This window comes from Thunnus albacares, chromosome 1 (assembly GCF_914725855.1).
Source record: "Thunnus albacares chromosome 1, fThuAlb1.1, whole genome shotgun sequence".
Taxonomy (NCBI): Eukaryota; Metazoa; Chordata; class Actinopteri; order Scombriformes; family Scombridae; genus Thunnus; species Thunnus albacares.
In genome coordinates this window covers 29,561,724-29,838,099 of record NC_058106.1, presented here as the reverse complement: position 1 = coordinate 29,838,099, position 276,376 = coordinate 29,561,724, and the positions used below count along the sequence as shown (strand labels likewise).

The 276,376-nt window shown below is 38.9% G+C and overlaps 16 protein-coding genes across 24 annotated transcripts; 7 read left to right on the top strand and 9 right to left on the bottom strand.

The window, feature by feature from the left end:
* Positions 1-21,060: 21,060 nt before the first annotated feature.
* Positions 21,061-51,286, bottom strand: LOC122984006 (mothers against decapentaplegic homolog 3). Its single transcript, XM_044354245.1, has 8 exons — positions 50,550-51,286; positions 29,780-29,973; positions 29,303-29,437; positions 28,397-28,522; positions 27,363-27,575; positions 27,022-27,159; positions 25,802-25,946; positions 21,061-23,860 (listed from the first exon to the last, which is right to left on the bottom strand). Exons 1-8 carry the CDS (start codon positions 50,750-50,752, stop codon positions 23,737-23,739), a joined length of 1,278 nt encoding a protein of 425 aa, XP_044210180.1. The 5' UTR covers positions 50,753-51,286; the 3' UTR covers positions 21,061-23,736.
* A 27,987-nt stretch (positions 51,287-79,273) lies between these two features.
* Positions 79,274-101,177, bottom strand: LOC122983997 (mothers against decapentaplegic homolog 6-like). The gene is made up of 4 exons (XM_044354231.1): positions 99,695-101,177; positions 98,230-98,283; positions 97,640-97,717; positions 79,274-80,271 (listed from the first exon to the last, which is right to left on the bottom strand). The coding sequence occupies exons 1-4, from the start codon at positions 100,434-100,436 to the stop codon at positions 79,631-79,633; spliced, it is 1,515 nt and encodes a 504-aa protein (XP_044210166.1). The 5' UTR covers positions 100,437-101,177; the 3' UTR covers positions 79,274-79,630.
* Positions 101,178-119,173: 17,996 nt separating this feature from the next.
* tmem208 (transmembrane protein 208) lies at positions 119,174-128,286 on the bottom strand. Of its 2 annotated transcripts, none has more exons than XM_044354213.1 (7): positions 128,158-128,286; positions 127,435-127,533; positions 123,647-123,742; positions 123,259-123,318; positions 123,012-123,148; positions 120,695-120,779; positions 119,174-120,552 (listed from the first exon to the last, which is right to left on the bottom strand). In XM_044354213.1, exons 2-7 carry the CDS (start codon positions 127,438-127,440, stop codon positions 120,415-120,417), a joined length of 522 nt encoding a protein of 173 aa, XP_044210148.1. In that variant the 5' UTR covers positions 127,441-127,533; positions 128,158-128,286; the 3' UTR covers positions 119,174-120,414. The 2 variants fall into 2 exon arrangements, with proteins under 2 accessions (XP_044210148.1, XP_044210157.1); XM_044354222.1 differs by having other exon boundaries at positions 128,162-128,286.
* A 1,170-nt stretch (positions 128,287-129,456) lies between these two features.
* Positions 129,457-134,770, top strand: slc39a1 (solute carrier family 39 member 1). The gene is made up of 4 exons (XM_044354202.1): positions 129,457-129,738; positions 131,013-131,143; positions 131,559-131,873; positions 133,528-134,770. The coding sequence occupies exons 1-4, from the start codon at positions 129,624-129,626 to the stop codon at positions 133,879-133,881; spliced, it is 915 nt and encodes a 304-aa protein (XP_044210137.1). The 5' UTR covers positions 129,457-129,623; the 3' UTR covers positions 133,882-134,770.
* A 6,313-nt stretch (positions 134,771-141,083) lies between these two features.
* Positions 141,084-146,200, top strand: rlbp1a (retinaldehyde binding protein 1a). 2 transcript variants are annotated; one of them, XM_044354182.1, is made up of 8 exons: positions 141,084-141,227; positions 142,129-142,169; positions 142,670-142,798; positions 142,934-143,138; positions 144,492-144,670; positions 144,813-144,971; positions 145,080-145,190; positions 145,331-146,200. In XM_044354182.1, the coding sequence occupies exons 2-8, from the start codon at positions 142,161-142,163 to the stop codon at positions 145,475-145,477; spliced, it is 939 nt and encodes a 312-aa protein (XP_044210117.1). In that variant the 5' UTR covers positions 141,084-141,227; positions 142,129-142,160; the 3' UTR covers positions 145,478-146,200. The 2 variants fall into 2 exon arrangements, with proteins under 2 accessions (XP_044210117.1, XP_044210125.1); XM_044354190.1 differs by lacking the exon at positions 141,084-141,227 and adding an exon at positions 141,274-141,411.
* A 1,072-nt stretch (positions 146,201-147,272) lies between these two features.
* Positions 147,273-166,391, bottom strand: LOC122983955 (monoacylglycerol lipase ABHD2). Its single transcript, XM_044354170.1, has 12 exons — positions 166,116-166,391; positions 163,982-164,057; positions 163,426-163,467; positions 162,929-163,144; positions 159,290-159,465; positions 158,251-158,418; positions 157,474-157,657; positions 156,037-156,129; positions 155,240-155,341; positions 154,887-154,956; positions 154,685-154,769; positions 147,273-151,391 (listed from the first exon to the last, which is right to left on the bottom strand). Exons 4-12 carry the CDS (start codon positions 163,135-163,137, stop codon positions 151,183-151,185), a joined length of 1,296 nt encoding a protein of 431 aa, XP_044210105.1. The 5' UTR covers positions 163,138-163,144; positions 163,426-163,467; positions 163,982-164,057; positions 166,116-166,391; the 3' UTR covers positions 147,273-151,182.
* Positions 166,392-168,308: 1,917 nt separating this feature from the next.
* On the top strand, positions 168,309-182,437 carry LOC122983940 (EGF-like repeat and discoidin I-like domain-containing protein 3). 2 transcript variants are annotated; one of them, XM_044354156.1, is made up of 10 exons: positions 168,309-168,727; positions 172,705-172,830; positions 172,933-173,064; positions 177,820-177,933; positions 178,511-178,692; positions 178,798-178,953; positions 179,101-179,245; positions 179,992-180,176; positions 180,303-180,458; positions 181,393-182,437. In XM_044354156.1, the coding sequence occupies exons 1-10, from the start codon at positions 168,652-168,654 to the stop codon at positions 181,534-181,536; spliced, it is 1,416 nt and encodes a 471-aa protein (XP_044210091.1). In that variant the 5' UTR covers positions 168,309-168,651; the 3' UTR covers positions 181,537-182,437. The 2 variants fall into 2 exon arrangements, with proteins under 2 accessions (XP_044210091.1, XP_044210083.1); XM_044354148.1 differs by having other exon boundaries at positions 168,310-168,727; positions 179,974-180,176.
* A 1,455-nt stretch (positions 182,438-183,892) lies between these two features.
* On the top strand, positions 183,893-189,656 carry LOC122983932 (hyaluronan and proteoglycan link protein 3-like). Its single transcript, XM_044354137.1, has 6 exons — positions 183,893-184,321; positions 184,979-185,168; positions 185,316-185,538; positions 185,637-185,782; positions 186,870-187,172; positions 188,027-189,656. The coding sequence occupies exons 2-6, from the start codon at positions 185,036-185,038 to the stop codon at positions 188,311-188,313; spliced, it is 1,092 nt and encodes a 363-aa protein (XP_044210072.1). The 5' UTR covers positions 183,893-184,321; positions 184,979-185,035; the 3' UTR covers positions 188,314-189,656.
* On the bottom strand, positions 189,564-193,084 carry LOC122986446. The gene is made up of 4 exons (XM_044357739.1): positions 192,917-193,084; positions 191,715-191,892; positions 191,360-191,607; positions 189,564-190,405 (listed from the first exon to the last, which is right to left on the bottom strand). Exons 1-4 carry the CDS (start codon positions 193,082-193,084, stop codon positions 190,097-190,099), a joined length of 903 nt encoding a protein of 300 aa, XP_044213674.1. The 3' UTR covers positions 189,564-190,096.
* A 9,350-nt stretch (positions 193,085-202,434) lies between these two features.
* mibp2 (muscle-specific beta 1 integrin binding protein 2) lies at positions 202,435-205,065 on the top strand. Of its 2 annotated transcripts, XM_044354089.1 has the most exons (8): positions 202,435-202,723; positions 203,320-203,410; positions 203,636-203,681; positions 203,925-204,111; positions 204,236-204,307; positions 204,403-204,509; positions 204,627-204,717; positions 204,810-205,065. In XM_044354089.1, the coding sequence occupies exons 1-7, from the start codon at positions 202,698-202,700 to the stop codon at positions 204,710-204,712; spliced, it is 615 nt and encodes a 204-aa protein (XP_044210024.1). In that variant the 5' UTR covers positions 202,435-202,697; the 3' UTR covers positions 204,713-204,717; positions 204,810-205,065. The 2 variants fall into 2 exon arrangements, with proteins under 2 accessions (XP_044210024.1, XP_044210033.1); XM_044354098.1 differs by lacking the exons at positions 202,435-202,723; positions 203,636-203,681.
* A 9,221-nt stretch (positions 205,066-214,286) lies between these two features.
* On the bottom strand, positions 214,287-220,839 carry bloc1s6 (biogenesis of lysosomal organelles complex-1, subunit 6, pallidin). Of its 3 annotated transcripts, XM_044354116.1 has the most exons (8): positions 220,707-220,839; positions 220,415-220,503; positions 217,695-217,854; positions 216,735-216,822; positions 216,546-216,632; positions 216,361-216,421; positions 214,582-214,724; positions 214,287-214,380 (listed from the first exon to the last, which is right to left on the bottom strand). In XM_044354116.1, the coding sequence occupies exons 2-7, from the start codon at positions 220,476-220,478 to the stop codon at positions 214,627-214,629; spliced, it is 558 nt and encodes a 185-aa protein (XP_044210051.1). In that variant the 5' UTR covers positions 220,479-220,503; positions 220,707-220,839; the 3' UTR covers positions 214,287-214,380; positions 214,582-214,626. The 3 variants fall into 3 exon arrangements, with proteins under 3 accessions (XP_044210051.1, XP_044210044.1, XP_044210059.1); XM_044354109.1 differs by having other exon boundaries at positions 214,287-214,724; XM_044354124.1 differs by lacking the exons at positions 214,287-214,380; positions 214,582-214,724 and having other exon boundaries at positions 214,930-216,421; positions 220,707-220,837.
* Positions 220,840-220,896: 57 nt separating this feature from the next.
* slc30a4 (solute carrier family 30 member 4) lies at positions 220,897-232,318 on the top strand. The gene is made up of 8 exons (XM_044354078.1): positions 220,897-221,022; positions 221,337-221,856; positions 225,493-225,639; positions 227,071-227,224; positions 227,710-227,926; positions 229,661-229,766; positions 229,912-230,046; positions 231,029-232,318. Exons 2-8 carry the CDS (start codon positions 221,457-221,459, stop codon positions 231,181-231,183), a joined length of 1,314 nt encoding a protein of 437 aa, XP_044210013.1. The 5' UTR covers positions 220,897-221,022; positions 221,337-221,456; the 3' UTR covers positions 231,184-232,318.
* A 3,957-nt stretch (positions 232,319-236,275) lies between these two features.
* c1h15orf48 (chromosome 1 C15orf48 homolog) lies at positions 236,276-237,988 on the bottom strand. Its single transcript, XM_044361083.1, has 5 exons — positions 237,879-237,988; positions 237,691-237,752; positions 237,470-237,558; positions 237,217-237,277; positions 236,276-236,931 (listed from the first exon to the last, which is right to left on the bottom strand). Exons 2-5 carry the CDS (start codon positions 237,730-237,732, stop codon positions 236,863-236,865), a joined length of 261 nt encoding a protein of 86 aa, XP_044217018.1. The 5' UTR covers positions 237,733-237,752; positions 237,879-237,988; the 3' UTR covers positions 236,276-236,862.
* A 224-nt stretch (positions 237,989-238,212) lies between these two features.
* Positions 238,213-243,110, bottom strand: spata5l1 (spermatogenesis associated 5-like 1). The gene is made up of 11 exons (XM_044354066.1): positions 242,947-243,110; positions 241,991-242,615; positions 241,705-241,890; positions 240,675-240,959; positions 240,401-240,586; positions 239,680-239,838; positions 239,392-239,601; positions 239,075-239,302; positions 238,811-238,945; positions 238,564-238,689; positions 238,213-238,431 (listed from the first exon to the last, which is right to left on the bottom strand). The coding sequence occupies exons 2-11, from the start codon at positions 242,585-242,587 to the stop codon at positions 238,294-238,296; spliced, it is 2,250 nt and encodes a 749-aa protein (XP_044210001.1). The 5' UTR covers positions 242,588-242,615; positions 242,947-243,110; the 3' UTR covers positions 238,213-238,293.
* A 3,606-nt stretch (positions 243,111-246,716) lies between these two features.
* LOC122983856 (NAD(P) transhydrogenase, mitochondrial-like) lies at positions 246,717-260,900 on the top strand. 3 transcript variants are annotated; one of them, XM_044354038.1, is made up of 22 exons: positions 246,717-246,825; positions 247,535-247,694; positions 248,494-248,723; positions 248,865-249,064; positions 249,180-249,267; positions 249,502-249,590; positions 249,698-249,885; positions 250,493-250,626; positions 250,725-250,916; positions 251,464-251,617; positions 252,316-252,477; positions 252,583-252,693; positions 252,786-252,931; positions 253,512-253,707; positions 254,618-254,851; positions 255,358-255,518; positions 256,013-256,192; positions 256,308-256,467; positions 258,432-258,513; positions 259,444-259,562; positions 260,307-260,422; positions 260,528-260,900. In XM_044354038.1, the coding sequence occupies exons 2-22, from the start codon at positions 247,565-247,567 to the stop codon at positions 260,672-260,674; spliced, it is 3,219 nt and encodes a 1,072-aa protein (XP_044209973.1). In that variant the 5' UTR covers positions 246,717-246,825; positions 247,535-247,564; the 3' UTR covers positions 260,675-260,900. The 3 variants fall into 3 exon arrangements, with proteins under 3 accessions (XP_044209973.1, XP_044209964.1, XP_044209981.1); XM_044354029.1 differs by having other exon boundaries at positions 247,531-247,694; XM_044354046.1 differs by lacking the exon at positions 246,717-246,825 and adding an exon at positions 247,327-247,400 and having other exon boundaries at positions 247,531-247,694.
* A 308-nt stretch (positions 260,901-261,208) lies between these two features.
* Positions 261,209-265,993, bottom strand: dtwd1 (DTW domain containing 1). The gene is made up of 5 exons (XM_044354057.1): positions 265,722-265,993; positions 263,534-263,849; positions 263,208-263,345; positions 261,749-262,037; positions 261,209-261,598 (listed from the first exon to the last, which is right to left on the bottom strand). Exons 2-5 carry the CDS (start codon positions 263,789-263,791, stop codon positions 261,369-261,371), a joined length of 915 nt encoding a protein of 304 aa, XP_044209992.1. The 5' UTR covers positions 263,792-263,849; positions 265,722-265,993; the 3' UTR covers positions 261,209-261,368.
* Positions 265,994-276,376: the final 10,383 nt, after the last annotated feature.

Genomic DNA, 276,376 nt, shown 5'->3' with positions numbered 1-276,376 from the left:
ATCATGGTCAGTGCTCACATGTCATATAGCCCAACACAATGAGCAGTGAAAGTAACAAAGAAAAAAATGATATAATTAAAGAAATAAGTAAAAAAAAAAAAGGTTGGCACGCTGATTGATTACTCATACTTTCCTGTGTGTTTGTTCTCTGTAAACCTTTGTTTTTAATGTTTTTAAACTGCATTACTTAACAAAATTATTACTTCAAAAAAGCAACAACAAAATGTTTGACTTGAAGCTGCATTATCAAAACAATTGATAATATTGTGTGAAGACATTTCACACTGTTTGTACCCATAAAATGTCTATTTAATTATCTATCAGCTCCAAAATTCAATTTAAATATCAGTAAAGTCATGTTAAAGTACATGACCTGCTCTGTATTAGCATGCTAACAACCAAACAAGTTTAAACAGTATCTATTTAAAATCTTTTCTATGCTTTAATTACATTTTAATGATTAATAAATCAAGATAACATTAAATATTGCAAATATTGTGTTTGCATCAGCACATTCAGCGTCCTAAATCTTGGCAATATTTCCTCTAAATTTCCATAAACCAAAAAGCATCAATTATCCTTAAGTCTCCTTTAAATAGACACTTCCTGTCAGCTCTACTGGCTGTGACCTCTGACCTCACTGGAGGGAAAAATGTCTCCTATTAAAAGTCAATACAATTTCATATTATTATGTTATTTTGATCAGTAGATGAGGATTATTTACAGGTTTTGGTTAATCGAGTAGGTCATTAGCACGTACGCACATTTGGTCTAATTTATGGCTGACAACATACTTGATACTGTGGTGAGTCAGTGGAAAGTCGTGGTGGGGTTGGTGTGTGCTGGTCCTTCCTGTCAGATGAGATTCTCCTGACTGCCAACACACTCAAATATTTAACCCTCTGCCTGTTCTGCTCACAACAACCAGTAGTGTCTGAACAGCGATTTTATGGTCCCAATTACCTCTGTAGCATCTGCGGTAGATAGAGTATTTAAACTTTAAGTGATGCACTAATATGGGGGTTACTTAGCAAATATTTGTTGTTGGTGTACTAAAAAAATGAAAAAATATTATAGTTGTAACAATAAAAAAATAACAGCTCAGACAGCTGAAACTGCTGATTGGTTAATTCATATTAATAATAATATTTGACTCTAACTAGAGGAAGAAAAGGCCGCACTAGCATATTGAGAGTACCAAACACACTTGTGCATGTCTGCTGTGAACATTTTGGAGTATTTTAATTAGCATGATTCACACAGCCCTTATGAGAAGCCTTTGTGATATAACTTACAAACTAAAAGTAAGATAAATAAGTTATTTTTTATGTTTTTTTTTTCATTTTATGAAGTTTGATACCTCCAAAGCTGGCTTTAATAAACTACTATCATTCTGTTGTTATGAGATCATGGTTTGTGCGTCCAGTGAGGGGATTAACAGCTGCTTGGAGTCAAGAGTGCAGATTTTTGCTTCATTTATTACACAACGCAAGAGGGAGCAGGCAACTTCTGCACTTGCCAGGTTAATTTGCAGTTTTGGAACTTCTGAGCAGGCCAATTCAAGCCACCAGGGTTTGTTGTCCTGTCAGTGTATTTAGATGGCACGCAGTACAGATTCTAAACTGCTGAGCAAACAATTTTGCTCTGGACAGTCAGCTGTCCCATTTTGAGATTAATGGTGTGATTGGAAATTATTTTGTGACATGAGTGAGATGTTTTTCTTGCAGTGTAGGTGAGTATATGATATAATCAGCATTTCTGGGACTATATAGTTGACTCATGAGCCCTCTGAAGGTGTTTTGGGTAAAACTCAGTGAAATGTACCCACAGGATACCTCTGATAATTCCTATACAGTGTACGGGTCAATTTTTGTTAATCACTTGGACAAATGCATCATGTTAAATATAATGAAAACAAGATGTCAGTGGAAATGGTAACAGTAATAAATGCAGGTTGATTAAGTTTTAATTCAAAAGCTCAGAGGCATTTAAAAATGTTTTTATTTTCTCTATTCTTATTTTGCACCCTTTAATGATTTACACATTACTAATAAAATCCTAAAATCAGTCGTATAATCTAGTGGGTTGTGAGGGTGATCTGTTATCACCACTTACCTCTATTGAAGGCCTGCAGTTGCTGCTGATACAACATTAGTCATAAATAAGAAAAATACTGACAAGCTGCATTCGGGTAAGAGATTTATAAAATTTGGAGGCATTTCAACTGACAGCACCAATACTGAACAAATCCAGCCTTGAACCTTGTAACAAGCCCACAAAGAACTCCAAAATGTCTGGCAGCCTGTTTTATATTAATTATTAATTATTACCAAAAATACTAAGATTTTCTTCCATTTCCAAAGTTGCATTTGGTGTGCATTTAACCTCAGGTGTTTCCTGATATACTTGTTGGAAGTTTCGAGATGTTTAATAATGCCTATTTTTCATGATTCTTTCAGGTTATCAAGGATACGTCCAACATTTGATTTTTACTTTTACATGTGTGTATTATCAAACATTACTGTAGCTATCATTGTCTGGTTAAATCTGTGTGTGTGTGTGTGTGTATGTGTGTGTTTGTATGTGTGTGTGTGTGTGTGTGTCCGTGCATGTGCATGAGTGCACACTGCCTCATTGTGGGATATAACAAAGCCCTGGAAATACAACCTCCAGGGGTCTTACCTGGATGTTGCGGCCCCCACTTTTTCATTAAAAGCTGCAATCCTGCAGCTGAGGCTCCGTTACACCACAATGTGACAGAACTATACAAGGGCAAACATATGCCATCTGGACCCAACCTTCAAATATGCCTCAATAGATAGATCTTTTGCTCTTCTCTATTTTACAACAAGTTTGAATGCAAATTGATGCAGACCATTTCCAAAGACTGTGTGTCAGGCATTGTTGTTGGCCTTGCTGTGCTGTTTTCTCAAGCTTCCCTTGTTTAAGTATTGAAATGTCTGCATATTGAGATGGGATGGGAGGCTTTTTATAAGAATTTACAAGCTTGTCTGTGAGGTTGCATGAGGATTTTCAGGTTTTAGGTTTTCTTCTACCTAGAAAGATTATACCTATTGTTAAGTATGCTGATAATATAATAATGATACTTCAGGGAAAGACATCTGCTTTTATGTTGATATATAGGTTTTTTTTCTTTTAACGTTTTCTGTACTGGCTTTCTATTGGCAACGTTCGTTGTTGCACATGAAGAAAATTTTGAATCAGTCCCTTCCCTGGACTATCATTATGATTTTGTTGGGCATGTGAGAGCAACAGAGGTATTGAAGTGAGGTAATTGAAGTGTCTCAGACCAGCGTGCTCCGGTGAGATGTGAGAGTACAGTAGCAATGTAATTACAGGTCATAAGTTGACCACCTCAGAACCACAGCAGGCGCAGAGAGAGCTGAGCCTGTCAAGCACTCTGACATGCACACACACACACACACACACACACACACACACACACACACAAACACCTACCTGCACATACAAACAGACACAAAAAAGCCATATTTTTTTTTTTTTTTTGCAATAAACCCTCAGAATCAAGTACCATTTACCCCGTCTTGAAGCTGAACATTGTAAGTCCGTCCTCAGAGTTGTGAATGTTTGTCAACAACATATTTGATCATAGCTGAATAGTTCTGTGTCAGGAAGTCAGAGTCTCATTGAGAGCAATGTTTAAGTCAGTCCGTATAATACTACCCCCTAGTGGCAAAATAATGAACTACTGAGTCAAGGAGTGTAATGCAGTTGAATTGGAAGGAAGATTTATTCTCCTTACTCTACAAAATTAATAATAATATGTATACAAAATGCTTTAGTATTCAAATTATATTCATTATTCAAAATGATAATAAAAATAAGAACTAATAACAATTGATTCTCTACTTGTAGGGCTATTTCTTTTTGATTTGTACACAACCTCTACCTGGTTAAGTGGTGTAACTGGTTCAGCACCCGCACCCCCCCGACCCCCGTTCCCCCCCTCAGTCAAGTCATTTGTTATCACCTCATGGCTCTTCCAATGCACTGCAATTGGCTGAGCTCCTCCAGGGTGAGGGGTCAAGCCTTTAAAAGGGAATTACTTCATTGACACAATAAGAGATGACAGTTTATTTGACGTCTTACCACCACTTCACTCCCCTCTTATATCCAGGCCTGCCCTGCATCCTAACTGCTCCCCAGGGAGCACTGGATCTGTGTTTGTGTGTGTGAGTGTGTGTGTATGTGCGTAGGTTGGTGGGTGCATCCATCCATGTGCGTTCCTGTGTGTGTGTATGTGTGCGTGTGTGTCTGTGTGCTATAATTTTATCTGTCTTCAGGTGTTTATCCATGTTCCAATGTGACATTTCTTTTTCTTTTCATATACTAATATAATCTAACCAGAAAGACATTACATAACACATTGGCAATTTGTTGTTGCAAAATGACTGATGCATTGAAATTGAATGTAATTACATGTGTGTTGCTAGTGTTAAAGTACAGTATCTGTGTACTTACAGCGTACGTAAGTGTGTATTTATTACTGCATCAGTGTCAGGTGAATTTAGAATGAATAGACTGCAGATGTTACTTAGAATTCAAGCTCAGTCCTGGGGCCTCTGTGTATGTGTGTGTGTGTGTGTGTGTGTGTGTGTGTGTGTGTGTGAGAGAGAGAGAGAGAGAGAAGGAGACAGCGAGTGAGTGAGTGATTGACACCAGACGTGTGTGTCACACCCAGGGGGATTGGGAGAGGCCACGCAGTCAGTCTGGCAGGTCATTATCAGTGTGTCACACAGCAGCGTGACGGCTACATCCTTTGAGACAAAACACACTACACACAACACACACCGACTCCTTCACTGAGTCATTGAGGAATGCCTATCCAAGCCAATCAATTGGGCGATCAATTGGGGACCAACTGGCAATCCCCTGCAATCAATACACCCCTTGTTGTATGGTTGCAGAAGTGCCACAATGGCTGTGGCACTTAATTAAGTTGTTAATTGCTGTGTTAAGCTTTCTCAGGTACCCTCCCTAGACGGTAATTGAGAGTGGCTGGACAATTCGGCTATCGGCAGCACTTTGCTAAATTTAATCACAAATCCAAGTAATGGCAAAGGCTGTAATACAACGAGTCAAACAGCAGCTTTAGTGTCAGTTTACATGGAGGAGAGACAGTGCAGACTGTTGCTGAATGACTCCTGAAAAGTGGACATCATGCAACATTTTGCTTCTGTTGTGCATCCTAATTATTACACCACGCAGCACATTGGATGACACCATGCAGCTGTGACACCCAATCTAAGTGTGCAGTGGGCAAAGAGGAAGTCACTCAACAGGATACTCACAAAATATATCACGTTGATGATCTCAAGATTTCCTCAAAGCTCACTGCTGAATCTCAGAAACTCACCTGTGAACTTTGTTTAGCCTTAAAACATCAGCAGTGGAGCTGTGGTGAAGGTTTCATGATTTGAGAGTGCTTATTGATGCTATAACAAAATAGTTTACCCTCATTATGAATGAGCGATTGTCACTGGTTCCCAACCTGGGGGTCCCGATGCCCACCAGGGGTCACCAAAGTCCAAAGGCCTTCTTGGTTTTAAGGGGTGTAAGAAAACTATATATATATATATATATATATATATATATATATATATACATACAGTATATCTCGGCATTTCATTAATTTTGTGAGGAAAAGAATTAAATGTAGTTTTATTTTTAAAGTTTAGATGTTTTTTAATGGCGAAGACATCAACACAAGCTATCACTTTCTGCTCAACAGCCTCGTCCTGCGTAAGAAAAGTACACAGTTAAAACAACCAAAGAACTAACAGAACAATGGCTGAGTGTCAGGGAGAAGAAAACACTGAATTTGTCCAAAATAAGCATAATAAGTATGTATAATAGTTCAAAATAAATAATACAGAGAAATGTATAAAACTAATCTCTAATGCAATATTCACATAATCTGCTCAACATTCATTCAAATTGCTTGTTTTACATAAACTCCTATCAGTTATTGCATTCACTATTTAGCTTAATTGTACAATTATCAGTTGTTCTGTGGTGTTATTGTTATGCATTGAATATATAATATGAAATATCCATAAAATATGTCACTTGGTCAGGGGTCGTGTGTTTACTCAGTGATAGAACAGGGGTTCCTTAAGGAAAAAGGTTGTGAACCACTGGTTTAAGTGATGGCTCTTGGTTGACAGTTGTTATTGAAAAAGATAATGTTAAAATGATGTTATAATATAATAACCTACTTCTGTTTGTTGTTGGCGTAATATAATTGGTATCAGCATCAAAACACAGTTATTAAAGTTTTTCTCAATTGCTTTGGCATAATTGTTGAGATGAAATCATTATTCTGAACACACTGTGTGCCATTTACAAGTCAATGAAAGTGGGTTACATTGCTTTTTTAATGGTTTATATTACTCTCAAGCACATTTATCAACATGCTCATTGTAAATCATGACATGTAAAATACATCACCCAACCATCATATCCTTTCATAAATGTTTCATATTTTTATGCAAAGGGTAAGATGTGAAAGTACACTGTATGTGTGGACACAGAGGAAGGACAGAGCCAACATGCTGCATGTGAGGATGTCACAACAGAGACATTTAGAGGACAGTCATAGATTTTTGAGCAGTGTGAATAGTATAGTGTATAGTTAATATCAGATGAAATTATGTGATCATAAACAGAAGTGTTTGGATGGTCGTTGGGGTGTTGGAGGAGGTTTTCTGTTTATTTTTTATTTCTAAATAATTCCTTTACATTGATTTATTGTAGTGAGACATTTGTTTTCACTATACTTTCACTTTTGTATTTTCTATTTTACATTACTGTGACATAAAAACTGTACAGACAAGGTGAATACTGACAGTGAGAAACTGTTGAAACTGGTGTTTGTATGAGTTTATTCTGTTGGCTATGGATGATATTTGACTAGACAATCCGTCCAACATACATTTCACTAAAACTACAAATATCAACCTCATGGTGGCACTAGAGATAAAAGCCAGAAGATGGTCAAAGTCACTGGGATTCATCCTCTGGGGAACATGAATGTCTGTGCAGAATTTCATTGCAATCCATCCAATAGTTGTTAAGATATTTCAGTCTGTACCGACTGATAAATGTATCACGGCTAAGAAATGATCAGTGCCTCACCAATAGCTTTGAAGTTCTTTGGGGTATTTTTTTCTTTAAATATAAATCATATTCTATTTCTATAATCTTAATCTAATTTGTCTGGAGTTACTTACATGATAAAGTCTCTCAAGAGTTCACAAAATCAACACAATACTCAGTCCGGCGGAGCATGGTTGTTGATGACTCATGGCCAATCGGGAGAAAAGAGAGAAAGTTTCATCAATATAAAATCGCTTCACCGATCAGTTGTGGTTTTCTAGATTCCAGTGTTGCGAAACCTAATATGCAGTATGTGCACATAGTTACCCAAGATCATGGCAAACAACATGAAACAGTCAATATGCTGACTGCTGTTCTGTTGATATGTTGTCTGAGATGTTGCTCATATAAGAAAACATTAAAATCAAAACAGCAGGTGCTCCATTTTAAACAGGTGGCCGTTCCCTGTTGTGTGTTCCCTAAAAAGAAAAAGGGGGGGTCTAATTTAATGAAATATCGATGTTCTTGCAAGAGTTCTGTGATAAAAATCAAACACAACCTCCCACATAGCCTTTTTTTTTTTTCTCACTCCTCTACGTGGTGCTCGGTCTGAGGGGGGTGATTACCAGCTCTGCCTCCAACCAGGGTGGGGTTAGAAGGGAGTCAGACTGCTGGCTGGCACTTTTATGGTGTTATTAGCACGAGTCCCGGCGTCTCGGTGTTAACACGCCTTTTGTAGCCTAATCCCATTACTTTCAACACTCAAATGGAATTCAGATGGAATGGTATCCTCCATTTTAAGAAACGACTCCAAACACAGCAGGCATCTACATTCTTATCCCTGCTTTACTGGGGAATTAGAGCAGCGCAGGCAGGAGCCAAAGGCGTATCAAATCATCATTACAAAATAGGAGCTTTTACCTCTAACATAATGCAAACGTTTTCACCGCAGCACATCCGCTTCTCCGGCTTCTAGAGAGACCCGAAAGTGCTGAACAGCTCTTCAGAGATTTGGTAAGAAGTGTTGGGGTATAGTGGAGCAGGAAAAGTGGAAGTAGCAGTGAGACAATGAGAAACAACAACTGCTGCTCTAGGCTCTGTGAACAGGCTTGCCATTGATTAAAACAGCAAGGTGTGCAATAAAGCGCAAGGCAAAGTGTTGCCTTCCATATGGACCCCCGGACCCTTAGGCTCTGGCCACCAATTGGGGCCTTTCTGTCTGCCGCTGTTCCCCTTTTTCTCCTTTCTGCTTCCCCTTCGCTCTCCCTCGGTCCCCAGATGGTAAAAACAATTTTGCAGCCCTCTGTCTCTCTCCGCTGCTGCCCGCCACTCTGCAACCACAAAGGGCCCTGGCCGTGATTCAACCGTTTACTCCAGTAATTAACAGCACCCATACCACAACAATTACAGTCACAGTACACTCCAAACACACACACACACACAAACACACACACACACATAGTATTAACGGTGTCACAGTGTGAATTAGAGGGGAAGGTAATAGCCGGAAGCTGTAAAAATAAAATTAAAATAGTATTAACAAAAAAGGTGAGAACAACATGCTGGCACTACAGCAATGATTACCTCATAATTAGACGAGACAAAGCTCTCTCCCTATCTAGTGGCAAAACACTGTAATTACTGCCGTGACAGAAAATCAAAGGCTACTTTGTAAGCAGCAGGAAAAATTAACATTTCAGGCCCTGAAGCTGTATGTCCTGATTAGAAACATATTAAATCAATGCATTGCTAACTGCTAGGCATAAATACGTCCCCTCCTGAAGGGGTCTATAATTGCGAGAGCAAAAAAAAAAAAGTGGGTTTCAATTTCACAAGGATGTGGCATTAATCGTAATGGCAGTATTATGTAGCAAATGTACACTCCTTTTGTTATAAGATGATGCACTTAAAGCAGTGTGGGTTTTTTTTCAAATGCGTTTTTAGTCAGAGCCAAGATCAAAGCATGTTTTACATAAATTGTTGGAGGCCCCTAACCTAATGTGCCTCTCAGAAGCAACAGCAGCTGTTGTAAACTCTATCTATACAGCATCATCTGCATACTGTACTTTGCTTAATTCATGTTAAGGGTGAATGGCTGCTGCGAAATGATGAGATGGGTGCCGTGCAATCAAAGAAAAATATAGTCCATATGTTTCTGTCCAGCTTTTCTTGTGCTAGCTTGCAGCCTTTTGTTATGTTTTTTTTTATTATCCTTTCTATGAGTTTCACTAATTAACTAATTGCCTTTTGTCGTTTGCCGTGCAGGATGACATTGAAAATAAGAATTTGCTCTCAGGTTGGTTGAATCAAGGTTAAATAAAAAGGAAATTAATTACGTGATAGCTGCCACTTACAAAAATGCAATTATGTCGACCAAAAAGCTGCCGTTGATCTGTCCCCCAGTCATTGCTGGAAAACAATGTAAAACCAGTTTTAGCATTACAGTTGTTACAGTAGAGGAACATGAACTCTACTCATATATTTTCATACGTGTTTATTTTAGAGTTCAGTATTTGCTTGATTTCACAAATTTGTAAGCGTCTGTGAAAAAAAGATGCCAAGCTGTTAATTATCACAAAGTTATGCTCCTATTTAAATCCTCAAGTGATACACTTGACATATCACCTTGTAAAATTTCCAGGCCCCAACATCGGGACATGTGACTCATCTTAAAACCACATGGGTTGTGACTCACCTAGTATCTGTTTAAATTGATAAAAGCTGCTAGTGGGAAAGCCAGCTGATCCCTAGCATCTTTAACATGCCCACAATAGGCTCCTTGGGAATACAACTAATTACTTCACATCTGTATTTATTTGATCCGCGTGGAATTCTCCCTTCTGTCACCAGTGCAGAGCTATGCCAGCTTGGACTAACAGTGATTTATCTAAGTGACACTTCTGGCGCAGATTCACATCAAAGCAGCGCCAAAATCAATAGGGGAAACATGGGGAAGACGGGGAGGAGGAACTTTTTTTTTTTTCCCCTCAGCAAAACTGTCATGCATAAAATCCACCAGCATAAATAAAGCACGCCTGCGCTTGCAGGTTTGCTGAATCAGATGGAGTGGAAATAAGATACAAGCTGTTTGTTAATCGTAGCTTAGAGAAAGACTTTCACAACTACAGCATATTTTGGGAACTTTAGTCAACAGCACTGGTGTAGACTATCTGCCAACTTCATGCAAGAGCAGCTTCTAGTGACCTCTGTTGTACACTGAGTGAACTGCAAACAACTTAAACTGTTATGAACTGGTGGTGCCCTGTGTAATGAACCAGCTTGTTGGCAGGACTGGAGGACTGAGCTGCATAAACAAGAAATTGAGATGTTTAGAAGACATTCAGTGCACTAAATATTTCTACAAAGCTGTGTTCACGTTTGTATCTGATCCCTACCTCACACACACACACACACACACACACACACACGCACATATCATCCAAATTAAAGCTGAAAAATAACCCTGGCAGTTTTGATTTAGAGTATAAAGGCCACTAGCGAACCTCTAGATGCTGCAATGTTCATTTCACCTCACAACATTAAATTATTGGACAGAATAAACAAACATACTGATGATTTATTTATTCCGAGACGCTTGGAGATGACATTGGAAGGAAAGGTCATGAATAAAAATCATAAATTCAGTGAATGTCCTGGAAATCTGCAGACTAAATTTTGGAGATTTTGCCAGTTTGCCAATAAAAGTTAGATCCCTGGACTGACAGCACATATGTGGGTGCCCTTGAGCAAGGCACCTAATCCCCAACTGCTCCAGTGGAGGTGCTAAGTGGCTCTTGAATATTAAAATGTTGAAAAAAACATGATACTTTTTGAAAAATCTTTCTTTTCAATCTTGTAAAAGTGTTTTTTTTTTTAAAGGTTGTTTGACCGTGGTACCGGTACTGTGCGACTCACTTGATGAGTTACTTTCTTTCTCCCAAATTAGCCCTCAGGTAACAAGAAACATCTCAGCATGAGGCATCACAGCCTTTACACGCTGTTTCCCTCCAGAAAACAAACAAAATGAAGTCTTGATACATGAAAAAAAAAAAACAGAATAAAAAACCACTTGGTATCTTCACAATCTCAAGCCTTGAAGGTGATAGCTGCTTCCAGCAAAGCATTCATATAGCCATACAGTTAATTTAAAACAAATTTACATCGTAGTGTTGATTATTTAAACACAACTTGGAAAAAAAGCAAGACTTTAACTTCTTAATTATTCTTGTTCACACTGCATTTCCCATGCACACAGTTGCCTTAAGTGCAAATAAAGCCTCCCATCTGTTTGTAATTACAACTACATAATTTCAGTCATTGTGGCTAATCATTTTGACTGCACATTCGATTAAAACTATTGCAGCTATGGTGCATGTTGGAATTTCTGTGTAAAACCTTTTGTGCTACATACAGATGTGAGCAAAAAATGTAGCGGATTTAGTCTGGCTGCAAAGGGGAGACTGAAAATGTACAAAAGCTCATCGTAGGCCAACTGGCTCAACACCAAATCCTTTACAGCCCATTTTCCATGAGAGCTTAAAATTACACCACTGCTAGAAAGCTTTTCCTGCTAGCTTATGTGATGCTTTTTATTTGCCTAATCCTCAAAATTAAATGATGTTTGACACAAGAAATTTTAAACCTCATGTCATCAAGCCTGTGCTCTCATCATGTCTTATTTCCCTGTGGTGTCCATGGAATAGGACGAGCAGGCTGCATGGCAGGCTACTTCAATAAAAGGAGTTGAGAAACGTCATGTAACATCACTTTACTGCGTCTCTATGTAAGCTAATGACATTATGAACCCCAAGGCAATGGTGAAAGCTAATGATGGGAGGATGATAGCAACGCAATGTTGCCTTAGAAGCCAATTTCCAGTGGCTTGCCAGATGTTAAAACATCTAAATGTGCATTGATCAGTGACAGGATAGCCCATAGAGATTTCTTCATTTGCCCAAAAAGAAAACAGGGTTTGACTCTTCAGTTTAACAGGAACTGAGCAAAGCATAAATGATATGATTTAAATTAATTACATATGTAAAAACATCTAGTCTCAATTAATTCAGTTAGCCTGCAACATGACTCCATTGGCAAGGGGTAGATTAAATGTTGTAATTAACAAGAAAATGTATCATAACACACACACACACACACACAAACACACACACACACACACACACACATACACACATACACTGAACGCTAATTAAAAAGTGATCAGCATCCTCAGACAGATGATAGTTTTGACTTAAGAACTATTGGCCTTGTCTTAATAAAGACAATGTAGTTTAAAGTAATGCTGAAATGATTGAAACATAAAATTAACTGACAACAATTTTGATTATAGATTGATCATTTTCATTAATTTATGTAGAAAAATACCAAACATTGTCTTTTCTAGCTTCTCAGGTGTGAAGATTTGGTACTTTTGATTACTTTGGGGTTTGGACTGCAATTTAAAGACTTCACCTTGGGATCTGGTAAATTGTTTAAAGGCATTTTCCACAGTTATCTGACATTTTATAGAGTGTTGATGATTAATCAATCAATTGAAAAAAATGGCAAATTAATTGATAGTTTTAATATAATCATTTGTAGTTAAAAGAACAACACATTATTTTCCTTTTGACTAAATACTATGTGGTCATCGGTTTATACATCGGTTTAAACACTGGTGTATAAATGTGTCTAGTTTATGTGCATACTTCTATCTTGTGTGTACAAGTTAATAACTTGTTTGACCAAAATTATAACTTGTTTGAACAAGATAATAACTTGTTTGAACAAGATAATAACTTGTTTGATCAAGATAATAACTTGTTTGACCAAAATTATAACTTGTTTGAACAAGATAATAACTTGTTTGATCAAGATAATAACTTGTTTGACCAAGATAATAACTTGTTTGATCAAGATAATAACTTGTTTGATCAAGATAATAACTTGTTTGAACAAGATAATAACTTGTTTGAACAAGGTAATAACTTGTGCGCACAAGATAAAAAAGTATCACCTATCAGAACTTATATAACAGGTGTCCTGATAGACAGTAACTTACGAAAAGTAAACTCTCAAAAATGGCGTTTCTTTGGCCCAGTCTATGTGCTTGATTGTGCTTCAGACAGTTTAGTGTTACTTACCTCGGCAAAAAATAAATAAATAAATACATACCGTCTTCAAATCATCATCTAAGTTTGTTTGTTGTCACTTAGCGTTATCTCAAGGCTATCCGTTGTGGCAGTTAGCTTATGCATATCAAAAACATTTGATTTTTTCAAGTGTGCTGTATCGTCCCAAAATGCAAAACAAAGACGGAAAGAAAGAAAACATTAGTGGATGGTAGAAGGCAGCTCCAGAAAGATCTCAGAAAGTCAAAAAATAGCTGTGTTTTTGTGAAGTAGCATTAGCAGTAGCATTTTGAAGGTGCAGTTTGATATCCAACTCTGTATTGTATAATTCCCTGTTAGTGCAATTTCAAGTGTATCATGATTTAATGGACACATTTCATATGCTAACCGATACACAATACTCTGTAACAGATGTTTTCTAGAATTTGGACAAGTATTCCTGTTAAAATTGTAAAAAAGAAAAATACTAAGCTATTATATATTCAAATCATCTTCAAATATACTCATAAGTAGTTCAGGAACTCTAAAAAGCTTCTTTATTACAGTAACATGAGTAACTGAAATCCCTTATTTCACCCTCCTTGACAGCCACATACTGTAAAGTATGTCTCCATTAACATCACACTGTGATTTTGTTCCTCTCACCAAGAGAAGAGGTAGCCTAAGAGTTTTCACCAGTGGTCACTTTTGCACTGTGAGGAACCATCATGTGACATGAAGTAAAGTCAGCAGCTCTGATTTATAACAACAGTTTTAGTGCTGAAGAGATGCTACTGAATCTTCCAGCTCTGTAAAGTTGGCTGGTTCAGCAGCTAGTGATAAGCGCTGAGTCACACACATCATGCTCCTCATGGTATCCTGCATCATCTAACATCTTGCATTCATTTGGTTTGGCAGAGTCTAACCTGCTTTGAGGAATCATGATGACAATTTGCATGTCATCCTTCATCATCCATCAAACAACATCCACAATGACAGCCACCATGATCTTTGAAAATAAATCAATAGCAGCATCTTTATGTGCACCCAACTGACTCCAGACCAGTGAGAATGACAAGAGCAGCACTGTTTTTCTCGGCTACACAAAAGATGACAACCAAGTGACAGGGCCTTGCCCAATAAACACGAAACAAGCAATTAACCAAATCGACTGTGGAGTTAGCTAGTTCCCACTTTGCTAGCAGTCATCCTCATTTTGGCAGCAGACTCTTTTGGAGGGAAAACATGGAACATCTGGTGGAAGCAGACAGGGGCTGGCGCTACACGACAAGAGAACAAGTGCCTGAAAGCTTCATTATGTCCCAGCTGTTGGGCTTGCTGTTGCCCTCAGCAAAAACAACCGTGGCAGGATGATGTTCCTGGCAAATACACTGCAGATTTGTTGAAGCAAGACCCCCTTTTTTTGTTGTGTTTTGCAGGGAAACGTGACCAGGAGCTACTGGTGAATGTATTGTGTTTTCTTTTAGGGTGAGGTGACCTGTACACATGAAAGAATCGAGCATAAGGAGGTAATACCAACATGTAGCTCCACAACACAAGTGTGAGCAGCGTGAATTTCTACAGACTGTTAAACTTGTTATGTGTGTGTGTTTTTTTGTATACATATGGCTTAAATTGCTCACTCCGAGGAGGGTGATCTTCAGATCATTGATTGAAGTTTTGCTCGCAAGGTTTCTTTCATGTTTTGTCTTATGTGACATACAACAAAAGTTCCCAGCCAGGAATTGAATCAAGAATTCTGTGTTCACAGTATACAGTGCACATCCTAACCATTTTTTGTTCTTCTTGGAGAGCTTGAGACAGGTCAGGAACTATACGGTATTATGTTATGTTGGACTACAATAATCCTGACTTGACTTAAAGAACTCTAACTCCTTTTTAGACCTGCAGAAATAGCCATATTGAGTTGTAGCTTTGCTAGATTTCCAAATGTATTTTGACAGTTTTAAAATACATCTTTATTAGACACAGACCCCCATTAGACACCATTATTAAGACCCCCTGTAAATAAAAAAAAAAACTCATCACTCATTATGTATGTATGTAGGTAGCCATGAAGATAGTTTTGGTTTTACTTGTTCATGCACATGATGGTCAATGTAATTTTGTTTGTGGTACTCACAGAAATTAAAAGATTATACTTAAAAAATCCAAAACAGTGTGTATCTCCATGTCCTGCTTATTCCACAAACTCTCTATGAATAGTTTTTTTACTGGAACTACTTTCAACCAAAGAAATAGCATGTACTGTGGATTATCTTGAATAACTGGTGCTCAAGACTATTCAAACTGCTATTCTTCATATGTTTTTAATGCTGTGAGCACCACAAACAAAATCCCATTCACCTCCATTTTATTGAAGTAGAGGCTGTGAAGTAAAACCAAAACTACTTGCATGACTAGATATCACAATTGTGTGAACCAACCTTTTAATATCGCTAGTGCAACTAGCTTAAATAATATGAGCTTTGTCTGAATTCAATACCTGGTGCATTATATTTACTTTCCACTGTTAAATTAAGTGTAAATTGTATGTGCTATATGTGGTTCTCTGCTAAAAGGTAGTAATAGCATGCTACTTTTTGCTTAATATCTCACCAGGATCAGTCCCCCAATATAACTCTAATATTTACTCTCCTTTTAGCTTCGTTTTTGGTCTCCACCGACCTGTGAGGGAAATATCTGGCTCTTTAGCCGTTAAAATGCTCCATGTTGTTCACCATTCAATTGCTAACTTTGTTTGTGTGCTGTCTGGTGTTGGGCATGTAAAGCACAGTGAAATTCTTCACTTCTTTCACTGAAAAAAAGCTGTGTCTGGAAAGTGAAATTTGTGGGCACTGAAATCAAAACTATGCAAATGCTCCGTAGAGTTGAAAGGAACCGCAGAGTTGGATGGTAATTCTCTGTACGATTTACCACCATGAGAGACCTTTCATATTGTTGATATGAAAGTATTATTAGTGCAACTTTAAAATCCCCACATACCAAAAAACAATGCAGAGGATGTGCCATTTGTCTCCTCAGTTTTAGCAATGGCTCTGAATCCCATAATGCAATGCTTCACCTATAAAGGATCTGTAAATTACAGTTACGGAACATCACAATGCTAGCGGTTAAGTGTCTGAAATCTACATTTATTGCTCACTACTAGAGAAAACTATTGCTTGTGTATTTATATGGAGACTAGTAAATAGAGAATAGATTTTGGACACAGCCTTGAATTCAGACCAGATGTCCGAAGTTTAAAGGTTGTGCTGTGAACCTGTCTACCTTGTTTCCCGTTTCTAACTTTTCTTATTTCCCCTTCTTTCCAGCCCGGTGCTGTACCGGCAGCAGTAGAGCTCACTCTCTCAGGTTGGACAGCTTGTTCAAGTCAAATGCTATTAGTTCTGGGTCAGCGCCTGGGCTTTCTCTACACCCCAACAACACCTTTTCACCAGGCATGGATTCCAACCACCATTAATCAGAGTGGTGACAGCCCATGGATGTCAGTAAATATGTTTCCCTCACTGCCACGTCTTTCCCACCACTCTCCTTTCCCACTCTTTTTATTGCTCTTGTGATTGTACTGTTTTACCTCTTCTTCAGGGTTTCAGGTTGATCTGCTTCCTGAACTGCTCTTGCTTTGATCTTTATTACTTTATTTTTTTATCAGAATTCAACAACAGGATTCAAATATAAGTTAGATGAGTGAAGGTGCAGCGATTCAGTTTGAAAGGGAGTGAAACTATGAACATATTGACAGAAAAAAAAATGCACCAAGCAGCAGAAAATTGCTTCAAGGGGTAAAATTAAACTCTTTTGCTTGTTCCAAGCTACACAAAACATTCTCTCACAACCAATTTGCATCTGAGCATTTCATATGCATGCTTTTTTGCACTGAACATAAGTGTTGGCCAGGTGCTTATGAATGATGTTGAACAAAATATCTACTCAGTTGAGGCAGGGTGACAGTTTTTTCTCCTGCACGGGTGATACAGCTGACAAGGGGGATGAGTGTTGGCATGCACAGTAGCTGCTGCTGCTGCTGCTGCTGCTGCTGGTGTGTGTGTTTGTGGGTGACATGCAGGCAGTGGGCCAACGGCAGCCAGTTGGAGAAGTGGGTGCTCATCTCGGGTTGGCATGCAGGGCCGAGTACCTGCTGCTGTCCAGAGACAGCTGTAACGTAGCCACCCATGGATGTGAAATCAGGTTGGAGGCTACTGAATGCTGATAACGCTGCAGTCTGCACTTTTTTTCCCACCTGGCAGACGGAGGAACCAATGACAGGCATTCCTCATGAAAATAAACTGGAGCCAGAGAAGTAAACAGAGAGCAGGAAAGAGCAGGAAGAGTGTGGAGACATGACAAAGACAGAGGGAGAAGAAGAGATAAACGGAGAGAATGCCACCAAACAAATGGTGACCTTTGTAAAAATGGATTTGTTTTCCCACAAAATGTTCTCGCTGTCAACACCTGCTCCAGAATGACCTTCATGTGGAGTCAGAGCTGACGGCACTCATCTGTTCATCTTTGTGCTCACTCGTCAACACTAAGTCGTGTCAATTTAACAGACAACATGAGCCATGTTTCCACTAACTCTGTCGATGCATGGAGCCCTTTCTTTCTGCCGTGTACAGTCATGTTCATTTAATCACTATTAGCTGTAATCATGTGGGTTAACAGTCTAACAGGCTCGTGATGATAATCAATTTATGCTTTGTGGATGCTGCAGAAGGCTGTTCTTTGATCCTAAATTCTCTGTATCGTTTTAGAAGTATGTGAACCTTTGCTCTTTGATGATTTCTGCACTCAAAAATGAGTCAAATATTTGTGCTCTTATTGAATCTTCACCTTTATATTATGTTATTTGCAATCTCAGATCAAATATCTTATGTAAAGCCTCTGTGTTTGCAAGGTGCCTCGCCTCACAGAGGCTTTATTAAGAATAAAGACTACTTAAAAACATAAATTAACTTTATTAACATAACATACGTAGACATGGTCTGAATAATTATACTGATGTTTATGTGTATCTGTATCTGGACATTTGTTAAATATCTTCAGCTGTCCTTCTTTTGTCACTTTGAAGACTTTGAAGACACACATATTATATGTACAAACAGCTCATTTCATTTTTCAGCATTAGTGAATCTTCTCTCTGTGAAAACTGACAAAATGTAAATAAAACTTTTACAAACATTAGTCATACATTAAAAGTGGGTGTTCTGGTGGCCTAGGGGTCTGAGATGCTGACCATGTAGTTGTGTGTGTGTGTGTGTGTGTGTGTGTGCATGTGGACAGGCAGTACTGGCCTTACACTCTCCCAGACAATTGATTTAAAATCCACACTATCCCAGCTTAGAATAGAATAGACTTACAGTGGCCCTAAAAGCTCAACACATTGCAAAATAAGAAAACACAAGCAAATGAAGAAAACATCATCACTGAAATGTTTGGTGTATTTGTTTGTGATTTCTCACTTCGCAGCATTTCTTGTATTTAAAGATCATTTTTGCCTTTATTGGACAGTCTATAGTGAAGCGGCAGACAGGAAACAAGGAGAGAGAGATGGGTATGATATGCAACACAGGTCCTTGGGTTGGACAGACCCAGACACGTTGTAGTTATGTGGCCTGTGCTGTAACCATTCAACTACCAAGTTGCTCTTAAATACTGTGCATGTGTTCTCAAATTGACAGAGAGGTTTTCTTCATTTGCTTGTGTTTTGTCTTTTTAGCAGTGTGTTGAGCTTTCTGGGACACCATACTTATTTCCTCTCACTATCAAATACAGGTAAAGATGCTTGATAAAATACACTAAATAAATACGAGTTTGAAGCTTAAACTTGCTGTTCCTGCTGTTTACAGAACTCATTTCGTGTCAGGGCCCGGCAGTAATCCTTACTGCCAGCAGATGGCAGTGTTGAGCTAAAACAGATCATTCATCTTCAGTTTATTAACAGGCTTGCTGTGTGATACTACCAACATAGTATCAAGAGTGCACACAACCCAAACTGACACTGAAGATGATATTTAAAAATGTTTAAAATTAGACCGAGAATCAGTTAAATAAATTACATTGTGTATGAGTGAGTATGGAAACATTTATATTAAACTGAATGTGTTAAAGACATAAAAAGACCATTTTATTTTTTGACATTAACAGTGTATGTTCACATATTAATGTCAGTATGGCTTTATTCAGATATGTTAGTATATGAGGTTAAAAGGATTTTAATAGACAAAATTATGAGTGAAAATACCCAAAAGCTAAAATGATTATAGAGCATAGAGTCTTAACCAGAATACACTCCAGCTGTCTTCTCTTTTATGCATTTAAAGGGCTGGTGTCTGCTTCTTGTCTGTGTGGAATAAATCATAGCAGGCCATAATTTATAAATGATTCAGTGCCCCTCACTCAGACAGGACCACTCCTCAGTTTCTCTGTCTGCTATCTGATAGCACTTTCCTTGTGAGTGTGATTTATTGGACAGAATTCATCCAGCCTTTTGCACTTTGACTTGAAACTTTAATACCTAGAGTGATGACTTCCCAAAGAGAAACTTTTACCACATAAAACTGTCATTTCGTGTCAACTATGTGTCCAAAAAGCTTCAGTAACTAAAGATGTCTTATATATCTGCCCAATGCTGTCAGATTATTTTATATACAGTATGTTTTTCTGTAAGAAAGAAAGGGCCAGTCTGTTCGAAACATACTGAAACTGCTTATTAATGCTTTTTTTCTGAAAATATAATTCAAATGTGTTGTATATTTTTGTAAAGATCATTGTAAACGTCATATATCCTCAGACAATTACAGTACAGATCTCCCTCCTATCTATTTTTACATATGCACATCCTTCAAGCACGTATGCACATGCACACGTCTCAATCAATGATTCATATTTGCCCTGTCTTTGACTCTCCAGCAAACCACAGAGTTAAGTGCTAAATGCTTTTATTGTCTGGAGAGAGGCGCAGGCAGAACTAGACTCTGACAAAAAGAGACTGTGGTGGAGATTTAATGTAAAGTTGCTGCTTCAGCTTTGGATTTTATCACTCTGAATCTTTGTAGACTGTATAAAATCGTAATATGGAGACTCTTGCTAGTGCGTTAACCGCTTTTTAATGCATTCAGATTCCATAAATCAAAGAAGAGTGAACAAGCAGGATGAAAACTCCGCTTGGCTCAGGCCCAGCCTAACCTCTTGCTTCAACAATTGATTTTCTCATGCAACCAAACTATTTGTCACCACAGTGAAGTGGTTTCTGAAGTGCCTGGCAAGTTGCCCCCTTTTACCTTAAGGGCATCGAACAAACAAAGCCTGCCTTCATATTCAAACCCTTGCCGTGCCTCTGTGACAGCAGAGATGGTTATGGTCTGCATTAGCTTGTAATGTAGCAATAAGTGGAGAAACAACAGAGTGTCTGCTTTGGGCCTGTAATTACTGTTTCTGTCTGCTTCTGAGGACAGCCACAGACTAGGAAATCCCCAAACTACAGACGGAAACAGACAGAGGGACTAAAACCTGAGATGTCTCCAGACAGAGCATGTAAAAACTGCCTCTAAGTATATTTCATGCTACCAAAACTTGCCGAGCTATAAAATCAAGTTAGTACTTGGTAATTGTGATTTCTAATGTTGTTATTCCATAACCTTGAAATCCGATGGAAAGGTCACTGAAATAAAGATGCGGTTTGACATTTAAGATTCTTACTAACCAGTCTCCCTCGTACTTGGCACGTCGGCCCCGGTATCACCACAAGATATAGATTTTATTCATACACCAACAATAATAAACAAAAATATAAAGCATCACATCAACTTTTTATAGGCAGAGAAAAATAAAGGATATAATTTTATACAAGACATCTAAAAAGACCAATTCAGAGCACAAAAGCATAAATCACAACTAATAACGATTGCAGTGAACAATTTAAACAAAGGGGGAAAAACACACACAAGCACTATTACTTGAAGAGTGTATAAAAATGACAATTTGCTTGTAAAATATTCCCTATTGGGTAATTACATTGACCATGGGGTTAAAGAGCCCATTAGGATTAGGACTGCTGCATTCAAGGACACTAGAAGCTCCACACAGAGCTTTCTTGTCTCAGATTGATAGATGCTACTGTTTCTGAAACAATCGTAATTTGACAGTTTAAAAGTCATCATCATTTGAAGAGATCAAAATCTGTCAGCTTTAAGAGTAAAATCACATGGCTTTGCAGTTCTCATGAGTCCCAACAAATGTTAAATATTAGCACCACCGGGCTGGTATTAACATCAAACGCTGAGTTAATGTAAATAAGTACTGTAAAAGGATTCAAATGTTGTCCATGTTCACCCACTGTGTCTTTGTCTAGTGTTTTGGAACCAGAAGGAAATCCAACCACCTGCAACACAGCAGGTGACTGAGAGGAAACGGGACCAAAGCTAAGACTATGCTTCTCTATTTCAGCATTAGCTCTTCCCCAAATTTAACTCACGTTTTGTTTTTTTTACTTCTCCTGCTGGCAAAACCATCAACATTATAAAGGTTAATGGTCACATAATAACACATGTATATACTACATGTACTTTAACCTAAAAACATAGGGACATCAGATTCTGAGGAGCTACTGTTATTTACATGCCTCTATCTATCTAAACATTTCCCTTTGTAAAAAGCTGTGCTTTGTACTGAAACTGCCTCATCTTTACAGGTAGAAAAATACAAGGTTGTTAATCCACAAACCTGCCAGCAGTATTTCTGTCTTGTCATGCAAAAACACTTGGAGCGGAAAAAAAAAAAAAAAACATTTATCACCTTATTGTCCTACAAAAATAATTGGTAGCAAAATAGACTTTAAAGTCTCAAGAGTCATGCATCTGTCCTTTTCACTGTTTCTGTACATAATTCTGCTGCATTTTTTTACAGTCCTGAGTGTGCAAAAAGTCAATATCACTGATGGCTAAAGATGAGACCAATGTTATGGGCTGCTGAGAGAGAAAATGAAAATAACAAAAAGCATCTTCCTGCTCTCTTCACACTTCAAAGCCTTCGGCAGAGTGCTCGTATCAGTCACAAGTATGCAAACTGCTGTATGTTGTCTCCTCAGTTTGTAAATTTGTAGAAATGTGCAGAATAGCGTGTGAGATGTTTTCAAGTTCTGAGAATACGCTGCCTTTTACACAACACAAAGTTGAAAAAGTATTTTGCAAATTGGCAAAGCTTTCCTGTACATGGTGCAGGATATAAATTTCACTCTGAGTAGCAGACTAACTGCGGTTGAATGTACTTTCTCAACATCGCTTTACTAGAATATTATTTAACAAAAGTGCATTTGATGTATGCCAATGTCTTTAAGTACTAATTTACGGGTTTTTAATATTTGTTACTCCTTTCTGCTCTACTCTGAAGCATCAGACGGCTTGTCAGTGAGTCAAATCTACTGCCCAAACACAGCTACATGCAGGCAGGAGATTTGGACTGATTACAACAAGACGGACCACATTTAGGAAGGGGGAATGACCACTGATTATTTTAGTAATTATACAAAGAGTTGGCTGACAAGTTGTGTCACATACGACTTCTAGAAGAGACTCAGCTGCTGTTGACTCTGCTCTGTATACAGTTTACAGCTCTCAGATGGGGCAAAAGTTTAATTTGAAGACTAACCCGCTGCTTTCTTTATAATTTGTTTCCTTCCAAACAAGCACATGCAGTTAAACACCATGTCATAACAAAAGCTGTGTAAGTTGACAGTATGAAGCCCTAAACCAGTATCATTACTAGGCTTACAGTATATTTCTTCACACAGTGTTTACAAATGCTGGTTGAACATTTCCATGAAATTATGTGTTTTCAATCCATCTCACTGGGTCACATTTGTAAATGTCTTCATAACCTATCAAATGCCCAAATACAGAAACAAAGTCAAGTGAAATGCATTTAACATGATCTTACACATGCTTTACAAAATTGTTATTAATGCTTAAAAAATTAAATTCTTTTTTTTTTAAAAATTCCACTGTTCACTTTAACGTCTGTACAAAAACATGAAAATCATGAAAAATGAGTTTTTCAACAAAATAATGAAGAAAATAAGAATCTCTTAATTGAAAAAAAAAAACCCTCCTCCCATTGTTACAGCCTTTCTGGCACTTACTGTGGTTGCCAAACATATCAAAGGTAAAAATTTCCATCAAAATAATTATGGACAAAAAGTGGAGATCATACTAACGTTGTACTGCATTAATGCACTTGTCCCCTTTTGCCACAAACAACATGTATATAAAAAGTGCTACTGACAGCTGGTGGGGAGGAAGGACAAAGTAATAGATTGAGGATTGGCTGAAAGAAGGGGAAGGGTGGGGTGGGGGGGCTCGTCATCGTTCTGTACTTGTGTAACCGTTCTCATCTGCGTGCAGTCTGTGTTTTTAGTCACTGACAGAAGATGTGGTGTACAGGATGTGGCTGGATGAATGAAGGGTTTTCCCTAGGAGACGCTGGAGCAGCGGATGCTGGGGGAGCCCATTTGCGTGAGCACCTTGTCGAGCCACTGCAGGGGGCCGTTCAGGTGCAGCTCGATCCAGCAGGGGGTGCTGGTCACCGTCTGTCGCCTGGGAGAGACACAAGGAGAGCAGAAACAGATGTGAAGAACTCAAGACGGCAGGATTTTGTGTGAATAAATGTACAAAGTTTAGTTTAATCAAAGCAAAACTACTCTTCTTTTATTTCAAGCCTTGGAAAACAAAAAAAAGCCAAACCGCAAAACTGGATGAGTGCAGGTTTATGTGAGTTTTAATGCCAGTAAAAATAAATTTAAGATAAATTTCATCTCAAATAAGCCTGAGTAGTAATAAAAAATCATCTCTTATATGTGATTCTTTCCCTTTCCTAAAGTGCAAATTAAATTGGGAAGTTGTGTTTCGTAAAACTTTGTTACCTTTGCTCTATAAACCTTTAAAAAAGCTTAGACTGTCCTAAGTTTTTTCAAGGTTGCTCCTCTGATAGCTTCTTTAAGAAATATGTTTTAAAAGGCTGTTGAAAAACAAAAAACAGAGAAGATAAAGTATACATTCTTTCTCCAGACATTCGAGTTCGTGATCTCCATATCCTTTGGCTCTTGCTTGATTCCCTGCAGCTTTTATATGAAAACCCGTATTGCTTTCCCCACAGAGAGGAGAGCAGAGGAAAGGCAAAAGTGTTCCAAGCGATATGTACGAAGGCGGGTGGAGTTAAGTGACAGCTCTTGTGCCTCAAGAGTCCAATAAAAGATCAACATCAGCTGCAGAAAACACAGCACAGACTGTAGTCCAAAATGCAGGCTGTGTGCTCTGAAAGGAAGGGTCAGATTTCCAAAAAAGTTTCTATTTCCAGTATGCCTGACAAAGTGATAACTAAGTGTAATTTTTTCCTCTCTGCTCTGCCACTGGTTGACTCGCCTCGATGTTGAACTGTTTTCTGACTCAATCACATTTTGACAACCGTGTAGTCAGCCAGACAGTTGTGTGGAGTGGACGCTGCAGATGAACCAAAGCTCATGTACTGCAGCAGTTTGAATGAGCTACTTTAAGTTAAAAAAAAACAACTAATAACATAAACCCCCCCGTCAATGCCAGCAACAACAGCAGACAGAATGTATCTGTACATCATCTAACATCGTCTGATTTATGATTTGGCGAACCAGATGAACTGAGACAGTTGCATGACTTTGCCTCTAGATTACAATGATAGGAAGCTTCTATCTGAATAAATCAGGTGCGACAATTATAGTTCAATTTTTTCAAGATCGTACATTCATCTTTACATTTGTTCATGTGCATTTTGATGTCTATTTTCCAGTAAATTTAAAAAAAAAAAAAAAGAGGAGCTCATGGGACAAAAGATTTAAAACAACAACCAGCGGTCAGCTTGGGAAAAGACAGAGAGAGAGTGAGGTGTGGGTGGAGAGGGAGGAGGGCATGGCTGGTCCAGTAACCTGAATCCTGTTTTTAAGTGTCTCCACATGTCAGCATTCGGTCTGAACAGGACTGGTGAGCAGCTGCTCACAGCACAAAGGTTTCTCCCTTGTGGAAACCTCCTGTTGCAGAGCCAACTTTTAGCCAATCATCAGCTCCCCTTTTTCATTCCGTCTCTTTTCTTACTATCAGTGAGTCAGACTGTGTGGAAAACAGGGAGGGAATGGAAGAGGGAAAGTCTGACATCTCTTTTTGACACAGCACATGTGTGTTTGTTTAAAAATAGTCTGGCGTGCCAACTGGGGCCTGTTTCTATTGATGAGGGTTTGGCTACGTCATACACCGGATTCACCAGAGTGTGAGCAGATGCCTGGAAGCGGGGGCGGCTGGATTGTGGGATGTGATTCACTGTCTGTTTGTTTGTATTGTCTGCATTTACATAGGACATTTGCTAAGGATTTGATCTTCACACAACAGAGCTGATAATGTTGCTGACAGGTTGTTTGTGAGATTTGTCACCATTTAAGCAGTTAAGCTGTGTTGTGGTTGGTTTTACTGATTAGAAACTAAACAAGCTGCTGATAGGTCACAGCGGCTTACCTGTACTCGGCTCCCCAACCCTTGACGAAGCTCATGCGGATGGTGCACATCCTGGTGAGTTGGTAGACGGCCTCGAACCCCTGGTTGACTGACTGGGCCAGAAGGGCCGCAAACTCCTGGTTGTTGAAGATCTTTAGGTTACAGCCTGGGAGGAAAAAACCGAGCAACAGAACATTAGACAACTAAGACTCAACCAAAAATCAGGTTTCGCTCAACTTGGTCTCACAGGGACACACTGCGAAAACAGCCAGATCTCCCCAACAGCTGTTAGGGAGATCTGGCTTACACATGGGTGGGAACTCTGAGTTTAACTGTCTGAAGCTCAAAAACCAGTTCAATACCTTGCAAAGGCTCAGACAACAAAGTGCAATGAATGTTTTCGACATTGTTCTTCTAGTCAACGAGCCTCCTTTACGACTTATAGATGTAACATTCTTAAATTTAAAAATCATATGTTAATAGTTTTCTACAGAACACTGTGGAGAGGAAGACTTTTTATTTATTACACTTTGGTTAGAGAAGACATAACCAGACTGATGGTGAAATGATGTTCACAGCGGCAAAAATACAACCACAGTAAATCTTTTCTGAATCATCAATTTAAAATAATTGACTTAACTTAAATTGGCTAACTAGCGAGGTCTTCCAATGTTAAGTCAGTTTTGCCACAGACACAGAAAGTGCTCAGAGAAGTGCTGAAGTATATTCGACCCACAGAGAATACACTCACCCATGAAACAACAGGTTTCAACAACAACTTCATACTGGGCTTTTCTTATGAACATGTGGAAAAAGCTAATTTGTTTTTGTATATGTTGACCTCTGCCTGTTTGGTAAATGGACTGCATTTACATAACACTTTTATTCAAAGTGCTTTACAATTGGCCTCTCATTTACTGGTTCAAGCTTCCATGCAATGTGCTGGTCTGACCATCGGGAACAATTTGGAGTTCATTGTCTTGTTCAAGGACCTTTTGACATGTGGACAGGAGGAACTGTGATTGAACAGCCAACGCTGCAATTTTTTGGCGATTACCTCCTGAGCCACAGCTGCTCACATTACTCATTATTTCCAGTTTTTTCCTTTCAATTTTTCTTTCTACCAACCTCCCTCGCTCCCAACTCTATTTCTCCCCTCTTTTTCTGTCTTCGATTCTCTCTCCCCCGTTTCTGTCTCTCTCTTTCCCAAAACTTTCTATCTCTGTCTGCTGGACACATACCTGGAGGGATCTTGCAGACTGTGGCGGGGTGCCAGCCGTAGCGCTGGTTACAGTTGGGGCTCTGGACAAAAATGGCGCTGTCACTGAGACACTCAGCGAACACTTCTCCTCCAATGTAGTACAGTCGCACACCGCGTCCTTAAAGGAAGCAAAGACAGAACAACAAACTCCTCAGATAAAACTCATACTGCACTGAAGAAGTGAACAGTAATTGCAAACGTAGAGTAATATATTTTTTACTATCGGTATACTCTAAGTGAAATACAAGTGTGATTGTGAGAAGGTGAAGACGCATTGTGAGATTATGAAAGAATCATTATCTCAGCCGAGGCAGCACCTACCAATGTGTCTGCGTGTTAACTCGACAGCTGCATTGCGGTTGACGTTGGACAACAAGCCCAGGCAGAAACGCTCTGAGTTGGAGGGGTCCGTAAAACCGTCCACTGTCAGCGAGGGCTGCGAGGCGTGGAAGGTCTCTCCTACCCGCTGATTCAGCTCGTAGTAGGAAATAGAGCACCAAAAAGCCGGCTCACAGTATGTCACTGGCTGAAGATCTGATACAAAGATGGAGAAAGTGACAGTTTGCTTGCATTGAATCAAATATGAAAACGAAGAATACGAAACAGAGAAAAAGAGGCAAGATATAATTAATATGACAGAAAATCCAAATGAAGGGCAACAATGGTGAGGAAGAGTGAAAAAGGGTGAATGTGGGGAGAGAATGGGGTAGCGGTAGATGTAGCGGGGAAGAAAACACTACCAAACCAAAGAAAACATTAGATTGAGCTTGCGTCACAAAATGTCAAACCCATACGCTGTTTCCCAGAAGCTTTAACGAGACAAAATGTGGAAACTCAACCCTCACTGGTGGAACGCTGGAGCCAAAATGGTCAAATTACAGGCTTATCCATGATAGTTTTCAGTAACTTCATCTGGTTCTGGTAATTTGCTCTTTTTCCCCTCAACATGGCGACTCTCTAACAACTTCAACATTTTGTCCTTGGCTTTGAAGTACAGAACGGAGCTGGACGGCATTGCCAAATGAAACTGCTGTGATTTTGTTATTTCACCAGTAGCTCGCCGGCCAAGACCCCTGGCGTTTTTCCGTCCTGATAGAATAAACATAGGATATTGTCATTGATGTTAGTGTGGGCTGAATAGTGTCTTGGCCTGTTTAACAGCTCACACGGTGAAGGGAAGACAAAGGCTTCTTTCATCACCTGGTTTCCTCTTACAAAAATGGAGTCAAATCAAACGGAGAATTCCCACTTGGGAAATGCACTATGGAAACATTTGTCTACAAGCAAAGGCAGGCAGACAGAAAAGTACACAAGCACACACTTACGCACACATACACAGACACACAGTCCTTTACCTAAGTTGCTGTGTGTGGGTGAAACAGGGTTTGGTGACAGGTTTGGGGAGCCTGTGTCCATGCTGTGGGTCATCTGGTGATCGCTGGTCTCGCCATCCTCACTGAGGTAGCCTGGTGGTGGCGTTTCTGAGACACACACAGACCAAAACAAGACCAAAAAAAAAAACATAATTATGGAAACATTTCCTAAGATAGATATCTCTGGTGCATATCTGTGTTCTAAGTAGGTAAAGATTTATTTATACAGACCTTTTCAAAACAAGAAATTACATATCCAACAGGCAAGATTGTCACAAACACAAGAGCAACAAAATATAATTTACATATCAAAAATAATATCAACAAAAAAAGTGAAACATTAGTTAAGAAAAGGGAGGGAATATGAGTCTTTAGAGGTTTATTTTTTAATATCAATTTAACTGGATGTTCTTGTAGTAGCTCTCTAAACTCTCTGCTGTTTGAATATTATTTACAAATTTGAAATTTGTAGGATACAGCTACAGAACACTTATGAACACAGGGACACTTCAGCTCATTGTAGCCCTTATGTGGGTAACCCACATTAGGGTCCCGACTTTTTCAACAACTACTGGTCCACATGAAATATCTTACAAAAGAACATTGAAGGACTTTCATACCCCTTCAACACCAAACTCTCAGAAAGGGGAAGTGTAAAGGCGTCGTCTAGTGTCCAAGAACTAAAGATGAGTGATTAGCTGACTAACCAGAGCAGACAACAACATGGATCACTACATTACCCATGACCCAGGTACAATGTTAACAGCTTGACAAAGGGGTAATGTGAATGAATCCCATACGCGTCAGCCCTGTGTCGCAGGTGCAGGAGAAACACGTGTCCTTGCTATAGAGACTTAGTGTGAGTGGTGTTAGACAGCATGATGGTACCTGGTATGTAGTTGCTCTGGGGCTCAATGCCAGCGGGGAAGTTGGTGTTTTCTGGGATTGAATGGCTGTAGTCATCCAGAGGTGGGAACTCGCTGGGAATTTCTGTGTGTCTGGGCACCAGCACTGGAGGGAGTACTGTATGATGGACAAACAGGCAGACAGAGACACACAGACACACACACAAAACAGTATTTAGTAAAAAAATATGCTTTATTATAAATCAAAGTAAAATGTGAAACAACTGAATAACAGAAGAATGAAGTGATGCAATGACACAACAGAAAAGGAGAGAAAAAGCAAAAAGTGGATACAACTTTCTAGATAAAAACAAGTCTATAAAGTCCATCTTGAAAAACAAGATCTGTACAAACAATAAAACTTTATCCTTTGAATTCTTGGAAAAAGTTGTTTTTTTAAAACATGTTAGAACCATAAAACTGTCTACAGAGAAGATAAGCCCACTCCATAATATCATACCTGGCGTCTCTACCCTCTGGTAGTGATAGGGGTTGACGCACACCTCGTCCTTCTTTGTGTGGAAGGCGTACTCGCACAGCTCCACCGCCCGCAGCTCATGGTGGGACTGCAGGTCTGGCCAGCGCCATAGACGACAATAGATAACGTGGGGCAGACCTTTTCTGTGGGAAACTTGCAGGCGGCCATCCAGAGACCTTGAGATGGAAGGAAATCAAGAGAGGTCTGTCAGTAAACGGTGAGCTTTAGTTTGAAATTAACTGTTTTTCAAGCGTTTTCATTCAAGAGGAATTAAAATTAAACTGGTGTCTTCGTATTCTGTCCTCCAAAACATATCAAACATTGACATTGTTGTTAAGTCGGGGCTTCTGTGAAGGGTCCCAGCTGTGCTCTCGCTGGTTATGAGGTGATGTCTAATAATAAACCAGCAGCAACCGACGGGAATTTCATTGTGTTTTATAACATCTGCACTCATGTGGTATGCAATAATGCTGGCAGGATGATGATTTAGGCTGTCAGATAGTAATGAGTGCTAGTTTTATGCTTCTGATTGACATAATGGGGTAGTAGCTCATAATCTCTGAGGACAATGACCCTTGAAAGAGGGAAAAAAAAAAAAACACGCTCATCATCTTATGCAAGAGGCAACGACCACATATGCCCCCTCTATCTCTCTGTCTCACCCACTCACTCTCACACACAAATACAGAGTAAGGGTCAAAGGCTTAAGCTAAAGCCCTTTAGAAGGACAAATGTCAGTCTCCAAATAAAAACAAGGCTGTGTACTGTCCAACGACTGAAAGCTCAGTGGTGCCCCATCTGGGTCAACCATTGTACGAGCGACAAGCGAAGAATGGTGTTTTAATTTTTCATGGCAAAAGCTTTTATTCACTGCTTCTGTACTTTAAAAGGGGGCTGGGGTGAGTGTGTGTGTTGGGTGGGGGGGAGGGGAGGGGAAGGGTGTCTAGAAACTGTAAAATGGTGTCTGAGTACTTTATGTGCAAGCAAGCATACAGAAGCATACAATTCAAGACGCACGCTATCACTGGATGAAAGCTGGTGAAGTTCAGAATCTAAAAAACCTCTTTAAAAGCCTCAGAGTGAGACCTGGAGAGTTTGTGTCACTTGGGGGTCAATGCCAAGATTATTCACACTTAATCATGAATCATGAATAAGAGCTGTCAAACCTCATATGATAAGATTCCCCTTTACAGGCGTCCAATGGCTGAAAAGCCGTTGCCAAAATAGCCTGCCAGAAGATCTAAATCTTTTCTAAAAACGTGCTTTTATAGATGTGCTTTTATGTGATGTTGTCTTTTATCTTTTAGCACTCCCTACTGATCTCCTTTTCTTTTCATTTACTTTATTCCTACGGGCATCACTGTATTTTGTTTTAAACATTTATATGTGCTTTTGTTTCATAAATGTGCAGACAATGTTAAGCACTTTGTAAACAATGTTTTTAAAAAGTGCTATATACATTAAATTATTATTGTTATTAAAAATTTCTACAGTTTGTAAAAAAAAAATCAGCAATTTCTTGGCACTTAACACCTCAGTGGTCCAGTAGTCAACATTAGAGAACTGAAAGTTGATATCAAAGCTTCGTTAACCATACAAGATGAAATGACACATACTTAGTAAATCAATAATACATCAAATATAAGGTTTTGAAACAGAAATGTCATCTTGCTTGTGGTACAATGTTTTTTAAGTGACAGTGTATTATTATATTATCTCTGTTAAGCCTTGTCCTCAGTGACAGTGAATCTAACACATTCAGAAGTTCTCAGAGTGAGCAACAACTCGTTATCACTGCTGACACATCAAAAAGGGAAGTGAGCAAACATAATAATAATTATAACCTGTTATATCGTGACTAAGAATATAAAAATAAATGTTGTCCTTGTTGTAATAAAGTGAGCGATAGCTCATGAAAAACAAGTGTTTGGTGTCTGATCAAAGAGCGCCTGAAGGCAAACAGTGTTTAGTCCACTATGCAGCTTTTGATCTGTCCAGAGTGGACAAACAAAACAGGAACACCTTGTGTTATTATGTAGTGACATACAAAACCTTGCAGTAAATGCTGTCTTTGTGAAGCCCTCGGTCTTCAGTTTTTGAGGTCATAGCACAGTGTTTATTCTGTTAAGTGTCTTTTTGGAGTGTTCGTGAGGGTCTACTTGAGTCATTGTTTCTCTATGCTGTTGCAGTTTTCATGTGCTTGGCATATTAGTGCATATTTTGTGACTGACACATGAGCAATTCAGGCCTCTTTGAATCTAAGTTGCCTTTAAAAGTCACTTAAGATGTTGTCACACTGTTTAATATTTAACCTAATGACACAACTTGCAACATTTATTTACAGGAAATGGATTTTAAAAAAAAAAGAGAACATGAGGAAAGTTATCAGTTTTGAAATAACTAAATCACAAAACCAGCTAAAAAAAAAGTGAACCATAATAAACTATCCAAAACTCATGATAACACGAGGTAAACACATGAAAAGTGCTTTTGCAAAGAGGAACAGTGATCACATGTAGACATTGCACATTCTGTGCAATCAAAAATAACAATGCCTCAAAGTATCCACAAAAAAATTGCACAATATAAGCTTTAAAGAGGGAATATTTTATGTAGAGCTATTGCACTTCTTGTGTTAAGTATTCCCTTGCTCTTTGGAGCTGAAAAAGTCTTTTGACTGTACTGTAGATGTGTTAAATGGTCAGGCGGGACTGATCTGATGTCAGTGGTATGTGTTTTATGCCCCTGCAGAGTGGGTGTTTGGTGGGGCTAGACTCCGCGTGGGCTGACACAGACATACACAAACTGCAGTGACATTACTGGCTATTTGGCGTCCGGGTTAGTGTCCTTTTCTTTGTAAAGCCCCTTCCAGTCAGTATTTATGAAGAGAAGGGTTACAGTAAAGTTATGGTTTGAGTCACACTAATAATACTAGTAACACTTTCTTCTTTATAGGAGTAAGGACGACCGACATGACCAATCCTCAGACAGACAGTAATGTCAAAAACACAAAACGCGATTCAAGGCCAAGCTACAGTATATCCCCCGTTTGACCATTATGACTCATTTTCAAGGTATCTTATAAATCTCCAAACTTCCAACTGAGCCTCAGACTTCACATTTATTTCTGTTACGGGAATTTCTGCAAATGTATTTTTGTATATTATTATTGTTATTACTGGCTAACTTGCTGCTAACTTGTCCCATGTCATCTGCCTGTTGCCTTACGGTCAGCTCTGCATGACCTGGGTATGTAAGACTGATCTACTACTTTATTAACAAAGTGGTACGATCCTCTACAGTTGTGTCTTACAACTCTGCATGGCTCATGTGTTAGGTGTAACTGCATTTTTTAACATTTAATCAAGATTCACATTGTGATGATCATATTTCATTTATGTCTAATTGCTTTTTGTTGCTCTGCACGTCTACACACATCCATCAGTATTGTTTTGTTTCATTGTCTTGTCTTGCTTGCGTGGCTACATGTAGAAATAGTGGATACTGTTGATGTGTTAGTGTACTAATGTTTTGCTGTTTCCTGTTGCTCTGCACGGCTTCTGCGCTGTCTTGGCAATGCTTATATTGTTGCTATTGTCATTATGGTGTCTTGTTATCTCCTGTTTGTAATTTTTAACCATCAATTCACTGGTTTCAGAACATCTTGCCAAAGGACTGAGGTTGAAAATTAGTCAGCTGGCTAACATTGGCACATTTACAGAAATGTTGATTCATGTGAAATGTCCTTATAAATAAGTAAATGAACTTAAATCTTAGGTTTGAACTAATTTTACGTGTGACATGTGATGCAGTGAGTATGTTCGGTGAGGATTTAAGAGTCTTGTAGTTTGTATTTTGGCTTAAACCTAAATTTTTTTTTTTGTTTTCTGGAAGACAAACAAGAATTATGTTTACATTCAGTGATTCTTACCAAAACACACAGTGTGAGGTCTAACAAACATGTTGACTGCATTTCCTTTCTTGTAAAACATTTAGAAAAACTGATTTTGAAACTATTTTAATTGATTTAATTGTTTATATCATGTTTACTTGCCTCTGTAAGCAGATATTTCCGCAAATGTTGATCATTGGAATTCTGTGAAACCGGCCCACAGGAATGTGTATCACGTTGCCCGTGCGCTCTCGTTCATGTTTGATACGTGCAATACGTGCTACCAGTACTCAGAAACTATCTCCGCAGGTACAGGTTAAATGGTACAGTATGTTCTGCAATGTTCACAGGCCATGTCAGTTCACTCTCTTATACGGTACTTTGATTTATTTCTGTTTACCTACAGAAAACAAGAAGGCAAAACAAACAGCAACAGACAAAACACTGTGAACACGACATGTCCAGACATGCACTTTACCCTTCTCTATCTGAATGGCTCATTTTATTGAAGAGATTTATGACGGCATGTTCAATGAGACTTTGATGAGAAACACCTCCGGGACAGTAAAAAAAACCACTCCTGCGCCGCCGTCAAGCCTCAGCCTGTTGTTTAGAGGACGAGCCAGTAGCACTGTCTAAACAGGCAACCTCAAACCCTGAAAAACACTTTAAAATGATTTGGAGCTCAGAGTGCTTCAGCTATGTGGCAGGGGGAGGCAGAGGGGGGAAGAACCATGACCCCAAATTCCCTGCTGGGCTCCTGTGTCTGTGTTTGTGTGTGTTAGCTCCAGACTGAAGATTTGAAGGACATGGGTGGGATCCGAGGGCTTCCAAGAATCCAGGCCAGCAGTTTTCAACCTTCAGCTCCTCCCTACGGCAGCAGAAACTGGCCTACACAACTCACCACAGACTTTAAGTTTACGGCTCAACTCACACTAAAATATATGGATAGATAGGAATGATACAGGAATACCTTGATTTTGTTTTGCAATACTGACAAATTTAGCTTTTAAAAATGCCAACTGCTTCAAATCCATGAAAATGAACAATGTATAATTTAACGCTGATTTAAGGAGAGGGCTGATTTCAGCATGTGTTACTAGATAATTGTGTGGTATGTACTGGATATATCTAGTATGTGTATGGGCTGCAACTAACTGTTACTTCCTTTATGAAAAAATCTGCAGATTATTTTCTTAATTAACTGGTTGTTCATTTTGTCTGTAAAATTTCATCACAGTTTCTCAAAATCCAAGGTGGCTTCTTCAAATGTCTTGATTTGTCCAACTGTTCAAGACCCAAAGGTAATAAAAGGTAATTGTGATAAAAAAAAAAGAGTATGAGGGCTGTAAAATAACATTTGTTCTAATTATCGGTTCATGTTCAGATTATGTTCTTATATCATCAATGAATAATTTGGTCTATAAAATGACAGAAAACTGAAAAATTTGTGAAAACATCAAAATTCTTATAACTCGAGGTGATGACATCAAACAACTAAACAAAACTCCGGTACTGGAGGATATTTAACTTTCTATCACTTAAGACTGTGAAAGAACCAACAGATTCTGCATATTTTCACTTGTACTCACTTTATTTATTTGATCCTGTCCGTAGGACTTTCCAGGGTGCAAGGACTTTATAGCAACTATCACAAGACAAGTAAAAGCAGCAAATGCTCAAGATCGAGTGGCTGAAACTAAGAGATGTTTGGCATTTTTGCTTGAAAAACGACCTTAATGATTAATTGATAACTAAAATAATTGTTTCAGCGCCTTCCATTTCAACATTACCACATGAGACAAAAACATGCCTGAAAAAAATCAGCAAATTCAATCAATCATGAAGTCCCGATACAAGTAGAATTGTGCAAGAAATGACTAAATACCCCAAAGAACAAAATACTGAACTGAAATACCCAAACCTCCCTTCACTTTTCTGACCTGCATTGATTCTTATTTCCATCTGTCGAGACAACATGTAAGGCTAGTTAAAACTCATTGGATCAGATGCCTGTTTATCTCTAGGGCTCCTTTATTCTCTTTCTGATTGAGAACGAGAGGAGAAGCAATGACGTTCTTCTGTCGAGAGATAAAGTGAAACTGATGTACAAAAATGAAAGGCACAAATTGGTATAGATTTTTTTCCACAGGGGAAACTGTGTCAACATCATTGTGTTTCATGACCCGAAGCCGAGGCTGAACCTGACCTTTAAGCCCAACCAGCATGTCAGTTTGTGTGAATGGTAGGGGGTGCAATCTGTGCGCGCACGTACACACACACACACACACACACACACACACGCACACACACACACACGCACACACACACACACACACACACACACACCTACACATACCAAAATAACTACACTTCACACATTTAGTAATAATCAGTGTAAAAGGGGGTGTCCAAATGGGAAAAATAAGGATGTTATTTGAGAGTGGTTAGACAAAATTTAGATGTGTGTCTATGTATGTGTGTGTGTGTGTGTGTGTGTGTGTGTGTGGGTGTGTGTGCGTGTTAGACATAAAACCAACTCAGACAGAGCAGATTGAGCTTCACAGAGATGGGGAGGAGGGGGGCAAAACAAACACTCTGAGGCATGCTCAGTTACTCTCAGAGACACAAACATATACATAGTGTGTGTTCAGGCTGGCGATGGTGCTAAAGAAACACACACAAGCGCACACACACACTCTCTCTCCCTGTGGGCTCAGACCTTTTGACACAGACTTTTTACAACTCGCTGCCAAGCTTCAAACTCAAATTTAAGTCTAAGCTCACTAAAAAGATGCCAGAAGTCGCTGTGAGAAGCTAAACACCTTTTACGTTCTGCTTTTGTTGTTTTCTGATGTTGGTCATTAGGCTGCAGTATGAGAAGATTTATGAGAAGTTGAACTGTAATGTTCAAGCCAAATAAAAACCATTAAAAAGATTTTTTGGGGCAATTTTACATGCCTGCAGCAGACAAGTGCATGTAAACATCAGAACCTCCAGCGACAATCTGCTCTATAAGTGCACAGAGGGGGGAAGATGAAGTGGGTGATGGATAAAGAAAGGAGGGTGCTGCTGGACAATAGGACTGACAGACTGTCTCAACAGCTCAGGGCAGCTCAGAGTGTCTGTGGCTGGGCCCCCTAAAACGCCCCCCCCCCTTCCCTCTCCTCCGTCTGTCCCACTGTCCCGACCGCCAGGAGAAGGGTGGTGGTGGTGGTGGTGGTGGTGGGGGCGGTGTAGGGCTGAAATGACCTTTGTGCCTTTCATAAAGTCTGCAGCCAGTCTGTCGAGCCATGACCAACAGAGCTGGAGTCCAGTGCCATTTAGCAGAGGGCTGCTGTCGTCCAATAACAACATGTGAAGAGACAAATCATTCATTAATTCTGGAAAGGGAGGCTTCAATAAACCTTTGGTTCTGAAATTCGACACACTGCTACTTTACCAAACTGTGTTGAAAACATGTCAGTAGTTTGACAAAATAATCTTAACTTAAGCGATGTAATTACAAAATGAAGTTAGCTATAGTTTCAGTTCTCTCTTTCTCTTGATCTCCTACTTGAGCTGGCTGGAGGGAGTTGGTTAAATGTTATTTTAACATTAATAACACTTAATTTAACTCCCAAACCCTTTGTTCATCTGTACAGCGAAGCGGGGCAGCGTACGACTTGGTTGGGAGTTGGATCACAAAGCCAGGTCGGATGGTGTAAATTTCCCCTTCATGTTTAATCCATGTCGAACCCAATTATGACTTTCTACAATTCCAAGAATGCTTTTTGACAATTTCTAGAGATTTTGAGAAAAAAAAAAACTTGTTGCTTCATCAGTTTGGTAGAAATGTAGGTGAGGACAGTAACCTACACAACCACACAACCTAAATCTAGGGCTGGTCAGTAAAATCACTGTAGTAAAATAAAATCTTCTTCATAATAGCAATATCATTACATATTACATTTTTTTGAAATTTAACATTTTTAGATAGAATAACCAGTTGCGAATGTCTATCTTTTGTGCCTCATCATACTGATTAGTCAATTAATCACTTAGTCAATCAACATACAGTTCATTACAGAGCATTTTCATAATTGATTTATCATTTAAGACATCTATCAAATGAAAACGCCAAACCTTTAATGGCTCCAGCAGCCAATAGTCTCATATAACCTGATACAACAGAGGGACATCAGCAGCAGTAAAGTGAAATCTGCACTGCTTAACAAATTTCTATCGTCTTACTTTATGTATCATCATCTCAACCCCACTTAAAACATAGCATGTCATTCTGGTCTACTCAGACAACTGTCAGTGGATAAATTATCATCTCAGTTTGTGAACCAGATCAACATCATGAGACTAGAAGTCTCCCTCGCTATTTGATTCTTCAGGGTAGATGGTAAAACCTTTGGTCATTTTCTTAAAAATCAAACCTTTTTATTATTTCTTTGAATCTTTGGTCTACACATATATTTCATCATTGTGAGCCAGCAGCGATAAACGTGATTACAGAAAAAAAAAAAAAAATGCTCAAAACGCACAATTTTTGGCTTGTGAGGACATTCCAGCAGTGGTGCAACTCACACAGAGGAACATATTCCACATACACCTCCCACTCTCTCTGGAAAAGCTATCAGACTTCTCTTTTCCTTAGTAAAGAAGGGAGGGAGGGGGGGGGGGGGGGGGGAGAGAACCAAGAATAGAGTGTGAGAGAAAAGCAAGTCTGACTGTGGCCCACAGGTGATATCATAGGGCTTGAGTGTGCTGGGACCAGTGAAGGAGGGCCTAATGTGAAATAAGAAACCAGCAGACAGACGACTGGCAAGGCTAGACTGCAAATAACAGAGTCTGGACACGAAAAACTGGGGAGACGATGGAGGACTGGGAACCATTAGTTTTACTGCTAATAGTCAATGAGCTGAGCAGCCTGTCTCTCTCTCTGAAAATGATGAATGACTGAAAATATTCCAGATGCAAGACATCAATAAATTCTCTCCACAGTCCAGTTAATTTTTTCCTACAGTAGGGCAGATTGTAGCCAGGTTTATTCATTCTTTTAAACAGGAATCCCACACCATACCATCCACCATCTGTAGAAGATATCCTACAACAAGAAGTGACATTTATACAATCACAGTAGAGTTGACTGGGGTTTGTTAAATAGCTGATATGAACTCGCTATGAGACATTAATTACTACTTGGGACTCAGTACCTAAAATCAACTGAGCTTCACGGACCACTTAAATTTAAGTTTTTAAGTATACATTGGTCATTTAAAATGGCTTTTCCATGCTTGGTGACCAACTATTTGTTCATTTTGAAGTCTAGTTTTTAGTTTGTACTATTTTTGTCCACAGTTGATTGATTCTTTTAATAGCGAATGGTCAGAGATTTGAAATATAGGCCAATATAATTTCAAGCTTACTTACACTGAAGTTTAAGGCTCAAAATACTTATTGTACATCATCCAAAAACATTAAACAAAAATGATCATATGACAAAAATATTATCCGAGTCCACTACTGTCAACAAGTCAGCAAAAAATAATTTGATATAATGATATACTTCCCAGTCTTACCAAATCACTTTCTGTGGAGAAGCACAAACTTTTTCGATTCCACTTCATTAAATCAATCCTTTCAAATCCCTTATTGAATCATAACTATATTTAAGCACATGCACGTAACCGAAGGCTGAAATAACTGTACGAGGTTGCACTTCCTCACAATAACTACAACTGAAATTGAAAGTCTAATCACCTCTTGCTGGCTGACAATGTAGATGAGCAGCTTAATATATGAAATTTTAATTAAATGTATCTGACGCTTTTAATTAACAGCTACGACCGACTGTGCTTTACAAACTACTTACTCCAAATACTGAAGGTCATGATTCAGAACTGTTAAACTGACCCAGATTAAAATGCTGATAAGATACAAACCAAAGATTAACTGGGAGATTCATGAATTGACATTAGGTGATCGTTTCTCTAGAGAAGAGTCACTTGCAGTCTAACAGTGATGTTAACTCACAAACAATCTGTCCAAATACAGACACCAGCTGCAAAGAGCACATTAACTAAAGAACAGCCAAAGTTTTTTTGTATTTTAGCCATTACAAAATTAACATGAAGCTGCCATGATGTTTGTCATTTTAACCAGCAACAGCAACGGTCTGCTGCAACTGTGGAGTCTGCTACCTGTATGGTTTTTATTGCTCTTTGCAAAATGACAAAGAGTGAGGAGAGATAGAAGATTTGATAAGAGATTTCAGAGCTTCACAAATCTGGATATTTTCATACACATTTCCAAAATAGAGCCCGCTGTTGGAACACATCCCTACATTCATCCATCTATAGCCTAAATTGCCTATTCTATTCAGTGTTGTGGGACACTGGAGCCTATCCCAGTATGCATGAGAGGCATGGTTCCCCTCAGACAGGTAAGCAGTCTAGTACAGGGACCAACACACACAGATAAATTCACCCTCACATTCACACTTAGAGACAATTTTGAGTTTCTTATTCATATATTCTGCATATATTTGGAATGTGAGAGGAAACCAGAGGTTCCCTGCAGTTCAAGCAAAATAAATCATAGTCAAATTTCGGTAGAAGTTCACAACCTCATCATAGTGAGCTCATTGAGAGGGAGTATGAGTATTTTGATTGCAGGGTTAGCACTACAACAGTGAAATTTTATACCAAATGAAAACAAACAACAAAAGTGCTTTCAGATAAGCAGTTCCTCAAGTCAAATCTTATCAGACTGGGGTCCACGCCCGGGCTCTTTAGTTGCTATATTTGAGGTTATTGACGGAAAAGTGTCTGGGGACCTTTTAGCTAGACTTAAGATTTTGTTTTTCCAACTTTTGCTGAAATGGTGCTCTCATCTTCAGCGCAGATTCAAGAACGAATGCTTCAGAAAACCTAATAAAACAAAAAATCAGCAGATTATTGTTTTTTCAACCGATGTCCTCCAGTGATTCTTGTCCTTGACTCATCTGCTTTCCACAACTTTGGCTAACATGTACTAACCCCCTTAGTTGTCTATCACTTTCTTTCTGTATTTCAAAATGTTAACTTGTACTCATGGCTTAGATGTAATCTCTCTGTCTCTTCTTAAACCCTGCTCCTTCATGTCAAGTTGTTTTCCCACACACATCCAGCTGTAGTCCAGCACCCGTAGCAGCAGTGGTGGTAGTGGCCAGTGGAGCACAAAGGCAGGCTTGTTGTCTGGTGAACGTGTCTGTGTGTACGTAAGTGTGTATGTGTGTGTGTCTGTGTGTGTGTGTGTTTTTCTGCGTGCACACGCACTCCCCCGCAGATAGTGAGACGGCCAAGTCGAGGCAGAGCTGTCTCTCTAACCCCCTCCACTCCTGGTGCAAGCCGCAAACCAAACAGCAGCCCACGCCCTCCTCAAGGACCCGGCAGGCAGAGAGAGCATTCCTCTGAGCTGACTAACCACACACACACACACACACTCACAAATACAGAAATATGTAATGATGATATAAAATTCATATGATATTACTTTCACTGTTCCCCTTAGTGAAGCGGCCTCAATGCGGATATCCCTTTTTATTTATTAGTATATATAATGGTGAACATATAATACTGAACTACATAAACTGTTTTAAGCTTCATTTTGTCAAGTTTTTAAGTAAAATGTTTTTCATTGAAACATCAGAAGTGTCCTCAATAAAAAACATATTTTCACAACATCATCATATCATTACTAGTTAACGCTCTGAAAGACAGTAAATATTCAAATTGAGGTATTATCAAGCAGCAGCAAGCAGGTGAAGCCACTGAGCTTTGACTTATTATTTTAACAATTTTATCCAACAAGGTAAACATGATAATACATGTATTATAATCTTCAAAAAACACACACACACACACACACACACACACACACACACACACTAATCTGTCTGGAGTCACTGCACTATCCCTTTTCTGTCAAGTAAATCAAAGAATGACAGGAATCCTGAACCCGACTGAAGAGAGCAACTTATTATCGTCATTAGAGCAGCCGACCGCACACAGACAGACAACACACATAAACTCTGTGTGACCTGTCTTGTATCCGAGTCGAACAATGCTGTCTCGGATGACTCAGGTGTACAACTTGACATGAAAGCGGCCTGAGAGGGTGAGAGACTGTGTGTGCGTGTTTGTAAAAAAAGGTGATGGAAGACTTTTAACCACAATGACACGTAAATAAGATATAGGTGAGAAAAAAACTATGAGAACGAAAAAGCAAAGACCTCCCAGCGCTTCTGATGGATACTGTCAAATGGGGCTGCAACTAGCCATTATTTTCATTATCATCAACAGTCCAAAACCCAAAAATATTCAGTTCACTGCAGAAAATCTCACAATGGATAAGCAGAGACCAGAGAAAAAGACGACAATGATTAATTCATTATCAAAATAGTTGCAGATAAATTTCCCATTGATCAACTAATCAATTAATCGACTAATTATTTCAACTCTACTGTCAATCACTTTCCATTATCTTAAGTAAGTTGTTTAAAAAGAAACGTCCGCAGCTGTCCTAATGACACAGAGGTTAAGGACTTTGTTGCATGTATTCCACATCACTCTCTCTCTCTCTCTCTCCTCATCTCCGATCATCTCTCTACTGTCTGTTCTCTAATAAAGGCATAAAGATGTCCAAAACATCATTAGATAAAAACAAGGGAGGCCCTGTCTCTTCAACATTTTCAGTGTTACTGTAGCTTGTATCTGAATAATTGAAACAAAACTTTTTGGATATACTAGCGATTGCTTTCATTATCAGTCAATCTGACGATTATTTTCTTGATATAATGATGAGCTGTTTGGTTCATAAAATGTAACAAAATTGTAAAAAAATGTCAATCATTGTATCACAGAGCCCAAGATGACGTCCTCATGTCTTCTTTTGTCCCAACCAAGAGTCCACAGCCCAAGTTTATTCAGTTTACTATTATAAATGACTAAAGAAACCAGAATTAGAAGAAGAAGATTATCAAAATAGTTGTTTTCTGTCCATCGATTAATCGATGAATCATTGCAGCTTTAGCAGCGTTAACCATCAGCTTTTAAAATCAAGCTTCAGTTCCCCTTTAAAAATTGCACCAAACCTGGTTTCGATCTGACCAACTTTGACCAACTTTGAAAGCACACATCCAATACGAAGGTTAAAAATACCGATTCAAGAGACATAAGCAGACAATTAAGACAATATGCACACAGGATGCACAGACTTCTGCTGCTGCAGCTCTATTATGCTTAACAACAGGATGTATTGTATTGTAAGTGTCTATGCAGCATTGTGAAGCAGTGCAGGTATACACAGCATTTTCAGGACAGAGTAGCTGCAGTGTGTGTGTGTGTGTGTGTGTGTGTCTGGTGTATTTAATGAAGTCTGCCATCCAGGCGCATGCAGACACACTTCTTTTGAAGTTGAATTGCTGTCACGCTAAAAAACAAACCAGTTCTATCTCCGCTATTAGCCTGTTTGGTTTTTTTTGCATGCAAACCACACTAACCGCAGTCTCCTCCTGATAAGCTGGAGAATCCAGCACACTGGCGCTTGCCAAATATTCTGTCTCCCTCTCTTCCTTCATCTAAACCCCTCGGCTTTCTGGTTTACCTTTCTCTCTAACATTCTGATCCCCTCAAATTTCATCCCTGCACTAATCTAACATTGTTTTCATCTCTTTTCTTTCTCTGTGGTCGTCTGCCTATTATTTATCAGTCATCCTCCCTAATTAAACCGCATTCTCCCACTATCATGACACTCCCTCGCTTCCAGCACCAGACACAACAGCGGGAATCCCCAGCTTCTTCGGCACTCTGTATTCCCTCCTTATCAACCCGCACACTTTCTCTCTCCCTCTCTCATGGTCCTGACACTACAGTATGAGCCCATCTGATGAATCGCATCAACCGAGCAGGCCTGAGTAGCGTTTGAAAATTTTAAAAACTAGTGCCAATGTTATGTCTCAGTTTCCGTTCTCATAAAATGATGGTTATTTTAAGAAATGTAAATATGTTTTCCTATAAAAACATGTTTTTATTTAACAGAAGATGCCTGGATTATCAAGTGCTGAACACAAGCAGTCATACAAGGACACAGCCTAAATAAAACAACGTACAAAACTCTCTAAATCAAGAACTATCTGATCAAAGAATAAGTCAACAAGATTACATATCTTAACAGACATTTTCGCCAGTTTTTGCTTCTTGACAATTTTTTATTCTACGTGCCACGGACACATTTATGCCAAAAAAAAAACTATTAAGGTTCAATACTGCAAGTTTTCTGCTTTGGCTCTCAGTCTTGGGTCCATCAAATTTTACTTCAAGTTTGTAACGGCTCTGCTTTGGTGTGAAATGGTAACCACACATTTTATTTAGAGGATTACCACATTGCTAAAGTAAACAAATGGTGGTTTTGACTTCTAGCCCTGTCCATCACAAATTGTGCTCTTGTTGATCACAAAGACACCAAATCAATAAAAGAAGTCCTATAAACTCTTATATGAATAGCAACATTTGCATGGGAAAAGTGTACTGCTTCTTCCTTTCCTTCCAATCTCCCTCTTTTTAACGCAGTTCCTCTCAGTCTTTGCCTTAATTTTCTTTATCCATATTCCTTCTACTCCCTGTCTTTGTTGTTTTATCCTATCTTTATTTCTATGCTCGTGTCTCCTTCTTTCCCTCTCTCTTGCCCTGACATGCAGCAGTGTGAATCAGACTGTAGTCTTGCTGCCAGGAGGGATGTGTGTGAACAAGACGAAAGCACTCCCCAGCACTGGCCCATACCCAGAGTAGGTAGAGGTAGGTAGGAGTGAGGAATCCACTCCCCCAGGCTCTGTGAAAAGAGACGCACATACCACCAACACACACCGTTGATAATTTCTTCCATTATACCACCAGTGTTCCCCCACTGAACTGGAATCCTACTGCTTTATTAATGGGTTGGTGTCTGTGTTAAAGTAAGGGCTGTTTCATACATAGTTGAGTGTGTTCAAACATGACAGGGCCAATAAAGATGGGGCTACAATGTTCCTGTCAGGGTTTCCTTAATTAATTAACTAACTGTGGCTCTCTGGCATTGTGCATATGATTATCCTTTGGATAAACATAAGAGTGTGTCTGTGTCTATATAAACTTGAGAAGACAGGCTTGTGTATCCTGTGTCAGAAGTGTCTATTCCTGTGTGAAATCAATTCAAAGAAAAGACAAAGTATTGTATAGTGAGGAAGTGACCAATTTAGAAACTTGCAGTGTGCAGTGGTTGCACCATAGGTAACGGCAAGTGTGGACTACGTGAAAGACTAAAGGTAAATATATATATTGCTGTAGGAAGTGAGTTGATGCGTTACCAAATTATCAACAACTCCTCCAAATTAAATAATACAATGTTTTGTTGGTAATTATTGATACCCTTAACAGCAAGATGACATTATATGTACTGCATGTGTCCTGCACAACAGTTACAAATCACTGTTGCAAAAAAACCCTTTCTTAATCTGATCTTTCTAAGGTTTGGTTAGGTTAAGCATAAAATCGACTAGGTTTCATTTAGGGAAAGGTCGTGGTTTAGGTTAAAATAACTCATTGGTTACGGTTAGGGAAACACTGTGGTTTGGGTAAAAAAAAAAACTACTTCCTTAAGGTTAGCAGACCTCCTTGGTCATGGTTAAGGTTGAGGAACTATCATGGCTATGGTTAAAAAAAAAAAAAAACTGACTATCCGTTGGACAGGAACTGAATCTCCTGTGTCAAAGTCTGACATTCTGTTGTTGACATCCAACCAACATGACCTCCTCCCTCTATCCATCCCCCTTTGCTCCGGACGGACGATGGTCAAAATTCATACAGCCGCCTGAGGGCTTTGTCATTTCAATGTAAAAATAGTTAAGTTGATGGTCATTTGCAGAAACTAATGATGCTGTTGTTTTCTTGGGAGATCTATCCTATAAACAGTGAGACTTTATTCTCTGCGCTCAAATAATAAAATATTTTTGAAAGGGGACGGACGTATTATGCACATTTCCGGGTCCTTTTTTCTTTATTCTGGGGCTTTACTGGTATATCTGCATGAATTACAGTTCAAAAAACTCCCTTTTTTATCTTATACTGGCTTTTTATGTCTATTTATGTCTGAAACAGGCCGTTTTAGCTCCTGTCTCTTTAAGGGCCCCCCATCCGATGAGCCCACTCTGTTCTGATTGGTTAGCTCCCGGAAACTGCATCTTGGCCAACTTCTGGCGGTTCTGGAGGCAACGTAAACAAACAGTAGTAGGAGGATTTCACTTCTTTTTCTCCTTCTTTAATCGAAGTTTCCATTTCTTCCGTTTCCGTTTCCACTCCTTCTTTAATCGAAATGGAAACTTCGATTAACGAAGGACAAACAAACAACAAACAACCCATGGAACAATCTAAGCACCAAAGGCTATGGAACGGATGGCTGTTTGTGGGCATGCGTGAACAACCTGACGTCATCATGGGTAGGAAGTAGAAGTAAAATTACTAACAAAGCAATCAGAGCAGGCTGAAGCCCTGGCTTTTGACTTTCAGGGAGCATTCTACATATGTTCACCTCAAGTTCTGGGACTGTTACCAAATTTAACATAGACATCCGACATCTAAACAATATAAAAACAACAGAAAATAACCAAATGCATAATATGTCCCCTTTAAAGACAGCTTTGACCACTTATATTTACCATCCCAGCGTTACAACTGAAACAACTCTGACACTTATTTGTAAATGCACTTACACAACAGAGGGAAATTAATTTGTTAGTCATCTTGACACACGCAAACAGTGCAGCCTACAACATTTCACATTCACCAACTGACCATCGGAAACCGGTAGATTTTCATGTCTTGACGCACTTTACACACCAATGTTTGTGACTAACCCACGTTTACAGCTCATGCAAAGAGAGAATTTTAAAAAAAGAAACAGGGAGAAACGAGGGAGGAGGGTAGGTCAATACCATAATACCACAATTGCTCCTTGTTGAGTGACTAAGGCTTGAAATTGGACAGAAGCCTCAACATTCACTTTGCTTATTGCTCTTCACAAAAGTAAAAACAGCATATTGTCAAAACCACAGTGACCTAAAAGGCAAGTGAAGCAGTAGCCCTGCCCAGGCGATAGGCAAACCTGATATACAGTAAAAGTCCTTTGTTTCCAACTTCAAATGGGAATTTAAGTCCAAGTGAGTGTGACTAATGTTTTTTTTTCATGGGATGTGGGCTTTATCTCTAGTGTAAACATATTGGGACATGCACACACACTCAGCCCCACCGCCCACATCAACCACCCACACACAAAAATAACTGTGACTCGCACAAACTTACCGTGTTTCACAAGTTCTTGTGATACCATATCTAACCAGAGTCCGCTGCTGTAATTTTCAATGTTATCTAGCAGTTCACTTTAAAATCAGACGGACGGGTTTTCCAAAGTTCCTGAGAAGTTAAGTTTTACCATCTGCCCAGCGCTGAACAGTGGTAAATTTGTTTTGACAGACAAAACTTTCAAACTTCATCAGCTTTGTTCAACACAACTGGAAAACATTAGCCTTGAGATTTTAAAATCAGCTAGTGGCACTTGGCCCTCGAACATACAGTATTATATCTGAATCAGCTGTGATGAGTTTCTGTGTCTGTTTCCTACTTTTTCAAAGCCAATAATCCTACCTTAAATTACCCAAACTGATACCTAATTTGGTTGGCAGGATGTTCCCCCAAAACCTGGTTCTGAATTGGAACCAGTTCTAACATACATCAGTAAGTGAACGCTGCAACATTCATACTTATTTACTTTCCTCAGGTCAGTAATATGGTTGATCTGTTATGTAAAGCTCTGTATAAGGTTAACAACTCAGCCACAAACAACTTGCAACAGAGTTATCATATCGTGACTACTTCTGCGGTTTTCACGGTCTTATAATAAGCTTTCATTAAAGGAGGAATTGTGTATCTGTGAGCTGACATCGTTGCTCTCAGTCACCAGTATGTGGAGCTTGACTGCTAAAAGCTACTCATTCAGTCAGTGACATAGGTGATTCGGTTTCGTAAGTTCAGCTGGAAGATTCCGTTAAAGATTATTTTGTACATGTACTGAACATGCTTACTGCAGAGCAGAAAGTGAAACTGTGTGGGGTCAAATATAACATTTTCCACAACCACACCTATGTTCGTTATTTTAAGTGCGGTAAAAGTTTGCAAGTAAAAAGCCAATCTGTCTAGAGCTGCAATGATAAGTCGATTCATCAGTTAGTTGCCAACTCTTTTGATAATCATGTTGAGTCATTTATTAAAGAAAAAATACTTAACTTATCTTGTTCCAGTTTCGTAAATGTGATTATTTTGTGGTTTCTTTAGGCTTCTATGATAGTTAACTGAATATTGAGAAAATCAAGAAAATAATCATTAGTTGCAGCCCTTCATTTTACACAGACACACAGCTGTAGTTAAATTATGTTCTTATGAACAAGCTAAATTGAAAGCAGAGTATATGTAACTGTTTAGTCTACAAGAATTCTGGCAAATTCTTGTAGACCGATGGCTGACACGGCAGCGCCTCCTCCCTCTACCAGCTGTACCAGTCCAGCAATGAATTCACATTAGCAGCAAGAGGGAGGATGACAGAGGAGAGGGGGAATAAGGGATGATTGATAGTGACTGACATCTATGTTCTAGGGTACTAGTCTATGGTCTAGGCCCCCATCATCTACATCTTTTGAGTGGATTGCATTAATAAATGACTCTTGTTGGCTTTTCACTCGCACTTACAGTAACATAAAGAGAGAATCAATAAAGAACCAGACTGATAGCGAGTACTGAAAAGTGCAGAAATATATCTAAAATCCAAATGACACACATCCCTATCTGCTATTACACCACCAGATACAACTCCTGGCTCATCTGATGAGCAGAGCCTGCTTCCATCAGCACTCAGCATCAAGGCAAACCGTCATCAAGAGGGGTAGCGATGAGCCTCATCAGGGAGTTCATGTGTCAGAGAGATAGGAGCTGACCTCCCCGTGGACAGGCCTGAACATGCAGGCAGCTGCTGTCAGCAAGCCAGAACATAGGGGAATTAATAGAAACAGCAGCTCTCCGGGGACACTGTTAGCCCACACTGACAGCCAGTTCTGATCTGGGGTCATCTTAATGCACTCTGCTTCTTCCCCTCTGCATTAGTGGTGGGAAATATGAAACCAGGATCATGGCAAACATTATTTAACTTTCCGGGTAGGCTTAAGTCTGAACGCCAGCCCAGGCCTGTGCAAGCTGTGATATGCACACTTGTGGCAATCAAGAATGTGGGAGTGCCCTGTGTGGATTTCAATTTCATCTAACACACAGTATGCTATTAAGTCTAGTTTAAATTGCCAGCACATGCAAGTGAGATTTTGCATTTTTATGGACACAAGCTGGAATCTTGGGCCATTTTTTGTAACTTACTACAACTCCCAAAACAGTAGAGATTATAAACTGCTGCAAGTGTGTGAACATACACTCAGTTGAAAGTTTAAGAGTTACACCTAGCTGAAACTAAAACAACAGCCCTGCAATAAATCCTACTTTTATGAAGGTTATAATGTTCAGTTTTTTTGTTGTTTTGAAGAGGTAATGAGTTCACTTTATGGTCAATTGAGGATCTGAGGACAGAGGATGTTGTATTGTTGTGCAGACTGTAAAGCCCCCTGAGGCAAATTTGATATTTGAGATAGTGGGCTATACAAATAAATACTGACTATGACTATTTTGGAGTCTGGAGTTTGTGGTGCTGTTGAATTGTCATGTATTATACTGAAAAATGTTAATATTTTGTGTACCCTCACTAATATAAATGAAGTGGACACAATTAAGCAAGGTGTATCTAATAAAATAGTAACTGAGTGTACATAATGGATGCTGTGGACTTTTCACAGTACTACATACTGATTTTATTCTCACATTTGTATGACTTGAGATGAGCGAGGGAACAGTCTTTTTGACAGACATGGCCAGTGTTTACAAACAGCACCTCAGCAGGCTCTTACCTGTCAAAATCTTTCACCAAAGCAGGAGAGTGACCGCTAATAACAGAATTAAATCTCTTTTAACTACGTGCAGGTAATTTAATGTCGAGTGCCAGTGCTGATTATTGGCTCTAAAACGATGTGTTGATAGACAAATGCCTTCACAGAGCATTGAAAGCAGAGAGAGAGGAGGCCAGCTCCACAGGCTCGCCTACGCACAGAGCTACAAAGCGTCCCAGATTAAGGCCAAGTTATATAACTTGGACTCCATTTGTGCTTTTGCATTGCATGTGCGCTGCTGGCTAGTCAATGCACACACTATATCCCCTCTTCAGCAAAATTACTCCACTTATACGTCAGTCTGATCACAAGAAACGGCTGAAATAGTTTTACAGTCTCAGGTCACCTAAAGTTAAAGCGCACATATGATGGTATGGCAGCTCGCTGAGCAGATATTTGTGCAATGATTTGCTAGCTTTCCTTGTGGACTTATGTTAGCTTGTTAAGCATTACCTTTAGCCACCATATTGCTGTTTTATAAACGTAAAGGAAGATAAGCAGAGTTTGAAATATTGACGCGAGATAGGAAGTGGAAATGACAACTTCAGGGTCAAGTAAGGATGCCATAAAATGTGTACGGTGAGCATGCTACAGTTAGCAAAACACTGGGATATATTTGAGTGTTTGGTTTTGTGTAATAACGGTGTAATTAAACGTCTGTTTTATTAAAAAAAAAAATCCGTCCACCTCAGCTAGCTAGGATGCAGACTCGTCGCTGCCGCCACGGTCAACATCAACAAAGCGCTCCAACTGTCCCTCACCTCGGTATAGTGATGCATTTTGTGTTGATATTCTGGGTGGTGATGGCTTTCTCCAGTTCGTCCAGTTGTCCCGTCTTCTTCAGCTTCTTCACCAGACTTTTCACCGCTTTTTCACACCATTTCTCCTCCTGGCCGTTCTGCTCTCCCTTCTTCCAGCCCAAAAGTCTTTTGACAATGGGGGGAGTGAAAGGCAGAATTGACATCTTTTGGAGTTCAGTTAAGTCCTTCCAGTGTCGAGAAGTCCGACCGTTGGGCCACAAACACACAAAAAAAACCCAAAAAACACGGAGGGACAGCTGCTCTTCAAACGGCTCAATTGGCAATGATGGTGAACACGTTTAGTTTAGCAAAACAGAAATAGTAGTTAGTTTATTAAAGTGACACAGAAGCATCCCGGAGTTTAACGCTGCAGTTCTAGTGCACTCTCTGTGCCTGGCTCGAGCTCAGCAGTGAACTGTGTGCACCGGTAGTCCGTTGCGCTGTGGGTCTACTCCGCCGAGAAAACTAGTCCCGTCTACACTTCTTCAAACCGCAGCTATTTTAAATAAAACCGACGCATGTCACACCAGGCTATGCGTCTAACTCAAACTACGATCTAACAGAAAACTGATGCTACTTTATTAATGTTTCTCTCCGGATGCACTAAACCCTCGATCAGCAAAGTTTTGTTAAGTTCAGAGTCATCCGCGGTGCTGCCTTGGTCCGCCGACTGAAGTCTGCATCAAATGCAAATGCAGGAGCTGCTGCTGAGAGTCTCCATTCAAGACTTCAGGCTGCACAGCAGACCTCTGAAAGGCCAGTCTGAGAAGCTGGCCAAATGTGCAGCCTTAATATTGCACAATCCCTCGCTGATAAAAGTGCATGCTGCTGTGCCTAAATGAGCTGTCACAATCACACACAGATCACTTGTTTCAGTCATGCAACACTTAGCTGAACATGTGAGTGCCAATAAGCACCTAAAATTTTTAATGAAATGAAGTATCTGTTCTCCTGGTGTTGATCTTTTCAGTGGGGCATAAAAATATATATGGTCTACTATGTGAAAAAAAACACACATAGGCTTAAACTGAAGGAAAACTACATTTCCAGAAATATTAATGTTTCGTTTATTCTTTGTATGTCACCTTTAAATCCACCCAAATGAAATCATCCATCTGTTTCAGTTTATCTGCGTAACACAATTATAGTCCACAAAGGGCCATGATGTTCTTGCCTCTTAATTTGTCTCCACAGGGTAATAGAATTTAGGTTTTTTAACTTTAATAGGAAAATACACTGATTTTTCCTTCCAATTTTCCATTTTATTCTTGGATATTCACAAATTCTTAATTATCTGAGTGCATTCACGCAACTGCTATTACATAAGGTTACAATCTCGTGTGTGCTTATTGGACAAATATGTATGGGTTCACATTCAGTGTCTCCAGCTAAAAACTTTCCAGTAATTGCTACTAGGGTTGTTTGTATCCACATGGGTAAAATAACTTAGGAACTGCTTTAAGATGGAAGTTGATAAAAGTCATGCACACACATACGAGTTGAGCCACTGACTTGCCTCAGCTTGTAAGATGTACAAGCATAGGACACCTGCTCAACAAGATAACATTTTGATGTGCAACGTGGCTCAGCCCCGAAAACCACAAATATAGACAGACATATGCACACATGTTCACCCTCCTCCCTCCCGCACTCACTGTTGCACACACACACACACACACACACACACGCACACAGTGTCAAGGAGTCAAAGTACCAGATGTACAATAGAGTGTGTAGCACAGCTGAGCTCTGAGAGAGAGAGTGATAGTTGGACAGTTTAGAGTGTGAAGCTGCCTTTGTTCTTCAGCTTCAAAAGAAAGACTTTATTGCATTCAAGGACGGTTTCCAAACTCGGGTCCCTTATTTGCAAGCGCTTGAAAGAGTTGTAAAACTTGTGAATGCTCTGCACAAAGAAGCTGGTGCACTTGCTGAGTTCCCATTTATAAAGTTGCAGCACAATGGTTTGCAATGGCAAGTCATGAAATCAACTTTCCAAGTAGTACACAGAAGAGGCGGAAGCATAATGCACACGGATTGGCTTTGAAAAGTACAATCAAATACTTGTTATCCTCTGCTGGGCTGTATTGTGTGATTTAGTCATATTTAAAGATTGGTCTAAACCTAAATGCAAACCGCCTTCTGCTCTCTATAATCTCTCCTTTTTCCCAAAAGAGTACTGTCCCTTTTCTCATCCCCATATCTTATGTATTTAATGAGTGCAAACCTTTAATCAGTGCCTCCATTGACAGTTCACAGTCATACGAGAATAGTAGCATCGACCTGTGGTTACCATTTTGGAATGTGTGTAGAGGCACATTGACCTGCGTCCAGCAGTCCCCCTCTTTGTGCACAGTGTGTAGTTTGTGCTAAAAATACAGCTGGCTTTAGCCTCAGCAGCACAGACCTCTTTCCTTTTATCTATTTTGGTTACACAGCAATGTATATTTTTAGATCTGCTAAAGACATTCATCCTTACTATCAAAAGATCTCTAAGAAATACAGTACATTCATACTGTATAGTAATGTTATTAAATAAAGCTTATAATACAGTGATTCTTAATTTACAACATTAGGAAATTATTAAATGTGTTTTTTTAACAAGTACTATCACAAGCATTTACAATGCACGGATGATTTGACTAATGAGAAAGTTTTATTTGCAGTGGTTTTTGTGCTATTAGCCTTCAACATCTCCTTGTCTGTGGTAACAATCAAGTCTACAGCTGTAAAACACACCAAGCTCTGTCTCTCTGGTGTGTTGGCAGGTTGTAGGAGAAGGCTGGAGGAGCGTGCTGCCATGTGTCACATGCTGAGGCCCTGCGGCCCTCTCAGCACCTGTTTACGCCCCCGGGGACACGACCGTCCAAGACAGCTGGTTTGTTTTGGAGAAGTGTAGGGCGAGACAGGGCGGATATGGGGGTGCAGGATGGGGGATGGGATTACAGATGGGCCACAGTAGACTGGGGGGCAGGACAGGGTGGACGGGGGAATACGGAGGGGGGCCTTCTGTGAGAAGAATTACTGAGCACAAAAGGCACGTCAGTAAGACTGAATAGGCAGTGACCACGTACAATCCGATGGATGATAATGACATTGTGCTGGATTCGACCTCAGGGGACTTGGTCCAGAGTTGTGTGTGTGTGTGTGTGTGTGTGTGTGTGGGTGGGTGTGATGTCAGCTGGTGTCTCAATGGAGAGGAGTCAGAAAGAATAGAAATTATGGGTCCCTGGATGAGTGTGATAAGGACACAGAGGAGGACCAACGTTTGGCCAGCTTAGTATAATTTTTTATTTATTTTAAATATATGTTTATCAGCCAGATTGTAATTTAATCTTTAAGAAGCTTTATTAACCACAGAAAATGCACAGTAACATTACAATATTAATTTTAACCCAATATCCACCCTAAAGTTTCCCTTTAGTGGCTCTAAATTTAGATTTAAAAATATTTCCACTGTTTGCCAACATTGCACGTATCTCTATATTTTTTTCACTCCACTGTAACCAAACGGAAACATGCAGATGTTTTGTTCATTATTTCACACATTTTTCCATTTAATTAAGCATGAAGTGATGTCTTCAGAAAGTTCAGAATTTGTCTAAAATACAATATAATATCAGTCCAAGCATTCAGATACTAAAATAACAGTATCACAACTTAAAAAAAAAACTCCATTAGAAGCACAAGTCCTGCAAAATGTTGCTCAAGTGCAAATACAGAAGTATTTTTAGCAAAATGTACATAAAGTGCTCATTATGCAGCAGAATAACTCGTGTCTGTGTTATATTATTATATATTATATTTTGGGATTATTTTCACTGATGCATAAATGTGTAAGCAGCATTTTAATATCACAGATACTCAGAGTGGAGCTAATGTTAACTATTTTATATACAATTCAGTAGTTCAATGTACAACAACGCATCATATTTTATATGATAATCATACATATGTTTTGTGTTTAAAAACGTAATCTGCAAATTAACCTGTGACTTGAGCTGTTAAATAAATGTGGTAGATTTAAAATTACACTTGAAATTGTATTGGAGCAGAAATAAAAGGTACCTTAAAATGGTACTTTAAGTTCAGTACTGTATGTAGAACAGATTCAACATTCAAGACTCAAAATTTAGTTTATTGTCATTTTCTTGTATATTTGCATACACAAAAAAAAACACGTAATGGCGTTCCTCCCAGCCCACAGCTGTGCAACAACAACAGAAAGGATAAAGATATACTGTATATCTAAAAATTGATAAAAACATAAATCCCAAGAGAAAAAACAAAAAAAGAACGAGCAGTTAGCAGCAAAGTGCATTAAAGTGCATAACTAAACACATTTAGTTACAGTTTACTACTGTATTTAAACAATTTAAAATATAAGGCTTTTACAGAAAGTATACACTCATAAATGGCTCTGTGGGTTATCATTGCTTTCACTTATTTACTCATCTAGCAACAGATTTAAAAATCTCTTCATAGCAAGTCTAAATCATGTTTAATCTTTACAGTGTGGCTGTGATTGCGTGCATTTGTTTGCTTGTTTGCGTGTTTGTTTGGCCTACACCTGTGAGATACAAGTGGGTGTTATTTCAGTTATGTTTATGAGTGTATAGACCTCAGGGCAAAGTGAAGCGTTGAGAGCCATATAAAAGTGTTTTCACAGATCTCCTTGGCAATGAGACACTGTGTTTTCTCCCTGAGAAAGCCATCAATCGCTCAACAGCTCCTGACAGCTCCTCCAGCAACTAGTAGAGCACATGGTGTACCGGAGGCTCAACATCATAACCTTCCTACACACATACACACGCACAAACACACACTCAACCCCACCCCTTCCACATGCAACCGGCCCCTCCTCTCTCACTTCAGTGCTCTATAGATGACATTTTGTCTTCTCTCTTCTCTCTTTCACTTTTGTTTGCACTGCCTCCACAAACACCCCTTTACTCACATCTATATAAAAAAATTCTTTACGTAGATGAGGTTTTATATACGACCATTGTGTACATCCACTTGAGCAGAGGAAACAATTCACTGTTCATAAGTCCTCTGTGTCAAATCTTTTGAAACGTCAGGCTGTTGCACAACTCGCCGTGCAATGAATAACAGGAAGACAGCTATTTTTCCTCTCAGCGTAATTGCCTGTCACTTAACAAAATACTCAGTGGCAGCCTGAGTAAATGTAAACACACACATAAAGTTAGCCATTGTTAAATTACATACCAAACGCATGACGCTTTGGACATAAGATGTTTTTACGATTATCCTCCTTTTTTTTTTTTTTGAAGGCAGGAACACAACATGTTCACATACAGTATCTGCCATATATATCTGGTAAAAGTAAAAACTGCTGACTTACATCCTCTTATGATGCTAATAAAGTAAGGTGTACTTACTTATAAATGAAAAAACAGCATTTTGTTTGTTTGTCAACTGATCAAACTAAAGATATAGGCCTGTTTAATATCAATAAATTGGATTTAGTTGGTACTCATATTAAAAGGCCTCCTATCAATCTATTGAGGAGGGACAGCAGGTTTAAAGCTTGTGTTTTGAATTTTGGTGAAGATGAAACCCTTTTTTTAAACTCATTCAGACTGAATTTCAAATTGTTCTCATAGAAAATTTTACTTTTGAGAAAAAAGAGAATGTAGTAGTGTAATATTATTTTATTCAGAAGTAGAATCAACTTTAATGACCGAATATGTAATAAGCATACATATATACAAGCGGTTTGAATCCAGGTGCAACAACTACACAACAAACAAACCGTATCTACGTGGATATACAGAGTGAACTGATACTGAAAAATGTAAATGCGCTGTTGTGGTCTGGCTAGTTCAAGTTGTGTAAGAGTATGCAGTGCAAAGCATGCTGGATTTAGTAGACATATATATATATATATATAAACTCTGGATAGACTTACTATTGACAATTTAGAGTAAATTCTGGTGGGGAAATACGGTTTCCTTTGTCTTTTTTGTTGGCTTAAAAGTAGTAAAATTAACAGTAAATATACTGAGTCTAAAACTAGTTGAATAATATTCTACTGTGTGTTATTTTTCTAAATTGTTAGAAAACACCCATATTCCCACAAAAATACCAAAGACCTGACCTCAGTGTTCACAATAATAGCTACGACCCTGCCTCTGATTCAGTAACAGGAGTAAAGTTCGGTTTTGTTTTTCAAGAAAGGCTGGAAAACTGCCCCCCGCCCCCCTACTAGTGCTGCAACCCTCAGAAGGAAATGGGTCAATGTGAGTGTCCTGACTGGCACAGCAGAGTCATATGTTTGTTGCTCATCAGCACTGTGTGACTCTGCTTATGCGACTTCTCCCTGGTACTACATGAACACACATGAGTGGATCAAATACAAACACGAGTCACAACTCAGGTAGGTCCATTCTCTTTCCTTATATAGCCATACTGGCTGTAATCCTTACAGCAATGAAAAGTTTATCTCCAGCTGATCTCCGCTGGAGCTATGACTCATCGGGTGAAATGACAACCTCAGTGATAATTCGGTGTTCCCACTATGACTGATTGTAAAATAGAGGCTTGCCTTGCAGTGCGGTTTGAGGCACCACTGTCATGACTTACCTCTGAGTCATGACTCACCATAAATGGCTGTTGGTCAATCCCTGTGAGAGCAAATTTCCTGTTGTTAGCATGCCTGCATAATCTCATTGATAGCTGACAGGATATTGAGTTGAGGTCATTCAGTTTGAGATGGTGTGCAGCGCAGAGCATTTGGTCTGTCATTTGGTATCAGTTAACAACACATGCTCCATCAGAGTACTTGCACTAAACTGATTTGAGATATGACGTTATGTTATGATTTATTTATGGATCACAGACACAAAAATAAAAATCCAAGGGATAATATGTCAAAGTGAAAACACTTATTTCCAACATTGTCCCAAGATGTTAAAAGACAAAGAAACATTCAATATAAAAACTAAACAATCATAAAATCCAAAAACATGTCACCACAATGAGATTTATTTAAGAAATAAAAAATAATAACGCCCACATCAAAATACAAGGACAATTTGATAGCTAAATTAACAGTGTCATTGCAGATTTCATTATAAACCTGTGACCCTGTTCCATGAGTCCTAACCTGACTTCTATAAACCCCTCTCCTTCATTTTTAAGAACTGGATGTGTAGCAGAGGACTGTTCCACAACATGGCACCAGTGTAAGAAAGGGAGCCTCTGGCTACTTAATTCACTCACACACATTTTACATGAACGCACACTGGCCCTGATATGCTGAGTATGGACCATTGTTATGTGAGGACATAAGTATTGCGGAGTATACCCACTGATGATATTGCACATATGATGCAGCTTCTGTTGTTCTACTCTGAGCTGTAATGGCAGCAGTCCAGCCCTTCTGAATTAATCACTACCAACATGAGTTTGAGGTGATTCATTTAATAAATATCGAATAACATTATTTTGCATGACCTGCAGTTTGTTCTTATGTTTAGCTGTCAAACCACTGTACCAAGCAGAACAGGCATAATCAAAATGACACTGTATCAATGATGACATGACAGGTTTCTTAACAGAAAAGTCAAAACGCCTTGTTTTGTGAAACAGGAACTTGAGTTTGCTGGCACACTTAGATAATATTTTAGCAGCAATAGATACACAGGAGAGTGATTGGTCCAATATTATTGCTAAATATGAGACACATGTCTGAGACACAATTTCAGCTCCTTTACAAGAGACGTTCAACTTATTTGTTCTTGACAGCTTCCTCTTCTAAACCCAAATACCCAAATGTTTTGAAATCTTGTTATCTATGAGCCACTCTCTTACACTTTATAATTCTTTACTAAGTGTGTTTTCAATCTCACAAACATAATTCCAAGATACCAGTAATTCAGAATCATCAGCATACAACAAGAGCTTGCATTTCATAGCTGCTCACATAGCATTTATATACATAAGAAATAAAACAGGCCCTAGAATAGAACCTTGTGGCACCCCACATGTAATATACTGCAGTTCTGATATAACTCCTTCAATATCACAGACTTGAGTTCCTCCTGTAAGGTAAAAAGTGAACCATTTTACAGAAGTATGTCCAAAACCCATGGACTGTAGCTTTGACAACAATATAATATGATTCACTGTGCCAAAGGCTTTTTGCAAACCAAGCAAAGAGATGTTGATTCAGCTGGGATTTCCACACCTGATTAACATTAGAGTGACTGTCAAAACAATGGGTCTCATGCATGAATCATGCTTACACACAATGACTAATCATGACAGCACATGCAATCTATTAGGATTTTTCATGGTATATAAAGTAGTATGAAACAGTGCCCAACCAAATCCACAATGGCTTATCTGCTACTGCTTGATGTGTTGACTAACCAAGCCTTGAGAAGAGAGTGTGTATTTAAAGATCAAGCAGATTTGTTTGCTGAGAGAGAGTGACTCATAAGCCATTTTCGATTACCAAGGCAGATTCTTCAAAACCTGTGTACCGATCTGGAGCCTCAACCTAAACCAGAGACAAAATGATCTAACGCCACTCCACCTCATCTGCAAAAAGGCCACTCAATGCTACTGGTTTCCTGGCTACTGAGACCTTTTAGAGAGATTGGTGATAGGTCTGGCATATCCCGGTCCTGTTATCGGTGTTCTAAGAACTATGATCGTTCCCAGTTCCAGTAGTGTGGACACAATAAAAAAGGGGTAGTTCCTCCAACATTTCTTAAGTAGTAATTCCTCTAACATTTCTTAGAACTATGAAAAAGTTCCTCCAGTCCGAAAGCGAGTAGTGCAGTCACCGAAGTTCTCAAGGGTATCATCCAGTTAACACCACAGTACATTCAGGTTACCGCTGCTCAACAGATCCAGATAAAAAAGTATTTTTATGCCATTGCTGGACTGCCCAATACTATTAGAGCAATCCACTGTACTCATATGCACATCAAGGCACCATCTCCAAATCCGTTCCCCTTCCTCAGCGGAAAGCAATTCCATTCAATCAATGTCTGAATAATATGTGATACACAGAATCATGTATGCAATTGGATCGAGGTGCTGCTGGAGATTGGTGGCTTATTGGTAAGTGTGTTATAATATGATAGAATTTTCATTAGTCTGCATTATTACCTTTCAACATAAATCCAACTTTTAATTTGAAGGTGGCTTATAACCAGAAACTGATGCGCACTCGCTCAATGGTGGAGCGAAGTATCAGTATACTGAAAGGCCGGTGGCTATGCCTAGACACAGCAGGTGGCAAACTTTTATAGTTTATATTTTTATAACTTTTATGAAAAAGTGTGCAAAATAACCATGGCCTGCTGTGATCTGCACAATATTGCAATGCAACATGGTGTGTCTCCACCCCAACCGCCACAACCTTAAGACATGGTTTCATCGAACCTGACCACGGGTGACTCATTTCACTTCTTTAACACGTAAGTAGATCACTTTTGTTGCATTGTGAAATGATCTGAACTTTGTGGAATGTAATGGCGTTTATTTGATGAATGGTTTTTATGTCTTGGTTTTTAAAGTTTCATTTATTTCTTTGAGAGTGTTGTTAATTTAGTGGATGACATATGTTGAAGAAAACTGGAGCCAGATGCATCTGAAAAATAAAATGAAGACCATTAATACGTACGTTTTTGTTTCATTTATTCATATACCAATGTTTTATGGTATATTAGTATGGTATATATGGTAGGCTATAGATTAGGTAAAACTCAAATGTTTTTTAAATATGTTTAATGTGGAATCAACTTAATTAAATTCCCTTTGAAGATTAAAAATCTGGGTTGATGCTTATCATTGTCTTCAGATCTCGCTAGTTGATCCTGCTGTCTGGTGCTGACTGGATGTTTCCTGGCTGTAGTAGGTCACTGTCCAGTGGAATATCAGACTGCACCCCCGCCAGAGGAACCTCTCCAATGATGGCTCCAATGCGCTTATCCATGTCTGTTGTTTTGACACTTTCCTGGCCCCCTCCCGTGGCTGCAATAGCACGCCTGGCAGCACAAAGTTGTTTTTTGGCATCCATTTTTAGATCAAACATTTTTTTTTTAAATTTTCACTAAGAGTTCTTTCTTTTGCTCATACAGCATTCATTGCACTAGTGATGTGCTCTGCGCTTTTCTGGACTGGTGACCCCACTGCTCACACTTGAAAATAGGATTTTTTGTCTGAATGAAACTTCACTAAGTAAAGTTTCTATTGCTGCTGAAGAAAAGTTTTTTTCTTTTTGCTGCCCTTAGATGGCATTTTCCTTTCCTTTCTTCTTCCTTTTCTTCTTTTGTCTGAGTTTAACATTATCTGTCAATTTGCAGTGGCTTGTTGGTTTGTAGTTTGCACACGGTACTTAAGTCTGCTGCCCTTATATAGGTTTATTGGGCATTTCCTTATGCTAACTGCAATTCATTAACATACTCAGGTGGGAACAGACTTGGCTGTCAGTGCATGTTTCATGAATCCCATGTATGATTTTCTTAAAGACCAACTATAAGAGAAAAATAAGAAAACGTTCATACATGAGGCATGTTGTTCAAGAATCAGCTGCACAAAGTGTGTAATCCTCTCTGGTTCAATGCACATACAGTAGGTTTCTTTATATAAACACAGTCAGGGGAAGCTTCCTCTCTGTAATTTTTCATCATGTTAACATGTTTGACTGGAGGAGGAGCACACTTAACCCTCTTTTAACAGCAGCCTGAAGCAGATGAAATATAATATTTGAATTCCCATCTATACATCACCACTTCCTTTCACCAGTGATTCCAGATTTACTTAAGTAAAAGACACTTGATCGCTCGGCACAGTCATCACGATCATCATCACTTGAACAGGTGTCACTGAAATACAAGAGATGTCCAGAAGTTAAGACTTAATTTTGAAGTGAGCCACCGCCCAAATGCCCTCGCTCAGTTCCTGCAACGTGTTACAGTAAATCACAAATTAACTTTCTTTTCCGATTGTCGTTCATTTTCTCCCCCTTGACTGGTGAGACATAACATGACAAAACTCAATGGGAGAATCAACAGATGCAAATACAATAGAGCATACATTGACAAAATTAGACATCGCAAAGACTGAATGGTAAGAATAGGGCTCCCGTATGAGTTATGACGGCACTGTGGTGAGTGTGTTGGTGTAATGAAAGTGGGTACTATGAGTAAGCTTTGTGCATGAGTAGGTGTACGTATGTTTGTTTGTGTTTGTGGGTATGTAGTTGTATTGGCAAGAAAACAGAGGAAAGGAAATAAGAAAGGGCAGAAAAGAAAACAACTGAATGAAATACAGTTGACGTGGAGCTCTTTGAGGATGAAGGTGTGGGGGGTGATGGGGGAGTCTGCAGGTAATCACACTTGTTTGAACATTTATATTTGTTCATATATTTATTATGTATTTATCCATTCCTGTGACTTGTTTATTTTGCATCCCAAATTGATAACAGTCAACAGCTGAAGACTTAAATTTCTGCCACAGTTATAGTGACTCCATATTGCTGATTTCCTTGATTTTCTGATCTTTTATGCATCATCGTCCTCTTTCACATCCACTTTTCCTAACCAGGCTTTCCCAGCTGATCCAGGGATTTAAACAATGCTGTCTTCAGTTAAGTTCTCTCCTCTAAACTTTATGCAACTATTAAAATGTTTCTGTGACCACAAACCTGTTTATTCTATAAAACTCCCTGCTTTACAGTCTGCTGACTGTGCTGTTAAATAATCCTGTAAAATGTGGAATTTTTTATGTATTTTAGAAAGAAAAAAAAAACTGTTATGTTGTGCCACCCAGTGGTGAAATGGCTTTTTTACAAGCATTTTCAATTCTGCATTGTACTACTGAAGGGAGACGTTTAACTTAACAGACTTCTTTTAATGAGCAAAATTAAATCTATCATAAAATCTATTAAAATTCCAGCAAATTAATTCAATTTTAATAAATCATATTCAGTTTTAATACATCTGTCTGTCTTCATCACATTTTCATTTTTCTGAAGTCGATGAACCAAGATGATGATGAGCCATGACTATTACTGATTACATGCTATATTAAATTAATTATATCCAAAAATAATACAGCTGTGAAGGATTTGTATGACACTGTCCGCTGCGCAATATACTTTACAGAACACTAAAATGGATTAGATCCAGTAAAACTCTTATTTGAACCGTAATTGCACATTATATCCCGCAAACCAGTCTTCCATTTGCATTTATATGACAACAAAAACCCCTCAAAGTGAGATAACATATGCATAGGAGATCGAGCATTTGGTCACAGACCATTGCTTTTCTTTGTGGCTGATATAATTTCTCATTCTCCTAAGCCCTATTCACACACCCCTTGACAATATGCAAATAATGTCCCTGGGCGACCATTGTATTCCTGCACTTGAACAATATGAGTGAGAGGAACACTATTGTTGTTGGAGTTGTTATCAAATTCCATGAGCCTTTAAAAATGGCTGCAGCTGATCATGATGTAGGGGCATAAACAAAGAGATCAATGTGATCTGCCTAATGTTGTTTGGAAATGAGGGTCCTGTATTATGAGCGTCATGGAAATGAGATGCTCACATTTGTGCAGCTCATTTCAATTTATTCCTTTCTGCAGTGACATTTGGTCATTTTCAGATGAAGAGATAGAGCATGATTATTAGAGTCTATGAAAAAAAAAGAAACAAATCATCTTAGAATATTTCACACAAACTATGACCATAAACTACAAAAACATGAAACACGTCACTTTCTTTGACTACAACAATGCTCTTATGCAGATCAACCAGGACGCTCACATCAAGGTTTTAACCATTTGTCACAGCAATATATATTTTAGTTTGGCAGTGTGGCTATGCTCATGTGATGCTCTGGAACAAATCTGAGCAGACACAGACTGTCGCTGAGCTCACAAACCCCTCTTTCAGAGCCTGAGATACACAACAATCAGTGAACACACACTGTTAAATGTTAATACAAGAGGAGGCTGCAGATGTGGAGTGAAATTTCTGAAAGCAGGCATCAGTGTAGCAGCCAGGATGCAGAACTCAGCATTGTTGTGTGCAGACTGAATGTTTATAAGGACCATCTACTGTGAAAAATAGGTTGTGGACATGTGTGATAGGAGAGTGTATGGAACATGTTCGTGCGTAAACTAAAGCATGCTCCATTTGTTCCTAATCTTTTTGACTTGTGACCCTTTTAAAATTGAGCAATAGCTACACTCATCAGAGTTTATGGCATTAGAGTGGACATGAGCTCTGAGCAATTCAGAGAAAGAGTGACTTCACTTCTCATATTGTTCATTTTTATAGGCCTGAAGAGGTAAAAGTATGCTGAATTTCACAGAAAAAGCAAGTCTTTATGCAATAGTGGCCTAAAGATTAGATTAGATAGATTGTGACCAGAAGGTTCATTGATAGATCAAAAATTTTGTGCCCAAATGAACATTGACATGTTTTTCTTACTGTAATCATTCCTTCTGTTCATACTGACCATTAAGAGATTCCTTCACAATGCTTTTTCAATGTAAGCGATGTCCTCCTTCCTTGCAAAAATGCATTTGTAACCTGTTTCAGTGTTCATTTGGTCACCTGACTATTGTTTTAAGACAGACTTGAAAAATTGTGAACCCGTCCTTTAAGACTTTGCTTTAGCAGTAAGGTTAGAATTATAACCTTTGGGGTTACAATTGGGGATAGACATGTATCAGTTATGATTAAGGGTGTTGCGGGAAAAGTGTTCAGTCCAGCATAAATGCCGTCAGAAGGGTTCAGACAATCTGAATCAGTCAAGAAAGAAGTCAGGAAAGGGTCTTTGTCGCCCAGTTTCTGTTTTTGTTGTTGACGGAGACAGACAGGATGATACATTTCTCAACATTTTGTGCTCTGATCCTTTCTTAAATGTAACTCAAACACAAATAAACATTACATGGCTTGTTACACTTTTGTCACAAGAGGGCAGCAAAAAACCACCATGGTGACAGTAAAATGTTGTAACCCTGCTGAACATAGACCATTACAGATCAAGTTTATTCAATCTGAATGAGGCCAGAACACAAAACCTTCAAGAGATGAATACAGTTATTCGACCCAAAGCTTAAAAATGTCCAGGGTATCTTATACTGATGCTATTTATATAAATCATAAAACAATAAAAATGATTGACCCCAGAATTTGATATCAAGCATATTTGTGTGTGTGTGTGTTTACATATATACCATGGTTTCACCAAGTGAGTTCTGTGTGTGTTTGCACGCTTCTGATAGTGCTCTTGGTGAATGTAAAGAGAAAGTGAAGATATAACAGATAATTGGCTGTGTGTGTTTAGAGCCAGACGTTTAATTGTCAGTTTGTCTTCCTTCCTGTTCATCTATCTGTCCATCTAATTGTCTGTCTGTCTGTCTATCTGTCTGTCTATCTGTCTATCTGTGTATCTGTCTATCTGTCTGTCTGTCTGTCTGTCTGTCTGTCTGTCTGTCTGTCTGTCTGTCTGTCTGTCTGTCTGTCTGTCTGTCTGTCTGTCTTTCTCAACAATGTGTTAGACTTGTGTAGAGCTGCAGGAAAACTCAAATGTGTTATTTTGTTTAAGAGTTTGTATTTCTGAAACCTACTGAGTTCTGTTAACATGACGTTAAAATGTACTCAATTGTATTTTCATATTTTCTGATATTTGACAAACTAAGACATATTTCATTGATTCTCTTGAGGGGATTTTGCAACCTGATGTAATTTTAAAGACAAATTGCAAACATATTGTAACAGAAATATGTAAAAGGTCACATGTAAACTGTTTCTGGTATATGATCCCTGTACATTTTTTTAAAAACAAATTCCACTTTATTCAAAAGAATAGAAATTGAAGAGAAAAATGTTCACACATTGAAGCTGGAACTAGGAAATATTCTGGAACTAGGAAATATATTTTATGCCTCATAAATGACTTAAACTATTAATTAATTTACTAATTGATTATCAGAATTGTTGCTTATTCATTTTCTGTTCACCGACTCATTCATTAATTGTAAAATCGTTTCAGCTTCACTGGAGTTACAATTATTTTGTGTGACTATGTGAGCGTAGATTATAGTTGTGGCTCCATGGTTACATAAGACATGATGAGTCGTCACTTCTAAGCAAGAAAAAAAAACATCTAAGATATTTCTTGTTGTTTTTGTATGTAAGGGTAATCCTACAGTATGTTAACCATGTCTTCATTTATTCTTTGTCATTTGCTCTGACAATATGGAAGGAGTCTTTTTTTTTTTTTTTTTTTTAAATAATCCATGTTGTTTTCGCAACTGAAGACACAATTTACGAGCAGACAATGGAGATACAGAAATATGATGATAAGTCAAGGGAAATTAGAAAATGTTGGTGAGGTTATGTAGGCCACAGTAATGTCTGTGTCTCTATAAATGAGGCAACATGTACAACAGTAGTTCAATAGTTTAATTAATCAAAGTTAAAAACAACAATTATTAATTCTGTCTTAACTGTCATCCTAAAAGATTCAGGTTCAAACATTAAATATACGGTCTATTGTATAGTTTTCTCTCATACTATAGTTGGTTATTAATCTCTATCATCTCTGATTTATGGGAAATTTAGTTTGTATATATCTACATTTTTTCCTGGTTAGATTTGAATGTTTACATCACTTAATTTCTGTGCAGTCATCACCTCATCTTATATTTCAGTGACCTACAGAACATGTGCATCACATTACAGTCACTATCACAGGAATGAAAGAGTGAAACCTAATGAGTTCGGTCACAATTTAAAGGACCATATTGGTTTCAGCCACTATATTTACTACAAATCATGAGCACTGGACCTTACTGCCAACATTTTTATACAACAGTGTTTAAATTCCAAAACATCTTTTCCTTGATTTGTGAAGTAAATGGAAGTCAATGGCTGCCTGGATGATAGAAAAATACACTCACAACACGTTAAATATTCTAGCACAAAATTGTCCAATGGCCAACTGCAGCACTGCAGGGCATGTGTTGCAAAAGACACCGGTTTGATCTTTCGAGTGACTGGGTAAGTCAAATAAAATGTGAGAAAGTCTTTTTATGTGGAAGCTTGTAGTGATATTTCGTAGCACAGTCGGGATACGTTGTAACAGCAATGACTCATCTTTGGCGAAGCCTAGAAAATTCCTGTGAAAAAACACACCAGAGTTCCTCAGATTCTTTTGGTGGAGCGTGAGCACATTGTGGCGAGAAAGTGTAAATGTTTCAATGTACATGTAAAGGATGACTAGCTGTACTGTATAAGATGTCACCTGTACAGTGTTTGACTCGAGGATTTTATCTTAAGGCTCTTGACACACCAACATTTCTGTGGTTTCTATCTCTATAAGAACTTTTTTAGGGATTTTAGGATGTCTTGATTTTCAGGACATCCAACAGCAGCAGCAGCAGCAGTGAAGGCCAACTGCAGCACTGCAGGGCATGTGTTGACAACTCCTCCAACAATCTTAAGAACATCAGTAGTCGTTGTAATGTTGCCTTCAGGGCTCAGGCTAGTACCTGCAACACTAGCGCAGTGACAGGCCGACATAGCTTTCTCACCTCCACCTCAGTTTGATTGACAGATTCATACAAAAGCTGAGAGAATCCCCATTAATCCACTTCAACAGCGCAGACCTGAACACAAGATTTAATCTAATACTTGACTCACTGCATCTCTAGTCCAACACCCAGACTCTCCGTTTGAAAGACTATCTCTTTACTGCTGCAGGAAAACAAGGCAGTTTTATCTTTTCTTCAATATGATGAGCTGAAAGTGAGTTCTTCAATTTCAGGCCTGTCACGCTTTTGTAGTACGGACACCAGACCTCTCAGTTCCACCCTTTTATTTCTGTTTTTAACACCTTGCCTGAGACAAAAGGTGAGAGATGAGAAATGGCTGTATACTACCGACTGGTTCAAGAGGAGGTCAGACAATAAGGCTTTGTGGCTTCAGTTAGCCACCACAGTTCAATAAAGCGCTTTGATATGAAGAATAATGTCTGTGTGTTTGAAAGAGAGAGAGAGAGAGAGAAAAGAAGAAAGGAAAAGAGATGAAAGAGTCACATTTAATGTCTCAGTTTCAGGTTGTCTGAAATACGCCTGGCCTTTTTTTAAATGTTGAAGTGCAGGATTTTGTCTTGGTCACAGATAATGCTGACATCACAGTTTGAAGATGGTGTGTATGCAGCCATATAGAGCAGGAATAATTATACTTACAAAGATGAAAGGCTTCAGAGCTGCTCTATTCCTTTTTTTTTTTAAATGTATAATTAATGATTACATAAATAGGAAGGAGGAAGGACTATTAGAGCAAACTATTTTCAAAAATGTAATTCATCAAACTTTATTTCAGTTCAGTTCAGTTTTTTTTAATTAAAATATCAAAGTCAGAAACTCTCTGCACAGCTGTGTAATGCTGACAGGTATTGGTCAAGAGCAGATAATGTGGAGCGAATAAAAAAAGAAGAATGGACAAAAAACAAAAAAAACCCTCAATGCTGGACAAACTTAAAGCTAACTCATATTTATTCAAACATTTTCTGCATGTAAAAGAGTGAACAACACATTTTTTGCTGTTTTCTGCTACGCTAGCATCTTGATTCTTGGGCTGTGTCTGTTAGTCAGTCCACCACTTTGGTCCAAATGAAATATCTCAACTGTTGGATGGATTGCCATGAAATTTTATTCCCCAGAGGATGAATATTGGTTGTCTTCTGACTATTCCCTCTTCACTTACGTAACATGTGATCTTAAAAACTATGAGCTCTGTCTTGTCTTCCTTCGTTATCTAAAATGAGCAAAGACAAGTGTAACAACTTGTAATATTGTCAGGTTTATCATGGGTGAACCAGAGGGCTCATTCTTTACACTGATTCCTGTCAGTCTTAAACGCTGTATGTACTATTTCCAACACTAGGACTTCTGACAGGCCCAACCCAGTGCTACACTGCCAAAATGCAGAACAATGCCGCCAGGCTGGCTGAAACATACTGTATCTGCATTATTTATTTCCCCTCTACATCTCATTATGTTGATCACTTTCTGCTGTTTACTGTTTTGTGTGCTTTTTACCATGTCAGCAGATTTATTTGCAATTAATTGTGTTTTTGGGTTCTGCTTTCCTTGCAGCTACAATTGACTTAAAGTCTTCCAGACTTCCAACAGATCTCAGATAAATTACCAGTCAAGAGTTTGGATGCACTTCTCATTCAAGGGGATGGGAAGGTATGTCCAAACTTTTGACTGGTACTGTATGTGGAACGGGCAACAAGGAGAAAATCCTGTTGTTTCCATCTGAAGCTGAAGAATCAAGAGAGGGCGGAGACTCCTGAAGTCTCTCTCCCAGCCAGAGGAAACCTGAGCAGGGTCGGTACTGCGCTGGAATTTACCGCACTGGCATCTGCCAGAGCCAAAACCTCATTCTGGAAGTTTGGAAAGCAGAGTGGAGTGACAGCATTTCCTGCATCCATTTAGAGTCCCACAATATGGAAAACATTTAGACCTCTTCAAGAAGAAAAGTCAAGTTGTAGATTGGTTGCGTTGTGATGGTATTTTGGGTAAATGCAAGTTTTGTAAAGGAAACCTTTTATCTGTGAACAATAACAAATTGGAAACAGAAGGGGAGTTGGTCTTATACTTGATTGTTTGGTCTTGAGGCAGAATTGTTCTTTGTTATGCATTTTGTAAAATAAATTACATTAAAGTTTCTATGAAAGTATTCAAACATCCTCTGTGTCTCTGGAAATGTGCCTCAGCCATTGTCTGGTTGCTGTGGCTCTGCGCCAGAATAACCAAGCATGATATTTACACCAACCACCATTTAACCACTATATGTTGTATACATTTTCATTGTTGTCAAGACTGTATCTGTCTCCATTTCAAAAATGTGTGTGGAACATGAAAATGACATGTTAGTCTGGATCATTCTAACCCGAAGCTGCCGCAAAGAAGACACAAGCATCCTGTTGGTTTGTTTACTCTCTGAATCATTCCCACAATATGTTAGATATAACACAATCTGTATTTGAACATTAAACACTACAAATGTTTGTTCTGCAAAGCTCATTAGAGTCCACTTCCACAGTGTTACAGATAATGAATATCCTGTTTATGTGTCCAAAACTTTCCATCCACAGCAACTTTTTCCAAAAATCCATCATCCACACAACAATGTAAGACAAACTAAAATGTTTCCTTACCTTTCCATTTACAGGATGTAGAACCTTCAAACAAATATTCCCACGATACACTCCTCTTTCTCTTTAGGTTAAAGCTGTTCACCCCAGTGAGATATCTGAGTGAGATCCTCCTTTAAATCACTATTTTACACTTGTATGACAACAAGAAATGTAAATGACAAAAGATGCATTGTGTGGACAACGTCATGTTTGTCAAAAACATTAATTCTATAAACCTGTCTGAAGTTTCTAAGGTTGTGGCTACTGTTGTCATTTGTATTATGATCCTTCCTTCATGCTTAAATGTTTATAGAAATGCAGCTATATGCAGTATACAACCAAATACATATACATGTTTGCAACCATATGAGCTTAATACTACTTTTATCAGTTCTGAAAACCATGTGCATATACAGCTTGTTTGCAATAGCACATTTTGTAGGAAACATAAAAATTTGGTGTTTTTTTATCAACACATTTTACTGTTTTTCTTAAACATATCTGTAAATATTCGTATTGAATGTATCTTCAAAACAATCACTGCAGTGTCCCTACAATATCCACACATTGCAACTAAAGCACAATCACAGTTTTCATGGTTCTGTGTTGGAAACTAAAACTAGTCGGTTATGGTTAGAGAGAGATCAAATATTTGGCAAAGCAAATTAGTAGTCTATGAACATATTTTGGAGGAGACAGGGTTGATTTTGAACCAGAACATGCGCCCATATTTTCTACAAATGACCATGTGTGATGTCACAGCTGACAGACTCTATAGACTTCACTGTGCTGGTGTTACATCATAGTTTGGGAGAAAAATATTCCCCTTTGTTCCACTAATGAATGTTAAAGGGGAACTCCACTGATTTTACACATCAAAGTCTGTTTACAGATCTTGCGGAGTGCTACTGCATGAGAAAAAAAAAGTTGTATAAGACCTTGTGTGGCTCCAGAGGGAGCTGTGCGAAGTCTGTTTCAAGGGGTGTCACTTGAAAACTGAAGACTACAAGTTTGAAAGATAAAAGAAATTGAGAAAGAAGTGAGGTTACTACTCTTCATCTCTGCTTGAGGCTACATTAAAAGATAGGTTCACAATTTCAATTTCAAGTCTCAAAACAACAGTCAGGTGTCTGTATGAACATTGAAACAGCTTTTGCTTGCTGTAATCATTCCTCCTGTTCATACTGACCATCAAAAGATCTATTCCTAATGTGCTTGCAAGTAGTGGAGGACAAAATCCACAGTTCTTGTTTAGTGCAAAATTGTACAAATGAATCTAAAATCTAAAAATGTATCCTAAGTGTAGCCTATATGAAGCTTCAGCCATCCAAATTAGTCAAATCATGTGGGTATCTTCCAGGGCTGCAACCTTTTTAGTGCAAATTTCCATCTTTTTGTTCCTCTCCTCTCATTGCCACTCAACAGAGAAACACAAAGAGGGAATTTTATACTAAAAACACTTCAGATACACTTCTGAATATATTTTTGCACAAAGCAGGGACTGTGGATTTTGTCCCTCATCAGTTCACTTACACTGAAAGCACATTATGAAGGATTCCTTCCAACGCTGACCATTCCTAATGGTCAGCGTTAGTAGGAGGAATGATTACAGCAAGCACATCCTGTTTCAATGCTCATATGGGCACCTGACTGTTGTTTTAAGAAAGACTTTAAGACTTTGCTTTAGCAGTAAGGTTAGAATTATAACCTTTGGGGTTACGATTGAGGATAGACATGTATCAGTTAGGGTTAAGGGTGTTGCGTCAGAAGGTTTCAGACAATCTGAATCAGTCAAGAAAGAAGTCAGGAAGGGGTCTTTGTCACCCAGTTTCTGTTTTTGTTGTTGACAGAGACAGACAGGATGATACATTTCTTTGTGATCCTGTCCTTTAACACACCTGAATATCTGTCCTACTGTTGGGGGTCGAGTTGCATTGTGGGTACCGTAGGTGTCAGATTTTAATAAGGAAGAATAATGTTTGGAATAAAAAAAAAGACTGCGACTCTGGTTCTGTTGAATCAGTTTTGATCCTTTTTTGAAAACTGTCAGTCATGAGTCTGACAATGTTATAGGAGTTAAATGTTCAATTGGTGGAGTACTTTTTTAATTAATACAATCCATTTTTGCCCTTGATTGTATGGATTTGGTTATGTAGCCTAATATGAGTCCAAACATAAACCTTGCAAGTATTGCAAGTGACAAAAATATTAAATAATGATACATGAAAATTGCAAATAGTGTGTAAATGTTTCAATGTTTTGTTTTTTGAGACATGACATATAAATGTATGATTGTTTTCTACATAAAAAAACATTCCATAAATACATAACGTCAGGTCCTTTTCAGACCTTTTCCAGGTCATCTCTGCCTATGAGATCAGAACTATTGAGGAAACCATCAGGTGAATTTAGAAGAAAGAGCTCTTTGGGTGATCTAAGGGGTTAAACGGGAGTCGAAGAGTCTCTTGGCTGCTATTCAAGAGGCGAGCAGCTTCAGGCAGTGCTGGTCGCGGCTCACAGCAGCTAAAAGAGAAGGCTGTCTCCAACGCCTCCCCCCCTCCTGTGTCTCTGTCTCCATATAATTACACTATGGCTGACAGACATGGTGCTTAAAGTAACAAAACAAAGACCGACTGGAAAATAAACAGCACCTCAGTCATTCATTGAAAGGGCGAGCCTGAGATGTGTACATTGCTGGGTTTTATACTAATAGTTTAGAGACAGGAACTAGTTTACAGTGAAAGCAAAGCTTTGTCCTTGGAAATCATAAAGGTGACAGTCATCCTATTACTCATCTCTACGTATTAATGAGGCAACAAGAGCCTCAACCACAACTGTTAATGTTTTATTTCCAGTGACACAAGTGTGCCGAGTTTCTTTCAGTTAGTAATTAGTTTACAATGGTTTCATGCTATAAATTTAAGAAATAAAACTGACAAGACTCTGGATGTGTGTGAGTATGTTTGTTTGAGTGCAAGCACACATGTGTTTACGTGTGCGTGGGAGTGTTAATGTTTGCTGGAGGGAAAGACAGAACAAAGTTAGACAGAGAAATACAAAAAGATTTAACACAGAAGACATGTACTGTACATTCACATTGAAAACAATGAAGACATGAGTTATAAAAAGTAACTTTTCTGGGACCAAAGGAAGGCTCATTGTCATCTGTATTGCAAATAGTAAATTAATGTGTATCTATGAAGTATGCTAGTGACAAATAAGATATTATTATAAAATCAATACTTTGCCGGCTGAATATTCAACCTATATTCTCATTTTTCTTTTGAGGATGGGTTACCATTTCTTGATCATGGACAACAAAAATCTTGATTGTTTTTCTATAGGCTAAAAGTATTGATTTTGTAATAATATAATAACAATATTTCATAAATGATTCATCAATCATCACAATTATATACATTTTCCGTTGGTGGATTAACAAATGGATTTATCAAATAAACATCATTTCATATGTCATGTTTTCCATTAGCATGCTTCATAGATGCAATACAGATGACAGTGAGCCTTCCTTGAGTCCCAGAAAAGTTACTTTTATAACTCATATCTTCATTTTTTTTCAGTGTGAATGTACAGTACAGCTTCTGTGTTAAATCTTTTCATATTTCTCTGTCTACCTTTGTTCTGTCATTCCCTCCAGCAAACATTAACACTCCCACACACACGTAAACACATTTGTGCTTGCACTCAAACAAACACACTCATACATCCAGAGTCTTGTCAGTTTTGTTTCTTAAATTAAACCTTCTTCAAAAAACGACCTACAGTTACGTTTGAGTGACAGACGCCATCTAGCGGACGTAGTAATTATGACCCAGAGAAGTGACGCAGTTCAGATGACGTCAACATAAGGTGACAAATTTCTATAAACAAAGGAGGAGTGTTGGGTGGACCGCTGGATAGAGAGATGGCAAAAAGTAGACTAAGCTCCTCGTTTCCCGCCTCCAACCGCAAGTGTCATGTTTCCAACCGTGAGTCGGGACAGTTTTTTAAAAACCCGAATTTACGATTGTTGTGGTTTTTACTGTTGCCATGACAACAAGTTGTTTTTGTGCCTACATCTAACCAGACCATAAAACATAATAATTTTTTTTAACAGTGATTTATAACTGTTTTGGAAAGCGCAGATAAAGGCGACATATTAGAAAACGCTGGAGCGCATGGTACAATCGACCTATGTGGTCATTTAAATATGAGGATGTGTTGCGAAATAGTGATGAACTATAGGTTGAGATCACTTTGTTTAAGATATCTTGACAAATTGATATTAAGAATCCCCAAATTTGACAAGTAGACAATAAATATTTCAATCAAATAGGCAGAAAAGCTATAAGTTTATTATCTTCACCAGTCTTTATATTGTTCCTTGCTAACCAGGCATGGCCTTCGTGAAGTCTCATTAACCAGTACATAAACGTAATTAAATAAATGTAAACATATAATAACAATAAATAAATACATAAACATGCCTTTTCAGTCTCAATCTCTTACTTTAATTCCTGTAGTATCTCTTCAGAAGTGGGGATCATTCACAGATCAAAATATAAGATATGAAATTGAAAAGTAAATCAACTGCCGAATGGCTCTCCCCCTCCTCTCTAAAATATGTTTTTCTTCTTGTTCCTTCGGCTGGATGTTTCAGCTTCACTGTGCAGAATGATGTATGTGCAGAGTTTGACACTAGAAATCTGTTTGAACATTTATCTTCTGAAGTAGGAACATTTTTGCTCACCTTAAAATCTGAGTGAAAGGGGTGTACCTATGAGCATGATTTGTGATATCCCAACTAGTTCACAAACACTGAGAATAGACTTAATAGTGAAGAAGGAGAGACCTTGTATCCAGCAGTTAACAAGGTAAATGTACTTTCTTTTATGGAAAAATCTTATCAGACATAAATTATTATTCCAAGAAAGCATATTTATATATCTTAAAACATGTGCGGAGGGATGTTAGTTCGAGTGACTAAAAAATGTCAGTATTTGAAGTGAGCTTGAGCTCTGTTTGTCTAACATTAATTCTGTCTGTTGGTATTAAAATTACTGATACTGCTGAGATAAAACTGACTTGAGCAGCAGAGTCACAGAGGCGTCCTTAAACAGCTCTGACCTTGATGTCACTGGAGGTTTACTCTTCACCTACTGATGACTGCACACACCTTCCAGGTTTACAGGATAACCACTTGTTCACTGGCATATTTGTTTGTCGCCAACATTTGTCTGAATTTTAGCATTTTCTAGCAGCCACACACCAATAATCCTGGATATTATGTGGCAAACATCAACATCTCCATATGCATAGTCTTTGTTTAACAGACAGGTTTGCAGTTTTTCCACAAACTGCCAGACGATTGTTTGTCTCCAGGGCTGTTAAGAAAACCTGTCTGCCATCATTCTTCGGTTGCAAAGATGACATTAATAAACACTGATGTGCAATCAGCAACAAGACAGCGAGGAGACGTCTGAGCTGTCTGCGGTTTCACACAAGAGAGCTCGCTAACAGCGGCTGTATCGATCCACATGCACTCCGAGCAGTTAAGTGACAAAACACTGTCAAGGCAATGATGATGTGATGAGCGGAGAGGTGTGTGGATTTTGAGGTTGCACGGTTTTTCTCTTGTGATCACTTAAACTGTTTCAGATTTCTGCACTCATGAGATGATTCAGAGCTGGATTATCACCTGAAAGATAAATGACAACACCCTTTAGATTAGATTTATTCTGTATGGTTTCAATGTGGACTTGTTTTGACTGTATAATTTAAAATATAAATGTATTAAATGACTCAAAACAAAGCAATCGTCAATCAGTCATCACCGGTGGTCTGATGTTGGCTACTTTAGCTGAATGACCTTCTGTGCATGAATTTCTGTCTGTAAAATTTTACTCCAAATTCAGTCAACACAAAGCTGGATTTAAAGGACCAAGTCAGTAATTTTCATGTTGCAGCCCCTTTGCTACGTATCACACATACTTATACCTACTATATCACAGCTACTCATTTTTGCAAAACTTTCAATGCATTGTTTCTACCACATCTTGCATTCATTGGTTTCCACAATTTTCGAAAAAAACCTGGATATTTATGAGGTGGCACAGATAGGATTTTTCTAATTAATCTGCACCTAAATTGCATTCACACACAACAATACGTAACATTTGTAAGAAACTGATGCAGCTCTATGTCCACTAGTACAAAGTTTTCAAAAATCTGCTAAGTGACTTTCAGACTATATAGAAAAGAAACCAATGGTTGCCTGAATATCTAAAAATGTAAAACTTTCAAATATGCATTTGAAAATGATACGAAAACTGTATCCTATCATTGCACTTTACAGCTAATACTTGTAAACAGACTGGCATGATCCTTTAAAGGTGCAGTGTGTAAAATTTAGGGCATTTAGCAGAACAAACTTGGCACAAATGGAACATAATATTGATAAGTATGTTTTAATTAGTGTATAATCACCTGAAAATAAGATTCATTGTGTTTTTGTTACCTTAGAATGAGCCCTTTATATCTATAGAGGGAGTGGGTCCTCTTCCATGGAGGCCGCCATGTTGCATCACCATGTTTTTACAGTAGCTCAGAACAGACAAAGCAAACACTGGCTCTAAAGAGGGTAATTTTTTGGGAGTTTTGCGGCCACCGTAGGTTCTCCTACACATTTGGAGGGATGGGTCATTCAGTTTCCTGCAAACTGCAACCTCACCTCTGCTGTAGATGCCACTAAATCCTGCACACTGCACCTTTAAGTGCTCACTCATCCTGTTTGTAGCAAAAAGAGAAAATGTCTTCCATTAATTACCCATCCCTGATGTATTCATTAACATAATTATAACATCATAATCTGGACAGGGATAATTATACGGTGACGGGGTGGAGCTCGAGAGGCAGCGGCAGAATTAGCCCGTTTTCATTCAGTTCACAGTGAGGTCAGCACACACCGCAGCCCTGAAGACGAAGGCCAAAAACCCTCCTCCACCGCTGCCTGGGATTCATTTCATCGTCTCCATGACTCTGAGTCCTGACAAGGGAAAACAATTAGACAGGAGACTGGGCAGGGGTGTTTTCAGATGAGAAAACCAAAAAAGAGATGGAAGAGAAACATTGTAGGTTTCGGACGAGAAACGCCAGCAGCAACTCTCCCACCCCAACCCCCCCCCCCATTCTGAATCCTTCCATTGTATCCGAACCACAAATCCCACACTTTGCCTGGAAAAGCAGAGAAGAGACTTGACTGAAATATACATTTGTTTGGGAGGGAATGCCCAGAGCTTTTATAAAAGGTTTCATTATGTTGTTATACAGTATACAAATAAGAGTTTAAAAATTACTCCTACCACGCTCAAAGAGAATCTATGTTACAACAGAACTTGTACTGTCTTAAAATGTGACTGGTTTTGCTACAGTATGACATTTATTTTAAGATCAGGCTGCAAGCTCACTGTAACACAATGCTGCAGTGCTTCATTTTTCTTCAGGAGTGCTTTGTAATCAACCCCTCTTTACTTTTCAAGCTCAAGTTAATTACAGGTTTCAGCGAGCAGCCTGCAGAGGTTCAGGGTCAAAACAAAAATGCCTGACTGCCTGAGCGAGGTGCTGCTGCTTCTTAAACAGACGTCTCGGGGAAAAAGGTTTCTAACTGCCTCCTAATGCTTACATCGCATTTTCATCTCACTGCTCTTGCTCTTCAGCCTCTTAGTCAAATAGGAGTCTCCATAAATAATTGTGTTGTTGAAAGACTCAAACAGGATGCCATTACGCTATAAACAGAACTTTCTCCTAGCAGAGCTGGTTTGGGCCTGAGTGCCCTGCTGTGGTTTGTTGTGTAATCTCTCAGTTATGCACTTTATTTTCTTACCACTGGCACTGTGACGCCTTTCACTGTTTTCCATTGCCGCTGGTCCCTTTTAACGCCAATAAGATAGTTAAATCTTAATTATGATTTATGCAGTTTGAACTCATTTTTTAAAAAGTATGCGGTGTATCGTGTATGTAAACTTTTTCCTTTTACACGAACAGCGAAACTTTTGGGTATGAAAGTTCATTCTTGAGCTTTGGGAACAGTAAGCATAACAAAATGATCAAAGCTCAGATGTCCTCTTACTAGCTTGTCATAACTTTTAAGTTCGTCAGCGAATAGAGTGCCTTAAAGCTAGGTTTATACTCAACACAAGGGGTTAATGACGTGATTTATAGTTCTGTATCAGGTTATACCTGTTCATAACGCCTTCACAATATTAGACAGATATATCATTAGTAATCAGGCCTTATTGTGCTGTAATTATATCCCTCGCAGTAACTGTGTTTTCATTCTTTCATTCACTTTGTGATATAGAGCAACATTAGCCTACGCAGGTACTTATAGAACTACGGCTCAGATAACTTCTATTTTGAGACTATTGCAGTGCAGTTGCCACGTCTATGTTCCTTCATTCACTGTGACAGAGAAATGATTGCAGTAAGCAGGAAGTTTGAAGTGTAGAGGGCTGAACTAGATGTGTGTTACTGAGAGGGAGAAGATAACTGAGTGGAGAAAACACAAGCAGCCTGAACTGACCGGTCACAGTTCTTGTCATCCCCAAGCAGTTACATTTTTGAGAAGTTTACAGCTTAGTGACATTGGTGACATGTAGGCTCCGAAAGTATGCCGTAAACTATACATTCATGTGTAACTTCACCCACGAGATAAGGACCGGTCACAGCAACGACTGGGAAGGGGTCAAAGCCATCGGCCGGGGCTCAGTGGACGACTGGAGAAAGTTTGAGGCCATCCTTGAACAGAGACAGGAGTAACAATCTCACGCCGATATACCACCACTTGCTATTATGTGACTGTGGTTCCACATGCCATTCACTGAAGAAGACTGTGACATGTGGTTAGAAGCTATTAAGTGGACCTTTGAGCTTCAATTATTTTGTTACACAGCAAAAACTTTGTCTCAGGAAACCAACAAGACCAATTAAAATGTAAATTGCACCACTAGTGCATAAAGGATGTTTGAAAAGTGTTAACGAATAAGCAAATATGGCATATCAAAATATCTTAAAACCTACAAGACCAACAAACAGTCTTTAGAGCCTGTGGTGGATATTCAGTGTTAATTTAATCTTATGTGTCACCCACAAAAATGTCCTTTTTGGCAACACTAATAAATTGAGGTTTGTCCTCACCATCTTATCCACTTATCCACACTCAGCAGCATTTTTCTCCACGTTGTTCATGGTTCATGGCAGTTCATACACACAGAACACATTTCAATCATCTTTTAAACCTTAAAAACAGCGTCCATTTTGAAACAGAACTGTGTTTACTCTGGAAGAAAATAGCCAGGAAAAGTGTTTTTCTTGATAAAACGTTGCTAAATATGCCATTCATCGATGAGGAACTTTGCATGTCGCTGACTTATCAAAGAGCGTCGGGTAAAAGCACTTGAGACCACCAGATAAAGCTTCATTTAATACAAATACTTTATTGACAATGAGTGTATGGCATACTTTTTGATGGAATTGCTAAATCATGAGAACATAGACCAGGTTCGTCTTATTTTTACAGTTTATATTTGCAAAATGATGCTGAGAAACTCTGCAATGCATATATAGAATCAAAAGTGCATATTCTTGTTCCTTTTTATTTTGTCTATATACACATTACACTATACATAAATAATTGCATTGTAAAAATGACTCAAGTATTTACATGTATAATATATTTTATATAATATATAAATTTTATATTAAATCTAGGTAGATTACAATTAGGATACTGGGTCAGGAAACCTCCTGTGTATCTGTGAGAGTGTTTGTGTGCTATCTGTGGTTGTTGAGTAGCACCTCCAGCCAGCACGGGCAGGAGGTGATGAACTGTCTGGAGTAGCAGGGGCCCCATCCTTTAGCAAAACTGATGCGAACACTGTGGGGGTCCCAGGGCCCCTCCTGGCTCTCAGGCTTCACGCCGTGCTCCGCCATCCAGCTGGAGCGCTCATAGTCAAACACCTTGAGGGAAAAGCCCGGCATCACCCTCTTCACGCTCAGCCCTCGAGCACTGGGCGGGTCCAGAGTGGGTGAGTGGACAAACACCGGGTGCTGGCTGCGATTGTACACCCACACTCCATCCGGCTCACGGCTCAGCACGATGCCGAAGCCGATTTTACTGCGTATCTGTTGCACACTGCTGCTGCTGCTGTTCCCTCCACCTCCACGGCTGTGGTGGCCGTGAAGTCCTGATGTGCCGTGGCTGCCTGGGTCGTCACGGCGACTGTGGTAGGCGTTGGCATGGAGCTGGCCGAGGCAGAGGCCTGTTCCCTGAGGTAGGTCATAGAAGATGCTGAGCGAGGGCTCGTAGGCTGGATAAAGGCGACCCACGCGTGTGCGCTGTTCCCAGTAGGCAACGCTGCACCAGTGAGAGCGATGTCCGCCGGAGGTCGAGGAACCAAGGGAGGTACCAGTGTCTGAGGGGAATAAAAGAAGAAGAATCCATGTTTGTATTAGTAAATCTTTACTGCAATTTTTTTACAACTTTTATTTGTCATAAAGGGAGGAGAATGATGTTATCTTAAGGAGGAGGAAGAAGGGAGGATGGGAAAAGAAGTCTTTATGAAAACATGAGCAAACATGCTCAGTCTTTTCTCCATTCTCAGTAGGAGTGGGCGATAACACAAAATTAGTTTTGACACAGTAAGTAATACAGAACACTCAGTATCAATAACTTAATCATTCAAAGCAAATAATGTACTATCATGTAGGGGAGAGCCATGTAGAGCCAGAGCCAACATTACTGGGCTACGTCTAAATTCATTTTCATTATCACCAAATGCTTTAGCAAACAATACATGTTTATTCATACTATTTATGGAATAGAGACAAAGTAAACAAACTTCTGTAGACACGAGTCATGGACAGACAGCATGTCGCTAACAGGGATTTTGAAGAGCAACAACCAAACCAACATCTAACATTTTCAAGTATGTTAACATGCTGTTTAATGTGCTGCAGCTAAACAACTAATTAGCTTTCTAAGCTGCTAACTAACGTTAGCGTTGCACTTTTCCCCAGTGAACATTTGTTTGGTGGCTCGTTCAACAAGGCTTTTGTTTATAAGTTTAGATAAGAAGAAAACTTTAGCAGGAAAGCTTTTGTCGGTTGTTATGGCTCTTGCGTTGTGCAGCCGGCTGCTATCAGGCTCAGTGTGACCGTCTGCTCTGACTATGATTGAACACCATGTTATCACTTTATGCTAGATTTGATTTGCTGTGTCAAGCTCACATAAGTGGATGGTGAAACAGTTATTAATCAAAATAATGTAAAACTAGTGGGTAACATCATGAAATCAAATAATTTTAAAATATAAATTTCTCCCTTTTGGTTTCTGATTTTTCCTCAAAGCAGAACACAGAACAAGTGATTTACAGAGCAAGTATGTGTGCTGTAGTAGACAAAAAAATTAATTTCAGTTGGACCTGTTTAACGGAAAATAGCAAATGTTTACAGTTTTGATGGTCTAAACTAACAAAGTAATTGCAGCATGAACGCAGCAGTATTGATCCTATTCATGCTAGTATCGATGCTCAAAACAAGACTTACAAGCCCACCCCTCGTCTCACACTGTAACTTACTCATGCATTCTTCAAAGCAATGATACATTTTAGCTCACAACAGCAACACGCAGGTCGTAGGAGTTTCAAATTTTTATTCTGCCTTGCGAAACAAAATAATTTCTCCCATTGCTTGATGTGCAAACTTCAGTACAAGCTTTGACTTGTAGACCTACAGACGCGTGACAAATTAAACGAAAAAAACAACAACTTAAGTGTCTTAGTAAGGTGTTGCGCCACTATGAGCCATAAGAACACCATCAGTGCTCCTGGGAATAGATTCTTCAAGTCTTTACTGGAACTCTATGGGAGGGGTGAACACCATTTCTGCGAAAGATATTCCCTCATTTAGTGTTTTGATGATGGCATAGGAGAGTGTTGTCTAAAGGTTGAAACGTGCTTCTCCGGGCTGCACGTAGGCGAATGTACATGGAGGTCGTTCTGAGATGCTCGTGGCTGTTTCTTTTATACTTGAACATGTTTTGTTAGCTTTAACGTTTATGTCGTTTTCTTCTTTGTTTTCAACCCCCCCTTCTGACAGGACGGGAGTCAAAGCAAGCAGCTTGACACTCAACTGTATGACGTGTTATTGAGATTTAGGAGGCATGTGTGTCGCCTCCTCTTCGAACCCTCGCTTTACGCATAACACCCTTCTCCGCAGAGGCGTTTCTTTGCAGAAGCATAATTCCAGGTTAGCACGACCAAAAGATCTGTTTACTTTCAAGGCCACAGCAAATAATTCACATCATATTTATACTCTGTTTATACTATCAAACCATTCACTGACCCCTTGCCTTGTGCGGAAGCGTCATTTCTTATATTTCTCCATTTATTCAGACTTTTCCTTTAATTTGTCACCCGTCTGTATATTTTGAAAAAGGGGTTAAAACTGTCAACACTGAACAGCCCACTTCCTCCACTGACATCTCTCACCATCTCTCCTCATAACACACTCCTTCAGGTCCAGAGTTAAAGAGGGGAAGGTGGAGGGCAACAGAGAGGGGAGTGGGGGGGAGGCGGGGGGAAGCATTCAGCTCTCTGTCAACCTAGCGCAAGCCCGTGAACCCTTGACCCCCCAGCCCTCATGCTATCAGCTCACATTAACTCCCACACAGAGTGATGCCATTATTTTGTTCCAGAGACTCTACTGACACAGAGGATTTAAAGACCCATGTGCCTGTGGCCCCATTCCTTTCATATTCCAGCAAGCACCCCCTCTTCATCCACCAGGGGCCAGAATGGCTGCCCTCCTCCCATTAACAAGCTGCGTTTGGGTGAAACCAGGACCGAGATTAGGCTAGGTGTGTTATGTTTGCACAGCGGCCATTTTCATTCCGGGGGGGGAGGAGGAGGGGGATGGGTAAAAGAGGGGTGGTACGGGGGCGCTGGGAGGAGAAGGAGGAGGAGGAGATGTGTACGCAAATACAAGCACACACACACATTAGATGATGAGATAGGGCCTCACACATGCACATGTATACACACAAATTGGGCCTTCTGATGCAAACAGTATGACTATAACACACACTCACACACACACATACACACATACACACACACACACACACACACACAAAATTGCACTTCTCATCTGAGGCCCACGTGTGTCATTAGTGAATTCCGGGCTGGCAACTCCTGCGGTCTGGAGTTTTTACAGCTCTCCAATAAGAGAGCAGGCTGCTCAGCTAGCAGGATCTCTCTCTTTCTCTCCTTCTCTTTCTTTCTCTCTCTCTCTCTCTCTCTCTCTCTCTCAAACACACACACACACACACACACACACACACACATACACACACACATACACACACACACACACACAAACTTACACACTTTTACAAGCCATGCTCTTCCCTGTAATAAGGCAACACAAACATGTCTGGGGAAACACAGGGAGACTTTATGAGCTCACGATCAAATTAATTCCCAAAGAAGACATAAAACAAACTTGGGACTTTTTAGGGTTTTTTAGACATAGTGCACTTTAATTTCTATCATATAATGAAGGGTGCAGCACAGAATCTAGTATTAAATCCTGGCTTTTAAGTTTCTAATGCACCGAGTATTCATATCACAGACAGAGAGAGCATCTAAAGGCCGAATCTCAAGAATATGATGCCAAAAGAAGCTTCAAAAACTTTATCGTTATACTTTGAAGTGACTATTTAACATTTACCAGAGTGTGCTTGTTTGCTCATTTACATGTTTACTTATTTATTCATTTACCATTTATGATTTTATTCTTTAATGTATCATATTTGAGTTTGTTTTCAGTTACTAGGCACTAAGTTTCTCTGTCTGCTTATTTATTTTCTGTTTCTCTTTTGTGTTATCTTACATGTGTAGCTATGTCTATAAACCCATAAAAACACAGACAGCTATATTTCACGTTAAGCATTAGCACCATAGTCCTATAGTGGATTTTTTTTTTACTGAGGATTAACTGATATTATGTTAAAAAATATGATAAATCAGTATTTCCACTGTTGTTTGACAGCCCGAGTGGTACAGCATGTCATGTTTAATGTTTCTGGCACAGTCTTTAGTGTCATCATGCTCAGTCTGGCTATCATCCAACTAAAGGTATAATGAGCTTGTGTGAGAACGAGGGAGCGCAGACGAGGAGGGAGGAGGAAGGAGCGGGTGGGCAACCAGCTTCTTCAATGGAATTTTTAAAGACGGGTTCAAACTGGAGGTTATCAGTATGTTTATGTTCGAGCGGAGGAAGTCGAAAACCTCTGTGTGTGCGTGCCTGCTTGTTCATCTGTATGTGAGGGCTGGCAGCAATTACAGCGTCCTGCAAGCATTTAAGCCAACCACCATTTAACAGCTCTGTTTACCAATTAGATAAGTAGCCTTTGTTATTTCATTTCAAAATCACTGTCTCTTAGTGCCAATCTCACCGAAACACCCGGTACACTTCATGGATGTTTTTCTCTAAAGCCTGAACAACAGTGGGGAGGTAAACTGGATGTATACTTATTGTTACTTGCTGTAATAAAACAACTCAGGACTAGTTTTGTTTTTGGGCTGACACAAAGCAGTGGCAATCTAAGTTCAGAGGTCAGACAGTCAGTTTCCTGCCGGCACCCCACAGAATATTGAACCTGAGCTTCAAACGACAGCACCGCTCATCTTTCCTCTTTCTTTTACTCCTCTGTGTTTTTTTTTTATCTGCTTGAATCATAAATGAATATATGTTTAAGGAATATTTTGGAATTATGGAAAATGTGCTTAATCGCTTTCTTGCAGAAAGTTAGATGAGAAAATTTAGACCCCTCTCATGTCTGTGCAATAAATATGAAGCTACAGCCAGCAGCTTAGCTTAGCATAAAGCCAGGAAACAAGGGGAAATGTAAAAAAATTTGCCTGAAGCTCACAAGTTAATATCATATAATATATGATATGTTATATCTTGTTCATTTAATCCGCACAAAAACCAAATTGGAGAAATGAAAAATTAAGGTGTTATGGTGGGGAGTTTCGTGCCAGACTGTCTTTTGACGGGATGCAGGGACTTGCCTGGCAACCTCACAGTGATGACAGGACACTACCACACCTGACAAAGTCAGAGTCAGCCACTTCCTGTGGCGTCATATTTAACAGAAAAAAGTGAATAATCACATTTCCGAAACTGTTGAACTATTCCTTTAAACTCTCTTCTTTCCCCTTCTCTAGTTGGAGGAGTGGAGTCTCCCTCCTGCCAACCTTAACCTGCACTGAGAGGGAGAAAGTTGGGGAAAAAAGGGGAAGTAAAAGAGTAAAAATGTAAAAAAAATCTGAGTGAAAGAGGGAGCGGGAAAATGAGAGGGAGAGAGAGAGAGAGAGAGAGAGAACCTGCCAAGCATAACCAGCATCCACGGAAAAAAATGAAGGGAGAGAAAGAGACTGTGAGAAAGAGAGGGAGGGAGGGAGACCCTCGTCTTTCATCCAGTGCCAAGGATTAGATTCCCCTCCAGTTATTAGACTCTTCCACTGTGCTGAAAGAAGTGTGTGGGTTGGGGAGAGGGAGTAGGGGAGGTGTAGAGGGGGACAGAGGGACGAGAAGCGAGGATAGAATTCAGCTACTGACCATTGTCGGTCGCCTCTAAGATGCTTTGTTTTGATTCGACTTCCTCAAATTTCCTCCTAAAGTTCTAAAAAAGTAGGAATAAAATAAAATAAGGGAAGAAAAGAAAACACCCCTCCCTGGCTGCAAATGGTAGGTTCTGTGTTGTTTGAGACAACTATCATTACAGGGCAACTTCAATCCAGCAAGCCACATTTAAGCTGGCGTCTCGACTATCTCTGCCATCAGAGGGCTGCGTTATCGCCAGACATGGGCTTTACAGTCGAACACAACGGGGCTCTCGCTCGCAAACACATAAAACACACACATTCTTGCACACACACACACACACACACACTCCTTCCTTCTCCCTCTTTTTTCCATTGTGAGGTGGATCTTATGATGTAGCCTGCTGCAGTGTGAAACCAGGCATTTTTCTGTTTCTTGTTTTAATAATACAAATAAATTCGATTCCGTACCTTCAACCCATTATTTCATATACACATCTGTAGGAATGTTAACATTTGTGTCTGTAAAATTCCTAGGGAAGATGTGTTTGGAAGCTGTTTAGAAGGCTCCTCCAAGAGGAAGAGTGAAAGTAACCAGTTTCCTGCATTTCTGCTGCTACTTCAAAGTGCCAGACAACTCAAGCCAAGGAATTCTCATGTCTTATATCATCCACCGAGATACCAAGAAGCGAAACACATAAAAAACTTCTTAGAAAAATCCTGTTTAGGTGATTTTGATGTTTTCACTTCAGTTCCATGATTACAGTTGAAGAAACTCATGTTTGTGAAGCCCTTAATGAAGGCTGATGTTGCAAACTTTTCATCTGACAGGTGATATGAAATCCAGATTACAAACTGTTGTTTGACATTGTTGACATTTGTTCTTTTGTTGTTTGGTGAAAATTGGTGAGTTTTAAAACTGCTCAATCTACGTGGGAACCAGCATGTTGTCGCTGGTCAAAGAAAATTGAAAATCATTGGTGATTTTGAATGTTTCAGATAAACTAAGTGTACCTTCTCAAGCTAAAAAAAACATAAAAAACAAAACCCAATGGATAATCTGAAAAATGCATCGTCACAAATGAATAATACATCCAACCACGTTATCAGTGCTCCTCCGGGCAACTGTGGGCCTCATTCTGAGTTCAATTTAATTAAACTCAGAATCAGGAAAACTTCCTAAATGCTGTACAAGTTCCTGCAAAGTGAAATATCGGTTTACGCCCATCGTGCACAGAGACACGTCTACGCCACATCACTGCAGTGAAGATGCAGTCTGGTTTCTTTCTGTTGCACAATAACCTTGCCATTGGAGATCGTGAACACATTTTCTTCTTAAATGCAAGAACAAGCTGCTCTGACTCATACAGTAACCCTGCGTGTCCCTTAAAATTGAAGCAGTACGAAAAAGCACTGAACTTGAACAATGAGAAAGCACTGCAGGGATGCCTCATGTCAGTAAAATATGACAGCTAGCTAATGACTCAGAAGACTCAGTAATGAGTCATTGTATATTTTTGGTTGATAGGATCTTCTTTTGTGATTTCTAGGGGTGGACCTTCCTGTTTGGTGGTATGCAGAAGTTGCTAAATGTCCTCCTTCATATATGTCTATCAATATGTCTATGTCTATATGCCTATGTATATCAGTCCAACTATAAATTTTGTCATCCTGTGTTTCCATGCTGCATTTCAGTTATATTGCATCTCCGTCCGTCCTAAAGAGAGATCCCTCCTCTGTTTCGCTCTTCCTGAGGTTTCTTCAAATTTTTCCATTAAAGGTGCTTTTGGAAAGTTTTACCTTATCTGACTCATAAGTCCAAGGATAAAGGATGTTGTATTGTTGTACATATTGTAAAGCCCCCTGCAGGCAAATATTGGGCTATACAAATAAAACTGACTTCACTTCACTTGACCTGAATTTATCTAATAAATAGAACCTGACAGGCTGATTGTACTGTGTGTTCTTGTGAGGGGTCCTGAACTGGTCTAACTGTTAGTATCTTGAAGCAGGTTTAGTTTCTGCAACTGTTTTAAATGCAACTTAACCAACAGAGCCAGAGGATGGTGGGACTGAAGCCTTAATTATCCTTCCCACAGTAACAACAAAGTGATTTATTGTTCTGCTTTGGCTCTACCTCTTGACTGTTGTAGCACCGGCGTAAAAGATGATTGTCTGGTCGGTCGCTGTGCATTCCCACTCAACCTGATGTAATCACATTCACGTTCGATCACGCTCAAAAACAAAGGAGGCAAAGTGTGCACTGAAACTTTCTTTGCTAGATGAGAATGAGCTAATCTGTGTAGCGTTTTTTGATAAGAGTAAAGAAAGATTACTGTCTGCTCCATGTTGTCTTCACTATCAACAAACACTACCATTAGCTACAGTTCATGTGGTGACTGTAAAACCAGTGTAGCCTCTCTACACAACACATGTGGTTGTATTTTGAGGAGGTGCCCGTGTTTACCTACAGAAGCACCAGAGACACATCTACACGATACAGGTATCATACAGACAGAAATCAGACTTAGCTCACCGCTTCGAGAGGACAAATATGCCGTCATATTTTAGCTTTAATCATAACTAACCTTTAGTTTTTTTGTACCTTTAAGAAAGATTATTTCAATCTGATTAGAGACAGAAAAGCAGAGACAGACACAGAGAGGCAGAGCTCGCTGTAGTTGACAAACCTCCCCTCCCAACACATTCCTGGACAGGCCCTCTTCCTCGACACTTCCTCCCCCCGCTCAGCCAGTCACAGGGGTCAAGTTGACAAGTCTCTCATTGAGTCTCACGTGATCCGACTATATGGCCTTCACTCCTCGCTACATAATTACACACATTTATTGGTGGAATCGATCGATTTATTCCACTATGAAGAAATATTTATGAAATTCCTACTTAAACTTAATTTGGGTGAATTTGAAAGTAGCAGCAGTAAAAATACAAAATCACTAAACTTAACAAACACGGTCAGGAGGAAACACAAGAACTGTGAGACTTGCACTAATTTGACAGATATACTTGAGAAAATTAGCAGAAGTGTGAACATGTTTACCATCTGCCACATTCTCCATATCTTTAAGACTTGTGAAATTGTGTGTTGCTATTTAAGAAAGCGTGTGTAAGCAACATAGCAAATTAACATTTTGAACATTTATTTCATGTTGAAAGAAATATGTTGAGAAATAATCATTTTTTGTTTTTGTTCAATTTTTGTTTTTGTTCGTATGGCATTTAAACACTTTTATGAACTGAAATTGGTACGAAATAAATCACCTGGCACCTGATTTTTTGTGTCTGTAAATCACAAAAATTGCAACAAAAAAAGAAAAACACTACTATTGAATACTTGTATCCTTCTTTATATAAAATGCAATATTGTAGAACATAATTTTGGAACATTTTACGATACGGTACAAAAAGTAGTTACAAAGGAACAAAAAACAAATCAGTAACAACCTCATAATCAATGAATCACTTGTTCCTCAATGACTCTGAATCAAGGACTATATAGAAGATTATTATCAAGAAGATGAACTGCTGTGTACCTTATTGTAAAGTGTTACCTTATAAATCAAGAAAATTAATGGGAATCACTATTGTATCTGTACTATATACTATTGTATATGTTCTAATCATACAGGTTTCAGACTGAATAGCAGTGTCATCAGAAAACTCGATCATACACTTTAGTTAGATCACTTTTGAACCAAAGTGGTAGCATATCTAAAAGAAAAAAGAAATTAGGGAGAGTAACATTATTGAAAAGCATCAAACATGATTGTAATTCATGATGCAAAGACAATGAGTAGGTAGTTTTTGAATAAGAATTAAATAATGATCATAAGCTCTGTGTGTGTGTGTGTGTGTGTGTGTGTGTGAAAGAGTGTGTATGTGGTCTTACATTTTTCAGTAAGAGTGAATATTGTGTTATGTCTGTGTGTCAGTGTGGGACTTATTGAGCAGCAAGTTTCCAGTATCATGGGTGAATGCTTATGAACACACACAAACACACACACACACACACACACACACACACACACACACACACAATGCCCTCCCTAAAAACAGGGAGCTACAACTCCTGAAAACAAGGTGAATGCCGCTTCCCTCAAATAAACAAATAAAGCCTTAACTAACTGCCTTCACAGTGCACAGCACAGGCGACAGCTTCCTACATTTCACAGAGTCAGAGCCTGTCGACATCTGCAAAGAATCTTTAGGTTCAGCAGCATGGCAGGATTCCATTAAAAGCCAAATTGCGAGTTGGCAAAAACTCTGAGGGAACAACGGAAAGCCACAGTCAGTCCTGTAATTTAAACCTTATTTTAAATTGTGATGGCCTGACAACATGGACTGAAGTAAAAGAGAGAAAGAATAAGAGTTATAAAGACAGTGAGAGAGAGAGAGAGAAGGAAGGAAGAGATCAAAAGAGGGTGTACAAACAATAAAAGGCAGAAGTAAAATGAACTGACAAAGAAGAGTAAAAGTGGACTAAAAGAAAAAAAAGGAAAAAAGATGAAGGGGACACTGAAAGAAGGGAGAAAAGCTAATCAGAACATCATTGATATGACAAAAAAGACAATCTGCTTATGATGTGTAAGACCTCTTAAATACATGCAAATCCAGTGGGACCTACAAGTTGTAAATGTCTTGAAACATGCTTCTGCATCTGCAAGTCTGAAAACACTTTTTTTTTTTGTATCTGCCTGCAAACTGCACACAGTGTCGATGGAAATGCAATGAATCAGCATTGCATCTACGAAGCCAGAACGTAGGAAGATCAAACACAGAAATCCCGGAAAATAAATCTAATGAAGAAAATATTTAAAAATAGGGAATAAATAATATGTGCTTTTGCTTCTTTCCTTCAGTTCCAAGTTGGCCAAACCGCAGTAATACGGAAATCCTTTCCTGCTCAACCAATCATCATCTGTTTGAAGCATGAGGACCTCAGATACCCTCAAGCACTTGCAGAATAAGTAAGCACTGTAGAGGTATGCATGCTGACTGTCTTCAAGCTACAATTTGCCCAGAAAATCAATCTGTGCATCTGTACACAAAGATGTTTACACATTTCTTCACTGACAGACGTTTCAGCATGAAAACCTCAAGAGGTGACGAGACTCCATCAGCTCAGAGTTTTAAGATTATTTGTACATGTAATGATTAAATACAGGAGATAAAAATATATCATAGATTTTTAAAGTTGATTGAAGACAAACCAGTCAGACAATGAAATGAGAGAATGAGATAAGTAAACTGAGATGAAATAACAACACAGTTCAAACTCGAAAACAGTAAAACTGCGATTGAAATGGCCTCATTCAGAATTACAGTTATAAAGACTTATGAATTAACTACACAATATAAACCTTTTCTAAATATTTTGTCAAGTAACAGCATAAGCAAGGAAAAGTTACCTTTTTTGGTTTAATTGGGTAACCCCGTCTCCTCAAAATTACGTCATATGCAGTAAATATCTTTGGCTAGAAACGTAATACTGGCTGAATTACATTTTCTCTCAAAATACTAAGAAAATGTTGTTAAATAAAGGATTTGGCAAGTTGCAAAAATGTTAATCCTGAACGTATGAGTGAAATGTTCAGAGACAAAATATCTGATCTTGCAGTAAAATATCCACTGGTAGAAACTAGAGCATCATTAAACTTTTTATGGTTATGTTTAGGCGCTGGCAGCACTTAAAGTTAGGGAAAGATCATGGTCTTGGTTTAATACAGCAAAAAAAAAAAGTATGCAGTGACTTGAAGCAGCTAGTTTATTATCATTTAAATGAAATCACAATCATTCACTAACCTTAACCAAAGTGCTTTTGTTGCCTAAATCTAAACACACACACAGGACTCAGTCTCTGGTGCCTGCATCTTGTATGTCTGCCATCCACCCCGACCTCCTCCTTCTGACCTCAGAGTGATATATAAATATAATGCTTAATTAATTTTAAAAAAACGTTGCCTGTGAGCATAATCCAGGCAACGCTTACGTTTGCCAATGCAACATAATTGGGAAAACAGTTGAGTTGTATAAAAACATCATTTCTAGGGGGACAGGATTGAAATTGGAGACATTGTTTCATGATGAGGGTCTTGTCTTTGGCAATGTTGGTCTTCCGATTGGTCGGTCCACCACTTTGGTCCAGACTGAAATATCCTAACATCTTTTGGGAAGATTGCCATGAAATTTGGTACGGATATTCATGTCCCTCACAGGATGAATCGGAATAACTTTTAATATCCTGTAGCTCCATCATCAGGTCAAAATTTTGACTTGACCTTTTGTTTATGACCCGATTCCTGCACAACTCATGACATTCCCATCAGCTGTACTTTGTTTTTAGTGCTACTAGCAAGACTACTAGCTACACTAAGATAGTGAACATGGTAAACATTTAATCTGCTAAACTTCAGCATGTTAGCATTATCACTGTCATTGTGTTAACATTGCCTAAGTATGTGCTCACTGAGCCACTATCATGGCTGTTTTATTGTGCATAAAACAAACGTGATTGACAAGTATGTATGAACTTAAATTGTTAAATCTCAACTTACCGTTAATCAAAATACATTACCAAAGAATACCCACATCATCTATAATTCCTTGAATATATATTCCCTTATATTCCCTTCCTCTCGCCCCGCCCTCATGACATTCAGAACAACGCTTCTACCTTCCTGCTGATCTATTCTTTCATTTTTCATTTGTTGATTAGCTGTTCATTTTCAGGTTAAAACATTATGCGTTGGGAAATATAATGAGTTGCACTTGCTTGGTGGTCATTTTGGAAAATCAGGTATCCACCATTACTCTACCGCTGCTGTGCTTTAAAGTTACTCTAGATAATAACAGTGTCAACATTCTGCCATTTAGCATTAAATGCGAAAAAAAAAAAAACTTCAAAAACCCCACTAAACCACCGTCAACATAAAAGTCTGTGAGTGAGTGGTGGCTCCGCGTCCTCACCCTTCTCGTAGTGAAAAAGAGCCGTGATGGAAAATATTTGAGGAAATGGCAAATGGTTAATGGGCCAGCACTTGATGTTGAATTCCATAGTCTAATGTGTCTCAGTCAGGCATAAGAGCAAGTGTTGTACGCGCGCCAGCAAACAGGCTGGAGGTTCAGGTCACTGAGAGGACCCATCCAGACTTAGACGGATAGATTCTCGCTGGACGCAGTAGAATGTGGGTGTTTACTTTTTTGTCTTTGCACTATTTTTACATCTCAAGACTTTGGTGCATTATTGATATCTCAGAAATCAATTCTTCCTTGGATCCTAAAAAGGTATCTCATTTAAAATTCATGCTCCTGTGAGACAAATCTTTACTTTAGAGTCGTATAGCCTCAGTAGATCATTTACAAAACCTTGTGTCAACCTGGACTGACCTGGAACGCTTTATGAACCAAGCTCACTAAAACAGCATGGTGCAGTCCCTCTCTTAAAACTGTCCTCCAAACTTCCAAGAATGTCGGCTCCGCTCTGCGTTTCTTAAGTATTAACGGCGATATGTTCAAACATGTATCAGATGTCACTCTCCAGAGTCAGACCCCCTTATCCCCCCTCCCACCTCTTTCACTCCAAGACCCTACTCCCCCTCACCTTCCCAATTTCCCAACATTCCTGGGCCGTGCCCCATCAGTCAAAGGGCCAATTCATGGGGTTAATGCTGCAGCGAGTGCAGACAGGGCTTTGAGACAGGATGTTTGGCTGATACCTTGCTCTGCTTAAGCAAATAAGCCACCAAAATATGATTACTGAGGGCAGAGAGGGAGCAGTCTTCTTGTCTTACTTCAGTGCATCCAGGCCATACTAATGTCCGCTAAGTATCATTGCTTCACTTGTTTCCACATGTTGGAAAGCCAGAGCCCTGATGACAAGAGGGTGGACAACTGCTTGACAACTCTAGTGATGTTTCTCAATTTATTTGTCCTTCTAGGCTTGTGATCCCTCAAAATCAAAAGGATGCTTTCTGTAAAAAAAAAGAACTGCTAGTAAAAAAACAAGACTACATCTTCAGTCATGCTAGCAGCAACATCAGGCTGTAATTCTCATTACACACCCGGAAACAAAGATGGAGACTTTGTTATTCTTAGATCTTTACCACTCATGGAGCAAAAATGTCCAATCTGGTCTGAGTTTGTGCCAGAGGAAAGCCCATGGAGTAAATCAAAAGGTTATTTTATGACATTGTGTGTCACATTCGCTTCCAATCTGAATCTGAATCTATTACATACAGACCGCAAATATGAGCAGATGAGCTGGAACAACCCTTAATGTCAGCCTTCTCGTATTATCTAGTAATTATGGGGGGATTTCTGCCAATATTATATCTCTTACTCTGGGGGGAAAGAAGTAAAGAAGTATCAAAAAGAAGATGCAATTCAGTGGAAATAAAATTCAATATTTACACTAATATAATTGATTCAGATAGAGAAGTTAACTAATGTACCCAGTTAAATGCAATTCAGCCTGATAATGATGGGCTGGTAATATGTTATACAATAATGGCATATCAACATGTATGTCAACGACTATTGTATGTTAACATGGTTACATTTAGCATATGTAGCCCTATAGTACAACAAATCGATATGCTAATGTTAGAATGGCAGCATTAGCTTAATAATTAGACTGAATGGCCATTTAATTTCACCTCATTCATTCAGTCTGATATTGTGTTCATGTTAGCTGTTTTTTGTTTGGGAGGTGGGTTATGTTCTTTCAGTGATGTTTCAGTCATCAGCGTCTTTTTCACGTCGCCAAAGAAGCTGCTGTAGCAGTTACCCATTCTCAGAGTTGTTTTTTCTTATGTTTGAGTCGACTTACAACAACCTGTCAGCACAGTCGATCTCATCCATGCTTGTCGCCATATTGGGGTGTTTCTGTTGTTATTCTTTGTGGATGTACCTGGATAGCTATGTTACGTCCCCGTTATTAAAGCTGCCTACTGGCCGAAACAGCCATCAATGAGCAAATCGCCACAGGGATTCAAACAAATCAGAAATGTGGACGGTGGTTCAGAGGTCTGGAAGTCAAAATATGTTAGCATTGTATGTTAGCTTTCATCTCAAAGACTGTCATGAAATTAGATTTTTGTACAAGTGGATATTTTTGACCAGTTTGTCAAAGTTGTATATTTCAGTTTGGGCCAAAGTGTTTCGAACCAATACACCAACCGACCATCAGTGTCAACCTAAAGCCACATCACTTATAAAATCCGGCAAACAGTGTCCACAATCACAGATTTTGGTGATGCAGGCAAATTTCATTCCGAGATTTAGTAATTTGTGTATCAGTCACATGATGTGAATCATATATGCTACAGGAGGATGGGAGCAGAAGTAGAAGGAGCAGAAAATAGCGCTGAATAGTCTAAATATATCTAATATATACTCTATATATATGCAGTACATGCCGCATTAAATGCAGCAGAGATCTAACTTTTTGTTACGCACCAATCATGAAGGTACGAAAGCAGAACTTTGCCTTCCTTCCAACAAATCGCGTGATTGGTGAGTGTGTTTATATGTGTGCGTGTGTGTGTTTTTGTCCTGATAGAACCCCTATGTGAGTATTCTGAGACGATCTTATCACCGAGTCAGACAGAAATTCCTCCCCGTCTCTCCCTGTCTCTCTCATTCTCACGCACACACACACACACGCACACACACACACTCACACACTCACACACACAGACACACACACACGCACACACTGACAATAAGCAGTTGAATGACACGTTTTGTTGGAGTCACAGAGGGATAGTCCAACTCGATATAAGCCTACCAAACCTCCAGTAGACATTTCCTTTTTCAAAGCGGGGCTGTTTGCTGTGGTTTAAAGGGAACGTTAACTGATCGAATGATAAAAGAGGCCAGGGCAAAGGTATGTATGGACCACGCCCTGCTGCTGCTTTTTCTTTAAAGCTAGCTGGTTTAAAAGGAATAATAAAAAAAGATGCTGAAGTGCCAGAGCACATGTTCAATGCTTGTTTTTGTTCTAAAGAAAACATCACAGGCTTTAGATGATATTCCAGAGGATCACCTGCACAAAAAAGACTCATTTACACTTTTGAAAGATCTAACCAACATCAAGGGCTTTTTAAGCTACAGTTCTTTGATACTCGCTTCATGTTCAGCTTATTTCCTGTTATTATACCAGCTGTAGCTCAATAGGAGCGTCTTATAACCTGTCAGAGTTCATGACAAAAACTGCATGCAGATTTCTTCATTACTTCTGTTTAGCCAAGTCTTGTTCTTGCTCATGCTCTTGGCCCGAGATCCAGCTCTCGGCTCCAGTGCTCTGGTGTGGGGGGCAGGGGATCAGAGACCACACACACACGCAGAGTCACACAAACACTTCACACACCACGTCTTCTTGTAAGAAAACTGATCTATTTCTACTTATTTCACCAGGCAGACAATAGGAGGTACCTCCCCTTGCTACTCAGCTCAACCTAAAACTAGACTCTTCACTCAATTGTGACCTTGACTCAACAGACATTTGGATTATTTTCAAGATTCGCTTCCTAAAACACAACTTTGTGTCCTTGTTTTGTCAGTGAAATTAACTTAGAAACACTTAAACAAGTTTGACAGATTTGCTTTCACTTAGAAAGAAAGAAATAATAATCATTATTTGTATTAAAAATGCATGTTAACTCTTAAGTCACAGCCTCAAAAAACATCTAAACAGAGCCATAGCTACCATTGCAGACCCTCTTTATTTTCTGTTTTTTGTGAATTTGGTTTGTTTCATACCGTGGTTGATTAGATTCTACAATTAAAATCTTACACATGGTGGGTATTTAATAAGCTGATTCCAGTATTTTTAGACTTAGTGTGTTTAAATTCGACTAACTTTACACCAATCATCGTTGGTGTAAAGTTAAAATATTTAAAAAGTGTCAGCATTTCTCACCCAGAATTTTATTCCTTGCAGTTTGGAGAATTAAGGCTTCAAATCACTATTTAGACATTGATGTTGGGAAATAAAATGTCCAAAAACTATTCTTGACAAATAAACTGAATATGGTAAAGTAATTAAGGGATCTTCTTTGTTTTGATTTCTGGTCAAAATCTTCTGAGAGTGGTGAAGCGTTTTCTAAAATCCTGACTACAGCCATGCCTGTAAACTAACCAAACATGTACAACAACTTGAAAAAAAATTGTAAATGAGCAAGTATTTCATCATATGTGATAGAACCTGACAATCACACACGCAATTAAGTCTCATTGGGGCTCCTCAGACAGGTCTGCGATGCCGTGACTACACTACACAGACTTCATAGGTACCCATTCACCTTTCAACACCGTCCACAAGTGAGTCCGGGGAGGCTTGATTGAGTGGGTTTGTGGGTTTCTTCTAACGCTACAAGCACCTCTCCACCCGACCCCAGCACGTAAACAAATAAAGCTCCAGTTTCATCATCTAGAGGGGGCTGTTTCCTGTCCAAACGCACCCCTCAGCCCTCCCTTTCCACATATACACACATGCACACAAAACTCTACACCTCAGCCTCATCAGAGCCGCTCAGCTCCCCCGCCCCCAAAATGCCAGCCTCTTTCCACTGCTCAATTGCCGAGAGGAATGGAGGGATTTGAGGGAAGAAAGAGGGAAAGAGGGGGATGGGTGGTTCCAGAGGCAAAGGGGATTGGGAGTATGCACGGGGATCTTATTGCAGCTTCGTCCCAGCGAAATATTTTGCTGTGGAGAAAGCGTACAGAGGGAGAAAGACAGACAGAAAGGCTACACTGCTGCGGCATCTAGATAGCGAGAGACCCCAGACCCCCACCGAGCCCTCCATGCCTCTCGGACAATAGAAGCTTTATGCTGTGGAGTTTTTGGTTGTCTTAACAACCTTTGAAAATAGGAAGGAAAGCACAACATAATAACGCCAGTAAATGCAATTTAGCCTTTTATGTAAACATTCATGGAGAGGACATAAGTGAGCTACGTGCGTTTGCATGCATGAGTGTGTGAGTCTGTAAATGCACACACACACACACACATACATGTCATGCAAATAAAAACTTTTTTCTTGTTGGAAAAGTTTCCTGTTCTGGAATACAAATCATGCTCATCTGAAGCAAACATCTGCCTGGTCACAATGTTTATGTCCTGCTACAATGATAAATAATTCAAGTTACTCACCTGTGTAGTCTCTTGGCGTAATGTGAGGCGGGTTGGAGAAGAGGGGCAGCACAGTTTCAGTGTAAGACAGAGTAGAGTCTGGTAAATGTGGGAAAAAGGACAAACATACAGTAGAAGAGTGAGACTGGTGCTGTAACAAGTAGTTGATGAATCGAAGTTTGATCATCACTTTCTCATTTATCAAACATGATGCCAAACATTCTCTGGTTTTCTGTTTTTCTCTGCTTTACATTATTACAAGTTGAATATGTTTAGGTTATGGACATCCCCTTAGGCTCTGGAGAACTGTGTTTGTCACTACTTTCTGACATAATTAATTGAAAGACTAATCATCAGATATATCGATAATGAAAACAATCATTAGTTGCAGCCCTAATCATTAGTTCCAGATCCTGGAACAGACAGCTTGTATGCAAAAACAGAGGCTCCGTATTATCAACTCTAGGTGTCATCAAAGGGAAGATGATCACAGGTAAATCCCGACAAACAGCGTCACTTCCAACACAAGCAGTAATCTGTGTTTTCAATCTAAAAATACGATGATGACGACACCCTCTGTGTCATTCACTTGCCATTTTTCCAAAACTCACCCAGTGGCTTGTGTTCATCTGAACGGGACACAGAGTATGGGGGAGGAGGTGATTCTGGAAAATACAACAAAAATGAGAAAAATTAAAGGCTGTATGATCGTAATCCTAAATTATCAACTGATCTGCATCATGTGGTTTTGCTTCATTAAACAATCAAATGTTTATATCAAAGTCTGGCAGCTGTTGATTGATCGCTTTGTTTGAAAAGCTCACAGTTGCATCACTGTAAACATATCTGTACAACTTAATTTAAACCTGCAAGTACTTCAACCCACTGTATCTTTATTTATTTTAAGAACTGTATTTGATTCACAGAGTTTTTGACTGATCTATTTATCCTCTGCTTGTCCTGCATCATCAGACAGTTTCATTCACACATACATACACACACAGAGACACACAGGAGGACTTCTGTGCAAAGCAGCACTGTAAATAAGCTAAGTAATGCTGCAGCAGCAGGGATAGTCCCTCCAGTGCAGAGTGGACATGGGTTTGTGGCTGCGGCCCCTTTAAGAGCGGAGCCAGTAATTGCCGGAGTCCTCAGTCAGTCAGATACCCAGCGAGTCAGTCTGGCGCCAGCACTATGCAAACTGTATATTATCGGCACTCCTTCACCTAAATAACAAGAGGAGGACCTCCTTGTCAGAGAAAAAAGAGCCTAAGTGCAACTTGAGAGCGACCTTCAATTGGATGATGTGGGAAGCAAAGTTTTGCGCAGATTTAAATAAGTGTGTAATGTGTTTGGAATGTCGAGAGGATATCAAAGAAATGGTGGACCAAAGCAAGAGCAGAGTTATGAAATAAAACTGTAGGGCAGGCAATAAAAACACAAGAGAAGTATGTGTGAGTGTAGCTCAATAACATTTGTTCTCAAGGGTGTTGCTGCATTTTGAGTTTCAATATGATTATGATCACTTAACACGCGTGTAAAATATGCTGGATGACTTCATCAGAAACAATTGAATCAAGAGGAATAACTGAATAACCGTGACTGTGACGTTGTTCAACACTTAAATCAACATATGTCTTGAGCTGCAGGCCTCAGAAAAAAACAACAACTTATAAACACTCTGGTTTATTGTAAATTCCCATTAATTTCACGCTATCTTGTGTGAGCCATTAATCTTTAGATTGCACAAAGGCTGTTTATGAGATTAAGTTAAATCTCAAGGCCCTCAACCTGACTTTGGTACGCAGTGGTTCTCAAAGTGGGGTCCCAAAAGCTTCTTGGGGGAGTCCCAGGGGCCCCTCAGAGAAGACTTGTGATGGCTTGATTTGAGTGATGTTAAATGTGGAGGAGGTTGACAGAGCAGCATGAAGATATTTACTCTGAATAATGTCCTCTCATCTTCCCTGTCACCTATAGCCCACATCTAATCAGCTGCAATTTAAAAGGTCTTTTCTAAGGGTAAAGGTCCCCTGAGGATCTGATCTAGCCCCCACCCCCCGCCCCTGGTGTCCTTACCTGGCCCACACAAGCGGCTGTAGTGATAGGGGTTGCAGCACACTTTCGCGCTGTCCACTGCGCCGAAGCTCTGGCAGTGGCACAGCGCTTTGAGCCGGGCTGAGAGCGGCAGGTCGCTCCAGCGGTACAGTCTGCACAGGAGATACTGTGGAGAGATGTGATGAGCATCGAGCCGCAGCTCAGTGCTCGGCACCATGACGCACTCGCTCGGTATCCCTCCTTTGGTCTCTACAGCCTTCACCAAGGCGTCCAGACATCTCTCCTTGAGTCTTTTCAGAAAAGCATGAGCAGTGCTCGCGAGTTCCTCCTCCAGCGCCCCGTGCCTTGGTGAGCACTGACAAGGCCCCCCTCCGTCTTTTCTCGGGGCCCAATATGGGCTCCGAGGTCTGAGATCCCATTCCCCAAACAAACAACACGTCACCGTCCTACTGTCGCCCTCCTGTCCCCGCCGGGAGCCTCTGTGCTCCGGGACGCACATGGCACCCCGGTCATCGTCAGGTTGCTCCTCTTCCTCCCTCTCCGCGCTCTCCGTCAGCTCTCCAGCCTCCCCAATGAGTCCCGCAGCCGGGTCAGTGTGTGTCACCGACCGCTGCTCATGTCTGTGGAGCTTTCCTGAGTTTCTGCCACACGGACCGTTCCGTCCTCCCTCACCTCGTCTGCTTCCATCCCGCCCGTCGCTCTCGGTGACCAGACGGCTTCTCCAGAGTCGCCGTACAAGACCTGAGCGTTTCGACTTGAACATACGACAACCTAGACAGTTTTGGATGTGTCGTGTCGGTCCCGTCCGGGTCTCGGGAGATGCCACATCGATTTAGACTCGTCGCGCAAGACCTGGGGATTGTGCACGGTGCGCACAACATGCGCAGCCGGTGGTCACCGTTTTGTGGCTATCCCGCAGCATTAGAAGACAATATTCACTCATGTGTTGCGTTAAACATCACCAACCGTCTGGAGAAGGAGAAGGCTACACACAGTCACTGTTCAGTGACCTGCTGTCGCCAACTCAATTAAGCCACAACTTTTGCCAGCTCTCTCACAAAACCCTCAAGTCCCCAACACTGTGGAGATCCCGCACACAATCCCCAAACCATAGTTAGACCACTCAGGCTGCAGTATCAGTTTACATTAACTAAACAGCAACATGCGCATCAGGACGCATACATCCAAGAGTTTTCCAGAGTTTCTCTTCAGTTTTTGGGTGCCCCTCGATCCTTAAAACCTTTCCTTCACCCCCAAAATAAATCCTCACTAGACTGAAATCCCGGTGTTTTCTTTCACTGTCGTGGAAGTTGTAATCCCGCTGCAGAGTCCCGGGATGAAGCCGGGATGGTCGGGGACTCCGGTGCCAAACTCCGCGCTGAGAAGTTGTTTTAAAGAGAGCTGGAATTACTCCACTCTCCACTCCCCTGCATGTCCTTCTCGGACTCACACACACACACACACACACACACACAAACACACACACACACACACAGAGCCACACGCACACATGCACCCGCACACACACACTCACACACATACACACTACAGTCAAGCCTGCCAGAATAAAACCCGGCCATTACTTTCAAAATAAAAGCCTTAATGGTGAATATACTCTGAAAACTTGGGAGGAGAATGAAAAACAACTGTTGATGCAAAATTAATTGATAGGTTACATGTAACACAATAAGGCTCACTGCACATGAAGCTCCAAAATACACAAGAAGGCTTTTTAAATGCTAATGTTAAATGCTAATTTGCAAATGGTTCATTTTACTGATTTAATTTCCCAGAAATTTCTAAGGAAGAAAAACTGTAATTTGGTACAGATAATAAGAGAAATCATATTTTTTCCTTGAATAAGTGGCTTCAATTACACTAAAATAGTTATTCTTTATTCACATTGGTCAATTATTTGCCTGTCTGGTCAGTGCTACATTTCTGCATGCCCTGACCTGCTGTTTACTGACTAATTGACTAATTGGTAATGTAACACTGTTCATTTTTCAATAATTAGTAGGCTACCAAATGGCATATAGGCTAATTGATAAGCTAAGCTAAATGATGTAAAGGATAATTGATAAACTAGGCTAAATGACGTAAAGGCTAATTGACAAGCTAAGCCAAATGACGTTAAGGCTAATTGATAAGCTAAGCTAAATGATGTATAGGTTAATTTATAAGCTAAGGTAAATGACACATAGGCTAATTGATAAGCTGAGCTAATGCGGACAGATGGCGGCACATCAAGACGCAGCAGCCCGGTGCTCCTCCAACCAAAGGTACCTTTTGCTTCCTTTCCTTCTCTCCGAGAACTTTTCTACCCCAGAGCGATAAATCTCCTGAACCAATCTGCCAAAACATCACAGATTTAGGATTACAAGTTTGCTACTTCACCTGCACCTGTTGATATTTATATTTTACTCCTTCTAGCTCGGTACAGCACACTGAATCTCATAACATGTATAATGATGAAGGTATTCGTTCGTTATAATTCTTTCCAGGAAACTTTTAAATCAGCGTGTAACTAAATTATTAAAACAATAATCAAGTATGCCATTAGGCAGGCTATTTTAAGTCCAGATGAAACAGCATTTCGAGAGTATCTAACTTCTGCATCGTGACATGTTTTCAAGTGAAACAGGACAGACAGGCGTGTTATGATGAGTCTCTTGAGCTCTTTGCCACTAAAAGTTGATTGATGGGTGGGTGTCATGATATTATTGGTTGAAACTGGTTGGTTCAAGTCAATGTAAGCACACAATATTTTGTTTTACAGGAAGAAAACATGATTGGATTTTGATATAAGAATACAAAGAAATTGATTTTTTTTTGTATTTTGTTGGCATGTATTGTTAAATAGGTGCACAATATGACCAGGGATGTGATCTAAAAGGGTTAAAAAAGAAGGCATTTTTCATTTCATCTCAACTTTAAACACACAGCTGTCAATGTTCACATTTGTCTGATTAGAAGCAGGCTTTTATTTTGAAGCCCACAAACCTCATCCTCACTTTCTTATTCTGTTTATATTGACTCTCTCTCTCTCTCTCTCTCTCTCTCTCTCTCTCTCTCTCTCTCTCTCTCTCTCTCTCTCTCTCTCTCTCTCTCTCTATGTCTCTGTCTCTGTCTCTCTCTCTCTCTCTCTAGGGGCCCCCAGAGGAAAGCTCTGGAGCCATTGGTTGATTCCCGCCATCATGTGCCAGTCTAGACACTCCGGCGGCTGGAATACATCCATGGCTGGGAGCCGCACTGATTGTTGCGCAAACGGTTTCAAGTTTCTTAACTCTTAAAGACGCAACATCCTGCTCTGCTCTGCTCAAAGTGGAAATGTTCTGCAGCGTGGAGATCACAAAGAAAATAACACTTATCACAGATGGACACATGAATAATAACAGATACACGAATGATAATAAATAATGAATGCTTACAGGGCCAGTAAATGCGAAGCAAAATAATTGAATAAAATACAAACTATAGAAGATATGTCAATCCCAATGATAATAACAATGCCTAACATATATATTTTTATGTTTGAACACGGTGTATAGGATTACTATATGATCAAAAAAAAGATGATTAGAACCACTGTATTGTCATCATTATATTATAAATTCACAGTTAAAAAGGGTTAATACAGGTTTCAGCCTCAGATGAGGAAGGTTTTAACTGTAAAAATACAAAGTGACAGCATTAGTGAATATGTGTGAGTGTCAGTGCCTGGTGCTTGTGAAACTTCACTGGACACTATTATTTAATTTAATTCACCTTAGTTGTGGTTTAAGGAAAAACATATCTTTTTCCACTTTGTCTTCCAGTCTGATTCTACACTTGAACTCATAAATAAATGAATTTAATTGGTGTGACATGAAATCTGGTTTATGCTTTATGCTATGATTCATATCTTTTTTTCTTATCTTCACATTGTTGAAACCTTCATGACACTTTGTTATATTATGCTAAGAAGACAAACTTAAAATCCTAGATTACTCCTGATGTCTGCATGTCACTTTCAATTAATAATATACTGAACAACACTTAGTCATGAGACCTTTCTTGGTTAACACCATAAACCTTTTTAAACAAGCAAATACATTGTCAAGCCAAGGACAATGTGATACTTATGATATACATTATATGTATTTCACTTTAATCTTCCTGGAGGTCTCATACTTATCATAGACATCTCTATGTTTGTATGTCATTTCTGCTGCCCTCTTGTTTGTTCTGTTATCTGTCTCTTTTTGCTAATAGAAATTTTCAGGTCATTCAGTAGTTATATGTAAGCATGTAACTGCATGTAAACATTTATATTTGGTATTGAATTAAATGGTAGTGCAGTTAAATCATAACTGTACAACATAAAACATGTTAATCACAGATTAATGCATCAATAACAAGGCATTTTAAATGTTTTTATCTATTTTTTTTACTACAAACATCTACAGAAGGTGCAGGGCTTTGTATACAAAACATACATTATGGTATAAATACTCAGACTAAAAGATTTGAGTGCTTCTTCTGTCCCAGTGTGTGACTATATAAATTCAGGTATTGTTCAGGTACAGTTGTGCCACTCACTGCTGGATGCACACAATGCCAGGTTGAGGTTGAGATACAAACACTAACTAAAAATAAAATAAAATAGTGAATGCACACAGTTGAGTGGCTGGACTGACTGGACATTAGCAGCAAAGAGCAGAGGGGGTAGGGGGGGGGGGGGGGGGGTAAACAGGGGGTTAGGGTATCCCCTTGTGGCATCATTCCAGTCCTCCCACTGCCCGTCTCTGTGCCAGCGTGACCTCCTGCCCTCCACCACTGCTCGATACCGGCATTTTAACAACTCCACAACTGCTGGTTCAAGTGGAAGTTACTGTCGCAGGATTAACACAGTTTTCCTGATGGGTGACCGTTCACACCTCATATCATAAGCGTTAACCCTGCGTGTCAATGGCACGTCCCGTTATGTGTACCGTACCCAGCATACCCAAACTCTCGCTGGAGTATGTGAGGACGACAGGGCTGGCTGAAGAAGCTGGAGTCATGTTACAATGACAGAAGGAGCGAGTCAAGGAAGAGGGAGAAGCGGAGAGCAGTGTGTGTGGCTGCAGAGGGGTTCACTGGGCACCTGTTCAAAATGTGTTCCCCTGTGTAACTCAATCAGATGCAGGGATGCAGAGAGGGAAAGTAGTCCAGAGTGGAATGTTTCAGTGGCCACATAAACACCACCGGGACTCACAGCAACGGGAAATGTGATACATAACCGGTAGATTTTTTGAAATAGATCACACACACATAAAAGGTTCAGGCGTAATTACAGTCCAACATTAGCTGACCTCATCCACTGTCACCACTGGTATTGTTTTCTATAACACATTATTAAAACAGAATGACAAAAAAGCCGGATGAGGGTTATTACCTCAGCTTAGTCAAACACGTAAATCAAAGTGGGTGTAACACACATTCCTGGGAGTCAACACTCAGTTAAACATCATGTTGTCAAAGTGAAAATACAGCAGGTTTATTACCAGTCACATGTGGCTGAAAAACTGGGTGCATTTTTACGGTAGCCCTGAGGTGCAAAACACAACAACATTTCAGAAAACACCAACATTTCACAAAAATAAAGTTCCCGTAGTGTGCAATATGACGACTGTGTACATAGTGGGTGGCTAATATGTGTAGGGAAGTGCAATAAATTTACATCCTTCCTATGTTGTGCAATACAAAAATAACGAGCAATAAAACAATTACAGTCTAACATGAATAGATACCAAGTACAATAACTGTTGTTATTAGCATATCCTACTATATAATCTACTACAGAATTCTGATACTTAGTTTAATATTTATACCTTAATGGTATTACCTTCTTTTTATTCAGTTATGTGCTTTTTAAATGACATTTTGTGGTATTTCTATACTGTTATTTTTTATTGAATATTTTGTTACTTTTATTTACGTTTTTTTGCAATAGCCAAGACACAAAAACTGGTACATGTGGCACAATTATGGAAACCTCTAACTCATGTAGCACTCATATAGCCTATCTATTAATCAGGCATGCTAAACTATACACTTCACACTAAGTCTGAAATTCTGAAAGACACTTTTTGCAAAGAACTACACACATTATCTATATTAGACGCATCATTCAAAACTAAAAGCCCGTTGTTTGCTTAACACTGCCATCGAAATACCACACTGCACCAAGAATGCACATGTGAACGCACCTGTAACCAATTACATCACTTAGAAATAAGAGCTTGAACACTATAAATAGCATTCAGGTTTGCTCTTTGGTGTGCACAACAATGGAGGCCAATTTTGTAGAGAGAGTTAGAGGAAGAGGTGTTCGAGTAAGAGGAGGACAAGGACTAGGAAGACAAGGAAGAGTACAAGGAGGAAGAGGGGCAATAGGAGAAGGAGAAGGAAGAGGACACAGAGGACAAGGAAGGCCAAGAGGACAAATCAGAAGAAATAGGAGAACTGTCACAGATGAGATCCGGCCCACTTTGGTTGACCATGTAATCAACCATGGGTTGAGTCTATAAGGGTCCAGCCTAATCTGAGCTGCAGCAGTTGTCATCCAAAATTTTCAAAATGTGAACAGGTAAGAAATCTTACCCTCTATATGATTTTACAGTATTTCATAAGAAGGAGATCTTAGACCCTAAACATTCTGTTTTTGCAGAATTGCAAGGCAACCCCCTCCCCCTCTAACACATCATAAACATGGTCACTACAAACAGAAACATACTTTTGCGACAACTGCAACAGCACATCATCACTGACAACACAACATTCAACAACATAAACAGGGTAAGTTTATCCACACTGGGCCGTCTACTGAAGCGGCATCAACTTCGGATGAAACAGCTGCAGAGTGTCATCTGAAAGAAACTCTGACAGAGTGAAACAACTGCGCTGTGAATACTTTCAATCAAAGACACAGTCCCTATAAAAGTCTTATTATCCAGAATAACAGGGATGTTTGTTTTTTAAAAAAGATCTTTTAATGTATTGCGCACCACAATCAAAATGCTGATGGCAGAAATATCAGAGATGCATACATTAAAACTTGGAGCAAAACTATCTGTATGGCTGGATACTGGTCAAAAGAAGTGTTTTTTTTGTTTGTTTGTTTTTTTCTTTGTTTTTTTTGGATGAACTGACCCTTTAACAGAATCTATGTCAGTCCAGAATTGCTTATGTCACCATGTAAAAAGAGTCCTGGTTGCGTGTGTGTTGGTGATAAGGTGTGAGTGTGTGTGTGTGTTGTGAGTGTGGGAAGAAGGGGGGTGGGGGTGTATCGAGGTTGGTGGGAGAGCAGACAGGGTGTCCGGCACCAAACCACCTCCCAAAATAAACTCCGTCCCTGCGTCTCTGTGTCTGTCCAGTGGCAGACCTGTGGGCTCCCACATTTCCAGCAGCAGCAGCAGCAGAGAGGAGACTCGGGCCAGGCGGCCTGTCACAGGAACAACATGTCATCAGCTTCATCGCTCCCCTAATGGTTCCCCTCAAAACCAGAGACATGGCAGACAGTGTGTTGCCCCACCAAGGCGGCAGTTTACTCAGCACTCACATACACACACATACACACACACATATACACATTCATACACACACAAACACTCCTGCTGCCCACTCCCAGCTACTTACAGGTCAGGACTGGAAAGACTAGGAGGCCCCCTTTATGAAAACATGCAGGGGTGCTGGAGATAATGTCTAACCAGGACTATGGACTCATGCCAGGCTGCCCTCATAATATGACATCCATAAGAATCTCTGCAGAGACACACTGCCAAGGTGTCGTAACATTAGCCAGCTAAAATATTTATCTGCTTGGAGCGGGGCCTGACTTAAAGGAATAGTTCGACATTTTGGAAAATATACATTCACATTATTTCTGAGAGTTAGATGAGAATATCAACACCACTCTCACATGAAAAGACTATCAGTCTTCTCATGTAGGGAAAAAGCCACATCAGTTACATGATTCCCTACACTGTAATACAATTTAAGCCAGTTCAATTTAGAAACATAAGCCCCCCTGCTGCCTTATGTGAATGTGAGTCAACTGAGCTTAAGTTGAAGAATTAGTTCAAAGTTGTCTCAAACAATTCAATCAACTTAAGCTATTAAGTTGAATCAGTCACATTAAATATCAGTCAAATTAAACATCATCAATCTTCTCATCTAATTCAGTAACAACAACAAGAAACAAAATAAATATTTGAACATCCAAAATACTTCAAGCCACTGTAATAAATTTTTTGTGTATTTTTTTGCATGTGGAAGATGATTAATAGCCGACCCTGCAGTTTGTCTCCTCTCTACGGAGCTTTTTAGCAACTGGTTTTCCAAAACAATACACCAATAAATACTCCAATCTTTTGCTAACACGTTCACCACATCAATTCAAAAAGTAAAGAATATGTCAGTGTTGTTTTCACACATTGTTTCTACCGTCCCCAAGTGGCCAGAAAATCAGTTATTGCAGGTTTAAAGGGGGTGAACATGTTTGCATAATACATGTACAAAAAAAAGGAGTATTACATATTGAGAGAGATGTATTTTTTGATTATGCAAAGTTAAAGTTTGCAGTTCCTTTGTGTCAAATGTTGCAGCAATATCTGAACTTTATACCTCAAGAGAAAAGAAGTCAAGAAGCTGCCTGAACTGCTTTTCTTGTTAGTAGTTCTCAGTTCAGCACACACCCATCCTCGTCTGCTGGACTTCTGGCTCCAGAGAGGGCGTAATCAAGCCTCGCTCTGCCCTCTCACTCACAGTTCAGCTCTAATGCTCCACAATTCCTTTGAAACTGCACTCAACTACCCTTTCAATGAATTTCCATGCACTTTTTTTTTTTTTTTTTTTTCAAGGGCCACATATTTATTTTTCTTCCTCTCTCTTTGCGGGTCTGACTCTCACGCTCACCACTGGGGCTAGGCGAGCTGCTGGCTGCACCAGTTAGCTCATTAATCACTCTTCACTCTTCTCCTCTCCCCCTCCGTTCTGAGAAAAAGAGTCACTAATTAATGGAAAGCACTTTATGACAGTACACAGGGGTTTCCTGGAAATTAACCATTAATCTAGACTTCCATTATATGTCTAATAGCATGAGGTGGGCGGGGATGAGTTTGAAATGGTGGAAAAGCGTGATGGCAGTAACACCAGTCTAGAAACAGGAGCTGCATTAAAAAAAAAGTGTGTAAACCCTCATTAATGTTCATGGAGGCATTAGCTGAGTAAACAGCCACACAGGCTGATGGATGATGCTCCACCGGGTGTTTGTTAAAATAAAGGTTACTGAATATTTTGGTGGAATCTACTAGACCACTGGTTGTGTTTTATGTGCTCTGATGCAGACTCACAAGTTGACCATTTTGGGGTATTTTTGGCTTTCATAAGATACTTAGAAAACTCATCATCATCATTAGAAAACTGGGATAACATGCAGTAAAAGGTCCTTGTCTGAACTAAAGCACAGAACATTATTACATGGTATGTGCCACAGACAATGAGGACATCAGGATGTTATTATTATCACTGGATGCATCAAATGTAACCATGTTTAACAAAGTTGCTGGAGATTGTTCGGGATAAATTCAAAATAATTGAATATCCTGTTACACTTAAAGGACGTTCGAGGTTTGACTATATCCTTCCTTATCAAGCAGTTCATTGGACTTGATAGAAAACACGCTTGCTTTCTGGGCACAATGTTGCATTGAAGAATATATTTTGGTATCAGTTTGACAAACAGTTGATGTAAAATAGCTGTTCCAAGATGAAAGAAAACATAAATATAGCCATGAAGATAAAACTGTGCTGTGTGAAACTGATACTTTCCCACCAAACTGTTCATGTTTAAATTTTTCCAAAGCAAAGAACCTACCTGTAAATATACCACCTCATTTCTTTCTGAATCAGCCCCCATTATGTACGCCAAATCAAAATCCTTGTGTCTTTGGCCACACCAAAGTCACATTCATGAGTCATCCCAGTCAAGCCATAGTTTGGCTGCTACTGGATGTGGCACTTTTGTACAGTTTGCTCCATGCCGAACACCAAAACTTTGTCTAAGAAAAACCTAGGTCTGGTTTTGGTTAGGGTCAAGGTTCTAGGACATGATATTTGTGCGTTTGTTTACTTTCACAGTATTGTATTTTGTTTAGACTTCCATCGGGGGGAACAGTATCTAAGAAAACGAGGAAGGAAACGGGATGAAAACAAAGGAAGAGGAAGGGAACCCAGTGTGATGGAGCCTGTCCCTCACTGATCCTGGTTTAGCCGGAGTCATGCGGACAGTGGCGCCACTGCCGCAACTAATGGCTGTGGTCACTCACGGAGGACCTTTTATTTATTTATTCATTTCACAGAAAGCACAAACAACCAAACAAAATAATGAATGGACGGAGGATGAATGTGACCTGTTTCAGCTGTTATCACAACCTAAAATTAGTCACAGATACTCACCGAGGTCGACTGCAGAGAAGGAATACGTGTCTGAATTCTGACTGCTGAGCATGTGCATCACATTAATATGAGATTAATGATTAACTGATGGTTTGTTGCATGCTGTAATAATAATAATACTATAAATTATAGATTTTTATTGCTGTCAGTGACAAACAAATATCGTGCTTTGGTGAACAAGAGATGATTTAATGAGTTTAAATCTTTGGAGATGCAAGATGTTCAATAATAAAGGTTCAGTGTGTTGAATTTAGTGGCATCTAGCACAACAGACTTAGCAGAAATGGAATATAATATTCACAAGTATGTTTTAATTAGTGAACAATCACCTGAAAATAAGAATTGTGTTTTTGTTACCTTAGAATGAGCACTTTATATCTACAGAGGGAGCAGGACCTCTTCAGTTGGTCGCCCCTACATGCCAGTAAGTCTGACACACTGGTCCTTTACGTAAATGTTTACAACAAGATATTACAAAATAAATCGTAGAGTTTGTATTCAGGTATATTCAATTCCACCAATTATTATTTTGAAACACTTTTGGAAGGTTTTTTAATTCAACACCATTTCAAATTGTCATGGATTTTTTTGTATTGTTTTTTGTTGTAGTTGTTGTTGTTGTTTTTACAGTTTTATGGTTATGTGAGATATTTTGTCAGTGTTATTTATTCATTTTTTTAGCCACACTAGCAGTATGGATTTACAAATGACAGTGTTGGTCAGTCAGGTCAACCACTTTGGTCCAAACTGAAATATTTCAACAACTATTTCATCAACTACAATTCATCCTGTGGGGTGCAAATTGTGCCCCACAGGATGAATTGTACTAATTCTGATGATCCTCTGATTTTTTTACTAACTACTTACCAACATTTTCATCAGCCTCAGTTATAGTTTGTGTTTAGTGCTAATTAGCAAATCTGCATTCTAACATGCTAGACTTAGATGGTGAACATGGTAAACATTATACTTACAGGCATGTTAGCATGCTAAATTTAGCATTTAGCTTAAAGCAACACTGTCCCTGTAAGTACAGCCTCACAGAGCTGCTAGCATAGCTATAGACCCTTCATTTTGTTTATTTCATTATGTCTTAAACACTTGTAATCAAAGTTTAAAACCTGTAAAGCACCAGTCTTTTGTTGAATATGCTGTAAAATCACACGCCATCTTTACCGATTAGCTGACCGATCTACAGATCAGCTTCATGTTGACCAACAGAACAGACACTCAGAGGTTTGAGGATTTCTGCTCTGTAACATTGACAACTGCTGGGTTTTTGTTCATGCTCAGCTTAATTCAAAGGTACTTCAGGTTGAGGTACCATGTTTGAGAGATGCAGAAAAAAAGAATTGTTGCTGTAGATAAAACGTGAAAAGTACAGAAAAGCAGGACATGTAGCCAGCTCATGCGTGTGTGGCTCAGTGGAGATATTTGCCTGAATATACATTATTGAAATATGTACGGTCACAAGACTAAATTTGGAGACTGTGTGTACAAGTTATTACAAACACTGAGTGTGTAAGTATGTGAAACATTCCTGGATGTGAATTATTTATGACTGAGCAGGACATTCATCATGAACTATGACTGAACAGGACCTTCATCATCAACTTGGTATTTCTGCCTGCCTGGTGATTTGTTAGTTTGTCCTTGAATGACCTCTGTTGCACAAATACACAAATTAAGCAACTAATGTAGATTATGTTTTTCTAAATCAAGAATAACGTGAGGTTAATTTTCACAGGCTCGGACAGTTAGGTATTTCATCCTGAGATGGCAGCTGCATTGGGAGACTTTAGCCAGCAATTTAAATGTACAAAACACAACTTTTATGCCTTGAAGGTCATAACCTTTCCAGTTAGGATTTGACAGAGGACAGTGAGTAACTTAATATAGACGACCTAACAAGTCTGAACTAAGATTGATGAATAAAACAAACCTTGAGGTCCTCAGGATGTTTGAGACATGATGCTCTTGATTTTCTCTGTTTCCAGAGTCCAATAGGTTATTAAGTAATTTCTGTACTGACGCCTGAGCTCTAAAACCATCTTTCATTTAATATCTGGTCTGTAATTGACCCATAAAACTCAACTAAAATCCCATTTTTATAGAATTGCTTCCCTGAATGCCAAATATTTGTTGTTCACATGATAATACTGATAGTACTCTGACATGTTGTCACTCAATGATGCAATTTTGTTATTATTCTTAAGTAATTATTGACCTTGTTTTATGTTTTTGTTATAATTTTCCTGTTATATCCTTCAGTCAGAGCTCTTATTTATTGATTTATCCTTATGTAAATGTACCCAGTGTGTTCTTTTTGCATTTTATTTCCCTTCCTCTGAAAATAATTTTTTGCCTCTCACTTGAAAAGAGATATATAAATACTACATTAATATTATTGTTATTATTAAAATTTTAGAGTTTGCAATTAAAAGCCAGGTCTGTTAAATGCTCAGTTTTTGCAATTATGATTTTTTTCATGGATCCTGGCGCCATGACTCTACTAACTAACTAAGAAAAACATCCAGTCCATTCATGCCTACATTGTGAAAATAAGTATATGAATCAGTTTAATGTTTGGGGATGCAACAAACAGGAAAGTGACACTTTGTAGACTTGACACATAAATATTAACTGCAGACTATCAAAATCGAATGTTCCTTTGATGCTGATAAATACAGCGATAGCAACAATTTGGTGGTACAGCTCATAAAAGTGTATTTCCTGATTTTTAATTTATGATTACAGGCTGTGAACAGGATTCTCATAGAGGTGTTAATGTGCAGACACCTATTTCATCATTACATATGTTATAGTCCAAAATTTCAAACGTAGCATGTGTTCAATATAAACTTAGGAGGATAAATGTCCAAGAATATTCAATACCGTAACTACTCCAATTCCAATACTAATTCCTGTGGCAAATTAACAGATAAGAAATTACACACTAAAAATCACTGGTTTCAAATTTTACCCAGTTTGGGTCAATATAGCACCAACACAATACTGAGTTCCCAGAAAACCATTCAAGACAAGCAGTTGTTTTGACCCAGTTTTAGTGTTATTTTTTTATTTTACTGTTAGGTTATTCACTCAAACTAAAGCTTGTTATAATCGACTCAATTCTTTTCAAACTTACATGTTATTGTTAATAACTTGAGTATCTTTTGACCATCACATGCACATCGTTTCATACAACAAACAATACATTTGTGACAGTTTTTGGCTAAAGCTTGTTGTGTGTAAGACTGGGTCAAAATAATAGATTGCTACTGGGTAAAGTTAACCAAAGTGATGCTATACTGGTCCAAACTGGGTAAAACTCAGTGTGTACATCTATGATTTTTATTTGATTTCTCATATCTGCCTTCAGTTTGCAGCTGACAAATGGGAGCAGATGACAGGCTGGCAGGAGACGGACCAGAGGTGACAAACTCCAAGGAAGGTGGAGTATCTGCCATCAAGTCTGATGCTCAAGATGCTTTACACACACAGACATGCACAGACACACACAGACACACATGAATCAAATGCAGCAGGGATTCTTCACAGCTTCCTTATAAGGCTGTGGTGGGAGCTGCCTGGCTGGTGTCATCTAAAGCTAAAAGATGATGCTGGAAATAATGATGCAAGAGAAAACATGAATAATAAAGAGAAAGACACTGTAACTGGCTCGGTCTTGCTTTTATATTATATAACATATAACATATAACTGCTGAGAGCGTCATATACTGATACCGGCCACTCCTTCACTGCAACCCAAACTGTTCGTGTCAGTTTGCTTCCAGAGTCAAAACAAGGTCTAAGCCGAGCAGAGATGATGAACTTGAAAAAGCCAACACCCTCAGCTCTAATTCTGTTTACACAGTGGAGGCTTGAACGTTCAAGGGAACACACTCTGCGTCGCATGTAATTGCTTGTGATTCTCTCTCTTCACTTCAAAGACAGGGAGCGCTGCAGTTCAAGGGTCAAAGGCTCGACTGTTGCCCAAGTGCCCCCCAATTTCCTGTTTTGTCTGGCTGCGTGAGTCTAAAGGGATCTCAAATGTGAAGGCCGCGTTCTGTTGGAGCCGACGAGACAAAAGGCTCCACTTCTGTCTGCTTATCACTCTGACTCCTTTCCTGCTTTTTTTATATCTCAGATTGTAGGATTTTTGTTAACTTTTATTGTATTCTCACAGTTTTTGTAGTTCAGACTGATGACGTTTTTTGGGTTTTTTTAGGTAATAGCACGCAAAGCAGCTCACAACCGCTGTAAGCCTTGAAACTGGAATGCAGTTTCACCTCCCTTATTTCATCTTGTCAGGATGAACCCTCTTTTATTGCCATGGTAAACAAGAACCTCTCTCTCCCACTCTTTTTCCTTTTCTCTCCATCTTAAATCAGCAGCCGAGACAAGGACGCTCGTATGCTGCAAGTTAGTTTCAGATAAATCTCACTATTTTGTTTTGAGCCTTAGAGACAATTCTGTGTCATTAGGAAAAATGAGAGCGGAAAAGAAGGAAGATTGCTTATGGAAAAGTCACAAGGTTTTAAATCTCAGGTAATAAAAATTTTTTTTAAAGCTTTTCACCAAAGTCTCACCAATGAGAATCTTCTTGGACATGTAAAATCTCAATTTTAAAAATACCTTCCTACAGAAAACACAAAGTGTATGTGTGTGTGTGAGTTTTGAGGGGGTGGGGTTACGTGCGAGTGAGTGGCCCCAGTGCTAAATTACACTGCAACATGGTCCCTCTCAAAGCCCACATCTGGGATTGGCCCTGACAACTGGATGCCGTGCTGCTCTAATTTTGGTTACTTTGTTTATAACCCTATAATAGAGACAGTATAGGACCACAGGGCTGGAATGAAGGAGGGCAGGACACAGCCAAAGTAAAAGCAGTCATTTTGAAAGAGCTTGTGGGGTTATTGGTGTTTTAGGAAAAGTATAAGGCTAGGTAAAATTAGCTGTTTGAATTCCTGTATGTATTGGATTAAAGCAAACTGTATAGTTGCTGTACTGTTTTGTATTTTCCTTTTAACAGGATTCACACCATCACAGTGATTCCTCTTCAAACCTGAAGACTGCAGGTTGTAGCTTGTTGAGTTGGGAAAGCAGGGATGCAACGAAATGAGAAATCTGTAATTATATTGAAAGCACATCAGCCCACTCACTCTCTTTGGAGTCTGAACATAATCAGTGAATACACTTTGTCAACACTTGGACTGACGGTATGGAATCACTCAGTAGACTTCGTAATAAACACGAGGACAAGGCTCATCTCAAAGAATGAAGTCAGATGTGTTGAATATAGCATGTGCGCCATCTCTTCAATATCTGAGGATTAAACTGTCGTCTACGCATTGATTTGTCACCTCTGATATTAAATCTCTCATATCAAATATGTCAACAGTTTCAAGAGCCACTGAAAAAAAAAGACAAAAACATAGATAATGATGTTTGAAGTGCTGCAGTTCTGTGTAACATTAATGCGATGATGGCTGCACACTTGATTCAAACTCATATTTATAACAGAACAATAAAAAGGATCTGCGAGCTGTCTCGCTAAAGACTGAAGCTGCCACATCATCTATGTGGCTGCAGCGCTCATGTCTTTAGGGAAATTGAAAAACATTAAAAAAGCTGTTTTTTTTTATGTTGACTCAAAATCAAGGCACATCCAGTGGTGAACGAAGTGCTCAGATCTTTTACTTAAATCAAAGTAGTAATACCACTAGGGAAAAATACTCCATTATAAGTAAAAACCTGCATTCAAAATCTGACTAAAGTAAAAGTACATGTGTTTCGGCAGTAAAATGGAGTTAAAATATCAAAAGTTGAAGCACTCATAATGCAAAATGCCTCCTTTTAGAGTGTTATATTTATCAGATTATTGGAAATATTGATACTGATTTACATGTAAGCAGTATTTTAATGTTGTCAAGGTGGAGCTCATTTTTAACAGCTTATTCTGTTGGGTAGTCTAAGCTTTACATGCAAAATATTGATCTGACAAGTAGCTAGTTAACTATAGCTGTGAAATAAATCTAGTGTAGTAAAAAGAACAAAATATATCCCTCTGATATGTTGTGGAGTAGAAGTTTAAAGTAGTGCAAAATGGAAATACTCAAGTAAAGTACCTCAAAATTGTACTTAAGCAAATGTACTTAGTCACTTTCCACAACTGACCATGAACCTTCAGGTTTGACGACTTTTTTGTTTTCAGATAAATTAAAGAAACATATGATTGAGCATGAAGGTTCATTCACGACCAAACAGCAGCTGGACAAAAAAAATCTCAACACAAAGTTCACCTTATTTGTTGTTTTGGGAGGCCAACTAAGATTTTTTTTTGTGAACATCATGTGATTATTTATGGCTCAAGAAAACCCTCTCATATACCTACACTGCATTATAATCAGCAGTAATGTCAAGCATACATGATTTGACAGTGTTTGTATGTTCTAGCTCAGAGATTTGAACATTTTGAGTTGCAGAAGGACTTGCTGAGAATCAGGAAGTACAACATATGTACAAAGTGTACAAAGGAAGAGAAAATCTGTAAGTTTAAGAAGTGAGAGAGAGAGGAGACTCTCTCCCTATCGATTAAGGTTTAGATCTCAAAAACTATAAGTCCAGTGGGAGATATATTTACATTTTGAGACAGAGGAGGCCTGTGGCAACATTTTAAGGTATGATATGTGCTTGGACGGTTGAAGTGAGACGTGTTTAGAATTTTTTTACTGGTCTAAAAAAGTCTCCGCTCTACACTGTGCCTGATCAAATGACACACTGAAGACCTGAAAACTGCTGTAACTCACTTTAGACATAAATTTCTCCAAAAGTACAAAAGGTATCACAACACAGAATACTTGTGATTAAATGTTGAGTAATGTAGTGGTTATAGTTGGCATTTGTCAAGCATCTCCATGTAGGTCTATCTGCGGACTCGCACCATCTATACGACACACCCACTTGGTTAGGTTTAGGCATGAACAGTGAGATGGTTGGGGTTAGGATTAGGGGTCAGGGGGATGTGTCGTGTAGTAAAGTGGGTATGTCATGTAGGTCTGCAAGACTGCAGACAGACCCTTCTCAGCATCTCACATGGCGACTCAGCGACAGCTGTTGAAATCTGCCACGGGCAACTTTTTCACATTTTACTGACGAAAGCGTAGTCAGTGCCAGCTAAACAAGCTGCTGCTTGAATGTTGACATTGATCTTGGCTCATAATACTGAGGAAAATTAAAGATTCCATAACATTCAGCGACACAGCCTATAAAATCCAGATGTTAAAAAGGACTACTGGAGGAACTGAGGCAATGTGCCTGTTAACATCAAATTGATCAGAAGAAGCAGCGGGAGGATGCATACTAATATGAGTAGAGGCAGTTTGTTCTGTTCTGCGGACTTTTCAAGCTGAGGGGCTCTTATCTGGAGGCGTGTGAGATCAACCTCATGGGTTTTGGTTTCCAGATCCACCTCCTTAAGGCAGAGAGCCAGTTTCAGATCCTCAGTATCTACCCCGGCCTGTATTAGACTTAATGGATTTATGCTCAGAGCCTGCATGGCAGTGGCAGCCTCCCTCCACCTCCAAACCCTCAGGTGCACCACCTGTCTGTGGCCTCAGTTAAGTTACCAGCCCATCTCTGACAAAATAATATAGTCTTTTTATATATTAGTAATAAAGTCAACTGTCTAAAACATTGAAACCAATGGATCCACAGAGGATCTATTTCAATACATTTTAATTCAATTTCCAGATGTGATGTGAAGTATGAGCCGAAGTTAACTGGAAAACTAACATGAGACAAGATGTGTGTGTGTGTGTGTGTGTGTGTGTGTGTGTGTGTGTCATTTAGAAAATCTAGCCTTTTCTAAAGCCCCCTGGTTTGCTCCTCTTACTTCACTGGGACTCATTTTCAAAGATTAGCAATTTAAAAGTAAAGTCAGTTTTATTTATATAGCGCCAAATCACAAGAGAAGTTATCTCAGGGAGCAGGTCTAGACCATACTCTTTAATTTACAGAGACCTAACATGCCCCCCCATGAGCAAGTACCTGGCGACTGCAGCTGTAGAAACGGCCCAGTGACTCACAATACCTCTACGATGAAATTTTTCAAAATGTCAACCCCACAGATAAACTGAGTATTATTATATGATATGTAGAAGAGGTATTCAGTCTCTACGAAGCAGTCAACACTGACAACACACAACATAATATAGAGTAAAGCTCATGTTTGTATGAAGTATTTGTCTGTACTCATAAAGCGGAGAGGTGTAATCAGTGAAGTGGACACACCTGTGTGGGTCTATTGTGCTTCATGTAAAGTTTGCAGGAGACAGAGAAGAGGAGACACAGCGAATATCTAAAGATTATTAGATCTACAACGAGGACTGTTGCTTGTTTCCTGCTGTAACTGTAACTTTAATCAATAACAATGTGTGTGTGTGTGTGTGTGTGTGAGAGAGAGAGAGAGAGAGTGAGTGATGAGCCCCTGTAGAAGAGGACATTATGGCTGACATGATCTCAAAAACTATAAAACTATAACTCCTAGGGGAAATGTACTTACATTTTTAGGGAGAGAAGGCTTGTGGAAACATTGTAAAGTATGATATGTGCTTGGAGAGTTAAAACTGTGGGAGTAAGACATATTTAGAGGTTGTTTTTTTTCTAGTTAAAAAAAAAAATCTTTGCTCTCCCCCCTGCCTGACACACTGGCAAGCGCTGAAAACAGTTGTAAAAGCCCTCACTTTAGACTTAAATTGCTCCAAAAGTACAAAAGGTATCACAACACAGAATACAACTTAGAAAATTCAAAGTTTTATGGATGTTTTAAAGTTTGAATGGGGTCTGTATGATAAGGGATGTTCGAGCAGTTGAGTGTCAATGTTACAAAGGTTTGACCTCAGTTGGATCATTCCTTCCATAGATTGCCATTACAGAATCTGATGTTTAAACATTCATATAAAATCACTGGAATATGCTAGAAAACAAAAAAAGTAATACCATACATCTGCTGAATGAGCTGCAGTTTGACATTTTAATGTTTTTTTTTCTAGCACAATCACACAATTAAGACTGAATGCAGAGCAACTTAAATGAACTGAATGAACATCTTTCTACAGGGTCCGACTCAACTTTGGACTCAGCGAGGTGAATCGTCACAGCCGATACAGTACAGCACAGACTTAAGAGGTTAAAATCCCCCATTAACTCTAAGAATTACATCATTGGCCTTGACGTTGGACGCAACCAGTTGAAAAACAATCATTTCTTATGCTGAAATGATTTTATTCGAGGTCCCTTCCAGACATGTTTTAAGATATATCAGAATAATCTGCTCTCAATAAGTTTGTGTCTAACATGGTTTTTCCACAAAAAAAACTTCAATTAACCTATGAATATGCAAGTGTCAAACTCAAAGAACATCGTTCTACACAGTGAAGCTCAAACATCAAAGTGAAGTAACATTAAGAAAAACAAATCAGTGACTGAAGAGGGGACGTTAAGGCACTATAAGCAAGATTTAGTCGCCTGGTGAAAAGTGTAAAAAATTGCTTTTCAGACAACGGAGAGCAGTGAGTTTTGACTTTTCCAAACAACCATATCAAGCCTTTCTGACAATTAAAAAAAACAAACACTTTTCTTGAAACATATGATCGACTCCACACGCTGGAGAAAGTTTTTTTTATTGCAAAAATGTCTCCATCTTCCTATTAAAACTTGATTTCTATCCAGTTGATTTTATAAGACTTTATAGCTCACAAACAAAATATCTCAGCTCTGTAATGAAGGCTCACTGATGAATTATGTTACATTTTTCAAAAATAACACAAAATAAAAAATAAAACATGCCATGATAAAAGAGGCCCTGGCAGAATTAATTCAGTCTTGACTCATTTTCATCAGTGTATTTGGGGGTGGGGGGGGCTGATGTGTTTGGGGACTTGATGGAAATCCGCAGGGGGAAGTGTGACGGCATTGTGCAATAGCAAAACTCTAATATCTCTGCATGAGGACAAATGATATTTGGACCGTGACATTATCTAAATAGGGAACATTTCATTTCATAATTTGGGGAGAAAATTGGATTACAGGAGAAAACAGAAAGAAAACAAACATGGAAAACAAGATTCCACATTATCAGATTTGGGTTGAGTTTAACTTAATAACAAAATTTCTTCCTGAATAACTTAGGAGTTCCATGCCATCTGTATATTAGATTCTGTGTACAAAAATACTGCTCCGTCTGCTCTGCAGCATCAGAATCTCTTCATCTGTCTGCGCTCTTGTCTTCTCTGCTTCTTCTCATTCACTTCCTCTGGTGCTGAGGGGCTTTCTGCTGTAAACCAAGGGCCTAGAAAGTTCACCCACAGCAGGTGCAGGGCACGGGCCGGAGCCTGACACAAACACACACACACACACACACACACACACACACACACACACACAGACACAAGGCAGGATTTAATTATTAACAGCTATGTAACAGGACTCATGATGGTAAACTGGAGACAGAACATATTCTACTAAAGTTCTTACCAGCAGCCAAAGATACCAGAAATAAGAAGAGATTGTGCTGAGAACTTGTACTATGGCTGTGAGCAGGATGACGTCCTTCAGGTGCCTGAAACAAAAAAGAAACTGATAATAAATTGTCAATGAAAAAAAAAAAACAAAGCGTTTCTGTGTACATGGAGAGAAACCTTTGTGCTCCTCTGCATCAGTAGTAGGTTTAGTTTCAGAGGTGGGACATCATAATGATCAATAGGACAAAAATAAATAAATACTATGTTGTTTAACATTGTTAAAGATCCCCTTCAGGCATGTTTTAGGACATGTAAAATACTCTGCTTTGAATAATAATTTGTGTCTGATATGGTTTTCGAGTTCAGGTTCAATTGTTAGAAATTCTTAAAATTAAAATCTCCTCCTTGTGTCTCATTGATAGATCCAGAATCTGTGAATATGCCAATTATATTTATTTCAAAAGTTTAACTGCTGGGCACAAGATGTCTCCTGGTTCACTGTGAAATCCATTCTCAATGTTTGTGCACTGCAGGCTTCAAGTTTCCACATCACAAGTTGTATTCAGGACGCTGAGCCGGATTATCCATATTTCATATGTCCATATATATCGGGAACACCAGTCAATTTGCCGTGCTGGGGGGCACCGATGTGAAAAAAATGAAACGCGTAAATAGTTTTCGTGGTCAGAAATGGCAGATACAACATTTATAAAGCATTTAGATTTAATTTATCGTTATTCTTATTAATAAGAGTATGAATAATAAGAATAAGAAAACAGTTGAAAAGTAGCTGCTGCTGTGCGTCTTTCAGCACCACAGAGGCATGGATAGAGAGAGAGAGAGAGAGAGATGCTGTTTATTTCAGTAATAATAGTAACTACACTTTATTGCTGATAGAAAATATGTTTTAAGACCATTTTACTAATCCATCCTCCTGTGTGGAATAAGTACGCCTGCACCTTTGTATATCTGAGTTCTACAGTTCATACATGAGTCAACTATTTTATTTTCTGTTTTACAAAGGTGAAAAGGAAAATCAAGTCCGTTATACATGTTGTACCTGCTGTTTCTGACAAGGAAAACGAAAAATGCCTTTTCGTTTGTGGATTTTGAAATGAAAATCAAATTAAACTATTCTTTTTTTTCATTCCTATAATTTTTGTTTCTGAAAAAAACAACAGAACAACAAAACAACCATAATTTCTAACAGCCTACACACTGCAGTACATTGTCTGAGTATGCTTCTCCTTCACATCACCTCACTGGTGCTCTGTGATCATTCAGCTGTTGAAATGGTTTCTTGCAACAGTCATTATTGTACTTGCCTTATTTGGTATATGTGGGTGTAATATGGTGTTGTGTGCGTAAAATGTGCAGTGTAATGTTTTCTCAGACATAATCTGTAATGGTTTTGCATGTAGGCTCATGTCTATCTGTGCTGTCAGGTTTTTTGGTTGTGTACTTCAGCAATAAGTTCATGTAAATCTATGATCTGTATACACATAGTAAATTTCACTATTTTTACATGTAAAGTGGGAAGAGGGGGGTTCTTCAAGTGTGGTCACCCTCAGTCACCGCACTGTGTTAATCCGGGCCTGACGGGACCACAACAAACTCATGCTCGTAAGTACACGTGTTAAACTGAAATTTACGGTGTGCAAAAAGAAACTTTCCCCGTTCAGCAGATGAATGTGAAAACAGCCCTCTAGTGTCAAACTCTGCACATACATCATTCTGCACAGTGAAGCTCAAGCATCCAACTGAAGCATCCAGGGGGACTTTAACATCGGCCCTTCTAAATTAAAAATAGAAATTCAGTGATTTTTTCCCCAATGAACAGCCTCAGCAAGCTCCACCAGGGCAGACGTTTTGTAGACTTTCTACCTGAGACAAAACACCAAAAACAGGCCCATAAAGCTTTTATTGCTGCTGTACACAAAGCTTAATATTGCTGTAAGTGAACAATAACATTTGAAGGAAATCTGGTGCATCAAGATTTTATCAACGAAGCACTTCACAAAGATTGAGAGTTAAACAGAGGACACATTTTAGAAACATTTTAGCACTCAAACACTTGTAAAACTGAAGTCCACCTGGCCTTCTGACTCTTCTACACCTGATGTTAACATCTGCATTATGTCTACTTTACACTTAAAATCACTTTTATAAAGTATCTGCTGTATACACCCTGAACATTTATTTCTCTTTCCCACACAATCCACATGTACAGTGAGCTCTTTGCCTCACTTGTTCAGCATTCAGAAGCATCCTGATAATCTAATTTTTGACACTTTCTGAGCATCAATCATCTTCTCTCTTTGGTTACTTACTCTGCCATTCCCTGCTCCATGTTTAAGTCTATTCCTCCGTCCAGTAGACTTCCATCCTCAGCAAACACTGGCTTGGCCATAGCAGACATGGAGCGGTAACTCCCGACATACACTGCTAGTGCAAACACGAGAAGCAGCTACAAGAGGAGGAAAGAAAGACAATGAAACAGATTATAAATTACGACGTTTAAGGAGGATTTGTGAATATTTTAAATAACAATGTTGTCGCTTGTTTAAATACACTCACCCATGTCCAAAATGTAGACGAACTGTAGAAAACCAATAGATTTACAGCAGTATATATTGCCTGTGGAAGAAGAGCAGTGTATTTGACAAAAGTCTCAGTGAGTCATTTTTATGACTTCATGCATTGCCCTTTTTGCTTTTTGTGAAACAGCTAAAACAAGATATAAAAATGTGAAGTTTGAAGTTCGTCTTTTGTTACACAGTGAAATAAAACAGGCAATGTCATGATGGATTGTAGTTACACAATTTTATGTGCAAGCCTCGATCCAATGAGAAGGATGACTATAAATGCCACATCACTCATTCGAGGACTGCAGTGTTCATCTCGCTGACATTTAAACATGTTTTTTTTGACTGACGCAACCCAAAATTAGGGTCGAGGTTCTTACGTTAGCTCCAAGGATGACTCTTGTGTAGAACTTCAGAGTCGCCTCGTTCTCCTCAAAGATCTGCTTCTTTCCCTTTGTGCCAACTTTCCCTTTGGGCTGCAAGAAGGAAAACAATAGAAAGTGCTTTTAGCAATCGAATATGCATCTTGAGCCTAAGTGCAGGTTTTTTTATGGTTACTGGGCAGACCAAACCAGCTTACAGTTTAACCTTAAACAAAAGCACCAAAAGTACAAACACATTTTCTGCTTTGCACTGTTTGTTTGCAATTCTGCAACACAATTCTTGCAAAACACTAAACACTGTTGCTTACATTTGACACGTTGTTCAAGAATGAAATCTCTTGCAATAATTGTGAAAACACTTTTATTCAAAATGGAAAACGCAGCTGAAATTGGCAACACACACACACACACACACACACACACACAAAAACACTTGTACACTAATTGAACACCAATCAGTTTGAGCCTTTGCTCTACGAATAGACCTCAGGTAAGCCTTGGGTCACCTCTTTTGTGAGAACTTTGCATACAAGGAGGCAGTGAGAGCGAGAGGAAGAGGTAGAGGAAAAGAGAGCAGTAGGAGGAGGATGAGGACAGGAACAAAGAACGGGACCAGGCAGCAGACGGAGACATATTTCCGACGACATTAGGGCCACTTTGGCGGACCGTGGCCTGACGATGAGGGGGGCCGGGCAGAGAGTCAAGCCCAACCTGAGTCGCTGCGCAGTTGCATCCATCATACGGACATTTAGACTGGAGGACAGGTATGTCTTCAACTTACTAGACTGTACCTATGTAATTGTTGCACATCATTCTGCATCACAGTACAGTGGAATATTAGGTCTGTGCTCATCAGTGAAAAAGTGCGGGGGCTCCTGCCTCGCCTGTAGCTTGTAGTTTTGACTAAATATATCCTTGTGTGAAAATGTAGACACTGTAGTCAAGTGCAGTGCATGCATTTTCTGTTACAGAGAGTCCTGGACTTTGATGCTGCTGAACAGCCTCATGAGTTTATTTTCATTGATGAAGCTGGATTTAATCTCGCTAAAACCAGGCATCAGGCTGAAATGTTACAGCACAAAGAGCCATTGTGAATGTCCCTGGGCAGTGCGGGGTAAATATCACCTTGTGTGCCGCCATAAGTCTGCAAGGAGTTCTCCATCACCAGGCCACCCCCCTAGGTCCCGACAATACTGCACACATAATCACATTTCTGGATGCGCTACATAATGCAGTTGTCAAGGACGGACCAGAGCAGCCCAGGTTTGTTGTCATCTGGGGTAATGTTATTTTCCATCGGGCTGCTCTGGTCTGCGACTGGTTCACCAACCACAATAACATCACAGTTGCATACTTGCCCCCTTATTCCCCATTTCTCAATCCGATTGAGGAATTCTCTTCGGCTTGGCGTTGGATAGCGTATGACCGCCAACCACATGCCCGCCTGCCTCTTCTGCAAGCAGTGGAAGAGGCATGGGAAGCCGTTGAGGTAGGTCGGTCCAGGGTTGGAAACGGCACACAAGGCAATATTTTTCCCATTGCCTAATCAGGAATTACATTGTTTAAGATGCAGATGAGATGATGGGAACAGACTCTCACAGAAGGTGGGATCCATAAACCATCCATCCCTTACAATCCCTTACAATGTTATTTTTTTGTTTACTATTGCATCGTAATTGTACTGTAATTATTTTTATTTCTGTGAGTTTATAGAACATATTGCAGTGATTACTGTACTGTAATTCTACTTTTCTTTGTTTTTTTGTTGTTGTTGTGAAACCAGTAATGGCAAAGAATAAGCCGTATTTTCCGAAGTCTTTCTATTTTTGTGTTCATTGAAATGTAAGTAGATGTATTTTACTGGAACAATGCCATTTTGCAAAAGGATTGTTAGGTTTTAATTACAGTTGAATTTTGACAACGAAGTGAGATGTTTATCTCCAAGTGTTATTTGGCGTTTGTGTAGAGTTTTGACACAATGACCCAAATTCCACAATAAGTGTGTAAGCAATTGTACAAAAACTGTAATATCTGCTTCATTCAGTTTCAACTTCAGATTTTTCCTCTTTAACAATATTTCAGATGTTGATCTAACTTGAACTGCAAACCTGATGATTTGTGAACTTTATACATCTTCATATCTTATGATAGAAATACAACCCGGATGATGAGTCACTCATTCACATGACATAATGAATCACGAATTCTAGCACAGAAAAAAATGTACCTTTGAACTTTGGCTCTTCCCTGTTGACAATTAAATATCATAAGAAAGCAAACAAGGAAGTTTTTTTAAAGCGTCTGTTTAAATCATGTGTTTTAAGCATGTGATGGTTCCTTAAATGTGCAGATTTACAGCTTTTCCTTGTTGTTACATTATTATAAACCGATTGTTTGTTTGTGTATCTGTTGGTTGGACAAACAACACATTTGAAGTTAATTTACTAACTGTAAACCTTTATTTATCTTCCAATAAGCTCTGGATTGACAGTGATCGACATTTTTCACCATTTCTGACATTTTATGGCTCAAACAACTAATTGATTAATCAAGAAAATAACTGACAGATTAATCCATAATGAAAATAATCGTCAGCTGAAGTCCTACAACTTTTGTTGTAGATCTGTCTTAATGATGTAATTTTGCTCTGTGCTGTTTGTTTATTTTGTTGATTGTTCATGTGTGCACCACCCTGTTTTAGGTTGTATATAGTTATAATCAAGGCGTAATGTTTAACTAAGTTATTATTCTAAGAAAAACAACTTGTGAGTAGGAATTTCACAAGATTACATGGGAGGCTGCATAACACCACATCTAAATGTTTATGCTGCTCTCTTGGCCAGGTCTCTCCAGGAAAAGAGATTTTAATCTCAATGAGATTTTATCTGATTAAATAAAGGATATATAAATATGAATAGATTCATAACCAACGGGGATTAAAGGGCAGCTTCACAATTTTTCAAGCCTGTCTTGAAACAATAGTCAGGTGCCCAAATGAACATTGACATTTTTTAATCGCCATAAACATCCCTCCTGTTCATACTGACCATTAGAAGATCCCTTAATAATGCACTTACAATGTAAGTGATGGGGAGCAAGATCCACAGTCCTCTTTCAGTGCAAAAATGTATTTAAAAGTTTATCTAAAACTAATATGAAGCTTCAGCCGTCGAAATTGGTGCGATCAAGTCAATATCATTCAATACTACAGCCTTTTTCGTGCCAAAGTCCCTCTTTATGTAACTATACTTCCACTGCAGCTCAACAGGGAAACACAAAGAGGGAATTTGATGCTAAAAAGACTGTAAATGTGGCAGATATCCACTTGATATGTCTAACTCAGACTGCTGAGGCGTCATTTAAGCTTCAGATAAACACAGAGGACACACTGTGGACTTTGGCCCCCATCACTAAGACTGGAAGCACGTTTGAAGGGGATCTGTTAATAGTCAGAATGAAGAGGAGGAATGATTACAGCGAGGAAAACCTCTTTCAATGTTCATATGAGCACCTGACTGTTAGCTGTTGTCATATGGGCCCTTTTAACTGATTATAACTATGATTCAGCTTTGTGAAATAATCTTTGTATGGAAGAAAAACTGGCATAAATCTGTTTTTTCGCTAAACAGACCAAATTTGCGTTTCCTCTCGCTGCAATTGCGTAACTGTTCAAGACAGCATCATTGGAAGCTACAGTAAATATTAAGATGACTGTAGAAATGAATGAGTGAGCAGCTGAGTGACTGTCAGATATTGTTGTGACTGCATGTGTCTGAGTCTCTCACCGCCATTCGCTCTCAGACCCGGTGTTGCTGCTCGCTTCCTCTGCGTCTTCTTTGACATGGACCTCTGACCCACTGCCGCTGGTCTCCGTTATTATTTTACTGCATCAAAAAAAGAAATTGACAGTAGTCACTGCTGCTGAATTTCTTGTAACACATCAGCATTTGAGGCTTCTCGGGGTCAATACATCCGGCGCATGAAAATGCCGTCATCAAGTCGTGTTACTGACACTCGAAATTTGGTGACAAGGTGCCATCTGCTGGTCATATTTAAAAAGTCAAGTGGCAGCAGAAAAGATAATAAAATGTACCTGTGATTACCTATGATAATGTAATTATAATATTAATTAATATGTGCAGGTGGGTTTCAAAATCTTCTGTTATTATTTAAATGGTGAGTTCACCCAAATGACAAAAAAACAAAAACAAAAATAAAAAACACAACACATCATATCTGTAATATATCTAACGTTAGTCATGTAGATACTTTTGGTTTTATTAACGTACTTAGTTACTTTCCACCACTGCTAGAGTCAAGAGTTCAAAGTAAAAATAGTAAAATACACTTAGCATAGCTAGCTAGCGTTAATTACAACTCTACTTAGAATTAGCAACAGATTATCTAGACAGTTAGCTAATGGCTACCTTTGTTAGCTTTAAACTCATCTAAACTACGAATTACGTATCAACATTCATAAAACAGCTAATGTATAATAAAAAGATTACCAACAAAAAAAATGCTCCAACAAGGACGTTTGGGGAGTAGATAAAAGATGCTTGTCGATATTTGTTTTGTCACAGATTTGACAAAAGTCTGTTAAACTACAACTGTCGCGGTTGCTGTAGAACAGAATGTTCAACAGTTCACTCGAAGGGATTTTTCTCACCATGGCAACCGAAAGTTGTTCTTGTTAATGGCTTGTTAATAAATGATCAATAAAGCATTAGATAATTTAATAAAAACTATTTGTTACAACTATTAAAACATTTATAAAGTCTTCCTCATCAGACAGTAGAACCAAAAATGAAGGCACATCTTTACTAACTTGGGTTTATTTGCCACTTGACTATAATTTGCGCTTGCAAAAATAATTTTTCCATCAAAGAAAAATAATTAAATATGCATTATATGTTAATGCAATATATTGTGTGTCAGTTTGTAATGTCTCAAGGAAGGGTTTGTGGAGTCAAAGTTAAGTATGTTAAAGTAAACACATGTAACTCATAGGCCTACATGTTACAGCCATATCCGCCCCTACAGAAAAAAAAAAAAAAAAAAAAAAAAATTGGCCCCCTGATGAAAGTTTTGACTTTCATAGTTTACATTAAAAATTTTACATTTTTTTCAGAAATCTACTGTAGATTACACAATCAACACAAGGCTGCTGCAAATCTCAATTATTGCAATATAACCTTACAATACTATTAATACTACTAATACTGCTCTCACACGAGGAAGTTCAATGTGTGAATTATAACACTTTACTTACCCAACTTTAGCCTGTGTGACACTAACAGAGTTGTTCTTCACAAAAACACATAGGTTGCAGTCGAACAGAAATGGTGTGTTGGTGCCATTTTGTTCAGATGCAATCCTTAACATCGATTTTATTCTTAAATGATTTAAAAGAAATAAACAAAACATACAGACTGCGTTTACACTTCACTGGCTAATGCCCCCCAAATGAAAATCCTAAAAAAAAAAAAAAAGTGGCCCATAGTTGAACCTGCTTGTTGACACCTGCTGTACGAAATGCTGTATATAAAACTAGTTTTATTATATTATATAGTAAAATCTGGCGGCACAGCAGCCCAGACAAACTGTTCCTGAGGATGGTGCTATTGCAGTGATTATTATTAAGGGTATGAAAAAAGGAAATAATGAAATAATAAATGCTGACCACCAAGTTTCTGCAGCACAGGCTACTTTTTAAGTATTGTAGTGGATAGGTATGACTGCACGGGGGCGCCCTTCCTCATGTTTTGCGATTTTCGAAAAGCTATGTTGGACCCTTCTCAGCCGCCGTAGCCTGTACCTCGGGACTACAACCTAAATAACAACATTATGGTCACTGCTGCTAGTCGCAGTTCATGACTGAAACTTATCGTCGAGCGAGCTTCGGCTTGCTTCAAAGCTAATCTGATGATAGTATAGTTTGGTTTTCTTTTAAACGGACACTTCACAGCTCAAAATGGATTACCTGCTCCAGGTGAAAATAGGCGCTCTGTTCGGTTTATTGTTCTTAACTCTTCTTTTTGGATTTATCCCTGCTCGAGTCAAATGGTTCAGCCAAACAAACGGGACAGGTGGGTAAATGTTAGCCTAAAATAAACGTTAAGCAGTGGTGTTCATTTATAGCAGGCTGTATCAATGTCTTATTGTATCTTTTAAAGAAGATGTGGGACGTGAACATAACCTCAAATCTCAGAAAACAATTCGGAATATGTCGAACAAGAGTAAAGACTTTATATTGATTGGGTCACTTGTTGGTTTATTACATCGATACCGAATTAAAGAAGAAGAGTCAACGCTTAATTTGCAGTTTTCATTTTTGTTCTACAGTGGTTTACTGTTTGCAGATAAGCAGGCAAACGCTAAATTGCCAAAACTTTAAATGTAGTTTGGTCTTACGGCCCCATCAATCACGAGCGGATCAGGGGCTGTAGGTTGTAACTTAAAGGCAGTAGTCGTCTGTCTTAGGGGAATCATTTTAGCTGTAGACAGGAGTTGTGGGACTTAACTGCTATTGATCTTATCAGCTGTGATTTAGAAACCATCAACAATGTGTTGACATTTGGTGAGATTACAAAGTGCTAATAAAGTGATAAATAATAAGGCGGATAAGCTAGAGCCATTGATCATAACAAATTACCACTTGAAAATGATTTACTGTTGTATTTTCATAAAACATCTACACATAAGCCATAGGCCTACGTATTGGTCTGACAGGGTTCACTAATTCTTGCACCATTACATTGTAACTGTCATATGATTTACCCTAAAGGAATGTATAGGTCATTACTGCCATTAATAAATCCGCCTCTCAACTCTGGGCTCGAGTCACCTGATAAGGATGAAGCCGAAGCCTGAAGCCTTCTTACAACATGGTCACATTTTATTTCATGTATAGCACAGGCAAACCAACACGGTCAGGGTGATGAACCTTTTCTATCCTGAAATGGAAGTGAAAGTATCTTTTCTCTCCATAATGTTTCAGTGCAGTCAACTTTAGTAGTCTGCTGAGTCATTTCAATCTCAGTGCTTAAAATGCTGATGTGTCACATGATCTCCCCTCAATTAATCTGACATCACTTCACTTCACCTTTTGGCCAACTAATGATTTATTTACCAAGTTAGAAAATGTAAAATGAACCCATTAATGAATTTAAATAGAGAATTAGGATTCACTATCATACTTTTTTAGAAGAAATTCACAAAGTCAGAGTCAGACATACTGTAGCTGAGCCTGAAATGGGAAAACATGCCTTGTTTGCATTTAATAGCCTTTTGTCTGCAATACAGTTATCAGTGTGTTAGTTCATCTTACAACAAAAGACATGTTTATTCTTTACGTTTTCAGAAACCCACCGCACAGTCTTGAGTCTGATCAGCTGTTTCGCCGGAGGGGTGTTCTTGGCAGCATGTCTGCTCGACATCATTCCAGATTATCTGTCGGACATGAACGCCGAGCTGGATGCTCGGAAGATGGAGGTAAGTCCAGATCTGGACTGATCCGGACAAGCTTGGGGTCTGAAAAGGACCTCAAAAATACTACATACATTAGAGCTGCAGTGATTTAATTGATTAGTCAGACGACAGAAAATTAATTGGCAACTATTTTTATATTCAATTAATAGTTTTTCCAAGCAAACATGCCAAACATTTGATAGTTCACGCTTCTCTAATGTGAGGATTTGCTGCTTTTGTTTCTCTTAAATTATAGTAAGCTGAATATTTTGGGGTTTTTTGCTCTTACTATATCTAGGATTACTAATCTGATCAGTCCAATTCTGGATGACTGAGAGCTTTTATAGAGATACTGTGTTGAAATGTGGTTAAAATCTCTCTTGACTTCACCAGACTGAACCTGCAATCTGGTTAATCTCTATATGTCGGTCTCACACAGATCAGCTTCCCCCTTCCAGAGTTCATCATGGCTTCCGGCTTCTTCATGGTCCTCATCTTGGAGAAGATTATCCTGAACTGTCGGGAGATGGGAGGAGCTCAGGAGGAGAGGGCACCCCTGATACACGACAACAGAAACGGGCACAGCCACGGGCATGGATCAGCCACGAGCTCTGATCTGGAGAGCAGCGGCCACCATGTCCATGTTGACTTTCAGGCCCACTCCCCCTTTCGTTCCTTCATGCTCTTCCTCTCTCTCTCGCTCCACTCTGTCTTTGAGGGTCTTGCCATAGGCCTACAGAGCACTGACTCAAAGGTAAGAAGAGAGAAAGTACTCAACCTGATGTTAAATCTGCTCAAGGTTCCAGAGAATATATGGTGCTTATCGACTTCTCCTCTTATCTTTTTCTTTTTTTGTTTTCCCACACTTTTATCTAACTCCACCTCTCTGGTTCTTCATGCATGGGGAACATGTCCTGCCCTTTGGGAATAGAAAAGTGATGCACAAACAAAGTTGGAATCATGTTCAGAGGGTTTCACTTTGTGGCTTCAGGCGCTTTGGCAGTAAAGGAATCTCACTGTCATGAGAATCAAATCTGTGTTGTAAAGTCACAAGACCCTCTGTAAGCAGTTTCAACATACTATCAGCGTTGCCTCGGGTCATTTCATCTTCATGTTATATAGTTTGTTTTGTGTGTACAGCTGTTTTTTATCATGGACAATTCCTTCATTATGTAGAAAAAATATGTTTAGAAAACATATATAAAAGCTTCATTCATTGATGTAAATCCCATGGTATAGTTTAAACATTATCTTAATATCAGCTGAGAGTCTTGTTTTTGCTGACCTGCATTGGTTGAAATTCTTACTTTGCTTCAGTGATGTGTATATGATTATTAGGTGTGGTTATAGGTGCAACAGAGCACAAATCAAATCAGATGAGGTACAACGAACAAGATTTTATGGTTGGTGTTAAATCAAGCATCAACTTGTGAGTTGACGTTAACTAAGTTATTTTGATTATCTTAATTAATCAGTAACCGGCTTAAAGTGGGAAATATGAATAAGATCATCATCAGGATGTATCATGAAAATGTCTTGAGAAACTATTTAGAAATAACATAAGACAGAAATGGATGTCTACCTTTTCCCTGACAAATCAAGATACTGAGATATTATTTCATGGTGTATAACTTATATCGCTCAACCCTGTTATCAGAATCAGACAGTGGTGGGAGAAATACTGAGACTTTTTACTTGAGTAAAAGTAGCAATATCACAATATAAAAAGTCTCCTTTACAAGTAAAAGTCTTGCATTGAAAATCTTAAGTAAAAGTATTAGTTGAAAATTTTACTTGAAGTACCAAAAGTAAAATTACTCATTATGCAAAATGGCCCTGCTCAGTTTTATTTTTTATTATATACACAGATATACAGTGCCATGTTTTGTTGTTTGACCACCTGGAATCAAAGATTTAGACCCCTTAATGTCAAAGTGAAAACAGATCTTGACAAAGGGGTCTAAATTAATTACAAATATAAAATACATAATCGTCTGCCAAATGAAATTGTAACATAATCTGTTTTACTAGGAAATCTAGATTTGAAAAGTAAATGTAGTGGAGTGGAAGTGTAAAGTAGCATAAAATGGAAATGTTAAGTAAAGTGCAAGTACCTCAAAACTTAATTAATTACTATTACTAATTATTACTAATTATTACTTAATTACAGTACTTGAGTAAATGTACTTTGTTACAACTAAATGACTAACGGAGTATCTACACAAAGATTATATTATTAATGGACAGTCTATTATCAGTGGTTATGGACGGGTTGGTATGATGTTGAACAAGGAATGCAAGAGAGAGAAAGCTGAATCATCTGTGCAGACTTTCTTGATAAATTATTAAGGAAAGCTGTTATATTCAATATAAATAACCATAAAAACCTGTTTTCTTGTTTTCTTCAGGTTTTAGAGATCTGCATTGCTATACTCGTCCACAAGAGCATCATCGTGTTCAGCCTGTCAGTGAAGCTTGTCCAGAGTGCAGTTCGTCCTATGTGGGTGGCTGCTTACATCGGCGTGTTCGCCATGATGTCACCTTTAGGTATCGGCATTGGCATCGGTGTGATGGAGGCCCAGCTAGCAGCTGGAGCCCTAATCCAGGCCGTCCTAGAGGGGCTCGCTGCAGGCACGTTTGTTTACATCACCTTCCTGGAGATCCTCCCACATGAGCTCAACTCCCCCGGAAAGCAGCTTCCCAAGGTGCTCTTCATCCTGCTGGGCTTCAGCATCATGGCAGGCCTCACATTTCTGGGCTGACACTAAGACCAGCCCTCATATGAGCTGGTCTATCTGTCAGCATGTGACCTGAGCACTTTGTGCCATCTACTGCAACTTCCACATGTTTGTGGGTGACTTTTGTACATAAAGACAAACTGTTCTCATTGTAAAAGGAGACAGTTTATTGCCACACTGTTACATCCAGCTCTGGAGATTGTAATGTCAAAGGGAGCATGATGACAGCAGCTGGTTTTTATTTCTTTTAATATACTTATTTTTAGAAATCATAATTGAGGAAACCCATTTCTCAATATAATTTCTTTTAAAGAGGATTTTATGTGAAGAGGAACCACTTAATGATAAGTTGTGAATGACTGAGAGAGGAATAGGGGAAATATCCCTTCATTTATCATCGGCCTTGTTTTGAAACGTGCTTTGGACCCGCAAACACAATCTCTGTGTCTGACCTTTGACACGGTTTAGGAAACCACTGGAAACAAAGGGCCTTAACTGTGTATATATGATACCGTGTAATTAATTCAATCATGTCCGTTTATCAGCACCTCCAGATATTTCATGTTTACATTTGATTTCTGACAAATTCAAAGGGGAAGTTTGACAGTTTGTTGTTCCCAAAAAGCACTGCTTGTGCCTTCACTTTTGTGGAAGTATTTCATTCGGTACTGTGTGTTCTTTAGTACACACTCAGCTGGATGGATGGTCTTCATATATTATTGTTAATAGCATTTCTACCGATACAGACCTCTTTCATAAATTCTGGGATTTTAGTGCAGTGCATTTTAGATGTAGTTTCAAAAATTTACCGCTCATTACAAACCGCATAATGCACCATTTATTATGTTTGTTCAGTATAAATGTAAACTGACTCCCTGATGCCTTAAGAAGTTTTATGCCAAAAAAAGGGGGGGGGAAAGAATAGCTGTCAAGAAAAAAGAAGATTTCTTTTTTTTTTATACTGTTTGCACTTTTCCAATAAAGAATCAGTGATTACTGTATCTCCACACTTGAGCGAGGCTAAAACGTAACGGGCTGTTAACAACCCACTATTCTAACAAGCTGATTGCTGTTATTTACAGTACATTAACCTTTGGTCTAGTTTAGTCCACTCTGCCACTTTATGTCTTATTAAAACATGATTTCCATGTTGATTCCTTTTCTCTATTTTAAGTGTGGACAAATACAGAGGCGTTAAATATCAGCACACCATCTCAGACGAACTATCTGCTTCATATAAAGATAAAGAAGTGCAGTTTAAAGAAGAGACACTAAATCTGCAAACTGACACGTTACGGTATTTTACTACTTGCGGTACAGAACAGTTCAATGCACCTAAAACTACAGTATAAGCTGAGGGACAAAGCTGTATTCATGGTTCACACATGTGAAGCGGCTTTAATAGAGTGAGTCCATAAACAGGCTTTAAAGATCATTTGGTCTGTTTAAGTAGGAAAAACAGTACTTTTTCAAACATGTCTCAGAAATATCCAGAACATTTGTGCGTTGAGCTTGTATGTGCAGTCAAAGTCAACCAATGTTAAAGTCTGTGTATGTAATTATAGAGTTAAACTGTCCCTGTTTAGTCACAATTCCTGTTTTGGTCTTTTAGTCTTGTGATGATCAGAATGTTTCCTGAGTAGCAGGAAGTTGGGCTGTGGGTGTTGGTTGTCATGATAAAGACAAGCAGATGTCAGCAAAAAGAAAAAAAGTGTCAATGCCAGTTCAAATGTGGTTTTCAAGCAGTTGTGCACATTATGAACCTTTTTTGTCATTAAAGATCATCTGACCAAAATGAAACTGTTTCCACCCCAAAAAAATGACTGCTTTCACTTCAGTGTTGTTCATTTTCTATTTGTCACAATATCATTTGTTTCTAAGACATGAAAAAGTTGTATTTAACTACATTTTATTACAATTATTAATAGTGTCTCATAGCATAGACAAGTGCACTAAAGTTTTGTCAAGTATATATTAAGTAGTGGCGGGTGAATCGTAACATAAAGTATCAATACTACAGATACTAAGACATGTTTAGAGTATTAATAATAGCGTCAATATGATCAATGTAAAAGAATGTATTCATCTCACATTCACACAAACATTTTTTTGATAGTGACCATGAAAAACATATGTTTTAACGTCAATCTGATTAAGTGAACAGTAAATAGTAAGAAATGCTTCATGTTTGCAAAGTTAATTAGGTAATTAAACATATTTATTGTTTAATTGCCTTTTGTTTTACTTTTAGTAGCCTTTTAATCAGGAATTCATCTCATAAACCGTTACACACCACTATCCCCTGCATGATAGTACGTGATAATAATAATGATTTAAAAAAATTGATTAATAAAAAAGTAACAGTAATTGAGTGATTCTGATATTCTGGTATTACTTAATATCGATCAGAACCAATTTTTTTGTGATCACCAGCCCCTGATTTTAAGCCATAATAATAATAATTGTACATTGATTATACATTAAGATTAGAAAGTCAGAAACAGAACAATATAAATACATTAATTATTAGTGCACTGTATTAGATTATTTGTTGTTGTTTATGAGGTTGGTGTGTAATCACTGGGGATAAAATGTGCTGTCATCCTCCTTTGTTAAAACATATTGGTGATGCCTGTGTGTTGGTTCCGATGAGCCTGTTGATAGTAAAGCAAACGGCATCATTACGAACTATTTAACATATTTCAATCTCTCTTCTTCAACTCTAATTCTAATCCAAAGAAAGCCATTTAAATACAGTAGAAACGGGCACTGAATGATTCCTTATAGGTGTCTTCACTGATGTGTTGTTGAGGATTTGATGCCGTTTGGTCGATGTGACAGCAGATAACTGGCACCACTAGGTGGGAGTGTTGATCCTTTGGTTGAGAGCCTGATTTTATTCTGATCTTCTGCTCAATTAAGGACAAAATTTCATAGAAGCAGGATTATAAAATTATTCAGATAATGCAGATAATTGTGACATGCTGTGGTACTGTTTAGAGTCAGTTAAAGAAGACTGGAATATAGATTTTAGGACTTTTCTTGACACATGTTTAAGATTAATAATAAGACTATTTTGTATTTTAATTTTTTAAATAGCTTTTTGGACACCTCACTTGATTTGCATGGTAAGGTATTCTTGTGATTTTAAATCTCCGTCAGACTTTGTAAGGAACAGTGTTTAAGATTTGTAGATATTTTCAAGTGAAGTCATTTTTTATTTATATCAATATCACAAGTCACAAATTTGCAGCTTGCAGCATCCTCAATGCGTAGCCTCTCAATTTGAATAAGAAAAAAACTCTTTAATGGGGAAAAAATGGGTTCTGTTCTAACCCTAAAACATATATCATCTTAAGGATTTTAGACCATTTATAATTATGAAAGTGTATTTTCACTTCAGATCCTTTACTTGAGTAAAAGTACAAATAAAACAATCTAAAAAACGAAAGACCTGCAATCAAAATGAAAGTATTATCAGCTAAATATACGTAAATATCAAAAGTAAAAGTTCTCTGCAGAATTCCACAGGAAAATGGTCCTTAACTGGCATATCATCATATTTATCACTCGTTGAGACTAATGCATCAATGTGTAAGTACCATTTTACTGTTGTACTTTTCAGTAGTTCAGTCCAGTGGTGTCCAGCATAGGGGTCTGGCACATCCAGACGGTCACAAGATAAATCTTAGGGGTCATGAGATGATTCATCGGGTAAGAAAGAAGAAAAAGTTACAAAGCTACATAAATCTGGATTCATTTTTGGGACTTTGGGCTGAATCTTTGCTTTTTTATATATTTGAGAGTTTTTAGAGAGAACTGCAGACAACTTATAGACTTCTGAAACTAAACACTGATTTTTTTGTAAGGGGTCACAAGCCAAAATGGTAGGAAACAACTGGTTAAAAAACATATTATACATGTTTTTAATGTAAAATCTTGAAAGTAACCAGTAACTATAGTTGTAGGATAAATGTAGAGGAGTAGAATTATAAGTAGTATAAAATGGAAATACTCAAGTAAAGTACAAATACCTCAAAATTGTGCTTAAACTGGCCTCCCTTCATTGGCTTCCAGTAAAACACAGAATTGGCTTTAAAATCTTACTAATTACATACAAGGCCTTGCACGGCCTTGTCCCTGCATATCGAGCTGAGTTACTGAGCCTCTAGTCTAGCTGTTGGCTGCTCCGATCATCTGATCGAGGCCTTTTATCTGTTCCCCGTTGCTATTTTACATCCAGAGGTGACCGTGTTCTTACGGTTGTTGTTCCTAAACTTTGGAACAGCCTTCCTCATTTCATCAGATCTGCTGAATCTGTGGTTTTGTTTTAAGCAGCTGCTGAAAACTCATTTCTGTAGGTTCACCTTCTTATAAATACTCTCTGTTCTCCTTTAGTTTTGATTATCATGTGCTTATATCTAGTATCAGACATACGTGTATGTATGTATGTATGTACTGTATGTGTGTATGTATGTACTGTATGTGTGTATATATGTATGTATACTTTTATTTGTATGTGCGTATTTTATCGTATATGTGAAGCACTTTGTAACTGTGTTTTAAAAAGTGCTATATAAATAAAGTTATTATTATTATTATTAAATACAGTACTTAAGTAAATACACTTAGTTACTTTCCATCACTTCATTCAAGCAAACATCAGAACAGTCTGATTCATAATGTGGAGCAAACTATTCTCTGTGTATTATGTATTCATGCAGGCCTTTTTGTTGGCTCACAGAGTGACATAACATCAAAGAACTGAACTGAATACCAGAGACAAAAACACTCGTATAGCCATGCCTGATGTGATACATGGAGGCATTGTTAACCCCTGTTTGTCTCTGCGAGCGAATGGGAGGTTATTCATGAGCATCCACTAATGAGAGGTCCTCATGGAAGAACAATAGCCGAGTACAGTAAAGTTTGCCAGTTCTTGATGACAGAGGCCTCAGTGTGCGGAGGAGGGAGACGGAGCGGAGCATCGAGCTCCAGTGTGAGATGGACGCTTCCTCTGTTCACCCACAGCTCATTAACCTCCTCTATCAGCTCAGTTATGGCACTCAACTGTATTCACCTCTTTTTCTCTCAGACATGATGCAGATTATGTCCTGTAAGCGTACACGAGGTCTTTATTGTTAGGGTTCACAAATGTCAAGAGGGAAGAGAAACATGTGCAAACCGAGGTTGATCATTTAAAACGTACATAAATTACATAAACAACAATAAAAAACTATTTCATGAATGCACAATTCAGTTCAGGTCTTTTGTATTAAACCTAAACTAATCCAAAGTAAAAATATAGGTAGGTAAAGGCAAAGTGTAAGACATATTAAAGGTGAGTAGTACAATGCAGAAGATGTGACTGAACAAAACTGAGTGCAGCTTTACTGCAGCACAGCGGTTGCATTGAGCTAAATGCTAAAATCAACATGTTAACATGCTCACAATGACAAAGCTAGCATGCTGATGTTTGGCAGTATAGCACGTCAGCATGTTACTGTAACATTTTTGCAGCAGCACTAAACACAAAATACAGCTGAACAAATAGAAATTTGACCTGATGATGGTGTTACAGGAAAGGTCAGGGGAGGTCAGGGAGTTATTACAGTTCATCCTGATGGAGACATGAATGTGAATTTCACTGCAAGCCATCCAGTAGTTGTTGAGATATTTCACTCAAAGCCACAAATGTCAACTTTGTGGTATTAAGGAAAAGTCAGAGGATCACCAAAACTTAATTTGTCTGTATAAAACTGTGTCAATATATCAAGTAGATGTTGAGATATTTCACTGGATAAATGAAAACTTTGACTAGTGGTTCAAGAGGTGGTTCATTGTCTGGAGATCATGAAAGTTTGTATCGAATTTCACGGCAATTCATCCGATATTTGCTGAGAAATTTCAGCATGAACCAAAGCGGTGAATCAACCAGCGATTATCATCCGCTGCAAGTGAAACAAAAATGAGATCAAGATTTCTCACCACTGAAAGCAACAAATATGGAACGAAGATGTAAATAAATACAGTACCAGTCAAAAGTTTGGACACACTTTCCTATTCACTTGAATGAGAAAGTGTGTCCAAACTTTTGACCGGTACTGTACATAAACTATCATCAAACTAAAGAAAAAAGAGAGTAAACATGATTTGATTTTCAATTAGTTCATAAATAGCACAAGAGAGGATCATTTGATTTAGCACAAAGTTGTCTGATGTTGTGTAATCATGGATAAATAATCCATAAGGATTTCAAAGAATGCACAGAGAGGAATGTGTAATGTGAGGGTTTCTACACAGGTGGTCGTCTCTCTCATATGACACCTCCACAGGCACGGGACCATCGAGCTCAAATCCCACCTTTCATGTCGTAAGTGCCGCCTTAACATTCAGTCTGAATGGGTGACAGCCAGGAGTCAAACTATCAGAGACAGAAATGAGAAAACGATCTGCAAAATTCTCCAAAGTCACATGATATGATGTGTTGTTTCAAAAGTGAAACAGGAATGAATGAAAAACATTTTAAAAAATCACATAAAAACTTTTTGGGTTATTTTGGAGATGTGGTTGTGTAGCTTTCAAATAAAATGATGTATGATGAAAATAAAATTAAAATACTGATATTTGGTGTAGTTTTGTCTCTGTGTTTGTGTAATTGACTGTTTAGTTCTCTGTTTTGTTGTTGCACTTTAATAATGTAAACACTTTTTAGCAGTGGAGTTCTTGTTCACTATGAGTTTGAAGTACGGTGGCCCTGACAGATAAAATACAAAAACAAAATAGTTTCCGTTCTCTAAATTATTGTGTTTTCTTGTTTTGTTTTGTTCTGTGAATTTGTTTTCCCCAATGTTTTTTCAGTTTGGTTGTTTTGTTCTATGATGTGTTTATGTGATTTTGGGAAATATTTTATAAATTTGTGGGGTTTTTTTAATGTTGGGTTTTCAAAAATGTTTTCTGTTCTGGTATTTGAGATTTGGTGCTTTCTACAATGTCATTATGTTTTCTGTTTAATTAATTAGTTGTCTCAAATTTTTTTGTTGTCACTTTGGTTGTTGTGTTTGCTCAATTTTTAAATGTGTTTTGCAAAATGTTGATGTGTTTTCTTTCATCCAATGCTGTTGTGTTTTGCCCCTCAGGGCTACCGTACTACCAGAGTGACTAGTCCAGACCAGTACACCTCTCATCTTCCATCCCAGCTCCTCCTTCACTTCACAGTTTGCATTATGTAGATTAGCCACTCATTGTAATCCACTGTGTCATTTTAATCCTACTTTAAGTGACGTTTTCAGTAACTCCTCCCCTCCTGGTCCTCTCTCCTCCTGTTGTCTTTGCCACTCTCTGTAGCTCTCTCATCCCGTCTGCTTAAGGTAAGGCTGCTCTGCTCTTTGGTTAAATTGAACCTCTAGTAGTGGACAGTATCAAGATGAACAGATCAGGAAGTTAAGATATTGGAACTGTTTAATATGATGATTAAAAGTCATCAATAAAACAAAACAGGTGTGATAAGCAACACTTGGAGGACAGATAACCGATGAAGGAATGCGTCTTAAAGTAAATTCAGTGGCCATGCATCACATGTTTTGTTCATTGCACTGTTTGATGTTGTGTATTTGACTTAACTTACGCTGAATAGTAAAACGTAGGGTAGTTTTCACATGTAATTTGGTTAATCTTACACTCTAAGTGGTGAAATATCACCTCAGATATATTTTTCCTGCCAAGAATAACCATAAAGGTATTTCAGATTTTTCTTGTGTGATTTCTATTTGTTTTATATCTATTGTGTCCTTTCAACTGAGAATCATAAAAAAAACAGGTGTATGAGAGGTTTATTGCCAGAGGAGAGAAGCTACAGGGCATCTGTGTCATAATTCTTGACTAAATTACTTTAAAGCAACATTAATTAACATGAATATTTGGTTTTATGCTAAATTAACAATATTTGGCCAGATATGTCGCTATATATACTGGGAATGAGACTGCCTGTTCAGCAACATTTCAAACTCTCCATGTTTTTAGATGGCAGTTAGTTTGGATCCTTCAGTGTGAGTCTTCAGTAAAGAAACCACTCTCCATTTTCAACATTTGGACATCACATAGCCAAAAGGTTTTTTTTATTATGTAGATTAGGTAATATGCAAATAACAGGAGTGATTTATGACCTCGGTGTCTGGACCACTCTGAAAGAAAGTGTGCAGGCTCGACTCTCTTAAAACAACGGTTTGATGTGTTCACATTCTGCTTTTGCCAACTCTTCTTTCTCCACAGTGTTAGTGAAGCTGCTGTGAGACGCTGCAACCATGGCTGCTGTAAGTTTAATTACTTTGCAACTATTCAAGAGAGACTTTGTCACTTTGTCTCTGTTTACCCCATTGCTTGTCAGTGTCTGGCCCCGGTTCATTGGTTAAGTGCCTTTGGCCTGGGTTAAGAGCATCAGCTCTTGGAGGTTTGACTGTCAGTGCATGATGCTGCTTAATGCTGTTGTTGTGCCAGTAGATGCAGGCACTGGGATGGACCCTTAAGCTGTTTTTAAGAAGTGGCTTTAGAGGCCCTATAATCATGTGAAGCAGATTAACCAGCCGTTCACTGGTGTGCATCGTTTTGGGTCTGCTCCGGCTCAGGTGCATGTTTGTCTGTGTGAGAATTTGTTATAAATACTCAATGAGCTGCTGTTGAAGTATTCATGCAGTAAATAGCGGCACAGTGCAGCTGATGAGGGTGAAAACGGTGACGTCAAAGACAAGACAAAAACAAAGGAGAAGTTAAACCAAATCTTTTTGTAAACCTTTACACCTTCATCTTTATGCAGACTGGATCTTTCCGTATGGTGTCAGATGAGGAGCAGGCCATGAGGTCCAAGCTGGAGCATTTGACAGTGAAGGATCATGGGCCGGTGTTTGGGCCTTGCCACAAACTGCCAGGCCACACTGTGCAGAAGGTAAAAATCAATAACTCAGGATGGCTGTATACACATTAATCCCCGTTTATGTCCCTGCAGACACCAACATTAGTCCTGTTCCCGTGACATTTTGGAAAAGAACATGTGCCTTTTGTGTTTTTCTTCACCCTGCAGGCGAAGGATGAGCTGAACGAGACGGATGAGAGGCGAGCGTCGTCACTGAAGGACCTGCGGGCCATGATGAAGGAGAGGGCAGCTGAGGGAGATGACCTCGCCAAACTCGTGCTAGAGCGCTTCGGGGACAAACCAGACTCTCTAATGCTGCGTTTCCTCAGAGCCCGCAAGTTTGATGTTGTCAGAGCCCACGAGCTCATGAAGGGTGAGTAGCTATAAGAAGAGATCATCTTTCAGTGATGTCTATGACAGTTCTGCTGTAGAGACAAACATATCAAAAATGAATAAAATTTTTTGCTTGTATTATTTTTGCTTCTATATGTTTTGGATTCAGACTCTGCAGACATTTTCCTTCAGTAATTGAAGGCGAGACCTCTTTTGTGCTCCTCGTTTGCATGAATCCTGCCCATCACTGAGACAGGGAGGCATGTGTTCATTAATTGGGGGCTTTGAGATGCTTCAGAGTTTCCCCTGACAAAGCCCTCCTTTGTTTCCACATGGGACAGCAAGTTTACTTATGAACTCGCAGTGTTCTGCTGGGAACTTCACAGCGCCGGTGCTGATTGTGTTGGTCTGGGAGAGAAGATTAGATTAAAAAGCAGAGCGGTTTGACACTCTGATGAGGAGACACCGACTCGCTTATTGCTTGTTTGTGTGCTTAGGATTTCTGTTCTTTTTATTTCATTTTATTTTTTTCAGTCATCTTGAAGACCAAAAATAAAGAGTGAAATACGATGACCACAAAGTTGTATGCTGATTTCCACTCTACATTCAACCCTAAACTTTGATCTAATAGTTTAAATCCTCCGCCCCCAAACCAAACATCGAGCCCAGAAATTACTCAAAATCGCTGTTAGAGAATTTACTTGGTCAGGACCAACAAAAAGGATCTCAGTTTGGATTTTTTTTTTCCTCATCTTGAAAGAGACTGTGAGAATATTTGGTCCTCACAAAGACAAAAGACACAAGAAAACACGCACAGTTATGAATGCAGAAGGAGTACTTGTTAGTGAGAGAGGGGAATGTGATGTGAATGTGAACTCATTCTGTGGGGTTAATTGCTGCTTGTGAGTTGTGAGTAAAATACTGAACACATACAGACACACACACACACACACACTGGGTTAATTGGTGCCTCGGTATGAAGAGGCGTAGAGCAGCACTGTAGATGCACTGAGACAGTGGTTTCATTGTGTTTGGCACTGAACACTCACACTGTACATGGAGGGTTTGTGAACCATTAGTGACCGATAAGAGAATACAGCAATGTGTGTGTGTGTGTGTGTGTGTGTGTGTGTGCATGCTTGTGCTTGGGTGTGTGTGTGTACAAGGTATTTCTCATGTTGTGGGGACTTGTCTCCCTTATGGGGACAAAAAAGTAAGTCCCCTAAACGTAAATCATTAATTTTAGGGTGAAGACTTGGTTTAAAGTTAAGGTTAGTTTAGGGTTATATTGAGGTTAGCGTTAGGCAAGTGATTCAGGAAAATGAATGTAAGTCATTGTAAGGTCCTCTGAAGTGATGGAAACACGACTGTGTGTGTGTGTGTGTGTGTGTAGGTTATGTGCGCTTCAGGAAGGAGTATCCTGAGCTGTTTGAGAACCTGACCCCTGAGGCGGTCCGCAGCACCATTGAGGCGGGCTACCCCGTGGTTCTGCCCAGCAGGGACAAGTATGGCCGCGTGGTTCTGCTCTTCAACATCGAGAACTGGGACCTGGAGGAGATCACCTTTGACGAGGTAGCAACCCCGATAGAGCATTTCTGCATGTCTGACATGAACGCACTGCAAGTTTGAAGAAACACGGAGCTACTTTTTTTTACAACTACTTCTTAAAAATAATGTCTTTGTGTGTGTGTGTGTGTGTGTGTGTGTGTTACAGATCTTAAGAGCGTACTGTGTGATCCTGGAGAAGTTGCTTGAGAATGAAGAGACCCAGATTAATGGCTTTGTCCTCATTGAGAACTTCAAGGGCTTCACCATGCAGCACGCCTCAGGCATTAAGCCGGCTGAGCTCAAGAAGATGGTGGACATGCTGCAGGTCAGAGGGCAAGACTCAAATCAATAACTTAGAATTTCTTGATGTAGAACTTAAGAGCTCTTAAAAGGTTTTAAAAATATTTTTACTGTTTTGTGTGTTTTTCTGCAGGACTCCTTCCCTGCACGTTTCAAGGCGGTCCACGTTACTCACCAGCCCTGGTACTTCACCACTACATACAATGTGGTCAAGCCCTTCATGAAGAGCAAGCTACTGGAGAGGGTATGGACGGAGGACGCACATGAAATTTGTTCAAAATAAGAAACATATAGAAAATCACCATCCGCCTTTGTTTTTCTGACAGTTTTTTTCAAAGTTACATTAGTAAATTTCCTCTGAATGCTGCTCATAACTTTCCTCAGGTCTTCGTTCACGGTGACGAGCTGGACAACTACATCAAGGAGTTCGATGCGGACATCCTGCCGGCAGACTTTGATGGGAAGGCGTCTGTAGCTGACTGCCAGGCCATTGCCACCAAGCTTTTTGGCTCTGAAGACACTGCTCTCTGAAAGAAAGAGTCCTTTTACACCAAGAGCTATAGTGTCCTTCGCCCTAGATGCTTCTTTTGTGATCAGATCAGATATGTGGTCTATTTTGAAGCTAGGTTGACATTTTTATTATATTCAGGCAGTTCCTATGAGCAAAAAGAAGTATCTAGAGTTAGGAGCAGAGGATGGTTTGCAAATGAGTAATATATGGTGATATAAATGGGAAAGAAAATGGATGTTTAGACATTACAGAAAGAATGATTGATGGTTTATGTTGGGGATTTTACAGCACTGATATTCCTTGTTACCGTACGAGTTGGTAATGTGATGTTGTAGCTCACAACCAGAATAAGGTCTGAGTTTGGTTTGGTGTCATTTGCCTTAAAAAAATGAATTTCACAACATGCAGAGCAGCCTTGTGCCTACAATCCCGTCAGATGAATGAGTACAGAAACCGCAGTAGTTCAGATCCTGTATATTACAGTGTCGAGGGTGAAGTTTAGAATGATATGAAGAGGGAAAATTGATCACGGATAAGCCTGCATTATATTAATGTTTTAGGAGCAGGGGCCTCCTAATGCAGTGCCATCAAAATACGTCTTGCTTCTCAAAAGCCTTGTGTCAAGTCCTTCAAGTATTAAGAGAGATGTGACACTCGATGTGATGCCTGATGTACCACAAAGGTCCGTTTTGCAATTTGCATTGGATTTCAATAAAATAGATGTTTTTCTGTCTGTAGTTTTATATGGATTGTCACTTTTATTAAGTGTCTTCATTATTTCACCTTACCTTTTACCATTAAAAGGATGGGTTCACAATTTTTCAACTCTGTATTAAAACAGTCAGTGCCCAATGAACATTGAAACAGGTTTTGTTCGCTGTAATTATTCCTCCTGTTCATACTGACCATTAGAAGATCCCCTATAAATATACTTAATGATGTGAGTGATGGGGGGGAAATGTATTTAAAAGTTTATCGAAAGATAACATGACGCTTTAGCTGTCTGAGTATGTCAAAGTGGATATTTTCCAGCTCTTTTTAGTACAAAATTCCCTCTTTGTGCCTCAACGGAGAGTGTTTTCCTGTTCAGCAGTGGGAGGATCATCAAAAAGAGGGACTTTGGCACTAAAAAGACTGTAACTTTGAAGATATTGAATTGATTTGATTTAATTTAATATAATTTGGATGGCTGAAACCTCATTTTAGCTTCAAATGAACTTTTTAATACATTTTTGCACAGATGGAGGGCTGTGGACATTGCATTATTAAGGGATCTTCTAATGGTCAGTATGAACAAGAGCAATGATTACAGCAAGAAAAAAATGTGACATTTGAAAAACTGTGAACTTGTCCTTTAACCATTACCATTTAAACCAGGCTTATTTCAATAAAATGCTGCTTCATAAAGGGGATTTCAAGCAAGGCGGTGCATGTCAAATGTGTCACATTTTCACACGAGCTGCATTTAACGCGTTCTTAAAATGTGAGCTTTTAGCTTTCTCAGTGTGAAGTACCTGCACAGTATTCCTGTATCTAAATACACTGCAATTAAAGCTAAGAAACAAGACAGTAACATTGTAGTAAGTAGCATCTGCTCTTTTTAAATGTCACTTCACACTGCACAGGGAAAAAAATAAAGAGCTTACAACACAGTCACCACAAGGGGGCTCAACTGTATTATAAATAAAAAAGGTCCATGTCATGCTAATCCTTTTTTAGCAAAGGTAAATTAATCAGATAACAGCTTCTTCTACAAGATTTATGCTCAAGAGGTTTAAAGAAAATCTCACTGGCAAATAAAGTGAAAAGGCAACATTTCTTCTTTTGAGAAAATAATTTATTTTGGAACACAATAACCATATTTCCTCACATAATTAGATCACACACACCACTGGTTTCTTTTTAACAAAAAAAAAAAAAACATCCAGCGTTCAGAGTACATCATGTTGTGTGACTGTGCGCCCCTTCTCGTCATCACCGCATCCTTTAACCGTCTTTCATCATCAAAATATTTGTAAACACAAAAGTAAAGCTTTATAAAGTTACTGTAAGTTAACAAAGTTTTTTTTTACTCATGTGGGCTCTAATCCACGTGCTTAGGTTTGTAAGATTTCAGATACTTTTAGAAGATCCAATCCGAGGTGTATTTATAGATTCATTTACATTTAAAGGAGGAGGTCTATAACTGAATTCTTCAGTTTCCCAGCAATTAAACACGAGCCCACAATCTTGAAATAAACAGGATGCTTGAAGTACTGGGGTAAGGATAAATACAGAGGAACACATTCTCATATCAAACACAGTAAAAACAACATTTCAGATCCCACACTCCTCAAGAAAATGATCTTAATGCATATGACTATACTTTGACATGACTTCCTGTCATGTTAGCATTAAAATGATAAGAGAATCCCTCCTGGTTGGTTATTGCCTTTATTTTTCATCCCTGGTCCCTCAAAATTTTTTTGAATATACACTATCTTTATATATTTCTTTAGCATTTTCATTTGTTAAAGTGAAGAAGTTTTGGTTTTTTAGTCAATCAGAGGTGGTGATATGACACAGTGTATATGTTTACTCATCAACACACACACACTCTGATGCATTTGCACAAGCAAATAACACAAGTCGTCATAATAACAATAAGTACAAATACAAAAAAAAATAAACAAAATAATCGACTAGAAAAAATACATCCAAATAATACATCCAAACCTGCATTTCTGTGCAAAAATGGAGGAGGCAAAAATCTTAAAGAACACAAATGGCTCTCGTGGCGTTACTGCAGAAACTGGGTTTGTGCTGGTGTCATCAATATTCATCTAGTTTTTAACCACGGTTCAGGTTTTTAACCGTATCATCTGACTGCAGGTGAATGAGAGGATGTGTGCCATAAAACTGGCAGTTGTAGTTCGGTCTCCCTGACAACAGATGGCAACAGTGATTTGTGGTTTGAAAAATGCAGGATGACAGTATTGAGAGGCAAAGAGGGTGGTGGCTCGGACGGCGTATCCTCACCTTTCAGTTAGAGATGCACCGACCTTACACACCGGATCACATTGTTGTTGATACCGACCTTAAATAAAGTGGATCTGGGATCCGCTGTGATGTTACAGATCCAGATTAAATAATTCCTTTGTCAAGTGTTATAAAATTCAGTGTTTCCACTATCAGTGTCATTAGTTCTTATCACTACAGTAATCCCTTGTTTCATTTTATTTTACAGTACATGAAAAGTGAGGTATGCAGATGTTAAATGAGGGGAAAAGGGAGCACTGGTATTAGCAGATACCCTGAGTTTAAGAGTCAATATCAGGAGAAGAAAACTCAGATCGGTACATCCTTATTTTCAGTATTAACCAAGCCAGCGTTTGTGAGATTAACACCTGGATTTCATAGTATTTGTAAATAATAAACTCCACTGAAGGGGGTTAAGTTTACAACCATTATATCTCCATAAACTGAGAAATGGAAACTGGGCCAAAGAATAATTATTTAATTTCAGTAGTGATCAGAGTCACTATTACAGCATTATTCTTTGACAAAAAAAAAAACTTTCAAGAATGAACTTTAACACTCAGAATAATTATTCTTTAGCCTTAACATTGCACCTTACAGTTAAATCCAGTTAAGTTTAAAAGAAAACTGGAGTATGAATTGTCCAGATGTGCCAAATTTAAGGCAAATAGTATTACTGACAAATACTAAATCAGCCCAGGTCTTATAACACAACAAACACTGGCTTAAACAGCCTTACAAATGGACTGTTGTCAGATCCCTTCATCATTTCAAACCACCCATCTGTCTCATCAGTGTTCATTAGCAGTTTTTCGACTACAGATTACTTGGCTGGACTTTTCCTTGGAAGAACCTTCCTTAGCCCTTACCGCAATTTAGCAACAAATTCTCAATTAAATTCAGGTTTTGAAAGTCCCAGTACTGCAGTATTATTTCATCAAGACAGGTTTGTGATACATTTTCAGTCCACACTGCTGCATTCCAGCACTCTTCTGAACACCAAAAGCTTTAACGCTCAGTCCAGTCAAGAAAAAAGGAAAAAGCTTTTCAAAGCAGTCTTTGAAAGAAAAACGTTCCCTTCCTTTAAAAAAAAAAAAAAAAAAAAAAAAAAAAAATCGGTCTCTTCTCTCATGCATGCACTGTTCCCCATCTAATATTACAATATAACAATCACCAGTATTCTACAAACAATCCACAAAATAAACATTTGGTTTAGCATCGGTATTGGTTTAGCCCTCCTACTCATCACACCTCACAGCTCAGATTATCAAACAGAAAAAATCTGCTGAACTCTCCCTTTCACAGCACCACACCGATTAATCAGTAGACTGCATTTTTAAAATCCGAAACAACAGGATCATCTGTCAGAAAAAAAAAAAAAAAAAAAAAAAGTGTACAGAGATGTTTTCACCACATGAGGAAGTTTACAGGGTTGAGTTCTAGCCTCCGTGCGCCGGCAGTAGGTCTGTGTCTGCACAGTAAAAGAAGGATATCAGAGTCTCGGCTGGACCTGCAGCTGATCAAAGGCAGACGAATGAGTAAGAGGGCTCAAAGAAAACGACAAGACGGGGAACATTTGAGTCATCTAACGTTTTGTTATCATCCTCGCTCCCTCCGATTCTTCCTCTCAGTCACAGGGAGAGCTAAACCAACACTAATCTCCACACTCTCTTCGACTAATGAGGGAAATAAAGATTGTAGCATACAGAGTGTAAAGTGCACTGAATCAAAGTGATAGAATGTGAATGTGGGAATGTGCATGGGTCCCCATCTGGGATTGATTCCTGCTCACGTCTGGTAAGCGATGAACTCTTTCTTTCTGAGTAACACTGAAGTGCCAAATGTAAGTGCCAGAATGATGTTATGAGCTGGAAATAATGTGAAAAAAAATCCCACTATTTAATCATTTCTACTGTACATTTTCTACAAACAACAAGAGCAACCCAAAAAGAACATATAAGGGCCAACAGACCGTGAACAGAGGATTTGGTTCACACCGACCAAACACAAAGATCACATGCTCCGTCGTGGGTCTTTTTACTCTCGGTCTACACAGGCGCACGCAGACATACACACTACATCTGTGAGTTACATACATACTACAAAGACGCTGTGTTGGTTAAGACAGCAGACTAGGCTATATGGCCTTGGCGGTGATAAAAAGTGAGCTTCTTACAGGTGCAGTAAATGGGCACCAACTGCAGCACAGTCCTTGTTTACTCGGAGGCTTCTTGTGTGCTCTTATTTTTCACTGGTCTACTCTAAAGTGGTGCTCTCGCTTTCCTTTTCTCGTCATATTTGGTCAACGCCTCCATTAGCCATTAGGATCATTGTTGTGTACGCGAAGAGAAACAAAAATGTTCCTGCTCTGAATTCAAAGTCCTCGTAACGGAAAAGAGCACAAAAGGCAGTTAGTTGTTTTTGTTCCTTCACATACTGTAAGGTGATGGTGTTTACAAAGGGTAACTGTGGTGAAGGCATGGAGACGTGTGAGTGGGAACGCGAGGAGGGCGGAGGGCGGAGGGGGGGTCAGTAACAGTAAGTAGCACCAGAGGAGAAGGCAGAGAAGAGAGAGCAGTTTCAGGTTTGGTTCAGGTGCCTCCTCAGTGCTGGGACAGTGGTGTGTCGGGGGGGAGGGGGTGGGGGGGGGGGGGTGAAAGGTGAGAAGGAAGAGACAGGGTGAGAGAGAGACACAGAGGTCACAGGTTTAAGCTTTTTCCCCGGCGCAGGAGCTCTCACTCATATGGCCACTTTGGCACGGTGGTTTCTGTTTCTCCCACTGGCACATGGCGTTGGCATAGCCCACAATCACTTTGTCCATCCAGGTGAGGGGTTGAGGGAAGAGCACCGCGCCCTTGAAGAAGCCCAGGTGGCCTCCGTGTAACGTCAGGGCAAAGATCACATTCGGCTTCTTTGCTAAAGGATGACACAACACACAGTTAATGAGGCTTCTGTACTCTGGACAATGTGTACACATGAAAATCTGGAAAGTAATACTTGACACATGTCCAAATATGGGGTTTGACAGGAATGACTTTATGTCTGGTATTGATACTGAAGGTGTGTTTGCATGATAACAGATAACAGCATGACTCAACTCCTGGAAGCATGTTTAAGTGGCCACCACAGCTGATCATTCCAGCTCAGGTTATTTAATCACCAGACAATGACATAATACAAATTAAAACTTAAGTAAATTAAAAAAAAAACAAAACATACAAAAAAAAACTATGTCTTGAGTTAGAAGATTAATAAAATGCTTTCCATAAATTAGGGTGTGAATATTTAAAGGAATTGTTTGACATTTTGGGAAATAGGCTTATTTGCTTTGTTGCTGGAAGTCAGATGAAAAGATAAACATCACTCGTGTCTGTACGGTAAATATGAAGCTACAGCTAGCAGCCAGTTAGCTTAGCTTAGCACAAAGACTGGAAACGGGGAAATTGCTAGCCTGACTCTGTCCAAAAGGTAAAAAGAAATCCTTGATACATACCAGCAGCTCTAAAGCTCACCAATTAACTTATAACTAATCACTTTCATCTGTTTAATTCATACACAAACTGAAGTGTGAAAAACAGCAGATTTTAGTGGGAGTGATGTCCCCTGATTGCCTGGCAACTGGATTAAACAAGTGAGATATAACGTATTAATTGGTGAGCTTTAGAGCTGCTGGTATGTGGGTTTGGTTATCAGAGTCAGGCTAGCCGTTTCACCCCGTTTCCAGTCTTTATGCTAAGCTAAGCTAACTGACTGCAGCCATGAGAGCGGTATTGATCTTCTTGTCCAACTCTCGGCAAGAAAGAAAATAACTATATGTCCCCAAAATGTTAAACTATTCCCTTGATTTCGTTTGTCCGTTGTGTAAGTTGGAGGTGATTTTGAAAATTATAGTTACATTCAGAGGATATTAAGGCTTAAGAGAAGACTGTTTGCCTTGATCGACAGGTCTCTCAGGCTGTCACAAACAGTCTCTTGTTTGCTTGCTTTCTACTATATTTCCAGAAGCATGTGGACACTGCTGTCCACGCCTTTGTCCACAAAGCAAGGCCTACAAAGTCACGTTTTTAAAGTTTGGATCTTGAAGAACTTTACTAGCCTGCACACAGCCCCGACTTCAACCTAATCCAACACCTCTGGGATAAACTACAAGTCAGGTGTTATCGCCAAACTTCAATGTCTGACCGCATTAAAACTCTCTTGGCTGAATACGAATAAATCCCTGCAGCATTCATGCAGGTTGTACTTCATTCACAAATACAGCAAACCCTGAAACTCTTCAAAGTAGGTCATCTACACACTGCAAACAAATCATTAATCTCTTTCCGATTGCAGTATGAACCTATACAGACCGCTGCAGCTGTAAACAGCCAGGCAGAGTTCCTGAAAAGGATTGGCCTGGATCTCTTTATTGTCCTGCTTTTATCTGGGTTAGTGGGAGAGTCTGATGTGGTTGACTAGTGATTAAGATCTTTTCACAACTGTGCACTATTCATGGCAGCTGCTGAGTTGTCCTGGGGCAACTGAGTGCTTGTACAGACCCTGAACCACCATCTCACTATGCACCAAGTGACAGGTGGGAACAGAATGGGACGGTCTAGAGAGCGGCTCATACTTAAAAAAGAAAGACACGCGAGCTTTGAAGAGGAATGCACGGGTGAATCACTTACTGTGACATGACAGTCGTGACAAATTATTGCCAGTATTGGAGCAGTCATACTTGTTAGACCACATATGCCATTAAGAATAAGAAAACATGACCACTCAACTCTCCAAATCAGAGGCTTATTTTAATTTTTTAGACCAAAATAGGACATAAATGAAATGTATTCTGAATTCAGTATTTGGTATTTAACATTAAATCTTTCACTTTCACATAACCGACTTGATGGTAGGTGTAAACTCCTTACAGCACCAACACACCGAGTGTATTTCTGTTGTGTCCTTTCCTGATTGTTGTGTGTCTGAGTCACTGTATCACATTTTAGGGTGACGGGGCAGCTGATCCTCTTTTCAGTAAGTGTTGCTCTCTCTCGAGACACATGAAGGACAGAGTCTCACGTGCTTCCAGTCAAGGCTCATCCACCCACACGCACACCCTTATATGAGGGATTTTCCTTTACCAAAAGAGCTAAAAGTGGTCAGTAAGTTTAAATATAGCACAGGCGGAAGAAAAGGGAAGCTTGATACTCACTATGTAATGTGGAGCCAAAGAATAGATTGACTTTTTATGTTTGGGAAAATGAGGTTCTTGCTACTTTCCAAGATAAAATCTTTGAGGTGGGGAGCTCAAACTCCCTTTAAATAGATACGTAGATACGTGGACACTCAGCTATATGTGTAGGCGAGTGTTACAGCTGTCTACCATCAGTAACAGACATTACATCATAGACGTGACCTTTGTGCCACATTCAGCCCTGTTCTGGGTGCGGAGCAAATTTATCAGAAAGCCTTCTGAGCCGACAGCCCAGTAAAAACAAAAACAAAAAAATCTAGGGTGTCATCAGCAGCTGTTAGTCAAACAGGACATTAAAACACCTTTGACTCAATAGATGGTACTGCAAATATGTGCCACCACCCATCTGCAGGTATTTCTACTGCTTGACAAACCCAAGAACAGAGCTGCACTGTGAAAGTACAACACTGTTATTATTGTTTTGTTCTGCCTTTTTTAGAAATCTGGGGATTTGTCTGCAGTTTTAAATATTCTGTCTAATTGAGTATGATCACTTAACACTTATTATGCTTGTGTTATTTAAAAATCAGATTATAAAAAATACCATATGTGGCTTAAACATAATGTGCAATAGTTTAAATCTTGTTTCTTTTAAAAAGATCTTTTAGGAACTCTGATTTGCAGCAGTTTGAGTATTTTCTCAACAATGTTTCTTTTCAGTCTGTGAAAATCTGTTTAAAATAAACCGATACATCTGTGTATTTTCAGGCTAGTTTCAAACTAAGACCTGGGTGTGTCCTTCAAGGCCATTAGTTAGACTTTGGGACACTTTTCTGACATCTGTTGCAGTTACAACATGGCAACAAAAACACCCAACCCATCACTGAAATGTGAGTAGAATCAACTTCAAGGGTCATGCTGCCAAGTAAAAAAAGGGTCATAATAATCCAGATAGTGTGCTTTATGGTTATAAGAGCTTATTAGGGATTTTTTTTTAATCACTGAAGTTGTTGTCATGACGCATGTTGTTAGTTACCTGCTAATGTGCGAGGGATGTTGAGCAGTGAATCATGAACCAGAGGATCATCTGCAGAGTTCACTAGCAGCAGTGGCACATTTACCTACAAAATCAGGAATTATAATTCATACAATTCAACAAATACACAAACAGACAAAAAACAGAAACATTAATTTGAGATCATATGAAGTGTATGAAGAAAAAAAAAAACATTTCTTACATTGTGAATATAATGTACACAACTCTCCTTCTCATAGTACTCTTTGAGAGAGCTGTGGCCATGGAATTTTCTGTTGAAATCCGAAAAAAAAGAGCATCATTAATTCATCTTTAATGAGAATCATTAGAATTTGCTATAGATGCAAACCTGCTTGACAAGACCTTCTCATATATTTCATATTCTCTACTACTACTGTTACTACTCTACTACTACTGTTGGTTCCAGGTAAAATACAGATAAGATTCAAAGAGATTCAAAAACACTGATCTGCATTCAACCACATCAAAACAACTCTGAGGATTGTGACTTTCACTTGAGGAAACCTCAACCAGATTATCTGTTGCTCCACATACCTCATGATGTTGTCGTCAATATGCATCATGGACGTCGCTGTGTAAAGCCGACTGAAATCTGCATCGATCATTTTAGCTGAGCCTCCCCCAAACAGACTGTGTCTGTAACACGCAGAAATGCAAAAAAATGTTATTCATGAAATATGTTGAAATCAATGATTACTCAGTGTGCAGTTAATTACTATTAACTATTATTAACTGTAACCTACATGTATATGAAAACTAGGGTCGCAACTAATGATTATTTTCATTATTGATTAATCTGAAGATTATTTTTTTCACTATTGAAATAGTGTAAAAATGTAACACTCCAAAGCACAAAAGATGTTCAGTTTACTATCAGATATGACAAAAAAGTATTAAATGATCATACAGGACAAGCTGAAACCAGAAAATATTTTGTGATTAATAAATGACAAAAACATATACCCTATTAATTTTCTGTCAATTAACAAATCAGTTAATTGACTTATCATTTCAGCTCAAATTAAAACGATACACCAAAACTTTGTGGTTCCCTTTACTTACACCTATTCCCTCAAAGCAGAATAAAAGCTATTTTTTTCATTTTGGATGGTGCATATATCCGTAATGTCACAGTGATCCACCTCTCAGAGTGAGAGGTACTTTTTATGTGGAAATTTAGGAAATATTTAGAGAACTAACAAACAATGTTGTCATTGTTACCGATGTGAAATGTGAGAGTACTGTCGGGAAAAAAACATGTTTGACCTTACAAAATGAGGAACTATTTGGAAACAATTTGTGCAGGCAAGGTGCAAAAACAAGAGTAATACTTGTGTGAGAGGATGATTTTCTTCATGTTGTCTGCCATGAGAAAGTTATAGAAGCGTCTGAACTGGTCCCACTGTAGGAATGTTTCCTGGGCCCTGCGAGATAGAGACAAACACACAGGAAGTTAGCTTTGTGCAGCCTGTCTGCATTCCAAACAACACACTGAATGTCCTGTGTAATCCACTGGACAAAGAGTCACGCTGGTGGAGAGTAGAAATGGTGTCAGGCATTAATATGCAGCTCACTGACAGAGACAGGCTAAGCCAACACAAAAACAAACAAATAGATGGCCATTAGAAAATTAGAAAATACCATTCAGTACAATTATGAAATAGACAAAAAGTAAGTATATAAAATAATGTGTGATATTAATCACACATTATTAGTGGGAAAGAGGAATAGCCTCAGATCACTAGAAGCACTACCAGGAGCGCCAGTTTAGGTTTGGACACCCATTTGAAAGGAGAATTCATTAAAAGGGGGGAAAAAAACCAGCAAATCCGATTTCACAAAAGGCCAGTCTCTACAACACACCCCATCCTCACTGCCTACATCCAAACTTTAACAGACTCTGTCTGTCATGTCTGCCAAGAGACGCTGGCAGCATTTAAAACACAGAGGGTGTGGCTCAGTCCAACATGTACACCGGGTACAGAGTGCGCTGAAACACCCACATGCTCTCATGGTTTAAAAACATCATCCAAATATGTTGGCTTGTCCTTATCTGGGTGTTTCACAAATGTGTCTCTATGTGGACAAAGTGTTTATTCTGGACATGTCAGGCAGCCACTTCAGTTCATTGCACTGTACAGGCCAACCACTCTGCTTTATACCCCTCTAATCAAATGGAAGGGATTTAGGCAAAGATTCATAATATTGAATACACAGCCTGAACACACACAAACATCCAGACAGGAAAGTTAGAGCAAACTGTGGAAAAAATTTACTGGGCAAACCAGTTCAGAGCTGCAACCATGTGAGGCTGCTCGCCCTTCAGGACATGCTGTTATCACAAGTTTGTCTTGCTGTTGGCAATTGAAAATAGTGCAAAATGGCAAAAAAAAAAACCTGTTTTAGTACTGCTAGCTCTAAAAAGACATTTTAAAAGGGAGCTGTGTGGTGGACACAGAACCAAACATGTGATTATATTATGTAAGCAAAACTTACACAAAGGGTTTCTACCACACTTTGAAAAATTGTGCTTTATCCTTTATTATGTTGATGAATGATGACAGAGGAGGGTCGCACTGATAGCTGAAAACATTTTGTTCCTATCCTATGTCATCATATGCATAAGCATCTTATGCAAGGATAAATCAATTTGCGGCATTATGTTGAGCTTCAGTTGTGATTTAGAAATGTGTGTACATGAAGTGCCCTGTTATTAATGGCTTTTATAATACAAAGAATTGTAATTAAGAGATGAGACAACGACCCACCTGAGAGCGCTGTAGCCCTGACAGACGCTGACACAACACAGCACTCTGTCCTGGTTTGTCATGTTCTCGCCCAGGAATTTACAGACGATGTTTCCACCCAGACTGAAGCCAACCACGATCAGCTGGGTCTGAGGGTACGTCCGCTTAATGTACCCGACCATGGCGGCGAACTCCCATGTGCACCCTGTGAGGAAAAAGCTACAGAGTTACCGATCGATACATAACACCTCTGTAGGACGGAGAGTTTTTCTCTGCTCAGCGGCTCTGGCTGAAGGTGCCTTTAGCTCAGTGTATTCAATTTCTGTCTCTTGCTATCAGACCTTTTAACAAAGCTCAAGTCTGATTCACTTATTATCTCTTCAGAACCACAGACGTGATTATGTAGCCTTTCAGCTTTTACATTAAAATAATGCTGTTCTGAGATTTGTCTAAATGTAGGGAAATTATAATATGAAAACACTTTTCACTAATCCGGATAAGATAATGAAGTTACAGAGCCACCAAAGGTTATAATTCTTTCAGAACTAATATTTCAGCTGTGCTCGCTGCTGTGAGGATTGCTTCGGGCCAGAGCTTCTTAAACCTCTCTCGCACTAGACAATTGGATAAGAGCTGCTGGCTGAGCCAGAAATGATGATGCAGCATTACTGATCAGATCAAATCAAATCCTTTTTTCATTTTAAAAACCAAGTTAACATTCCTGGGTATTCCTGCTATGAAAAGGTGTCAAATACAGGTTCATCACTCTGGAAAGTAAAACTGAATCCTTGGTCTCACCATAAGTAAACATGCGTGGAGAGGTAAGCTCAATGTTGGGGAGAGCTCCTAGGTGGTTCAGCACAGCACAGCGGTAACCTTCCTTCTGGGCATAATCCACAAAGGTTCGGATGTAATGCTTCTCACTATGGTTACCAATACCCGGGCATATCACCATGGTGATGTCATCTGGTGAAAGAGGCAGACAGATTGGAGAGAAATTTGCCAGTGAGAAATATGTAAGCACAGATAACGAGGGGAGTATGTCACTCTCCAAACAGCATATGAAAAGAGGCCAAGGCAGAGTACTGCAGCCGATCCAGAATAAAGGATTAGGCTGTTTGTCAAATTTGGCTTTAGCAAAACAGAATGGAAATAGTAACGTTACTTTTTTTTTGGGAATCAAATGTCATGCAAGTCTTAAACTTTCTAAGAGGAGCACAAAATAAAAGTGGAGGTGGTAGGGTCAGGGATCAGCTGAGGCATTCAAAGAGAGGAATCCCTCTTAAACACTGTCCTCAAACAACTGCACTATAAACATGTTGTGCTGCATTGAAAAAGGTCAGTAAGTCAAGAGTCATGTGTATTATTATGACTTGGAAAAATCTGATAACAATTCTCAAAGCTGAACGTGATCCTACCGGTAGATTTACCTCATGTGTTTGTTTTCCAAATATCTAAAGTTTATACACATAACCCAAAATCAGATTGTAAAGTCAGAGAGAGTTTTACTATCTGCGCAGCATGTGACAACCTCTATTCCCCACCCTTGCGCTTGTTAATCTGGTTATCAGGAAAAAAAGTGTGAGAAACCTCAGGCAGAGCAGCACAGTAGGGACCCCTCTCCCAAGATCTGATGTGTTGCATGAACCCACTAGACAGAAGTAGCAGTAGTAGAATTACAATGTAAAGAAAAAGAATTACATAACACAACTAAGAACTAAAAAATATATCAGATGAACATGTTTGGTGTGGCAGCAAAGAGCCAACTGCCATCATCTAAGAAGTATTCAAATGGCACTAAGCAAGAGTATAAGTAGATCTTGATCAAATGCATCACCTCCTGTTCGATGGTCCCCCAGTGGCTCAAAGAGGTCAAAGGTCGAAGTGGCCCCATCTTGCATGGGTAAGTACTTCCTGATTCCACAGGGATGAGGTGAGCTCACCCGACCGAGTTTCCCATACAAGGCCGTCTGGAGGTGACCGCTCTTGCCCCACAGCAAGGGAGGAATGTACCTGAAAAACACAAATTTGGACTTTTGCTATTAAATCTGATCTAGAAATATGAGCTTATCCTACAGTTGCACTCAATAAGAGTATGGGGTCAGTGCCCAGGAATTACATAAGCACAATGTTATCCTGAGCTCATACATTTGCATTGGCGGTTTATGACCCAGACTTGAACGTTCTGGCACATAGTTTGCATACAAAGTCACATTTCTGTGACAGCATTGGGAGGATTGCACCATGAACCTTTGAACGGACGTCAATATTTAACATCGGTGTGTTTTGTTAAGTTATGCTGAGCATGTGTACTTGCATTCCAGTGACACCTCTGTAGGAGTTAAATGTAGGAGTCAAGTCTTTTCGGATTACGTAATACTCCTCTGAAATATTGTGACTTATGTTGTGCATTACCATGAATCACCATCTTATTCCCATGCTCAAACTGAAAGCATCTGAACAACTTGATGAGTAAACCCTACTAGATGCTGTTTTTTCTGCTGCCTCTCTTAACAGATCAGAGAGGTGAAGTTAATATTGTAATCGGGTCTGATGATAACAGTTACAAGGACAAAAGCCAAAATTATTAGTTTCCTTTTGATGTAATGCTGCAACCATAAAAAAGGTGATAAATAAAGGTTTAGTTCATGTGATACTGACACTTTTTCTACTTTAAAAGGGGGAATTCAAAAACATTTGAGTTCACAGGTTCAGAAAAAGACAAAGCCGAAACAACAACAACAGCAAACAGCGACGACAGCAAACAAACTATTTACCTTACAAACACGACATGTTCACAATGACACATCAGCAAACATTTGAGGGCCTCTTCCTCACTTTGCTTATATAACATCATCTCTGAATCTCTCGTGTTAGATTTTCTGAGAATGTAGTAAAGAATGGGCCATCTCGGAGGCAAAGAGATAAGATGAACAAGATCAACATATCTGTAAACTCAAGGACAGATACAACGAGGACACACGGTTGTATACGGTACATAGAACAAAACACATGGTAAGTAGTTACATAGGGTGAAAGACTAAATTACATCAATAGTTACATAAGTCCTTCAACCTTGTGTTTCTTCATCTCTTACTATGGCTCCAACAATTAGCCGACCGCACCTATAAACACTCTTACATAGGAGAACTGTCAATCAAAAGGCAGACTACTCCCATTTAGTGATAATGTAATCACCTCTAGCATGTGCTGTAAGCGTAGCTGAAGCTTAACTACACTTTTCTAGAAGCTACTCGGCAGGTTTAATCTAATACTAGGAGAAGAGGATAACCTCGTTGCTGTAATGTGGATAGGAAGATAAGCGCTCCACCAGGTTAGCAGGCTTCATCAGTGGGAAGCAGCAGACAACTTCAAACACAATCTGACATTTTTGGTTCTCTAAATGATCCAGGTTGAATAAAATCTGTAAAGGGCCCAGTTATTAATTATTTAATATGTAAATTACACACAAGTTAAACTTCTAAATGAATTTCTCAACTGATCGTAATTGAGGGAACATAGGCCTGTTTTACAAACATTACTGATGTAAACAAACCTTTCATAGCAGGACAGCAGGCTTCAATCTCTGTTTTTTGAATTTAGGTGGAGGGGCAAACCTTTCGTTTGAATTTGAATCGCAGATTTTTAAGGGTGACATCACCTCCTCTGCAATGTGTGTGTGTGGTCCGTCATAGGCTACTTTTGGGAATAAATGTCATTTAGGACCAGTTAACTGGGGACGAATTTGTCCAATTGGGAACAAAGCCGTGTCCCCAGTTGGGAAAAAGCTGTTTTTTGGGTCATTGGGTAAGTCTCAAAGAAATGAATGTAAGTCTATGTAATGTTCCCACAATTGAAAAATGGTCTGATATATGTGCGTGTGTGTGCGCGCGCGCAAGTGTGAGCACTGGTGTCCTTCACTGCTGTGAGGTAACAGAAAAAGGAAGCAGATGCCTCTGTGTGATTTGATGAAGCACAGATCTAAAGTAAAGATCAAAGTCCAAAAGTAAACTCGCAGGCTTTTGATACTTAAAAGCTGGGAACATACCGACCATTACAAAGACATTAAAATCCATCAGGGAGATAAAGAAATAAAGATTTATTGATTTATCTTTTCTTTCTCTTTTGACTTTCAACTGTACTTTGCTCACATACTATTGTTGGACTCCATTGAATCTTTTGTTTCTGCCTATGTATTGTTTGGTATTGCTCTATTTACTGTTGGCTGCTGCCTTGTTAATTGTACTTATCTCATCATTGCTATTGAGAGTAAAAAACAAGTTGAAGAATCCTTAATAATCAGCTGATGCATATGTGCAATTTTCTTAATTTTTTCAAACTAAACTGAACTAATAAAGGGAAAAAAGGGATACAGATCAGACTGACAACTAACATCAAGGTGCTCTTTCAAGAAAAAGTCATTTGTTGTGTATTGTTCTTTGTGTTAGCCAAAACCCCTGCGTGCATGTTCCCAAACAAGGATGCTGTTGACTCTGTAAACCCTACAACACCCCTCCTATGCTTCCCGCTGTGCAATTGATCTCTGTTATACAACACCACGGGGTGTCATTATGGGTTACAAAACGTGACTTCTCGACAACACGGGGACACAACACAGATGACGCAGACGCCAACGTTAACCGGCGGGTTCTGATACTTAAATTATCTACACACACGTTCAGTTAACTACACACCAGGGCAAATGTTTCGGAGTTAAATATGGCCGTTCAGCAGGGAATGATAACAAGCCAGACACAAATGTAAACATCAGTGTGGCCTTATTATTCACTGACACTGCAGCTGAAAGGCAAAGGGCTCAGTAACAATCGGTTATATAAGCAGACACTCGTGATGAAGGCTTGACGAGAGTCACCCTACAGAGCTGAAGGTTCCTCCGGAGTATTATTACACCAGCAGACCACAGGACATGGACAGTGAGGCTCAGTGAGGAAAAGCTTTTAGTTTACACTGTTTAAAAAGGAGGCAGAGGTACATCTGGCATTTTTTCCTACAACAAACACGTTAGTGTTGCTGCTAGCCTGGTTTAGCCTGCTTAGACCAGGTTAGACCTGTTCCAACAACCGCTGGTTTGCATCAGTTCTTATAAATACAGATGGAAAATTCAAATTATTATACACATCATAGTTACCCTTACGAGAAGACTAGTATAGTCATATATGCAAATATCCTTGCCCTGCAGTGTGCAAGTCTGTGTTTGTAATGCCAAGTGTGACAAACCCACGCTACCTTTGAGATAGCCCCAGAAAAACAGCCAAGTTTTTAATTAATGCTGGAGCTGCCAGTAAAGCCAGACATCTCTGGTACAGACATGAGGCACACTCAGGAACACTGAACACAGATGGGATCGTCACCAGACAAACTGCTACCTTCGCTGCAGCCCCAGATGGCCGGGCAGCAGTGCCATTTCCATGGCAACGCCTTGAGTGACAGACACAGAGCTGAGAACGCAACTCACTCTTTGGTCAGCTGAGGACAGGACTTGAGCAGGAAGAGGTTGAGGGGCGTGTCCTGGTAGGTTAGATCTGGGGGTGCGGTGGGGCTCTTGAGGTTCAGGCAGCGCACGATGATGTAGAGCACCGTGGCGACCGCCGCCAACTTCATGCCGTCAAACATCGCCGGCAGCTCCGGGGAGATGGTGTTCACGTCTGACTCGTGGCCGTTCATGGTTATTCTGAAAAATAAAATAGTGGCCCACGTTTTTTAAAGCTTTCCCTTATGAAACACACTGTCAAATTTAATATTTCAAAACCATACTTACATAAGGACAGTGAATTAAAAACATAAACAAAATAATTTGTACTTCCTTTGATTATTTGAAACATTTATTAACAAAGAGAAGCCGTTTTGTAGAAAATGGGTAAATTACTTTTTTAGTTCTTGGTTAACTGTGATTAAGTCAGAGATGGGAGAAAGCGCAGAAATAGAAGAAGTATGTGATGATGTCTGACTGACCTGAATATTCCTCTTGGTGCCCACGGCGCTGCAGCAACAGATCTGTGGGAATATAGAGTGAAAGCGATTCAGTCAGATAAAGCACAGTCACTTATTTAATACACTCACTTTAATTACATTACAGCTTTTGCAGTGCCAATAGGAAGCCTCACTACATAGAGGATAGAGGTGCTGACATTACTTTAAATAAACCATCCAGCAGACACACTGTGAATCTACAATGAATTACGTAACTTGTAATGCAATGACACATTTATTAAAAAGTTAACATACGTCTTATAAAATAAACAAAGTCATCTGAGCTGTGAAATGACAGGAACTGTCAACAGGAACTGTAAGAGCATGGAAAGGCCACAGCATCTCCTGTTACTACAAAAAAAAGGAAGCTATTGTGCAGGATTTCACAAAAATAGATGAAGGTGTTTTCCGTTGTTGTGATCCAGTACCCTGCACATAAAATAAACTGTTCCTGGCTGTTGAAACCATTTACACAGAAAACGTTATATATCATGAAAAAATCAAATACAAACCTAAAGGAAAATTGTCAGTTACTTACATTGTATGTTCAAGTTATCCACCAATAACTTGTTCCAAAAGTCTGCTTATGTGAAGTCACAGTGATCCGGTCAAACCTAAAGAGCATAAAAAAAAGTACAGAAAGTACATTGATCGTTTGATTAGAGTAACTGATGCCTGTTCAGTGTGCCCTTCCTCGAGTGTCTTATCACAAAGTGACTCTCCCTAATATCCACCAGTGAGCATGACGTCACCACAGTGTTTTGATGTAGTGCGGAAATGATATAAGTCAATAAAATATAATGATGTAATCATTACAGCAATTTATCGGGAAAAAAAAAACCACTGTAAGAGATATCAGAAGATGTTCATTTTCCTAATAAAGCAAAACACTGTCCACTTTAGTCTTCAAAATCTTATTTATAAAAGCTTTAATAATACCTAATAGTATTTGCTCTTTCCATTTAGAAGTTTAAAAAGGTGTATCACAAGTGAAAGGAAGTAATTTTACTTTAAAGATCCCCCTCCTGACATGTATTAAGACATTTATAAATACTCTGCTTTGACAATAATATGTGTCTGATATGGTTTTTCCACCAAAAAAAGTATAATTACCACGTTAAAATCCTTAAAATGGCATCTACTGCATTTAAAAATCCAGAATCTATGACTATGTAAATATATTTCATTTCAGAAGTTTAACTGCTGGACCCAGGAGGTCTCCTATCTCCACATCACACTTTGTGATGTCACAAATCACAATTAAAATCAGATTTTTCACAGTGTGTCATTTTGTGCAAAAATGCATTTAAAAGTTTATCCGAAGCTTATATCAGGCTTCAGCAGTCTGAGTTAGTCATATCAAGTGGATACCTGCAGCATTTACAGCAATTTTTAGCATAAAATCCCCTCTTTGTCTTTCCCTGTTGAGCTGCAGTTGAAGAACAGTAACAAAGAGAGGGACTTTTGCAATAAAGAAACTGTAAAGTTGGAAGATATCTACTTGATTTACTAATGTGGACAGCTGAAACTCCATATTAGCTTCAGATAAACATTTAAATACATTTTTGCCAGTATGAACAGGAGGAATGATTACAGCAGGAAAAAAACCTATTTCACTTTTCATTTGGGCACCTGACTATTGTTTTAAGACAGACTTGAAAAATTGGGAGTCTATCCTTAAAGAATATCTCATTTAAAATAGCTTTAGTCTCAGTCTTTTAGAAGTAATTGTTTTATTAAAAAAAACATATCGTATGTAAACACAACTCAGCCCCAAACAGATATGGTGCACAGTATCATCCTCAGCTGCATAAAATTAGCAACACGCCCACATCCACACAGCTAATACTCGTCTCAGCCACTGCAAAACAAACCCAGTGAGTAACGTTACATCTGACAGTTGTGTCTAGCTAATGCCTTGACAAAGTGTGTTTATTATAAGGCCATACTGTGCCTGTCAATAAACGATCCGATCTGGTATGAGAGAAGCTGCTAATGTTAGCTCTTCCTTCTTTGTCACGACTCACAACAAGGCAGAGACGGAGAGAGAGAGAGAGAGAGACGGAGAGAGGCGTTTACAGCCACAAGGGCACATACTGTACTAACGATAGTTTGCAAAAATTAAAAAAGGGGGAAAATGGCAGGCCAACAATCCCTGCCGCATCTTCGTCCGCCCTACTGAACAGAAATAGGTGTTGTGCCCCCCCTCCCCGAATAATGTTCCCCTGCTGTTAAAATTGGGTTTCCCGTCGCACCACCTCCGCGGTTTGGGGGGTTACGGATGAAGGCGTAGCAGAAATAACTGGATGGGGTCAGGTTAAACACCCCAGAAGACAACTGGTTTGGGTTAGGGATACGGTTGGTGTGCAGGTTAAGGTAAAAGGAGAAACGCATATCCACGGGAAGGTAACACACCTGGAAAATAACAGCACATCTCGTCTCTCTAGGGGATGAGTTAGCTTGACCACCCCGAAAAATAATTTGCAACTTCACATTGATGCGATACACAAGACGAAAAACAGTCCTCTTTAACATTTTATCATGTTCCTCACTTCTGTTTCTTGTCGCGTAGCTTAAGAGGCAACGTATCTGAGAATTAACGCTAACGGTCCGTTTTTTAAGCCGTTAATTATCGATGTAGCTGAATGAGTTAGCATCTTTAGCTCACTTACCTCGACTGAAGAAAAAAAAAAAAGAATCCCCTCCTTGTTGCTTAAAAGCGAGAGAGCCTTATTTCTGTTCGTGTCGTTTCATTTGTCTGCCTGTTTGTTTGTTTTGTGAGATGCGTGGTGTACACTCTTACATCCACAGCTAGCCACACTAGCTGCAGCCTCCAACCATTTCACTTCCTAGAAGACGCTGATATTTGCATATCGGCTTTCCCATTGGTTAAAACAGCTGATGACGTATCATCTGGGACACGTCAGCCGGTTTCCACGCCCCTTCACTATATAAACAGTCTTTTTAGATTCGTATTATGTTATTTTGTCATTATAATCCATCTTTTTTGCCCCATTGTGTGTATATTATTATTATTATGCTTTATTTTTTATTCCACACTTGCTGTTTAATGACAATATAATACAAAAAAACGTTGCAGTTTGTTTACATTTTCGCCAGTACCTTAATCAATCTCACATTTAATCAGTTTTATAGGATTTTCTCTGTGGATACATAGGTATTTAGCGTGGAGGACATCGACGAGATCCTTCCTGAACGTGACAAAAACGTGAGCAGAAACCTGTTACATAACGTTTCCACATTGATTAAATCCCAGTTATACTGACATATATCTACCAGCAGGCAGTGCTATTGTGTTGATCAGATACTTTCTGGTTATGTTTCCTTTGTCAGAAAATTTAGTTTAATGTTTATCTATACATCATCAATTTTACGACATACATAAGAGAAGGCAGGGTCAGAGTATATTTGCCAAGTATGTACAGTAGAACTGTATTTCATTAATTACAACTCTGAAATGACAAATTAGTCTATCTGATTATAAGTTTGCTCTAGGGAGCAGTAAAGGCCTGTTGTGGCAAGCTCGAGAGGAATGGGTGCAGTCTTTGTTGTCTTTCTTGTTGCAAATAAAATGTCCACTTGATGGCGACAGAGTTTAACATATATGCTGAAGTTGTTATTCACAGTATTACAGTTGAATAAGGTTTAATTATGCCCAGGTGCTTTGTGAAAACAGAACAATATTGACAATTTACTGTCAGCACTCTAGATAGCAGGACCGTAGTGGTATACCATCGGTATACCACTTCTAGATAGAAGTGGTATACCGATGGTATTAATTTTATTACAAATTATTTTTGATAAAATACAAAATGTGATGTTTTTCATATCCATATATGCTATATGACTTTAAACTAGATATATTTACACCCTTCATAAACCCTTTAATAACGAAAAATGCAAAATGAAAGGAAAACTCTTCTAAATGGAAACAAGATGCATCATACTTCTGCAGCTCCATCATAATATAACCACTGGTGGAGAAGTTACGGCCTTTAATATCAGAAATTTTGCAAATTATATAAAGTTAATTAATGGTAGCCTAATGTTTGGTATTAGTAATACACCTATAATCACCCTTGGCCAAGGAAATAGTGGCCTCACAGTTGGAGCTGGACACAGCACTACACTGTGGTTGCACTGTTCCTAAATAGCTGGCAAGAGTGAAATGCACACTTTCTCACGGGGATTAATTCAAAGCACCAAATTCTGTTATCCCTCAAAATGTCACGTTTCCTTCCCCAAATCTACTCTTACACATTAAATATGTTAATTATTGTCTTGATGTGTGATGTGTAGCATTTTAAGGCCATTCTAAGCTACAGGTATTTTCATTTTCACATGCAATGATCAGTGCGCGAAATAACTCATTTGTAGTCCCTGGAGCTAATTAAAAACACGCTTCTAGGGGTAGTGATGCCTTCAAATGCTCCTAACGAAACATTAAGTGAGACCAATCGTTTATTGTGCATTCAAATTGAGAATAACAACAACATTTACTATGTTTCTTAGAATGCAGGCCGTTTTTCTTCTTATTTTAGATCACCAAGCAGTGCCAGAGCCTATTTTTATTCACCGGTTTTGTGACTGATGTTGACATTTTAACTTGCCCAAGTTAATTTGTTACTAAAATATAAGACTGTATGTTCACAAAAAGAAATGAGAGAACAATCATTGTAGGAGGAAGATGTCAAACTGTTTAAATCTGACTGATCTTTCAATAAAAAACAGAATTGTCAAAAAACATATATAAGTAAAGAAAAATGAAAATAAAAGTAAAGCAAAGTAATATATATATATAATTGAAAACAACTTGTAGCTAAATTGCATTTGCAGCTGTTGTTTCAAATTAGAAGAATGACCAAAATGCATGATACCTCTTAAATTTAAGAAAGAGCAAAAATAAACTTTGCACAAACAATGTCAAACAACAAGCCCTTAAATTATATATCCCTGTGTGTGGTGGCGACCTGTCCCCGAGCTCTCCGCCCCCTCTATCACGTCACATGTTGTTAACTCGGGTATTATCGGAAAATCCCTGCTCACTCATTCATCACTTCGTCGGTGCTTCGTGCTCCACTTGTGATTCTGATATTTCCGACGGCACAGTAAAGGCAGCACCGATTGGAGGCTCAGCGGTACCGCGTCGCTCCCGACAAACTTACGGAACAAAGTGTGTAAACAAATATGAAACGTCCCGGAAATGTAATAACAGTGTATTTAACAACAGTCACTCTTCTGCTTTGCCTATCTTCAGTCAGAGGTGAGTCTTTTTTTTTTTTTTTTTTAAACCAGAGACACGTATCAGAGTGTATTAATTACATCCATACAGCTCATAGGAGTCCTGTGATCAAACTAGTATGTTTATGTTGTTGTCTGGTTTGTATCGCCTCTACTTCTAACACCACAACTCATTCATTTTGCACCATGCCATCCACAAGGGGACTCTGGAACAGAACTATGCCAGCTAGTCTTATTTTCCATGCTATTTTCCTCCCTTTTCCCATTACGATGGAGCAACCTAACCAGTTCATAGGCCTGCTGATTTTACTGACTTGTGAATATCCTGTTTTTGTGTGTGTAAAGGTCTCTTAGTGATGGGAAAAGTGGGGGCTATAATGAATGACCAAAGGGGAGATATGCAACAGGTTAATAACACAAATTAAATTATAGATAATGTTATAAGTTATTATCTTTGACAGTGTTAACATGTCATCACCAAAGTCATTATTTATGAACTTCGGGGGTTTTCCCCCTTAAAATCAGTAAATATCTATATATTGTTCACCCTATATTCCAAGTTTATTATTCTCATGGTAAAATGAGTGATTAGATGTGACACTCTGTTATTACATATGAGACTCTGTTATTTTGTGCATAGCAGTTATATTGTAAGAGGCGGGTCTGTAAAAGAGATGTCACCTGCAGCAGTCAACAGTTGTTATGTGTTATTTGTGTGTACATTGTACTGTATTCGTGTCCCAGCTTTCACCTTTGTGGTCACGCTAAGAGCTGGTGCAGATGGAGAAGAAAATAACGCCATATGTGCCTCAGTCTGGAGTCAACTTGAACCAGCTGTCCCCTCAACTAACTTTAGTTCGACTTTAAAAAAAGCACTGCCAACCTGGAGCCTTTGACACCACCTTAAATGCTCTGTGTAAAACCTGGAGACAATAAGTGTTTTGACTGTCTGAGCTGTATGTGGCAGCTGTTCTTCTGCTACCATGATGTTTTGTGTACGTGTAAACAAATATGAAACGTCCCGGAAATGTAATAACAGCGTATTTAACAACAGTGACTCCTCTGCTTTGCCTGTCTTCAGTCAGAGGTTAGTCATTTTTTAAAATCAGAGACACATATCAGAGCATATTAATCACATTCATATAGCTTATAGGAGTGCTGTGATCAAACTAGTCTGTTCATGTTGTTGTCTAGTTTGTATCACTTCTACTTCTAACACCAAAACTCATTCATTTTTCACCATGCCATCCACAAGGAGACTTTGGCACAGAACTATGCCAGCTAGTCTTATTTTCCATGCCGTTTTCCTCCCTTTTCCCATGACGATGGAGCAACCAAACCAGGTCACAGGCCTGCTACTTTACGAATACGAAACCTTTATTGTCCACAATGTGGAAATTTGCCTTCAGTTTCACTATAAGCCATGTCATAAAAACATAAAAACAATCACACGACAAAACGTCATCTCAGCATACACATTCATAATCCTACCGGATCCTAGTTTCATTTGTTACCTTTGGACAAAGCTATCAGTAATCTATAACATCTCCCTGAGGGTAGAAGTTCAAATTCACTGTACAGTGGGTGAGAAGGGTCGTAAATACTTCTGTCAGCTTTACTTCTCAAGAGTTCATCATACATATTACTCAGCTGCTTTTGTGGCTTCCCTAAGATTTTGGAGGCCATGTTACTGACCAGAAAGATCCTGTTTTGTGTGAGTTAAGGTCTCTCAGTGATGGGAAAAGTGGGGGCTATAATGAATGACCAAAGGGTAGATGTGCAACAGGTTGGTCACACAAAATCAAATATAGATATTTTTATAAGTTATTATCTTCGATAGTGTTTAACATGTCATCCAAAGTCATTATTTTTAAACTTTGGGGGTTTTCCCCCCTAAAAGTAGTCAATATGTAATTTGCTCACCCTATATTCCAAGTTTCCAGTTTATTATTCTCATTGTAGAGTGAGTAATTACATGTGAGACTCTGTTATTTTGTACACAGTGGTTATATTGTAAGAGGCAGGTCTGTAAAAGAAACGTCACTCGCAGCAGTCAACAGTTCTTGTGTGTTTTTTTCTTGCATGCACCGGCTGCATTGAAGAATAGTCTCTGAAATGTAATGAGATGATGCTGTAAACAACAGATGTGTTCATGTGTTATTTGTGCGTACATTGCACTGTATTTGTGTCCCAGCTTTCACCTTTGTGATCACGCTAAGAGCTAGTGCAGATGGAGAAGAAAATAACGCCATATGTGCTCTAGTCTGGAGTCAACTTGAACCAGCTGTCCCCTCACCTAACTTTAGTTCGACTTGAATAACATGCTAGGAGCCTTAACTGCTCTGTGTCTGAGCTGTATGTTTTCTTACGCTGCCATGATGTTTTGTGTACATTGAGGATCTATTGCCCACCTGTCAGTCAGGTGTGCTGCGTGTCCTCAGCTAATCGTGAGCTGCTGCACTGTCATGTTGTGTAACTGCTCATTCCTGAAAGAGCTGAATGCTTCTGCGGCTAATCCTACAATCTCTTAATCCCGCACATAAACACATTCTGCTGTCAGTCTTGGCCGCATAAAAATGTGTTCGTTTAAGATTTGTTTTCCCATTTACTATCCAAGAAACTGGAAACACAAAATGTTCCCACGAAGTCAGAATCAATTCAACCAGAGGAGGCTGAATAATTTTAATTTACTACTACTTTTATCCCCAGTGATGCATCTTTGAAAGTTTTGTTTTCACATCAATTAACCCACATTAAAATCTATCATCACTGATGTCATTTAATCTGTGAATTGCTCCACGTGGTGGTCAATTTATTCGTCTTTCAAAACATCTGTGCGCAGATTTTTTCACACGCTAAACAGGTTTGTCACTTTGGTAGTAAAGCCAGTCTGTCCAGTTCAAAGAGTTTGACAACAGCTGTCAGACCAGTTCTAGTGTAAAAGAGAGTGAATGTGATGTCCAATAAGGACAACAATGATCGTGTTCAAATACTCAATATAGCATTTCTATGCTACATAATTGTGGCGACAAGTCTACTGTATTCACAAATGATGCAAGGGAAAATTACTAAAAAGTCCAGAAATTTCACCTGAGGCTGCTGAGAGCTTGAATAATGACTCTGATTTTCATCAGCTGAGTAAAGAATAACACAATGATTAGGAGTTAATGATTAAGGTTAAAGGTTTTGCAATTTTGATAGCTCAAGTGTGACTCATATATGTGTGTTTTGCCACTCCTGCTGAAGGTCTCTGCCATCATATTCCTGATGCAGCCAGGATCTATGACTCAGCAGCTGAAGCTGCAGAACTTCTGTTATAAAAATCACTCAGACCAGACACACCGGCGACAGAGGAAACACAGCTGAACTAGGGATATACTGATGCTTCGTTTTTCCCTCCCAATACTGATTCTGATACCTTAACTGTTTAGTACAGTTGTTAAGAGAAGAAAAGATCCAACAATGCCATAAATCTCTCCCAAACTCAGCATGTATTTTACTGTTATCCATGAAAAATCCACCTTTAGATGCTTTTATGCTGTTACATATAAATCCCCATGCAATATGACGTGCATTCAAGGGATTATTTTGGGATGAATTGTTGTCTTTTTACTTTTTGTTTCACCAAAACCTGTGTTATTTTCTTCTACCAAAGGGATCAATGTCCCACATTTCCTATAATTACTTTTGGCAAGCTCCAGGGAGTGAGAGGAAGTTTGTTCAGTTCAACTGGGATTTAAAATTAAATCCAGAAGTTTCCAAAATTTTCAAGATGAAGCAAATGACTCAAAACAACATGTGTGTTTTGTAGCTACTGGCTGTGGAGAACTTTGTGTGTCTGGTATCCATGGTAATAAGTAAAATACGCCACCATTGTACAACAAATGAGAGGTGCGCTGGCAGTAGCTGTGTTACAGTGTTGTAGGATGGATTTTTAAGAGTTGTATAAGTTATTTTTTTGCCTTTTACTCACTGTTTTTCTCTCTCTCATTTCTTCAGGTGACTACTGTGAGGTGAATCTTTGCCATAATGGAGGAACGTGTGTGACGGGGGTAGGCGAGGATCCCTTCATCTGTATCTGTGCGGATGGATTCGGTGGAGACAACTGCAACCTGACAGAGACAGGTAGAGCAAAGAGGAAAACATTTGGAGAAAAATCAGGGCTAATTACATACTTAACTAAAAAAACTTAACTCTTTTTACCATTTTCCATCTTTCTTCTCTCAGGACCTTGCAGTCCTAACCCCTGTAAGAACGATGGGTCGTGCGAGGTCATCGCTCCAACCAGACGAGGAGACGTTTTCAACGAGTACATCTGCAAGTGTCAGCCCGGCTTCGAGGGAGTGCACTGCCAGATCAGTAAGTAAGATCTCTTACTGTGAGCTGAGGCTGAGCATCCATACAACGTTTTTTTAGACAATGTATTGATTGTTTATTGCCTTAGATACGCGCACATAGGAACAAAAAGTAAAGCTGTATAAACAAAAGTACACATTGTGGAATTTTACAACAAATGATAAGGTCCATACATATCACAAAACCAATAAATTGTCCTCAAACCTTTGTGGAAGACTTGATAGCATCTGCCTAACTCACTGTTTAATACAAGTCTTTTTCCTGTCAGTCTTTTGGCTTGCATAAAAGATCCATTATTTTTCTTTCCGCTTCAACATAACTGTGTTTCTTCTGGATTCAACCCTAATATTAAATCTTTTGATCCACTGGAATGTTTTCAGAAGTGCGTTGCCAAATACACTGTAACAGCATCCCTTTTACCTCAGTATATTAGTGTATAAATCTGGAATGTTACTGTAATATCGATTTGATTTTATGGGAGAGACATATATTCGTACAATCAATCAATCAATCAGTCAATCAACATTTATTTATGTAGCACAATTCGTACAGTGGAAGTAATTCAAAGTGCTTCACATAAAAACATAAAAATCAAGATAAATTAAAACAGAATAAAAACAATTCAGAACTCATGAATAATAAAACAAAAACAAGCTTAAAACTTGATTATCAAATTATAAAATCAACAATTAAAAACAAAAAAAAAAGCAACAGTGCAAGAAAAGTTATCAAATGAGAAGCAAGTAAAGAAGGAGAAAGGTGGAGGAAGGCACCATCGCAAACACAGTCACATTCAAAACACAAGCCCTTAACACTTTCCAGAAGATTTATTTTCCATAAATACAACAGCCAAATTTGTCAGAACAGGTCAGAAGAATGTGTAACACAAATAGCAACTTGACCCACTTTCAGATGATTTCTCTTTAACCCTTACATACTGTTCGGGTCAAATTTGACCCATTTTGACATTTCAAAGCAGTAAAAACAACTTAAACAACATTCTTTAAGCCTGAATTTTTAGGACTTTTCCTAAAGTGGCCCAGGATATACAAAAATTGAAGTATTTCATAATAATTTATTTTTGTGCAGCTATTATAAATATTTGTACATAGAGGGTGTTCCGGGTCAAATGTGACCTGTATTTATTCAATGGGATTATAAAGTCACTAGAGGCAGTCAAATCGAGGTAAAGAGTGGTTATGGGGAATCTTGAAACAGTGAAACTATAGATTTGCATGTGTGTGTCTTTCTGTCATTGGGACAGTGAGGACAGGGCTCAATGGGGATGTTGACACTGTCACAAGAACTGCCTGTGTTCCCAACATACTGCTATATTTGCCAGGGTTCCCATCCAGGTGGGCATCTGCACCTGCAAACAAGCCTTTATGTAAAGTAACAAATCAAACCCATCAATTCCCACACAACCAACATAGTGGTTGCCCAACATAGGTCTCCCTATAGTGGAGGGCAGTTTTCATATGACTATAAAAAGCACCTGAGCCCCTGATTTCACTGATTTGGTGGATCTGTTATTCTAAGAAGAAAAAGGAGACAGTGAGTTGAAAGTGTAGTATCAAACCTAAAGAAAACACTCTCTCTGCTCTCTGAAACATTAATAAAGGATACATCACCTGTTTATTAATGACTGATAAGAGATCTATGGATGCAACATACATTTGTGGCTCAAAATTTGGTACAGTGACTACTTGAGCAGGGTCAAAAATGACCCGCTCCATACTATGAAGGGTCAGGATATGAACAGTATGTAAGGGTTAAATGTGAAAGACTGAAGGTTTTTCCATCTTGTGGTAGCATCAGCAGTAGAGGGGATGTGTAGTCAGCTCAGCAGCTTATGAAAGAGCCTTATTCAGTAGGTTGTGTGGTCACTCTGTTTGGCTAATTAGTAAAAAACCACTCCAAGTCTCTTAGCATGCAGACGCCTTCCACACAGGTTCAACACTGTTTGTCTTTCTCACAGACTTAATCTTGACCCAGTGAGCTGAAAGGTTTGATATTAGTGAATTCCATCATATCCTCTTAATGTAATAACTAAGTTTGCTCGTACAGTAATTATTTAGAGGTTGTTAGTGGAAGAATGAATGAAATACCAGGATTATTTCACAAGGGTGGTGAATGTCATCGTCATAATCCTATAGAGTAAATGTAGTATTTCTGAGTCATAATCTACACCTATAATTTGGAATTTAAATAGCTATAAGCGCTGTGTGTGACTGCTCAGAGCAGCTAATTAAAAAAAGGTGAATTATAGTTTGAAAATAACTCAGCCAGTGTAACTATTCCTATTCCTAAAGGGGCGTTTGTTATGAATGAACCCTCCCAAAGCCCACAGCCTGACCACCAATTGTAGTGTTTGTGCAGTCTGGTAGTCTACTCCCAAACATTTTCTAATTTTGATTCAGTCAGACGTCGTAGTCTGGACTGGTGAAGAGGTGCAGGAATGGGTTTAAACCCATACAGCAAATTCAGACATACAGACTTAACTTCAGAGCTAAAATTAATGACATGTTAGTAGTTAAATAATATTTCTGAGCTTGAAGAACTTGTGTTTGTCAGAAATTTGCAATGCACTTTCAAATTCTGGATACCATATTTCCTTTTACTTACGCTTGATCTGCATGAACGTCAACTCAACTGTGTTGCCAAAGCATGTGAAAATTAGGTTAACAAAATAAAATGCTCAGCTCAGCCTGCACGGCGCTGACCGGATTTTAAAGAGCAAATCAGAAAGGCTGTTTCATGGCCCTTCTCTCGGTAGGATCACTTGTTTCTCAGTGTTATTAGCAGTGTTTGTGCAAGCGCTGTCACAACCATACAGGCATTTCTTTCTAAGTTGTGACCAATCCTCTTAGTGTTCACGGGAATTAAACAGACCCATGTGGCATTACGTCAACTTGTCATCTGCTTTAGATGTGAAGTAGGGTCTCTTTAGGGTGAGTGAGACAGGTAGAATGAAGCAGTAATTCAGTATTGTTTCATGATGTTTAAATGATATAATGGCACAAATACATTATTATGGTGTATTATGGTGTGTCTGTTGATGTGAACAAGCACGTTAGGTTAAAAGTCTGACTAAAAGAAGTAGATATTTTCAAGATCTTGTAAAACATTAAAGAAAAGGTTATTAATTTCAATTTGAATGATTGTCATGTCCAAAGAAAACACAGAATAATAAAAATATACAGATATGGGACAGACACAGGAATAAACTGACTACTGGGATAGATGACCCATCCTACCCAGTATCCCAGTTCACTGGCTCACAGTTCTATACATAGAGCAGGCACACTGGACTGGACAGATTGAGTTTGAAGCGCTTATGTGTCCTAACGTTACCCCCTGCAGAGCCGAAAAAGTCCAGAGCAGTCACACTGATTTAGACGGTGGTGTAACATCTGATTCCACCTGACCTGATCTGGCCGCAGCGAGCAGTCGAGGACAGTCTCAATGCATAGAGTTAAGAAACTCTTTATAAACATACATTAAGATCCAGTCAAAACTACAAATTCCCTGCAAGAACTACTGTTTTTGACCAAATTATAATAAACACATACTGTATAAAGCTAGGTTTTCCAGACATGCAGTCACCAGGTGTTCAGTCTATGATTAAATGGTGAGAGAGAAACTCAAAGGCTGTGTCCAAATCACTCTTATTCACTCATTCACTGCTCCTTATTTAATAGACGCTCAGTAGTTCACTCTATAGTGAGCAATGAATTGAGATTTCAAGCACGTATGAATCATCATCATTTTCCGTCTTCACTGACAGGTGTAGACTCGCACCACTGTTACTTTTGCATCTATAAAATGCAACACATTGCATTGAGGATTGATAGGAGAAAGTAGTGTTCATGCCATGGACGCCACCTTTTTTTGTCCCACTGTGGGAACTTTTTAGGGCGCATAAATTTATTCAGACACACTGGGCAGTAAATATTGTGCACTATATAGTAAATAGAGAGTGATTGAACGTGTCAGTAGAGTAATGGGCATCTGTTATGCTTTGTGGTTGGTATATTGTTTGGTGTAAGGCCTGAATAGTGTTTATAATTTCACTTACCCTCCATTTATGAAAATATTACGGTCCAGAGATGAATGAAAAGAGCACATTTTACCGCTGTGTACTCATCTCACTGCTGTAGACAGTTTATAGTGTAAGTGTGCCACCTTCTGGAGATCAAAGAGCATTACATGATTAGTGCTCAGAAGAAATACAGGATGCGACCAGATGGTTACTGTGAAGAAGTCTGTCTATCTGTGAAATGGGATCTTTATTAGAGGAAGAGAGAGCAGGAAAACCTCAGATATGACATCTATCGGCTGATATTACCATCAGTGCAGCTGAAATAGAAAATATTTGCTCTTTACTGACATCAGAGCTCTTTGTCCTCCTGCCTGAGACAATAATCAAGCATAATCTTTCACCTTTAACCTGCTGTGCCCTCTGAACCGGTTGCCAAGTGTGTCCCGTCTCCTCAGTGTTGCCCTCAGGGGCATTTCTGTCATCATCTGAGACTTAAGAGAAACTTCATGTCACCATCTGTACGTCGGAGGACAGTGAGACTATTGTGTTCCTCCACCTGCTTCAAAACCCCTCTGTTCTCTCTCTGAATCATTTGCGGGCAGGTGTGCGCCACATCTTAAACTTTTTTGATTGTTGCGTGTCACAGAATATTTCTCAAACTCTGGACTAAAGTAAATTTTAAGGCGTTGAAAATAATATGATGTCCTTATTTTCAGACGTGAATGACTGTGCCAACCAGCCTTGTAAGAATGGAGGGATGTGCAGAGATCTTGATGGAGACTACACCTGCCAGTGCCCCTCACCGTATGTTGGGAAGCAGTGCCAGCTACGTACGTTCACTAACTTTGATATAATTGCAGTCACTTTTTTTCTTTAAATGTATTCATTGTTCAAATGATTGCATCCCTGGCCAATTTTGACACACACATTTCCTCAAATATGTATAACTTTCCTCAAAAACCTTTTTCAAAAAGTACAGCATCAAAGAATGTGTTTCTAGAATTGGCTAATTCAAGACTATGTGCCTATTAAATACAATAATAACTAATTCAAAGAGAGGCACAATATCCTGATAAATTAATTTACTGATAGTTTACTCAAGCATGCATAAATCTACTGAAATAAAAAGCCACTAATTTAAGATTGACTCAAAGTCAATGTTACTGATTTCATCTTAAGTCAAGAGAATTATACAATATTTGATATGACAGATTATTTTAATTGGAAAATGCAAAATAAACAAATCAAAGCAAGATTACCATTTTGGACTAACTATTTAGTGTATAGCTTCAGTTTCCATGATTTGTAGGGAAATAGGAAGAGGTAGATGTAGAATTAGGGACAATCAGGGAGAAAATGTAACGACTTGCTTCCATCCTTGGTAATATTTTAATGTCTGTGTCCTAGGTTGTATTTCTCTGCTGGGGATGGAGGGAGGAGCAATCGTCGAGTCCCAGATTTCTGCTTCTTCTGTGCACTACGGCGTTCTGGGTCTTCAGCGTTGGGGCCCGGAGCTGGCTCGGCTCAACAACCAAGGCATCGTCAACGCCTGGACGTCAGCCACTCACGACAGGAACCCCTGGATTGAGGTGAGAGAAGCCGGACTGAACACTAAAAACCATAACAGGTCACACACGCTGACCAATGAGAGCTGTGAAGCTGATTAACACTCGACCTCTTGTTGTTGACACCAGATCAACATGCAGAAGAAGATGCGTCTGACAGGAATCATCACTCAGGGTGCCAGTCGCATGGGCACAGCGGAATACATCAAGGCCTTCAAGGTGGCGAGCAGCTTTGATGGGAACACTTACACCACGTACAAAGTGGAAGGTCAACGGAGAGACAAGGTTAGACCTTATCTCGTACTAAATATTGGTTACATACCATGTTTTTAACTGTACCAGCAGCTTTTACGCAATCTTACAAAGTAGATTCTACAAAAGTTTCTTCTTCCTCCACTGACCTGCCTCATACTCTTTGCCTGTGTGCTGCAGGTGTTTGTGGGTAACGCAGATAACGACAGCACAAAGACGAATCTTTTCGACCCTCCTATTGTGGCCCAGTACATCCGTATCATCCCTGTGGTTTGCCGCCGGGCCTGTACGCTGCGCATGGAGCTGGTGGGCTGTGGACTCAATGGTAAACACTCAGAAAACACCCGGTTTAAAAGCACAATGCAAGTTCAGAAACTTGTCAGATTGTAACAGTAGATACAGACACACATGTGATATTGATGGAAAAGGATGGATGACATAAGGTTTAAGTCAAGTCATGGCCTTAGTGAACTTTCCATTTTGAACCCCAGTTCAAACAAATATGTCTAAAACCCCAAAGGAGGGTGAAGTGAGGGAAGACTCTTTTGTTTAACTTTCCCTTTGTCTCTTGTTTTATTGTGTTGACGTCTTCTTGTTGCGGTCACACTGACAAGTAAAATGACAAAGGGTGTTTTTCAACTGTGTAACATCTAGCCGTGGTTAGACCACATAGAAAAATGTATCATATAACCAGTATTCTGTGGGTAGCCATGCTGTGTAGCAATAAAAGCTAGACAGAAACACATCTTACTTGTTTATTCTTCTGTCTTTTGTCTTTGTTGAACATAACAGAGAAACATGTATACACACTACATATGTAGCTCTATGCACATCACCGCATGCATTCTTCGACTGTCTTTACGCTTTTTTCTTTTCCTTCCACTTGGGCATTTGGTGGGTTAACCCTTTCTCAATGTTCCTGATTTTCTTTGAATGGTGGATGAAGTTGATTCCTCTTTTCTTTGGGTGTATTCACTGGTGTTTTCTTCTCTCTTTTCCTGTCGCTTTGTTTTTCCGTCTTTCCGTCTTTTTTTTTTTTTCTTTTATTCACAGTTTATTCAAACACGGCAGGTTGCTCAGAGCCTCTGGGAATGAAGTCTCGCCTCATCTCAGATGGGCAACTTTCATCCTCCAGCTCTTACCGCACATGGGGCATTGATACCTTCACATGGCACCCTCAGTTTGCCCGACTGGATAAGCAGGGAAAGACCAACGCCTGGTCTCCTGCCCACAACAACCGATCAGAGTGGATCCAGGTGAGAGAGTCCTTAGTCGTAAACTGTTATAATTGGTCAGTGTTTGCATGAGGAAGTTCAGCAGCACCTTCACACTGTTCATGTGGCTTTTGAGTGTAACTGTTTTCTTCTTGTTTTCCTCACCAGGTCGATCTAGAGAAGACAAAGCGCCTCACAGGCATCATCACTCAGGGGGCCAAGGACTTCGGGGTAGTACAGTTTGTGTCAGTGTTTAAAGTTGCTTACAGTAACGATGGAGAGTCTTGGAGTACAGTGAAGGATGAGGACACCAGCAATGATAAGGTCAGACATATGTTGATCCCTAAAATTTACTTTCTAAAAAAGTTATACATGGTTATCAGCCTGTCAGCACTTTTGTTTATTTCTTTCCCTTCATGATAAGATAGATTTTTCCCTTCGTGGAGCAGTGGAAGACTTGTTGCTCAGCATTGACCCTTTTCTCTGAGTGAACCAGGAAATATTTTTCTCCTTTTTCTTTTTTAGAGAATTTGAGCTGTTCTTATTACGGTAGCTGGACCCAGATGATCCAATAAAACTATAAAACAACCTTTGATGTTTTTATTGCGCACAGAGCTGACAGGCTAATGACATAACCATGCTGCCCGGGGCTTTGTCTGAGTGCTTTTAACGTTTTGGTGGGGCTTATAGGATCTGGGTTGTAAATAGAGCTGCACCAATTAGTAAATTAATTGATCAGAAAAAGATATTATTTTGTTATTTTAATAGTCAGTTCATGGTTTTAGTCATTTCTCAGGGAAAATGTGGCAAATATTTGACGGTTATGGGTTCTCAAATGTGAGAATTTGCTGCTTTCCTAGTTTTTCATTCTAATAAAGAGAATATTTTTTAATTTTGGACACTTCATTGGTCAAAACAAGACATTTAATGACGTTGTCTTGTGCTCTGGGATATTTTGATAGGAATTTATGACAATCAGTCATTGAGACATTTGGTGGATTTATTCACCCAGAGAATCATGAAAATGTGCAGGTCTAACATAGTTGGACCCAATAGAAATTAAAACCTTACTTCAATATGTTAGTTTCAAACTCATTAACTATGCAGAATCAGCAGCCTCCCTCCTTATCACCTGTTCCTTCTTATAATAGAATTTTCCTCCAAGATAAACTGCACAAAATTGAAGATAACATACATAATATGCAGCAACTATTGCCCATAAGTCATTTTCATTCTTTTTTTTTTTTTTTAATTGCAGCTTTTCCAAGGCAACATTGACAACAACACTCATAAGAAGAATGTATTTGAGCCGCCGTTCTATGCCCGATACGTCCGAGTCGTCCCCTGGGAGTGGCACGAGCGCATCACTCTACGCATGGAGCTGCTGGGCTGCGATGACTAAAAAAAACTTATCAGTCACCATCTATCAGTGCCCCATCCTCATCCAGCGTCCCCATCTCCTCAGACGACAGCGGACAATGGATCCCTGACAGAATCGTCTGTTTGTTTCTCTGGATGGATAAAGATCCTGTTGGCTGAATAGCTGGGACTGTTACACTTATAGCACTTTCTAAATAGTGATTTTTTTATGTTCATGTTAATGAAATTGTTTGACATTGCTCACAGAGAATCTTCTACTGAGTATTCATGCTTTTGAATTTTAAATTTGTATAGATTTACTCTTAGTCCATATTTTTTGCTCCTTCTAAAAATTCATGTTGATTTTGACTTGATAATAGTGCTTTTCGCCTCTTCATTATACTCCAAACTAAAGGCAAAATTGCCAATTTTAACCCTTTTTCTGTCCTGGCTTTGAAATTACAAACAACCCTGCAATTTTTTAGTAGTTTTAATGGTCTGCAGAGGACAGATAACAAGAATCATGTATCTCACTAAACTCATTATCCAACTTGTCCGGCACAAACTAGAATAATAAAGCAGGGCCTGTGCAATATGTGTTTTAAGATGTGAGGAAAAAATACCCAATGTAGAAAAATAAAATTTGAACTCCAGTACACTGCTCTGTTACTCAAACTGGAATGACAAACTGTAGTTTTTACTGCATGATGTTTTAATGTTTTTCATGTGACATCAGTGTTTTGTTTTTTTTTTACATATTTTAACTTGATTTTCCATTTCATCCTGACACATAATTTCATTATAATTTAATAGTTTTTACAACAAATGTGAAATACAGTACGTAGAAAGATGTGTAGAAAATAAACACGGTTTACATGTTTTGTTTTGTTTTTTATTAATTGTTGGTCTTGAACTGAGATCATTAATTAAAAAGTTAAAAGAAATCTTTGCATTTCTTTCTTTTCAATCAAGAAACACAGGACATTCTTTGTCATGCACGAAGTATGAGATTTCATATGGCATGTCACCAGTTACATAATAGTTTTATTCCCACTGCTTGACAGAGTCTCATTTGGTCAGACAATGTCCATGTCAGAGTGGGTGTTGGTGGCCGTTTTCCTGCATGTACAGACTGGTTATTGAGGCCACATACAGGGGACTGGATCTGTGACTGGGGACCACAAAGGGAGCTACATGAAGGAGAGGAACATGCTTATCAAAAAGCGCTTTTAGGGGGGCGTTACTGCAACGTTCAGATGCGGTTATGATCCAAAAATTAGACCTTCCTATGTAACATGAAGCATATCAACATAAGATGATATGAAAGGAAGGTATAGTATGACCTTTTTACTTGCATAAAAAGAATAAACTCCAACATTTTGCAGAACAAGTTGCATTCTGCTTTCCTATCTTCAATGTTTCCTTGAAGATGTAAACACAAACTCAGTCCCAGCCACTCAGAGATGTTGTGAGTCTCCTCCATGCTGGACTACCGGTCTTTGGCCTGCTGTTTATGAGAGTAATTACACCCTGTTAGCCCCTCATCTCCCCGCTAAACTCACAGTCCTGGTATGTTTGGCCCCTGGCAACAGCTTTCATCTCTATGAAATGAATGTGGTGGAGGATGGAGCATCTCTGACACATCTGTCACTACTGTGCATGTGTATGCCTATACTGTATGAGAGTGTGTATATCATGTGTGTTTTCCACAACATAGCAGGGTTCCCCATAAAAGATCACAGTACTTCCAGGAAGTACAGTCCACAGTCGCCAGCTGGAGAGATGTGGGGACCCTCGTCAACTAACATCTGCTTTCACAGAGTTAAGGAGCAATGCAAATGATGCAAGATCACAAGATATTCCTTCCACAAACAGCTGGACGAAATGAGCCTATTTGTTATGGTCGGCCCCGTTGTGATTTTAAAAAACAGTGATTCTGTAAATTATGTTTGTGGGAACATGACCAAAACAACTTGACCGAGTATTAATATGTGAATTCACCCAGTGCACAAATTGTCACTTTTGATCACATTAATATAAAAATCACATAGACCAAATATATTTGGGTTCATGTTAATCCTAAAGCAGATTTAGCTTTGGTATGTATTTTATTCAATGAGAAATAAGCTAACTGTGACCACACAAAAATGGAACTGGAATTGGAAATAACATGATGTTTGGTTTTAGATCCATATGGACCTTATAGTCTTATTTCTGTAAAATAATTCACATTTTAAATCTTTTTCATCTTTGGTTGTTTTGCAGAGAATGCTCATGAACTTCAAACATTTACATTCATAGGAACATTTATTTATTTATTTATTTATTTATTAACAAATGTACACTTCACTGCCCAAGATTAGACAAAAATAAGGAAATTCTTTTTCATTCTTTCATTTGTTTAAACACTGGCACTATACATTTAGAATGTGTATGAATTATGTTGGTGGACTTCATATTTGGCATCACTGTCCCTCTTTCACTCACTGGCTGTAGAAACACTCAGGTGGGTCCATTAGTCCACAGAGGCTGAACTGTTCCTGCAGCAGAGCGGCTCTGCTACTCTTCAGGGAAACTTTAGACTACACGTATCATTGTGAACTGTCGCACCTATTTTAGTGTCAAACATCTGGTGTAAGTTTTTTCTAATTAACGACAAAGATCGGAGACAAAAGCCCGGATTTTTTTGTTTTCTTCAGTGACATCAGATAAACGCTGTGATCATCAGAAGAAGAGACACTGACGTGCGCATCTTTTTCTTCAGCTTCTCACCATCAAAGCTTTCCTTTCAGAGGGATATAAAACCACGACAGCAGAATTGTTTTGCGGTGAGTGAAGAACAACAAATATTAATAAAGTGCTCAATTATGTTCTTTAATCTTAATAATATGCATCACCTCATTAGCCAGAGGAGCGTCTGTAAATTTGTTTTACGTTCCCTAAATTTAGAAGAACCTTTTGCATTTTTATTCCATGTTTTTCAATGAGCTCACCTGTGTCCAGGTGTTAGGTCTCTAACACTGAGGAAACTGTTTTCACGGGTAGATGCATATATTTAGATGCAGATCAGTGTAAGGACGCAAATAAGTCTGATGCTAAAATTATCTTTTCAATAAAATTATCTGTATTATAGAAATAAATCTGTCGAAAATACAAAGTGAATTACATCAGCTTATATTTTAAATATGTAATTTGAAGTAACTGTGTTCGGTTACAATGAAAAGAAAACAATTTCCACTAACTTACAGGTCTAAAACACAGCAAAAAAGTTGTCGAAGTGGAAACATGAAGTTTTATAGAAAACAGACGGGACTTACTAACATGGTGTCATACTGGCCTCTACTGGCACTGTACTGTCACTACACACAATGTTAAAAAATACAGCAGACTGTGTATTAACTAAAAAATACAGTCAAATACAGTAAAAGTAATTATTCCACTATGTGTTTCTGGGAATACAGAGCTAATCAGATCTCTCTCCACAGGTCTGAGGATTGTACAGACACCATACAGGATCAGGATTTGTTATTACAGTCAGGACAATGGTTTGTTGCGTCCAGGCTCTGCTGTTGTTGGGAGTCCAGCTGGCTCTCTCAGACCGGGCCCTGGCTGTCCCCAGTATCCCAAACCGCTTCTTCTACCACAATTTCCTCAATGGAAAGGGCAACAAAGAAAGTATGCACATTATTAACAGAATATATTGTAAATCCTTATAGATGTTTACATTAGAGCTGCATTTCAATCTGCTTAAGGTCATATTTTTAATATAAAGGTCATATTTTCAAGCTCTATTCTCAAATGTAATGTCTGTATTTCCTCTAGTTCATTTCAACGGTGTGAAGCTCCACGTGGACTCTGCTCAGTCATCTGTGTTTTCAGTCAGGGGGGGTAATGCCACTCTGCCATGCAGGTTTTGGTACGAGCCTGAGCTCAGCTCTCCAAGGGAGGTCCGAGTCAAGTGGTCCTGGTTCCCTGTTGCTGGGGAACATGAGACAGACGTGCTGGTAGCTATTGGGTCCCGCAGTCGAAGCTTTGGAGACTTCAGGTTGTTGGAAAAACCAATTACTATTTAATTGATGATCATTTTTTAAACTTTTACTTACAGTGTGTCTGTTGGTTTGTTGCTTGTTGCCTGTCGATCAGAGGTCGTGTGCAGCTCAGACAGGACTTCCCAGGAGACGCTGCACTCGTGATGACTGAACTCCAGCTGAATGATTCAGGCCGTTACATCTGTGAGGTGGTAGACGGACTGGAGGACAAGAGCACATCTGTTGAGCTGGAGTTACGAGGTACTTCATCCTAAACTTTGACACTTTTACGTCCTTCCAATGCGAGTTCAATTATTACAGACACTTTTAATTGTGAGGTAAGGTGTCTATTTTGAAAAAAAAGGGTGACATTTACTAATTATAAGAATTTCACACAAAATGTATAGCCAGAGCACATCCTAAGACCCTAAGACAGAATCATTTTGACCATTTGAGTCCTTTAGAATGACATTTTAGATTTTACATTGCTTAATTTTTTGTTTGTTAGTACACTTGCATGCTTGTGTATATATAATTCATATTCATTCCTTGAAATAAATGTGTTGCTTTATATTGACTGCTAACACTCACTCTCACTGTCCGATGACCTCTGTAAGACGGATTTAATCATTTCTTGTAAAATTAGATCAGATTCTGATAAGTCTCATTGTTATCACTGGCAGGATGAGTCGTAGCAGTAGCAGAAATACATTATATTTTAGATCATATTAATAGTAATACATCTTTAGTTAGTTAATCAGTGGTAGTAGCTGTAGTTGAAGAGTAGTAGTACTTGTAGGAGAAGTATGATAAGATAACCTTTATTGTCTTGGCCCATGAGTGCTGCTTATGTCAGTCATGACAAATACTAAACATCATCTAAACAAAAGCCATCAGACAAACATCTAGTGCAAAAGAACAGATCATACAAAGATAACAAGGTAAAAGATGTACTAAATAAATAAATAAAATACATAGACGTACACAAAGGCTAGCAGCAGACAGATGTTACACATGTGCCCAGTAAAAAGTACTCACATCACGGTGACAATGAAATGGGTGGGAAACGCGATAAAATACTATCGATAATAAAACATGATCTAAATGATACACTCATATCTATGTCTCGGTGCTATTTAAAAGTCTAATGGAGGTTGGGATGTATTAATAGCAGTGGATGCAGAGATACTAGCAGTGGTAGTAATAATAGAAATATTTTAGTGCACATATTTTAAAGGTAATCAAAACACTGCAAGGAGTTTTACTGTGCAAACCCTCATAAAATGTAACATAGATGTACATCTCACTATTATAAATTCACAGCTGTCTGATTAATTCCACCACACAGGTGTGGTGTTTCCCTACCAGCACCCTCGTGGACGTTACCACCTGAGCTTCCTGGGTGCCCAGCAAGCCTGTGAGGAGCAGGACTCCACACTGGCCACCTTCGCTCAGCTCTTCCAATCCTGGAAGGAAGGCCTGAACTGGTGCAACGCAGGCTGGCTGGCTGACGGGACGGTCCAGTACCCCATCACCCGGCCCAGAATGCCCTGCGGAGGGCACGACCTTGGCCCAGGAGTCCGGAGCTACGGCAGACGCCAGCTGCACCTTCATCGCTACGATGTCTTCTGCTTCTCCTCCTCACTGCGAGGTGAAGTGATCTTTGAGAAATTTAACATGACTCAGGACATGTTGACATGTCAGAGTAGGAAAAACACAGGTGTCACTAATAACATCAGCTCTGTGTCATCATGCATGCACAATACCAGGACCCTGAAACCAGTACAGCTCAATGGAATTAATTTAGTTATTTACACCTGTGACCTGTCCAAATGTCTTCCATGGAAGAGGCCTATTAAATATCCACTACTTGAAAAAGTGACAATCTCCCTTTGGTCTTCATCAGTGAATTAAATTGAAGTTTCAATGATGAAGTACCTCCCTGCTTTGAAACTATCTTTGCCAAAAGGCACAATTTTTATCTCTCTGTCTCTGTTGCCTTTATTAAGAGGGCGCTGTCACTGGAAATTGTGTGCAATATTCATAAATGAAATGAAGCCTCATTAAATCTACATTGACCTGTATGGTCAAAAGTGAACAATTATATAGCAATGTTAAGTAACTGTGAGTTTGAAGATATCTAACACTAAGAAATTAAACCACATACAAGGATTCAAAGACAAATTACAACATACTGACTAACAACAAACAAAAAAGCCTCCATTCTTTACTTTTTCACCCCATAATTGGTCAAGTTTTGTCCTTTTATTTTTTTACCTCATGACCGAAGTCAGTCACCATAATAGTAGAAATATTTATACCCCAACCCCATAGCTTTCTTTTGGTTTGTGTACATTACAGTGTAAAGTAAATCAACACTTATTCCCTGAGTCTTTGCAACCAACCTATCAAATGGTCTGTACCTTAATGAAGGGTCTGTTTGATTGCATGATCTAGCCTGCAGAAAGATCTCTAAAAACCACCATAAATGTGTTTCCTCTAAAGGGAAGGTCTACTATCTTCAGCCCTCTCAAAAGATGAACCTGACGGAGGCTCAGCAGGCGTGTGAGGAGAACGGAGCAGAGATTGCCAAAGTTGGACAGCTCTTTGCCGCCTGGAAATTCTCAGGTTTGGATCACTGCGATGCTGGCTGGCTGGCTGACGGAAGCGTTCGGTATCCCATCACCAGACCAAGAAGAAACTGCGGCCCCTCTGAGCCGGGGGTGCGCAGCTTTGGCTTCCCGCCTCCACAGCACAAGCACGGAGTCTACTGCTACAAGACAGATGATTAATGAACGTTCAGTCGATCCCAAATCTTCTGTGGGGTCAGAAATGTAAAATTTACACTGATTTCTTGAAAATATTTATCCTTATCAGCAAGTGGCTTTAATAATAATGTGTAGACCGCAGTTTTATTATTATAACTGCATCTCATGCTATTTTTCTATTAGCACAATCTCTCTGTGAATTTAAAGCATTACCTTAATGTGATGCTGTCTCATTTATGAGCTTTTTAAACTATTATTTGTGAAGTACTTGAGCATTGAATTCTGCAAAAGCTAGTAAATGGACCTTAGAATGATTTTGTCAATAACATTTGTACTGTTATTTCATGCACCTCAGTTGATTTCCACATTAAGGTAAGCGTTGATTTGTGGATATTCACATTCCTGGAAAAATAAGTTATTTTGTGTATCAAATACATTTCCACCATTAAAATCCTTGTACAAAGATCCCTGTGTCTCTCCAGACAAAGGTTTATGTCCACACACACACACACAACTTAAACCTGCTATCCTGCTACCAAAAAAGGTTTGAAAGAGACATATCAGGTGGAGCTTTAAGGTCCCCTTCCAGACAGTTTTATGATAAAAATATTAAAACTTTATTTGTGTAGCACTTTCCTTAACAAAGTTGCAAAATGCTTTACAAAGAAAAGCAAATAATGAAGACAAAAGTGAATAAAAACAAAAAATAAGATCACCAAACACAGGAAATTAAAAAGAATGAGAGTAGTTTTAAGATTTAGAAAAATACTCCGTACTACTACTGCTTGGAATAATAATTTGTTTCCATTCCATAATAATAATTCCATAAAAAAAAAAGATTATCATGTTAAAAATCCTTAAAATTACATCTACTCCTCCCTTATTGAAAGATCCAGAATCTAGGAATGTGCAAATATTATTCATTTAAAAAGTTAAACTGCTGGAAACAAGATGTCTCCTACTTCCCTGAAAAGTCAATTCTCACTGTATGTGCACTGCAGGCTTCAAGTTTCCACTTGTGTAAGTCGTATACTGGACCACGACTGGTTTCGAATCCAGCACAGAGAAGCTTCATTTGAATGAAAAAAACAAACATATCAACATATTTCAGGTTTGACAAACAACAGCTTTCATTTCTTCATGCAAAGACTGGTCCGTGTATTAGAAATGGCTGTGTATCTGTCTGAGGTAGGTTCAACAGGCTTAACTGCCTACATCATTTGGTTATTCTTTATTTACCATACAGCACACATCTCCGTCTTATTGTGAAAGTCTACCATAACTGTTCAATTTATTTTGAGCAACTATTTTGTTTCACACACACAGTATCTCCTTTTATAACTGCCAGGATAATCTGCATGGAAAAACATATAATACAGTACTCTACGGTGTTTTCATACATATTAGTGCTCAATCAGAGGAAATACTGAATTCAGTCTGTGGTAGCAGCTATACTGAGTATAAGGAAAGTGGCTTTTAGCAGCATACTGTACTTAAGAATATTCATAAGATCCAGATAGGTTATTGTTCTGAAGTTCAGTCCAACAACAGAAAGCAACAAGGCATCTCACCTTAATGAGTTGTACCAATGCTTCACAAGAGCTGTAAATAGTAGTTTTACAGCTCCACTGACAGTGCAGTAGCCTGGCACAAAGATACTGTTGTGTACAGTGTATTTCAGGTAATGTGCAACCATGTGACTAAAACTCTGCTTATTACAATCCCCTCCCCAAAAAAAACACATGATCGCCAGTAAACAAAAATAAACAATCATTTTGTTTGTTTGTGTGTGTGTGTAAACCCTCGGCTACTCAAACCCAGCCTCAAAGAGAAGTCTCTCGATTTTCATGCTGACCTCTGCCTTTTTCTGAGGGGACAACCTTTTAAACATTTCCAAAAGGCCCATGAAGTAGTATTCATCGCAGTCTTGTGGTTTTTCAGAGTTTGTCGAAACAGTTTGTTCATTTTTCGGAGAGTCTGTGCTCCTCTTTGTCATCCCTGCAGTGTCACATTGGTTTGAGATGATGGGAGAACCTGACTGGCTGCTGCCTTCTCCACCGTTTTGGTCGTCTTGATCCTGGATGATGATTATTCCGCTACTGTCATCTGTGTTCTTCTGTGAGGAAAACACATTTTTTTTAACAACAAACTATGGGGTTCAAAGACAATCCATATTACATAAACAATCAACATATGATGCACAGCTTGTGGCTCAGTGATTAGCACTGTTGCCTCACAGCAAGAAGAAGGGTTCGAATCCCGGCTGTTGCTTTCTGTGTGGGGTTCTGCCGGGTTCTCTGCTTACCTCCCACCATAAAAGACATATATGTTAGCTTAATCGTCCTAAAAATGGTTCCCCATTGCTCCTAGTATATAGGATGGGTCAAGTGCAGAGGATACATTTCATTTCAATGTATGTGAGTGCTGAGAAATGACAATAAAAGTCTGAATTACATCCATTTCTGGGGTTTGTCCATCCATTCAAATTTGCATTCAAAGAACATGTTTAAAACATTACAGAAATTTGTGATCATACATGTTTTCAGACAATTTGCTGCAAGTTCAGTTAGTGTGTAAAATGTTCTACGATATCCTTGAGAAACAAAGACTCCTCTCCTTCTCAACAGCTGCACCTGACTGCACATATAGGATGTTGTTTGGTTATGGATTGATGGACAAAGAAATCATATTGGTGTACAGCTGACTGTGTTTTGTTACATCACATGCACAGAGCTTCTGATGCCAAAAACAGTGACATACAGAATTCTATCTGGAGAATAACAGTTAAATCCTCCAAAGATATTGTAGCCACCATCACCAGATCAGAGTAACAATATGCAACTCTCTTTTGGAAAAACACAAGCTGGCGCAGCTACATGATTTTTGTGTGACACAGTATTGAAACATGATAAACTTCACTAAAAAGAGCTCCAAAATGTTAGGTTCACTGTTGCAAATCTGCCATGATCCAACAGCTTACTCTAAGGAAAAGGCTAGCAATTTTCTATATGTTTCTTACTGGCAACAACCTTATTCTTTAAAAGTGCATAATACATAAGCGCAGCCTTACTGTGTCGTATGCAGGGACGTCATTCTCTCCAGGGGTCAGCGCTGGGGCATTCAATTCTCCAGTTTGGACTATTATGCCCATGAATGTCTGTAATTGTGAAGATCTTATGGCTCTCAACATATGGGACTCTTGGCAGGCTGATAAGTGATGGGTGAAGTCATATTTCTTTAGTAGCGTGGATTTGCAGTACAAACAGTGGTAATGGGGCCTGTTTCTGCACTCCAGACTACATCTGTGGATTGTGTACTCTGAAATATGGATGGCAGACTTCATTATTAATAAATTGCTGATGAAAAAAAATTTCTGAAATTGTCAATTAATTACAAAATAAAATAAAAAAACATAGAAAGCTTACCTCCAATGAAGACGGCTCTCCTTAGATGATCTTGCAAATGAATCCTAACTCTGGTGGGTATTTGGGGTTTGAAAAAAGTTGGTGTACAGAAAGGACAGTGCACTGTACCCGGAGGACAGCAACTGTTGCATTGTAGCAGAGGAGGAAATGATGATCCCTTCTGGATAGATATATGAACCTGGAATAGAGGATAAAATAAGTACTCATAAACAGCTGTAGCTCCCATGAACTCTTTATTAACTTTCCTGTTGTCTGCTCTTATTAAAAGAAAAACAAAGCTCATTTAAAATGTGAGTAACTTATACAGGAAGCAGGAATGTGATGTGAAAGGACAAGATGAGTTTACCTCGAGTTATAGCTACAACTATGTTATTTAACATAGCCATGTCAACACAGCAATGCAAGTGTGTGTTTGCACATTCAGTTTGATCAGCTCTTCATATAATATTAACCCTTCTAGAGCTACAATAATTAGTTGATTAACAGATTTGTCAATAGTCAACAGAAAATTAATCGCCAGCTATTTTGCTAGTTGATTAATCATTTTGAATTCTTTTTTTCAATTATCTGACTCCAGCTTCTCATATGTGAATATTTTCTGGTTTCTTTAGTCTTTAATGATACTAAACTGAATATCTTTGGGTCGTGGACTGTTGTTTGAGACAAAAGGGAACATTTTACGTTGCATCTTGGGTTTGGGAAACAGTGATCGACATTTTTCAACATTTTCTGATTAATCATTAAAGAAAATAAACGTTAGTTGCGGCCCTGAAGCCCTTTAATCCTGCTGAATAGCTTTTCAACAGCTATTATTCGGCTAGTCTTACTAACGTTGTTGTAATGTTTCTATCGTGGAAGGTGTTAACCTTATATTTTGTTTTTTTTTTAAGTGCAACGTTGCTTCCTCGGATCCCCTAAATGACGCTCTGGTGCTTTGGGGTAAATTTAAAGAATAAATTCTCACAAAAACACGTTATTATGATTAGAGTTAGGTTAGTTAGCGGGCTACCTCCATGTAGCTAGCTAGACAATTAACTTTGTTTACGAACAGCTCGCCAAGTTACAAAAAAAGACAACTCCTTTGAGGCATTTGGTCTACTACATGGCTATATACTGAGGATAACGTAATGGTTGTTAATAATATTAAAACACAGAACGGTCGGGTATGAGTTCTGTTACGGTAATAAACTATCTGTGCTTACTTTTAACTGTTGATCACTGTTCATCTCTGCTGCCACGGTGCAGAAGTTGTTGTGTTCCCCCCTCTTCTTCTTCGTCTGCACTATTTTGGCTTCTTCTTCTTCTACTCCTTCTTCTTCTGCTGCTGCTGCTGCTGCTTCTGCGTCTGCGTTCTGCTTCTGCTTCTTCATTTCCGGCAGGCTATATGCCTTGCTGCCTCCCGCAGGTCGGGATTATGTTGCAGGTCGGGGTATGTATTTTCAAAGGTGTAATAATTCTGTTGTAATGAATTCAAGGACTGCTTTCACAGTCTTTGACTGGTTCTCGGTGGGATTAAGAAGTTCCTCATTGTGACTGTCTGTATTCCCATACGTGATACTGTGGTAGGGTGAATTACAGTAATATGGGACAATTTTTTGCAATTGGCACTGATATTTGTATTTTATTACAAGACTAAAGACCCCTGAGTAACTATTGGTATTGCACATTTAATGAGCTTAAATAAATATTTCACCAATTTAAGAACCTATATTACTGTCCCACAGTGGTAAAATCATGTTGTACCACATTTCAAACCACATTTTCTAAAGTGAGATGAGGAAAAGTTAACTGAAATAAAAATATGAAACATGTTTTAATCATATTATAGCATGTTTGATGCATGGATTTATCATAAACACAATCTGACAACTCTAAATCCTTTGTCACTACCCATTTACTGGACTTCACCATATGGACTTCACAGCAGGTATTTCCTGTTGGAAGATTACCCCACCCCAATCTGTAGCATCACATGTGTGGAGTCATGTGACTTTAATTACAACACCCCAGGTTTAATTTAATGGCAGTCCTTTTCATTAGCATTTGTTAGAAGAAGAAATAGATGCATTTGAGCTTAGGTGTCCCACATTTGGTAGTGTCCCACATTACAATAATCCACCCTTATAGCTGTGCTCTTTGCTTTTCATATAAGATAGATTCCATAAGTAGATGTTTACAATATTTGTTGTTTTCTGCAGTTTCCATACAGTCCATCCTCATGCTTGCCTATCTTCACTCGGTCCCATGCTGATCCACGGTGTCCTATACTTAGTCTGGTCATAATGGCAGTGTGCCTTCTCACGTTGTCAAGATAACAACGCTCAGTCTTTAAACTCTTTTGTATCAACAAGTAATGACAGCCCTTCTTTTCATTTTCCCACTGTTCCTGCCACACAGCTGTTATGTTTTCCTTGATGATAGATCTACATTCACATTGCATACACTCAGATCAATGTTTCTCTTCAGTGCCCTTTTAGCCACCATGTCTGCTGCCTCATTCCCTTCTACCCCAACATGGGCTGGTACCCAAAGAAAACCCAACCGAGCCACCGGCATGTTCAATTTTATACAACAGAACCAACAACTCCACCACAAGGTCCGGTCAGGTCCCTAACTTGTTTTCTTTCTTGAGTCTAAGCATATGACTGCCCTCCTCAGCCTGGCCTCCTCTACCCACTGCAGTGCCCACATTATAGCTATTAGCTCTGCTGTATACACTGAAACTCCATCAGAGAGCCATCAGTTTCAAGGTCTGGGATGTAAAAGTCAAAGCCTGATCTTCCAGTTTTGGAATCTTGGGCTCTTGTCTGTATAAATCTGGAGATAATGTTCCCAGTTGTTTTTTAGCCTTTCCTTTACCATGCCCAGATATACAGTACTCCCATGTGTTCTTATGCTTTCTGATATACTGAAGTCTATTTCTGGTGTGGGTGGTATCCATCGTGGTACAACTGACCAGTGTATTAGAGGAGCCACTCCTACTTCCACCTCTTTACTTATATTGAAAATAAAACAATCTTTCTTCTTTTTCCCTAGTCCCCTTTCCCAAGCAGTATCCAACACCACTTTTGCTGGATACTCTCCTTGATGCCCCCCTTTAACTATTTACTGCATTGCCAATTTTGCTCTCAGAAAATTAGTGGTGGCAATCCAGGTTAAAGGTGTATTACCGCCACCCACTGGACTACTAGAGTGTGGCCCAGTTAGATAGACATGGACAATAAGTAAAAGATGAGCCAAAAGACTACAGTATTTAAATGGAATAAACAACAAAATTGGCCCTGAATAAGGAATTTGTATGATACATGTAGTATTTATGGGTTTGAAGATCAACTCTTTAAAGGATAGGTTCACAATTTTTCAATCAGGTGCCCATAAGAACACCAAAACAGGTTTTCCTTGCTGTAATCATTCTTCCTGTTCGTACTGGATATTAAAAGATCCCCTTCAAATGTGCTGTCAATGTAAGTGATGGAGGCCAAAAAAATCCACAGTGTGTCCACACAGTCATTTTGTGTAAAAATGCATTTAAAAGTTTATAAGAAGCTTATATGAGGCTTCAGCTGTCTGAGTTAGTCATATCAAGTGGATATCTGCCTCATTTACAGTCTTTTTAACATCAAATTCTCTCTTTGTGTTTCACTGCTGAGCTGCAATGGAAGTATAATAAGAAAAAAAAGGGACTGCAGCACTAAAAAGACTGTAACATTGAAAGATATCTACTTGATTTGACTCTTTTGGATGCTGAAGCTTTATATCGTAGCTTCAGATAAACTTTTAAATGCATTTTTGTACAGAAGGAGGCTTCTGGATTTTGCCTCCCTTCACTTACATTACAAGTGCATTATGAAGGAATTCTCTAATAGTCAGTATAAGACAGACTTGAAAAGTTGTGAACCTGTCCTTTAAACTGGATTAGGCTGATATTGTATCTCTAATGTTAAACAGAGCAAATGAGATCTGGAGTAAACCAAAGCTACATATTGGGAAATTAAAAATTAATATTTTAATGAAATATTAATATATATTATTTATATTTAAATGAAAATATCATCTATCAAAGAAAAAGCAGTCTGTCTGTGTGCAGAATAGATCTGAGTGTCTCTTCATGTTGAACCAGGGTGGTACGCAGCTTTTAAAGAATAAAGTCAGATCTGTCCAGTTTTGATCTGGGAGAAATTGAAAAGAAGTCATTATTTGTTTTTGTCATCATTTTGTTTTCTACTGCCCTTTATACTGGGAATGTTGTGATCTTTTGTTGAGTGATATGAATGATACAAACTGGATATGAATGACTCACATCATCTGAAATTTTTGTTTGAAAAAGAGACCTTCAAATTAGCAACTTATTTAGCAAATGCATTCAGAGTTCAGGAAGAAAACCTTGTATCACGATTACTACATGATTACTGCTTTTGTTGCTTTTTATTATTAGATTATCTGGACTACTTTGTGTGCTGCATTGTAAACTTTAATGTCTTGTAAAGCAGTCTTTACCAGAAGTCAAAAAGCCATTAAAAAGTGTCAGGACCTAAAAATTCATTCATACTCCAATCCGTGACGTACATGTACAACACTCTTTAACCTGACAGTGTTAAACCTGTTGGATCCTTTTCTACTGTCTTACTTTATTCAGAATGACCAAGTCTTACTCTGTTTAAGCCTTAATTGGTTTACTTGCTTACATTTCTAAGTGCTTTCGAAGTGCTTGATAAACTTTGATAAACTAAAGCTGTACAAAAATTTTTCCCATCATCTAACTACTCTTGCCACTTTGCTTTTCTCCAAATAATTCTCTTGACCTCTGACCTCTTGCCAAACTGTGCAGAGCTTGTTTAGCACCTCATTCCCCTTAAAGAGGTAGATGAGTAGGAACAAGTATAAACATACTGTGAATGCACCTTTAACACTGAATATATTATCTTGACAACTGAAATAAAAGCATCTCAGGCTCTTGACAACCGAAACACAATCAGAACATGTTAAAATATTTCCAGGTTTATTCTCCTCTCCCCATTGTAAAGCCAATAATACTACCAGCATTTCCACTTTCTACAGAAAATTTCATGACCTCACAACTCTTTCTGTCAGGAGCTGAAAATATCAGTTTTCACTTGTTTTGGATCTTCTCTTATGGACATTACTTTTTGTCTGATGTCAGTGTTTTTAGTAGTGGTTATGTCCTTTTAGAGTTAAATTTTTATTTTGAACATGTATTGTTTAGTTTGTCTTTGCCATGAACAAATCTAAGTACTATGTTATTCATTTATTTATCTTGACAAATTCCTCATTCATAGTAAATTTACCAAAGTTAAGACCTGTTTTTTTCCACTGTAGATCTTATTTTTTTCTGTTCCATGTATGTTTACTGTAGTATGTGTTTGTTTACTGCAGTCACAAATTTCTGGGAAAAAGTAACACATTATCACATTATATGCATCGGAGTTACTCCCATTTCCTGGGACTCCAAACACATGCTGTCCTTTGTAAATGCATGTGACAAAAAAACAAAAAAACAATTCATCTATCCCTACAAGACTGGCTCAAAAAGCAGAAAAAAGAGCCTTAGATGGATTTATTATTAAATTACTATACTTTTTCCAATAAATCCAAACAGCAACTTAAACTAATCTGTACTTTCTATCCTCAAATCTGAACCCCATTCACTTTAGAGAGCTACATCTCTCTCTGGATGTCTTCATCTTCTCCACTTACTGCTGAAAATGATCGGCCCCAGCAAAAAATGTCCAAAATAGTACAATATCCCCCCTCCGTTGCTCTCCCTGAGATGCTTTCCTTTCTTTTTTACCAATTAAAGAGTTATCCAAACTGATGGTCTAAGGATAGAGGGTATCATATGTTGTGAAGATTGTAAGGCCTTTGAGGCACATCTGTGATTTTGATTTTGGGCTATATAAATAAAGTTGATTTGACTTGTTTGTTTTGTTTTTCTTACCATAGTGAAAGACAAAGGTGAGTTTTAAAAATCCAGACAACAACAGGAAGCATACAGAACAGGGTGTATGTGGATATCTGTTTCTCTTCCTGTCTTTTGGTCTAAATAGAGACCTGAAAGTGAAGAACACAGGCAAAGGAGGAACACAGCTTTCCAAAAGGAGAACCTACCACAGCCAGCAGATGGCAGTCAGGTGTTTGGGTACTCTCATTCAACAATAAGAGCAGAACAAAATGTGCAGTAACTATTAAACCGTATTAACTCTCTGCTCTGTCACTAACACATCCACTAGAGAAACACAAGTTCTATATTCGAATCAGCACTTGCATAAACTCTCCCTGTGTTGATGATCCGCTAACTGTATCACACTGCAAGATTGGATAGTAGATTTCCTGAATGCACTGTGAACAAACTGAAGTCATGCAGAAAATCTGGCATTTATGGAAAAACAATCAGATTAAATGTGAAAATTGCAGGATGACACAAATGTGACTACTGGAAATCTGAGGTGAAATGTGACAGCCAGACAGTGAGTAAGAGAGAGAGAGTGGGAGAGGGAGAAAAAGTGCAGAAAAGAACACAGTGTACAGTCATTGAAGTATGTTCACAGACCCCGCAGTATCTCTCAGGTTTATGAGACATTCATATGTGGGACAGTACAGTATTTGCTTTTCAGCTGATTCAGCAGTACAGGTCTTGTTAGGCTCATGTCAGCAAACACTGACAAAAATCTCACCTACAAAACCAATCACGGCTGATTGTTCATCACTAAATCTCAGCTTATGTATTTAAGTACGTGAACTAAGGATTAAACAAGGAGTGAGACAGACTGCTGCTTCAGCAACACGGAAGTGTCATTAGAAACGTTAATGTAACATGAAGTTATTATGTAAGTATTTGCCATCATAAGGGCGTCCAACAAGATATAAATTTAGCAAAAGGAAGCAGATTTATGCTCTGACCTCCACACCCACTACTGAAAGTGTGTAACAGTTTTTCTGTGTAAAAACTGTTACACACTTTCTGTGGCATTCTGTATAAATGCCTCAAAGTAGTTCTGACAAAACTGACGCAAAAGCCGAAATGCTTAGGTTTATTTATCTTTTGATCATATGATTTGAGCTACACTGTGTTTGAAAAATGCCATACAATGTTTTATTATTACTTCAATAAACTGGCGCTGTGTTGATTTTTACACTTACTCATGTTCAGTTAGTGAGTACAATTCTGAGTATTTACACTTGACTTGGGCCATTTTGATGTTATGCTACTTTATACTTGTACTCCACTTCATTTTCCTGACAGCCATAGACTTTGCAGATTAACATTTCACATACAAAACATATGATCATGTTCTGAAAATCTGATAAATTGTTATAGATTAAACACTAACACTAACACTAACAGGAACCATTCTGCTGCATAACAAGTACCCTAACCCTAACATTTTGAATGCATGACTTTTACTTGTAATGGACTTGGGGGTGGATATTGAGCAGCGTTGACCAGTGCATTGCCTTTGGCTCCCTGTTTCAACTACCCAGTCTACGGACGAAGCAGGGGGAGTCATCGAGATAACTTCAAACTCCAAACCCTAACCCTAACTCTAACCCTACCACAACCCCAACCCTAACCCCGGTATTACTGTAGGTTGTAGAGTAAAAAAAGTCAAATTTGACACTAATATCTTGAATGAATGAAATCAGAGGATATTTCATTCAGTGACTTCCTGAAGAGCAGCAGGCGTGACGCAGACAATGCATGCTGTCCATTAATTGGAAGATGGGCGATTCAATTACCGGCTCCTCTAGTCCGCATGTCTAAGTGTCCTTAGGCAAGATACTGAACCCTAAGTTGCTCCTGATGGTTGTGCCATCAGTGTGTGAATGTGTGTGAATGATTATATTCCCTCTGATGGGAAGGTTGGGACATTGCATGGTATCCCTGCCATCAGCATATGAATGTGTGTGAATGGGTGAATGTGACTCGTAGCGTAAAAAACGCTGTGAGTGGTCGAAAGACTAGAAAGGCGCTTTACAAGTACAGTCCATTTACCATTTAAAAAGAAACCATCACATCATGGGCCTGAACAAAAACAGGGATTCGCAGAAAAGGTCTTCTTCACCAAATCTAGTAATCACATGAAAAATGTGATAAGACCTTCATGTTACACTTTCAGTACCAAGAATCTCCTGGTCACATATTGAAGGTGATGTTAGTGTCATTACATAACATGGTAGTCAAATGAGAACCAAGAATTTGTTGGAAAGTGTTCATCTGGCTTGGAGACCAATATCATCAATCTCACTAACCACTATTAGAGTATTAGTAGAAGTGGAGAAGTTTATTTATCTCAGCTTGACCCCCTTGAAACATTAGACTTGACTTAACCCTTGAATGTAATAGCTTTTTCGCAGTATATAGTTATATATGGTTTCAAGAAATTCAGGAAAATCTCAGTTTCCAAATTGGCAGAGTGAAGCTGAGTCAAGCTATGAATAGAAATCTCACAAGCTGAATTGAATCCCACACTTGGCGAGTCGGCGATTTCCTCTTCATAGTTGAGGTTCTCGAGGGTGTAAACCCCAACATAAGTAATATTTTGGTGTAACCTCAGGAAACTGTGTCATGGAGTCGTTGGAGAAGTTTCTAAACAAAACAAAGAGAGGTCAGCGGCAGGCTGATGAAATAAACACCACAGAGATGTTACGAAATGTTATGCCCCTATCATTTGTTATTTTGTTGCCCTGACATCTATTATAAACTGTTTTCTCAGAATTTCCTATGGCAGCACAGGCAACCTTGTCTTATATAATCTGTACACTGACATGTGTAAAACAGAAAATTAATATAGGGGGAGAAAGTCATTTGCACTATGTCTGTGATGTATCCTTGTATAGTTAACATGTGTCTGTTAGGGCACCAGTAGTACAAAGAGGCCCAATATATGAGTTCAGTGCTATTAACAATGAACTGCAAATATCTGATGTTCGAATGCACACACTGTCTTACATAACTTTCTTTTTTACTATCTTATGTGTACATTTTGAGGTGTTTTCCTACATTATTAATGTTTTATATGTTTAATTACAGAAAATATTTGATCTTGTGTGGTCAACAAGGCTCTAATCTATTTTAGTCAACATATCATTATATTCATCATAGATTCAGTGATTGTAAAACTGGTAATTTACATTCTTTTACGCTTTCCTTGAGTAAAGTAGCACTAACACAGTGTAAAAATGCTAAAATCAAACTCAAAGTCTCAAAGTCATAATCATATCTAGTAAGGGTTAGAATTTATTTGCTTAGCTTAAATGACCGTAAATGATTGATGTGTTAACATGGAAGCAGTATGTTAATTAAGTATGGCCAAGGTGGACGTCTACTACTCGATGAGCTAAACTAAAGTAACTGCAAAGTAACAAAGTCAAATATTATTTAAGAATATTTGCCACTTAAATGCAGTGTGGGGAAAAGTGTAATAAAAGTATACAGTCCAATAAACAAAAGTTAATCATCCACTATTTTGATAATCGATTAATAGTTTTGAACCATTTTTAAGAAGAAAATGTCCAAATTCTCTGATTCAGGCTTCTCAAATATGAATATTTTCCGGTTTCTTTAGTCCTCTGTGATAATAAACAAAATATCTTTGGGTTGTGGACTGTTGGTCGGGACAAAAGTAGATATTTGTGGACGTCACCTTGGGCTCTGGGAAACAGTGATTGACATTTTTCACCACTTTCTGACGTTTTATGGATCAAGCTAATTGATTAATCAAGAAAATAATTGACAGATTAATCATTAATGAAAATAATCGTTAGTTGCAGCCCTAAAGTAAAAGCAGCAGTACTACAATGTGAAAATACTTGATTACAAATAAAATTTGTGCATTCAGGATCTTAAAGTAAAAGTATATAAGTACTTATCAGTGAAATGTTCATGATCCCCTGTGAGTGTAAAATATTATACTATTGAATTGTTAATTCTGATGCATTCATGTGGAGGTTATATGGCATTTTACTGTTATTGGTCAAGGTGGAGCTAATTTAAACTACATCATATAGTGTACTATAGCAATGTATTATTGTATTTTAAAAGCTAAATTGACAAAATTGAAAAATTGTGAAATTATCCTTTAATCTGCAACATAACTACTAAATGTAACCGAGTAAACCGTTAATTTGGTGTTGAAATTTTTGAAAATAGATCCATTAAGTAACAAAAAAGTGGCACGATTCAGGTAATAGTAGTATAAGTAGTATAGGGCTTTCATAAATATGCTTAGTTACATACCGTCACCGCCAAATGACGGCAAAAATGCTGAGTTTTGTTTGTGTTGTTGTTGGAAAGAAATAAAATCCAAATGTGCCAAAGATTTCTATGTATTACTAGAAAATGGTCTGACCAATGGAATGTCATAAAAACCAACAATTGCTTAGACAATCTTTTTATGTATTTTATGGATATTTTATGTTTTATTCAACTTAATCTATTTTATTTTTTTCATACATTGTGTCTGTGTAAATGTTTTATGTCTCATGTGGTGTTTTTTCATTCTAAATGATGAAAAATTATATAATTATAATGATTGTCTCACTGTTTGTAAATTCAGTTTTTGAACAATAAAAAAAAAAAAAGTTGAAAGGAAGAGGGGGGCGGGGGTAACGTGGGGTCTGCGGTTACACTGGCCCGTGATTGGTTATTCCGGATTTTCCATGGCGCTCGAGGCGTTTAAATAGCCAATCACGCCGCGGTCTTCAGTATGTGTAGTAGTGACAGTGAACTGAGGCTCTCTCTCGGTGGAAGACCGCGTCCGAGCGACACCCCGTCTCTCCGCTCTTCGCTTAACTCACTGAACTCAAGTACCATGGAGGAATCAAGTAGTTGACGTTTCCTGTTGCAACCTTCTCTTTTTCAAGCTTTCTTCCCGTCTGATCATTGTTCTTCCCGAACCGGTCTATTGACGTTTTGAACTACCAACGACTTTCCTCTCCTTTTTTGACGAGCTCCAAAAAAAAATCATGAAGTACATCATCGGCATCGGCGGGTGAGTGCAGACCCGATGAATGGGCCCCGGTGTTGGGGAGGGGGAGGTGGGGGAGCTAAGATAGCCGGCTAACGTGGCTGCTAGGCCGTAAAAGCCCGGAACACGTGGAGAAGGCGGTCATGACATCCGCAAAATGGTTGCTTCCGTTTTTTGTTCTGCTGTTGAAGTTGTTCAAAATCCAAATATGTCACATTTTTCTTTCTGTTGTTTGTGTAAACATGCACGGCTCTCTATGTCAGCATAGCTTCAATTAATAACAGCGATAAGCTGGAGCATGGAGAAGAGCAAACCCGCCTTATACCCGGTTGACCCACCCTTTCATTTTAAATGCAATATCCGAAAAAATCCGAGTTAAGCTTCTGCAGCCAATGTTATTTAGACTGAGCTCTTTTTTAAAATGAGTGTTAATTCATAGGATGTCATGTAATTACCATTAATTACACGTTAAATGTGTAACTGCACTATGAAGTGGACGTTCATGATACCATGTGGTGTTTTCTGTGATGATCTAATCATTAACTTTGCAGCCGTACAACTGCTGCATAGGTTGCATCATCCACCATTCATTTGCCCTTCATGCCTTTTGTTCCACACAGCGTAACCAATGGAGGGAAAACCACCCTCACCAACAGACTGATCAAGAATCTGCCCAACTGTTGTGTGGTACATCAGGATGACTTCTTCAAGGTGAGCCACATATACTTATCACTCTTTTTGAAATATTGAATATAGTTAGCCAAGGGGATTGCTCTGAGTAACAAGTTGGTGAGGTGTTTATACTATGCTGCTTATGTTACTAGATAAAGTTAAAGCTAGTGTGTTAAAAAAACAAACGCTATCTGAGACTTCCATATAGCAGCGTGTAGCACTAGTCGAATGTACCTGGGTACATCTTATCAATGTATGTTTCAGCCCCAAGATCAGATTGAAGTTGAAGATGGCTTTAAGCAGTATGATGGTAAGCCTGGGTTTTTATGGAAGGGTTTGTGTGCGTGTGTGTTTGTCTGTGTATGTTTATTTGTGGTGCGTATGTGTGTGTGTGTGTGTTCCCACTGTAACGTATTTACTCATTTGTAATCTGCATGCAAAATAACCTAACATGGATACTTAACATGTGTTTTCTCAATTGCTCTATGCAATTTTCTATACATTTTTTTTTTTTCCTACCCCTTCCGTTCTTCCTACCCACTTTACCCTTCAGTCATTACTGCTCTGGACATGGACGCCATGATGAGTACGATCTACGCATGGTTGGAGAACCCGGTCAAGTTTGAAAAGTCTCATGGCGTTAATAACACCCTGGATACGGAAATTGTTCCAAAGTCCGACAATAAGGAGGAGGAGACTCACATCCTTATTGTGGAGGGCTTCCTGCTTTACACCTACGAGTAAGTACATGTGCTTTTTACTATCACTATACTATATTACTACTACCAGTACTATTACTATGGGGGGAAAAAAACAGGAAATGGGATCCTCAAGCTGGAATTTAACTTGTCTTTACCTTTGCAGACCTTTGATCGACGTGCTGAACCAACGTTACTTTATTTCCATCCCGTATGAAGAATGCAAAAAGAGGAGGTGGTAAGTGCTTCAGTGTTCACACTGTTATTAACAAGTATTTGTAGTCTTGTCTTCTGTCTCATGACCTTCTTACGTAATTGGTGTTTCTCCTGCAGCTCTAGGAACTACACGGTGCCAGACCCCCCCGGCCTGTTCGATGGTCACGTCTGGCCCATGTATTTGAAACACAAGAACATCATGGAGACATCAGGTGTTGACGTGTGTAAGTGTGTCTGCAGTTTGTTTCTCGTAATGTGGTGTTTTTGCCTGCATCTTGTATTGATATTTAAAGGTGAAGTATAATCGTGTTGATTTTAAATGTGTTTTTATGTTACTACAGTGCAGCTAGATGGAACCAAGTCAAAGGAACAACTGTTCAACTTTGTCTACGGTGACATCCTGAATAACATCCAGAAGTCTCTTTAACAAAGGTACACAAATCGTCTGACTGACCTGCTACAAAATCATTTTCATGTGTAAACGTGTGAGTTTCTGAACTTTTTTTTTTTTTTCTGTATTGCAGGTCATACGATCAGCTAAAAGGAGCATATATTCATCCCTGCAAGAAGAAGAAGACCGCCTTGCCTTAAGTTTCTACCTGGCAGCCCATTTAGCTGACTGCTACGATTTTTATTTGTAAATGTTAAACTGACGGCATGTAATGCTGGCATGATTTTATATCGTCCATATTTATTGCTTTGATACAGCGTACACTCCAAGAGAGTTGATGGATATGTTCAGAGGATGGTTGCACTTGTCAATAAATGATCCTCCTACAACTATTTTCTCTTGTTGTTATTCTAAGGAGATATGCCTCTCTGTCCAGATGTCCATTAAAAGTCAAGATCTACAAAATAAGAGCCATTTATTTAAAGAGTCTTGGCATGTGTAAAATACACATTTGTAAATTTGTAGTGTTATAAAAGTGTAGTGAATATAATAGTGTTCATTATAGTCCACTTTTCAACACTTAAGTGCTTAGTTGGGCGCAGTGAGCTGACAGCTTTAACTATCTGGCTCCAGGCGACAGTTGGTGTGAGTGATAAGTGGAATCATGAGGTTACACCTCGTGACCTCAGGTTTCGAGCACAACGCTTATCTAAATTTAGAGACACTTTCCCTGGAACAATTTCCGTCAGAAAAAGAAACGTAGACTTATGTACATAAGTCACAAATCTGAGGGCCCCTTCAACTGCAGTTACGGAGCACCAGCGTTGTCTAGTAAGTACATAATGTACTGGACTGCAGGAGTTTACCTGTCTGCTTTAATGTAATACTTAACATGGTATTGGAGCAAAGTTATGATAATCATATGCAGTACATAATGTATATGGGCATTTTTTTTAATTCATTTCCACAAAAATAATATATTGAGGGCTGGAATATGCTGGTTGAATCAAACGAAATGTCCTGGTTTGGGTACCTGGTTGCTGTAAACAAAGCCAAGCTGTCCAGAGTTTCTGGGCAGGAAAGTAGCATCTCTGGATACCATCAGACCATCACTTGGAGCGAGAGGAAAAAAAATATTCAATTCTACCCCACTACCACACCACTCCTTGTTGAGTGAAAGTCTTCAGAGCAGTGGTTTTAGTCCTTCGTGCAAAGAAATTTATTTTTAAGAAAGAGCTGGCAATAAATAAGCTCAACTATTTTGTCAGATGTCTATAAAGCTGTGGTACCAGCCTTCTGGTTGCAAAATGTGGTGCCACTGCATGCACATAAAGTAACTTGTATTTGTGTGTTCATACCATATATGATTAATGTTATGCATTATGAGAGAGGGCTGTGTCATTTATGTGTAAGCTAAAAAGCACATTTTCATCTTGCAAATTAGTTTTTTCATTGAATCCAATGCATTGCATTGGATTATGTAATGCACTAATATCACACATGTGTATCAGTACATTTATTTCCCGCAATGATAAAAATACAGCAGAGTCCAGACTGTCCAGAGAAGTCTGGAACTATCAGAGTCATGGGTGTGTCGGGCCCCTCTGAGGGAGTGAAATCTGTTTCACACTGTCCTTTTCTTCACTCCTCTGTAAAAGCACACGTTATGTAATTCTACTATAGGCATGTATGGAAGTAGGTCAGAAGTGCTGAAAAAAAACCCACTTGGCCTACATATGGGGGGAGTCGTTCTTTTTTTCCCCCTTTTTCCCTTTGTGTCTACATAAGGGTTCATGATGTTCTGTTAATAAGCTATTATAGTTCAAAGCTTAAAATATGTTTTCAGTATATTGATTTCAGTTTAAAAAAATGCATGTATAAGATTCTTATTCAAGTGTGTTGTTTTTTTTAAACTAACCTGCCTTTTTAAACAAACTATAAGCAATTTTTAGATCTATGGCCGTGACTATTTTTCCATTTAACAGTCACTGTTTTCGTACTGCTGAATGTGTCATCCTGGAATAAAATCATCTCTGACTGTTGATATTACGCTGCATGGAGGACACCTGGAGGTCTGACAAAGAGAGCATGTGCTGTGTTATTCACAGAGCACAAAGCAGCTCTTATGTGTTTCTCTGTTTCCAGACAGTGATTATTGACATATCAATGTTTCTGCAGCAACGGCACGGACACACGCTGAACATCTGTCTTATGCGGCATGTACGGTTTCCAGCAAATAATGGGAGACATATTGATTTGTCACAAATTTGTACACTGTTGTTTAGTTACAGTTTGTAAAAGTGTTTTTAGTGTCATGTTTATACATTTCCATGGCCTTGAATGACTTGCCAGTGTTTACTCCACCCATTTCCCTTGTGGTACATTACAACATACTTCCTATATCTGTCTTCACACACATGAATGTTCACATCTGGCTGAACTACCAACTTTTCCGGTGCGGCCTCTGATTTTTATGATTGTTAAACCATAATACAACATATGTTCATTCAGTGGCTCTTAAACATAAACTATTTACAGTCATTGAGTATTCTTTGCTTTCTACCATTCAAACTTAGTTAGATTTACTTCAATTTATGGTTTTCATATGGATTGAGTTCCAAAAATCTATGTCAGTACATTCAAATGCATCAAGAGGGAGAGAAATAGGGTGAGTGTGGGAGAAAAGAAGAGGAAAAGATAGGAGATCCTATTACAATCCTATCCATCTGAGGGAATTTCCTGCAATCTACTTTAGTTTCCAGCAGGACAAACACGAAATTACTTCATCCGCCCTGTTTACAATGCAAATCTTCAGCTTGGGCAAGACAGAAAGTTTTACTGTGTATCAACTTTTGCACAGTTCTAAAGAGAAATATCAGTTTTTGCATGTTTTCTTTGTGAGATTACTGCTCAAATGTCTTCATATGGCTCAACATTTTAACAGTAATTCATAACATGCCAGACTTCAATGCCAACAATTACTTTGAGATGGCTCTAATCTCTCAAAGGGCAGCTAACTCATTTTAAAACGGGTGTTATTTCGCATAGTGTGCATGCTACTGGTAGTCAGTCTAGACTTGAATGTGTGAGATAAGCAGTTACATAACTGTGACTGCTGCTGGCAAGGCCGCCCTTGGAAAAAACAAAGAAAAAGTGAGGACACGCCCAGTTCTGCACAACGGCTTGACTGCATACAGTTACTGAACTCTACTTCTGTGATACTGTAGCTTATACACAGTAATATGATGAGACAGTCAGGGAAAGCTAAAAACATTAAAGACAAAAAACCAATATGCTTTAAATCCTAGGTTGCTGGTTATTGTGAACTCCTTGTCCTCAGATACAATACTGCATGGATGGATTGCACTGTGGTGATAAAGGATTTCAACTTCTGACACCCATGCTGCCTCTGGACTACAACAAACCCTGCAGTTTTCCAAACCACACCAACCACCACACTAGGGATTATGAGGGTTGCAGTACTGGATCTTACTGGATCTTGTTTGTGGATGTGAGTAAGTGTGTGTCTGCATGAGTGTATGTGCGCCCGTCTCCTGCTCTGTCTCCCTACACACCTCTCCACACTGGATGCAAAAAGTAGAGGAAACAACAGTCTGCTGTGGTTGTCTCAAATAGAGCATATAAACAACGCTATAAATCCTCTCTTCAGACCTCTAACTCCATACAGTTAAGGTTTGGATTATCAAATCTTCACCTCAGACAAGTCAGACAGGACTCGGCAGCACGACCACTAACCATCGTGGCAGTAGAGGTGACTGCGAATCTGTGGCTGTCTGTCTGAAAACAATTTCTTTGTCTTGCTCACATCTTTGCAATGTCTCCTTTAACATATTTCCTTTATATCACCCAACCCAAGAAAACAACCCAGACAGGGCACATTCATTAAATCAAATCATTCTTTCCCTCCACCGCAACTAGGCCTACGCTTTTCTTCAAAGCACTCTTTTCAGCCTACGAGTTGTTTCTATATTTACAACTTTTAATACAGTCTAAGAGGAGCCCATGAAACCAGCCAGTCGGGCCATAAAATCTTTTGTGACGATTGGGGTTGTTGTAAGGACTTGTTTTGAAAATGTGACCCTTTAAAGCCGCCATGCCAGTGAGCTGAGCGGGGTTATCACTGCACCTGTAGGGCCGGTGGGTAAACAGTTTTTCACCTACTGTGGTTTATCCACACTGTATGTGTTTACACTACATGGGACTGGCCCAAGGAGAAGTTAAACCACAGTGCAGACACAACAAGACACTGTTCAACCCACACATGGCATTAGACATTTAATTGCATACATTCTACTGGTGTTGTTGCAGCAAATGAGGGGTGGGAGAGGTATTTAGATCCAGAACTGCTGGTTTGTGCTAATTTTAATTGAAAAATAAAACAAAAAACAAAAACACAATAAACAAACTTAAAGGTGCAGTGTGTAGGATTTAGTGACATCTAGTGGTGAGCTTGAAGATTGCAACCAACTGAATATCCCCTCCCCTCCCCCTCCCCTTCCAAGCGTGTAGGAGAACCTATGGCCGTGAAACTTGTGAAAAATGTGAAAGGTGCTCTCTAGAGCCTGTGTTTGGTTTGTCCATTCTGGGCTACTGTAGAAACATGGCAGTGCAACATGGCAGGCTCTGTGGAAGGGGACCCGGCCCCTGTGTAGATATAAAAGGCTCATTCTAAGGTAATGAAAACACAATGATTCTTATTTTCATGGGATTATAAACTAATGAAAACATACTTATGAATGTTATATACTATTTCTGCCATGGCTGCTAAATGCCAATAAATTCTACATACTGTACCATTGAGTCTTGAGACCCTCTTTGGAGAGGGGACCTGCGTCAAAATCCAGTTTCAAGATCTTCATTATTTCAGTTTTGTGCTTTCATCTCAAGGTTTATAAAGAAACATGATCAGCGTAGTAGCAGACTTCCCATCATGCATTATTTGAGACTTAAAATCCTTCTTTTTTGTAATTAAGGAATCTTGCTGTATGTTTTATTACATACAAAATATGTCATGATTGTTTCTTTTCATAATAATGAAAATAATGCTAACCATGATGGAGGTTAGTATCAAATTCAATCCCTCAGAGATAATTGAATGCAGCATTGTTTATTGTCAACATATCAACTCTGGTATAAAATGCTCAAACATGAGCAGCCACAACTTACTGTCAAATGAAAAAAATCAACTCTTGCAGCTGAGAAAACATGAATGGAGAGCAAATCAGACTGTGATATTTAATACATTTAGTTTATTGAACTTATTAAATGTGGTTTTGTTGACTTGACTCAATTGGTTTCACATTTTCACAATTCATGAGATGACTTTGAACTAATTATTCAACTTAAGTTCAGTTAATTCATATTTTTAAGACAGCAGAGAAACTTTAGTGAACCAGCTTAAAAAGGTTTCACAGTGCAGAGAGTTGAGGAACAGAGGTTTAAACATAGACTGTAAAAAAATAAGGATGAAGTCACCATTACGTCACCCATTGGTTTGTGGACTGCCTTTTTGAAACCTAAAGTTTAGCGATTGGACCGTTGCCATCTTGGATTTTTGGAACCAGAAATGACCATATTTGGACAAGAGGGTAGAGCTGACTCTGGTGCTAGCTGTTAGCGTGACTAGCATGGTGCATTTACAGTTTATGGTTATCTTTAATAATGCTAATGCTAATGCTAGTGTGGTGGAGACAGATGTCCCCAACAATCAGTTATGTTAGTAACTGTGTAAAGATAACATTCATGTTAATAAGAGATGGTTCCCAGATCGCTAGGCCATTTGTATTGTGAGAAATGTGGAAAATGCCAGGTACAGTTGATACATGTTAGAGAAGTTTGAGACACCTTTTTTTTTAGATGAATCATGTCTGGATTATTATCAAAGTGTCAAGGTCAAGCGAGGTGGAGTTTAGAAAATAAGCTCCGCATTAGGAGGGGTTATGAGAGATATATAATTTATGTTTTATGATTTTACATTAGTTTCTTTATCCCAGGATCAAGGGTCTATGGGGATTGACTCACTTTTGGAGCCTTTCTCAAGTGGCTATTCAAGGAACTGCAGTTTTTGGACACTTGGCATTGGCTTCATTTTTCAGCCCCTGAGGTTGCCGCTTGGTCTTTACCACGACTAAACTCTGAACAAGACTCTTTTTAGGCGACCAAAATGTTACAGTTAACTTTAATGAACTAAAAACACACTGTGAGATAGTGGCAGCTACACCTATACTCTGTGAATCTGGGGTTATGCCATGGTTACGTTATATTATCAACGTTGTCGCCATGGTAGTGACTTGTCAATCACAAGGTAACCATGCCTTAAAGCATACCCTGCTATATCGTCTATTTTACTCTAAATGGGACCATAATATACAAAATGATCATCATGCTGTATTAAAGAAGACACAAAACTAGCAATTGAGACCATAAACTAATTAGGAAACAGTTTACTGAGGTAATAAATCAAGTGAGAAGTAGTGCCATTTTCTCATAGACTTCCACACAATCAGACTTCTTTTTGCAACCGGTGGAGTCGCCTCCTGCTGGCCAATAGAGAGAATGCAGGTTTAAGGTACTTCTGCATCGGCTTCACTTTTCAGATCGGGAGTGAGGAGCCCTGTGAGGTTATGTTGTTTACCTTGAGTGTTACTCAACAGAACACATTGTGTGCATCCTTGAGGTTTAACACACACTGTAAATGCATTCCCTTCCTCATAAAACATTTGCAAAACTTTTTTAAACTAAATTAAATTTTGATTTATTTACATACATGTTTACAAACTTGCAGTCTTCTTCTTCCCTGCCTTTGCTGGTGCATTCCTGCGTTTCTTGGCACATTACAGCCACCTCAGTGGAATAGTGAAAAACCATTGGCAGGACTGTGTATCGTGTCACCCACGTGCTCATGCATGTGTGTCCTCAAGCAACATGGGGAGACACTCATAAAAAATTGCTTCATAGTGCTGCAAGAGGTCAGAAACTCTTTAATAGGGCCCAGCAGCTCAGTTTCTGCCCCACGGTCCCCCAGCGGGTTAATCCAGCCATGGCAAGATGAAGCTAATTTAATCACTTAATGTGCTAGCAAGTTATTTTATTCTATTAGAGTGCAAATTATTTCATAAACTGATCATATGTTTTGTACATGCAATCTTTATCTGCATCTGTGCAAGAAGTAGAGGTACCATAAAATGAAAAGACTCAGGTAAATCTCAGGGAAGATATCTCAATAATAATAACTTCTCATCAATGTACAGTATAAGGTCAAAATAGATTAGAAGTAGATTTATGATTGGCTGTTTTGGAAAGACGTGTTAGTTACATAGTAAACAGTTTCTACCCTGTGCCATCTGTTGAGTCACAGAAACCTAATTACTAACGTTCTCCATGCCCACTTATCCAGACCTGCGTATGTACAGTTATATAAGACCTGGTTGAGAAGGGAAAGTAACCTCATTCACTGTTGCTTTGGTCAAAAACACCACAAAGAGATATGTTTTCCAGTGTCGTCGCTCCAGTTCTTCTCACATGGTACACAGCGTGCATGAATACTACCACGCCAACCAAATGGTAAAAACCAAAGGGAAATAATAACATGATGCAACCATCCTCAGTGTGGGCCCAAGGACCATATCCTGTTATGGTGGGTCTGGGAGGGGCTTGGTGCTGCCAGTCTGAAGCAGACCACAGCCTCCCACTCCTCACCCGTCTGAATCACTGTTTACTTAGACAGGAAGGCCGCCCGCTACAACATCATCACTGCTGCTGCTCCATGTCTGTGACTCGCTTGTGGCTTTGGTAAAGGGTGAGTTTGTGTTTTCCCCGACGGCCAAGTTTCTAAAAGCAGAGACAAGTTAAAACCAAACGCTTAGAGGAGCAGAACCCAGCCTCGGAAACCACTACTTCTCTGTGCACCATCATCCACCCCCTCCTTCCCCAAGAACAGAACCCTATTCAATAAAAATACTGACTAATTAGGTCCCCTTGGAGATTTTGCTGGCAAAATATTATGTTGTGTTATCTAAAAGTGTGAAAATACAAAAAGCAAAACACAATCTGTTGGGACAATAGTAACTTTAAAGTGAATAAAATAAAATAAAATGTAATAAATGCTTAAAACTGCATGATGAAAACTGTGAGATAAGCTGAATAATTCAGGATAAACAGAGATTTTCTTTGTAAAATCTTAAAATGTTTCATAAATGTGTAGTTTACTGGTTATCACATCTGGTGGTCATTACATTTTTGTAAAAATGATTTAATCTATGCTGCCCAAGCTATTTAGAGCCGTAACAGAATTGACTTTGCTCCTACACCCTCAAAACAGTTCAATAACTAATTTAAATCAACTTAAATCTCCAAAAGACGATGATGAAACAGGAAAAATCAAATATCGGCTCAGTTTACGTTCTGTTCTAGTAAATAAAACACAGAAAAAGTGCCATTTTTCTTGACAGGATAATATTGACCCTGCAAGAAATCGCTTGTTGTTTTTGAGTATATTTGCACCATCAGTGAGAGCGGCAGAACTTTATATCTTTTATCTTTTTTATATCTGACAGTTCCAAACTGAACTCTTCGTATAACACTGACCCAGTTTCAGAAAAATGAAGAAAAACAACAGCAATTGGTGTTGCAATAGCAGGCATTCATATGTGGAACTGCTGTATTTAGAAATACGCAGAAACATGTCAAACAAAACCCCTAAAGTCATGGTACTGAAAACTATATTCAAAATGTGGTTTCCACTGCACTGGCTCACTTTCATCAGTCTGGAATCAGGTTGCCCCTCTCCCTGAGTCCAGACCCCTCCATGGCCACACTGTGGTGCAGTTTCCGCTTCGAGCAGGATTGGGCGGAGGTGAACCGAGCCATGTTGGTTTTGAATGAGTTTCCTGCTGTAGTAGAAGGTATAAAATTAGAGTTTTATGTGAGCTGGAGGGGGCGGGACAGACACATGGTGTTGTTGGGATGCAGAGGAATGTAACCTATTTCTTTGTCAACAAACGCCTGTTTGTATGTCTGGTATGTGACAATGGTGCTTAAATTGGGTGTGAAAAGAGACAATGTTTGTTGAAAACATCACCCTAGTGTTTACCAATTCAGTGACAATCAAGATTTATGGGAGAAACACTGGAGCTGAATTTTGAACCAACTGGGGTAAGAGTCAATAACTTAAGTAGCTTGTTATTCCTGCTCCTCCTGGCCCACTATTATACCGGCTTCTCAGCTGCAGTTTATGAAATTTCACCTGAGATCCAGGTGATCAGGCAATAAGCTCATTGTTTGGGAATTAAAATGGTTGTAGCCCCTGAACCACAGCGACTATAGGCATAAATAAGGTCTTGCCAGGAAGGAAATCTCCTAAAGTTTCTGGTGGAAGTGTAAGAAACACTCCAGGTGATACAGAAACAGAGGATCAGGTCTTTGAAGTCTGTAAAAATTGAGAATATTTGTCGTTCTGAAATAAAAATGCTTCTTTTCAGTCTTTGAGTATTTTGAATGGTGCTCTATAAATAAAATGTATTATAATAATTATAATAAACTAAATACCAGTGAATAACAGCCTCACATCTGAAGAAGACAGCACACAATATGACAATTCTACAGTGTTTTATTCATCAAAAGGTCCAGGTGGATTTCCAAAAAAACATTTGGAGACTCCATATTTTTGTAAACGCGAGGTCTTCCTGATAACAGCAAAACCACAAGAAAGGGAGAAAAGGACAACTGGTGGACATTGGTGTCAAAGTGCAGTTAATGAGGTTAAGAACTTGCTAATGATGAGGGTTGTGTGACATTGGTCCACTTTAAGAAAGTTAAATTATGTTTGGAGGGCAGAGACTCTTAAAATTTTTATTCCAATCAAAGACAACACAAGGTCAACTCACTAATTACATCTTCCTCTCTGGTTGTAGGTGTGCTGACCAGCAAAATCAGTTGGTGCAGAAATGATGGAGCCACTCAGCCCTCAATGAAGCACCAGTACTCATCACTGAGCGCAGTAGATCCAGATCCTGGTCCATGCTGACACCTGGTGGACAAGGAGTGTCATCACAGTTCATATTGTCAATCTCATATCGTACACATGAAGTCTGTCTCTCCTACACAAACACTGAAGAAATTACTGTAATTACACACAAGAACGCTCATTTTCATGCAACTGTATGCAGCTGTGACATATGCAGAGAGTAAAATGCAAACAAGATACTGAGCGAAAAACAGGCAAACAAGCGTAATTAATAAAGCAAACCAGTTTATGTTGATTTTATTATTAATTGTACAAACAATGGAGTTCCAGTTTTTAGTAGTGCATAGAAACTTCTTGAAACGTCTGTTAAAATAAATTTAAATATGCTGTGTGTAGTGGGGGGGAACTTTTGATACATATTGTCATCCATTATAATATCTGGACCCCAGAAACACAGTCAGTCAAACATAGTGCAGACCTATCTGATTCTTAACAACAGTTCAACATTCAACACTACTAGGGGCACAATGCCCCTCGACAAGATATATTAACACTTTATCTTTAACAAAAGACAGCAAACGCATTGATTCTTCTCCCGGTGAAAATCTCTTGAGTTGTTTTCTTTTTTGTTCTCAGGAGTTTCGAGTGCTCGAGTTTGTGTGTGTCCTCAGAGGTTGATAGTGGGAAGTACCAGCATTTGATGATTTAGTCCATGTCTTTGGTTTGTGGTGATCTTGGCAATGTCAGACTTAAAGGATCAAGAGTTTTTGCATGTTTTAGCCTATTTACTAAAACTCACATACATAATACTGTCTGTTAAGTGAATGGATTCCCAGAGAATACCACAATCTCACAGTTTTTATGCTTTTTCTTACCTCCTGGGTAGCCACTGTTTCCATTCCTTTAAGTTTCAGACTGTTTCATTTATAAACATACAGGTTTAGTTTAATTGCTGTTGCAGTATAGGTGTGTTCATTATAACACATTTGACTGCGGAGGCCTTCCCACACTATTTTACTACATTTGGGACATTGTCCTCTTATAATCCTTAAAATCAAAAATATCTATAGCTGACAGGTATTAAACTTGAATGCAAGTTTCATGCACACAACAGAGGTCAGATTTTAAGCTAAACCTGATCAGGAATCTGTCTGATGTGTTATTGGGCAGAAATTTAGGGCAGACTTTTCAGATCAACTTAACTGTAAATTAAGTTGTATACTGTAAATTACCTGTCCCAAGCAAGTTTCAAGTTGATTTTAACATAATAACAGAGATAACAGCTGTGTGGAAGGCAAATAAATCATCCAAAAATCCAAAAATGCTCAGATGCCAGGACTGTGTGGTGGTCTAGGACGCATACTATGTGACTGTAACATCCTCAGTTTGAATCCATTTAGAAACCTTGCGTGTTATCCCTCCTCACTCAGCCCTCAAAATTTCCAGTCTCATTCTCAACTGGTCTCTGTCAAAGGCAAACATGCCCCAAAACTAATAATCATTTTTTTTAAAAAATCTAAAAATGCTTATGCCTTGGGAAATGGTCAGTATTTATGAAAATGATACTCAATTTGTTGTAAATAGGCTGAAACATGCAAAACTACCTGTAACCTTTAATACAGCGGTCATACTTGAGGACCTTATGTTCTTTTAGCAGGTTTGGCAATAAGCTGCCTTTCTCTCTCGAGCTCCTTCTCACGTTGTTGCTCCTTCTCCAGTTCTTCCTTCTGCTTCTGTTGCTGCAGCTTCAAAGCTCTTTTCTGACAGGAAACAACAGTCAACATTTAATTAGTGTTTCCATTGTTATATTTGCACCCACCGGTGAGCATGTCATATACATATGTTGGAAAAAAACACACAAAATTTGACTGAGATGAGAGATACCTTTAGTTTAGTTGTCTTCTCATGCAGCATAATCATCTCTTTCCTTATGTTCACCAGTTTATTGTGGTAAATCTTCGCCTCTGTAAACTAAAGTCAACAAACTGGATTAGGAATTATACCTGCTGGCTTGTGCAGGGATGACGAACAAGAACAACGCACAAATGAGATTATAATGTGGTCCACACATACCAGTGAATTTAGGTCCAATAAGGCATTACATTCTCTGAACTTGGTGACTTCTTGGTCCAGTGTGTCTAGTAATATCACCTGATTTTGTCTGGTCGAAACAAAAGTAAAAAGCAAGAAATAAATATCATCGAGTGCAGTTTTTCAACAGGATGTAAGTTATGTTTCAGGACATTTTCACTTAATATTCAACATCAAGACTTCTGACAGAGTAAACAGCTAGAAAAAGTATATGATCAGTATTCAGACAATGGCAGGATGTTTTTAACTATCTAAAGAACTTCACGTGTTGCTAAACACATGCAGGTGGGTGCCAGCATGTTGATAGTGAATCTTTTCAAAGCCAACAACTACCCTGGCAGTCTCTCAGCGGTACCAGCATGAAACAAACTGGTCAACCCATCCATCCGGTTCTGCTTGACGCACGACAACTGTGCCACCTGTTTGTTTACTGCATACTGGTGTCTATGAATGTCTACATGTTGGAGAATGTTGTGAATCATAAATCTGTCTGTGCAGGCGGAGAAAGCTTGTTTTTAAGGATGTTTTATTTGATTATTTTTCACATGTCAATTAATAGAAGTTTGTCAGGGAGGTATGCAGCAGAGCAGTAACCGGATTTCTCTCCTACCACCAACCTCATTTTGAAAGTGTGGCTTCCTGATTTTAACTGTATAGTGATAGAAGATGCCACTTGACTTTTTGACCCTTTCTGCATTGTTCTCCAAAGGAAATCTACCTGGGAAAATCAGATTTCTCCAATTCCCTTCCCTGATTACGGCAACCAGGTTTCTTGTTTACATAATATTTAAGATATGAGCTTTCTGGAATAAAGCTGACTGTAACTTGGTTACTTAAGTGCATGTAAACACAATAAGGAAAAGAAAATATCTGGCAGCCAATCAATCTCATGCCATGTGACTAGTGACCATTGGGTGCAAAGGTTAGTATTAAAATACTCACGTGAGCTCTTGGAGGGCTCGTTTAGAGTTCTGTAGATCTGGCAGGTAGTGGGACAGTAATCCCTCTGTGAGTTTATCCACTGCTTTCTTATCCACAAACACATTCTCTACAGGGGCTGAGCTCTCCAGACACGCCGATTCCTGCGGTGCCAACTGGAGATCTGTGAATTAAGAATAAGTGTATGTATTTTTTTTTTTTACTGCATCACCGCTATCATCCACTCTGTTGGTCTGAGAGTAATTTAGAGCATCATAAGGTACGTAACTAAACTTGAGTATGTGTTCATACAAATTTAATTTCTGATCATCACTGATGAACATTGGAAGCAGACAACATCAGCTGTCTAAACATCTTTTTCTGAACTCTCAGATTCACTCTTACTCAACCAGACAATCATCATCCTCCAAAACATGACAACCAGTAGTCAAGCAGATACAGGGGTCCCAGTTTATGGAACTATTATTCTCATTGGGTTCACATTTTTTCTTCCTTACAGTCCTTTAGAGTATCTTTTAAAAATGCTTTAATTTTGGTTTTCTAATTTAGGTAGAGGTAATCAATAAATCCATCTAGGCTTTTTTTCCCTCTCCCTGCACATTGATTTTTTTTTTCTTGCTGTTTGTGTGTATTTGTTTGATTTTAACCTGTGCAAATAAATAAACTCACAAACACAAACATCAGACCAACTCAGTGTGTCAAAGTAAAGGAGGCCTTTCACATGCACTAAATACCATCTTTAAACAGAGTCTTGGGTTACTACCTCCCCTCCATATACGACTAGATGTTATCATATGACTAATGTTCCACACTTAGGTCACCTGATGACACCCGATCCAGCTACATTTACTGTTGAAGACCTTGGGATGCAGTTGAAAGCTCTGATATAACCAGAAAGCTGATGTCGAGTTGAGATTATTTTGTCAGACATATCTAATGCATCACTGGCATCCTCGAAACTGATAGGACACCTTTCACCTCTTTAATTCTGACATGTGAAATGTAAGATTGCATAGTTTTAAAGGACAGGTTCACAATTTTTCAAGTGTGCCTTAAAAAAACAGTCAAGTGTCCATATGAACACTGAAAGAGGTTTTCCTTGCTGTAATCATTCCTCCTGTTCATACCGGCTATTAAAAGATCCCAGTCAAATGTGCTTTCAATGTAAGTGATGGGGGCAAAAATCAATTTGCATTTAAAAGTTCATCTGAAGCTTATATGAGATGTCAGCGGTCTGAGTTAGTCATATCAAGTGAATATCTGCCACATTTACAGTCTTTTTAGCATCTAATTCCCTCTTTGTGTTTCCCTGTTGAGCTGATATGGAAGTATAGTAACAAAAAGAGGGACTTTGGCACTAAAAAGACTGTTACGTTGAAAGATATCTACTTGAGTTGACTAATTTGGACAGCTGAAGTTTCATATTGGTTCCAGATAAACTTTTAAAAACACTTTTGCATAGAAGGAGGCTTGTGAATTTTGGCCCCCATTACTTACATTGTAAATGCATAATGAAGGGATCTTCTAATGGCCAGTATGAACTGGAGGAAAATCCTGTTTAAATGTTCATTTGGGCACCTGACTATAAGACAGACTTGAAAAATTGTGAACCTGTCCTTTAAGTTATCTAGAGCACCTCACTGACAAAATGAAGAAGAACTGCAACTATTATTTTCATTATCGATTAATCTGTTGATTATTGATTAATCTGTCGAATTTAGTCACCTAATAATTTAACACCCATCAGAAGTCCAGGTAGGAGGGTAAAAAATCATCAAATGTCTTGTTTTCTTCGTCCAACAGTCCAAAACCAAAACAATAATCAATTTAGAGTGATATCAAACAGAGAAAAGCGAATCTTCACATTTGAGAAGCTTGACCTGGAAAATATTTGCTACTTTTCCTTGATAAATCATGAATCTGGGTATTAGATTTGACCCTGACTTCTGATGACCATATAAGAACCTCTTTCTTCCATCTCAACAACATCCCTAAACTCTGCCCCTCTCTAACCCTGACAGATGGAGAGAAACTAACCCTAACCCACTCTTCACAGGGATCCCTGGCAGGAGCATCCAGTACATTCAGAACAGCGCTGCCAGGATCCTGATGAGAGTGCGAAAACACAAACACATGACACCAATTCTTTTTTCAAAGTCCTGCTACTTACATACGAATTCATCAACGGACATGCAGCTCCCTACCAACAGGAATTGATCACTCCACAAGCAGCTTGCTCCTCCGGCGTCCCAGTACCAAGATCTGAACCATGGGAGTGTTGAGCCTTCTGCTCTGTCTCTTAAAAAGGCCTAAAAGCCTTTCAATTCAAGAGGGCTTTTTAATCTTAACTCTTATTTTCTTTATGTTATATGTTTTAACCATGCAGCACTTTTAAATTCACTGCAAATGAAAAGTGCAACACAAATGTCACACATTATTATTATTATTTTAAATGATTACTAAATCAGCTTTTTTTCCTGCATGCAATTTGTTTATGAACCTCTTTTGTTAAATCTTGCAGCGTTTATTAAGACAACATGTAAGAAAAACTCTGTAAGACACTGACTTGACTTAGTCTCAACCTTGTTCACCAAGTTAGTGGTGGCAACTCACAAGTACATGATGATCACAGTATGAAACCAGTTAAGCCGGCCTGTTCATATTAAACCTGACAGATATAGACAGTAGGAAGCAGGGTATGACACTGTTATCAAAATACACACCATCACTATGTGGAAGTTCACTGTGAGACGAAGGTCCTTCATCCTCCATTTCCTCTACCTCCATGTGCAACTAAACTATTGACCCACACCTGAGGAAAAAAATGAAACAAGCAATCATCAACATATTTGTCTGACATATTTATCAGATGTAAATTATCAGTAAAACACTGTATCTGCCTCGGGGTCATAGCTTATCACAGTACTGAGGAGGTCTTTAGCTAGCTTGCTCAGCTGCTTCAATAATGTGCACAACATGACAGTCAACATTTCACTTCATTTAACGACAGCTTACCTGTTTAACTGCTTATTTAAGAGTCACTGCAGGTGTGAGGGAATGAGTTCTGTTGACCCCCCCTCAAGAAAAAAGGTAAAAGAGACAACAACGGCAAGATTTTTGGGTTTGTTGCTGCGCTTGAGGAAAAAAAAAAACGTCATGTGACTTGTGCGTCATCATGTGACTGCAGACGAAACCAAACTTGCTCGGTACTTCCGAGTGCGGAGGTTGTTGTTGACCCGACTCTCGTGTTTACACCAGTATTAACCACAATGACAGCTTTTTTTAATTTAAAAACGAGCCACGTTTACACAGCCGGGATGTCAAACTGTAGGTGAGTCCTGCTCGTGTTTTTAAATAAATTTACCACAAGACAAAGACACGCGGCGGCAATTTTGTCGCCAACTGACATAAGATAGCTAACCTTGCTAGCTTGTTACTGTTTAGCCAAGGCTGCTTTTTTTTTTTTTTTTTTAAAGAGGACTCAAAGTTTATCAGCTCGAGTGGGAATGTTACTACCTCAAGGACGTATCTCTAATAAGTAACAAACTTGACAATGAAGATAATAAATTTGCTGAAGCTGTCATGCAAAGATGCTCTTTCTGTGTTTTTTTTTTGGTAACACTTTCCTTTGCTGCTCTCCTCCAGGTGCTGAGATGGAGTATAAACGCTGCAAAATGTGAATGATTACCTCAGAGGACAGTGACCCACAGTTAGTTAGAGCTCACCTGGATATACCTGCCCCTGCCTCCCCTGTAATTATTAAAGATGTCAGGTGGGAATCTCTTCAGCAAGGTGCGGTCCGCCTTCAGGAGGGAGCGCAGCGACTGGGACCTAAGCGACACGGCGCAGTTTGATTTTTCCGACGAGCTGGTGGACGATGAAGCGCCCAAATTCAACAAGCTGAAGGTGGTGGTCTCCGGAGAGATGTCCGATTACTCTGCCGGGGCTCCGTCCAACGGGGTGGCCGTGAACACGCTGGTGGTGTCGGCGGATGATGATGACTCGCTGCTCGACTCAGCGTCCAGCCTCGGCAGCCCGGGGTTAAACATGGACCCCTGTGACAACTGCACCAAGAAGAGGGAGAGGATCAAGCAGAAGAGGGTGATGAAGAGGCTCGTCATTGCGGCTATGCTGTATATTCTTTTCATGATAGGAGAAATAATAGGTAAGCATGTGCAGGGTGAGCCTCACACTAGTTAATTAATGTGAAGGAAATCTCATAACCAGCATGTCTCAGAGAGATGGAGGACAAAACAATTATAACTTAACCCCCCCACAAACAAAAACAACAAAACAAAATTATTTGTTGGGGGTATTCCCCAGAGATAAAGGTCAGCTACTGACACAAGTAAAGTTTTCCCAAGGGACTCTCCATAACCTGTTGTTCCCCTTCTCCTTTCTACAAAGTGAGGTTGTAAAAAAAAAGGCAATGATGAAAAGTGCAAAGCAATAATTGCCTTTAAGTTCCTCCCTACACGTTACACGATTTGCTGTCTCTGTGCTACGGGTGTATAAATAAGGTAGAGGTCTGTCTGCAATGAAGCGATGAGTAAAGTTTTAGCTCAGTAATCAGCACAGTCGTCTATGATCTGAGAGACTCCAGGTCAAGACCCAATGTGGGGGACCTCCTTCTTAAGGTAGTTTATTCATGAACACTTATTGTAACACTTTCATTTTCTAAAATTAAAAGTGTCATAAAACAAGGATTTTTAAGCCTTTTTCCACTTTTATTCGAATACAAATAGAGATACAAATACAAATACTGAGATCTCTGCACATCCCTATTATGTAGACGCTGTATGATGATGGCTAAGCAAGGAGAGATGCTCATTGCTCATGTCACCCACCTAGAACTAGGGCTTCAACTTGATTGAACATTATTGACTCAAAACGATTGAAGGATAGGTTCACAATTTCAAGTCTGTCTTAAAACAACAGTCCAACATTACAAAAAAACAACACTGAAAGTTTCCCTTTGCTGTAATCACTTCTCCTGCTCATACTGACTATTAAAAGATCCCCTTCAAATGTGTGTTCATTGTAAGTGATGGGAGCCAAAATCCTGTTTGTGCACTTTATCTGAAGCTTCTATGATGCGTCATCAGTCTGAGTTAGTCATAACAAGTGGAAATTTGCGAAATTTAATCTTTAGCATAAAATTCCCTTTTTGTGTTTCCCTGTTGAGCTGTTGTGGAACTATGGTAACAAAAAGAGGAACCATGGCACTAAAAAGACTGTAACATTGAAGAAATCCACTTGACTAATTTGACTGAAGCTTCAGATAAACTTTAAAATACATTTTTACACAGAAAGAGGACTGTGGATTTTGGCCAGTATCACTTTCATTGTTAGTGCATTATGAAGGGATCTTCTAATGGTCAGTATGAACAGGAGGAATGATTATGAAAAAAAAAAACTATTTCAATGATCATTTGGGCACCTGACTATTGTTTTAAGACAGACTTGAAAAAATTGTGAACTCGTCCTTTTATTGAGCATCAAAATAGTTGTGGCTCTAACTAGAACAGTCAGATAAGTTGAGAAATTACAATAAAACATATTTTCTCGTATGCTTCTTGTGGTATCAGCCCATGTAGATAGTTTGTTTTTATTTGCTGAAGTCCTGAGCTATAATATCTGACATTTCTGCCTCCACTCAATACAAATGAGATGAGTGGAATTTTAGTCCACAAACCACTAAAGATTCAATTAAAGACCTCTTTTCAGCAACATTGTTCTAATTAATTTGTATAATCCAATGATCTCATTGAACAGTTATAGTGATGATTTTGTCAGTATTTCCAAAGAAAACTGTTCACAGCGAGTTCTGTAAACTATACAGAGTAAAAGGGACATTGACCCTAGAAAGACACGCTGCTGAAAAATTTTAAACATACATTCGCAAGGCTGTGACCAACACAAATGAAAATCCATTCACCTCCTTTGTATTGTGGTGGAGGCATACATTTTAGAGACAGAAGCTTCAAACCCTGGACAAATAAATCAAAACTATTTGCATGGCTAGAAAATATCTTCTTTTTTTGTAAATTGGGTGAATTGGCCCTTTAAACCCAGGATGCTATAATGCAGTCTAATACAACAGAACCATTGCCTTTAAAATGATCATAGTGGAATCCTCAACAAAAAAGAAAACCATGGCTCGTAGTATTAAAGCTGGAGTGCGGGACTTTTGTCTCCACCTTCTGGTAGTGAAAGTTAAGGGGGGCGCTCGGCTGTGATTGCCTGACACAGGTATGCAGTACGCCCTCATGTGCACCTCGACTGACAGACACACAGATAGGGCCGGTAAAAACGGATATGTTTTGAAAGTCCACCAGCCCAAAAACTTATTTTTTGACTGCCTACCACGATTTGTCCCAGTATGCCCGATGGCCAGTGCACTACTGGCCGTAACCTACTGTTGACACTGTAGAACAGTGGATTAATTGTTTTGAGCGTCACACAACTCCTGCGAAATGACTCGTTTCACTGTCAGAACTTGATCCGTTCGGTCTGATAACATTTGGAAAATTTAGAAGAGCTGCACGATTAACAGCCATCACAGGAATGTCGCCCCCCGACATGAAATTTTCAAAACTTCATATAATGTGAAATACAGAGAGATTTATCTGGCAGTGATAGGCTTGATCAGCATCGTGTGAACTTGTTTGGCGAGTACTGCACGTTTAAGTGCACAAACATAAAGATGACTCTGTTATATCAAGACCCTGATGAGGATCAGCGAATGGAGACAGAGGGCCTCTGTTTTCTTTTTCTGAGTCACTGTTCCTAATGAAAAAGTTGTGACTGAAACAGCTTCTTTAATAAAGTGTGTGCTGTGTGCCAGAGTTCACCAATTTATTTCTTTTAGATTCCATTCTCCTGGGGCCGGTTTCACAAAGGTATAGTAGAGTGGTCTGTAGTGTAAGGCCAGTCTTAATTTTGCTCATAGATTAGTCTAATGCAAGTTAGACTGTTTCACAAAAATAAAGACTGACTAATTTTAAGCCAAAAGAATTAGACACCTTATCCGCAGGCTAACTCAGGCCTAAGACCCATGTTACCATGGTAACAATCAGTGACACCAACTGACTAGTAGCACCCAACAAAAGAAAGAGGAAAACATTTTTCTTTGTGTCTTGTACCGTGTTTTTATGTCTTTTTTGAGCATCTTTGATGCTCCTCTGAACTGTGGGATTAACACTGTCACTGTCTGACCATCAGATTTTTTATTATTATTATTGTTACACTCTTCACTAAATTTTCCAAGTAAAATGTCCTTGTAACTGTTGAATTCTTCCAAAAGACACGGTTGGATGTGGTCATGGCGGTCACCTGGTCGGCCATTTTTTTTTTTTGAAAAAGGTCTTAATTTACCCAGAATTCATTGTACCATAGTCCTACTTAAGATAGTCAAGAATTAAACTGCTTTGTGCAACGGATGAATTTAGACATCTGTCTGAAGTCTGACTATCTGTTATATCTAAGCCATAGTCAAAGTCTTTTTGAAACCAGCCCCTGCACACATGAATTTCTTTAAGTCGCTGTTTTCAGAAAAACTTTTTTTTTTTTTGCTAGCAAGTGAACAATCCATAAAGTTCAGACATCACTTTGAATGTACCTTTCCCTCCAAACAGCATCTGTCTGTCACATCAGACCCAAGAATATAATTGTGTATTTACTGTTGATTTATCTGCAGGGAGCTATACCTTTCAAAACCTACCTAATCCATGTTAACTTAGCAGAGATACATTCAATAAATGTTTATTATTGGAGGATCTCATTATATTTTTTCTTTCAGGTGGTTATGTGTCAAACAGCTTAGCCATTATGACCGACGCTGTGCACATGCTAGCAGACGTGGTGGGCATTTTGTTTTCTCTGTTGGCCCTCTGGCTCTCTACAAAGCCGCCCACTAAGAGATTCACCTTCGGACTGCATCGCCTCGGTGAGTGTCTGATTTCAGAAGCCTTCACGCTCCTTCTCTCTTGTGTGAGGTAAATGGATATGTTTAGATTTTATGCAGGTGGATCATGTTCAAAGAAAAAACAAGTCTGATCAGCAGTGTTCAAGCCGGATCCGACTCACATTTTTAACTGTATGATTCAGTTTCCATTCAATTACATTTTCTATCCCCAGTAATTTATGCTTTTATCAGTATAAATAGTTATAATACACGGGTGTGTTTCTAGTTTCCACCAGTTGAGTTTTCCTGTCATTGTTTAACTGTGCTGTTTGGTGCAGATATGGATGTTTAAAACATGCTGCTTCATTAGTACCTGTCCAGATTCATTACTGAACACCACACTGCTGCCAAATGTCTGAGTCCAAATGACTTTCAGCTCAATTGTCGAAAGCAAGTAACATTTAGTTAGTGGTGCTAAACAAGTTCAATTTAATTAACCTTTATTTACACAAGGAAGATTGGCTGAGCATACATGCTCTTTAACAGCAACACCTGTTAAAGGTGCAGCAAAATGACATAAAATGAAATGAAATAAAATAGTAGGAACTTGACAGGGTCCAAATAACAAACAATAAACAATGTGCAGGCCAAATACAGCAGTCACAGCCACATAGAGGATGATTATTGGAAATTATCTTGAAGTTTAAAAGATGTGAGTGTTTTGATTTTATATGACATTTCTATCATTGCTTTAACTGTCAAAGTCGCTGCACTAACAGTTAAAGCAATATTTGTGGCCACAGTACCAGAGCAGCAAAGATGAGATATAAGATGGCAATTATACAATAAAGGCTATGTAAATAAATAACAAACAGTAGCCAACCACCTTTATCATTAAAGTGCAGTGGTGAGTGTTATAATTATAACCAGCAATGAACCTGAGAGCAGAATGGTAAATGGAGTCTTGGGGCCTCACAAAGGGAGGCTGCAGCATGTTATTAAATAGCTCTATAATACAGGAACTGAGAATGGAGACATGCTTTACTTTGTCTGTCTGTTAAAACATTAAATGTGATGTCATTTGTCCTCCATACAAGTTATTAAACAAGATTTAGTGAATATCAAATGGGCAGAAATCTGATTGTTAAATCATCGAGAAAAAAAAATTATGTACAGAAACAAGGATATGAACTTTAAACATGAAAAGTCATATTTTAACATATCAGATTATTTAAATGGTTAAATTATGTTAATGAATCTGCCCAATATACAGTTTAACACCAATATAATGGGCATAATTTTGATATCACTACTTACACTGATAACCATACCAGTTAGCTGAACCGGTATTGTTCATCCTTGCATGTCTTAGACCTGCATGTTGAGAACATGTCTATCTCAGGGCTTCTGTATTAAGTGTGTACATATATATATATATATAACTGCTTGTGATTTCCTTCCTTACTTCCTTAGAGGTGGTATCGGCAGTCCTCAGTGTGATGCTTATCTACATTCTGACAGCGATACTGCTCTTTGAGGCGGTTCAGAGGACGGTACACCAAGACTTCAACATAGATGGAGATGTCATGCTCATCACTGCAGCTGTTGGTGTGGCTGTCAACCTTATGTGAGTGGAACTGAAATATGTAAATGTCCTTCAAATGAGAACTGTGAGGCGTTAGTATTTATACACACGGTGTGAGCTTGTCCTGCGTTACTGTTTTCGTCGTATTATTTGTAACTTATTGATTGTAAATTTGCACAAGACCTTCAGTCGTATTTTTATGACCTTTCATATCAGTGTTTTTAGTTCTGTTATGATGGTTGTGTCTTGACACGTGAGTATGATTAGATGACTGATATGACTGGTCATTTTACTACACATATGCCTGATTTCCCTCTTGTGAGTATTTGCCTGGTCCTAACAATTCAGTCCAAAGTACAGTCTAAATGACACAACTGCTGATGCTCAGTGTGAAATGTTTGACCACAGCAGGCAGATGAATAAATGAAAACGCACCAACTGCAATCTCTAAACTATAATGGTAGTTGGACAAAATGTCCTGTCTGTAATGTTAATCTTTAAAATGAATTCCTTTTTCTTTTGTTTAGAATGGGGTTCTTATTAAACCAAGGTGGTCACCTCCACTCTCACGGCCATGGTCACTCTCACGGCCCTGCAGCTGCCTCAGGTTCCCAGTCTTCTGGGTCAGGTCAGCAGCAGAAGCAACATGGCAGCCTGGCTGTCAGAGCTGCCTTCATCCACGCTTTGGGAGACCTTCTTCAGAGTGTCGGGGTGCTCATAGCTGCCTACATTGTCCGCTTCAAGGTACTTTTTCTCATGCTCGGGCTTCAGCTTTAATAGTAGTTATTTACAGCTTGATAAAACTAGCCTTAAATACAGACAACATAATATGCCATTTGACTGTCGATTTTCTATATTTTTTCTTATTGTCAGTAAATCTCATGTGCAGAGCCAAACCAACAATGAACATATCCCACTTATATGTATTATGTGTGTGTGTCCAAAGCCTGTTATATCATATTCCTCTGTGCCATAGAGCTCCAGAGAGTAAGGCCGTATTCAAACCAAATCAGGCGGTGTGGCGAAAATGTCAGTCCTCCCATTCATTTGAATGGGGGTTGTGCATTTCAGCTGCAGCCATTTTGGCCAGACCGATCAGAGCTGTAAACTCTGCCATGAGGGAGTAGAAAAACGTTACTAGGACGAAGGGAGGACATATCTCTTCGTTTGATAACGTTAAAAGTAAAGTTAGACTTGCTGTGGGTTTCCTGACTCATTATAAAAAAGATGAGAGAAAGAGAGAGAGAGAACAGAAGTGGTCAAGCGAGCTAGAGAGTGAATGAAGTGAAGTGAAATGTTATTTTCTGATCGTTTCACAGCTCAAGTTCTAGAGCACAAATAAACACGCCCGCAACCCCGTACACCTCTGCTCGACCCTGCAGCTGAACGCCACACCGCCTGATTTGGTCTGAATACAGCCTAATAACAAGAATCACATCGTCAGTCTCTGGAGACTGGTATAGTCTTGAGAACCACATTCAGACGCATGCACAGCGGTGTCTGCCTTACTCTGAACTCTTCTCCGGAGAGTGAAAACATGATTGTTCTTATTAGTCTTTGGAGCCATTTCTAAACAAACTAACATGCCTGTGATCTTCGTGGTGAAGGAACACGTCACCCAGTGTAACCGTGTGGCTCATTGATGTGTTTTTAATAGATTTTAGGGCAAATAATGGAGGTCTACGGCACAGAGGAATAAAATATATCAGGCTTTGGATACAAACTCAATACTTGTAAATAGACCAATTCATTGTTAGTTTGGATCTGCACGTGACATTTATTGACAAGAAAAATATAGAAAATCGCCAGCTTTATCCTTTAATGTTGAGTTGTCTTTTAAACAGTTGTTTGCAATAAATACAGTTTACTTTCAATTAAATTTTCTAGAACCATTGTTTGATTTCTTTGATATAATTTAATATTTATATACAGTAGAATTTCTAGATGATCTTTTCTGAATATGTAGAGGGGGATTATTAGTAGCACTGCATGAAAAAAGAGGAATTTGTACCTAAAGATGACATTTACTGCCAACAATTCTATGATTTACGTATTGAAAATGTACCTGGCAATGTAGAGAGTGACTGCATCATCCCATGGTACAGTACGAACCAATAAAGTCTTATATGCATGCTTAGTAACAAGGTAAACAAGATAACAATGCAAGTGTTGACTTACTTATTTACTCTGTCATCCATGTTTGACTCTGAAATGCTCCCATCTGCAAACATTCAATCTAAAACATAAGCAGAGTTTCCCCAACTAGTGCAGTGAATAAACCAGTGAATATAGTTGTAAACAAAGTACTGAAATATTGGCTTTGTACCATGCGGTCAATCAGGCTGTATGTGATGTGTTTCTGAGCATGCAAGAAGTGCCGGGCAGATCAGTACATTACTATAACAACTACTTATGCTTCAAGAAATCTAAAAATGTTTGATTTCAGTTGATCTGATGTTAGCCCTCTTGTCTTCCCAGCCGGACTATAAGTTGGCAGACCCCATCTGTACCTACATCTTCTCCGTTCTGGTTCTCTTTACCACATTCCGCATCATACGAGACACAGTAGTCATCGTGCTGGAGGGTAAGTGTCAAATCTGTCCTCTTTTTGGATACCATGATGATACCACTACATACCTGTCTCGGTCTAAGAGTTCTGTCAGATGATGTTCAGTATTAAATTTGCAGTAAGTGCTTTAATGGTGTTGTTTCATTTCCTGCTGTGTCAGGAGTTCCCAGACACCTGAACACCCAGAGAATCAGAGAAGATCTCCTGAAGCTGGAGGATGTCCAATCGGTCGATGAGCTGAATGTATGGGCGCTGACCGCTGATAAGACTGCAGCACTAGTGCATCTCCAGCTCAGTGAGTAGCTTTGTAACATCATACATTGATATACTTGGCAGGTGGGTTGTTCCAAGCTTCTTGGAGAACATGCCACAGTTCTCCTGTGGATTTAGGCGTCTCAGTTGCTTCTGTCTCTTCATGTAATCCCAGACTCACTTGTTGATGTTGAGATCAGGGCTCTGTGTGAACCATACCATCTGTTGCAGGGCTCCTTGTTCTTCTTGTTGCTGAAGATAGTTCTTTAAGAGTCTGACTGTATGTTTGTGGTCATTGTCAAGCGTTAGAATGAATTTGGGACCGATCAGAAGCCTCCCTGATAAGAATCTAAACATCTCAAGTGCCTAAAACTTTTGCACAGTACTGCATGTATTTGTTAGGGCCATTTTTCCAAATATGTGAACATTAGACAGCAGAGAGATGACAGGAAATGAGGAGACACTAGGATGTCCTAATAGATGCCCATATTTAGAGTTAATTCCTTACTGTTCACACACTTAGCAAATAAATCATGTACAATCATTCAGAATGATTGAAATTAACATTTTTAAACACAAAAAGAGAGCGATGAGGACAAATAGCCCCCCCAAAATACAACAGTATGCAACAAAAAGAGAAAAAAAGGAAAAGAAAAATCTGTTTTCTCTATAGTAAATCCTTACATTTTCAGTTAAACAGTTGACCTTCTTTTCTTAAACAACTAAAGAATCTCATACATAAAAAGGAACATTTGATAGGCAGTTATTCAGTCCTGCAAGCAAGGTGTTTCCAATCCTCTGTGGTGCATGACTAAATTTTCTTTCACTCCCACTTATGACTGCAGACAACCTCTCTAGAGGAAGAATCTTATATTTTTCATTAAACCACATATTAACTGTTTTTTACATTTCCTTGTAGGCAACAAACATTTTCCCAAAAGTTAAAATTCAATTTTATTTAGGTCTAATGTCCCTTTATTTCACCTCAACTTGATTCTGATTCCAATGCATCTCTACGTTTACAGCGCCCTCTAGTGCTAACAACTGGGAGGACGTCCAGGCAAAGGCCCGCCACCTGCTGCTTCACACCTACGGTCTCACAAGGTGCACGGTACAGGTCCAGACACACAGGCAGAGGCCAGTACGCAGTTGTGCAAACTGCCAGCAGCCCAGCGCCTAAAGAGAGACTCACGCTTACATTGACCTTCACAGTGCATTTCATGGAGCCACGAGGCAGAGAATATACAGAGAGTCTGGGTGTTGCACTGCTGTCACAGCTCAGTGCCATAGCAGGAACCACAGTATACATTATGTAAGTGGAAAAAGACCGGTGCCAAAGGACAGTCAGAGGAACAACAGCAGATGCACATGTCTAATTAAAGGGTCACTGCAGCCTCAAGGGACTGTATGCTCTTATGCTTGCAAAGCTTTCAGAGTGGAGGTAGAACGCTAAATGTTCAGCTGAGAAGAATGGAAAAAAAAAACAACTTGCTCTTAATTCACCATTAAAGCCTATTCCAACAGGTAACTTTTTTTGTATTTTGCTATTTGATTTATTACAAGTCACAACTGATGTTTTGTCATCAGATGTAAATTTTTTGTTACTAGTTGTTTGAACTGTGTACTAAGATTTTGTTTTCTTATTTTACAAAGAATGTCAGCAAATTAAAAAGTACCTCATGTCAAATGATTAAAAAAAAAACTGTACTCCACACTACTGGCATCTCTGAGGCAAAAAACACTTTATCATTATGTCCCCTTAGAAAACATTAGTCCAATCTCTAATCAAATCATGTTAATTTTCTTTAGCTTTCACAGGCAGATTCTCTTAAAGGCTAACAACCATAGATACTCTTAAACTAGTCTTGATTGGCTGTACTGACCAACACTCAAAATAACATTTTTGACACTGACATTTTATTCTAGCATGTCTCTAATTAAATGTGGCAACGAGGCAACTGACAATCAAATTATAACTGACTTTAAATAAGAGTAAATGCTACAGTGGTTGGACCAACTTTAGTGTGGTTTCAGCTGTACACTCCATACTCAGCTTTTTTTTTTCTCCCATATCATTGAATGACAGTATAATACCACAAGGAGGTCCTCAGTATTTCAGAGTTGTATTATTTTGGAGGGAGAAAGTGTGAGTTGAAATTTGCCAATAATGCTGTCTATAGTGTTTTCTCTGTTAAGTGTTGAGGCTGCGGAGGGTTTGATGTAAACTTTTCCATGTCTCTGATATTAATCAGCAAGTTAAATCAGGAACTGGATCACTGCTTTTGTTTTTGTTAATAAAACAGTCTTCTTCTTTAGTTTCTCCCTGTATCTCTTTTTTTTTGACAGTCACTCTGCACAACTGATTTACACAATTATTGTCAACTTAATTAGTCACTATTGCAGATGTTTGGTTTGACCCATTTTCACCTACATTTGTGTTACAAAAACACACAAATCTTTTATCATACCATGTTAATTTTCTTTAGCTGTCATAGGCAGATTCTCTTAAAGGATAATAACCATAGACCATATACCAGTTTGAGGGTTCTTCCAATTCTAATTAAATGATCACTTTAAACAGCCAGAGTGCTTGTTAACATTAATGTGAATTAAAAAAGCAAATGGGGGAAAAAAATAAAACACCAAATTAGAGATGATTTGTCAGATGTACTTGAATGAATATGATGGTGTATATGTTATTGTCACTTCTCAACACTGGGTGGCGCACTTCTATAATAGATGTCAGTGACAGGAACACTTTGATCAGATAACATGCTTAATATAGTTTGCATTACACTTCTCTGTTCACCACATTCAACCCTTTGAATGACGGTGCACATATGGGCTGAGCAATCTCATTTATGTCTCATTTATGTCAAGATAAACTGGTTTGAAAACTGAAAACTAGTTTGTTTGTTTTTTTTGCTGCAGTTTGACTGGTGACTGCATTACTGGGTGTAGGAGTTGGGTGGTGAAAAAAGACTTCCTTATGGAGACAAAAGAGTGATTGTTTGTGCAGCACACACATTTAAAAGTATGACAAGTACATGACAAATGGTCCTTTAATATGTTAAAGCTGATGAGTTTTGTTGTGAGTAGTTATCTAGTGTTAAATGGGCAAAATGAGCATAATTATTCAATGTAGTATACTGTATATGCAGTATCCACCACATGTTTAAACATTAAAACTTCAGATACTGATTCTTTTCTCTATAAAAAGGTTAATATTCAAAAATGACAAGGTTTATTATTGACCACAGGAGTAAACTGGGAGTGTCTGTTTCCAGGCAACAGCACCATTAACAGGAAGCCAATGAACCAAAGGCAGGCAACTTCTCTGTTTGTATAAGAGCAGAGCCAACACAGCATCCACCTGACCGCCCTGCCGTACATTAGAGTACCATAAAATGCTGGACTGTGCCTTCTCAATCACTAGTGTCTGAACCAGTGACTAAATTGAAGTAACTATATGTATATTTTTTCAAAATTGATGGCCTGCAAGTCACAGATCAAAAGAGTTTAGAGTGTTGTCATAGTTAAAACAGTACAGTGACCCACTGATGAACACATGGGGAATTCCATCTTCTCTCTTCTCATACACTGAGAGCACTACCTGCCTTACAGATCATCGCTGGTCACATGGTCTGTGATGTCATTATGTCGTTTACCCAGTTCCTGTCACGTACACAGATTCCAACATCACACACTATGTATATCCTTCCTCTTCTGTCATTGTTTGCATAAATAGCCTTTCAGTTTCACATACAGGTTAGATTAAGGTCTCTGCCCTAAATTTGACTACATGATACAAGAACAGTGAAAATGCCTTCTAACCATAATACAAGTCAGTGCTTTTCCACAGTACCTCCTGTTTATGTCCTCTAAAGCTATGACAGGACTAGGTCGCATATCACTGAAGATTAGAGTATAACATATAAAAAATGAAAGGAAATGTTGAAAATGTGAACCACCCATGCTGAGGTATGCGTGTGTAACAAGTGTGTAAGTGTAACTAGAGAAGGGGGAAAAAAAGCTGTTCAAAAAAGCAACTCGAACAGGAAATAATACCCAGGCCTCACCCTCTCTCTCTCTCTCTCTCTGTGATACCCTTTGTTTAGTGTTTAATAATTTATTTTAAAAAAATCCCTTCAGATTCACAGTGCAGCCAGCAGTACAGTAGGCTGTTTGCCAAACAGTGCCATGGTCACACACTGGTGGAGGGAGGGTTTCCTGGTATTTTTGCACTCTTCAGATATGAGATGGACGTTAAGCAGATTGTCTCAAACACAATGGGAGTGTTGAATGCCCATGCAGCCATAAACTGAGCTGATGAGTACGTTTGGCCGTCGCTCGGATGGTAGTAATTACTTTACAGCTTTACATTGCTTGTCTGCAAATAACCTTCAAACGTTGACTGTGTCTTTTGAATCAAATGTAGAAAGAAGCCGACACGGTGTTTTTTTTTTATTATTGCCATTCATCTGGATTAAAGACACTGGTGTCACAGAATGAGGAACAAAAAGACAAATTATTTCATGTTAAGATTTAAACTGCTACATTGAACCCAAAAGAACTTTTTATTATCAGACATTTTGAAATGTCATAGCAGGAAAAGCAAGGGTGGATCTGATAACATTAAAAATGGCTCTACTCCATGTAGCTTTGCCTTTTCCAGTGAATTGAGATTTGCATGCTGGTCTTGGTTTGCCAGGACACCTAAATGAACAGGAGCTATTGGGGATGTCAATATTTACACCTTTACATCTGACATGTCCAAATGTTTGCTGCAAAACAGATTTATTTAATAATGTATTGACTAGATACCATAACAAAGATTTGAAAGGATGATTATTATGTATTAGTCCGCCTCTCAAAATGCTCAGATTTACCTGTTCTGTCTCTCAGCCACAAGTCCATTTGTACCTTCTTTAAAGTCTTTAAAGGAATAGTTTGAGATTTTTGGAAATATCATTATTTGCTTTATTGCTGGGAGTTCAATAAGAAGATATATAGCTATAAAGCTTAGAGCCAGCAGCCTGGCCTCCAAATGTTACAAAATCTGCCAACCAGCAGCTGGAAAGCTCACAAATTAACTTAATTAAGTTATAACTTGATTGCTTGATCTGTACAAAAAACAAAGTGTATTAACGACTAGGGCAGGACTGTTTCTTGGCTAGATGCAGTTACTTTTTTCTAATCTAATCACCATCAGCTGTGTTGCTAGGGTGTGTTCTATATAACATACCAGTGTCTGTGTCCTACTATGACTGTTGATCTTGCGTAAGTCCCGAGGGCTGAAACATCATCTGAATAAAAGAGAAATGCATATGAAGCCAGAGTGTACGACACTTTTTTCCTACTCTCAAGTCTGCTTTGAGTGATCAGCACCTCACTACAGCCCTTGTACATTACTTCTCCATTATATGAGACTAGATATAATCTTAGATTTTGGATATCGTAATATCGTGATATGGCATGAGTGTCTTTTACTGGTTTTAACGGCTGCATTACAGTGAAGTGATGTAATTTTCTGAACTTACCAGACTGTTCCAGCTGTAATATGATTTGTCTTTACCCATTTAGTCATTATATTGACATTACTAATGATTATTTATCAAATATCTCATTGTGAGTAAATATATTGTGAAAGCACCAATCCTTACAATATTGTTGCAATATCGATATTAAGGAATTTGGTCAAAAATATCATGATATTTGATTTTGTCCATATCACCTAGCCCTACTTTGAAAAGGGCCAAATTGTTTCCAGTCTTTATGTTAAGATAAGCTGAGCAGCTGCTGGCTGTAGCTTTACTATTCAGATGATCAATCCTCTCATCTGACTGAAACCAACCCAAAATATCTAACTTTCATTTTAAATGCGTCACAAATATAGTTTCATTCTTAAAAAGACAGTCATTTCCCAAAACAGCAAACATTACCCAACTGGAGAAGTAATGGATTTGCTGGGGACTATTTTTAACTGTGGATTTACTCATGTCTGATACTATAGTGACTCAAAAATCAGTGTCCGTGTTCATTTTAATAAGTGAACAAGTCACCCAGCAGCTTGATGTGTTTTTCACTGTTTTCAGACAACAGTGTAGCTATATTAGCCTCTGACTACACAGGAAATATTTGTTAGTAGGATAAATTCATTACTGTTTTTTTCATGGGATTGTTGACTTGACAATATGAAAAATATACAATATAACTGATCCTTTAGTCATGTTTTGTGTTAAAAGAGAGGATGCAGCACCTCGAAGCCGAAGTCAGCTTGTTGCATTGCATTTATTGATGTACGTACATTTTGTGAAGGAGATTTTACTATTATCTCCTAAACACAGACCAGACAAAGGATATCAGTATTTTCTTTCAAGTACATTCTTATACATGGAGCACACAAGCAACAGTGTGATGAAGAAAGATGACATCACATCACAATCATAATTTACTAACAAAACTATATATTATATTACTTGATTTACATTTTGCGTCTTTCACATTTAGACATTATCGTACAATCACATACAGTAATAGGGTTACTGTGACTACCAGCCGCTTTGTCACCACGACTTATTCAATATAATTATACATAATTCTCTAGAGGTAATCACAGAAACCCAGAGTTGGACATCATGGCAGTATGAGTATCTGTTGTGGATGGATGTCCTTGGGCTGAGACACCACAGAGCAGAGTGAAACCCCACCAGTGGAGCAGAAGCATTTCCGCACACTGAGTGTCAAAGTGTCCTAGTTTGTGCGGAAAGGATTCTGTTAGACTGATGGGGGGCTGAGCAGACAGTGAGTCACACTGCGACCACGATCTTTCACTTTCTTTCCAGCAGATGCCGGCCTTTCACTTGGTGAGGCTCTTCACCAGCTCCAGCTCCTCCACTGGTTTCCACTGCTGATTGATGGTGATAAGCTGAAAGGTAATGCCAGAAATAAAAGAATAGGCTTTATCTCACCTGTTTGTAAGAGGTACAACAGCTTAAAGTAACACAAGTAGCTGCACAGTGGTGTGAAGCAGCATTCCTCTGATGTCACGGTAGAAGTCTGGCATTCATTTGATAATGTTTCTACCTCAGTGACTCAGCAGGATTCAGATGCACTCTGCAAGATTCTGCTGGTATTTCAGTGCCAAAATACATCAACAGACTTATTAACAAACATACAAACATTATAAAATGTTAGGAATGTTATTGATTACCTTTTGGGGTTTTGATGGATCCACTCTCTCCCATGGTTCCGGGTTTCGAGTCTTATTCAAACTAAAAACAGTAAATGAAAATGACTCATCATTTTTATATACTTCTGACATGCATGAGACTGATAAAAGTCAGATATTAGTATGAAAACTGGACCAACAAGTGTAACTTAGAGTACTTTAACTGATAAAATAACAAGAGTAGAATATTATTATTTTTTTCAAAATGAGAAATAAAAATTACAAAAACACTCACATAACATCTGGTTTGGTAAACAGAAAGTAGGTAGCAGCAGATGTGGCTCCTGTTGCAGCAAAAGCCATGAACCCTATCAACGGGATCAGCTGGAACATACATGTAAAAAAAATAGTTTTTTAAAAAAAATGTGTATCATAATATTAAAAAAAAAAATCAAACAGTGGCTACAATTTTAATCTACACAATACAAAAATCAATATAAAATGTCAACAACTCACCTCCTTTTTCTTTCTCAGCATTTGAAAAAATCCACCCACCATTTTTCAAACTTCTCAGACACCTAAAAAGAAATTAATCATACTTCCACTTAATAAATATTCTGAGGCAGTGAATCCGTTCACTGAATTAAAGTAAAAAAAAACCAAAAGACAAGGTCATAGAAGCATCTACGTGTTGCATGTCTCACCTGTTGTTGCCGGGGAGTACTTAATGGCTCTTAATGCAGCATCCACTGACTCTGGCTGATGTAGGCTGGATGAGGGGTAGTACGAGGTGAAAGGCACGTACACAGACACAGCTTCCTGTACTGAAATTCACCAGTGGAGGTCAATTCGTCAACAGATCCGATATGCTGATGATCAATACATTTTCTGAATGGGCAGCACCCTCTTGTGGCTACATGTAAGAACTGAAAGTGACAGTGACCGGTGGATACTTTGAAGTACAAATATCAAACTTTAAAAGCATTGAAGTATCTGTTAGTGGAAGAAAACCAAGAGAAAAATACCAGACACCAAAAATCAAGTTATAGTCATTTTATTCAAAATCAATTTTTGTGTGATAATACAATTTATCTAGAGGACATTATCATATGAGGCGAGTCATCTGGGAGGTTTTTGGTACGTGTGGATCTGCTGGGCAGTGAGAGAGGGGCTCATTTTGTTGAGGGACTGCAGGAAGTATGCATGTTTGATGGTAGAAGCTTCCATGTTCTCCTCTTGAAGCGCCAAAAGAGCAGCCTGGAAAACAAAAACATTTGTCAGGTATTTCTGTTCTGTCCATCTTGTCTATGTCAACATTTAGAGGCAGGATTATAACGTATTCAACAGTGAGGTGTAAGAAAGAAGGCCATCAGGTGTGCCTCACATTACCTCTTTACACAGATTTTCCAGGTCAGCTCCAGAGTAAAGATCAGTTCTGGCTGCCAGCTCTTCCAGACACACGTCAGAGCCCACTGGCATCGACTCTGTGCGCAACTTCAGGATGGCAAGACGAGCCTAAACACACAAGAATCACACATATACAATGATTGCAGTCTCCTTTTTCTGTGCTTCTGGGCACCAAATGATTAACTTGTATCATTACCTTTAAATGATTCACACCAGACAAATGGTTTACCTGCTGATCAGGTGGTGGGACATAGATGATGTGGTCCAGTCTGCCAGGCCGCAGGAGGGCACTGTCTAAGCAGTCAGGTCGGTTTGTGGCAGCTACAACCATCACATCTTTGTTGCACACTTCATGGAAGTCCAACTGTCAAAGAGCAGAAACCGTTTATAGCATAAAATGTTCACTAAACACCTCACACTGATCAAATGTTGTATTATGTGATGGAAAGAGGAGTGACAGGCATATTAGAGTCATATTTGCATATTATTTAACCTGTTCTGGTGTGTGATTGTGCTCTGCACCCTCAACCTGGAGGATTTTCTCCATCCCTCTGCTCTCCAGCGTCCTCACGCCAACCCCGTCCATCTCATTCAGAAGCACAGACAGAAGGCGTGTCTGTACGCTGTTGGGTGTCTGACTGTTCGACCGTGAGCCGATCAGAGAGTCGATCTCATCGAGGAACAGAATACAGGGAGAACAGGCTCGTGCCTGGCGAAAGAGCTGCGTGCAGGCAAACAGGCAGTCAGACAGGAAGACACAATCACAGCAGCCTTTCACATGTGTTATTACAGGCTGGGAGAAGAAAATACCTGTGCTAAAGCCTTCTCTGAGTCTCCCACATATGGAGAGTAGAGGTCAGCGCCACTGACAGACAGGAAGGCACAGTGGGAGGAGGTGGCTGCTGCTCTGACCAGCGTCGTCTTAGCACATCCCGGGGGTCCGTAGAGCAGCACGCCGCGGGGTCGACATAGACCCAGACGAACAAAAGCCTCGGGGTACATCATCGGCCACTCGATACTCTGGATGGAGACAGATATTTTCTCAGATTAAGCGCTTCATCATTACACAGGCTGAGGCGACAACTGTTTGTATTTTACCTGTCTTAGTTTGAGTTTGATCTCATCAAGGCCTCCTATCTGCTCCCAAGACACTGGAGAGAGGTCCGTCCTGCCCAGACTGCTCCGCAGGCAGGAGGGACGCACTGTCTTCAGGGCGTCATGGAAGTGTTTCATACCCACCGCCTGCTCTCCTGAACCCTGCATACAACCGATCAAGGCAACACGAGAAAAAACATTCATAAATATATCATCAACACTCCTTTAATCAAAAGATTGAAGCTCTTTATACACTTGGCATCAATTTCAATTTAATGCAATTTCAACAGGATAATCCACTCAGTTTGTACAATATATTAACAACAATAAACAGTATGCAATTAAAATTCAATTCTACAGATATGATTGCACACAAAATGCACTGATAACACACTGAAATCCGACTGTGCAAAGCACATTTTAGGTTGATCAGGTCCGTAATAAGCATACATACTGTGAGTTGCCAAATAACCACTGTAATCCTCTTCTGTAGCTGTATAATCAGGGACTAAACACTTGTAGTTTCCCCACATATAACATCAAATATCAGTAAAGCAGAGAAATCTGATGACAAGTACTCTATTAAGACACATTTGAGACGCAGCATGTGAACTGTAATCCACCTCCAAACACAAGATACCACATGTACAAGTAGGTCTGAGCAGATGTTTCCCTGGAGGGAGTCAAGCATCATTGTTTTGATATAATACGCTGCCGTATTTACCTTTGAGTTTTCCCGTATAGAGTGCATGGCGGCCTCCCTGCACAGGGCACTGAGGTCTGCTCCTACATAGCCTGTAGTTCTCTTTGCAAGCTCTGCCATGTCCACACTGGGACACACTGGCATCCTCTCACATAAAACAGACAAGATGGCTCTTCTCTGCTGCAAGGTGGGAGCTCCGATGATAACCTGAAGAAAAGACACACAATTTAGAGCCTCAAAAGATTTATTTTAAGTTTATTATTATGTGCTGGGTTATCTATTTCCTCATCTGTACCTCTCTGTCAAATCTTCCAGGCCTCCGCAGTGCCGAATCTAAGCTGTCAGGCCGGTTTGTGGCTCCGACAATGAGGAAGCGATCCGATTGGTTCATCCCATCCATTAATGTGAGAAGCTGAGCAACCAGGCGGTTCTCTGGTGCTGATGAGCCGGTTCTCTTTGGACACAGAGAGTCCAACTCATCTAAGAACAGCACGCATGGACCCTCTTCTGCCACGGTTCGAGCCCGCTCAAACACAGCCCGCAACTTCTCCTCACTCTCACCCGGTCGTGACCCAACCACCTGAAACAATCAATCAAAATGTACTATTCTGACACTTTTGTTATTTTAAACAATGCAGGGTGCAGAAATGCCTTTTATAATTTGAATGAAACTGGACTTAAATCAATCTCATTCAGTGACCCAAGATTTACAACATCAATAGGTTTCAAGCATAATCTTCTGTAGCCTATAATGGACAGAGACACAAGTCACATAAAGGGCAAATAAATCATGATGTTATATCATGTTTTGCTTTGTTGTTTGCTCTTTTTGGCTTGAGAATGAAAAGCCTCACTTTTAGCACCATTCTTTATTGTTGAACACTAGAAAATGTGGGGCAAGATTAATTCCAAAACACAATACTGGCATGAGGATTGAGTTTCTGGCGGCTGGAAATAGTTAAATCCTCTTGTAGTTTAGTTTAGGAAACTGATATATATACTGATGATATCTGTGGTTTTTATTAGGCAATGTTACAAATCAGTGAAGAGGGCTGGTTTACTACTGGATTGTTGCATTAACATCCTGAAGGTTACAGAATTTACTTGATAAGTCAAAAAACCAAACATTCCTATCAGTTTTTAAATCTACAAATGGTTTCCAAATTGAGTTTCCAGACAACTTACTATATCACAACATACACCTAGGTTAACTAAATATAAACTGCACACACTGTGACAGAAAATTTCGAAACATATCGCTCAACTCTTCCCTGAATAATGAAACACATACAGTATGAAGAGCTGTCACTTATATAATTTTGTACCTCTGGCCCTCTGACCACCACCAGGCTGGCTCCCACATCACCCACCACTCTGCGGACCAGAAGGGTCTTCCCCACACCTGGGGGCCCCACCAGGAGCACGCCTCTGGGACACAACACACCCAGAGAGCTCAGGGTGCCTGGATACAGCAGAGGCAGCTGCAGCATCTCTCTCAAGGAGGCACTCACCTAAAATACAGTTTAAAAAGCAAATGTATGTCACATGGAACATGTTGTACATGATTACACATGATTACAAATTAAGTCATTACAGTGATTATATAATGACCTCCTCCAGGCCCCCCAATAGCACTGTGTGCTGGTCCTGCAGCTGGTTCCTGTAGTGCCGGACCGTCTGGATGCCGGCTATCTCCACACCTGTTTTTGAGGTGATAAGTCCAGCACTGCTGGTATCTGGATTGATGCTTTCAACAACAACATATCTAATCTCTGTGTCATAATCCTCAAGGTTTATCACATGCTTGCTCTGCACATAAACACCTTTCAGCAAGTCTTTCACAAGTTCATGAACAAGGCGAGCAGGTGTGTTTTTCTTAAATTCAACACTCTGGACGACCACAGTTATCTTTATGCCTTTCAGTTTGGGGCAGGGTACAGGTGTGAGCTGGTCAGGGTCCAGGTTAAGGTGTTTGGGTGGGTGAGAGATCAAACTGGGAGAGGAGCACTTCAGATCCATCTGCAGGAAGCCCTCTGTCAGGTCAGGCCTGGGCCAGGCGGTACACAGGCAGCTTCCCCCGGGAACAGACACCAGAAGCGGGGAGCCCAGGCTCAGACCTAGCGCTGACATCAAGCCTGGACCCAACCTGCATCTCTGAGAGCCCCGGTCTGATGGATCCACTGACAACAGCCTGAGAGTCATCGTCATCCATCCACAGCTTCAACCCTCAGGGTCACTGACAGTAAAACATAACGGAAAGCATGTGAACATCAGTTTTTATCAATGAATACAGACACAGACAGAAGAAAGATTATGCTAATTTGGGCTACATGCTACAAGCTACAACTTCATTTTCAGCGGTGACAAACTTCTTACCATAAACAGTGACTCTCTTACATACCAGAAAGTGGCAGTAAATTACGAACAAAGGTTAAAATGTCATCATTATTACAGTAGCATAAGCAGAAATTACAGTCTGGGTGGACCATGCTCGTCCAAGACCAATCGTACTTAATAAGTTCTGAAACGCATATGTTAACCAAAATAGGTCATTAAACTGTACTTACCTGAATGCACCACAGTTTAACCGTAAAAGACTTATACATCATCCGAGGTAATGTTACAGGAACCAAGATGAACATTTGCTGCACCGACAGTAACTGATGTTTACAAAATCCATGTGGCGTTAAAACAAGATGGCCGACCAAAACATTTCCCTGCGTGAGACAGAATCGATGACCCTGATTTCCTTTTCTCATATTTTGTTATGATGAAGTTACAAGACAATAACAAATTCTTGGTGTAATTTATAAAAGTGAACGGCAAGGACGTGAAGTGCTCTTAAGTACTATTATTATTCTTGGTACATTACTTTTTACATAACGGAAAGTTTCTAGAAAAACAAAATCATCTAAGATTTCGTGGAGAAAATGTCATCTGTTCTCAATTTTTGGGTTTATGAGGACAAGTTATTCAGTCATTTATCTAGTTATTTGTTTATTCATTAATTTTTAATGAACTAGTAAAACAAAATCGGAATGTCATTGTTTACGTGGTCTGTTATTTAGCTATTACAACAAACTAACACGCAAAAAACCCACGCAATACTTTGGTTACTGACTTGCAGTGGTGGAAGGTAACTAAGTACATTTACTCATGTACTGTACTTAATACAAATGTTAGGTTCTTGTACTTTACTTGAGTATTTTCATTTTATGCTACTTGATACGTCTACTCCATTATTGATAGAAAATGTATAAATGAAGAATGAAGTGGTCAGGTAATGGGTTTCCTTAATTGATGATGAACTGTTGTGTATGACTTTGATTCTTTTTTCTCATGTTACTTGTGAAATAACTATCTGGCAGACCATCTATTTCTATTGTTTATTTATATTTTGAGTAAGAGGCAGGCAAAATAAGATTTTCTTCTCCCTGCTCCTTTTCGGCCATGTAAATTGAGTTGTGTTTTGATCGTGAATTGCTTTGTATTTCTTTTTTGGACCTGTACCATGAGCAGACCAAATAAAGAATGTAATGAAATGATTTGACACAGGTAGTTACTTTTCAGATTAAAGAAATACACTCAATAATATATAACAAGCTTATAAAATACAAATAAAAAATTTAAGATTAAACCAGTGGTTCCCTAAACTTTTTGGCTTGTAACCCCTGTGTGTAGTTGTGTCTCCATGTCATGTTACAGAAGTTTGAGTTGTTAGTAGTTCAACCAAATAGATAATTGTTAATTTATAATCGTTTACAAATTATTAAATATTTCATGAAAAGGCAAAGCTTAAAGAAAAATCTGAAAAATTAATCGAACTTTGTGTGGCAGAAGTTTGTTTTTTTCTTATTTCCTATAGGTGAGAATGGTGTAACATGAGCCACTTTTTACATTTGATGAATGAAAGTGTATTTGTTTCAAATAATAGTAACTATATATATCTCAGGTTGTTGTGTATCCATGGAAATTAAAACAAGTTATCTAATTGTTATGGTTTTAGAACAATGACCCATCAAAAAAAGTTAGTCCTATGGCACAACTTGCCCCAAGGTAGGGGTAAAATGAGCATGGGGATGGGGTAAATTGAGCGCTCTATGGGTAAATAGTGTTACCCAAGAGATATTGAATGAAGTTCGGTTTTGGTACTTGCATATACAGCAACATGCATCACAATCATCCCATATTCATCACCCTAACAGTTATTTATAATTAATTCACCGTATCTCTAAGGAGTTTCTTTTGGTCTCTGCTGAGAATTAAGAGTTGACGGCCATATCCTTATCTGCCTTTCCTCCCTGGACATCCCCTCTAAAGTTACAGTGACAGAGTCCCACATCTCACCTTTGATAGTACCTGTTAGGAACATTTTCACACGGGAAGCAGAGATCATAAAGTCTTACAATGAGCTTTTGACTATAAGGCAGTGTAAGATAATCTTAAAACAATAACATAAGTGTATATGTTTCCATTTCAATGACAATGCCCCCATTCACAGGGCACGAGGGGTCACTGAATGGTTTGATGAGTATGAAAATGACGTGAATCATATGCTATGGCCTTCACAGTCACCAGATCTCAACCTTTTTGAACACCTATGGGAGATTTTGAACCGATGTGTTAGACAGTGTTCTCCACCACCATCATCAAAACACCAAATGAGGGAATATCTTTTGGATGAATGGCGTTCATCCCTCTAGAAGAGTTCAGAGACTTGTAGAATCAATGCCAAGGTGTACTGATGCTGTTCTGGTGGACCAACGCCTTACTAAGACACTTTATGTTGGCTTGTCCTTTAATTTGCCACCTATCTGTATGTACAGCATGTTTGTGTGTGGCTTAAACTTAACATCAGTCAACAATAAAATATTTATTCATCAACGTTGTAATACTTTTAACAGTGATCAAACATTAACATGAACAGGGTCTCTAGTCTCTAGAACATCAGAAAATAATTTTTGGGGGTAAATTGAGCCATTGACTCAACTTGCCCCAATGTCACTGGCACGTTTTACCCCACTACCTCCATTTTGACAAAACTGTTTCACACAGTGGCTCAGTAGTAGTAGTAGTGATAGTAGTAGTAGTGGTAGTAGTAAGTAGGATCTTAAATGCAGAATTTGTACTTTTAATGGAGTAATTTTACATTATTACACATTACATTATTTCTATTTTTACTTAAGTAAAGGATCTGAGTACTTCCTTCAACCACTGCTGACTTGGAATGAAAAGTATTCATCAATTTACATTAAAGTTGTTAAAAAAAAAAAAAAAAAACAACTCAGGGTTCAACATTGGTCGTCCAACAATTTGTAGGTTTTTACACGTTTCTCTTTCACTTTGGCGCCATCTTGTGTACAGAAATGAAAACGCAGCAAGTCAAATCATGGATCCATGAGTCAAATACAAGACAAATACAAACAATACAACAACAACAAACTATTGAAATATTCCCGAATTGTGTGTGAACGTTTTTGTTTTATTGAACAATACATTTACAAATAACAAGGCAAGTCAAGTCAACCATGGTATTAAAAAACCTGGCCATGTGTCTGAATAAGAGAAAACAAACAAACAAACAAACAAAAAACATACAATAAAACTATTAAAAAATAATATAAATTGTAAAAAATACAACATAAATAATACATTAAATAAAGTTCAAAGATAGATTAACATAAATCGTTCTTCAATTTAAATTAAAGGTTACATTTAGGGTCTGTTAATAAAATTGTACACATTTCAGCAGCTCTTTTGCAGATTTTAAATTCATACACTTCAGTGATTTACAACACAGTCGAGACCCATTATAAGAAGCGTTGAAAATGAGTGGGGGTCCTCATAAATTTGGTTTCGTGTATAGTTTTGTCATTATGAGAATAGACTCGTTTCACAGCAGACATTTTAACTTGTCAAAGCAGGAAAAGCACAGGTGCAGTTAATAACTTTAACAATGGTTTCATTCCGTTTAGGTGAGTCTGTTCCAGGGTTCATGCTCATTCACTGACAAGACTTACTGGAACAATTAATGTCATGGAGCCATCGTCTGTGTTTTTCCTGCTTTGACAAGTCAAAATGTCTGCTTGTGTGAACTTGTGTTAACTTAATTAACATAATTTTCGTTTTAAGCGAGAATGACTATCGCGAGACTTTCCACGGAATTCTCACTAATTAAACTACAAGTTTTGATGAATACATTAAACCTTTAATTCACAAGTAGTCTGTCAGAGTTTCAGGCAGCTTCTGGGGGTTGTTTATCTGCTACTAAGGTGGTCATGAGTATAGTCACGTGGTTTGCTATTTATACATAAATAGTGCAGCAGCGCTATCGAAACTGCGGAAGGTCGTCTGTCTGTCTGATTGAGGGCAGGACGTTTCACAGGTGACCCTGCTGCTGAGGGAAAGTTGAAGCATAAAACTGCTCTTTCTGGAAACCTTGAAAGGCAAGTTTGACCATGATAATCAACAAATCCTTTAATTTATGAATGAGTTAATGAGACATGAAGGACACAGACTGACTGGGTGATTCTGTGAGTGACTGAATGAATTGATGAATGAATGAAAAATTGAAAATACATCAGCAGTAACAACTGGTCTAACTCAGATATTCTTAAAATCAACACACCAAGCAGAGTACTGCAAGTTTCCACACTCTTATTTTCTATTTTGGTAACGAAAATGTGTGTTTGTCGAGAGTCTAGTATCTGCACACACCTCATTTTCAGTACAGTTTGCTTGTGTTTGAAGGTGTCTGTGTCATTGTCTGAGTCCTAATCTGTCCCCTCTAGCCCTACAACATTTTATGTGAGTGCTGATTTCTCTGCCCGGTTCTCTCTGCTCCTGCCCACAACAACCAGGCCAGACTTGGCACAGTTTCCCCCTGTGCCGTCATAATTCCAGATCTCGCGAACAAGCCCGAAGTGTGTAATCAACCCTGGGCCCTGTGAGAGTGTGTCGTGTCCTGTAGAGCTGAAATGTCACTCTGCTGTCTGTAGGCCTCGCAGCACAGATAGCTTGAGTGTGTGTCTCAGGGGGCTCAGGACATACTTTTGGGGGGGGATTATAATGTGCTTTGTTTTCTGACAGCAGATGCAGAAGAAGTATTAACTTGTCACCTGTCTCTGCTTGTTTGTGTTAATATTCAAAAGCCAGAGAGAGTCTCAGGGCGGACGCTCAGTGGCCATGTCGACCCTCCTGCGCTGCATCTCCAGTTCTTCTGCCACTTTTTTCCAGCAAGGGGTCCGTCAGAAGTTACCTGGAAGGAGGCAATTCAGGACTTTCCCTGTGTTATGGGACCAACAGGCCTCCAAAGGTAGGAAATGTACAGCTCTAATAAAACCTCTCTGCTTAACCTTACAGTATTTTTGCAGAGGACAGCCCGGGGCTGCATGACTTTCTTTGGTTTGGATTTCCTCTGTGTCTGAGTTGAGGAATGAGAGTTCACTCAAGGACACACTCCTTGTAGCCAGACGAGTGAAAAACTCCAGAGATCACGAACTGTTCGCAGCATATTGCTAGAGATGTCCTCAAAATAGGGAACGTTGTTGTGAACCAGGCCGTGAATATGCTCACTGTGCCGTAGGAGCTGCTAAAATGTGGGAACATATGAGAGGTCAGATAAAGGTGACATGTAAAAGTTTAACAGCGGCCTGGCAGATTCTGTTCAAACATTAGTTGATGGAGTCAGTGTTGTTCGCCGGGCGCTTGTCGGCGAGTGTTTGTGAAAGTTTTGCCGGTTACTGAGTGCTTTTTTAAGTTTGAAGTTTCGAGCGTGTCAGTGTGGGAGTGCAGGCCTCTTAGTGTGTGCTGGCTAAGAGCCAATCACCTGCTCATAATGTCTCCATGGCGGCGAGGTCACTATGCCGTGTATGGAGAGAAATGTGTAACCTGACACTGTTCCTGGCTGCACAATCTCAGCTATACACTCAGGCTTTCCTGTGTTGTTGCGTCAAGAGACAAAGAAAAAAAAGTGAATCTAGTTTTTTAATAATAAATTGATGTTGTTTTTTGTTTAAGTTTTATACAACTCACAAATCTCTAATAACCTTTTTTAAACTGTCTATGCATTAAATCCATATACTTCAGCCTCAACTATCGGCTTGTGTCTCCAGGTGTGCTCTACAAGGATGTGGTGGTTGGAGTTCCTAAGGAAACGTTACAGAATGAGCGTCGTGTGGCGTTGTCACCCGCTGGTGTACAGGCGCTGGTCAAACAGGGCTTCAGGGTGCAGGTAGAGAGTGGAGCTGGAGAGGATTCAAAGTTTTCTGACCAGCAGTACAGAGATGCTGGAGCCACCATCACTGACGTCAAGGGAGCCCTTGGCTCAGACCTGGTCCTCAAGGTTTGTTGACCTCTGTCATTTGTTTTTCCTTTTTAACAATTAGCCTGCAGGTTGGCTCCATGTTAGCATATTAATGGATATCTAGGAAGAACAAAATCTTGCTTGCGCTCCTGAATTGTGATATTTTTTGTTCTGCTTTAGGTTCGAGCCCCCAGTTTGACCGAGGCAGACCTCCTGAAGCCTAAGTCCACTCTGGTGAGCTTCATCTATCCAGCTCAGAACGCAGAGCTGATGAAGAAGCTCTCAGAGAGACACAGCACTGTGCTGGCCATGGACCAGGTTCCCAGAGTCACCATCGCACAGGGCTATGATGCACTCAGCTCCATGGCTAACATTGCTGGGTGAGGAAGTACACAATATAAATAAAATACATTCTTGCACGCAGATTCAATTGTGGTTGTAGCTGCTCCAGAATGTCTAGTTGCAGTAAATATGACTTGAATGTTTGCTTTGTAGGTATAAGGCTGTGGTTCTGGCCGCCAACCACTTTGGCAGGTTCTTCACTGGTCAGATCACAGCTGCAGGAAAAGTACCTCCAGCTAAGGTAACTGTCAACATATTTTGTAGTTCAACATGAATGCTTGTGTGTTTTTAGCTTACAATGCAGCTGGCTATTGAAAGCACAAAATATTGCACTTGTGTGGTAGTTGAATTTAATGCCTTCTTTCCACAAATTTTCCTATTCCTCTTCATTATACCTCAAATAAAATGTTTAATAGTGAACTGCGTCATTCTTTGTGGCAAAATAATGCCCTTTTACTATTTCTTTTGCACACAGGTCTTGGTTATTGGAGGCGGAGTGGCTGGTTTAGCAGCAGCAGGGGCAGCCAAGTCAATGGGAGCCATAGTCAGAGGATTTGACACCAGGTATAAGATGAAGGGGGGACATTAAACCAGACTAGTCTATAGGAATGAAGAGAGTAAGTAAGGTTATGATGATTATGAGAATGACCAAACTGTCTCCTGATTGTCAGACAGGCAGCTTTGGAGCAGTTCAAGTCATTTGGGGCAGAGCCTTTAGAAGTGGACCTCAAAGAGTCTGGCGAGGGAGTCGGAGGATATGCCAAAGAGATGTCTAAGGAGTTCATTGATGCTGAGATGGCCCTGTTCGCCAAACAGTGTAAAGAGGTCGACATTCTCATCAGCACTGCCCTGATTCCAGGTCATTTAGCCTGTTTTGTCTTTTGTTTTTTAAATTAACATGAAACCATCAAATTAGCAGTGTAATCTTAAAGTGGTTCATAGTGAGTAAAACGGTTAATCACACTTCTGAGGGGGCTTTTGTAGCCTCTTTTAGCTTGTTGTTTTGGTTTAATGGCCCTAAAATTTACTCTGTTGCTGAGTCTCAGTCGTTCCCATCAACCCGTATCAGAGCAAAAAAGCCTTGACAAGTCCACTGTATGCTTCCAGCCAAGCACTAAATGGCAGTCAGATAAAGTTACTGATTGCCTGTGGAACATAGATTATAATTTAGCAGCTAAATAGATAAAAGCTGATATTTTGGAGACCAAAACAGAGCTAAAAGGAGACTGTCTAGTGGACTTAAATGTATAACTTGTCAGAAAATACTCATGTGGGTATATGTCTGGTAATTCTGTAAGTAGATAATTAATTGCTAACTGGTTAGTCACAACAACTTAATGAGTGAGTGATATGATCATGGCTGTGTATATGTCAGTTTGTTTTGATGTTTCTCTGCCCTCTAGTGGCCAGAATTTGATTAATGCGGCTTTAATTTGGACTCATTTCTGTTTCTTGTCCCCGTGCAGGAAAGCGGGCTCCCATTCTGATCAAGAGGGAGTTTGTGGAGACGATGAAGGACGGCTCTGTGGTGGTGGATCTGGCTGCAGAGGCGGGGGGCAACATTGAGACCACCAGGCCTGGAGAGCTGCACATTCACAAGGTGAGCTGTCTGCCAGATTCTAGTAGCAAACAAAAGAAATGTAAAATGTACTGATGATATACTTTTTTTTTTTTTTTTTTTTTTAATTTAATAATTAGAACGTAACACACATTGGCTACACGGACCTGCCCAGCCGCATGGCCACCCAGGCCAGCACTCTGTATTCAAACAACATACTGAAGCTGCTGAAGGCCATCAGCCCAGACAAGGAATACTTCCACTATGAGCCTAAAGAGGAATTCGACTATGGAACAATTGACCATGTCATCCGTGGGACTCTTGTTATGAAGGTGGGTTTTACTTGTAACTGTCTGCTGGCAGCCTTCATCTCCACTGGCGTCCGTCCCTCCCTCTCGGCATGAGCTATCAGATCCTGTCATGCTAGGATACTGCGCCAAATGAGTACTAAAAACCCAATCCCAGCTGGGAATAGCTCACATTGGAACCCTGCAAGAATGTTATGAACGTTTCAAAATATACTTTCCCAGGAATTTTGGCTTTGACACATTGTTTATGGCAGGGAAAGCATGCAACCTCAACAGGACATATCAGTTTACCCCTTGTTAAACTAAGCATTATTCAAGCCCCTTAAAAGAGAATTTATATTTCAAAACCACTGTTAACTGGTTCGTGATTGCTGTTTGTTCAGTATAATCTCCTATGCAGTCCATGACTCTGCATTCTGAGTGCTCCCACCATCAAGCCGAGATCTCCCACAATGCAGGACTCCAAAGTCTTGATGTCTCTTTCTCACGCAAAAACTCTGTGGACGTTTTGTTGGAATCCTTTCCTCTGTGTTCTCACACTGCTCCTCTTGTGTATTTCTGATGCATCCAGGAAGGCAAGAACATGTTCCCGGCCCCCCTCCCTAAAACAACCCCCCCACAAGCACCGCCAAAACAAAAAACAGTCGCTGAGTTGGAGGCTGAGAAAGTGGCTGCGGTCTCTCCCTTCAACCGCACCATGAACTCTGCTGGCATCTACACTGCAGGTCTGAAACAGATGCACACATCAATGCAGCAATATGAAGACACCTGGACATTTTATACAACTTCTTATGCTGTGGAGTTATTTTACGAGGAATTTAAATAGGATTACAACAATTACATCTCTTTTAAAATGAAAGTAAAAACAAACATGTAAAAGTTTATAGTTAAGCCAAAAAAAAATTGTGGACCTGATGAAATTTTATAGTTTTGTTTTGCCTAAATTGCTCAACCTGCAAAAGATTGTTCAGAATTTCATCAATCGTCAGTTATTCTGGTGTTAAATTTAGGTTTGGGGTCTCATTTGGAAAGTTCTTGTTTATTTAAAAAAAAAAAAATTGAAAATAATTAATCTTCCCTGCTTAGAGCACTGAGATCACTTGGTCTTAATGGGACTTTTGAATGTAGGCACTCTATCATAATCAAGCACAGTTGGAATATGTTGTTCAGTAGACACATGAGTGTAGTTCTTCAAAGTTTTAGAGAAAATGATTCACACTTGCATAATCTGTTATAAACATGTAGAAATATTTGTTTTTTCTGATCAATCATTTCATAGTTTAGATTTCATAGTTAAAAAAAACAGACTGGGGAAAAAAACAACTGAAATTGCACTTTTTTTTTTTTTTTTTTTAACAACAGCAGTGTGGAAAGAACTGTACATAGCCATTCAAACATAACAACAAGAACAACTCTCTTGTAGGTCTGTCCACCTGTCTGGCTCTGGGCATCATCTCTCCCAACGCAGCCTTCACTCAAATGGTGACGACCTTCGGCCTGGCAGGAATCGTGGGATACCACACTGTGTGGGGCGTGACCCCCGCTCTGCACTCACCTTTAATGTCTGTCACCAACGCCATCTCCGGTCAGAATTCAAGCCTCGCCACTGAATATGTAACGGACAGATTTAGAAACCCGGTGTAGGTGATTGGAGGTAATTTTTTGGCTGTCCTGTCTGTGATTATTTCAGGTCTGACAGCAGTAGGAGGTCTGGTTCTGATGGGTGGAGGTCTCACACCCTCCAGCCTGCCCGAGAGTCTCGCTCTGGCTGCTGCCTTCGTTTCCTCCATCAACATTGCTGGTCTGACGTTAAACACTTTAACGCAACAATAATAATGGAAAACAAGAATTATTTCTCCCCCAATCAAACAAAACTCACTTTTTTTTGTGCAGGTGGTTTCCTGATCACCCAGAGGATGTTGGACATGTTCAAGCGTCCCACCGACCCTCCTGAGTACAACTACCTGTACATGTTGCCCGGGGCTGCATTCGTTGGGGGATACGGAGCTTCGATGGCAGCTGGATACAACATTGAGCAGGTGACAGGATATACGTCTTCTCTTCCTACTCACATTGTTCTTATTAAACATAGAGTAGAGTGGCATTAATTTATTATTTGAAGCACACAGAGTATGTGTGGTTCAAATTCTATGATTTTATTGTGTACTATATTTTATTTCCATAGTGAACCTATAAACATGATACATACAAGACAAAACAAAAATTTATTGAGGATAACACTCCCCCAACTCCCCAATCTTGTCAACCGAGGCAACAAAATCCACAACACCACAAATAATTACAATTAACATGTCATTGCTCTGCGATTAAAAACAGATGCCAATCTCATGCAAAATCAGAAATCCCCCTGATGCAATACAAAGCTAAAAAAAGTAATTACGTAATAGCCCCAAAAAGATACAAAAGAAAACGAAAGGGGGGAGGGGGGAAGTCAACTATCTTTACAGCAAATCCTTATCCTCAATCCTTGAATCCAAATCCAAGTGTTTATTCCTCATATCCTCTTTACCCTAACCCCTAAGGATGCCTTGACTCGACTGAGACTGTATCTGATCTAGGGCTACTAAAGTAAAGCTGACTTGTGTTTGTTCACCTCAGATGATGTACTTGGGCTCAGGCTTGTGCTGTGTTGGCGCTCTGGCAGGCCTTTCAGCGCAGGGCACCAGTCGCTTGGGCAATGCCCTGGGCATGATGGGAGTGGCAGGAGGCATCGCCGCCACCCTTGGCGCCCTCAAACCTTCACCAGAACTGCTGTCACAGATGTCACTGGCCATGGCCACTGGAGGAACTCTGGGTAGGTAGCTTCCCACTTTCAGAGAAGCTACAATTTGAGATACACATGATGCCCTCATGGCAGATGTTCCTCTCTTTTGTTGCACGCTGCTGATTAATTTGTTTTTGTTACAGAAAAGAACAAAATTTGAGTTTTTCAAATAATTGATAGATGAATTGTGCTGCAAAATGTCTATTGTGGCATTGATTATCATTCATTTCAGCACTTTTGTTTAAGAACAGATCTTGTCCTCCGGTGCAGTGTGGCAAAGAGACCCACCAATGAGTCAGCTCTGTGTTTCGGTCTCCATTTAAAAAGAAACAAAATTAATAAATTTTGGGCATGGCTCTTTTTTGAAGTCTAACAGTTTATTTGGAAAACTACAAGACCATCATGAATGAGTTACATGTTAACTTGGCATGCGACTCCTCCAGTCTTTGAAGAGTTGTGAACGTTTTCTAACTCATAACAGAAAATCAATCATTCTGTCCAGATACTGAGATGAGTGGATTTCGTCATCATGTCTGAATGTTGTACATGTTAATAGTAATTTAAGAAAGCAGGATGATAAATGATCTTAGAGTCAACATGAACACACACACACACAAGCATCAAAGCATGATGTTTAATTAGTAATCCCATGTTTTTGAGAAAACACACTTAAATACTTAAGACTCTTTTGACCTACTTTGAAGATCAGGCCCCATTTGTTAAGAGTGAAGTAACTGAAAACAGGCATCTGCCTTTTAAAGATTTGCTCATATTTTTTCTTTAATATTTGTACTTATAAATGTTTTTTGTATTCAAACTTAGCCAATGTGCATGAGAAGTTTGGTGTCTGGTGCTTGATTTAGCCAGACATAGTAACTCACTGAGATTTACTGAACTCTCTTTTCTTTCTTTTGGGCTGATGCTCATATCTCGACTGCAGGTCTGACCATTGCCAAGCGTATTGAAATCTCAGACTTGCCTCAGCTCGTGGCGGCCTTCCACAGCCTTGTGGGGCTGGCAGCGGTTCTCACCTGCGTCGCCGAGTTCATGATCGAGTACCCTCACCTGGACACTCACCCGGCCGCAGGTGTACTCAAGACCGTGGCGTATCTGGGCACTTACATCGGAGGCGTCACTTTCAGTGGATCGCTGGTGGCCTACGGCAAGCTTCAAGGTATTGAATTATACTTAACAATATTTTGAGCATTCACAGTATAAAAGTACATGTATATTTTGTACAAGAGACAAATTATAAAGCAGATTATCCCCTTTACAAGTCTGATCAACATTCTTCATTTGACACACAAATATCCATATAAAACACACTGAGCTCTGCAAGCCAAAGATCGTCTGGTAAATCCAGGCCTGGACTGCGAGTTTGTGTGTATGTGTCAGCAGTTACTAATTAACGTTGTAGTGCAACTGATCAAGAGGAACACATGAGAAGCTTTCCGGTAATTTGTCATGGGCAGGGCAGTGGCTGTGATTTGTGAATGGACAGCTGATTAGAGGCTTTGACAGAAGTCTGAGGGTTCAAAGACATGCAACATCGCTGAGGAGAAAAGTGTTTTATTTATTAGTGTTTTATTATATCATTTCCCTTAAGTCATGCAGAAGAGCGGCTTCAATTTCAGGCTTCCCTGAGAATGTTTGTTGAAAATGTTTCTGTGTTTTTCCCAGGCATCCTGGACTCCGCCCCCCTGATGTTGCCAGGACGCCACATGTTAAATGGTGGTCTGATGGCAGCGTCAGTGGCAGGCATGGTGCCCTTCATGCTCAGTTCCAGCTATGGCACAGGCATGGGGTGTCTACTGGGGGTGTCTGGGCTTTCCACTGTTATGGTGAGTATTCACTGAAAGTGATTGAAGGGTGGTGCTTCACTTTGCTGAGAACACATGGAGCAAAATGCATATTAAAACAAATGATGTGCAACATTTGGTTTCAGAAAAAAGGAATCAATTCATTTGGAAAAAGTTTAATGTGTCAGAACATTGACCTCTTTTTGAATGAAATGATTAAATAATATTCCCACTGAGAGTAACAGCTGGCATATATTCATTGTTTTCAACTCTACATGCTGAGATATTGTAAGTTGTGGTACAGTATAATGGTAAAATACATTAAAAACATCCTTATAGGAGATTGTAAACAATGTCAAATTCCTTGGTGGTTGTTTCAGATTAGGTAGAAATTCACACCATAATTATCATATTGTTGCATTACATTTTGCAAACATGCATCAACAAAAAGTTGGTTTTAATTAGTTTAAGCAGCTCAAATGTTTTTGCTAACCCCCACGTTTTATTTTTGTACAATTTCTCCATCTTCCTCATAGGGTGTAACCCTGACAGCAGCCATCGGAGGTGCTGACATGCCCGTGGTCATCACCGTGTTGAACAGCTACTCTGGATGGGCGCTCTGTGCTGAAGGTTTCCTGCTAGACAACAATCTCATGACCATCGTTGGAGCTCTTATTGGCTCCTCTGGTGCCATCCTCTCTTACATCATGTGTGTGGTGAGTAGAAACATGCACACATCCAGTCCCATGTGCATAGACACCACTGCCACCATCCTACTTGCCATCAAATCCCAATTATGAACCTGAGTTATTGTTCCTCCTCTCTTCTAAGGCAATGAACCGCTCCCTGCCCAATGTGATCCTGGGTGGGTATGGCACCACCTCCACAGCGGGCGGTAAGCCCATGGAGATTGTTGGCACTCACACTGAGGTCAATGTGGACCAGACCATTGACATAATTAAAGAAGCCAACAGTATCATCATCACACCAGGTACATACTCTACATGTAACACAAGATACCTCCTCTTCAGCTGTTACTCATATTAGTAGCTGAAATTAACATACCGGCTCACCTGCCAACAGCTGTATACAATAGATTAGTCATTTTTGGCAAGTAAAAACAATTCTTGGTAAAGATACATTTTCAAAGATGCCTGTTGCTGAGCACAGATGTATTATTTGAAACATAAACAAGTGACAGAGATTTCATGTAATATCTGCTCATTAATACAATTTTAATATTGTATTTTTTGTCAAATTTATTTGTATAGCCTAATATCATATATCACAAATTTGCCTCACGGGGCTTCACAGTCTGTACAGCAATAAGGCAATAAACGGTTATCACTTGGGAATGTTTAAGGTTTAAACTAAAGCCAGTTGATGCATCAGAAAAACATTTTTTTTTTTGAAGCCAGTCAACAACAACAGATATCTTAAGGTTTGAAAACAGGCAAAGTTAAAAATTTTGAGTAAAACCAAGACATTCAAGTGTTACTGTCTCATAAAGTCACCTGTCGGTGCATCAAGTCTGCCTGTTTTGTTTTTGAGCTGAAAACTAAACCAGATTTTGGTGTTTTATTTTAAACGGTGCACATTAAGGGGATACAGTAGAAAAAGCAGACGCTTCTGAGAAAGACCTGAGCCATTGGAAGAGACAGGTGTAGAAAGAGCTTTGAGTTGACATCAGAGACTGAGGTGAAGCACAACTGTAATATCAGATTCTCTGCGCTGCATGGATCCAGTCCACTCCAGCTGCAGCTCCTCAGACTGCCTGGATCAATAATATCAACTATCTCTCTCATCTGATTAACTTCATTCGACACAAAGGCTGAGCTGGACTGCTCTGCCAAAGTCAAGATCAAAAATGTTTGCACAGCAGCCCTGGAAAAGTTAGAAGCTCAAGCAAAGCGTTTGGAAATGGTCAGGATCTTGGAGTGATTGATATAGTAGTAATTAAATTCAGAATATTGAAGCATGGTGACCAAAAGGGGGAGCAGTTTGCCCACAAGTGATCCCACAGCCACCTGGTCTCTTGTGACACACATAAATAAAGCCCGTTTGTCAGTACATGTTTGTTAGGGAAATGTAGATGGTGATGAATTTGATTTTTGAGTGAGATGATGACCACATCTTGATTCATAAATAATAAACGCCAAACTTGCCTGACAACTGATGAGTGGCCCGAGCGAGAGGAACTACGCAGAATGACTTGGATACTGGGATTGCTGTTGTTTTCCAATGGCTCAAAACCAACGCAAGGACAGCTGTGTGGTCCAACATGCTGGTTTAATTAGAGAAACAGTGAAAAGTCATAGGAGCTATTGATTCCAGACTCAAAACTTCTCCATGCACTGTCAACAACAAAGCACGGCAGTGAGGAAACAGAAGGCTCCAGTTGTCTGGGGAATTAGAAGATACGGGTTACGGGTGACTGGCTTCAAAAAACTCGATTAGGGGTAATGCTGAACTCTACAAGGTACCCAACCACCAGGGTTAAAAGAGGGTTATGCAGACACAGGGAAAGGAGTTCTTTGCACGCAGGGGACTCAAATGCACACCACACAAAAGTTTTCCTTAGAAAAATGTCGCTCAGACCATTGAAACGCTATGATTTAATACAGAGAGGAGACTTGTGGTGGATGAGGAAAGGCAGAGGAGGACAAAAGAAGGAATGAAGGCTTGAGGAATGACTGGTTTTAATGTTGTTGAACTCCAGCTGTGTAGCTGTCCTTTTTTATTTAAGAATGAACAATAATGTGTCATGTTGTCAATGTCTCAAATGGCTTATTTATGCCAATAGGGCAATAACCAGAACACAAATCCAGAATAGGACATGCTATTGGATAATAGACTTAAGAAACCCAAGGGATTACAAAAGATGATTATTGCATAAGATTAGCACATAACTTGTTTGGCTTTTGTATGTTTATTCTCTGTATATTCTGTGTTTAGGCTGGGGTTTGTGTGCCGCAAAAGCCCAGTATCCAATTGCAGACATGGTGAAGATGCTGAGGGAACAAGGCAAGACTGTCAGGTGAATCTCCAGTCTTGCTCTTCACTCTTGCTCTTCACTCTTGCTCTAAATGTCCTGTATAAACAAGATTACTGCTGCTCTGATGCCTTCAATGGGTTTGTTCCGAGGATCCACTGCTTTTTAAAAACATTTCAAACCTTTTCAATGAGACGTTTTGAGCAAAAACAGTTTTCAACACCTGATGTGATTAGAATCATCATTATCCACTGTAACTAGATTAAAATCAAATCTAAACTTGTCAGTCAGTGCATTTTAAATTGTGGTATGGGGGATTGCATTACTAATCAGGGGTAGAGATTTATTTTCTTACATTTTTTTTTGTTAAAGGGCACATAAAATGCTTTTTGTGATTTTCCATGGGTTGTCCACATATTTCAGATTGGATTTCGGTTCGAACATGTATGCATGTATTTTAGAAGTTCATCAAAATTTAAAACATGTCGCACAACTCTTCTCCAGTACTTCTGAGAGCAGAACACTGAATTTGAGAAGGTGACATTTTTAGTAAAGAATGAGAAAAAGAAGTGAATTCCTGCTACTATTGTTTGTTTACATAGAGAGAGGCAGCTTTCAGAAGCTAACCAATCAGAACAGAGTGGGCTCCTTGAGAGGGGGTCCTTAAAGCGACAGGAGCTAAAACAGCCTGTTACAGACAGAGGCTGAACTGAGGGGCTGCATAAAGAGCCAGTATAAGATAAATAATGAGTCTAACTATAAATCATGCAAAGATTTACCAGTAGAGCCCCAGAATAAAAATATAGACCTGGAAATGTGCCTGATACTTTCCCTTTAAAATCATTAGCAACAGTGACTTAATAAAGGAAAAAATGTCAGAAAAAAATTAGTGAATGCTCCCTTTGTTTTCATATTGAGTTTACTGGAACAAATTAATGTTAATGGGAAGTAACGTTTTGCTTTCATCTCCGTCAGGTTTGGTATCCACCCAGTGGCCGGACGTATGCCAGGCCAGTTGAATGTCCTCTTGGCTGAGGCCGGCGTACCTTATGATGTGGTTTTGGAGATGGATGAGATCAACGACGACTTCCCAGGTAAACTTTTTTTTTTTTTCTTTCCCCACAAATTTTCCAGTGACAGAGCTGTTAGAATATGTACGACTACATGGCTGTCACTTTGGCAGGGAACTGTCAGCTAATACTACATTAATTATGTGTAATAATCACATCCCCCTTTTCATCTAGTCTCAGAGCAGCCTCAAGTCGTGTCTCGATATTTTGACATGCCATGTTATCAGGGCAACAGTCTTGTTTTCTTAGCAACCAGAAATGCAGTCCGAGACACATGGTTCTGTTTATGCGAGAGGGAGATAAGTGTGGTGCTGGGGAGCCCAAAAATATTAGTGTAATGCGAGAGTTCGATATGTGGTCGGATCACTCTTAATGAGAAGAAACAGCAGGATATAAACGGATAACTTTCTTAAGCGGCACTTTACTGTTCTCCCCACTTCATCAGCCTCACAACAACACTTCCTTCTTTCTAACTCACATGTGACTGAACTAACCAATCAGAGGCTAGAAGGACTTAGACTGAGGTAAATGTGAGGAAAACCAGACGTAGATTCTTGAGATTATAATTTTAAAGATGCTGATGTAAATATGTAAATAATAACTGTGTAAACATATGTAAATGGTTAACTTTGCAGATATATTTTTAATAAATTAATTCATATGAATTAACTTCTAAACCTTACATTAGTAAGGATGACTGCAGTGTGTTTCACTAGTGGTGTGTTTGTCTGACTTGTGTATTAACGTGTAAATGTCTTTGGCCAACAGAGACAGACTTGACATTGGTCATCGGTGCCAACGACACTGTGAATTCAGCAGCACAAGAGGATCCCAACTCCATTATTGCTGGCATGCCTGTCTTGGAGGTGTGGAAGTCCAAACAGGTTGGTCCTTGGCTTTAAATAATCTTTTATATGTAATGATACATCTGCATTTTAGTTGTGTGGTACAAAAAGTGATTATGTACACTTGTTTAACTTTTACTCTAGGTGATTGTGATGAAGCGTACCTTGGGTGTGGGCTACGCTGCAGTAGATAACCCCATTTTCTACAAGCCCAACACATCTATGTTGCTGGGAGACGCCAAGAAGACATGCGACAGCCTCCAAGGCAAGATCAGAGAGACCTTCTATTAGTCACCCTTAACTAGCTTTGCCACGTATACTTCTTGAGTCCAGTGACACATTAACAGATGCTCTATTTCCAGCTTTGGACACATTTTTGGAGAACAGATATATTAGGTCTGCAACAAATGATATTCTTTATTCAAGATGCCCAAGATTCAAAGATTTTTTCTGAAAATGAGACATGTAAAATTCAAACTCATATGTATTGATTTGTAAATAAAAATATTTAAATGTATCTGAACTTGTTTTATTTGTGTATTAGATTTCATATTTTGGTCATTGGTCATTTTTTCCTGGTTAAACTATGCCAGGTTCGACCCTCTTAATTTAAAAAAGAAAAAAGAGACCAAGACAACACTCGGTGTCTATCTTCCTATTTCTCATCCAAAGTCATTGTCTGTTTTCATTCGCTTGTCACTTTGCAGGTGTTTTTTGCCAAGCAACAGAGGATTCTGATGTCAGAATTATATTTTTTATATTCAAACATGTATCACATATATTCCAATGTTTAGCAATTGTAAATCCTTTGTATTTTTTTTTTTAAAGTACAGTTGACTGGTACTGTAGATGTCACAGTATCCCTTACAAGATAAAATATCAATCATAAGATGAAACTTGACATACAAGAACTCGCAGGTGAATCTATTCTTCAACTACAGTTCATTCAATTGATGCTTATTTCAGTCTTTCCTCACAGCATTTTTCAACACTTTCCAGCTGAGATCTTGGCTTTGTTGACAACTGTGTGCAGGTAGGAGTAGAAGAAGAGAAGGTTATCGTATTCTCCTTTGTACTCCTGAGCAAGGCATTTCTCATGGAAGTCCTTGAGGAAATAGTAAATGGCTTCAATAGTAGCTAGGTAAGTGTCTGGTTTGCCCTTCTGACGACGCCAGAAACACGTTTTCCTCATCTTCAGCTCTACCTGGAGCAAATCTGAAGGAGATCACATGTCAGTCAGAATACAAGCAAGAACACAGTGATGTAATGTTAAACAGCGTTGTGGGTGAAATAAAGTTGCCCTTAATAATCACCAACTGTCAGAGCCCTTTGAAAGGCTGCACAAATGCAATCTTCCATGATTACCTTGCAGTCTCTCGTCTGTGCTAATCTTGGTGGTTTGGTTCCATGTGCTGTCGATGAAGACCACCCTCTGGAGGGGATACACCCTTGACTCTGAGCCTGTTGCCTCATCTGGGGTCCCTGAGGCCGAGTCCTCTGCAGCGTGTGTGGCATCTTGAGCTTCCTCACTTTTCAGCCTCTTAAGGAAGGGTTCATCAGAGGAGTCATGTGACCTGCTGTCAGTCCTGTCATGCAAACACTGGATCATGTCTTGCACTGTGACTGCCTGTGGACCAGGGAACACCAACACTACCTAGAGAGAACAGAAAGACAAGATTCAGAATGGACCACCATCACTCAAACCTAGAGTAGAAAAAAATGTGTTTCCATTTAGGAAGCAATGGCAGAGAAATACAGTGAGATAGGAGCAAAGTAAAACTCAAAAGATGAGAAAATTCAGTTAAATAAAATAGATTAGAAAGCAAAACGGAGAAAATTTGAGTGTGAAAATGTACTAACTACAATGAACATACACAACTCGAGCACTTAAAGCTAGAATGCAGGACTTTTACAGATAAATGAACATCTGTTACATTCAAGCCCTTGCCAAACGAGTTCACACAATGCTGATTAAGCCTATCAACACACAGTAAATCTGTATTTCGCACTATACCAGAGTCTTTAATCTGGTGTCTGTGATGACATTCCCATGCAGGCGCACCAGTAGTGATATGTTTTCCATCAACCAGCAATGATTGGTTTGCCAGAGCTGAAGGACACCCATAGAGCATGTGCGCCAGAGACTTTTGCCGGCAGAGCTGACTAACTTCCGGGCTAGCTCCTCTGCTGACTTGAGGAATAAAATAATTTAATTTTAGACTTAATTCTAGACTTTCTAAATGTTATCAGACCGAATGGATCAAATCCTGATAATGAAACAAGTCATTTTGCGAGGGTTGTGACGCTCTAAACAATTTCTCCACAGTTTTACAACTGCAACATTAACGATGGGGACCGGCTCACGCATGTACTCATAGAGCTGGAGTTACATCCATGTAACTACTGTTTACTCTCACTGCCAGAGGGGGGAGACAGAAGTTCTGCACTGCAGCTTTAAGGCTATGTAACTACAAGAAAATTCAACTTACAATATGATTATATATTCTAACAGCAGTTGACTAAATCTCCAAAATCTTTAGTATAGTACATTAAGCACAGATACAATACATTTACTTATAATAATGTGATTTTAGTGGATAGTAACTATCAAAACATGACTCAAAGGTAGTTTCTTGCTTTAAAAAAATACAATATTAATGAATAACATCTCAATAAAGTGGAATGACAATGGATAAGCCCCAGGTAAACTTGGAACAAGGAGCAAGCCAATGATGTTCAGTAAAATAAGACAAAAAAAAGTAGAAATATGAACTTAGATGAAGTAAGGTGAACTGCTCCTTTTTTGCTCTGAGGGGCAACTAACCTTGTCCTTTTCAAACTCAGGTATGCAAGGGTAAGTGTATATGGTGACATCACTGGGCGCAAGGATTTTGGCATGAATTGCGGTGCTCTTGCCGTCCGTCTCATTGGGGTGTTTGATGATGTCTATCTTGATAGGAAGCTGAGCACAACACACAATATACAGTCAAGTCAAGAAGACGGTTAAATTTCAACCACACCATGTGCAAAATTTTATAAATCTTACATAAAAAGACATGACTGAACATTTTCCACCACATAAAGATACTGTTATTACAGCAGCTCTGAAACTGAAGGCCTAAAAGAAAAATCAAATGACCTCTCACTGACCTTGATTAAGGGGATTTCTTGCAGGCTGACACCCACTAATGAACAGCATGTGTAGCAGAAGAACATCCTTGATCCTCCACATTTAGCGCACTTCAACCTGCCCCTCTGCTGTGCTTTCTCCAGCACTGCATGTGATGCCAATTTTAGACCTTGGAGAGGCTGCTTGGCAAGCTCATGAACGTCTGATGAATCACCGGAGACTGTTGTTTTGTCACGGCAACTAGGATGGAGACGCTGTTCTTGATCCAGGCCGCTCATGCTTGTTCTTTAAATGTTGAAAGATCAATGCTGGAGTATGCGGACCCAACATTCAGGGCTGAGCGAGAATGACAAAACAAATGATGATATTAGCAGACAGAAATAATCCAACATTTATATAACTTTGAATGTGAGGGACATAATAATGTGGAAAAGCCATTAAACAAGGAAGGGGTTGTTATTAAAAAGGTCATTCGGGGGTCTTTTTTTCCAGACAGATGGCTTGAGTTGTGAGATACTGACTGTATTTATATAATATCCATATTATGATGAGACAAGATAATGTCTAGGATTTTAGCTGTTTTATAATATGATTTTTCCTGGTAATGAGGCTCCATAGCAGTAAGGGTAAAATAAGTAAAACTACGCACAAAATATAGTCTCATATCAAAAATGTTTAGGTTTTTAGGTGCAGATTTTTTAAATATGGCCGCTGTTTTGATCATTACTTTGAATTTGTCCTTTTTACTCATTTTGTTTGCGGTTTCTATTGTTTACTTGTGTTTTATTATAGTTTTATTTGTGTATATTTGCTGGTTTTAATTGTGCAATTTAAATTAACTTTATCATGAATATTATTAAAATATAAACAATTATCTGACCTTTTTTTGAGTATTCATTAGGGTGAGATTATAAATAAAAGGTCTCTTGGCAACAATATCCACAATCACTTAATAATGATCTTTTTTGATATCATTCCTAGTTTGGATATGACTTTCACACCCATAACATTGCCACATTGTGAAGAAGAGTTATTGAAACATTTTATTTAACTGAATTGATTGATTAGGTCAGTATCAACAAGTTCTACAGACAGCAGTGCTGATAAAACAGATAGAAACTTGTTGCACTATAGTATTAACCAGTGGTGGAAAGTAACTGGAAAGTGCATTTACTCAAGTACTGTACTTAAGTACAATTTTGAGGTACTTGTACTTTACATGTGATGCTACTTTATTCTTCCACTTCACTAATAACACTTATTTGACAGCTTTAGTTACTTTTCAGATGAAGATTTGACACAGTGGATAATATAACAAGCTTTTAAAATACAACACATTGTTAAAGATGAAACCAGTGGTTTCCAACCTTTTTGGCTTTTGACATCTTACAAAAAGCAGTGTGTAGTCAGGGTCACATTTCAGATGTCTATGAGTTGATAACGGCTCCACTAAATAGTGATTTTTCCCTCTAAACTTCTCACATGGTTTCATTTCAATAAATGTTCAAATGATCCTATAATTCACCAAAAATCAAAGATTAGAGAAAAGTCCAAAAACTGAAAACAGATTTGTGTATCAGAACTTTGTTTTTCCTTCTTTCCTCTCCCATTAATCATCTCACGACCCCTCACATTTATCTGGTGACCCTTTGGAGGGGCCTGGTTGGGAAGAGGTTGGGAACCACTGGACTAAACTAGCTAACAGTATATAAACTAGTTTAAACTAGCTCCACCTCCAGCAGCTACAACAGTAACATGCTGCTCTAACACTGATGCTTCAGTATTAATAATGATGTCATATATAATAATATATCAGTCAGAGGGACTGAATCACTACTTTTACTGCAATACTTTAAATACATTTTCCTGCTAATACTTATGTTACTTTCACTTAAGTAGGATTTTTCATGCATGGAGTATTTTACACTGCTGTATTCGTACTTTTTTTAACCGATTTACAAAGACAGTAGAAAGACTATTGGCTTTAGCTAAAAGGTAGCAGGTCTGAGTGAAAAAGTTATTGATTGATTGATTGATTGTGAGAAACACAACCAACTACATAAAACACAGTAATTCGCATTTGAAGCATTTCAAGGGCACATCTCGCAGTTAACATTATACATGTAGTTATTTCTCTTTCGCCTGTATTTGTCCCAATTTATGTGGCTACTGTTTAATGTTACCCAGTAAATCTAGACTCCAGCTTACCACATGCTTTACATCCCGTAGAGTCAGCTAACTTAATAGCAGGCACACACAGATCATAGTGGTTGATTAGCTTTGATTAGCTAATATCAAAAGTTAAACAAACGTCGGTGCAGTTCTGTTGAGTTGCAAGCAACACGTTATCCACCATGAAGTGTGGTCAACTAGCTTCTCACAATACACAACCAGGATATATAAAACGTGACTAGCGGTATGTAAGTTGTGCTAAATGATGCAAAACAGCATGAATGTCTTCTTCTACGCCGGAAGTACCGTTCCGTATGACGGAAACAGCACTCTGCCCGTTGTTGGCTGAAGGAGGCCGATTTTTTTTTTTCCTAGGGAGGCGAAGCCACAACCCGCCCTACTCTGCTTCTGATTGGCTAGTACTAGTTGTCTTCGTTGGTTGGGTTTAGGCATGAGGAGTGAGATTGGTTAGAATTCGGGAAAGAATATCAGGATAAGCCAATCAGAGACAGAGTAGGGCGGGTCATGACTTCGCCATCCTAGGAATAACACTGCTACAGGAGTGGTTTTAACGGGTTTTACATATCAATTCAGTATTAATATGGCCAAATCTGTATATCGGAGAATTCAAATACCTTGATAAAAAATGTCACAACGGTCTGATTAGACAGACATTGACTAATGACTGATATCCAAACCAGTTTAACAGAGTACTTGATTTTAGGGACAAAAGTACCAAAGTACTAAGATTAAAAACTGAATTCTTGTATTATCCCATATTACCCAAAGCTAAAGAAATTAATTTTAAACTAATTCATAATATATATATCCTTCTAGTGAATTCCTTAGACTAAGATTCAATTACATTCATTTTGCAACACAGATACTGAAACCACAGAGCATATTTTCTCTGCTTGCCGAAAAGAATATATCTGTTGAGCTCAAATCACATGTGGGTGTAATGTATGGACTGGGTGTGAAAGAAAAAGGAGAAAATCTGCTGATTTAATGAATTCTCATAATGGCAAAATATTATACACACAAATCCAAATTTATGAATATCCCACCCATTTTCAATGCTTTTTATGAGTTATGAGTTTCAACTGTATTGTAAATCCATGAAATCCATAAACAGTGCAAATTGTTAGATTTAGGTAGAGATGTACGGAAGCAAATAAGGGTCATTAATCCCGTCCTATCTCCTATCTTCATAAGGACCTACGCTTATGAAGATGCCTCACACTGACAGAGTCTAATCACCAAAATCTCTGTTGTTTATCACAATAAACAATGTTATTCACTTTTAGATGATCCCTCCTTATTGAAATGCCATCCAGCCAATCCTGTAGTGCTTATGCATGTGTGACCCATAACCTTTAACACCACCATCACCCACCAGCAGCAGTTTCCTCTGTACGCAGAGCCTAAGAGCAGAGTCTCACCAGTCTCACCAGTATGCTCCACTGGGCCCTGTGAAGGGATGCCAGGTTAATGTGAAAGGTCAGGTCATTGCCTTGTAGTTGTAGCAATTTTACTCCATTTTTATCTTTCCTTCCTTTAATATTTTCACCTGTTTGGTTTTGTTTGTTTCCTGTTTGTTTCTCTTTGTGCTTTGTTTTTACTTTTTTCTTTTCTTTTTCTGTTTTTCTCTTTTGCTTTGTTTTTACTGTTGTGTTTTTTTTACTGTATTTTTTCTCTTTTTGCTTTGTTTTTTGCTTTTTATTTTTTTCTTTTCTTGCTTTGTTTTTACTTTTTCATTTCCCTCTGTTTCTCCTTTTTGCTTTGTTTTAATTTTTTTCTTTCTTTTATTATTTTTAGTTAATTTTTTCCTTTCTTTTGTTCTCTTTTTTCATATGTTTGTTCTTTGTTATTTTGTAAACCTTTTTTGATGTATTTTTTCTTTAATTTACTCATGCTTTTAAACTTTTCTGTCTTAATTTCATGCTCTTTTCTATTTTTTGTCTTTAATCAACAACAACAGCCTGCGTGCCATGAAAATCACGTGATTTTCACGACCCCCAGGTCAATGCCGCCATTAGCCTGTGTTCCATTAAAATTGCACGATTTTTGATTTGATTTTTTTGAACATGGGGGGTCCTCTTATGGTCTTTCGTTACTCACAAACAGCTTGAATTGATTACAGTTTTTATATCCGCAACTTTACTCAGGACCTTACATGATGGGTGATCTCAGGCTTATCACCTGGAATGTTCAGGGAATGGGCTTTAATCAAAGGGGAAAAAAGTGAACTCATAAAAAAAGCAAAAGGCTGCTATAGCAATGCATCAAGAAACGTGGTTATCAGACATGGAATATTTGAAACTTTGAAACTCATTTTTCTTCCTATAATAATAATAAAAGAGGCACAGCTATTTCTTATAAGAAGAATATCCCTCTCATATCTGAACAGGAAGTGAAGGACCCAGAGGGCAGATTCATTTTGGTGACAGGTTCAATTCTTGGTAAACGTATTACTGTTCTCAACATATATGGCCCAAATACAGTCACGTCATTTTATAACACATATGATCTTAATGTTCAATAGGTCCTATAAGGACTGTTAAGTTTTCTTCTTCAACTGTATAAGGAGCCTGATCGTGCACAGACTCTCCTCTGCAAATATGTCAAACTCAAACTTCCCATATTCGATATTCATAATATTTTATGTAAAGACACTGGCTGATTAGATACATGGAGAGAGTTGCATCCGAAAGCCAGGCACTATACATTTTACTCCCACCCCTGTAACCCTTACTCTAAACTTGATTACTTTTTTATACCCAAAACCTTCATACAAACTATCCAGTCATGCCCTATTGATCCTTTTGTATTGTCTGAGCTTGCTTCTGTGTATTTAGATGTCAAATTAGAGTCCAATTGCCCCAGGACACCACTCTGGGTGTTTCTGAATAGTGATACATTTTGTTCACACTGTATGTTCAATAAAATGTTTCAAAATTTTGGCGTGAGAATAAACATTCCTCTGTTTCACCTGCTACTATATGGGATGCAGCTAAAGCTACTTTACGTGGCTATCTTATTTCTTACACCTCCCTACAAAACAACAACAACAACAACAAAAAAAAAAAAACAGAGAAACAAAACTTGGATAGTGAGAGGAAAAGTCTAGAATAAGTGACACAACTAGAGCAACAACATAAACAAAAGTTAAATTGTTGACCTGCACTAGAACGAAACTTAATATGGCTCACACTCAACATATACAGCTGGTACTTTTATCTAAACAGAACTATTACAAATTTGGAAATAAACCAAACCATTTACTAGCCTATCAGATAAAGAAACAATGCAATGACTGTACAATAAACACAACGAGGATATCTCAAGGTAGGACTCATGATCCATAAATTATCAATGATACTTTTAAAGAATTTTATAACTCTCTTTATGCTTCTCATTGTGCTGCGACAGAATCTGATATCTCTTCTTATTTAGATTATATTTCTTTGTTCTGACTCAGAGGATCAGTCTAAGTTCAGTGCAGCATTCACCCCAGAAGAAGTTTGGGCTTCAATTTTCCCTAATGGAAAATCACCTGGGTTTCCCATTGAGTTTTATAATAGTGTTTGGCCTGTAATATGTCCAATCTTAATGCCGGTACTTAATGATATTTTGGCAGCCGCAATACCAGATTCATGGAAGTTTGCCTGTCTGAGGGTCGCTTTGCCATCAATTGGAAACGCCTGCCTTTCCACGGCTGGGGCAGGCAACACACTGAGAGCAATTACACTTAAGTCCTTTTCGCTCTTTATTCTTCTTGCTCTTTATTATTCCACCTACTTCTTCTTATTATTCCACATTCCGTACGTTTTTTTGGACCTTTTTAACTGCCGCATATTTTGAGCTACAAAAACCATTCAAATGTCAAACTGTGCAGCTCATTCAGCAGATGTGTGCCATTACTTTCCTTTTTTCTAGCATATTCCATCAATTTTATATTAATTAAACATCAAAATTTATAATGGCAGTCTATGGGAGGAATGACCCAACTAACTTAGAACCTTTATTACTTGGAAACTCAACTTTTCGGACATCCCTTATCCTACAGACCCCATTCAAACTTTAAATTCATAAAACTTTGAATTTTCAAAGTTGTATTTTGTGTTAAGATACCCTTTGAACTTTTGGAGCAATTTAAGTCCAAAGTGAGGTCTTCTACAGCAGTTTTCAGACCTCACGAGTGTGTCGTGATGAGGCACAGTGCAGAGCAGAGATATTTTTAGACCAGAAAAAAAACTCTACACACGTCTCACCCCCAGTTTTGACTCCTCAAGCACATATCATACCTTAAAATGTTGCCACAAGCCTCTTCTCTCTCAAAATGTAAATATATTTCCCATAGGAGTTATAGTTTTTGAGATCTAAACCTTAATTGATAGGGAGAGGGCTGTCACTCTCTCATTGACTGCAGATCTCAGAATGGATCTCAGTCTCACTCTCCCGTTTCTTAAACTTACAGATACTCTCTCTCCTTTTGTGCACATATTGTACTACCTCAGGCTCAGCAAGTCCTGCTGCTGCCACTAATAATGTACAAATCTCTGAGCTAGAAGCTTCGTTTTAGGCAAATCAGTTTTTCCTCAACAAAATGTGAATTTGTGCTCAGCGTTTCAGGGATCCCCCGCTGGCTCTGTGGTTTAGCCCAGCTTTCCCTGTTAGATTGCGAGGTTATGGGTTTATTACTGACTCATGGCAGTACTCCTCATAACTCTGCTCTTATAAACAAGGTTGCTTAACATGTTTATTTTGTACCATCATGCTGTGCAACCCATTCACTTCTAGGTACGTTACAGTACAAATCAACTTTAAATCACTATTTCTAGCAAAGCTCTATCAGCATAGAATTTTGCAAGGATGTGCATTTGAAATACTGGAATATTTTGCAAAGTTTGGAAACATTTGTCTGTCACTGCGAGCTTTAAAGGTTTCTAAAAATGAAACCTCTTACAGGGACTCTTTCAGAAGCTGGGCTCGTGAGCAGCAGCTGCGGCAATAACACGCATTTTCTTCAGGGAAAGCAAATATTCTAGTTTGTAAATGTATTGTTCAATAAGGCATTAAAAAAAGTCTGCCTGTTGCTAACCATGGTTGCTAAGCATCATCTCTGTGTGCAGTTCCTGGTACAGTTGGCCAGTAGATGGAGTACAAAGAAGGTAGTAACAGAAAAGACTTCATGTAAAGTTGACATAGAAAGCGTTACTCTATCAAAATTACTGGCAATATACACTAATAACTTTGGGTTAGCTAGATCTGCCTGCCACTATTGTTGTTTATTTAGTCAGTGATAGTGTTGAAACTGGCCAACTAACACTAATATCAGGGAACTTTATCGCGTTACCGATGTTGGTACTGTAAGTAGCTTGCTAACACTATAGAGTTATATCACTATATGAAGGAAAAATCTATATAAACAATTTATGCATTCATAATTAATATAGAAAATATTCACGGGTCATTAATGTTAGCTTGTTGTTTGGGGAAAACCATGATAAGAAGAACCTTGGGTTTGGTTATATCATCATTATCATAATTCCTTATGAAGAAGAAGAAAATAATATTAGAGGAAGGAAATCAGAAACGACAATACACTTTGTCCAGTGAAACATATTTAAAAACAAAAAATTTTCCATATCTTCAAAATAAACAGCTAAAATTAACTCAAGCCAACAAATTATGCAAGGATAATTGTGCTATTAAAATAATTATCTATCAACCAAACAATCATTCAACCAACACAGAAACCTTATTCTGTGTCTCTGTTTGTGGATTTTTGGAGCTTTGCTTCAGAATTCTTCCATTTATAACCAGTTCAGTATTTCTACTTAATTTCAATCAATATCCACATTATTATTATTTCCTCCATATTATCAATATTGTTGTTTAATCTATAAAGCAGTTAAACAACAGGTATTAAAAACCAGCCTGCAATGCATGCACATTTTACAAAACTTAATTCATAATTTTATGATGTGCATGATGCAATGGACACCACATTATTGACTCTGGTTGTTTTTTAACCAGGAATCAGAAATGCCACATAAATTATGCATCGATTTTATTTAATTATGATAGATTCATTGAGAAAGGAAAATTCCACAAGTCCCCACAATTGTGCAGGATTTACATTAATGTGTTGTGCAGCCATTTTAAATGTGTGTCATTGCATTGGTTTTGGAAGTGAACCTTTTTCCTAGTCTAATTTCCTATTCTGTTCATACAATATTGAATTTGAATGTTTGACTAGCCTTGTTCCAGACCTTTGAAACACATCCCAGCTCAGCTGAGCTCAGCTCTCAAATCAAATGAATGAAAATGAATATTGATATAAAACCAAATGGCAATTCAGGCTGATCATAAGACAGTAATTTCACCATATTATAGCTGAACATTCTTGGATGTTCTGCAACCAATCATTCTAATCTAAGAACCTGGCATCCATTAAACTCATGTTGCATTAGAAAAATGTCAGTTTCACAGATGATATTCCTCCAGTAGGGCTCATCAGAACCTGAAAGAGTAGTTTAAGGAAAACAAGTGTAAAATATTAAGTTAGTTACTAAGTAAGTATTTGTCTTTTTTTCAAAGCCAGATGTGCTTGATGTGATGTAAAACAGATTGTTTTATGTCAGATTTCAAAGATACCTGAGCTGTCTTTTTATGAAACAGACAATTGCATGCAGACTTGCATGGCAAACAGATGTGTATCGAATGAGACTTTCCAGTGTCTGTTATATTAGATTAAAAACAATCAGGAATCTGCCAAATGTGTACAGTGTGCCAGGTTGCTTTGAGAATCGTGGCTGTGAAACATAGTTGATCGATATTAGTCATATTATTCACACCAGTTTTTCCTGCCACCTCTGCAGGCTGTATAGAACCTATTTTTGTGTCTCTCTCTATACAATATGTGCCCAGGCTTAAAAACTTCTTCTGATGGTTTGTTTTCCACACGTTCAAGATGACTCTACACTTTAAACCTTTACAGAATGTCTTAAATGTGCAGATTTAGATTCTATAGGAAGATTTCCAGATTTCCAGATTGTGTCTTTTATTGTGTTGTAGTCCTTATGATCCATATTGCTATTGCCATTGAATTGTTACATAACAACAATTGTTACAACAATATTATGCTCGACATCCATCAGCACACATCAAATATGAATGGATTTACATGTTACTGACATGTCTTATTGTTAAAATTAATTAATTTTCCCTCTTCTTTTTAGTCTAATATGGAGGAGGCAAAATAAACTGCCTGACTCCCTGCATTACAGAAATGTTTAGTCAAACTTACTGTTAGAGATAAATCTTTTTCCTCTACAGTCAGACAAATAAAAATCAAATATCTGAATTATGCTCTTTCAGGTATATCCAGACTGCTTGGCCAAGGCAGTCTATTCTTGTCTATTTTATTAAACATTCCCTGAATCAAAAGAGCAACTGGATGACAGTTTTAAGAGATATCCTGCAAACCTGGAGACCCTTTTTTGATCTCAGGTAACCACATACTGATTATACATACCTTTTTCTCAGATTGACAGACTTATTTGACATAGTGTGATGTTTTGATCAGTTGCATGGTATGTTTTTCATGTATGAAGCCCAAAACTCTTTTCATGGCAGAACAAGAACTTACGTTGGCTCGCTACAGCAGCAGGAGATGAGTACAAAGAGAGAAACCCTTCTCATGGTGAGATGTACTCCAACTGCGTTTTTGCACGCATGTGTTTTCCTATGTGTTTATACATGTAAATGAACCTTCTAACGCTCAGGCTGGTTTTTGCTCGGGTGAAAATAAAGCCAAGATAAAAACCTTCCAAAGGAGGCACCAATAACTATCACAAAAACATTTTCTCACTTTCCTTTAGCGGTATCGAGCCATGGAAATAGTTTTGGTTTTACTTGTAAAGGTTTTTGTGACTTCTGCCTTTTGAAACACCCACTGCAATGGAGGGAAACAAAAATTCTTTGTGCTGATCAAAACACTGAATAATTACATTTGACTTAATACCAGCGTGTCTTTCCAGAAACAATATCCCCATTCCCTGTTCCTCTGGATAATCCGCAGACCATGCTGTTAATCATTTTCATTGGGTCTACATACATTTGGTAGAATGTAGCTCCAGTCCAGCAATCATAATGTGTCAGCGGGGGTTCAAACATTTCGCTAACCAACACTGGCACTCATCTTTTAATACAATAGTTACAGACATTTCAAGTTTCAAGAAAGAATGTGAAGCATACTCATACTGAGTGCTAAGTATTCAGTTTAGCTTCATGTTGAAGGTCGAAGGAGGTCATAAACCTCAGTAGTGGAGTTGACGTATAATTTGTTGGACAGATAAGCAACCTACCCAACATTAGCCCTACAACCAAACAAAGTAGACTGTGTATCCTATGCATCTTTCCAGTGTGGCGGACAATTTGTCATATGACTTCCTCTTTTTGAGTATATCCTAATTGAATTATTACTGTGATGCCCCTATGTTAACTTCAGAGCAATTTATGATCCAGTAGTTGGAGGCTGACAGGTCACGTTCTTGTTGCATTCGCAGTTACAATGCACAATGTCCCAACAACTGGAACACACATACAGTAGTAAAGAGAGGATGCATCATCTCCTAATGCACACAACATCCCCTGTCCTTTCCTTACTGGACTGAATAAGCTTTGTAATCTCTCTGAAGGACTATAAACATGGGAGACTGATTTAAAGGCACACAGATTCATTAGAGGTCAGAGTTGTGCTTCTACACCAAGTGTAAAGACATGTATGTAATTCAAAGAATCAGCATTATTATTGTTATTCCTTTTTAATAATAATAATAATAATACCTTCTTATCCTACTCTCTTTATTGTAATACCTTCTTACCTTCTATAATTATATATTGTCTTATATGTTTTTATATATGTAACATCTCCTTATTTTATGTTTTTATCTTACATGTTTTATATATTTAATGTTAATGTTATATGTTTTGTCATGTATGATCTTTACCTATTTTTTTGCTTTTGTTTTTATGCACATTGAGTTTACACATGTCATATGAAATGTGCTATATCAATGAACTTGACTTAACATGACTTAAAGATGCGGCCCTTGAGATAACATTACATATGTAAGTAAAAGTCATGCACCACCTCTATGACGTGCAGAAGACAGTGTCAGTTTCAGGGGGGAAAGCTATTGTCAAGCTTGCTGATGAGAAATAGCTTTGAAGCGGTGACATAATTCTACGGACTTAAAATTGCATTGAAAACTGAGACATAAACACATTACTGTAGGTATATGCATGCACTGGCTTTATAATTCTTCATGGAAAAGGCTACGAAACAAACTTTCCTCAAATAATATGTCGGAAAGTGGGATACATGCACAAGTTTAACACAGAAACCAGAGTCGTGATGAGTTTGAGGACATTTTCAAATCACAAATCTATTTGGTTGAGCATGTAAGGGTGTCTGTGGGCATAAATCTGTTTGTTTGAATGGATTTTCTGTGTTGACAACAAACCGCAGGCAGATACTCTTTATCTGTTCTAAACTGTATGGCCCTACCTGCAGAGTTGACTCTATGGTTTAATGAACTTTAATAAATTTGGTCTCCAGTGGTGCAGAAAGGACCAGAAACAATCTCTAATGTCCATATAGTGAAATACCAAGTGGTGATTAAAGTTATATTTAAAACTTTGAGAGAAATTATAGACCATTTAACTGGAACTATACGAATAAGAAATGACTTGCAATGTGCAACAATAAACATAGGCACATTTAGAAAGTTCATGTTTGAAATTGTGAAGTGTATTATTTGTAAAATTAGTTTTAGGATGTTTAAATTTAGCCAAGAAATTGCAGTACACATAAGACATGTTTGAAGAGATTCTGTCTCCAGTTCTTCCACTAGAGAGCGCTAGCTGTAAAATCTTGTTCTGTACATGTTGTGGTCACAACTTTTTAATAACCAAATTTAAGGGATCCTCATCAGTAATGTTTATTTTCTTTATGTTTTTCATTAATTACAATATCTTCCTGCCCGATTTGTTTAAACTGTCAAATTTTGATATCGGCATCGCCCACAATCCAGTATCGTCAAGCACTACCACACGTTGTTATTATTCTGTAGTGTTGTAAATGGACATTTGAGACAGATGTTTTATTTGCTGGTAGTCCAAGATAGTTTCTGAATATAGTTAAGATAGCCATTGTACGCCAGCAGTGCCAGTTCTCTTTTTTACCTCAATTTCATGGTATACTTTGTAGTCACGGACTAATTGACCGGTCTTTCAAGTCTTAAATGTTTTAGGTGATTATACACATGCTCTTTTCATTACAACTTATTATCTCTGTGTGTGGATTTAATTCACTGTCAGGAAAAGTGTGATACTGTGGTAATTTGCAGGAGGTCCGGACTCTCTTTCACAATGATCTGGTGTTCTGGGTATTCCGTGCTAAGGGCTGCAAACACAGAATTCCCTAGGTTGCATAACCGCACATTTCCTCTGGGGAAATGAAGGTTTACGGCCCTGAAATGTATCAAGTTCAGCTGCGTGCTCCCCCTCCTCCTCAGGGCCTCCCCTTTCTCCCGCTGCCCCAAGACCACCTCTCCACATCGCACGAGACTCCCCAGCCTCCCTCCCTGTTCATCTTCACTTGCCTCACTTTCTCTTCC

Excerpts from the sequence above, each read along its gene's own strand:
- LOC122984006 (XM_044354245.1), bottom strand. The coding sequence starts at position 50,752 with ATGTCAATTCTGCCTTTCACTCCCCCCATTGTCAAAAGACTTTTGGGC. Across the intron at positions 29,438-29,779 it reads CCAGAGGGTAGAGACGCCAG|TACTCCCTCCAGTGCTGGTG; the intron begins GTATGATATTAT and ends TCCATCATACAG. Across the intron at positions 25,947-27,021 it reads AGTCTGCAAGATCCCTCCAG|GCTGTAACCTAAAGATCTTC; the intron begins GTATGTGTCCAG and ends TTTTCCTCCCAG.
- LOC122983997 (XM_044354231.1), bottom strand. The coding sequence starts at position 100,436 with ATGTTCAAGTCGAAACGCTCAGGTCTTGTACGGCGACTCTGGAGAAGC. Across the intron at positions 98,284-99,694 it reads CAGCCGCTTGTGTGGGCCAG|AATCACCTCCTCCCCCATAC; the intron begins GTAAGGACACCA and ends TGTATTTTCCAG. Across the intron at positions 97,718-98,229 it reads AGATGAACACAAGCCACTGG|ACTCTACTCTGTCTTACACT; the intron begins GTGAGTTTTGGA and ends CACATTTACCAG.
- tmem208 (XM_044354213.1), bottom strand. Across the intron at positions 123,319-123,646 it reads GAGTCATCCTTGGAGCTAAC|GCAATATATACTGCTGTAAA; the intron begins GTAAGAACCTCG and ends CTTCTTCCACAG. Across the intron at positions 120,780-123,011 it reads ATGGAGCAGGGAATGGCAGA|GCACCTGAAGGACGTCATCC; the intron begins GTAAGTAACCAA and ends TTTTTGTTTCAG.
- slc39a1 (XM_044354202.1), top strand. The coding sequence starts at position 129,624 with ATGGATTACCTGCTCCAGGTGAAAATAGGCGCTCTGTTCGGTTTATTG. Across the intron at positions 129,739-131,012 it reads CAGCCAAACAAACGGGACAG|AAACCCACCGCACAGTCTTG; the intron begins GTGGGTAAATGT and ends TTACGTTTTCAG. Across the intron at positions 131,144-131,558 it reads TGGATGCTCGGAAGATGGAG|ATCAGCTTCCCCCTTCCAGA; the intron begins GTAAGTCCAGAT and ends GGTCTCACACAG.
- rlbp1a (XM_044354182.1), top strand. Across the intron at positions 144,972-145,079 it reads AGATGGTGGACATGCTGCAG|GACTCCTTCCCTGCACGTTT; the intron begins GTCAGAGGGCAA and ends GTTTTTCTGCAG. Across the intron at positions 145,191-145,330 it reads AGAGCAAGCTACTGGAGAGG|GTCTTCGTTCACGGTGACGA; the intron begins GTATGGACGGAG and ends AACTTTCCTCAG.
- LOC122983955 (XM_044354170.1), bottom strand. The coding sequence starts at position 163,137 with ATGAACGGCCACGAGTCAGACGTGAACACCATCTCCCCGGAGCTGCCG. Across the intron at positions 158,419-159,289 it reads GGGGGACCATCGAACAGGAG|ATGACATCACCATGGTGATA; the intron begins GTGATGCATTTG and ends CTCTTTCACCAG. Across the intron at positions 151,392-154,684 it reads CATCCCTCGCACATTAGCAG|CAAAGAAGCCGAATGTGATC; the intron begins GTAACTAACAAC and ends GTCATCCTTTAG.
- LOC122983940 (XM_044354148.1), top strand. The coding sequence starts at position 168,652 with ATGAAACGTCCCGGAAATGTAATAACAGTGTATTTAACAACAGTCACT. Across the intron at positions 179,246-179,973 it reads GGTGGGCTGTGGACTCAATG|TTTATTCAAACACGGCAGGT; the intron begins GTAAACACTCAG and ends TTTTATTCACAG. Across the intron at positions 180,459-181,392 it reads AGGACACCAGCAATGATAAG|CTTTTCCAAGGCAACATTGA; the intron begins GTCAGACATATG and ends TTTTAATTGCAG.
- LOC122983932 (XM_044354137.1), top strand. The coding sequence starts at position 185,036 with ATGGTTTGTTGCGTCCAGGCTCTGCTGTTGTTGGGAGTCCAGCTGGCT. Across the intron at positions 185,169-185,315 it reads TGGAAAGGGCAACAAAGAAA|TTCATTTCAACGGTGTGAAG; the intron begins GTATGCACATTA and ends TATTTCCTCTAG. Across the intron at positions 185,539-185,636 it reads CGAAGCTTTGGAGACTTCAG|AGGTCGTGTGCAGCTCAGAC; the intron begins GTTGTTGGAAAA and ends CCTGTCGATCAG.
- LOC122986446 (XM_044357739.1), bottom strand. The coding sequence starts at position 193,084 with ATGAAGAAGCAGAAGCAGAACGCAGACGCAGAAGCAGCAGCAGCAGCA. Across the intron at positions 191,893-192,916 it reads ACAGTGATCAACAGTTAAAA|GTTCATATATCTATCCAGAA; the intron begins GTAAGCACAGAT and ends CCTCTATTCCAG. Across the intron at positions 190,406-191,359 it reads ACGTCCCTGCATACGACACA|AAGAACACAGATGACAGTAG; the intron begins GTAAGGCTGCGC and ends TTTTCCTCACAG.
- mibp2 (XM_044354089.1), top strand. The coding sequence starts at position 202,698 with ATGAAGTACATCATCGGCATCGGCGG. Across the intron at positions 202,724-203,319 it reads TACATCATCGGCATCGGCGG|CGTAACCAATGGAGGGAAAA; the intron begins GTGAGTGCAGAC and ends TGTTCCACACAG. Across the intron at positions 203,682-203,924 it reads TGGCTTTAAGCAGTATGATG|TCATTACTGCTCTGGACATG; the intron begins GTAAGCCTGGGT and ends TTTACCCTTCAG.
- bloc1s6 (XM_044354109.1), bottom strand. The coding sequence starts at position 220,478 with ATGGAGGTAGAGGAAATGGAGGATGAAGGACCTTCGTCTCACAGTGAA. Across the intron at positions 217,855-220,414 it reads TGAACTTCCACATAGTGATG|ATCTCCAGTTGGCACCGCAG; the intron begins GTGTGTATTTTG and ends CTTAATTCACAG. Across the intron at positions 216,422-216,545 it reads AGAAGACAACTAAACTAAAG|AAAAGAGCTTTGAAGCTGCA; the intron begins GTATCTCTCATC and ends GTTTCCTGTCAG.
- slc30a4 (XM_044354078.1), top strand. The coding sequence starts at position 221,457 with ATGTCAGGTGGGAATCTCTTCAGCAAGGTGCGGTCCGCCTTCAGGAGG. Across the intron at positions 227,927-229,660 it reads CCTACATTGTCCGCTTCAAG|CCGGACTATAAGTTGGCAGA; the intron begins GTACTTTTTCTC and ends TTGTCTTCCCAG. Across the intron at positions 229,767-229,911 it reads AGTAGTCATCGTGCTGGAGG|GAGTTCCCAGACACCTGAAC; the intron begins GTAAGTGTCAAA and ends CTGCTGTGTCAG.
- c1h15orf48 (XM_044361083.1), bottom strand. The coding sequence starts at position 237,732 with ATGGTGGGTGGATTTTTTCAAATGCTGAGAAAGAAAAAGGAG. Across the intron at positions 237,559-237,690 it reads TGCTGAGAAAGAAAAAGGAG|CTGATCCCGTTGATAGGGTT; the intron begins GTGAGTTGTTGA and ends TGTATGTTCCAG. Across the intron at positions 237,278-237,469 it reads TTTACCAAACCAGATGTTAT|TTTGAATAAGACTCGAAACC; the intron begins GTGAGTGTTTTT and ends TACTGTTTTTAG.
- spata5l1 (XM_044354066.1), bottom strand. The coding sequence starts at position 242,587 with ATGACGATGACTCTCAGGCTGTTGTCAGTGGATCCATCAGACCGGGGC. Across the intron at positions 239,303-239,391 it reads CAGAGAAGGCTTTAGCACAG|CTCTTTCGCCAGGCACGAGC; the intron begins GTATTTTCTTCT and ends GCCTGCACGCAG. Across the intron at positions 238,946-239,074 it reads ACAATCACACACCAGAACAG|TTGGACTTCCATGAAGTGTG; the intron begins GTTAAATAATAT and ends GCTCTTTGACAG.
- LOC122983856 (XM_044354038.1), top strand. The coding sequence starts at position 247,565 with ATGTCGACCCTCCTGCGCTGCATCTCCAGTTCTTCTGCCACTTTTTTC. Across the intron at positions 251,618-252,315 it reads TGCTGGCATCTACACTGCAG|GTCTGTCCACCTGTCTGGCT; the intron begins GTCTGAAACAGA and ends ACTCTCTTGTAG. Across the intron at positions 259,563-260,306 it reads GATCAACGACGACTTCCCAG|AGACAGACTTGACATTGGTC; the intron begins GTAAACTTTTTT and ends TTTGGCCAACAG.
- dtwd1 (XM_044354057.1), bottom strand. The coding sequence starts at position 263,791 with ATGAGCGGCCTGGATCAAGAACAGCGTCTCCATCCTAGTTGCCGTGAC. Across the intron at positions 263,346-263,533 it reads AAGAAATCCCCTTAATCAAG|CTTCCTATCAAGATAGACAT; the intron begins GTCAGTGAGAGG and ends TGTTGTGCTCAG. Across the intron at positions 262,038-263,207 it reads CTGAGTTTGAAAAGGACAAG|GTAGTGTTGGTGTTCCCTGG; the intron begins GTTAGTTGCCCC and ends TGTTCTCTCTAG.